The sequence below is a fragment of the Bufo gargarizans genome, chromosome 8 (assembly GCF_014858855.1).
Source record: "Bufo gargarizans isolate SCDJY-AF-19 chromosome 8, ASM1485885v1, whole genome shotgun sequence".
Classification (NCBI taxonomy): Eukaryota; Metazoa; Chordata; class Amphibia; order Anura; family Bufonidae; genus Bufo; species Bufo gargarizans.
Window position 1 is genome coordinate 185,269,916 of NC_058087.1, and position 267,972 is coordinate 185,537,887.

General features: G+C 45.1%; 4 protein-coding genes across 10 annotated transcripts; 2 read left to right on the forward strand and 2 right to left on the reverse strand.

Moving 5' to 3' along the window:
* Positions 1 to 295: 295 nt before the first annotated feature.
* AXIN1 (axin 1) lies at positions 296 to 34,602 on the forward strand. 3 transcript variants are annotated; one of them, XM_044304114.1, is made up of 11 exons: positions 296 to 502; positions 4,598 to 5,566; positions 17,680 to 17,820; positions 18,716 to 18,812; positions 20,798 to 20,935; positions 22,110 to 22,663; positions 26,297 to 26,473; positions 27,273 to 27,518; positions 29,772 to 29,879; positions 31,242 to 31,406; positions 34,169 to 34,602. In XM_044304114.1, exons 2-11 carry the CDS (start codon positions 4,689 to 4,691, stop codon positions 34,293 to 34,295), a joined length of 2,631 nt encoding a protein of 876 aa, XP_044160049.1. In that variant the 5' UTR covers positions 296 to 502; positions 4,598 to 4,688; the 3' UTR covers positions 34,296 to 34,602. The 3 variants fall into 3 exon arrangements, with proteins under 3 accessions (XP_044160049.1, XP_044160050.1, XP_044160051.1); XM_044304115.1 differs by having other exon boundaries at positions 26,300 to 26,473; XM_044304116.1 differs by lacking the exon at positions 29,772 to 29,879.
* Positions 34,603 to 42,286: 7,684 nt separating this feature from the next.
* Positions 42,287 to 58,405, reverse strand: LOC122945035 (protein disulfide-isomerase-like). 2 transcript variants are annotated; one of them, XM_044303850.1, is made up of 12 exons: positions 58,390 to 58,405; positions 52,288 to 52,529; positions 50,472 to 50,678; positions 49,978 to 50,111; positions 48,228 to 48,365; positions 47,887 to 48,000; positions 47,524 to 47,649; positions 46,100 to 46,294; positions 45,888 to 46,008; positions 45,047 to 45,228; positions 42,650 to 42,739; positions 42,287 to 42,467 (listed from the first exon to the last, which is right to left on the reverse strand). In XM_044303850.1, exons 2-12 carry the CDS (start codon positions 52,490 to 52,492, stop codon positions 42,384 to 42,386), a joined length of 1,596 nt encoding a protein of 531 aa, XP_044159785.1. In that variant the 5' UTR covers positions 52,493 to 52,529; positions 58,390 to 58,405; the 3' UTR covers positions 42,287 to 42,383. The 2 variants fall into 2 exon arrangements, with proteins under 2 accessions (XP_044159785.1, XP_044159784.1); XM_044303849.1 differs by lacking the exon at positions 58,390 to 58,405 and adding an exon at positions 52,641 to 52,660.
* A 5,573-nt stretch (positions 58,406 to 63,978) lies between these two features.
* LOC122945626 (rho GDP-dissociation inhibitor 2-like) lies at positions 63,979 to 112,179 on the reverse strand. Of its 2 annotated transcripts, none has more exons than XM_044304741.1 (6): positions 112,028 to 112,179; positions 86,539 to 86,718; positions 81,748 to 81,831; positions 65,280 to 65,356; positions 64,782 to 64,845; positions 63,979 to 64,372 (listed from the first exon to the last, which is right to left on the reverse strand). In XM_044304741.1, exons 2-6 carry the CDS (start codon positions 86,711 to 86,713, stop codon positions 64,173 to 64,175), a joined length of 600 nt encoding a protein of 199 aa, XP_044160676.1. In that variant the 5' UTR covers positions 86,714 to 86,718; positions 112,028 to 112,179; the 3' UTR covers positions 63,979 to 64,172. The 2 variants fall into 2 exon arrangements, with proteins under 2 accessions (XP_044160676.1, XP_044160675.1); XM_044304740.1 differs by lacking the exon at positions 112,028 to 112,179 and adding an exon at positions 90,649 to 90,757.
* Positions 112,180 to 112,684: 505 nt separating this feature from the next.
* LOC122944518 (regulator of G-protein signaling 11-like) lies at positions 112,685 to 242,412 on the forward strand. 3 transcript variants are annotated; one of them, XM_044302889.1, is made up of 20 exons: positions 112,720 to 112,772; positions 136,748 to 136,869; positions 164,245 to 164,341; positions 183,444 to 183,494; positions 190,366 to 190,472; positions 197,353 to 197,404; positions 197,930 to 197,988; positions 198,326 to 198,402; positions 201,953 to 202,034; positions 214,023 to 214,091; positions 214,380 to 214,409; positions 215,709 to 215,770; positions 216,556 to 216,669; positions 217,048 to 217,163; positions 217,257 to 217,344; positions 218,438 to 218,576; positions 219,920 to 220,002; positions 222,417 to 222,543; positions 238,942 to 239,096; positions 242,134 to 242,412. In XM_044302889.1, exons 1-20 carry the CDS (start codon positions 112,721 to 112,723, stop codon positions 242,255 to 242,257), a joined length of 1,806 nt encoding a protein of 601 aa, XP_044158824.1. In that variant the 5' UTR covers position 112,720; the 3' UTR covers positions 242,258 to 242,412. The 3 variants fall into 3 exon arrangements, with proteins under 3 accessions (XP_044158825.1, XP_044158824.1, XP_044158826.1); XM_044302890.1 differs by lacking the exon at positions 136,748 to 136,869 and having other exon boundaries at positions 112,685 to 112,772; XM_044302891.1 differs by lacking the exon at positions 238,942 to 239,096 and having other exon boundaries at positions 242,134 to 242,266.
* The last annotated feature ends 25,560 nt before the right edge of the window (positions 242,413 to 267,972 follow it).

The following is a 267,972-nucleotide window of genomic DNA, read 5'->3' on the forward strand; positions in this document are numbered from 1 at the left end:
CCACCCTTCAGTTATGATAATGGTGAGGTGTGTACAGGATTAGGAGGAAACTGGCTTCACAGGCTTCCCTTCCCTAACATTCACCTCAGAGCAGGGAGCTATGTGACAGGACAGGCCATGGTAATGGTGACTGGGGATTCCAGTCAGGAGGAGGATGAGGGAGAGGGGCACGCGCCTGTGGCGGGAAGATAAGGAGCGACATCGGCCGCGCGCCTCAGCCTGCGTGCGCGCTCCCATCCCCTCCCTCCCCGTTGACGCACAGACGCGGGGGCGCGCACGTCCAGGCTGCTCACTCTCTGCCTCACACACACACACAGCGCACTCACGAATAGGAGCTCGCCGGGGTATGGCTGACGGCCCGCAGCCTGTGCTTTGTTTTCGTCTCGGTCTTGCTCAGTCGCAGCCGCTGCTGCTGTAAGCTTGATGGGTGGCGCTGGAGCGGAGGAAGACGAGGGCCCGGTGCACTATCCCGGGAGGAGAGCCGGCTTGTTTCCAGGGAGAGGTGAGTGTGTGACGGGAGCCGAGGGGGGTCATCCTGCTGGGAGGAAACTTCGCAGGCGAGCGCTGGAGGCCGCGGAGTGTGGAGCTCGGCCCCGGGGCTCCGAACAGGCCGGAGATCCACGGCCTGTAGTGTCTGCTCTCACCGGCCGCCTGCAGCACCGGGCCCCCAGCGCAGATCTCTGCCCGGGGCCCCTCTAGCTGGTGCCAGGGTTAAACGCTCCTCTATTTATCCATTCTGCACGTCTTCCTAATCACCCAAGTCACATGATGCGTTTTTCAGGCACAGGTTTTGCACCAAACGCGATTATACCCTCTTTTCAATGTGATTTGACGTAATCTTTCTCATCCGTAGTAATTTTGCGTATGGAACTAGTGTCACTTTTCTGGATCCGTGCAGCGTTATTTTTTTTCTCGCGATATTGCGCCACGGACAAAGCGTACGACAGGGAAATATTAGATATCGCCAAATGTGTGGCTGATTGCAAAGTTTACGCTGTTGTTGCGTATGTCAAAACGGAGGGTGATCGATAACCAGAAGACGTGGACCGATTATTCGCATAGTTAGAATTGTCCGAAATGTGTCATGTGACCAAGCCTTAAAGGGATTGTTCCGTATGGCCAGGCGATCACGGCTCCGTAGGTAACACTGTCTGCCTGGGCGGTTTCCATAAGCTGCGCGTCTGCTGTAGTGGAGAATTCCTTTAAATATCGCCTGTGGCATTGGTCGCCGCTGGTTGCAGAACTACAACTGCCAACAGAGCTGCTGGCATTTCATTCCTGATGTAGGCCTGGTCCTCTGGGAACTGTGCTCTTGTGTCTTAAAGGGAACCTGTCACCGGGATTTTATGTATAGAGCTGAGGACATGGGTTGCTAGATGGCCGCTAGCACATCCTCAATACCCAGTCCCCATAGCTCTGTGTGCTTTTATTGCTTAAAAAAATCAATTTGATACATATGCAAATTAACCTGAGATGAGTCCTGTACGTGAGATGAGTCGGGGACAGGACTCATCTCAGGGTAATTTGCATATGTATCAAATCTGTTTTCTTACACAATAAAAGCACACAGAGCTATGGGGACTGGGTATTGAGGATGTGCTAGCGGCCATCTATCAGCCCATGCCCTCAGCTCTATACACAAAATCCTGGTGACAGGTTCCCTTTAATTAAAAGGGGACTCCGGGAAATGTGCGATTGTTACATTTTTATATGACCAGCCCCTTTGGTTACATTGTATCACTCACCGATGTCGCTGGCCTTATTTAATAGGGCTCGAAAGCTATTGGATCATGGGAGTCATGTGATGTCAGTAGAGGTGTTATTGTTTACAGGGTAACTATTTAGGGGTTGTCTGCAAGTAGAACATATATTGATCAGCTATGAGAGGGTTAAAATACATATTGTCCCCTGTTGTCAGATTGTGGGCGGGGCTTGTTGGGCAGGTGTGCTGAGGTCCTGCTGGGAGACCACCGGGCAACGATGATGGAGTTCCTGGTATCTCCAGGTCAGAAGACAGAAATGCTGCTATATGTATACCGCAGCCTATTTTAGCCTTCCCCATTGACTTCAATGGAGAACGCCGCTAAAAAGCACCTGCCGCTTCTCAACTGTACGTGAAATCAGTTGCATACAGAATCCTTCATAAAGTCGCGGTTCAGTGGGAGGCTTTTCAATGTGTTTGGTTTTGCACAATGCCATGTGAACATAGAGCAAGGCTGTCCAGATGGCAGGACCCTTCTCTCTTCCCCTTTCCCCACCCATACACATGCACACTCGGTTCGGCGGCTGAGCATGTATGTGTCTGGCATAGACATTAAAGAGCCCCTGCGCCGCCACATAGGTTCTGCAGGAAGGCTGCCGCAGTGATGTGACCTCTGCAGTCCACCCCTTTACACGCGATTTGCATGGACATGTCCTCTAAGGCTTGGTTCGCATCACATTTGTGGAATCAAACTATATACTGTGCGTTTTCTTGTCGCCTCTGCTACTTCTAGCATTCTCACTGCAGCGAATGGAGAGGACGCAGCGCATGCGCAGTGGTTTCTTCACATTGGGATCCCTGTTCTGGCGATAGGAGTGGGACCCTCTTCTGCGTCCTACCAATATGCCCTAAATGTTTAGATTGGACAATTCCCTTAGAGGGGTTTTGTCACTTCAGCATTTATCATGTAGAGAAAGTTAATACAAGGCACTTAGTGAGGTATTGTGATTCTCCATATTGCCTCCTTTGCTGGCTGGATTCGTTTTTCCATCATGTTATACACTGCTCGTTTCCATGGTTACGACCACCCTGCAGTCCATCAGCGGTGGTCGTGCTTGCACACTATAGGAAAAAGCACTGGCTTCTTTGGTGGCCGGTACCACAGGAGCGCCCATCACCATGTATGCACAGCAGCTCCCACCTCGTATCTGTGATGGTCATAATGCCATAATCAAACCAGCAAAGGAGGTAATATGGACGATCACAATACATGATAAATGGCATTTGCTGTAGTGACACAACCCCTTTTAAGGCCTCATGCACACGGCCGTTGTTTGGGTCCACATCGGGTGCGGACCCATACACTTCAATGGGGCCGCAACAGATGCGGACAGCACTCCGTGTGCTGTCCGCATCCGTTGCCTCGTTCCGTGGCCCCGCTAAAAAAAATATAACATGTCCTATTCTTGTCCGCACTTTGAGGACAAGAATAGGCATTTATATTGAAAGCTGTCCGTGCCGTTCCGCAAATTGCGGAACGCGCACAGACGCCATCCGTGTTTTGCGGATCCGCCATTTGCGTACCGCAAAACACACCTCGGTTGCGTGCCTAACGCTGGTGCTCCGCTGTTATTGTGGGTTCATTCACACGACCTTTGGTGTCCCGTGCTGTAAACCGCAAATTGCGATCCGCTATGCACAGGCACCTTCTGTGGGGCAGGCGCATGAGGATTGCAGACCAATTCACTTGAATGGGTCCACGATCCCTCCATTCTGCAAAAAGATAGAGCATGTTCTTTCTTTTTGAGGTGCGGAGGCACGGAACGGAACCCCAGAAAGCACTCCTTAGTGTTCTATTCCGTGCTTCCGTTCCGCATCTCCGGATTTGCGTACCCATTTAAATTAATTAGTCCGCATTCGTGACGCGGAATGACAACGGAAAGGTGCCCGTGTATTTCGGTTCCGCAATACGGAAACGGGACACCAACGGTCGTGTGAACGAGCCCTAACTCCTCGCACTGTGCAGTTTGCGTAGCTCCATTCACTGCTGAGCACCAGCCGCTCTGTGGACAACCCCTTTAAGTAGATTCCCAGTAATTGTCAATATGCCGGGCTAGTGTTACTTTTTTGTTGTGTTTGGGCGCTCCGTATTAATCTACATGGATTGACACAATATTTCAGTCTGTCTTTCTTTCTGTCCCCGTCATCGGGTGACTACACAGTGCCAAACCTCGGGCCGCTCTGTCGGCCTTCTTGGCGTGACTGGGTTGGCGTTGGCCGGGTCTGTGTGTGTACATTGTGCTATGATTCATGTAGATAGCGGCGGATTAGATCGGGCTCGGGTTTTTATGTCATCACGTATTTTGTCAAGAGAAATGTTTACGACTCCTTGTTATCTGCAGCTCTTTCATCTCCGCAGTTCAAAGTACTGGATCTTTTTTATGAGTCGGCGAGAACAGCACGTCGCTTGTTATGTGACTATACCAGTGACCGGCCACAAATTAGGTCTAGATGAAAGGGGCCTTAGCCTTTCAGTTTAGTGGAGGGAATATAAACGGGGGAAGTGATTAAATGCCTGGGTGAAGGCTCGCGCTCAGGGCCTCAGCAGGACTGGACTCTTCCTCAGAGAAGCCAGGATTTTCTTTGTCAGAGGGCAGTTGCTGCTCATTTCAGGAGTCATTGAGATCTGGGTGCAGAGCAACTTTCAGTTTTAGGTGCATTTGATACCAGACCCTTGGGATTTGTCCAGCCCTGATGCAGGTTCTTATTATTGGCTTTTCGTAAGTTTTCCGTCCAGCTGTCGCCAGTGGTAATGTGTCCTTGTTTGCTGCTCCCGTATATCTTATGTTGTGCTGTGTTGACTTGACTATACTCCTACCATTTTTCTTTTTGCAGGAGGCTAACTTTTCTCTGGGGCCTTTGCCTCGAAATGAACAGATATTGAATCCACATATTCATCCTTCTCTTGGAATCCAGTGCCGTCAAGATGAGTGTCCAACGGAAAGGTTTCCCTTTGGATCTAGGGGGAAGCTTTACTGAAGATGCACCGAGACCGCCGGTCCCTGGAGAGGAAGGAGAGCTGGTCACGGCAGAGACTAGGCCGTTCAGCCACAGCTGTTACTCCGCCAAAAGCGATGGGATCAGAAACGAGACTTCGACGGCGACGCCGAGGCGGCCGGATCTCGACCTGGGTTATGAACCCGAGGGCAGCGCTTCTCCCACGCCGCCTTATTTAAAATGGGCTGAATCGTTGCACTCTCTGCTCGATGATCAGGATGGGATTAACCTTTTCCGAACTTTTTTGCAGCAGGAGAACTGTGGAGATTTGCTCGACTTCTGGTTCGCTTGCAGCGGCTTTCGGAAGCTGGAGCCTAGTGACTCCAAGGTGGAAAAAAGGCTCAAACTGGCCAAAGCGATCTATAAAAAATACATTCTGGACAATAATGCCATCGTCTCCCGGCAAATCAAACCAGCAACTAAAAGTTTTATTAAGGATTGTGTTTTGAGGCAGCAAATCGAGCCGGACATGTTTGACCAGGCCCAAATGGAGATTCAGTCGATGATGGAAGACAATACTTACCCAGTGTTCCTTAAATCCGATATCTATCTAGAATACACTACGATAGGTGGGGAAAGCCCTAAGGTTTACAGTGACCATAGCTCGGGGTCTGGGACGGGGAAGGCTCCACCAGGATATTTACCTACTCTTAATGAAGATGAGGAATGGAAGTGCGACCAAGCGGTGGATGACGACTGTGAAAGAGAATCCATCGCCTCAAACAGAATCAACCAGCAACTTATCTTGGAAGCTGCATCACATTGTACCGCACCAGCGAGGCGGCGGAGCGATGGGAGAGAGTTCAGGTACGGCCTATGATACCCCATGTTGTGTGTTACGGTTATAATGAATGACAATACGATGTGTCGGTAATGCCAATAGTTATCTTCTGTGTAACGATTAAAGGGGTTTATGTGTGAATAAATCCTGAAATGCCCAAATCTTCATTTAGGCTGGGCGGCCGAGCTCCTCAGGAGCAACTTTGCTTGCACTTTGCAAACTAGTTGAGAGTTGACTCTAGGAGTTAAAGGGATTTTCCAGGTTGCTCCGCGATCCCCGGGATCAGGTGCCGTACATTGGGCACGCGATAATAGCCCAGCGTTAGAACCCGCAGCACATGCGCCAGTCTAAAATATCTTGTTAGCTCTGTGGGGAGAGATTCAGACTTGCGCATGAGCAGTAGGTTCTAACCCCAGACTAGAATCACATCTCCAATGTACGGCACTTGATCTCTGAAGATTCCGCCGCAGGGGACCACGCCACAACCTGGATGGCGTTATCCAACCTCTATTATAACCCCCCCCCCCCCCCCCCCTCGTATGCATTATACTTTCCTGCTCCCTGGCACCCGTGTCACTCTAGATCCCTGCAGAGCCGCATCTTCATCTCCTTATCTCGCGGATCAAAACATCCGAAGGGGGGAGTAGCCAGTGTCAGGTCGCGACAGGGATGAGCCTCCCTAGTGTCTCCTGCGATGCTAGGGAGGCTCTTCCCCATCACGGCCTGCTATTGGCTGCTGAAATAAGAGTTTATGCTGGCACCAAAATCACAGTTTCTGGGCAGTCGATTGTGCCGCAATCTGCTTCCCACATACAATGGTCATGTATGAGGACAAGCAATTGCTACTGCTATGGAAATGCAGCTCTTGCCTCCTCTGTCTGGCAGGCAGTTATCGGGAGGGAACGTCTCCTATCTGATTGTTGCCTGCTCAGTCAGTGCTTGTAAATGCCTCCTTAGTGACAGCGTCTCTTTAATTACTGTACATTTTGGGGAGGAATTTGTCAATCCCCCCACTCCTGTTTCTGGCATTTTAAAAAGTTGCAAAATTTGGTTTTCTGATACATTATTTTTATTTTATTTTTTTATGCCATTTGGACTTTTAATTCTCAATAAGAATTTTTATGCTGCCCTCGCCAGGGCCTTCTTCCACGGCAGAAACCGGCGTAAATAATGCCTGGAATCTACGGCAACTCCAATATCCGTCTGTTGCACCGACTGCCAGAGGTGGCATTTAATTAAATGCTTGCTCCCCCGTGCCAGCCCTATTAAGACCAGCGTAGCACACGCCAGCCTTAATAAGTCAGGTCCTTTTTTAAAATCTTTGCTTGCTTGTGTACGATTACATACGATGCAGAAGCCATTAGCGTCTTTTTGACTTTCAGCCGGTGTGTCATATGTATGTACAGTGTGCAGCAAAGCTGGCAGCTGGTTATATACGCCGCAGTTTGGAGGAGTCCGGTGATGATTGCATCTAGTTTTGTACGACGTCTATCTGGGCTCAGGCATTAGGACATTCTGCGGTTGCGATCAGCTTTTATGACCGTGTCATTTCAGATTAATTCATAGGTTGTGGCGTCATACAGTGGCCTTGTCCTGGTGGAGCATTCCTCTGCTGACAAGACATTTTTATCTTCTTGTCCACCAAAGCAGGACTCCTTTGTAAGAAAAGTTGTGCGCTGCGGACGTGACACGGTGGAGCAGGTGCACCATTCGGTCACAGCCTTTATTATTCCCTGTCTGCAATATATTATTAATGAAAAAATGGGAAGCGTCTGCGTGCACCCCACAGGGAACGCCCCGGAGCACCAGCTATTGTTTAGGTCACTGCTCAGTCCATTTAACTTGGAAAAACGATTCATTTCACAGTGAAAATCGTTTTGTAGACCCCTCTATAACTGGAGGGCGGTGCGTCGTAGTAGTTCACGGAACTATTCTTCTTGCAGCGTCTGAATAAACCTTTAACGTGCTCACTCCATAGAAAGCAGTGTAATCAGTGAGGCCAAGAAACTGCAAATTGTGGGCTTAAAGGATTTATCCGGTTTTATGTATTCCAGCCGCATGCTGATCACCTAGCCCAGGCATGGCCCACCTGCGGCGCTCCACCATGCCCTGCTGTAGGCAGTCTGAGCATGCTGGGAGTTGTAGTTTTGCAACAGCTGGAGAGCCTCAGCTTGGACATCCCTGACCTAAACACTTGTTAGATGGTAGATCATATGTTGGGGAGGGGAGGGGGGTCCCACAGATTGCAGGGGTTTCCCAGTTCCTTTCCCCACACGGGAAGAGTGGAGGGACGTTTGAGTACATGTTACCGATCCACTCAACCTCTGTGGGAGTGACGGTAACATCCGAACGCAGGTGATGACGTCCTGTCGGTGTGGTGAAAACCTCTCCACTTTATTCTGGAGCTAAAACAGTCTGGAGTCCAGACTGATACGTTTTACATACACCGATACATTGTAACAAACTATCCGAACAGGAGAAGAGACTTTTTGACGAAAAATAGGCAAAACTGTTAATTATAAACAGAGATGCAATGAGCTTTAAACCCCAGTGTGTATTGTGCCATGTAACCCGTGAATCTGTATTGTAGACTTGGCTGTGGAGTCAGTTTGGCACCCCCTGCCGAGGTTGACTGTGCATTGGTGCAGGCAGTGTGGTGTCAGTGTTTACACCGCTGTCTACCTGCGGTAAGTGGCGGCGGTGCAGGATATTGCAGCTTTGTCCTGTTTAGGTGCACACCCTGTACCACTGATACTATACATGCATGGCGTGCCGGTAGAATACCCGCATAAATACGCGCTCACACAAGCACCACAACCCCTTCAGACTGCCGATCTGTGGGGGATACAGTGTCTGCCCCCCCCCTGAAACTGATGTGCTACTGATGGCCTACTCTGAGGATAGATCGTTAATATCCTGAACCCCCCCTAAAGCCCAGTGCAACAGGAGGATGTACCCCAAAGTTAAACCAATCTACACAAAATGACGCACATGTACATAATTTTGATGCCACCGGCACGGGAGTTGTTCCCGTGCATTCACCGCCTGTAATTGCCGGCTGGTGTCCTGCTGCAGCCACCGAGTGGGATCAGGGAGAGCTCTGATCCCGGCTGTTTAACCCCTTAGATCTTCGATGAATGATAACCATGACATACATATAAGGGTTTGCTGGAGTCACTGACATTCCCCTGCATTGTCAAGTCAGCCGGAAACCTAACAATGGCTTCCAGGCCTGCCTTCTATGGAAGCCTGTTAGGCCCTGTCAGAGCAGGGTTTAACAGGCTGATTTTAATACGAACAGTTAAAGGGAACCTGTCACCAGGATTTTGGGTATAGAGCTGAGGACATGGGTTGCTAGATGGCCACTAGCACATCCACAATATCCAGTCCCCATAGCTCTGTGTGCTTTTATTGTGTAAAAAAAACGATTTGATACATATGCAAATTAACCTGAGATGAGTCCTGTCCCTGACTCCTCTTATGTACAGGACTCATCTCAGGTTAATTTGCATATGTATAAAATCGTTTCTTTTACACAATAAAAGCACACAGAGCTATGGGGACTGGGTATTGTGGATGTGCTAGCGGCCATCTAGCAACCCATGTCCTCAGCTCTATACACAAAACCCGGTGACAGGTTCCCTTTAAATGCTCTGTATTACAATAGGTGTGATCCTGAGCATGAAGGGGCTTCAGGAATGATTTTTAGAGCGGTCACCCTCACTTTTCTCCCCTTCACTGCAGCCGGGTGAAAGCTTAGAAAGGCAGGGACTGTGGCCCCTTCATTCTCAGGAATAGTGGAAGTGACGCCATATCCTAGCCATCTGTCGTCATGACAACCAGCAAGTATGGGTGTAAACATTCCCTGTTCCTGAAACGGCTGACAACAGGGAACACTAGATTGCATTTTACTGCATTGCATTTTGGTTTTTTCTTTCCTTTGTGCTCTTCTGTTCTCATAGGCTCCAGTTCTGACTGCATGCCAGAGGATGTCATCATGCCGGACCGCCGGGCAGTCTCTGTGGTTTGTTTTTGCTTGTATGGCTTCAGTAGATGCGCAGAGCTGACGCCAGGCCCCTGCCGTCTGCCGATGTTTTCTTCTTCTTTTTTTAGCTCTGACCATAGAAGTTCTGAGCGGTGTGACCTCATCACACATGAAAGGGCAGGGGACCTATATGGCGGCTTTATGTGCTGCGAGATGTCTGTGAGAATGTGTGCGTTCATTACTATGACGATCCGCTTTTGCTGATGCGAGCGGCTGTCGTTTTATTTTCTCCTACTCACTTACAAGACACGACTTCAAAGTCTTCCCCGGCGTGATTCACAGTTTCCAGCAATTCTTTTTTTTTTTTTCTTTTTTTTTTGTGCAAGGAAAACGTTTGATGCTCTGGAAATACTGCGCTCGTTTTTACCAATCCGGGGAATCGGCTGACCTTTCCAGTTCCTTTTTTTTTTTTTTTTTTTTTTTTTTTTTTTTTTTTTTTGTGGAAAGTCGATCCCTCCAGAAATGACAGCTTGCCAGTTTTTCCATCTTACATGAAGTAACGGAACAGAGTTTCGCTATTTACTATATTTATACCCAGATTTTTAGAGCGCTGCGTGCCGTGCGGTCGCTGCCAGGGAAGCTGCCTTTGATTTTTTTATTTTTTTTTCCCCCACAAAGCGCTTTTCATTCGGCTTCAGAAGTCTCGGAGCTGATGACATGTTTACATAGAGCCCAGGTCTATGGTGATTTGCTGCCTAGGATTCTCATTATTAGCCCGTAAGCATAAAGGAACTGGCGTCCGGCGAGTTCTCATGTAAGCGCCGCACTCCGTCAGGATTATTTTCCGTGTTGGTTTGCACCCTTTTTGAAATACTTTTAGGAAATGTAAGTGATATGTTATCCAGAGTGCAAAGAGCGTCTCTTGCCCTAGAGGACCTGGCACGTCCAAGCATTAGATGGACCGCCGATTGGTTTGAATGGCAACCTGCAAACTTTTAAATGCTTTTGGCTTCCTATCTCTTTGCCTGCAGAGCGCTGGCAGACCTGGCACATGCATTTACATACGTTGATTTTCCCTGGGAGTGGTACTGCATGGAGACTGGTCACTTCAGAGGTCGCATAACCTCATGGACGCCTGGACAGGCAATTTTACGCTTTACAAAAAAGTCTTCTGCGCATGAGACTTTCCTTTGTCCGGAGTGCTGTATAAGTCTGTTCAGTGCCCACCGTGGCGTGGGGCAGCAGGACTGTGAACACAGCAGTATGGAGGAGCCTGGCAATGACTGAAACAGGGTTCCTGCTGTAATGGCCGGCATCAGAGTTAATTACAATGCCCAATGCATCCCGTAGATGCCACAGTCAACAGCGATCGTGGCACCTAGGCAGTTAGAGGAGCAGGGATCCCTCTGAAACAATCGACCATGGCAGCTGGGGACCTAACAAGGGCGCCCTGGACTGGCATGACCATACATCTATTAGATTGTGCAGCAGACACGGCCTAACAGACTGCCTGTCCCTGGGACAGTGAAAGGCTATAATGCATTGGTATACAGGGTATGCCAGTGCATTATAAAAATAATGGGGGGTCGTTTATCAAACTGGTGTAAAGTAGAACTGGCTTAGTTGCCCATAGCAACCCACCGGATACCGCCTATCATTTTGCACAGCTCCTTTGGAAAATGAAAGGAGGAAGCTGTGTTTTTTTTTTTGTTTTTGTTTTTTTACCTATTCAGCCCTATCCCCAAAAATGTTAATCAGCAAGTCTCATGTACCCCAAAAATTAAACCAATGAAAACCTCTCGCCCCACAGAAAACTGCTACATCAGCGCAAAAATGAGTGAGTTCTGACTCTTGGAATGCGACAATATAACGAGGCGTGCTAATATTGTGCAGAAGTGGTAAAAACTAGACATTTTGGTATCTGACCCATAGAAGAACAGTAACACGCTAGTAAATAGTGCAAAAATAAGCCCTGATGTGACTTCATCAGAAAAAAAAAAAAAATGATGGCGAGAAAAAAAAAAACTGCCACTCGACGCTTTTTTACATGTTCATCCTTAGGCTGGGGAGCGGTCATGAAGTGTGACGACCAGATGGGGCAGATTTGCTATCCTAAAGGAGTCATCTCCCAAAGACAACCCATATACCCTCTTACGCTGGGTTCACACCTGAGCGTTTTACAGCGCGTTCCTACGCGCTGTAAAACGCACAACAGGCAAGAACCAATGATTCCCTATGGGAATGGTTCTCACCTGGGCGTTTTACAGCGCGTACGATCGCGCTGTAAAACGCCCGACGCTCAAACAAGTGCTTGAGCTTTTTTTTGGGCGTTTGTCGCGCGTTCCCGCACATAGAAATTCGGGAACGCGCGACAATGTGTGAACGCCAGTCTCTGTATGCGCGATTGTAAACGCCCGTACAATCGCGCATACAGAGCGCTCGTTTCAGAACGCTCAGGTCTGAACCCAGCGTTACAGTATTATGGAGGAGTGGCGTCCTGCCTGAGACCCCCTCTGATCCGCTCGCACAGGACATGAGGCCTTTATGCGTCAAATAGTTGGCTATTTATTTGAAGTTCTGCATGAACGCTGTGCACTCTGGGTGTCAGGAGGAGCTGATGGTGGTGGGAGAGCTGATGGTGGTGGGAGAGCTGATGGTGGTGGGAGAGCTGATGGTGGTGGGAGAGCTGATGGTGGTGGGAGAGCTGATGGTGGTGGGAGAGCTGATGGTGGTGGGAGAGCTGATGGTGGTGGGAGAGCTGATGGTGGTGGGAGAGCTGATGGTGGTGGGAGAGCTGATGGTGGTGGGAGAGCTGATGGTGGTGGGAGAGCTGATGGTGGTGGGAGAGCTGATGGTGGTGGGAGAGCTGATGGTGGTGGGAGAGCTGATGGTGGTGGGAGAGCTGATGGTGGTGGGAGAGCTGATGGTGGTGGGAGAGCTGATGGTGGTGGGAGAGCTGATGGTGGTGGGAGAGCTGATGGTGGTGGGAGAGCTGATGGTGGTGGGAGAGCTGATGGTGGTGGGAGAGCTGATGGTGGTGGGAGAGCTGATGGTGGTGGGAGAGCTGATGGTGGTGGGAGAGCTGATGGTGGTGGGAGAGCTGATGGTGGTGGGAGAGCTGATGGTGGTGGGAGAGCTGATGGTGGTGGGAGAGCTGATGGTGGGAGAGCTGATGGCCCTGGGGTGGTGGATGCAATTGCACAGGGGGGAATGAAGGGTATTGGGGACTGATGGCAGGGGGTCTAATGAGTGTTTATTAAGGAAAACGGTATACATTTTTATTTAATTTTATTTTTTCTTATTAGACTACTCTATTAGTCGTAATTTTTTTTATAGAATACTCGATTTCTAAAATAATCGTTTACTGCAGCCCTAGTGTCATGGTGCCGGCTCTCTCCAATGTCTGTACAGTGCATCCATGGAGGTATGTTCGGCATGCTTTGTCTCTCATGTATCTCTGGTAGTGGTGGGTTGTAGCCCGCCACCGGCCCCCGTGCTCAGGTTTCATTACAGGCAATGAGGCACAAAGCGCGTTTCACTTCAGCCACTTTGTGTAAATCTATCTCCTGAGTAGGCCGCGCTCTCGGGTGGGGTGGGGGGTTGAGCAGCTTGCGTAAACCCGTTTATAGTCATACTGGATCCATTTGTAAATTCCTCCCCTCCAGCTGAGCTGACAGGAAAGAAAAGCATGGCCGGAGAGAGAGCGCCAGCGAGAGGCCTTTTCCATCCTCCTCCTCCTCCACCACCATCATGTAACCGCACCGTCAGGGAAAGTGAATTATCATTAGGAATAATTACCCCGTACCAGTCTGCTGGTGACAGCCCCGAGCGACACGACAGGGCTGGGAAGTCATTAACTGTTATTTACACAAAGGCAGCTTTACACAGCGCGTTTCCCGACGCTCGCTTCCACCATCTCTGTAGTCATCAGGAAGAGCCCATCAGATCAGGTTACTGGATGCCCCCCTGTGAAATACATTTGCTGAAAGTCAAAAAAAAATTTCCCCTGTCTTTGTACTTCGATGCTACCAATGCTACCAGAGAGAAAAAAGTCCTGACGACGGTCTGAAGTCATCGCGTTGATGCTGGATTTAGCAATTTTTTTTATTATTTTTTTGCATAATCAAGGCACATTAGGGGTCCACGCTGATCTCATGGGCTCATTGCCGTCAACATTTAGTCTCGTGAATGATGACCATGGTGATTCATTTCTTCTTCCTAGGCCACGTGACTGATGAATGTGACACTGGCCTAGGAAGAGGTCACCAACCTCTTCAAACAGCGGGGATTCTGGGAGTTAAACCTCCACCGATCTGCTATTGATGGCCATCAAAATCTCGGACAGCCCCTTTAAAAGGTTTGTCCCATCTTTAAGTGTCTCATAGGTGCTGGTCTTGCACCTGGTCAGGTTTCAACAATCTGTGAGCAGAGAGCACACTGTGCATGTGCTGCGTTCTCTCCATTTAGTGCTATAGAACTTCTGATAATAGCTGAGCAAGCGCACTCGGCCATTGCTCTCCACTTCGGGGATTCATTTTTTTGTCACTTACGGAATATCTTTTCAATGGGCCATGAATGGTCCCATATGGGAATACTCCTTTGAAATGAGTGGCTCTGAGCTGTAGTACCGCTTACAAACTGTAAACAGCCGTGGCACTGTCTTTTGAGAGGGGCAGGTATGTTTTTCTAATCCTGGACAACAATCACCCACCACTAGAGGGAGCTAACCAGTTTTACATTGAACTGAATGTATACAAAAAGTTCCCTTTAGTAGTGGCTACTGGTTTATATCATCCCCTGTCCAGGGGCGTAGCTATAGGGGGTGCAGAGGTAGCAGTCGCTACCGGGCCCAGGAGCCTGAGGGGGCCCAAAGACCCTTGTGCCGCATAAGAAGACACCAGTATTATAGAAAGTCTATGCTGGTCAAGTTACACCTTTGGCTCAATGGAAGGGGGTTAAATCAAGAATTTGGCATGGGGGCAGGGGTGCCGTTTCAATTTTAGCCTCGGGCAGTATGAAGGCTATGCGCTTCCTGCCCTTGGCCACAAAGTACTGAGGGAAGGGGGGCCCCAAGCTGAACTCTTGCACCAGGGCCCATGAGCCATTAGCTACGCCCCTGCCCCTGTCCATATACCCAGCTAGGGTACATGGACATCAAACAGAGGGGTCTTCTGCTCCGAACCCCTCCTATGATCCACAACACAGCTGCTCCGCACAAGTGGCTCCTGTTCTGGCCGTCCTTGTATGGTGTGGACGGCCGCGCATAGGAATGGCCGCCATTTCGTCTGCAGGGTGGCAGGACCCGGGGCAATCAGCTGATCTCCCCTGGGTGCTGCCCTCCTCTTCCTCCTGGCGCTAGTTCCGATCCATCTGGGCCGGATAACCCGTTACTGTTCTCCCGCAGGTCTCCACGCGCCACATATTACACCCCGGAATGGAAATCGCCTAACGTAAAATCTTCCAGATGTGATTCTAGGTCAGGGGTGGAAAACAAGTAAATAAGAAAAAGGTGGAAGGTTTTCTGTGTCGATGTCATCTCAGAACAATGCAACGTAACCTCCGTCCGTGTGGGGGCGAAACGCAGAGTGTTGCGCTTTGTGATCTCCTTTATTCATGATTAGGGTTCATTCACATGTCCGCAAGTGTTTTGCAGACCACACATGGCCGGCACTGTAATAGAAATGCCTTTTCTTGTCCGTGGCTGCGGACAACGATAGGACATGTTCTAGTTTTTTGTGGGGCTGCGGAACGGAAGTGCGGATGCGGACAGCACATAGTGTGGCGTCCACATTATTTGTGGAACCATTGAAAGTGAATGGGTCCGCACCCTTCTCCAAAATGGCGGATATGTGAATGGACCATAAGAATGACTGAACCACAGTGAAGACTGACACAACCCCTAGTAGGAATAGAACACAATGAGGAGTTTTTTTTTCTCTACATTTGACAGAAGTATGAGGCACTGAATTCATTGCCTCCAGAGGAAAACTCGATCCACGAGACAGAGCCCTGCTCTGAACCAAACATCCGCGTTTTTTTGCACCTTTAAATAACACTGATATATAAGCGTCATGTCACTTAAAATGACAAATTGTCACATGCGCCCCTTTCAGACGCCCGCTGCTGCAGTGCCGACACCGCCTGGTGTTTTTCTCCACCAGTCACCGGCCGCACTGATAGTGGAAGTAAGAGCTTTTGAACAGAAGCTGCGTAAAACCAGCTTCCGGCAGTAATTCGCGAAAACAGTCCAAACTGAAGGAAACTGAACCATTAGTGCGGGACTGTCTGGGAGTACTTGGTAGTTTTAGTACTAGCGGGGCATTTGAAAACCCCTATATATTGTCCATATATTTAAAACATTTTATATATTCACCCCCCCCCCCCCCCCCCCCACCTACCAGGACTTGAAGTATACTTAAAGGGATTTTCCCATCTCCGACAATGGGGGCAGATCGCTAGGATATGCCCCCATTGTCTGATAGGTGCGGTTCCCACCGCACCTACAATGAGAACAGAGCCGGCAAATGAACAGAGGGTGCACTTCACATGCGCAGCCGCCCTCTATTCATTTCTATGGGGCCGCCGAAAATAGCCGAATGCTGGTTCGGCTATTGCCGTCAGCCCCATAGAAATGAATGGGAGCATGGGCTGCGGTGCGCTCCTTTTCACTTCTATGGGAGCAGCGCCTTTGGTTGGTGGAAGGACCACGGGAAATACGGGGTCCTCCAGCCACAGCGTTATCGCTTCGTTCTGGTAGGTGCAGGTCCCAGCGGTGGGATCCGCACCTATCAGACAATGGGGGCATATCCTGGCGATATGCCCCCATTATCTGAGATGGGAATACCCCTTTAACTGCACCCCACCTCTGTTCCAGCTATGTGACTACTGTGCCCCCTACTACATGTAAACTTTCTGCCTGGACAGGGTCGCATGCACTGCTGCGGCCAATGGCTGGCCTCCAGTGATCGTGTCCCTTAGCAGCATGTCACTCCTTAGTCTCACAGGTTCCATTGACTGCAATAAGTGTACACTGCCGCTATCTCTGACATGCATGCTTGGTCGAGTGTGCATGTTTTCCTGACCTCTGTGGTGGTAATAAGCCACTGAAGATACCTCTGCCCCCTCCAGACTCCAGGCAGCAGCTCATCTCCCTAAAAACAAAACGATCAGGCATGTTGAAATCCAACTGCCCAATTCTTATCTCCCTGCGCACCTGCTGTCGGGGAGAGTCGGAAGGCGGTTGTCAGGCGGAGTCATGGTCATGTATTTCCATTTAATTCTATGGGATTGCAACAGTTAACAGAGTACAATCCCCGTGCGTTGAATGAAGGTGTAGTGGACAAGCATAATCACCGCTCCTTGAAAGCTGAGACACAGGACCCCCTATTCTCGTGCAGTTGTGGTGTTGATCCCAGGTATGGGACCCCCGCCGATCAGACACTCATCCCCTCTTATGTGGATAATTGTTGTTTTTGTGACATCCCCTTTGACTCTAGGACTTCATTGCACCTGTGGTCGAGGTAAAATCTTGGGGTACGGCCCGGCCTCAGTATTTGCAGTATTTTACACAGATCCTGATCAGGTCACTGGGTTCCCCCCTTTTTAGGATCTTGGTGCTCGTTTGCAGTGATACATGAGGGTGAACGCTCCTGATCATAGGTAAAATCTTCCAAAATGATAGAAAATGCCCCAAACCCTGAGCCCTTCTCTTTAGACGCCGAGCCGTTTCCACAAGCCGGAAAAACGTCTGTTCTCATCAGTAACATCCCAAATATTTGTCTTGCTCCGTGATCAAAGGGCCGATTGTTGTGGCGAATCTTCATTCGGTTCCGTGTGATGGAAACTTCCATGATGCCGGGACCAGAAGGTGAACACACAAATCCCCGGCAGTGGGTTATGGATGGGAAGTTTGCGTCTCTTCCCTCCTGTGCCACGTTTTATAGATCAGCAGTTTGACGGACCTGCGCCTCTCCAGCTGTTGTAGAACTACAGCTCCTAGCCCATGGCTGTCAGGGCAATGCTGGGAGTTGTAGTTTTGCACCAGCTGGAGAGCCGCTGGTGATGTATATTTTTGTTTTGTGACCGTTCCTAAAAGAGGTTAAAGTTATAAAAGTCATTTTAAGGCTTATGTCTTTCTGTTCTTTCTTCTAATAGGCCGGGGACATGGAGGGAGCCGGTTAACCCTTACTATGTCAACACTGGGTATGCGGTGGCACCCGCCACCAGTGCCAACGACAGCGAACAGCAGAGCATGTCAAGCGATGCGGATACCATGTCTCTGACAGACAGCAGCGTGTAAGTGCCACCGCCTTCAATATATACGCATTATATTTATATATGTTTATTTCTACCAGCCTTTTTTTAACCCCTTAACCAGTGTTATGATCTTAAAGGGGTTGTCCAGGATTTTGATATTGATGGCCTATCTTCAGGATAAGCCATTATTGTTAGACAGCCGAGGGGGTCTAACACCCCTCGTTCCCACCGGTCAGCTGCGACCCTTTCTTTCACCTTTAAAGGGGGTTGCCTCGCTTCAGCAAATGGCATTTATCGTGTAAAGAAAGTTAAATGGGTTTTCAAAGGCCAGGATAGGTCATTAGTATCTGATCGTTGGGGGGGGGGGGGGTCTAACATATGGGAACCCCACGATCAACTGTTTGAGAAGGCCCCAGCACTTGCATTGACGCCGCACCCTTCTTGCAGCTTTTCCTAGGTTCATCCGTCACGTGGCTCAGTAGCAGCTCAGTCCCATATAATTGAATGGAGACAAACACGATACAAAGCACAGCCGCTATACAATGTACGGCGCTGTGCTTGGTAAGCGGGGACAAGGCCGCGGCATTCTCAAAGAGCTGATAGGTGGGGGTCACAACCGAAGTGGCACAAGCCTTTTAATTATGTATTTTGCCGTTTTCCACCATAACAGGAGCATGTATAGGAAACACCATGGGTAAATCCCCAGGTCCTATAGTGGCAGTGACATTGCTGCTCCTCTGTTCACTGCGCTGCGCTCACTGAGAAGACGGAAGTCGTTATAAACTGCGGCTAGCCTCTCCTCAGGCACAAAGACAGACCCCTGACCTGATTCTAGTCCAATGCAGAATCTCTAACCCAGCGCCACAGCCGAAAGTTACTGGTGATATTTCTGCCTGCTCTCAGCGCATTCATGTTTGTTTTCTCTTTATTACAGCGATGGGATCCCGCCATACAGACTACGGAAGCAACATCGCCGGGAAATGCAAGAAAGTGCCAAAGCCAATGGACGTGTGCCACTACCTCACATTCCAGTAAGTCATGGAGATGGAGATGAAGAGGAACTTTACACCTATAAAAGGGTTTTTTCACATTTTAATACTGACGACACCCGGGCCCCCAGCCGATCAGCTGTTTTGAGAAGGCACCGGCACTCCTGTGAGCACCACTGCCTTTTCACAGCTTACCAAGCACAGCACCGTACATTGTATAGCCATTTCCTTAGGGCATTAGCCCAATTGCACACTGCGCCGACCTAGGGCCACAGTGTCCACTCTGTAAGCGCTACTTAGGGTGTTTTAACCCTTTGCCACAAGCTTTATTCTTCTAGGCTCCAGCCGTCCTCCTCCTCTACCCAGTGCGGCTCATCCAGGTCAAACTCCTGAAAACGTTCAGTAATCTTAGTGAATAACCGCTTGTTTAATAAACGTAACCCCTGAAGCAATCCAGTGGAGTACAGGAGTTTAATTTTGTGCGTTGTATAGCGGATGTGCTTGGTATTGCGCTCAGCCCCATTCACTTCAATGGGGCTGAGCTGCGGCTAGGCCACGTCACTGGCCTAGGAAAAGCTGAGAAAGCTGTGTTGCTCACTAGAGCGTCGCTACCTCCTCAGACAGTCCCGGGTGTTGGACCCCACCGATCAGATACTGATGACCTATGCAGAGGATAGGTTATCAGCATTATAATGTCAGAAAACCCCCTTAAAAGGGTTCCCCCAGGATTAGAAAACCATGGCAGCCTTCTTCCCAAAACAGCCACCACCCCTGTCCGCAGGTTGTGCGTGGTATTACAGCTCAGCCCCGTTCCCCATGGAATACAAGACAGAACCCATGGGCTGGAGTGGTCTTGTTTTTGGAATAAAGCAGCCATATTTGTCTAATCCTGGACAGCCCCTTTTGCTGCATTGTTGAACATTTTACACTTTCCGTAGCCATGAAAACGTTTTTCTACTTTTGTGTACAAGTAAAACCTAAATTACAAAATATAGCAAAACCATACTAAAAAAGAAAAAAAAGTATTCTTTAGTAGTAAGGATGGATCGGATACTTCCTTGGCTACTGAAGGGCTTCCCTGTCTGGAGATATTAAAACATCCTTGGCAGGGAAGGGGTTAATAGATTTATTTTTGATTTATTTTTCACTTAAAAATGTTAATGGCAGATTGGGCGTTACTAGGGCGTCTGACTACTATGACCGGTGTCTGTAAGAAGTTACCACGCCACTTCCACTGGCCCCGCTCAGCAGTCTCACCCCATAGATTTGCACATTTTCGGCATCTACTAACTAGCCATACAATATGCCGTCTACCTTTTTCTGACAACCGCTCCTCAGTCGAAGGCTCCGGTTTCGGAGATGCAGACATGATGCACACACATCTTGTATGGCGTCAATCACACCAGCCGATGAATCCTTCCTTTACTTTCCCACATTTACGTCAAGTTTCATGCATTCACCCCTCTTTCCAGTAGAGGATGCACTCCGAATTTTAAATGTCCGACTGCGGTAATTGATTCTGACACTCGGCCTCAGCTTTGCTGCCGTTTCCCCCTGATTAAAGGCATGCAGATCTGAATCCCATCACTAGACCCGTGTATGGAAATGTTTGTACAACCGCTAATGTAGCCGCACCCGGAGATTAATCTGACCTTTCTGGGATATCCGATAACTCGCCTGATTGGTGCCTTCTGCTGTTCATTAACATATTCTCCGCCCACAGTTTTTATATTTTCCTCCTGACATTTATTCTAAAGCTGATTAAACAACCGATCCCTGTGTCGTGGATCGGACGGCGCAGGAGTCAATTCCGCAGAATAAAGTCTCACAAATTAAACTCCATATCTATGAATATACATTTATTTGGAAACCGTTATATGCCTTTGATCTGCCATTTGATAATCTAGAATTTTTTTTCTCATCGATTTCAGTTCTTTGGAGCAGTTTGGCTGCGAGTTTCATGCAGTTTAGTACATGTCACGCACCTGAGGGGCAGAGGTGTTCACTTTACCCTTTTCTCTCCCCAGCGTACATATAACATACCAAAGGATATTCATGTCGATCCTGAAAAATTTGCTGCTGAGCTCATCAGTCGCCTGGAGGGAGTCCTGAGAGACCGCGAGGCAGAACAGAAGTTAGAGGAGCGACTGAAACGCGTGAGAGCTGTAAGTGCGGCCCCCCCCCCCCCCCCATCCTTTTTTAAAGCCAGCAAGGTGCTCCATCTGTCTTCAGAGTATTGTGCTGTCCCAGCTTCATTACAGCATTTCTCATAGTGTGTATACGGCCATCTCTTCTCTTGAGGCTGGATGACTTTGCCTTAACCGTTGCGTAGTGAAGGCTCAGCTCGTCTGTTATTCTCATGGCACATAGGTTCTCCATGCCTCGATCAATGGCACATACAGCATTATGCAGTACTGCAGTTACCATTCTGAAGATTTGTGTGTGTGTGTGTGTGTGTGTATATATATATATATATATATATATATATATATATATACCTTTTTTGTGCTCCTTTATTGTTTAGACCCGAACAATGAGATGAAGCAAAAAAAATTGGGCGCTAAAGTGCAAATCTGTGCTGTGATTGCACCATCTAGTGGCCAAGTTGTATTTAGCAACTTCAGTTCTTCAAAAGTTTATTATTTCTATTTGAAAATTCAAAGGGTTGGCCCATCTCGAACTTTGGTGGCATTTCGCTAGGATTTGCCACCAGGCTCCAATAGATGCGGGTCTACTTGTCAGAATGAGGCCTCCAAAGCAAAGGAGAGTTTATGTGCGGCGTCCAGTCCATTCACTTCAATGGAAGTTCCCAAAAGTGCAGAGCGAGTGCTCCCTGAACTCATAGAAGTGAATGGAGAGCGCACTGTCCATTCACTTCTATTGGAGTTTCGGAAATTGCCACGGCAGGGATTGGATATTTTCGGCACTCCCATAGAAGTGAATGGAGGGTGGCTGCGCTTGCGCGGTGGGCCCTTGTTCCCTTCGGGAGCCCATTTTTTTAAAATACGTATGGGTCCCAAAGGTGATCTCGGCATGTACCACTGCAAATCTGCGTCAGAGATCAGAGGGGTCGACCTTCTGCTGTGGTATTTTTCCGGTGGAATATTCCACTGTGTGCACATATTATTTTGATTTGTACTGAATTTCAGTCTCTGAATGTAAGCAAGTGTTCCCATTCACTGACGGCAAGCATAGGGATTGAAAATGGGGAGGAGTTAAAACAGGAAGTATATTATGAAATGTCACTGTTAGAGGAAGCTTTTTTTATCTAGTTTCATTTGCTTTGTTAGGGCTTCATTATTTTTTGGTAATAAATAGTATTTTCTTTTTCTCCCATAGGAAGAAGAAGGGGATGATGCGGACGTCTCCTCAGCACCTTCAATGGTCAGCCACAAGTTGCCTTCAAGCCAGCCTGTGCATAATTTTGGCTCTCGATATTCTGAAATGGGCTGCGTAGGGATGCAGGTCAGAGACGCCCACGAGGAAAATCCAGAATCCATTCTCGACGAACACGTGCAACGTGTCATGAAAACACCAGGATGCCAATCACCGGGCCCTGGTCGCCATTCCCCCAAGCCACGCTCACCAGACGGTCACTTGAGCAAAGGCCTTCCTGTATCTGTGGGAACATTGCAATCTGTGCACGGCAAGCACTCGGCCAAGTCCGGCTCGAAATTAGAAGCGCCTAACATGTATCACCACAAGCACGTCTATCACCACGTTCACCACCACAGCGGGGTGAAGCCTAAGGAACAGATAGAGGCCGAGGCCACGCAAAGAGTGCAAAGCAACTTTCCTTGGAATGCAGACCCTCATAACTATGCAACCAAATCCCGCAATTATGCAGAGAGCATGGGAATGGCCCCCAATCCTATGGATTCTTTAGGCTACAGGTAAGGATGATTATCCCATCACCATCTAGTGAGAGAAGTCATGCCAGACATCACCTGGGAATCTGCAAGGATGGAAACTGCTGCTGTCACCAGTTTGTATCTATGCCTTTGCGAATTTCCTTTTGTGTTTCAGTTCATCACCATTTGCCAAATTTCTGCTTGCTGTCAGTGAATTGACCATTCTTGTTTACTAAAAAATATGAGAGCGCTTCTTACAGCAGAGGTTGTGTTACAGTTGTATCCAGTGTAGACAATCCTCTGTAAGGAGCTTGGACTTCAGATCCTATGACACATAAAAGGTGTTGTCCCATGAAACATGCTTATCTCCTGTCCACGGCACATCGTGACACCGGGGAATGAAGTGGCAGGTTGTGTTTGTATGCTGCTTCTTCATTCATTCAGTGCTGTGCGGAATCCGTATAGTGGTGAATGGAGCAGTAGCAGGGGTGTGCCCAGGTGAACATGGGGGGCCCCTCCTTTTTGTGATTGGAGGACGCCCCAGCGGTCAGATCCCCGCCTGTCAGATGTTTTTCCCTGTCCTGTGAGTAGGGGATAGTATGAAAATCACAGATCCAGGAAGTCGGTTGTCAGTGATCAGATGATAAACTTACTATATCCCATACGTAATCCTGAGGCGTTTCTCTGTTTTACATCACAGTTCTTCAGAGGACACATAAGGCCAACACAATGGTTGACATGTAAAGAACGTAGAAAATAATCATGAATGGACAAAAATATTAACTGTCTCCAAAACCTACACACTGGCCTTAATCATCTGATCACTGACACTTATATTTTCCCACAATATTAAAGGGGTTTTCTGAGATCTTTTTACTGATAACCTATCCTCTTAATAGGTCATCAGTATCTCATCGTGGGGGTCTGACACCCAGGAGCACCGCTGCCTTCTCAAATGGCTGATCAGCAGGGGTCCGGGGCATCCTTCTCCTGCTTTTCCTAGGCCGAGTGACTATGCATTCATCAGTCATGTGACCTAGGAGCAGCTCAGCCCCATAAAAGTAATGTGGCTGAGCTGTTATACCAAGCACAGCCATTATACAGTGTACGGTACTGGGCTTGGTGAGCTGAGAGAAAGCTGCAGCGCTCACAGGAGTGCTGGTGTGGTCTCAAACAGCTGATTGGCAGGGGTCCCGGGTGTAGGACCCCCACCAATCAGATACTATATTATCAGTATAAAAATCTCGGAAAACACTTTAAAATATCTGGCTTATGTGGATTTTGACATCTATAACACTGACATATGACTTGACTATAGGTTTGGGGGAAGTATATATATATATTTTTTTTTTATACTGTCGCGGACTTCCCAGGGCACCAAGGGAGATTCCTGACGCTGGATCGGCCATTCTGTGTTTAGCCAGGGCAGATACTAGGAAAAGTTTTTTCTTTCTGTAGGCAGGCCCCATCCGCCTTCCATTATCTAGTTCTCATAGTTAAAGGATTTTATTAAGGGCGTATTCAGACGACTGTAGTGTTTTGTGGATTCACAAAACACAGATACTGGCCGTGTGCGTTCCGCAATTTGCAGTCCTGCACATGGCCGCAACCATAATAGAAAATGCGGACAAGTATAGGACATGCTTTATCTTTTCTACAGAGCTGTGGAACAGAACCACGGATATGGACAGCACATGGTGTGCTGTCCGCATCTTTTGCAGAAATGAATGGGTCCCCAAAAGTGCGGAACGTATGGAGACTCCTTCATACAGCCGTCTGAATGAGCCCTAACATGTAATAAAGGTTAGGTTTTATGGTGGGGATTCTGTATCTTTCATGGGACAACCCCTTTAATCTGCACTGGACAGGAGAGCTTTACAAATGCAAATCTTACACACTGTAAGGCTACATGCACACGACCGTATTTTGTTTGTGTCCGATCCGTTTTTTTTGCGGATAGAATGCGAACCCATTCATTTCAATGGGTCCGCAAAAAACAAGGACAGCACACAGTGTGCTGTCCGCATCAGTATGTCCGTTCCGTTGCTCCGCTAAAAAAAATAGTGCATGTCCTATTTTTTTCTAGTTTGCGGACAAGGATAGGCATTATTACAATGGATCCGGAAAAAAACGGATGCCATACGTAACATCATCCGTTTTTTTTGCGGATCTGCAATTTGCGGACCGCAAAACGCATACGGTCGTGTGCATGTAGCCTAACAAAGACACAGCTGTGTGAAAAGGATTATATTAGGACAAATTTTCATCCCCTCTTTGCAAACGCTGAATGTTTCCATACATTAAGGTTAAAAAATGGCCCTTAAAAACCGATGCACTGTCACTTTTCCATGGCCATTTTGCATTAGTTTGTGCATCCATTTTCTGGTCTTTTGTCTGTTCTTAAAGGCCTTTATTAAACAGTCATTAAAAACTGATGAATTTGCAGTGCCGTCAGTATACCGGTCAACCCATAGTGTACCCCAGTATAGGTCATTGCCCCAGTATTGAAAAATGCCCCGTTTAGCTCCTGACCCACATTAGTGCAGACAGAAAAACACTTCACCCACTTAAATGTGGGGACACTTGCTCCTCACTGGTTGCTGCAGGACCTGTGCTCATGTGACCCTGGGAGCTCAGGTCCTTCTGCATCCAGTGAGTAGTGATCATTTGAGCAGCGAGTGTCTCCACACGTTCAAATAAATATATATATTTTTTAACCACTGCACTCCTTACCATAGGGCTGTTAAAAACAGACCCATTGATTTCAGTGGGGTCCGTCTGTTCGTAAAAAATGGTTAATAATAGAACATATTCTATTTTATGATGGCCGCAATTTGCTAGCCGGCCACGTAAATAGCTTCATAGACTGTAACTGTATCTAAAAACTGCTGTCGTATGGATGGAGCCTTAGAGCAGTGAGTATTCGCCAAAGGTAAATGTAATGAGCAGTACAAGGGTCCTCGTGTGTAACATCTGTACTTCCACTATGTAACACACTATCAGGACAGGAGAGTTGTGTGCTGGTGGTGTGTGTTGCTCCAGAGGATTATTTAGGCTAGATGCAATTGTAACAGACCCTCAGCTTTGAGATCTATTAGGTCTGTAAAGGCTTTCATCTAAAGAGTAGTATAAGTAGAGGACAGGTAAGGCTACTTTCACACTCATGTTTTTGCTGGATCCGGCAGGGTTCATCAAAAAATGCTTCCGTCGTGATAATACAACCGGCTGCATCCGTTATAAACAGATCGAGTTGTATTATCTCTAAAATGACCATGACGGACCCGGCACTAAAACCATTGTAAGTCAATGGGGGGCGGATCCGTTTCTTATTGTATCCGAAGGAAACGGATCCGGCACAATTGACTTAGATTGTGTGTCATGACTGAACCATCTTGCTCCGCATCCCATGCCAGGCAGAAAAAGGCTGCTTGCAGCTTTATGTCCGCGATGGGGGTGGAACGGAATGTATTCTGGTGCAGTCCATTTCTTTCAGTTTTGTCTCCATTGACAAGGAATGGGGACAAAACAGAAGCGGTTTCCTGCGGTATTGAAACCCTATGTCGCATCTCAATATCGGAAAGCAGAAACGCAAATGTGAAAGTAGCCTAATCGTTGCTGCCTGTGTCTGCAGATTTTTTTCATGTTACTTACACTCCAGAATCTTCGCTCTTCCAGCAGTAAAGTCAGCATGCTGGCCAAGAGGAATGCAAAGAAAGTGGATTCCGGGAAGCTTGAAAGTGCCACCTACGAGATGCCTGTGGTTCCAGAGGACGCGGAGAGACACCAGAAGATAATGCAGTGGTTAATGGAAGGCGAGAAAGAGATCAACAGACACAAGAAAACCGTCCATAGGTAAGTGACCCACCTTCAGGTTCCCCCTCCAGATTTGTAACCAGGGGTTCTGCCCTCTAAATGATCTGATATGTCTCTTCTTAAAAGAGATCCGTCTGCTTTCTTTCACATGACAAGTATTTATTTTTCATTATTCTGAAGAATTTTGGAAAAATGTTTAGAAAAACTTGATTTCTACCTAGTAAAGACAGCGGTCCATCTGTCCATTGCTTGTGTCTGGTATTGCGGCTCAGCCCTATTCCTTTCAATAGAGCCAAGCTATCAAACAACCAGCTGGTGGCCGGTTGGAAATCTTAGCCAAGGCATACCAGATTAGCGGAGTATTGGGTGGTGCATTGCTTTGTGGGAAGTGCTGCAAACTTCACATGTGACATGTAGATTTTGCAGCAGATTTCACCGTTTGCTTTGTAAAACACAGGGTCGGCTGTGAATTAGAAAATGACTGTTAAAGCTGTGAAATTTTCCTATTGTATGTAAAATTATTGGCCCCTTTTGCTAATTTTCAAAGCAAAGTCCACCCCAAAAATCTGCAACAAATTATGCAGCGTCTGAACCTATACCCTTTGAGTGCCTGGTGTCTACCTTGTCTACCACAGTACACTGCACAATATGTAGCAACTTTAGGTGTGACTGGAGTATAAGACCTGACGTAACTAGAGTGGTGCAGGATCTTGTTTAACCTTTGTACACGGCGCCGAGTCTTTGTGGCCATAAAGTTTTTTATATCTATATATTCCGCTTCTGCCACTTTCCTGCTGATTTATAGGATTCACTGACCTTGGTACATTTATACCTGCAGCTCATCGGGTGCCAAGAAGCAGTCCGCTCATGATGTGCCTAGACCACTTTCCATAGAACGGCCGGGGGCAGTCCATCCTTGGGTCAGCGCTCAGCTACGCAATGTGGTGCAGCCCTCTCACCCCTTTGTCCAGGACCCCACCATGCCGCCCAATCCTGCACCTAACCCGCTAACGCAGCTGGAAGAGGCGCGCCGGCGGCTGGAAGAGGAGGAGAGAAAAGCTGGGAAAATGCAAGCGAAGCAAAGGTATCAAGCGACTTGCTGCTTTATGCAACACGTCTATTACGTCTTCAAATTAACCCCTGTTATGTAGAGTTGCTGCAGTTCTAGGCATCGTATAGCTGGCCAAATATTTCACTTAAGGTAGGAACTAAATTATATATTAAAGGGGTGTTCACTTTGGGCCATGTCTTTTGGCTAGAAAGTGTCCACTTAGGGCTCATTTACACGACCGTATATGCGAGTCATCGTCCGTTCCACAAATTTTGCCCGTTATTTTCAATGGGGCCGCAAAACATGCGGACAGGACACTATGTGCTGTCTGCATCCGTACTTCCATTCCGTGGCCCCGCAAAAAAAACACAGAAATGCCTATTCTTGTCAACAGACCATGTTCTATCGTAGGGTTGATCATTCTACGTGTTTGGGGGATATGCAATTCACAGACCTCAAAAGCGGATACGGTCGTCTGAATGAGCCCTTAGGCGGATCACAAGGTGTCCAGAGTGATCGGCTGGGATCTGTAGGAGATCCTAGAAGCAGATGTATCCTGCCGAGTATCTCCGGCGCTCCGTTAGTGAATTACTGGAGCAACAGTTCACATGCACGATCTGCCGCTCCATCAAAATGGAAGAACGGGACCCCAGTTCTTGTAAACGGTGTAGCCCCCCCCCCCCCCCCCCCCAGTGATTAGTTATCCCCTGTCCTGTGGATGGGGGATAACTTAAAAACCTGACACAACCTCTTTAATAGATGAGAAACTGAAATGCCCCTTCCAGTTAATTCACAATTCCCTAATATTGTAAACGAAAATTATGAAAATATAGTTTTTTTCTAGACAGCCCCTGAAGAAGGTCTTTATATTCTGCATAAGAAATTCCATAGCACCCTTTCTTAGACCACTGCTTTGTGCCAATCCCCTGTTATTCCACTTGTAAATGTGAGACCTTAACAGCTGCGCGTTATTATTCCTCATGTCGAGGTGGCATGTCCCTACACAGTCTGATACTATGAGCAGTGATGTGACTGTGGGGATGCACCCCACTGATTGGAGGCTGCCATTCATTTTATATTTTATCATTTTTAGTATTTGCATATTATTTTTTTTAAGGGATTTCAGGGACATTAATATTGTCCACATATGCTTAGGATAAACCAGGCATGCTCAACCTGCGCCCCTCCGGCTGTTGCAAAACTACAACTCCCAGCATGTCTGAACAGCCTACAGCAGGGCATTGTGGGAGTTGTAGTTTTACAACAGCTGGAGGGCCGCAGGTTGAGCATCCCTGGGATAAACCATCGATATCAGACGAGCGGGACTCCAGCTAGTGCTGCACCCACTATACTGTTTACTATTCACAGCGCCGTACATATGGTAGTGGCTGTGCCTGGTACTGCAGCTCAGTCCTAAGTAACTGAATGGGGACTGAACTGCAGAGAGCAGAGTGAAAGGCACAGCCGCTAAAAAATGTGCCTGAGTGGGGACACGGCACTATACAGAGTCTGACTGATCTGATAGTGATGGCACTAACGCTGCCCCACCTATATCCACATCATGGTCTCCATCATGACACTGCCTGACAAAAAGGGTTGTCTTCACACCAGACAGCCTCAGGCCTATAATTTAAAGCTTCATAGGCTGCATCACAAGTCATCCCCTTGACCTAGAAGTAAAGAAACCTTTCACATTGACCATTTTGGTCTCCTTTATATTGTCCTCTAGTCGTTCATAGAGGTTGCGGATACTGCTCTTCCAACCCTTTACCCTCTAGTCTCCATTTTCCAGTATGAAGAGTTTGGAGATGCATCAGGTTACTCACCTTCATTAGATTTCTCTGCAGCTGCATTGGCCGGTCCTGAGGGAGGGGACGTGGGTGGTGGAGACCCTTATTTTCAGGGATACAGAGCATGGATTTTAGGTTCAGTAGATCTGTGTCCTGATGAGGTTTCCTTTAGGAATTGCTGCTGGTTTGCCCGTTTCTCGCTCCCACATACCAGTCTCAATAATAATAAGCCATCGCCTCAGAAAGGGTTAAATGGGTGTAAGACTGGTTTTTCGTCCTTTCCCCCCCAGCTCTGTTATTTGTGCATTGGGTTGAAGTTCTTTTTAGTTGAGAATATGTAGCAGAGCTGGTTCTGTTGGTGTCGTCGTGGATGAGTGTAAAAGAGCGGTCTCATGTCTGTGATACTCTGGCTGGTGCATGCTGAGAGTTGTAGTTGTAGTTTTAGAGATCTCTTCTACAGGGGGACATTTTCTAATCTGTGGGGATTGTTCCCTAGGTATGTTCAAGAGGTTATCCAACGGGGGCGCTCCTCTGTCAGGCCACCCTATATCCCACTGCTGAATGTGGTGCCAGCGGTCTCCGACATGGACCTCTCAGAGTCACAGTATGTGCCACTCTTTTTTTTTTTTTTTTTTCGTGTTAGTGTGTTTAGTGTCCTCGCGTAGCGCCCCCTATCTGTGCTTCTTCCCTCTTCCTGCCCCCTCAATGTCTGCTACTTTATCCTTAGTCTCCCCTTGTGCGGAGGATGGGTAGACCTCTGTTATGTGCACATAATGCATTGTGTTAGACAGTAGGTTGTGCTGTGAAAAGGTTTTTATTAAAGGGTCTGTTAAGAGGAGCAATGATGGGAGTTGTACTTCTTTTGGAGCTGTTGGTGTGCATGTTACGTACTCCCATGGCTTTCAGTGGGATACAGCATCTTTAAGGGGATGAATTTCTTGCAGGAGCAGTGGTTTACAGCAGACAACCCCAAGTAATCCTCTATCCGCTGAAGGTCGCACTTAAAGGGGTTATTGCACAATGTATGATTGCTAGGATCCCTGCTGATCACTAAGGGGAGTGGGGGGGGTCTGATCCCCATAGCTGCATAAGGAGGAGTGTGAATGGTGGTCATGCTGTCCCATTCAGTGTCTATGGGGCTGACTGATCATCTGTATCCGTTAGCCCCATAGATATGGATGTTGCGTCGGGGCCTGTGCCTGACCATCGCTGCATACATAGCATGACCTAGGGACCCGATTCTGTTGATTATGGGGCCCCCAGCAATCATACATTTATCACCTATTCTGTGCCTCTGAATAATCACATCAGGGATACGTTGCGTGCACTGCGTCCTCCTGTCTTGTGTTTCTTCCACATACACACAGAGCTGAAACTTGAGCAGTAATCTAAATACAGGGCCCCGGGGTGCCCGGCCCCGTCACCTCTGCAGCCGGAGGAGTGTGGTTGCCAAGCAACAGTAGAGATACAATAGCAAATAACGGAACATTCCTTCCTCGTAGGACGCACTGAGCGTTCCGAAAAGTCATCTGACTGCTACATCGTATCTGCTGAGAGTTTCCATAGATCTCATAGAGGAATTGGAGAATTTAATTTCTGTCACCATATATTAAATTGGGTAAAAGAGGTTTTCTGGGATTCATATATTGCTGACCTATCCTCAGTATCTGACTGGAGGGGTTCCGACACTCGGCACCCCCACTGATCAGCCGTTTGAAGAGGCTGCGGCAGACGTTGGGGGCGTGTCCTACAGAGGTGTCCCCAATGTCTGAGATGAGACAACCCCTTCAAAGCCATGTGTTAGGTGGTCAGGTTTTGCATACTGTCAAAATGATTAGGTGGCACATCTGATGACCGGGCACTTTCATTATAATGTGGGTAAATTGAAGAATTCTGATACACAGTAAAACACAAGACACTGCCCGGTGCTTAGATTAACCCTTTAACTCTTTTCTTCCTGTGCCAGGCTGAAGCCACAGAAGAAAGACGGAAGAAGCACCGGGCCTGGTGAGAACATCGTCGTGGCTTATTATTTCTGTGGCGAACCCATTCCCTACAGGACCATGGTGAAAGGTCGAGTAGTGACCCTGGGACAATTCAAGGAGCTGCTTACGAAGAAAGGAAATTACAGGTAAAGTGTTGACGATCTTGGTTTTTAAACTTGACGCCACTTTGATCGTTATTTTTAGGGGTATGTCGGACTACAACTTGTGTGACCGACACGTTGTGCCATATCAATAGGATGAGCCATAAATGTCTAAATGGTGACGATCCCTCCATACGTCGGGTGATGTCCCTTATTAATGTCAGTGGCGCTCCAGTCCACATGGCTCAGAGATGAGGAATTTTCCTGAGTGAATGTCCCGAGGGTTTCTCTCATGGTCTCGTCTCCCAGAAACTACCAAGACCTGTTTGGACCTCAAACCAAGAGGAGCTTGTAGATGTGTCCACTGCGCCGCGTGCGATTTCATGCACTCGGGCGAGTCGTTTACTGTCCCAACCCAAAGGAAGATATCCCACCTCAGATTTTATCCATTGTTCGTCTGTGTGTGGTTCACCTTATGACGCGTTCCTGCTCAGTCAAATATGTGGGGCAGACACGTAGACAATTCCGACAGAGATGATGAGAACGAAACTGACACACCAATAGCTAATCATGTTCCAGGCGATTGAGCGTATAGCCCCTGCAGTAGGCGAAGGTGACTCGCATCACCTCATCCAGAGGAAAGAGTCTAGGTGGATTTTTGAGTTGCCAACATTAAAGTCTACTGGCCTTAAAGGGTGATTAAAGTAAGGATTTTTTATCTAATGATGGCTGCCTGCCACCTGAAACGGAAGATTCATAGTTACTTGCTTTGGTCCTCCACGCTGCCTCCATCTTCCGGTCCCTGCATTGTTGGCATCTGGTGCGGTTTGGTCACATGTTCCAATGCAGCCAATAACTGGCTTCAGTGGTCACGTGCTGCTAGTGCCACATCATTGCTGAAGCTATTTATTGGCTGCAGTGGAGCATGTGGCCCTGCTGTGCAGCGCCTGATGTCAACACTGCAGACTGAAAGATGGAGGCAGTGCGGAGGATCGGAGTCTTCTGTTTCAGGCATTAGATAAAATGTCCTTATTTGCAGAGAACCCCTCTAATGATCATATACCACATACCTGCTATATTAAAGGGCTTCCCTGGGAATTAAGAAAATGAAAATACTTAAATATTACTTCATCATAAATATATTCCCAAATACCTTACATTAGTTTAATGGCTCGCTTTGTCTAGGGAGCAATCATTGGGAGAAATAAAACGTCCGCCATCCTATTGGCTCACACACAACCTGTCCTAATCACACAGCAGGACAAGTTACTTCACAACACTGAGCTAAAGAGCTGCCTCATCCTCCTCTCTGCTCTGCTTGTTAGGGATTATGATCCTGAATACAGTTTAATATGATCTTCAGCTGAATCTCTGTAGGAATGGAGTTCATGAGCAGATGTGGCTAATGAGCAGCAGCACTTGTCTGCAGTCTCCATTACTACAATCTGTCCTGTCCGCCCTCTCTGTACTTAATGTCTCCTCATGAACTCTATGCCTACTGAGACTTAGCTGAAGATCTCATCTGTATTCAGGATCATCATCCCTGACAAGCAGAGCAGAGAGGAGGATGAGGCGGCTCTTTACCTCAGTGTTGTGAAGTAACTTGTCCTCCTGTGTGATTAGGACAGTCTTAGTGTAATCTAATAGGACAGCGCCATTTTATTTCTCCTAATGATTGTTTGCTAGACAAAACTAGCCATTATAACTAATGAAGGGTATTTGGGAATATATTTATAATAAAGTAAGATTTACGTATTTTCATTTTCTTAATTCCTGGAAAACCCCTTTAAAGGGCTTCTGTCACCCCCCGAACAGCTTTCCCAGTTTTCAGTATTGGACTTAATATAATTGCTAATGTACGCAGAGTCCATATATACCCCTCTTACCTCTGGCTGTGCTTTAAATTCTTTAATAATAATACTTTTGTGACATGGAAATTTCTTCACTACCAGCAAGTTGGGCGGACTTGCTGGTAGCCGCCGCATCCTCGGTCTAAAAAAACGCCCCCCTCCTCCACTTGATTGACAGGGCCAGCGAGCGCTCTCCTCATTCCGCTGGCCCTGTTTGCAGCTGAAATCCCGCCCCTGCGCCGTACCGGTCCTCATTCGGTACAGACTCTCTTCCGGGTGTAGGGCTGATGTCATTGGCGCAGGCACACTGAGGAAGGAGCAGCCAAGCGAGCGCCCTTCTCTCAGAGCGCCTGTGCCGAATGAGGACCGGTACAGCGCAGGCGTGGGATTTCAGCTGCAGACAGGGCCAGTGAAAGGAGGAGAGCGCTCGCTGGCCCTGTCAATCAAGTGGAGGAGGGGGGTGTTTTTTTAGACCGAGGATGCGGCGGCTACTGGCAAGTTCGCCCAACTTGCTGGTAGTGAAGAAATTTCCATATCACAAAAGTAGTATTATTAAAGAATTTAAAGCACAGCCAGAGATAAGAGGGGTATATATGGACTCTGCGTACATTAGCAATTATATTAAGTCCAATACTGAAAATTGCTGTTTGGGGGGTGACAGAAGCCCTTTAAGCAGAGCTATTAACCTGCTGAGATGCATATGCTTGCTAGGAGACTTTCGGCCTAGGTTATATGACATCCAGTATGACAATTCAATTTGTGCGTTACCTTTTTCTGTTATTGATGAGCCTCCCTATGATCATCTGTGACTGCCTAGCGACAAAGTGAGGCTGACACCCCCGACCCACAGTGGAACTTGGGCCAGTCAGTAGGTGTGATGCAGCTCCAAAGCTTCACTTGGTGCTTCTCCCTCTGGGCAGTGAATTATGACCTCCTTTTCTCGGTCTCTTGTTCCAGGTATTACTTCAAGAAAGTAAGTGACGAGTTCGATTGTGGCGTGGTCTTTGAGGAAGTGCGGGACGATGACTCCATTTTGCCCATTTATGAAGAAAAAATCATTGGAAAAGTGGAAAAAATTGACTAAGAAGGAAAAGGAAAAAAAAGAGTGGTCGGAACGAAGCCTTGATCTAATACATGCTGGAAAGGGTGACTTCTCTGCGGTCCCCTCGCTGTCAATACTTGGTGGTACCAGTTCCTACAAAAAAAAAAGCATACTCTACAGGAGTCTCCTGACTACAAGACGAGGTGCTATCCGAGACGTAAGGCAAGCCCGTGTGGCCTCCTCTCCGGAGAGAGTGAGAGTAGTTGTATTGTAGCCGTGTACAGTCGAAATAGAACCTTGTTTCTGAAAGCTGCATATTTTTGATACTTTAATAAACGGGAAGATAACTTCCAGCGTCACAGTGCTCTTATGTACATTCACAGCCCGGTGCTGAGGTCACCAGACGTCCGTCATCTTGTGAGGTCATCAGTAACGCAACAAGAACCTTTATCAGCCGCACGTTTTAATTTTTTTTAAATTAAATTATTTTTTACAGTCCCGACATTTGTTTCCAATATTCACCTCCCCCTTCAATTTTTAAAGGGGGCTTTCCAGGTACAGTATTGATGACCTATACTCGGGGTAGGTCATCAATATCGGACCAGTGGGGGTCCACCTTCCAGCACCCCCACCCATAATCAGTTGAGAGCTGCGGCCTCTTCCTAGGCCAGTGGCATCACGTTCATCAGTCACATGGTCTACGAGCAGCTCGGGCTGCATTACCAAGCATGGCCACTATACAATGTACGGCGCTGTGAGGAAGCCACACCACTGAGCCAAGTAATGGCTGCTGATCGGCAGGGGTGCCCCCACCGGTCTGCTACTGAAGACCTACCTCGAGGATAGATCATCAATATTGTACTCCTGGAAAACTCACTTAATTGTTTATTTTTTTTGTTATTCTTAAATTATTTTTTATGGTTTGGACATTTGTTTTGAATATTCACCATCCCCCACTATTTTATTTTTTGCATCCTTTTTGTTTTTGGCCATTTGGGTCTAGTGTTCACAATCTCCCCCTCGACAATTACTTTTTCTATGTTTTAGTTTGCACTTTTGTTTCTAGCGTTGACCATACCAACAAGTTTTTATTTTTTATTGTATTGTTTTTATTTTTTCCTGTTTGCACATATGTTTCTAGCATCCGCTATACCCACAAACTTTTTTTTTATTTTTTTATTTTTTTATTTTTCATGGCTCCGCAGTCAGTTATATCTATTCTCTGTTCGGTTACAGCCTGCAGAGCCGAGATGAGAGCCATGTTTGTACATAAAATGTATGAATGTGTCTGGCTATTTTTTTTAAGAATCCTTCTTAAAACTATTATAGCTATTTTTGGGGGCTTCTTTTTGAATATAGAAATAGAAGTTCTCTCTATGAAACATGATGTATTTCCAAATTATTATTTAATTTTTATTAAAAGTGATCTATTTATGCTAAAAAATCGTTCTTGATATTGGTGCAGTTACTGCCCCCTACAGGATTTGCAGATATCGTTTACATGAACATGAGACAATATATCTGGCCGTAGTCGCGGTGATCTCTTCAGCCGCCCCCTTCCCAAGCCATAGCCCTAAAAAGAAAACTTAACTTTTTGACAAAAACTTTTACAATAAACACTACATATACTTGTCTTACTGATTCCAATGGTCTCCGCTTCCTGGTAGAAACTGCCCGGACCATGAAGTGAAGGGGGGGGGGGGGGGGATCAGTAAGGTTGACTTTATGGAAACAGCAGTCCGACCCCTTCTTGTCCTCTACTCACAACGAGAGCTGCATAATTTCCTTTCGCCAGAAGCCAGTGACTGGTGGGAGCTCAGATGAGCGTTCACACAGCAGAATGCTGATAAATCGCAATAAGGCAAGTGACAGAAGACTAAAATGCAGCTCCGGATGTGACTGGAGCAGAAGATAATGTAGAAAGGAAAAGCAGTTGTCCTAGGCCTGCTCGTTACATTATTAAAGTTTCTTTCCCACTTTTTTAATTTTTATTTTGCGGCTGATGCCGAAACGTCACACTCTTTTTGGAGCCTATAGGTTGTTATTTTTTGGACCACGTTTGCAGGGCGTTTTTTTTTTTTTTTTTTTTTTTTTTTTTTTGTATAATGAAGCTGGCGTAAAAATGTTTAATTTTCCTTTCAATTTAAAATTAATAATAATTTAATGACAGTATTTTAGCCTGATATCAGTGTTGCATTTTGGGAGCTGGCCCTCTCCTCCGAACACCTTCAGAAACCTTTAACAATATTCAAAAAATATGCATTTACTTCACGCCAAACTTCATTAGCAAATTTCGATATGTGCGTTTTTTTTATTACTGTGCCAAATGCAGGTGTCTGAAAGTAATAACTTTTGTCATTGCTTTCAAGTTTTTTTTAAAGAACAATTCTACCATGTGGTGGGGCTAAAAAGAAATGCTGGATCGGGAACTGTGTTCGGGACCATTAAGAAGTATTTATTTTTTATATATTTTTTGCAACTTTTGAACTTTTTGGGGTTTATTTTTAGCGTAAAATAGTCACCTTTATATGGTTACACCTGCCTCCAGTGGCTCTTTTCTGTGGTGCATGAAAAGCCAGTTTAGTAAATAAGCCCCTTTTAAATAACAGTCTTTAAGTGAAAGCCGAACCCCCGTATATTTCAATACACACTTTTTAGATGGTCCGAATTAATTTATTTTAGAAACATTTTTAAAGCGGGTCTTCCAGATTTACAATATTGATGACCTATTCTCATATTAGGTCATCCGCACACCCGCCACTGATCAGCTGTGTCAAGAGCCCGCTGCTAACTTCTCACAGCGCCGTACATTGTATAGTGGCCATGCTTGGTATTGCAGTCCAGGCCTTTTCACTTTAATGGGACTGAGCTGTGAATGATGAAGGTGACGTCATTGGTAGAAGCCACATTACTCACCGGAGTGCCGCAGCCTCTTTGGGGGGCAGAGAGGGCGATTTGCGTGAGTTGGACCCTCACCGATCTGATATTGATGGCCAATCCTAAGGATGGGTCATCCATATCCTGTTCCCGGAAAAGCACTTTGAATTAACTTTTTAAGTCTGCCAGTTCATTGTAGTACATTGTACCAAACTTTGACTTGCTTCTAAATTTTTTTTTACGAAAAATGCTTTTATTTTTTTTATTTTTAAACAATAAAATGTCAATTAAGTCTTGTGCGATCTAAAACAAAAAAAATGTGATCTCCCTTTAAAGGGGCTACTTATGACCCTACAAGAGTATTAAAAAAAAAATATATGGTGCTTTAATGTAAATGGAACTTGTCAAACAGTTTATTTTATTTTTTTGTTTTTAGCGAGTTATTGAAAGCGGCCTTATTTGTATCCGGTGCCACAGATGTCGACTATTTTCACAGAAGGTTCATGTAAAATTCTGTTCATTAAATACAGTTGTGAATTGAAGCTATTTTGTGTATATTATGTTTTCTAATATATAGTATAATATATATTGCATGTTCTTTGTAAATTGCCACTGCTCTATATCGGGGGAGGGGGGGGCAGATTTTTGGTTACAGTCACATCCATAGAATAGAATTATTTTTGCAGTATAAATTATCCCTCCACTGTGTTTCTGAGGTCATGTACATAAACCGAAAGGGGAAATAAACTTTTCCAAGGAGAACTTTTCATTGTGTAAATGGATGCGCGAGGCTGGAAATGACTTTTATTCTTTTCTTTTTGTTGGTTTTTGTATATTTTTTATTTTGTTTCCTTTATATAAAAAAATAAAGGTTTGACTTATTTTTTATTTTTATTAAAATGCCATCAATTTAATTTTGTTTTGCTTTTATTTTTTATTTACTGAACCATATAGGAAGTCTGATATAAAGGAGTCATTGTTGTCTTGGATGTGTTATATTATAACTGGATTTGTGTGAAATCAGTTTTCTCGTTTGATAGCAACATTACACTTCTCTACAAGGACTTTTTGTTGTTGTTGCTTTTTGATCAATCAGATTTTTGTATTTAAAGAGGACCTTTCATTCGTATACAAACTAAAAACTAACTATACCTGTGGGCAGAGCGGCGCCCAGGGGTCCCCCTGCACTTACTAGTATGCCTGGGCGCCGCTCCGTTCGCCCGGTATATGCTCCGGTGTCTCAGCTCCGTCTGTTGTATTGGACTGATTTTTTGTAGGAGGCGTGTCCCTTGCTGCAGTGCTGGCCAATCGCAGCGCACCGCTCATAGACTGGCTATGAGCTGTGCGCTGCGATTGGCCAGTGCTGCAGCAAGGGACACGCCTCCTACAAAAAATCAGTCCAGTACAACAGACGGAGCTGAGACACCGGAGCCTATACCGGGCGAACGGAGCGGCGCCCAGGCATACTAGTAAGTGCAGGGGGACCCCTGGGCGCCGCTCTGCCCACAGATAGTTAGTTTTTAGTTTGTATACGAGTGAAAGGTCCTCTTTAATGTGATTGCAATTCCCCCCCTTCCCGAATAATACATTTTAAACCCCTGGACTTGAAGGTGTTGTCTAGGATGTTGGTATTAACGGGCTGTCCTCAGTTTATGGTGTCTGACTCCTACCTTCGCACCAGTTAGTTGAAGCTCCTGAACTACACAGATGCGTCCATTGTGTGGTGCACGACCAATGGCCCCCTTACAATTTTTAAGGGGGTTGTTTTTAACAGACATCTTTTAGAAAGCAACCGTTTTAAAAATTGGTCATTTTGGCATTATCCCCAACTTTGTCTAAGAGCATAAAAAAACAGCAATGGCCTGCTTTACATGCACGTGACCACAGCAGCCAATCACTGCATGTACAGCATGTCATTGATGCAGGAAATTTAACTGATTTATATATTTATTCATTTATTTTTTTGCCCAAAATCTTTTTCAATCCCAAGCAACTCCTTTTAAGGATTCCACTTTTTTCCTCTTAGATGGGGGTTCATCATTTAAAGCATTTTGCAGTCACATCAATTCATTTAGCTGAGCGAGAAAGGAGACGTATGGCTCTCCTGCTTCCCATACATTAGAATCCAGATTTAAAGCCAAAGTGTGTTATTTTAGCAACTTTTTTTTTTTGTCATTGGTACTTGTGCTACGTCTTTGGGGGATATATCTAATTTTACACCTGTATTCAAGTGTTAACTCGTTTCGTCTTCTTACATATAGATGTCACAGAGTGCCTTTTAAAATGTACTTAATGGAACTGCGACATGATGCTTTCTATCCAGGGGATGCATAAGAATTTTTTTTATTCTTGTTTTTCACTTTTTTTCTAAAGAAGTTTCCTTTGTAAATATGTACATTGTCTTTAGCAAAAAACTTAAAAATTCAATAAAAATATGTAAAAAAAATCTAAAGCACAGCAGCTTCTCTGAACACAACTATCACAGATCGAAACCCCACAGACCTTGTCTTGTAATTTATTTTTTATTTTTTAAGGTACTTGGAGATCAATAAATTAATAAGCTGTCATATGCACCCATGCTTATTGTGTTTTTTTTTTTTTATTTTTTTTTTTTTTTTTTTTTGCAGGAATTTCTTTTAGACATGGCTACTTCACACATGTCTCATTAAGGGCTCTTTCACACTTGCAGCAGGACGGATCGAGCAGGCTGGTCTCCCTGTCGGATCCGTCCTTCTGCTGTTTCGCCGAACCGCCGCTCCGTCCCCATTGACTATAATGGGGACGGGGGCTGAGCTCCGGTGCAGCACGGCGAAAGCCGCCAGACTAAAAAGTCGGACATGCAGGACTTTTTAGTCTGGCGGCTTTTGCCGTGCTGCGCCGGAGCTCAGTCACGTCCCCATTATAGTCAATGGGGACGGAGTGGCGGCTCGGCGAAACAGCAGAAGGACGGATCCGACAGGGAGACCAGCCTGCCGGATCCGTCCTGCGCAAGTGTGAAAGAGCCCTAAAGGGGTTGTCCAGCTTTCAAACACTTTTGCACAGCCTACCCCATGGAGGGAAGCATACTCACCTGTCCCGGCTCTTTCAGTTCACAGCTGCGTTCGCTGCACTCTAGTCAAGTTTTAGAACAGACAGGGGGTCATGTGTGGCGCAGCAGCCGTGACATTATCCCCAAGTGCCAGACGGGAGAGACACAACCGCTGCAGCCAGTCATTGACTGCAGAAGCGCACACAACCCAGTGCCGTGGCGCTTGGAGGACACATCAGTCATTGGCTGCAGCTGCGCACATGACGCCACCCACCCTTTCCCTTTTAAGATCACAATGGCGTAATTGCGACTAATGAAAGCGAATGTGGTTACGCTAATGTATTTCACATGGTTCCAGTTCTTACTCATAGCTCCGAGCTGGGCTTTATGGCTTGAAATGCGTAAGTGCAGCATCATGTTAGTTGATTTAGTTTTTTTCAAAAATGTAAGTGTGGCGCTGGACTGGCCATTTGCATATGCCGTGGGCAATCTTGTATAGCCCACAGAAATCTATGAATACATATGGCGGGAGTATATGTAGCATGTACCCCAGTTGTGGTCCAAATAAGGCTTTCTTTATTTGTTATATCACAGCAAAAACACAGTATAATGTCGGCAATACCATAAAAGGAGAGCAGATAAAAAATTGGTACTAGCAAAGATGTAAATGATAAAATAAAACCAGTAAAAAAGGATTAAATTCAACAAATATTAATATGAATAAGTTAATAAATAGGATCCCAATGTGTGCAATTGAGGATAAGATGGTAAATTCAATATCAAACAATAGTGGTGTTCACTAATTGAATTCTGAAGAATAGTTCCATATATGGTGATCCACTCCGACGACCAGTCTTTATAGCAGGTCTCTCGTATATGGTAGTCTAGAGTCCCAGGCGTATGCAGCTGTAAGTTTTTACTGAATGATAATTCAGCTGCTAATATGCGCAGCGGCGTCCCGCTGTATTAGTATGAAGCGATCGCTTTTAGGTGGGATATGCAAGATCTTACCCGAGGATCCTTTGCACTGGATGATAACCCCTCGACTCATCCAGTGCAAAGGATCCTCGGGTAAGATCTTGCATATCCCACCTAAAAGCGATCGCTTCATACTAATACAGCGGGACGCCGCTGCGCGTATTAGCAGCTGAATTATCATTCAGTAAAAACTTACAGCTGCATACGCCTGGGACTCTGACTTTACCATATACGAGAGACCTGCTATAAAGACTGGTCGTCGGAGTGGATCACCATATATGGAACTATTCTTCAGAATTCAATTAGTGAACACCACTATTGTTTGATATTGAATTTACCATCTTATCCTCAATTGCACACATTGGGATCTTATTTATTAACTTATTCATATTAATATTGTTGAATTTAATCCTTTTTTACTGTTGTTTTATTTTATCATTTACATCTTTGCTAGTACCAATTTTTTATCTGCTCTCCTTTTATTGTATTGCCGACATTATACTGTGTTTTTGCTGTGATATATGTAATTAAAGATCCCTATACTTTTAGTGAGTGCCCCACTGCCATTCTTTTATACATTTACTTCTATCAGACTGGGTGCTGTCTGTTAGTGGGTGCACCTCTCTTGAATCCCCATCTCATTTTAGTGCGACATTTCCTATATTTATTATTTCTTTATTTGTTCTTTCCCAGTAAAAATAAATTTGCTAAAAATATAGATGTCATGGAGGGGAAGAATCTCGCACTCGGCCCCCCTCTGTGAGCAAAAAATGGAGACCCTCTCTTTAGGAATGTCTCCTGTTCTGGCGGACTCAAGGTGACTGGTTTACAACTCTATCTGCTGGGAGCAGGACCTGGGGTGATCAGCTGATTGTTTCGGGTCCCACATTATTAAATAGTTTGGGAAAACACCGTGTTACGCCTGCTGCAACGCTTTGAGGGAGGGGGACGTAGCATGACTTCTATTTTTGCTGTTCTCCCCAGTTTTGCATTGTATTCCTTTGAAGGGTTTGTAAAGGTTAGAGAAACCCTTCTTAATTCTTCAGAAAACAGTGCCACCCCTGCCCACAGGTTGCATGTGGTATTGCAGCCATAATAGTATTGTTTTAAATGGTAAAAATACATATTTTAAAATGACGTTTAAATGGTATTACTGTAAAAACTCTTTATTGTTTCAGACTTGTAGAAATTGGTAAACATTTCAGCATAATGTCCATTAATATCGCCTAAGTTACTTGATCACGCGACTACAATTCATCCTTCGACTTCTCGGGAGTGTCATCTTCCACTTTAATATCTTTTTCTTGTGCTGTTTTTAAATCTTCTATTATCTGTAAAAATAATATATTTTATAAAACCAATTTTATCAAGCTAGAGGAGTACTTATCTGCATTGAAGAGACCCCGCAGTGCACCAAAAAAAAAAAAACAGCTTCTGCTCTGGCTGACATGAGCAGATTTGCATATTTATCCCCTTTTTTGTATAAAAATTTGTTTAAACAAAAATGACCAACCGTTTCCTCCTCATCCTGAGGCAGCACTCCGCCGCTATCAATAAATTCAGAAAAAAGCTTCACCGTCCTATTCTTGGTGTACTCGATCATCTGCGTAGAAAATAAAATTCACTTAAAATGCACATAATTTTCATGAAAATGCACAGGTGCTAATATGTCTTTTTATTTGCCATAAGTTGCATTGGAAATTCATATTTGTATGGACTATATGATAGGGTTATGGGGAATTTATTTTATTTAAAAAAAAATATAAAATAAAAAAAATCTCTGCTTGGATACAAATTGGCTGTATACTGACTATATAAACTAGCTTTAGGATTAAAAAAAAAAAAATAATCACTACAATTATAAAAAAAAAAAGGCTATGATGAACAGCATTGAGGGCATTTAAAAAAAAAAAAAAAAGCATTTTGGGCTACTTTCACACCTGCGTTCTGTGCAGTACGGATCCGCACCGATAATGCAAACGCTTGTTTTCATTCAGAACGGATCCGTTAGACTTTTTTTTTTTTTTTAAAGATTAATGCAAAGTCAAAACAGATCCGTCCTGACTTACATTGAAAGTCAATGGGAGGCGGATCCGTTTTCAATTGCACCATATAGTGTCAGTGAAAACGGATCCGTCCCTATTGACTTACATTGTGTGTCGGGACGGATCCGTTTGGCTCCGTATCGCCAGAGCGGAATACAGGCGCAACGGAGCCAAACTGATGCATTCTGAACGGATCCTTATCCATTCAGAATACTTTGGGGCTGAACTGATCCGTTTTGGGCCGCTTGTGAGAGCCCTGAAACGGATCTCACAAGCAGACCCAGAAACGCCAGTGTGAAAGTAGCCTTACTCATTTTGGGCTAAAAATCATTTTTCACCAGGGTCGTACAGTGAGGACCACCCTTGGGCACTCGGGGTACTAAACTAATGTTTACCTGGAATCCATTAACAGTATGCTGTTTATAGAACTGTTTTCTAAAAATAAAAAAAGTTCAGCCGTTTCTGAGGTACAAGGGTTAAAAAGAAAATCAGTCTGTTGGCAAGCTTTGTTTTTATTGAATCCCGTCAGCTGACGGCTCATGTTTAGCTCTTAATTTTTGACCTCATAAACACTTAAAGTTGACCTTTCACTGGTCTTTATATTTTTTTTTCCAGATACGCTGCTCTGTTCCACCACTCTGCCCCCCATGCTAATTATTAGTGTCGGTACAGGGAGGTCCGGCCGTGTTTATCAAAAAAAAAAAAAAAAGCTCACCTTTTTGGCTATGATTTTTTTTTAACCCTTGTATCTCAGAAACAGCTGAACATTTTTAATAAAGGCCTATTTAAAAAAAATAATTTTTAGCCCAAAATGCGTAAACTGCAATCATTAAAGGGGTTGTCCGAGTTATGAAAAAAAATTATATAGCACTGAAAATCTGATATATAACTGAGCTAAGCAAGTTTTATGCAAAAAAAAAATATATTTCCTCATTTCCCTGGTTCTTTTCTGGCCCTTTGTTTACATGCAATAAAAACAATCTCTGCCCCTCCCCCTGCTCTGCTAAGGGAGTGAATACAAGAGCTGCCCTGAGTGACATGTCTGCCTGCTGGGAGAATCAGCAGCATGTTGTATGTGTAGGACTACAAGTCCCAGCTGTATAATGACACTGCTAAGGGAGTGAATACAAGAGCTGCCCTGAGTGCTAGGAGAAAACAGCAACTTGTAAGTGTAGAACTACAAGTCCCACTTGTATAATGACACTGCTAATACACAAAGGATCTTCCCCCTACCTTCTTGTGCAATGCTCTCTAGTATGTCAACTCCAGTGCCCAGCATTGTCTCCTCACTGCCTGCAGAGCTGTGCAGCTGAAGGGGTTAAGAATCCTAGCAGAGAGTAGACGGCAGTGAAGGAGGAGGAGGGGGGGGGCGTGGCCAGCACAGTGACCTTTATCAGAGCAGGGAGAGAAGCTGACATCACAGGTCATGTGACCCTCAGTGAAATCTGAGAAACCAGCCACTGGAGATAAAGTGACTGAATTGGAAAGCTGTTATATTTGCTTAGTTAGAACAAGAACAAAAAAATAACTCTGATAACCCCTTTAAAATATATGCCCCCGAAGGTGTACATAGCCTTTAAACAGTTCTATAAACGACAGCCTGTTGATGGATTCCAGGTACAACCGAGGAGGATTTTTAATGGAGCAGTGGTCGAGCATGTGCATTGTCACTCTTCAAAATCTATGGGATTTACAGAGATAGCCAACTACAGCATTCGGCTGTTTCCATTAGCCGACACACTGAATGGAGCTGCAGGCCACATGCTGGACCACCACTCCATTTAAAATCCTCCTCACGACGGTCGTACAGGGGTCACAGGACTCCCGCTGGTGGAAATGCGTGGCTTCCAGAACAATCCTCTAACCTTTCTGTCTGGTCCTGCAGGGAAGAACCTCAGGTTCGGGAAACCTCTGACTCTCATCCCATCTATTTCATTTGCGGTGGCGTCCATTTTAGCGATTATAACATTTTCATGGTCCTTGTATTTTTCTCCAAGCTCCTCCCAGATGGGTTCCAGCTCCTTACAGTGAGTACACCATGGAGCGTCTGCAACAGGGAAATTGCAAGAGTTAAAAAATCACTTTTCATCTTACATTTGGATTAAATATCTCACCACCTTCCTACATAGGTCAGTAGGTAAGTACTCGATCCTTTATTTCTTTTAAAGTGTTTGTCTTAAATCCAATCCATCTTTAAATTTAAGCTGGCCTAGCGATCAGTGATTGTCGCCAAGAGGAGCTGCAGCCATTCTAAAGAATTATTCTGCAGTGGCCACTGCTGGAGAAATGTAGTATTACATGCTTTCCATTCAAATAAATGGCCTATCCCACTCATATGCCATAATAGTATGCTTATGTTATGATCAAATACCATTATAGTACTGATCCTGTGTTACAGCTTGTATTATACATAGGAGTTGCTTTCTCAATGCTACACCTTCAGAGCTAAAATCTGCTAGACTTTTCAAAAAATTTCAATATCTGCCTTGGTGATTTACAGTAAGTGGAACTTTCACCCCATTAATAATAAGACCTAGGCTATTAGGGAGATGTGTTACAATCAGCTCGCTGACTGCTTCCAGAAGTTACTGGCAGAATTGAGAATGCAGCTCTGGAGTATAATACAAGCTGTAATTTTAAGACTCTTTCAGAGGGAAAAGGTCCTGCTCCTGAATCAGTGGCGGCATCTGTTTCTGATGTACTTACAGAATTCCACAAATACATTCTTGGTCTCATCGTACGCAACTTCCTCGAAATTCTTGCCCACGAGCACTTTAACAGGCTTCTTATCCCAGTCCTCGGGAATTTCTTCGCTTTTAAGATTTTGCTAATTTCAAAACAAGAAACTTCTATAATAATAGAGTCTGGAAACACATGTAAATATCAGATGCCTTTGCTTTTGTAATGGTTTTTCATACCTTTATTTTACCGTCAAGAACCCCCTGGCAAAATTCTTTGACGGTCTCTGCCGTGATTTTGTCTGCGTTGAAGGAATACTTCTTCACTTGGTCTATGTTGATAAATCGGATGGCGGGAATATCTGCGTTAGTGAGTCCAAAGTACTCCAGGACCCCAGCGTGAGGCCCGTCAGAATTAATCACCACAAATAAGATCTGCAGGAGAGGAATGAAAACAGGATCTCACATGTACGAGAAGCGAAGGGGTTAAAAAGTGTACCCAAATTAAAGGGCAGCTCCATTGCATGGATTGCTTACACACAGTGTCGTAAGCGTGACATATACTATGGCAAAGTCAAAGGTTAGGGATAGTTATTCTCTTGTAGCCCCCTATATATGCATTGTACTGGTGGTGTGAGCTCAGGTTGCCTAGCATCTTCTTGTCTTTAGTGACCACCATGTTGATACCTGTGGCGGCATGTGCCGAAGTGGTCACAAAGTTCAGTCTGGCCATGTTCATTAAACTTTTTTTTTAGATCGCGCCCCGTGAAGTGAATTGAACTTAGATGAAAATGTAACCTTGTTGTGATGCACATTTGATTCTTTTTGAATCCACGAGGGTCTGGCCACTCAGCACCCCCACTGATCATGTTTTTGGCCAGCTGTGGTAGCACAAACTGAGTGGAGGAAGTTGGATGTAGAAGGCTCCATCCACAGTGTAGAGGCCGTGCTCGGGAAAATGGAAGCTGAGCTCAGTACGTTGGAAACTACATAGTGCATGAAGCCTTCTGTTTCCACTCTGTAACCTGTATAGGTTCCGGTGCTGCTTCTGCCCGAAACAGCTGATTGGTGTAGGAGTCAGGAGTCAGACCCCCCCCCCCCAACCGATCTGATATGGATGACCTATCCTGAGGATAGGTCCTCAATCTCTCTAGTCTGGAGAACCCCTACAAGGTGGACATACACATTTATTTACATAGGCTGGACCTTCTGATTTAGGTGGGATTGGACAACTATTATGTTTGGTGGGTTTCTTGTCTTCACCTTAACCACAGATGGTGGCAAAGAGGGATGAAGCATGTTGGATTTCAACATGACCAAGTCCTTACTTCCTAAAGATTGATAAGACGCTGTAAAATGCGCCTGGCAGCAGCTTATTCCTCTCTCCTCTTTTAGAACATCTACACCTGGTTGGGTGGAATATGTTGGCCATTATACTGAGAGAGAGGCAATATGTAAGAAATAGAAGCCTTCAAATAGGAAGTCCCAACAGAACACCTCCTTAGAATTAAGGCACCTCCTCGATTGGCTCAAGGCTGGCTTCACCAGCGTTTGGTGTCTTCTATTGCAGAGAGCCCACATGGTGGAGCATTGAGTCCTCCAAAGCACTACGGAGCCACTCTTGACTCATAGTGAGCGGTCCTAGGATGACTATGAAGCCTTACCTTTCCTTTAAAATCAGGTGCTGCCTGACGGAAATTCTCCAGAAGTTGAAGTTGGTCTTCCACGGTCTTGTTAATAAACAGCAGTAAGTGGTTGGGGATCTTGGCTGCAAAGATCTTTTCTGATGTCTGTTCGGTAAAGAAAATGTGAGTATAATCAGAATATTTTCAATCGTCTTCCAATGAAAATGCAATGTAACCCAAGCGATCAGTTGTAATCTGTGGAAGAACCTGTTAGTAAGTGTTCAAATACCTCACAGCGCCCCCGCAGGGGAAAATAAGTATTACACAGCTCTCATTAAAATCACCGGACTGTCTGAGCCAGAACAATTTTTATTTTTTACATGAGCACAGAATTATCCATACCTGTTCGTTGTATTCAGTGACTAGATCCATACTGTTGGTCATAAGGAACTTAACTAGATCATCTTTGTCAAAGCCCAGCTCCTCATCCCCTGTGTATTCGTATTTTTCTTCAGACTATAAAAAAAAAAGGTAAAAAGCCATAACGTGATTACATAGTCTAGTAAATCAGGATCTGTCATCTATATGAGGCATCGGGCAAAGTATGCCAGTCATTCAGCTATTAATGATGGTCCCAGCAAGATCCTGAAGACCTCAGGATGGAGCAGATCAGCCATGGAGCCCTCAGGGATCAGGCTTGGAGGACAGCACTTTAACTGATGTAACAAAGAAAAAGCTCATACACTCTTGAAAAAGATGACTCTGTCTGTGGTGACTCCGAATTTTTCAAATATGGCTTCTTTATGAGCAATGGCAAAGTTGAAGTCTTCAGTGAGTGATGCAGCCTCGTTGAATAGGTTTAGGTCGGCATCTTCAGGATCCTGGAGAGTTAATAAAAAATAAACATTAAACATTGTGAGAATTGGACCCATCGATGAATAGGGACCAATCACCAGGAGGTTCCTCCAGATCTACCCATTGGAGGCTTTAAAAGAGTCTTCTAGGACTTTAGGCTACTTTCTCACTAGTGTTTTTACTGGATCCGGCAGGGTTCGGCAAAAACGCTTCCGTTACTGATAATACAACTAGAGATGAGCGATTGCGAATTTCATATTTTTTAATTTGTTCACACTTCGTTTGGTGGTAAAAGCTGAATTGTGTTATGGATTCCGTTACCACGAACCAGAACGCAATTCTATAACGGAATGCCTTTAGAGGCATTCCGTTATTCATTCCGTCATAATAGAAGTCTATGGGCTGCAAAACTGATCCGTCCCGTTTCCGTTATTCAGGGGAGTTCTCCGTTATGAATGGATCTGGTTGTATTATCTTTAATATTGCCAAGACGGATCAGTCATGGACTCCATTAAAAGTCAATTGAGGACTGATCCGTTTTCTATTGTGGCAGAGAAAACGGATCCGTCCCCATTGACTTTTATTGTGTGTCATGCTGGATCCGTCTTGCTCCGCATCCCAGTATGGAAAGCAAATTACAACATGTTGCGGTTTGCTCTTCGGTCTGGGAACGCAACTAAACGGAACGGAATGCATTTTGGTGCGTTCAGTTCAGTTCTGTCCCTATTGACAATGAATGGGGACAAAACTGAAGCGTTTTCTTCCGGTATTGAGCCCCTATGATGGATCTCAATACCGGAAAACTAAAATGCTAGTGTGAAAGTAGCCTTACTCTTGATGACCTATTGTTACGATAAGTCATTACTATCAGATCAGCGGGGTCCGACCCCTGGCAAGCCCACCGATAAGCTGTTTTCTGGAAGTTATCACTAGTGGGGGGTCGCTGAGCTCAGATTTTCTACTTATGTCTATGTTGCCATTGAGCTGTGTGGGATTAGAAGTGGGGCCCCTGAATACTGTATAACAAGGCCTCATGCACACAACCGTATTTTGTTTCCGTGTCCGATCCGTTTTTTTTCAGTGTGCTGTCCACATCAGTATGTCCGTTGCTCCGCAAAAAAAATAGTGCATGTCCTATTTTTTTCTAGTTTGCGGACAAGGATATGCATTATTACAATGGATCTGCAAAAAAAATGGCTGCCATACGGAACATCATCCGTTTTCTTTTGCGGATCCACAATTTGCGAACCGCAAAACACATACGGTCATGTGCATGTAGCCTAAGGCTCCATTCACACGTCCGTGGTGTGTTGCGGACCCGCAAATTGCGGATCCACAACACACCCGCCCGGCACCCCTATAGAAATGCCTATTTGCGGACAAGAATAGGACATGTTCTATCTTTTGCGGAGCTGCGGACCCGAAGATCAGGGCCGCGCCACACTGTGTGCTGTCCGCATCCATTCCGTCCCCATAGAGAATGAATGGGTCCGCACCCGTTCCGCAAAATTGCGGAACAGATGCGGATGTGTGAATGGAGCCTAATACTGGTGTCTTCATATGTGACAGATGGGCCCTTCACGCACCAGGGTCTGGGTGTGTGTGCTCTCTCTTGGGTACATGGGAAGTAGGATTTACCTTGAAGAAACCAATCACTGGAGTTTCATGAGATTTGATAAACTCCTCAGCGGCTGATACAGTCTCCACCACCAGGGCGGCGGGCTCCCCCCTCCTCAGCATCCACCGGACGATGCCCTCCGTGTCTCTCCTGCCTGGAAGGGAAGCAAGACATGAACCGTTACTTATCTGGTAAGCCCCCCACCGCTCCAGTGAAATCTATCTACTGTATATCTATCTATCTCCTATCATCTCTCATATCTATCTATCTATCTATCTATCTATCTATCTATCTATCTATCTATCTAGTATCTATCTATCTATCTATCTCATATCTATCTATCTCATATCTATCTATCTATCTTATATCTATCTCTCTCATATTTATCTATCTATCTCATATCTATCTATCTATCTATCTATCTCATATCTATCTATCTATCTATCTATCTATCTAGTATCTATCTATCGATCTCTCATATCTATCTATCTCATATCTATCTATCTATCGTTACCTCCATAATCAATGTGTCCAGTTCTGTTTCCATTTAGGAAGAACTTTATGCTGGGATATCCACTGACACCGAACTCATCGGCGAGATCTTTTTCCTCGGTGGCATCCACCTTGGCCAGTCGAGCCTCCGACGTCTTTTCCTTCAGTTCTTCTGCCGCTTTACTGTATTTTGGGGCAAGTTCCTGGCAATGGCCGCACCACGGGGCATCTGAGGAAAAATAAATAAAAATCAATCAATTAAAAATGTATTGAAGGTCCCTGTTCTGCTGTCACCGAGTGGAAGTGGCGTCATCTTCTAGACGGTGGGAAATGGAGCAGCTGGAGCTGAAGGCCGAGGGCCACGAGCCCTGCGCACCTGTCACCTTCCCAGGGGGGGGGGGTCAGCAGCTGGAGCCACACCTGACCTGTCCTGCTGACACAATGTATACAGGCAGGTAGGAGCTCTCTGCAGTGATACATTGTAACAAACCCCTCAGCTGTGTGTCCCCAGGGCTAGATGTTGTCTGACAGCAGTAACATCTCCAATTCCCAGCGGTCAGTGATGAAGCCGGCTCTGAGTATTTGAGTAACCAACCGTCTAATACTCCAGAGCAGAAGTTCTATCACATAGCACCTCTCCTGTATGGGGGACCCCTGCTCTATGACATTGATATGCCCCATATGGACTGCGGTTATCGTTAGGGGGGGATAAGCTCTTCCAAAAGCATGCGCCTCTCCCTAACCCACTAAAGGGGTACTCCGGTCTGAAGCAACTGTGACTTCTAGCCATGGAAATAGTCCACCTTAAATGCTTCTCTCATTACATGGGTGGGGGTCTGACCGCCACTATCGTCATCAGAGTGACATAGGCTTTGAATGGAGAGAGTGGCGGACGCATGCGCGCCCTGTCCAACACCTCCTAGCTGCGGTCCTGCAAATGGACCAGAAGGACAATTGGTGGAAGTCCCAGTGGTGGGACCCCCACCAATCTAGCAATCATGACCGATCCATTGGACCGGGATACCCTTTTAAAGGTAGACTACTTCCACAATTCCCCACATAGAGTCCCCTTCTTAACTTACAGACTTCTGGCAAGATTTTAAATAATCATGCAATTTCCCTCAGATTTCATCAATTTAATGCGGCAAAAGTCGCCATATAGCTAAACGGTGCAATCTCATTGTGCTGTGCGGGTTAGGAAGAGGAGCATGGCGGCTCTACGTAACATATGGCATTAAGCCGCCATATAGTGCTCCTGATGGGTATTTCCAGTACATTATTGCAGGCGTAATCTTTTTTTCAAGGAACTGCTTTTGTAACGACACCTTAAAGCCATTTACCAGGGGTATAACCCCACGCTCCGGGGCCCCACTACTAAATCTTTACCAGGACCCCCACCTACTATGCGCCATTTATAATACTGCTGTCTTATGGTGCAGCAGAGGGGTCTTGGTGTGAGTAGTACTTCTGCACCCCCTACAGCTATGTCGCCGCCGCCATCTAAGCGCAATTTCTACTGGGGCACACCTAAACAAGATGGCTGCACTGGGTGAATCCATGACAGATCCGTGAAGTTTCCGATGTGGAAACGCAGCAGAATCTGCAGTGGAAATTGTGCCCTGTGTGGCCGTAACCCTTAAGGAAGTCGTCTCATCCTAGTCAGCCCCTTAAAGGACTCGAGATAAGATGGATAATGTGGGGGTTGTAGTGGATAAGATGGATAACAGCTGATTGAAGTGATAAATAACCCACCGCTATATCGCCACCTAACTCTAACGATGATCTCCAAAATGAAAAAAAAAAGTTCAAAATTTTTTTGGGAGTCCTTTCCAACTTACAGAATTCCACCAGCAGGTACTTATAGGTTTTGAGGGCCTCATCGAAGTTCTTGGTGTTGAGGACCAGCACGTTCTCCTCTTCCAGGATGTCCCCTGTCTTCTCCTCGCTGGAGGAAGATGATTCCGCAGGACTCTCATCGGTGGAGGCCTCGGCTTTCACGTAGAAGGCCAAGAGGAGGCCGAGGAGCAGGTGGGACCACCTCATGGTGCGTGGAGTGGGATCAGTCAGTTGAAAGAAGGGCCTTTAAACAGGAGTAGAGGCAGATAAAGCCTCCGGGGCTGTGACGAGGACACATCCAGCACGGCGTGGAGCATTGCTACTGGTTTATGCAACACACTGTTCAAATATTTACCACATCCTATCAAACCTTGGGCAGGTGGCTGCCAGGCCTTGAAGGGCGATGGGGACTAATGGCTAGAGACAAACCTGCCGGGGTCACCATTACTGTTTAAAAAAAAATATATAATAATAAATAAACATTTTTGACAATTTTTGTAGTTATTATTTCAATTTGAATCACAATTATAAAAAAATTTACTAAAAAGTTCTTAATTTTTTTTAAATGTAAACTTTTTTTTTTGTTACATTTATTACCACTGGTCAAATCCGACTGTGACTACGTTGTTGCGGGATGTCACATAGAAAGCACCTGGTGACATGAGACCCGTATTGCCGATGTAGCAGAGCCGAGTTTGCATTTTAGTTAAAACCCGTAATCGTGTGAACTGCATTATTGTTAGCGAGTTTCTCCTTTTATTTATTTATTTATTTTTACATATTATCCCAAAAGTTTATATTATTATTACAAATGATAGGTTTACAATAATAACAAATTAAAATAAATTGGGCTCTGTTCACATCTGGGTTGGTGGCTCTGTTGCAGATTCCATCACATTAGAGAGAAATAGCAGCATTGCAGGCAGCACTAATGTATCCCCTTCCAGGTGAGCAGCACCCAGGTACACCCTGCTGGGCCCTGTCATGACAATGGGGGTTTTCAGGCTCCTGTAGTTTCCATCATATGATAGATTCAACGTTACATTGGAACGGAAACCCCGATACAGATGTGAACAGAGCAGTATTCAATACATAACAGGTCTTGCTATGTAGCAGCTATCAGTAGGATTGCAGCTCCCTCTGGTGTTTATTATGTGAACAGCAAGTCATTTTGTAATTTATTTTTTATTAATGCTTTACCCACATTATACCATCTGACTTGAAAGAAAGCTACACTAGGTTTGGAAAATAAGCCACAGGTCTGAATGAGGGCTTTGGATAGGGAAAATGGAATAATATAGTTAAAGGGATATTCTATCTTCTAAAGTGATGGTATATTACTAGGATATGTATGATCGAGAGATCCCAATCTATGCTTATCTGACTAAAAACATGGTAACATTTTGGCTGCCTGCAGCCACCGCTAGGGGGAGCTAACTGCACATAGAATTCACATAGCTAGTATTAAATTCATAGGAGCTCTGTAAATCAGTTTGCAGCGAGCTCCCCCTAGTGGTGGCTGCAGCTAGATGGTATTTGGATAGTAGTGTAATGATGAGTGAAGCAGTGCCAGACCCCTTATGCCCCTCTAAGTAATGCAGGACATATCCCAAGGTGACCCCCATAGTGCGCTATGCTACATGCAAAACAGAATAATGGAGGATCCCTTAAGGGAATTGTACTGCATAGAGTGGCAGCATATTTGGTTTATGGAGGTTTATTCTGTTACTTTATTCCCCATGTAGGAGGCCCCCAGGGAAGCTCCAGCTCGCCTTCAATGTCTTTTTGCAATTTGGCAAACAGACAAAAACTAATGATCCGCAGATGGAGCCTCGGCTGCGCCCTCTAAGTAATTGGGACATTTCCCAAATTGTTTTTAAAGTGATGTTTATTGTAAACTCTTAATGATTGTGCTCGAGGCCACTGGACGCGGCTCAGACTGATCGTCTCCTCTAACTCTAAAAGGCTTACTGTAGTTTGGAGACTTTAACAAAAAAAATATTTTGGGGAATGAAGGTCACAATGGACACAGATATCAGTGACAGTACAAATACACTTAAAAAAAAGTATCGTTCCCATCATGTCTCAGATGGTAACGCATTTTTTGTGCTCATTGCAGCCCTCTGCTGGAGGAAAGGAAGTGACAACTGCTTTGAGCACATTCTAGGATCCCAGAAGTGGTTGTCAAAATGGTATCTTTGCCAACACCAGTTACAATAATAATGACTCCTATGTACAAGAATATAACTACTATAATACTGTTCCTATGTACAAGAGTATAACTACTATAATACTGCCTCCTATGTACAGGAATATAACTACTATAATACTGCCTCCTATGTACAAGAATATAACTACTATAATACTGCCTCCTATGTACAAGAATATAACTACTATAATACTGCCTCCTGTGTACAAGAATATAACTACTATAATACTGCTCCTATGTACAAGAATAAAACTACTATAATACTGCTCCTATGTACAAGAATATAACTACTATAATACTGCCCCTATGTACAAGAATATAACTGCTATAGTACTGCTTCCTATGTACAAGAATATAACTGCTATAATACTGCTCCTATGTACAAGAATATAACTACTATAATACTGCCTCCTATGTACAAGAATATAACTACTATAATACTGCTCCTATATACAAGAATATAACTACTATAATACTGCCTCCTGTGTACAAGAATATAACTACTATAATACTGCTCCTATGTACAAGAATATAACTACTATAATACTGCTCCTATGTACAAGAGTATAACTACTATAATACTGCTCCTATGTACAAGAATATAACTACTATAATACTGCCTCCTATGTACAAGAATATAACTACTATAATACTACCTCTAATGTACAAGAATATAACTACTATAATACTACCTCTAATGTACAAGAATATAACTACTATAATACTGCTCCTATGTACAAGAATATACCTACTATAATACTGCCTCCTATGTACAATAATATACCTACTATAATACTGCCTCCTATGTACAAGAATATAACTACTATAATACTACCTCTAATGTACAAGAATATAACTACTATAATACTGCCTCCTATGTACAAGAATATAACTACTATAATACTGCTCCTATGTACAAGAATATAACTACTATAATACTGCTACTATGTACAGGAATATAACTACTATAATACTGCCTCCTATGTACAAGAATATAACTACTATAATACTGCTCCTATGTACAAGAATATAACTACTATAATACTGCTCCTATGTACAGGAATATAACTACTATAATACTGCCTCCTATGTACAAGAATATAACTACTATAATACTGCTCCTATGTACAAGAATATAACTACTATAATACTGCTACTATGTACAGGAATATAACTACTATAATACTGCCTCCTATGTACAAGAATATAACTACTATAATACTGCTCCTATGTACAAGACTATAACTACTATAATACTGCCTCCTATGTACAGGAATATAACTACTATAATACTGCCCTATGTACAAGAATATAACTACTATAATACTGCTCCTATGTACAAGAATATAACTACTATAATACTGCTCCTATGTACAAGAATATAACTACTATAATACTGCTCCTATGTACAAGAATATAACTACTATAATACTGCTCCTATGTACAGGAATATAACTACTATAATACTGCTCCTATGTACAAGAATATAACTACTATAATACTGCTTCTATGTACAAGAGTATAACTACTATAATACTGCTCCTATGTACAAGAATATAACTACTATAATACTGCCTCCTATGTACAAGAATATAACTACTATAATACTACCTCTAATGTACAAGAATATAACTACTATAATACTGCTCCTATGTACAAGAATATAACTACTATAATACTGCCTGCTATGTACAAGAATATAACTACTATAATACTGCCTCCTATGTACAAGAATATAACTACTATAATACTGCTTCTATGTACAAGAGTATAACTACTATAATACTGCTCCTATGTACAGGAATATAACTACTATAATACTGCCTCCTATGTACAAGAATATAACTACTATAATACTACCTCTAATGTACAAGAATATAACTACTATAATACTACCTCTAATGTACAAGAATATAACTACTATAATACTGCTCCTATGTACAAGAATATAACTACTATAATACTGCCTGCTATGTACAAGAATATAACTACTATAATACTGCCTCCTATGTACAAGAATATAACTGCTATAATACTGCTCCTATGTACATGAATATAACTACTATAATACTTCCTCCTATGTACAAGAATATAACTACTATAATACTACCTCTAATGTACAAGAATATAACTACTATTCCACATGCAACCTCTCAAGTGCAACTCCTTAAGTGCACAGTCTGAATTATACCAGAATGTAATATTATGGATATTCCACTTTGTCATCACTGCTTACTGACCATCACCCAATTCTCTCATCTCTCATCTTCAGGTATGTTCGCATTGAAGCTTACTGCTACACCCAGCTTTCCCAGTCTGATATTGTCCACCCCCTCTCATCTCTCCTTCTAAACCCTGGTATGTTCGCACTGAACTATTAATGTCTCTTTTCCTGCTGGATTTATTGAGTATTTGTTTACACTACTTCACCCCTGTATCTGGTCCTCCCTTGATTAGTCCATATGTAGCCCCCTCCCCTCTTGGTCACACCTGATTGATCACTGAGTGGTATAAATCTAAGATCCATGGTCTTCCAGACCTTGGTCTTTCCACATGCAACCTCTCAAGTGCACAGTCTGAATTATACCAGAATTGGACCACAAGGGGATCATCGGTAATTAGGCATAGTCAATGCAAACAATGTTTACATTTTTCCACTTACTCCTCCTACCTTTCCACAACCTCCTGAAATACCCCCACATCCATTCACCCAGCAAGGAACTATTCATCTCTTCTTCCATCTTACCTTCTCATCTGATCACTTGCACAAACCTGTTTGCAAACATAAAACACTTCCTTCCAAAACACACACAGACACCTCCTGCCCTCTCTTATTCTCACCTATTAACACTTTCTCTGCTTCTCCTTACTGCTGGTGATATCTCTCCAAATCCAGGACCCCCTCAGCAAATCCCCATTATCACCTCCATGTCCCACTACAAATCTCTTTCTACAAATTCCTGCAACCCCTTAAACCTAATTACCATTCCTCTGACCCCTGCCCCTTTAGTTCCTCTTGCAGGAGCATTATGGAACGCGCTCTCCGTCTGTAACAAACTGTCGTACATTCACGAACTGTTTATCTCTCAAAACCTTTCCTTTCTGGGTCTCACAGAAACATGGCTGACACCCTCAGACACCTCCTCCCCTGCTGCACTCTCTTATAGTGGATTTCAATTCACTCACCCCCCCCCGCCCCGGCTGCAAACATGGTGGAGGAGTTGGTATTCTCCTATCAGACACCTGCTCCTACAGCCCAACTCCACTGCCACCCTCCATTACGCTCACCTCATTTGAAGTACACTCTGTTCGCATCTACTCTCCCTCCAACCTTCAAGTAGCAGTCATTTACCGCCCTCCAGGCCCAGCAACCATCTTTCTTGACCACTTCAACACCTGGCTACTACACTTTCTTTCTGCCGACATCCCCACTATCATCATGGGTGACTTCAACATCCCTATTGACACCTGCCACTCGGCCGCCTCTAAACTCCTGTCGCTCTCTTCCTCCTTCGGCCTATCACAGTGGTCCTCAGCTCCCACCCACAGAGATGGTCACACTCTGGATCTGATCTTTACCCGCTTTTGCTCCCTATCTAACCTTTCTAACTCGCCTCTCCCCCTATCCGACCACAACCTACTCACCTTCTCTTCACTGGTCTCTTCTGTAGCCCCCCCGGTCCACACACCAGCACACCCCCGCAGGAACCTTAAACATCTCGACCTTCGCTTGCTTTCTGACTCTCTTCTCCCACTCTCTACCATCTGTTGCCTCCAAGACCCAGAAGCTGCTACCACCCTATACAACACCACAATAAGTACAGCTCTGGACACTGTTGCCCCCCTCACACATAACAAAATCCGGAAAATCAACAGACAACCCTGGCACACCAACCTGACCAAGAAACTCAGACAAGCTTCCAGGGCTGCTGAGAGACGATGGAAAAAATCCCCTTCTATAGATCATCTCACTGCATACAAGCAATCCCTTCTCATATTCAAATCCTCACTCGCTGATGCAAAACAGGCCTACTTCTCATCTCTCATATCTTCCCTGTCACACAGCCCTAAACAACTTTTTAGCACTTTTAACTCCCTTCTCCGTCCCCCAGCGCCCCCACCCTCTCCTCTCTTCTCAGCTGAGGACTTTGCCAAATATTTCAAACAAAAGATAGTCCACATCAGAGAAAGCTTTACTACACAGTCCCCACAGACCCTCTATACATCTGCTCGGTCCTCTCCCCCTAAAACCCGCTTCTCCACCATTACAGAAGAAAAACTCTCCACTCTACTCTCCAGATCACATCTCACCACCTGTGCACTTAACCCGATCCCATCCCACCTCATCCCTAACCTCACCCCAGTGTTTATCCCAGCCCTAACTCATCTCTTCAATCTATCACTAAACTCTGGTGTCTTCCCCTCTGCTTTTAAACATGCTACCATTACACCCATCCTCAAAAAGCCTTCACTTGACCCATCTTCCTTGTCCAGTTATCGCCCCATATCACTTCTTCCGTATGCCTCAAAGCTACTTGAACAACATGTCCATTCTGAACTGTCCTCCCACCTCTCCTCTTGCTCCCTCTTTGACCGCCTACAATCCGGCTTCCGAACCCACCACTCGACCGAGACTGCCCTTACCAAAGTCACCAATGACCTACTGACAGCCAAAACCAAGAAACAATACTCTGCCCTCCTTCTCCTTGACCTGTCCTCTGCCTTCGACACTGTTGACCACACCCTTCTGTTGCAAACTCTCTCATCTCTTGGCATCACTGACCTGGCTCTCTCCTGGATCACATCATACCTCACAGACCGGACGTTTAGCGTCTCCCACTCCCGCACCACCTCCTCGTCTCATGCCCTCTCTGTTGGTGTCCCGCAAGGCTCTGTCCTAGGACCCCTGCTCTTCTCAATCTACACTTTTGGCCTGGGACAGCTCATAGAGTCCCATGGCTTTCAGTATCACTCCTATGCTGATGACACACAAATCTACCTTTCTGGTCCAGACATCACCACCTTACTATCAAGAATCCCACAATGTCTATCTTCTATATCATCCTTCTTCGCCTCTCGCTTTCTTAAACTTAACATGGATAAGACAGAATTCATAATCTTTCCCCCATCTTGTTCAACCCCCCCAACAGACCTATCTATCATGATCAATGGCTGCACATTATCCCCAGTCAAAAAAGCCCGCTGCCTTGGAGTGACCTTAGATTCTGCCCTTTCCTTCCGACCGCACATCCAAGTCCTTTCCACCACCTGCCACCTCCAACTCAAAAACATCTCCCGCATCCGCGCTTTCCTTAACTTTGAATCTGCGAAAATGCTCGTACATGCCCTCATTATCTCCCGCCTAGACTACTGCAACATTCTCCTCTGTGGCCTTCCATCTAGCACCCTCGCACCCCTCCAATCTATCCTCAACTCCGCTGCCCGACTAATCCACCTCCCACCCTATTACTCCTCTGCCTCTCCCCTCTGCCAATCCCTTCACTGGCTCCCCATTGCCCAACGAATCCACTTCAAAGTACTGACAAACACATACAAGGCCGTCCATAACCTGTCCCCTCCCTACATCTCTGAGCTACTTTCCCGATACATCCCCACACGCACTCTCCGATCCTCACAAGACCTCCTTCTCTCCTCTTATCGCCTCTTCCTACAATCGACTCCAAGATTTCTCCCGTGCATCCCCCATACTCTGGAACTCGCTACCCCAACACATCAGACTCACCTACAGTGGAATCCTACAAAAGAAACCTGAAAACCCACCTCTTCAGACAAGCCTACAACCAATGACCCTGCTGCCTCTATACCGCCATGACCAGCTTCACCCGCACCTACTGTGTCCTTCTCCCATACCATGTAGATTGTAAGCCCTCACGGGCAGGGCCCTCTCTCCTTCTGTACCAGTTTTTAACTCATCTTGTTTATGATTAGTACAATTGTCTGTTATGTATGTGCACCGCTTATCATATGTACAGCGCTATGGAATGAATGGCGCTTAAATAATAAATAATAATAAATAATAATAATAATACTATAATACTGCCTCCTATGTACAAGAATATAACTACTATAATACTGCTCCTATGTACAAGAATATAACTACTATAATACTGCTACTATGTACAGGAATATAACTACTATAATACTGCCTCCTATGTACAAGAATATAACTACTATAATACTGCTCCTATGTACAAGAATATAACTACTATAATACTGCTCCTATGTACAGGAATATAACTACTATAATACTGCCTCCTATGTACAAGAATATAACTACTATAATACTGCTCCTATGTACAAGAATATAACTACTATAATACTGCTCCTATGTACAGGAATATAACTACTATAATACTGCCTCCTATGTACAAGAATATAACTACTATAATACTGCTCCTATGTACAAGACTATAACTACTATAATACTGCCTCCTATGTACAGGAATATAACTACTATAATACTGCCCTATGTACAAGAATATAACTACTATAATACTGCTCCTATGTACAAGAATATAACTACTATAATACTGCTCCTATGTACAAGAATATAACTACTATAATACTGCTCCTATGTACAAGAATATAACTACTATAATACTGCTCCTATGTACAAGAATATAACTACTATAATACTGCTCCTATGTACAAGAATATAACTACCATAATACTGCTCCTATGTACAAGAATATAACTACTATAATACTGCCTCCTATGTACAGGAATATAACTACTATAATACTGCTATGTACAAGAATATAACTACTATAATACTGCTCCTATGTACAAGAATATAACTACTATAATACTGCTCCTATGTACAAGAATATAACTACTATAATACTACCTCTAATGTACAAGAATATAACTACTATAATACTACCTCTAATGTACAAGAATATAACTACTATAATACTGCTCCTATGTACAAGAATATAACTACTATAATACTGCCTCCTATGTACAAGAATATAACTACTATAATACTGCCTCCTATGTACAAGAATATAACTACTATAATACTGCTCCTATGTACAAGAATATAACTACTATAATACTGCTCCTATGTACAGGAATATAACTACTATAATACTGCCTCCTATGTACAAGAATATAACTACTATAATACTGCCTCCTATGTACAAGAATATAACTACCATAATACTGCCTCCTATGTACAAGAATATAACTACTATAATACTGCTCCTATGTACAAGAATATAACTACTATAATACTGCCTCCTATGTACAAGACTATAACTACTATAATGGTATTATGTACGGTATATTAGTGTGACCTACCTCGGCACGCCCTATAGCTACACCGCACTAGTTATTGGACAATGATGAAGTTGCAGAATGTGTTTCCATCGCTCCCGGTCTCATTATTGCTGCGTCCTGAACCAGCAGACGTCATTACTCTCTGTCTCCAGCCACTTACATCAGATCAATATTCTGCTTCTTAGCCCCATTATTGCCTTTTATCTGCCGGATCATTTATACCAATTTGAACTATTAAATGCTTCAGGAAGTCTTTGCTCTTCTACAATAGAGCATAGCCCGTGTGTTAGAGTATTATAGGCTCTGTACTTAGTAACACACCCTGGTCTACATGGCATTAGCTTTGTTTCTTTATGGACCTAGAATATGGTTGGAACACTTGTCTTGATGCCAGGTAGACTTGGCTATAAGAGACCACGGTTCTACCGTACCATAGATGGTTTCTTCAGGCTGCACAGTCTCGTTTATGTGCCCATATTATGATACTATGAAGTGGACACAATTAAGTCTTTTAATGGCCTAGATTAGGTGATAGGATAGTCCAGCTGGCTCATGTCATGGTGAGTTATGGTTGGGTACTATGGTTAGGGATGGTGGCTTAGCAGTCATGGGCTTAACTAGGACTGGCTGTATGAAGCATGAATGTTTGGCTCCCTGGGAGCTGGTGTATGTTTTGGAGATCCAGCTACCCTTTCAGATCATATGTAGTAGTCCTGGACATTCTACTCCCACCAAGGCTTGGAACCTTCAGATTCGAGAAGGGTGCTCTATTATACATAAGGCTGATCATATTGTAATGAATAGCAAATACAGCTCAGCCAGTCAACATGGAAGTCCTAGGTGGACCCTTAGCCATGGCTATGGACAACCGATCTGCAATCCTGGGAAGTTGGCCAATGTGGCCTCTAACTCGATGGAAGCCCTGCACAATTTCTTAGTCCTGTTGAAGTCTTGTGAAGAACCAGCTCATGGAGAAATATAAAAGGGGGAAAAGAGGAAGACTGACAAGAAACAAGAAGGATGGAGGCAATCACAGAAATTATGAAGGTCCTCATAGGGCTAGCACAACTGACTCGATGGCACTTGACAATATTGTCATAGTGTATGGATGCTTCCAGGTCAATGGTCTAAAGCCTAACGACCAAGTACAATTTGGAGGCCTGATTCAATTTTATGCTTGGTTATAAAAGCTGGAATAAGATGGGGTTCTTTAATATTTCTACATAATGCAGAGTCCCGCCATTATGGTCAATGGAAAGGATCAATGTCGGAAAGAACATTGGTGTGGAGCATAGGTCTTCAGCTCATGACAATGAAAAGGACCCCGGCGCAGGATGCAAAAGGACCCCGGCGCAGGATGCAAAAGGACCCCGGCGCAGGATGCAAAAGGACCCCGGCGCAGGATGCAAAAGGACCCCGGCGCAGGATGCAAAAGGACCCCGGCGCAGGATGCAAAAGGACCCCGGCGCAGGATGCAAAAGGACCCCGGCGCAGGATGCAAAAGGACCCCGGCGCAGGATGCAAAAGGACCCCGGCGCAGGATGCAAAAGGACCCCGGCGCAGGATGCAAAAGGACCCCGGCGCAGGATGCAAAAGGACCCCGGCGCAGGATGCAAAAGGACCCCGGCGCAGGATGCAAAAGGACCCCGGCGCAGGATGCAAAAGGACCCCGGCGCAGGATGCAAAAGGACCCCGGCGCAGGATGCAAAAGGACCCCGGCGCAGGATGCAAAAGGACCCCGGCGCAGGATGCAAAAGGACCCCGGCGCAGGATGCAAAAGGACCCCGGCGCAGGATGCAAAAGGACCCCGGCGCAGGATGCAAAAGGACCCCGGCGCAGGATGCAAAAGGACCCCGGCGCAGGATGCAAAAGGACCCCGGCGCAGGATGCAAAAGGACCCCGGCGCAGGATGCAAAAGGACCCCGGCGCAGGATGCAAAAGGACCCCGGCGCAGGATGCAAAAGGACCCCGGCGCAGGATGCAAAAGGACCCCGGCGCAGGATGCAAAAGGACCCCGGCGCAATGGGCAGGTTATCAGAATGGCCCATCTATCTTCATGTATCTTAACCTATATCAGACACGTTGTTGTAACAAACTCACACAAATATTTATTTAAAGTCCACAACTTCTATTTGTCATCCCCCCAGTTTTATCGAGGAACAGACTCTTGAGAATGTCCAAATTTTTTTTTGTTAAAGATCGATCTTTTTATTAAATACTGTCTTTACAGGTTTGTATATTCTTTCCTTAGAAACTACAAGTAACTATAGAAAACAGATGTAGAAACCATGATATGTCTTGTACAATTTTTAATATGCGGTATCATTCGCCCTCTAATTAGATTATGATTACACCGAGGAGGGTCTCCTGTCCTCTCTATTCCTTCCATTCCTTCTTTATATTGAGGTTCCACTCCCAGGCCAAGTGTTCGGTTTTGTCGTCATCTGTGAATAAGGATTTTACGTGGTAGTTCCCCCGGACAATCATTCCTTTGGGGGCTTCTTCTAGTGGCGTTAGGAATTCATAAGTCTCAGCGCGAGGTCCATAACTCCCCACCATGTGCGTTTCCTTATCAACTGTTGAGAAGAATATAAAAAAATGAATTACCTTTTTGTGGCCACCAGAGGGCGCTGTTGCTTTAATGGCTGATATACAATTAGAGTAGAGTATATTCCACTAAATTTCCCCAACTTAGCAGGTCCCCCTAAAACATTTTAGGAAGAAAATGGCCCCATCTGACATCCAAACTTCTTCTAATATTACATAGACGGAGTACAGATCAGTTAGTATGAGTGCCTCTCGCTCTGTCCCATTGATTTGGATGGGCAAGGTGTAATGCTTCATTTTCCCCTCTGGGGGCGCTGCAGGGAAATTCAATACTTACTACTAGATTTCCCCATAGCTGATAAAATGTAAAAACGTAGCCATACGCAGGTCACCTAGTGTCATGTTCTTTTATGTACTACTTTTCCATCATTTACTTACCTCTGATTCCTTTCCGGAAGGTGTGCTGTATATATTTCAACCCAGAAACTATGTCCTTGTTCACCTAGGAATAGAATCAAAAAAATGAGCTGAACTAGAACGAGTTGCTGCCAAGATCATTCCAGGATCAGAAAACGCTCTGGAATTTAATCCTCACGTAGACAAGTATTTGCGGAACGGCACGGACAGCCTTTAGTATAACTGCCTATTCTTGTCCGCAAATCGCAGGTTATTATTTTTTTTGCGGAATGGAGCAACGGATGCGGACAGCACACGGAGTGCTGTCCGCATTTTTTGCGACACCATTGAAGTGAATGGGTCCGCAAAACTGCGGCTCGGAGGCGGACTAAAACAACGGCCGTGTGCATGGGTGCCAGGAAGTGTTTTCATAGGGACATTTTAATTTCATCCTCCGTTTACACAGGGATAATGAGATCTGTAGAGTCTTTCTTTATGAAAACGGTTCGTCTTCTAACTGGGTTGTCAGGGATCACTTACCTTAAAGGTAATTTTAACCTTGTAGCACACACCCTCTTTCAATACAAAGGTCGATTCCTTAAGTGCGGCTACGTTGCCTGCAAAGAAAAAAAATAAAACGAATGCAATAAGTGTGTATATAAAGTGAAAATCAAATAATCTGTGTTCCTCAACCTGCTGTTCTCCAGCTGTTGCAAATCTACAACTCCCATCGTGCTCGGACCAGCACAGTTTGAGGAACTCTGCATAGTGTGCTGCAGCAGGACTGCAGTAATGCAGTCGCACCACTAGAGGTCACTAGAGTACTGGAATAGAGATATTAATGGGTTTATTATACTACACATTATTTATATAGCGCCAATGTATTCCAGAGAGCCGTAAAAACAGCCCTAGGAGCTCACAATCTAATACCAGACAAACTATTAAATATTCAGCCACTGATTTTTTTTCACAATAGGGTAGGAGGTGCTAAGCTTTTAGATTTGGAGAGGTTGAAGAACATCTGCGGATTTACCTTTAGTAAATGGCTGGCCTTTGAAATCAGCCGTTCACTAGGATAACCCACAGCTCCCCCCAAAACCTGCCTGCTCCCCCTCTTTCGATGACACGTTGGACCTTTTAATCTACCTTTATAAATGGTAGAGAAGCATCTTCATCCATAAAATTGTGGATATCTGCAGCCGCCACCGGGGGGCGCTCACTACATATAGTTCTACTCTAATCTGTAAACAGTAAATTCCCCTTAGTCATGTCGCTCTATGGCTATGCAGGAGATTTGGAGCCCTGCATCAGAAAAATGGAGCTCGAACTTCTATAAAAAAAAATATAAAAAAAAATAAAAAGGTATTTTAAGCAATTAAAGGGATTATCCAGGAATTTGAGATTGATGGCTTCCCCCGGTGAGCACCTCAGCCTCTTCCTAGGCCAGTGATGCCGCCTTCATGGGTCACGTGGCCCAAGTGCAGCTCAGTCCCCTTCAAGCAAAGGGTCCTGGGCTGCAATACCAAGTACTGCCACTATACAACGGGCAGCACTGTGCTGATTGGAGGGGTCCTGGGCTGCAATACCAAGTACTGCCACTATACAACGGGCAGCGCTGTGCTGATTGGAGGGGTCCTGGGCTGCAATACCAAGTACTGCCACTATACAACGGGCAGCGCTGTGCTGATTGGAGGGGTCCTGGGCTGCAATACCAAGTACTGCCACTATACAACAGGCAGCGCTGTGCTGACTGGAGGGGTCCTGGAAGCAAGACCCGAGGACAGGCCAATATCAAATTCCTGGATAACCCCTTTGATCAGCACAGAATGATTTCGGTCTATTAGTTGGAGGTGCACATTAAAGGGGTTGTATCATCTCAATCATTGATGGTCACTTGGAGATGCCCCTGATGTCAGGGGACGGCTTTACCTTTTGGGACCTGCACCTATCTCCAGAACGGGCCCCTAAAAGTGAAGGACAGCGCACTGCGCATGCCCAGCCACCTCACCATTCACCTCTGTGTGAAATGAGACTGCCGGCGCCATAAAAATGATGGGAGGGTGCCAGCGCTTGCGCAGCGTACTCACCTTCATTTTTGAGGGGCCCATTTTGAAGATAGGTGCAGGTCCCAGAGGTGGAACCATTGGTGGTCCACCCTAGGGATATGCAGCCAGTGCCCCCGTGAGCAATGCTCTGGACGCCTGTGCAGCGGCCGTCTACTGTATAACTGACAGATAGGAGCCACCCGGGGAGGAAAGCATGGGATTGCTAGGTAACTTGTACTACTACACCCAGCAGGAGGAGGATGAACCATAGATTCTGCCATGGTGTGCATGTAGCGCCTCACTTGTCCCCTGAGCTTACATGTAGATTGGGCAGTCTTCAAGGATTGGGATTTTCTCTGTTTTTCCGGAAGGTTTTACAGGCTGGTGGGTGCTGCATTGTGGAAGCGTCACCCATGTCAATGAGCGCCAGGAGGGGATCGTGCAACAACATGGAGCCCTGCGTGCAGAATACTAATGTCGCCACTGCCTCTACAGTCTCAGGGTGTATCAACGGCATCCCGGCAGAGGGTCACATTGTACCCACGGGGATCCCGGCAGAGGGTCACATTGTACCCACGGGGATCCCGGCAGAGGGTCACATTGTACCCACGGGGATCCCGGCAGAGGGTCACATTGTACCCACGGGGATCCCGGCAGAGGGTCACATTGTACCCACGGGGATCCCGGCAGAGGGTCACATTGTATCTACGGCATCCCGGCAGAGGGTCACATTGGACCCACGGGGATCCCGGCAGAGGGTCACATTGGACCCACGGGGATCCCGGCAGAGGGTCACATTGGACCCACGGGGATCCCGGCAGAGGGTCACATTGGACCCACGGGGATCCCGGCAGAGGGTCACATTGGACCCACGGGGATCCCGGCAGAGGGTCACATTGGACCCACGGGGATCCCGGCAGAGGGTCACATTGGACCCACGGGGATCCCGGCAGAGGGTCACATTGGACCCACGGGGATCCCGGCAGAGGGTCACATTGGACCCACGGGGATCCCGGCAGAGGGTCACATTGGACCCACGGGGATCCCGGCAGAGGGTCACATTGGACCCACGGGGATCCCGGCAGAGGGTCACATTGGACCCACGGGGATCCCGGCAGAGGGTCACATTGGACCCACGGGGATCCCGGCAGAGGGTCACATTGGACCCACGGGGATCCCGGCAGAGGGTCACATTGGACCCACGGGGATCCCGGCAGAGGGTCACATTGTACCCACGGGGATCCCGGCAGAGGGTCACATTGTACCCACGGGGATCCCGGCAGAGGGTCACATTGTACCCACGGGGATCCCGGCAGAGGGTCACATTGTACCCACGGGGATCCCGGCAGAGGGTCACATTGTACCCACGGGGATCCCGGCAGAGGGTCACATTGTACCCACGGGGATCCCGGCAGAGGGTCACATTGTATCTACGGCATCCCGGCAGAGGGTCACATTGTACCCACAGGGATCCCGGCAGAGGGTCACATTGTACCCACAGGGATCCCGGCAGAGGGTCACATTGTACCCACGGGGATCCCGGCAGAGGGTCTCATTGTATCTACGGCATCCCGGCAGAGGGTCACATTCAGGGCCGGCCTTTGGGGTGTGCGGGCTGTGCGGCCGCACAGGGCGCCATAGCAACAGGGGCGCCCGGCGGCCGACAGCTCGCAGTGTAATATGCAGCAGGCGAGGCGGCACTTGTGTTCTCCCTCGGGGCGGCCCCCAGCCCCCTCCCCTGTTTGACCTGATTCCCCCTCCCTGTGTCAGTGGCGGATCTGGGGGGGGGGGGGGCAACGGGGCAATTGCCCCCCACCCCCCCCCCCCCCCCCGAGCTGGCGGCGGCGGCTGGGCACAGGGAGATGAGCGCTTCCATGGAAGCGCTCATCTCCAGTCATCTGTATCGCCGTCCTCAGGACGTGTCCCTTTCCCTTCCTCTGATAGGCTGCCGGCCTAGTGCCTGCAGCCTATCAGAGGCCGGCGCAGGCGGCGCAATGACGTCATCGCGCCGCCTAAGCCATACAGCGTGGGACACAGGCCAGAAGAGGCCTGCATCGCATGACTGACATGGAGGCAAGTATGTGTTTTTTTTATTATTTTTATTATGTACAATACTTTTACTGGCGTGGGCTGTTATTACTGGCAATGGGGGGGGGCTGTTATTACTGGCAATGGGGGGGGGGCTGTTATTACTGGCAATGGGGGGGGGGGCTGTTATTACTGGCAATGGGGGGGGGGCTGTTATTACTGGCAATGGGGGGGGGGGGCTGTTATTACTGGCAATGGGGGGGGGGCTGTTATTACTGGCAATGGGGGGGGCTGTTATTACTGGCAATGGGGGGGGGGCTGTTATTACTGGCAATGGGGGGGGGGCTGTTATTACTGGCAATGGGGGGGGGCTGTTATTACTGGCAATGGGGGGGCTGTTATTACTGGCAATGGGGGGGCTGTTATTACTGGCAATGGGGGGGCTGTTATTACTGGCAATGGGGGGGCTGTTATTACTGGCAAAGGGGGGGCTCTTATTACTGGCAAAGGGGGGGGCTCTTATTACTGGCAGGGAGGGGCTCTTATTACTGGCAAAGGGGGGGCTCTTATTACTGGCAAAGGGGGGGGCTCTTATTACTGGCAAAGGGGGGGGGCTCTTATTACTGGCAAAGGGGGGGGCTCTTATTACTGGCAAAGGGGGGGGCTCTTATTACTGGCAAAGGGGGGGCTCTTATTACTGGCAAAGGGGGGGGCTCTTATTACTGGCAAAGGGGGGGGGGCTCTTATTACTGGCAAAGGGGGGCTCTTATTACTGGCACAGAGGGGCTCTTATTACTGGGGGCTGTTATTACTGGCAAAGGGGGGCTCTTATTACTGGCACAGAGGGGCTCTTATTACTGGGGGCTGTTATTACTGGCACAGGGGGGCTGTTATTACTGGCACAGGGGGGCTGTTATTACTGGGGGCTGTTATTACTGGCACAGGGGGGCTGTTATTACTGGGGGCTGCTATTATTACTGGCACAGGGGGCTATTATTACTGGCACAGGGGGGGGGCTGTTAATACTGGCACATGATTGGGGGCACTATAGGGGCATCTACTGAGGCCAGAAAGAAGGGGTATTTTATATGGGCTCTCTGTACAGTACGATTTTATACTGGGACACATGGTGGGTACTATGGGGAAGGGGGGAGAGGAGTACTATGGGGTCATCTACGGGAGGCACTAAGAAGGGGTATTTTATACTTGCAAATTATGGGGGACACTGAGGGCATCTACTGGAGCATTTTATACTGGTACATTATGGGGGGGGCACTAGGAGGAAGGAGGGTGTGGAGCACTATGGGGTCATTTACTAGGGGCACTATATAGGGGTACTATATAGGGGTATTTTATACTGGCACATTATGGGGGGACTATGGGGACATTAGCTCAAATGGGGGCATTACAAGGGGGTATTTTTTTGCACTGTCACATTATAAGGAGAATTATTACTACTGGGGGGGGGGGGGCATTATGGTGGGCTTTATTACTCCCCCATGGTATGAACTACTAGTAGCAGCACCGGCCTCTCCCTGCTCTGCTGTCCCTCTGCCCCTTCTCCAAATCCTTATTATGAAATCTTTCTCATTAGGATAAAACACAACATCAGCTCCGCCGAGCCCCCGGCCAAAGTGTGGAAGTGGCGACCGAGACCCCCAAGGGCCAAGTAACTAAGTTTTCATATGAAATATGTTTGCTATACACATATAGCCTACACTGTGCCCCACAATATACAGTATACCGCTACACTGTGCCCCACAATTTTTTTATTTATTTTTTTGAGGGGGGGCGCCACAAGGTTAGCTCGCACAGGGCGCCTGAACACCTGTAAGAAACAGTCATGTAATGTGTCTAAGTTTCATTATCCTGGTAAACTGTGTTAAAATTTAATGTATAATGCTATTCCAGTAATACAGATAAATGTAAATTCCTGCAGTATTCGTTTGGTCAGTAGATGGCAGTATAGGACCAATTTGCATTGAAGTTTACCATAGAGAAAGTGTATTAATGTGTTAGTGGCTCTTTAAAACAGCATAAGTGTTGAAGTGACACGCCCCTTATGATGTCAGCCTGCCTCAGTGTGAGCAGGAAGAATGAGGAAGAGGGACTAAAGAGATAACGGCTGCCATCTTGGCTAGATAGAAAGCAAGTTCTGTGCTGTGTAAGACGTGTGTGGAGGTACTAAAGGACGTTCCTGTGCAGCCAAGCTGTGTGAACTTCAGTCTAGAGACGGACGGAGTATAAAGAGACCGTGCATTTAGTGAAGCCAAGTTAAAAAGGACTGTGTGCAGCAGCTAACCTGTGGAGCCGACATTGGGCTGAGTGGATTGCCCCAAACAGTAAAGAGACTCACAGTGCTGTCGAGGTACCGGACAGTCACTGTAAAATTCTGGATTATATCCATCTGGTTTTCCGGCCTGCTGAGGAGGACTTCTTTGTTGCGGATCCTGCGCTGGTTATAAAGGAAAAGGACGACATCGGGCCCCACCGTGCACTTCCACAAACTGTAAGAGGTCCACTTGGACCACTGGGATAAGGGGGGTGCGCACCCGCTTGAAAGTTAGGGTCAGTTAGGGATAGTTCCTGGGACTGCTATTCCTTAGTGTCCGCACCGCGAACACGGACACAGCAAAGGTGGAAATTGTTGTAGTATTTGACTTGAATTGTTCATACTGTTTTATTGTTAACCTGCTTTTATTAATTGATAGTAAATGCAATTTTCTTAATCTTGACTTCTGCGTACGCACTCTTTTCTGGTTGCGGAGTCATACCACCTGCCTTGCTCTCGGTTCACAAATTGGCGTAGTCGGCAGGATCCGCTTACCAGAATGGACGGCGACGCACCCGTTAGGAGGGATGGTGCTGGAGGAAGAATGCCAGCAGGGGCTGTAATGAGTCAGTTAGCAAAGTTTGATGGCAATAATATGTCTGTGAGTGTGTGGGCAGAGCAGATACGAATGGTACAGCGCATGTACCAGACCGCACCAGAAGTACTAGTAGAGCTAGCCATATTGACATTACAAGGAGATGCTAAGACTACAGTGATATTGCGGCCATTTGAACAAAGACAGACATTTGAGCAAGTTGTCCAGATTCTAGAGACTATTTATGGAGAAACCGCATTGCTGGGGTCCCTGCAGGCACGGTTCTTTCAGAGGGTACAAAAGGAGAATGAAAGTCTCCCTCAGTATGCAAATGCCCTACTAGAACTGCTCCGAGATATTCAAGGGAAGGAAAGAGGGGGCTCACCAGCCTTCTGTAACCCTGATCGGACACTCCGTGACCAATTTGTTCTGGGGATCCGTGATGGCAGCTTGACTGTTGCTATGCAGGACTTTATACGACGGGAGACTGATGCTAAATTTCATGACGTACAGGTGGAGGCCATCTCACGTGCCAATAGTATGGTTCAGAAGCCTCAGACCGCAGTTGGAGTTACATTGTCGCAGGGGGCTAGCTCTGGCCCAGAAACAGTGGAAAAAGGGACAGTTAAAGAGATACTTACAGTAATGCAGAAATTGCAAGAGCAAATGGAACACCTACAAACCAATTGTAATGAGAATTCTATGAGAATTGCAGGCCTCCAGAAAACTAGAGATGAAGGGGTGGGCCGTTCACACCAAGAAGGTCAGCATCACCCACAACCCTACTGGAGGGATGAGGATAGGACCTACCGAAGGGGTCCCAATAATGTAGTACAACTCTCAGGAGAGAACGATGGGGCTTACCGAAGGGGCCCAAACCGATGGCCAGAGCGACGGGAAATACGCTGCTGGGATTGTGGACGCGTGGGCCACATTGCTGCTAGATGTCCAGAGCAGCGACAAGCTTATGAGAGACCGCCGTTAAACTGAAATCCCCTGCTGCAGTAGGGCGGGCAGTAGGGGAAACTGAGGAGACTATGAGAGGAGAATGCCCTGAAGAGGATCTGATCGCTGCAAGTCCCATCATACAGATGGAATTGGAAGGTATTCCGGTTACCGGGATGATTGACACGGGTTCCCAAGTAACGACCCTGAGTAGAGACTATTACGAACGGTATTTTCAGCGACATGTAAAATATGATCCCCATACATTCATACGAGTGGTCGCAGCTAATCAGTTACCAGTACCGGTGGTGGGAGTGGCCTGGATGAATGTCAGATTATGTGGCCAGGATCTAGGCAAGAAAGGCATTGTGGTAGTACAGGAGTCACATGAAGTAAAGGTCCCTGTCATCTTGGGGATGAATGTGTTAAAAGAATTGGATCAGATTCTCTTTGAAAAGAAAGGTCACGGTTATTGGAGAGAAACCACTAGCCATCGGCCTACTCAAACGGCCTTCCAGCGGCTGGTCCGAACATGTGGCTTACAGAAAAGTTCGGATGCACAGTGTCCTCTTGCTCGAATTTTGGTCCCTCTGCATACAAAAGTTACGTTGCCACCCAGACGGGAGATGATAGTGTCCATGCCTGTAGGCACCTGTAGGAAACTAGAGGGCATAGCTGTGTTGATAGAACCACTGCCGACAGCCGGAAGAAGTGTTGATCCGCTAGTAGCCCGTTCCTTGGCAGTAGTCCGCAATGGGAGAGTACCCCTCCGATGTGTGAACACTCAGGATCAGAGTGTAGACCTAGCCCCAGGAAGGCTGCTGGCTAACCTTTATGTGACTCCGGAGGAAGTGAGGAAAGCGACCCCGATGCAGTTGAGGCCGGCTGAACGAGGTGAATGGGCCGTAACCGTGTCTATGGGGGAAGGCGAGAACCCCACCCCTAAATGGAATGGCGGTGCAATCCGAGAACAGATGAAGATAGAGACTTCTTTGTGTTCTCTGGAACAGATCCGGAAGGTAGATGAACTGTTATGGGAAAACCGCACAACCTTTGCACGTCATGCTGAAGATTTTGGATGTACGACAGGGATCTACCATGAGATTCCCACAGGAGACACCTCTCCAATCAGAGAGCGCTACCGACAAATTCCTCCACAGATGTATCAGGAGGTGAAAGAACTGTTGACCCAGATGCTGCAGAATGGGATCATTCAAGAAAGCCAAAGTCCCTGGGCAGCTCCAGTGGTACTAGTAAGGAAGAAAGATGGGTCCATTCGGTTTTGCGTAGACTATCGAAAGTTGAATACCTGCACCGTACGAGATTCCTACCCCTTACCTCGGATTGAGGAGTCCCTTTCAGCACTAGGAAGAGCCCGCTACTTCTCCTCACTAGACCTGGCTAGTGGGTATTGGCAGGTGCCAATGGCCGAGAAAGATAAGGAAAAGACAGCCTTTATCTTGCCCATGGGACTATACGAATTTAACCGGATGCCCTTTGGATTGACAAATGCACCTGGAACGTTTCAACGATTGATGGAGAAATGTCTTGGTGACTTCAACTTTGAATTCACTCTCATCTACTTGGATGACATTATAGTGTACTCTGCAACCTTTGAGGACCATCTCCGCCAGTTGGGACAAGTATTTCAACGATTGCGGGAACATGGGCTCAAACTGAAACCCAGTAAATGTCGGTTGTTCCAATCTGAAATTGATTACTTGGGTCATTGTGTATCAGGAGAAGGGGTGAGGCCGTCAAGGGACAAGATAGCGGCTGTTCAAGACTGGCCGACACCGACTACCCTGCGAGAAGTGAGGGCGTTCCTGGGAGTAGCCGGCTACTATCGACGGTTTATTAAGGACTTTGCTAGAGTAGCAGCGCCACTTAATGCTCTCCTACGAGGCACCGCCGGGGGTCCGAAGAACCGGTCAGTGAAATGGGGCCCTGAACAGGAACACGCCTTCCAGGCATTGAAGGATGCTCTTACAACGGCCCCAATCTTGGCGTATGCTGATTACCACTTGCCCTTCCAGCTATATACCGATGCAAGCCTGTATGGTCTCGGAGCGGTGCTCTCTCAGTTCCAGGATGGCCAAGAGCGTGTCATAGCGTATGCCAGCCGATCCTTGCGAGATTCTGAGAGAAACCCTGACAATTATAGTTCATTCAAGTTAGAACTGTTGGCACTGGTATGGGCCATGACTGAGAAATTCTCTGAGTATTTGACCGGAGCTGAAGTCTTAGTACTGACTGACAACAACCCATTGGCTCACCTGGAAAATGCCAAGCTCGGGGCTTTGGAGCAGAGGTGGATAGCCCGAATGTCTAAGTTCAATTACCGCATTAAGTATCGGTCCAAGACGGAGAACCAAAATGCCGATGGACTTTCTAGGGTAACTACCCAGGCCCCCAGGGGAGACGTGGATCATGAGTTGGAGCATGTGGAGATGCCTGACTTCAGCAGATTTTCACAAGCCTTGGTCACTGCTATGCAGTGTGCAGTGGAAGGGACCGAAACGGCTCCTTTCTTTGGCCCCTCACTACAGGAATGGGTGCAAATACAGCAGGCCCATGAGGGGCTGGCGAAAATGATCAAGTGTGTTGAGAAAGGCAAGAAGCCCTGTAAAGAGGAAAGAGAACGGCTGACCCGTGAAATGCTATTAGTCCTGAGTCAGTGGGAAAAGTTAGAGATGAAAAATGGAGTGCTATGCCGAAAGGTATATCTGCCTTCTGAAATCGACATTTGTTACCAAATCGTGGTGCCTAGTGAACTGGCTCAATCATTGGCTCTTGAGGCTCATAATAAGAATGGACATTTTGGTCATGAGAAGACCTTTCGTTGGCTACAGCGACTGATTTACTGTCCAGCTCTCCGTCAAATGGTCGAAGAAGTATGTCATAGATGTCGAACTTGTGAGATCCATAAGGCAATAGAACAAAGAGCTCCCCTGCAAACCATAGTGACCCAGGAACCTTTAGAGATCGTCATGATAGACTACCTAATGGTGGGCCCATCCAACAGTGGGCACCAGTACTGCCTCGTAATGGTGGACCACTTCACTAAATTTGCGGTGGTGACCGCCACCAAGGACCAGACCGCTGAGTCAGCAGCTCGAGCCCTATGCCAAGATTTCATCCGAGTGTACGGGTGTCCACAACGCATCCACTCTGACCAAGGGGCTTGCTTTGAGGGACATGTAATGAAAGAAGTTCAACGTATCTACGGGATAAAGAAGTCGCACACGACTCCATACCATCCCCAAGGAAACGGAGCCTGCGAACGATTTAATAGAACTCTGCTACAGATGGTGCGGACTTTGGAGGAGGACAAGAAGTTACAGTGGCCTCAGTTCTTGTCTGAGATGGTGTGGGCCTATAACAATCAGGTCCATTCTACAACGGGGTATTCTCCTTATACCCTCCTCTTTGGACGGTCTGGGCGAAGTGTCGGAGAGTTACAGTTAAATGATGTGGATGGGTTCCCTCCAAGAGATCCAGCCTCCTGGGTGCGAGCACACCGGCAGAGACTTGAGACAGTTCATCGATTGGTGCGACAGCGTCTGCAAGAAAATTCTCATCCTGATAAGACCCCGGTGCAAAGGGCACCATTGCAGCCAGGTGACCTGGTGCTGGTACGTGTCAAGAAGCCTCAAGGAAAATTGGAAAGCAGGTGGGAGGCTGTGCCATATCGTGTAGTTGCCCACAAGTATGCAAATGAGCCTGTGTACGAAGTTCAGAAGGAAGGAACTGATTGTGTCCGAGTACTTCACAGAAATATGTTGCGCCTGTGTCAATCTAAAGAAGCAAATTGTGATGGAACTGATAATGTCAACGAGCTCCCACAGTCCGAGACTGGTGGTGTGAAATGGGCTTACGATGATGAGGATGATTGTTGGCCAATCCCCGCTCCTGAGGATGTTCCACCTGTGACTAGTGTGCCCCCAGCCTGTGCCCCCTCTGATGCGGAGTCTGCTGGTCCTTCTCAGCCTATGGCTACAGTACCCCAGAGTATACCAGTGGTTCTCAGACGCACCACTAGACCAAATGCTGGCATTCCCCCTGTTCGGTATGCGCAGGACGAGTTTATTTGGCCTGCCATACAACGGTACATTACCACTCTACATATAAGAGTACAGCCCACTGGATATTCAGTCATTGGCAGGGACTGCCAATCTTAAAGTGGGGGGGAATATGTAAGAAACAGTCATGTAATGTGTCTAAGTTTCATTATCCTGGTAAACTGTGTTAAAATTTAATGTATAATGCTATTCCAGTAATACAGATAAATGTAAATTCCTGCAGTATTCGTTTGGTCAGTAGATGGCAGTATAGGACCAATTTGCATTGAAGTTTACCATAGAGAAAGTGTATTAATGTGTTAGTGGCTCTTTAAAACAGCATAAGTGTTGAAGTGACACGCCCCTTATGATGTCAGCCTGCCTCAGTGTGAGCAGGAAGAATGAGGAAGAGGGACTAAAGAGATAACGGCTGCCATCTTGGCTAGATAGAAAGCAAGTTCTGTGCTGTGTAAGACGTGTGTGGAGGTACTAAAGGACGTTCCTGTGCAGCCAAGCTGTGTGAACTTCAGTCTAGAGACGGACGGAGTATAAAGAGACCGTGCATTTAGTGAAGCCAAGTTAAAAAGGACTGTGTGCAGCAGCTAACCTGTGGAGCCGACATTGGGCTGAGTGGATTGCCCCAAACAGTAAAGAGACTCACAGTGCTGTCGAGGTACCGGACAGTCACTGTAAAATTCTGGATTATATCCATCTGGTTTTCCGGCCTGCTGAGGAGGACTTTGTTGCGGATCCTGCGCTGGTTATAAAGGAAAAGGACGACATCGGGCCCCACCGTGCACTTCCACAAACTGTAAGAGGTCCACTTGGACCACTGGGATAAGGGGGGTGCGCACCCGCTTGAAAGTTAGGGTCAGTTAGGGATAGTTCCTGGGACTGCTATTCCTTAGTGTCCGCACCGCGAACACGGACACAGCAAAGGTGGAAATTGTTGTAGTATTTGACTTGAATTGTTCATACTGTTTTATTGTTAACCTGCTTTTATTAATTGATAGTAAATGCAATTTTCTTAATCTTGACTTCTGCGTACGCACTCTTTTCTGGTTGCGGAGTCATACCACCTGCCTTGCTCTCGGTTCACACACCTAAGGCCGGCCCGGGTCACATTGTACCCACGGGGATCCCGGCAGAGGGTCACATTGTACCCACGGGGATCCCGGCAGAGGGTCACATTGTACCCACGGGGATCCCGGCAGAGGGTCACATTGTACCCACGGGGATCCCGGCAGAGGGTCACATTGTACCCACGGGGATCCCGGCAGAGGGTCACATTGTACCCACGGGGATCCCGGCAGAGGGTCACATTGTACCCACGGGGATCCCGGCAGAGGGTCACATTGTACCCACGGGGATCCCGGCAGAGGGTCACATTGTATCAGTACCTAATACTTCCCTGTAAAATTAGCCCAAATCTACCAATAATGTTGCAGTTTTAGCACCAAGAAAATACAAAAATCTCACATCAAAATGAACCGGAGCAACGTCTGAGACGTTCTGCGGAAAGGTCTTACTTCTCCTTAGAAAACGTCCCGTGCAAGAGATACAAACCCGAATATGCAAAAGGAATTTGATATTCATGGCCTATCCTCAGGATAAGACCTCAATTTCAGATCGTTGGGGGTCCGACTCCTGGCACCCCCACCAATCAGCTGTTTGATGGAGCAGCCGCGCTCATCGGACCCCCACCAGTCAGCTGTTTGATGGAGCAGCCGCGCTCACCGGACCCCCACCAATCAGCTGTTTGATGGAGCAGCCGCGCTCACCGGACCCCCACCAGTCAGCTGTTTAATGAAGCAGCCGCGCTCACCGGACCCCCACCAGTCAGCTGTTTGATGAAGCAGCCGCGCTCACCGGACCCCCACCAATCAGCTGTTTGATGGAGCAGCCGCGCTCACCGGACCCCCACCAATCAGCTGTTTGATGAAGCAGCCGCGCTCACCGGACCCCCACCAATCAGCTGTTTGATGAAGCAGCCGCGCTCACCGGACCCCCACCAATCAGCTGTTTGATGAAGCAGCCGCGCTCACCGGACCCCCACCAATCAGCTGTTTGATGAAGCAGTCGCGCTGACCGGACCCCCACTAATCAGCTGTTTGATGAAGCAGCCGCGCTCACCGGACCCCCACCAATCAGCTGTTTGATGAAGCAGCCGCGCTCACCGGACCCCCACTAATCAGCTGTTTGATGAAGCAGCCGCGCTCACCGGACCCCCACCAATCAGCAGCACCGAGGCTCCTGTGAGCTCTGCGGTCCCCTCACCGAGCACAGCACAGCATAGTGGCCGTCCTTGGTATCGCACCTCAGTCTCATTCACTTGAATAGGACTGAGCTGCTCCTAGGCCACGTGACCGATGTACAATGATGTCACTGGCCTAGGAAGAGGCCTATATGCTCTCGGAGGGCCGCAGCCTCTTCGTACAGCTGATCGACATGGCTGACGGGACTCTTATCACTGCTGATCCCGATAGGCCATCAATTGCACAATCCAGAAACGTACAGCATACCCATCTATTAGGGCTGCATGATATGGGAATTTTGTGCAATTGCGATTAGGGCCCTAAAAATTGTGATACGGATATGCGATGCGATATTTTAAGGGAATTGTGCTAGAGGTCTATTTGCTTGGATTTTCCCGTATGAGCCGCTGACGCCGCCACAGGAGCCGCTGCCGTGAACCGTCACCCAGGTACCCTATTTATTTGCTTTATAAGACGCACCTAGGTTTTTGAGGAGGAAAATAAGAAAAAAAAAAAGATTTTGAACCAGAAGGTGTGCTTTTGGTGGATTTTTAACTAATAATGCTCTGGGTATGACATTGTTATTGGGGGGGGGGGGGGGATCTGTGGGTGGCACTGTTTTGGGGGGGGGGGAGATCTGTGGGTGGCACTGTTTTGGGGGGGGGATCTGTGGGTGGCACTGTTTTTGGGGGGGGGGATCTGTGGGTGGCACTGTTTTTTGGGGGGGGATCTGTGGGTGGCACTGTTATGGGGGGGATCTGTGGGTGGCACTGTTATGGGGGGGGGGGATCTGTGGGTGGCACTGTTATGGGGGGGGGGATCTGTGGGTGGCACTGTTATGGGGGGGGGGGATCTGTGGGTGGCACTGTTATGGGGGGGGGATCTGTGGGTGGCACTGTTATGGGGGGGGGATCTGTGGGTGGCACGCACACATAGCATATTATGCTGGCCCCCCTCATGGCCCTATGTGTCACAGCATTACTTTATTAATGTCCCCTCATGTGTCCTAAACCGCGCACATAACTGTCTCTGTATGCAAAGTCTTTCTTTACTGCTGAAACACTCGCTCTCCTATTGCTATGATCGCCAGCCTCTGTACTCGCTATGAATGCACGGCAGCGAGCGGCCAGCCGGGGCATAACGTCACTCATGAAGCAGGAGCGCGACTGAGTGACGCCATGCCCCTGAGTGTTTCAGCAGTAAAGAAAGACTTTGCATACAGAGACCGTTATGTGCACGGGGTCCGCCGCGACCTGCCTCCAGCCCCTCTCCGCACTGTAACTGATGTATCGCCAGCTGTGCAGCATAGCGGCCGGCGATACATCAGTGTCAGCCACGTAAAAAGTCAACCATTGCTTTATGAGACTGTGTCTTATAAAGTGAAAAAAAAATAAAAAAAAATCGCTGCATTTTTGGGTTGGCCAAAACGCCATATCGCAATCGGCGATTATCGCAATACGATTGCTTTGGCGATATATCGTGCAGGCCTACTATCTATGTATCATAATCCCTTCTTATCTGTAGGTGTCCATCAGATGGACCTAAATGCACATTTTCTCCGACCATGCCATGGAAGGGCTCTTACTGGAGCACAACAGCCAATCAGATCTCTCCTCAGTTCAGCTCCTGCTCCCCTCTCACAGCATGCAGTCTAACAGAAGCTGCAGCTGCGTCCCCCTCCTCCCCCTCCTCCATTTTCTTTACTTTCATGTGGAGGTTTGTGAACATTTACAGGACGGGTATTCATGTTGGGAAAGGGGACTACAGGCTGGAAGAGGAGATCATAGAAGGGCTGAGCAATGCCATCATATCTTTACTGGATTTCGGACGCCGCGTTTTGGGTTTAATACATTTACATCTTCTCGAAGACACCTACTCAGCATTTCAAAGTAAAGGGCTGATGATTAATTCAGCACACACCATGGAGTGCGCCTCGTACACCCCATGTTAATTTACTTCAGCACCTTCCCCTTGTGAGATGCGGCGTGTAATTAACATGCAGGTCACGCTGCGCCTCTTACGAGCTCCTCATCTGGAGACATGAAATCCTTCATTTCTGCTTCCGACAGCGGCCTGATCTGATGAGATTAAAGCCGCCAGGTCTGTGCAGCCGTACGAGTAGAGATTTAATGTTCTTAAATTAATGTGAAAAGGAAAATACCCCTAATTTCATCTCAGTAGCCTGACCTCCACACACGTCTCATTCCCACATGAAAGAGCAGGGCCTGGTACTTACATACCTTGTGTTCTTCTGATCACATCAGACTTTTCAACCCTTTAACACCAGTTTTAAAATCTTAAACGGGTGAGCTGAAAATTTTCTGAAAACACAGCTCCAAATCCCCTGCATCAGCAGTTTAATTACACACTTCTGGCTACCAGCGGCCACCACTAGGGGGAGCTCACTAAATACTATTTATCCATTAAGCAACATAATAAATCTATATGCAGTGAGCTCCCTCTAGTGGTGGCTGCTAGCGGACAGAATTGTATCCTGTAGCTCAATCTCTGCAGATTTGGAGCACTGTATCAGGAAAAATTGAGCTACAACTGCTATAAAGACATTTTGAGTGTTTTGACAAAATGTAAGACAGTGAGGTTTGGGAGAGTCAGTGGGACAGGAAAAAATAGGGAGCATCTTATCACCCAATGAATCTCGTACTTCATAAAATATGGCCATTAATGCAGCATCTTGTGATTCCACCTTACATGAAGTTTTATATCAATTCCTCCAGATTGAAGGACTTTCCTGTATATGTAGATTTATTATGCTACAAGTTTCTGATTTGGTTACATGAATCTTTTACCTGTTAAGTCCATAGTGATGGGCGCGGGGGCTTCATCGCATATCAAAGCCATCTGCGTCACCTGCACGTTGGGGGCACTATGGTCTGAAAAAAAAAAAAACATTTATTGAAAATTAAAAACTGCTTAACTAACAGTCTCTTGTCATCCAGAATTATCCCATCTCAAACCATGACATCCTACACCATACAAATAGTAACCGTCGCACCTCGTCCCATCCCCAGCCGTCCCACCTCGTCCCATCCCCAGCCGTCCCACCTCGTCCCATCCCCAACCGTCCCACCTCGTCCCATCCCCAACCGTCCCACCTCGTCCCATCCCCAACCGTCCCACCTCGTCCCATCCCCAACCGTCCCACCTCGTCCCATCCCCAACCGTCCCACCTCGTCCCATCCCCAACCGTCACACCTCGTCCCATCCCACCTCGTCCCATCCCCAACCATCACACCTCAACCGTCCCATCCCCAACCGTCCCACCTCGTCCCATCCCCAACCGTCACACCTCAACCATCCCACCTCGTCCCATCCCCAACCGTCCCACCTCGTCCCATCCCCAACCGTCCCACCTCGTCCCATCCCCAACCGTCCCACCTCGTCCCATCCCCAACCGTCCCACCTCGTCCCATCCCCAACCGTCCCACCTCGTCCCATCCCCAACCGTCCCACCTCGTCCCATCCCCAACCGTCCCACCTCGTCCCATCCCCAACCGTCCCACCTCGTCCCATCCCCAACCGTCCCACCTCGTCCCATCCCCAACCGTCACACCTCGTCCCATCCCCAACCGTCACACCTCGTCCCATCCCCAACCGTCACACCTCAACCATCCCACCTCGTCCCATCCCCAACCATCACACCTCAACCGTTCCATCCCCAACCCTCCCACCTCGTCCCATCCCCAACCATCACACCTCGTCCCATCCCCAACCATCACACCTCGTCCCATCCCCAACCATCCCACCTCATACCATCCCCAACCATCCCACCTCATACCATCCCCAACCATCCCACCTCATACCATCCCACCAACCATACTATCCAATCTTCATCTCCAGCTCCCTGCATCAAACCATCCCATCTTCACGTCACCCAGCAATCTCTCATCTCCACCTCCCTCCATCTCATCCTCAATAACTAATGTTATATCATCTTGACATCTATTTCAGCATCATGATTTCTCAGCCCTAGATGGCGCTCCCACCATGTTCCATATACCAGGGCAGGTCCCCTCAGGTCTCATTACCCATGATGGTAGAGCTCTCTCTATATAGAGCGGTATTCACACAGGGGGTAATTTCATCCCTTGGACACTGCAACCGCCATTGGCGCCTTCTCCTTGTACTTTACAGACAGAAAACCTTTCTGGAGAACAGAGGAGAACGCCCCCGGCAGCACATTGCCAGCTCCTGCCCCTCTGAGGAAACCCAACAGTGTGAACAGAGGAGAACGCCCCCGGCAGCACATTGTGAGCTCCTGCCCCTCTGAGGAAACCCAACAGTGAGAAGAGAGGAGAACGCCCCCGGCAGCACATTGTGAGCTCCTGCCCCTATGAGGAATCCCAACAGTGTGAACAGAGGCTTGGAAGAGTCGAGCTTCATGCTGGACCCTCAGCAGGAAAATCCACTGCTGATTCCACCAGAATGCAGCCGCTTATCTCCACCAACATGCAGGCGCCACTCATCAGAATCCTTCCCTTTGTTTTAATTAACAAATTTCTAGAAATGTTCTTATCACTAAAACTCAAAAAATGTCCACAGTTCATTCAGGGACAGAGAGCTGGGGGAGGGGGTACATATTTTATAGTTCCAGTTTTGAATACTTTAAACAGCACATCTTCTACTCCAGTCACTTCCAAAGCAGCAGCATCACATATACTACTCCCTTCACTTTTAAATCTGCATCATAACATCTTCTACTACAGTCACTTTCAAAGCTGCATCATAAGGACATCTACTCCAGTAACATCCAACGTTTCATCCTTAGATATTCTAATCCAGTCACATCCAAAGTAGCACTATTAGATCTTCTACACCGGTCGCATCTGATGCTGCAACATTGTGTCTTGTACTCTGGTTCCATCCAAATCTGCATCATTACATTTTCTACTCTAGTCACTTCCATCATGACTTAAAATCCAGTCCTATCCAAAGTTGCATCATCTTCTACTCCAGTCACGCTCAAAGCTGCAACATGATATCATCGACCCGAGTCACTTCCAAAGCTTCTCATCAGGGTGTCTATTCCAGTCACATCCAAAGTTGCATCCTTACATTTTCTACTCGAGGCACTGTCAATGCTGCATCATCAAGTCTTCCACACTGGTTGCATCCAAAGCTGCATCATTGTGTCTTGTACTCAGGTCCAATCCAAAGCTGCATCGTGTCTTGTACTCAGGTCCCATCCAAAGCTGCATCATTGTATTTTCTACCACTTTTATAATCATGCCTTCTACTGTAGTCACATCCAAGTCTGCACCATAAAATCCAATCACATGCAAAACTGCATCAGCTTCTATTTCAGACACATTCAAAGTTGCTAAATCATCTACTCCAGCCACGTTCAAAGCTCCATCATGACATCTACTCCAGTCACTTCCAAAGCTGCCTCATGAGGGCGTCTACTCCAGTCACATCCAAACTTGCATCCTTACATCTCATACTGTAGTCACCATCAACGCTGCATCATCGCATCTATCCCAGTAGCATCCAAAGCTGCATCTTGTACTAAGACACATTGAAAGGTGCTTGCAGGTTCATTCCATTTTCTACTGAAGTCACTTCCAAAGCTACATGTCAGCACTTTCTACTCTAGTCACATCCAAGGCTGCACCATCAAGACTTCAATCCCAGTCACTTCCAAAGCTGCATCCTCAGGTCTTGCTGCAGCCCATCACATACAACGCCTGGAGTATTATAGGGCGTATCACAATATGTATATAGTCCCCGGGGGTTTCCAGGAGTCCTGCGTACACTACACCCCCCCCCCCCAGCGACAGAACCTCGTATCCCGGGATGATGGGCGCCACCCTTGTGTCCCTCAGCACCCGGGTCACATGCTCTCATCCAGGACGTGACACAGGCGCCAAACACTGATACATTGTAACTAACTGCAGCTCTGCTCCGGCCATAGGTTTCCATTCACTGCCAGAGAGCGGAGATCTTGAAAAGGAAACTTTTTTTTTCCGGAAGCCGCATCCCAGGAGATGGGGCTGAAACGCGAGCGCTCTCCAGCCATTACCGTCAGTGTAATGTATCGGGTAATGGGATCCGGAAACAGTCAGCAAGTTTCTTAATGGTTTCTGTGAACTGGGAATCATAATGTAATTTATGACATGTGGGCCCCGGGGCCCCATCCATCAGCCGCCATTGCTGATGCATATCAGGTTATTAGCGGCTGTAGTGTTGGGCATGGGTCTCTCCCGTATACAGGTCGGTAGGTGATGATCACGCGCCGCTGCGCAGGGAGAACAGACGAGGGGCCGTGGCGCGGAATCGGTGGGGTCCTAGAGGTCGGAGCCCCTCTGATCACAGGGTCTATGAAGATCTATAGTCCCAGTTCATTTAGGATTAAGACGACAAGGGGGGGGGTCCAAATCTCAGACCCCACTGATTGCATCGATTACTAATAGTACCGCCATACGTATCTGACTTCATACACCGACCTATGGTCCCCGGACGGACACCTGGTCATGGCCGCCCAAGGCTCCTTGATTGGGGGGTAGTGAAGGCTAGTCCCTCTGGTCCAAATTGCTGACAACGTTCCTGCTGTCTATGGTAGAAAGTTGTCAGGACACACAGGACGTTGCCTAATATTAGGTTTTAATGTTATGGCTGACCATGGATAATATAATGCCGCCATCATGACCCCTCCTGATGGATAAGCGGCGGCGGCCGCCATCTCTGCACCTGAATCCATTAACCCCCCCCCCCCCCCCCCCAGTCCTCCACGGATTTCACACTCAGGATCCACAGCCGAGACCCAGCGCTGCTCCAGCCATAAATCAGCGCTAAGAGGCGCATCTGTGCAGTCACACATCCCGCCGCCGGGGTCTGAACATTAGCGAGCGCGCACCTGCCGCCACCCAGAGCAGATGGGCACGGGCACGCGGCCAGAGCCAGCAGTCAGGAATACAATGCGAGACCCCGAATCTAAAAGGAAAAAAAGTCACTGCCAGGTGATCCGTATCCATATCTACAGCACCATGCTCCTGTGCGGGGGAAGGGAAGCGACAACCAACGGTGCCGCAAATATGGCATTCAGATCTAGAGCCGTTGTCGGACGCAATCCCTTTCGTATGAGGTCACTTAATGGTTTGTTCATCCATTTCTGGCTTATCCTGCTCTGCCAAAGTCGTAGATATGGGGCCGACAACCATTAGTATCCGATAAGGGTTGTCACCCAGCTTTCCGACATACAGCTCTACATTCGATAGGGACAGTTGTGTTCCCTCTTATTCCTCTCCCTGTCTTTACTATGCTTCAGGAACCAGGAAGCTCAGGATGAACGCCAACTTTGGAAAGCTGGGCGACAACCACTACGGGATTAGCGATGAGAACTACAGTAGTTGTCAGTCTTCCCACCTAATGCACCAACATACATAGCGGCAGGTTTTGCCCTGGACCCTGGGAAAGTGTGGTTGATCAGCACTGTAGTTGGGGGGGGGGGGGGGGGGGGGGTCAGTCATGGACACCGCGGCTGCAAAATATTTCTTCAGGGCAACCATAAGTAATGTGAAGTATTCCGCCGCCCTGCTGTTCATGTATGGAATTACTCGACCTTTTATTTCTGGACTCACCCACAGCGGCCGGCAGGTTCCCCAGCAAGGCCTGCTTGTATTTGATGAGACTTTCGTCGTCTTTGTCCAGTTCCTGGATCTCCTGCAGGGATTTCTTCTCCGGGGGCTTATAGTTCTTGTCGGTTTCATCCTCTATATCATCTTCAACGGGTTTAATTCCATCTTTGTCAGCCATGATGTCTGGAAACGGCAGAGGAGAAACGGTAAGTTACAAGGTGCAAAAAGGGGCTCGATACGAATCCCCTGCATAGAGTTACATGATAAAATTCTACTACCAACGTCCACCACTAGAGGGAGCACAGTGGCTTACTGAGACAGTCTGCAGTGAGCTCCCTCTAGTGGTGGCTGCAGGTAGAAGAATGTTATCATGTCAAAGCAGGGGATTTGGAGCAATGTATCAGGAAAACAAGAACCCCGGCCGCTATAAAAATGTATTATAAAATTAAATCAGCACAGAGTTTCAGATCTACATTGACTTCACAGAGGTGAATTTATTTTAAGCAAATGCTTTATTCCGCACAAGTAATAAATCCCGCTCCTGATCAATACGCCATGTCTCGGATAAACACCAGGTAATTGCAGATTAAAATCTATCGACGGGTAAGATTTTTTATTTTTTTTATGTTGAGAGTAAAGGGGAGGTGTGCGTTAGAGAGGTAGGTGGCTGCTATGCAACAGCATTGTATTATGATAATGCTACATGTAGGATGGAGGAGAGAGAAGCGGCCAGAGGTAAGTAAGGGTAAGGCAGGAGTAGCGGGAAGGGAACAGAATGAGTAAAAGGAAGAAAACAGAAGGAAAATATGAGGATGAGACTGTACTAAGGTTCTACTGAAAAGGACTAAGTCTGCTTCAGTAGAACACCAGGGGGAGGAGTGTTTTCTTGCAATAGTATGGATGCTAAAATGCAGGTGGCCTCCGATGCGTCCTGATACTGTCCTTCCATTTCTAGCCTCCACCTCTTACATCAGGAGTTGATCTTCTGCCCGGCAGCTGCAAGGAAATGACCCATGACCAGGCGACTCTGGTGCCCAATGGTAATCCTCCGCACAACCCCAACCCCCACACAGCTGTGCAATAGGAAGTCCAGGAGCAAAAGGGATACATGGAAGTTACAAGACTGGATTTATCTAGATCAGGCATGCTCAACCTGCGGGCCTCCAGCGGTTGCAAAACTATCAGCCTACAGCAGGGCATTGTGGGAGTTGTAGTTTTACAACAGCTGGAGGGCCGCAGGTTGAGCATGCCTGAACTAGAAGGTTCATCATATTTTAAAGGGACACTCCGCAGAAGACTGATCTACTGTGTTATACCTAGTGCAGGGAATGAGGGCGCGGGGAACGACCCCTGTGTCATGCTCGGCCCATGACCTGGACTAAGCAAGTTTGTCTTGATGGCCAATCCTCAGGACAGGTCATCGATGTGAAAAAAATTAAAAATAAAATATTCGGCGGCGGTCCGACTCCTGGCACGCCCGTCGATCAGCTGTTCGAAGAGGTCACCGGTCTCTTCCTAGGCCAGTGACGTCACATTTAATCGATCATGTGGCCTAGGCACAGCTCAGTCCCATTTAAGTGAATGGGGATGAGCTGCAAAACCAAGCATGACCACTATCCAATGGATGGCGCTGTGGTAAACTGTTAAGAGACCGCAGCGCTCACCGGAGAACCATGGCCTCCTCAAACAGCTGATCGTCAGGGGTCCAACTCCTGAGGATAGGGCCTCAATATCAAATTCCGAGAAAACCTACTGAAAAAAAAAACAAAAAAAAAAAAAACACACCCTTTGGTTTTGCTTGCTTTTACGAGCAGAAACGTCTTTTCCCACTGCCCTACTCATTTTAGTTATTACAATGAAAAGTGCACGAGTCCTAAGATCTGATATTGGGGTTGAATAACAGTTCGGACTTGCCTGCTGCAATACCGCATGCAACCTGTGGACTGGGGTGGCGCTGTGTTTGGAAGAAAGAAGCTAACATCTTTAACTGACAGTCTGTGCTTAGTAGCACAATCCATGGTGACCTATGAGGCCCCAGCCATCGCCTTCCTCTCCATTCACCTTCTAAGGCACAGATGAGATTACAATCCTACACTTGCGCCATCCTACTACTTTGTCATTCATGCACCAATGGCAGTTTTCAGCCACATAAAACTTGTGCAACACGAAGTTGCCACCCCCCCCCCCCCCCCATGAATATGGATCAAAGCGGTCACATGACATTTCTACCTTCTTTTCTGGGAAAATTTGCATACAGTGAAATGAGTAAAAGTTGCAAGACGGCGCATTTTTTTCTCTGATTGCGTGGCCAAAGTCATACACCATCACTGAACATTCTGCATTTCCAAAAGTTGGCTTGAACCAATGACTTGTGGCTCTTCAGCCCTTGCAATACTACCAGCATGCCAACTGCAACATTTAGGGTAGGGAATAGGTTGCGGCCCCCGCGTGAGGCCAGAACCTCGCCCATATACTGAAGCCAGTGACCAGAGGGGATTCAGTTTCGGTCAATGAGGGTGACCTTCTGCAGGATAATCTTCATAGATTATTGCTGCAGTACCTGTTAGTGACAGGCAGAGGGCGCTTCCAAGAAATATTCTAGGACACAATTTATAGACCTCAGATCATGTGACATAAAACTTAAAAGGACTTGTCCCAAGATATAAACCGGTGCCCTATACAGTCCAAACAGGAGGGGTCCTATGTCCCTGAATGAACAGAGCAGCGGGACTGCCAGAGATAGCCTAGCGTTGCGCATGTCTTCTAGGAAATGAACAGAGCAGCGGGACAGCCAGAGATAGCCTAGCGTTGCGCATGTCTTCTAGGAAATGAACAGAGCAGCGGGACTGCCAGAGATAGCCTAGCGTTGCGCATGTCTTCTAGGAAATGAACGGAGCGGCAGGGAACACGCTTGACCATACTCTGTACCCCCATTCTCATGATCCCAGCAGTCACTTTCCCCCCCAGTGATCAGATACTTATCCCTTATCCTGTAGGCAGGGGATAAGATTACTATCCTGGGACAATCATAGTAAATGCTTGTATTCCCCACAAAATAAAATCTTTTCTTAGAACGATACGTAGGGCGGTCTCTCTGTTATTCCTCCTAGAAATGTATGAACAAATGGACACTTGGATGTTGCCAGTTGGGGGGGATGGGGGCGTGTCCCTGCACAGTGTCATGCTGTCCGACTGTGTAAGGACACGCCCCTTCAACAACCAGAATGACAAAGTCAATTTTTCCAAGAGGAATAACAGAGGAAATATAAGAATTTACTAAAAACACAGACATGTCAGGTGAGGAGACAGTAACAATTTTCTTGTTTTCGTAGCCTGTGAACCGCATGGCGACATTTGCACGCTTTGAACTGTATTCCGGTAGCAGATCTGATATTTTATTGTGAGACTGATCATCGCTCTCCAGAGACCTGACTGACAAAGCCGACATTTAATATGACATCACCGCTCTGGAGACGCACGGGGTGGAGGCCGGCTGATGTCTTCTAATAAAAAGGTCAGAAATATGGTCACTATGGACTATTACTAGATTTTATATTTTATCGGGGACCAAACGACCACCCAGACAGATCTACCGCCCACCTCCGACTCCTGCCGGAACATGCACCCTCCAAAGAAAATGATAGAAATAATGATCCAAGGGTGGAAAAACTTAAAATATGTCAATTGACAAACATGAATAATAAGAACAATAAAAATTAGAACATGCAACGTAAAAATAAATATATAATATAAACATCTTAACTGAAAACTCTATAATATATACCATCTAAAAATGAAAGGTTACAAAATGCTATATAAAAAGATCAAAAAAAATATGTAAATGTAAAAATCAAAAAAAGTCATAAAAAAAAGGTATAAAATAAAAAATAGAAATAAAAAAAGCAATACATACAATATAAATGTGATAATTTGTCATAAAAAATGAAAATATGAGATAAAAAACTAAATAAAAATAACAGTAAAATATAAGAATAATACAGCACAGCCATGAAATACAGTGTGAACAGGTTTTGATGTTCTGCTATAAATGCATGTCAAGATTAAAAAATAAAAAATAGATAAAAAAATAAAAAATTTGATAAACCAACTCACCTCTGTAGCAAACTGTCAACCACATAAGTTCCAAAAGCTGTCCTCCAAATTCACAGACGTCGACTCCCAACATTTCCCAGTTGGTCCCAATCATAGTCCAAAAGCAAAAAAATAAAAAACACTTCTGCGTATATCTACAGAAAAACGCGTAATGGAAGGATGATGGGAGCAGTCTTCCCTTGGAGGAGAATGGGAGGTCTGGTGCGGTTTTTTTCTCACCCTTTTTTTTTTTTTTAAAGAGCCATCAAAGAAGACAAAGTTGAGAGATCCCCTTCACAAATCTTCCCTGGAAAAGGAATACCTGAGCAGGAGAAGACGTAATGGGAAAAAAATGGGATTGTTGGCTGGAGCCGGTATTGATTTGCTGCCGCTCCCTCCCTGCTCGCACATCATCCATCCAGAGCCTGTGCTCCCCCCTCCCTGCTGCATGCACCGGCACAGCAATCCCAGCTCTATCAATTCCTGCAGCTGCAATGATCTCATCCTTGTCTTTGCAGCGCACGCACCAGAATACAAACACCAGCCCGGCTGCGGCAGAGGGAGGCCCAGAGCCTGGCACAGCTGCGGAAAAATAAAAAATAGAAGAAATCTCCAGGGTGTCTGCTCCAAATCAGCTGCGATTATGTCAGAGCATTCAGCGCAGTAATCGCTACCCAAAAAATCATAATAGGATAGAAAAATACTAAAATAATAAGCCCATATAATTGTATCCACTGCAGTTATAATAAATTATAAATAAAAATTAATAACAATGGTTTCTGACGTGATCCAAGATATAATTTTGCTCAAATAAAAACTATTTTTATATCCAAGAATCACATCAGAAATTATTTTTAGGCCCTGTATAAAAAATAAATAAAAAAAAGCTAAATGAATGGGGGGGTGGGGAGGAACAATCATCATTACGATCATTCATCCCCCATTCAATTTGCATATTGTCGGCAGCACCTCCATATTTACCCAGGGCAATGAGCTTCTGACAAACGAAGATTTTGTGGCCATGGATGCGATCGCCCCCTACAAACGCGTTTGCCCATGTGCCGGATGATCGGCGCTCATTTACACGGGACAGTTATCGGTTTGTATGAGCGTTTCTTCCTAGTAATTGGCCCGATCCTTGACCCATTTAATAGGACCCGTGGCCACTTTCTTTCAATAACAGCGCCACACCTTTCCGCAGGTCGTGTGTGGTATTGCCGCTCAGCTTCATTCATCACTTTAATACAGTTGAGTTGCAATACCAGACACAACCCTTGGACAGGGGTGGCGCTGTTTTTTTTTTTGTTTTTTTTTGAAGAAGGCGGCCATATTTTTCTATCCCCTCTAAAACAGAAGCCTACCGCTGTTGCACAAAGCAACTAATCAGTGTGCAACAGCGCTGCAGGAAATGAAGGCTGCGCGGTGACTGGTCGGTATGGGCAACAAATACTGATTCATGCACAACCTGAGGGGGGGGGGGGGGCAGGAACCCCTGTGTCATGGTCCGCCCCCCCAGGCCCTGAACTAAGCCAACACAGTTCCTTTCACGTATTCAAAATGGTGGCCATCGGAGGACCCGAAATGTTAGTACATTACATGTGCAGCCCATTCATTTAAAAAGAAACTGTGCAATACTTTACGTCTCCTGTAGGGAATCTTCACATTCACTGACAGCAAGCAGAGATCTTGAAAACATAAGGAATTTGCTGAACAATGATGCGTCTTGCCTTTAAAGCAGCAGTCGGGGGTCATTACCTGGGGCCGACCACTGCGCATTTGCCCCACAGTTTGACCGAGTTTACGTTATTTTCAGTGGAACGTCCCTTTAAATAATCTTCTGCTCCCAATTCGCCCGGCCCGGGGGTCACATTTGTGCCGTTTGCGGGGAACGTGCATATTAACTCCAGGTTATTTGTCGGCGCGTGGAGTCGCGCGCCGCCCTGCTGCTCGAATTACCCGACTGAAGCCGGGAATGATCACATTAAGCTCCAGGTTGTCAGGGGGGGGGGGGGGGGGACAAGTGATTCTCTAGGTCAGTAACATTCTAGGTACGGAGGCCTCGACAAAGAGGCAGCAAAAGGGTTAATTTATAAAAGCTGCGTCATCTGAACACATGTGTAATATTACCGAACGCCCCTCTGGGAGAGATCGCCCGCTGACTACATGAAGGGTTGTCAGAGGGAGGCCGGGCATGAAGCCAGAACGAGGGGATGAGAAGATCTGTCCCGGGAGACCCCATAGATGCTGCTTACAGATCACCTCTCACCATAGATTTAACCATTTCACTGCCATTAGGGGGCACCATGGCCAGGAAGGGGGGTGCTTGTCTGCACAATGGTCAGGTAGGTGGTACATGTCACATCCACATGGCGCCAGGACCCAAGGTTTCCAGCAGAACAGTGACCAGAGCCTCACACTGCCTCCGCCAAATTGTCTTTCTAGTGTATACTGGTGCCATCTCTTCACCAGGTAAGTGACGCACAAGCACCCGGCCGTCCACATGATGTAACGCGATTCATCAGACCAGGCCGCCTTCTCCCCATAGTGCACCTGGTGCCATCTCTTCCTTGGGTAAGTGACTCACACCCCCCACCAGCCGTCCACTTGATGTAGTGCGATTCCTCAGACCAGGCCGCCTTCTTCCCATAGTGCACCTGGTGCCATCTCTTCTCCAGGTAAGTGACACACGCACCCGGCCGTCCACATGATTTAATGCGATTCTTTAGACCAGGTCGCCTTCTTCCCATAGTGCACTTGGTGCCACCTCTTCCCTAGGTAAGTGGCATACAAGCACCCTGCCGCCCAGATGTTGCAATGTGATTCATCAGACCAGGCAGTCTTCTTCCATTGCCCCGTGGTCCAGCTCTGATGCTTACGTGACCACTGTAGACACGTCCAGCATTGGCTCTCTCAAATGTGGTATTACATGGAGCCCATTCCAAAGACTCCGTAATACAAAGGCAGAATCAGGTCCTCCACTGAACATGCAATATGGCCAATCTAATGCTGCCGAAGCTTTAGGGGGCCACAACCCTTCATCTTGGAAGTGAACCATTAATTTATGACTGTCTCTTCCATCATGGTTCAGAATGCGGCACACATTTGAGATTTCTGTCCGACTGGGAGGAGCTTTGTTGCTACATCTGGCCATCCAACAGCTGTCCACAGCAGCTAAGACCTGTCTGGTGCTTGGTACAAACGATCTGATCAAGGACAGGAGGGATTTATAGAAACATAGAATATACTTGATAAGGACATCATATGAAGAGGCCAAAATAAGAAAAGAAAAGCACAAAAAAAAAAACAAAAAAAAAGAAGAATCCTAAAGACATATCCACCATCAGTAGATAACTAAACATAAAATCTCAAGACTATGAAGCCATCACCTTAGGGTAAGTAACAAGCGTCAAGTTAAGTAGGTCAGCAAACACAGGATCAAAATTACCTGGTGTCACAAGACATTCACGAGGGATTTTGGCCCTCAAGAAACTTATATGTTCAGAAGAAGATTTCATCTCTTTCTTTTAGGACTGAAAGTCTAACCCATGTGGACCAAAAAGTCATCATTACATATCTTCTGACCAAATGTACTGACATACAGAATGGTCTGATCTCTACAAATCAAGCTATAGTATTTGAGAAGGTCTTTAAAGAACCCACCACATTTCATCCCATGGCTTTCCATATAAGTTTACTTCTACATTTTGAACTTGAATGTTGTGAACCAAGAGGCCTAATGTCTATGGGCACCAGCAGGTAGGCCCCTCAAGGTGGAGATGTCCTCTAATCATCTACAAATCCCATCTCAACGCAGCCAAAGTACTTACCACAATACCAAACTTGTAGAGCAAAGTTGATGCCTTCCATATGGTGGAGACTCTCCATTCTGATTGTTTGGATAGGATAAATAGATAACTGTGGACACCAATTCTCTGAACTTTATGAAAGTTTTAGGACCATCCAAACCTTGTACTGTTGAGCCGGCACAGAAGGTCCATTCTCCTTTCCACCAAAATCGAAAAATAATGAGTTCCCAAGTTCTCGTCTTTATAGTTCGAGGCCCCCCATCTTCCAGATTACATTGCCAGATACTTCATCTACCATTAGGTTGACATTGACCCCATTGAGAATCCCCCCAGAATGACATTACGAGATTTCCCAACACCTTTCTTCTCAATTTTAAAATGGGAACAGCAGAGGAAAAGTTGTTTCCAAGGTCACATAACTGTAGCAGAGATGCGTAAAATCTGTAAATGGCCCCTGTGAGCCATGTGGACCACCTGGAGGACCAACCTCAAATGGTGGTTCCAGGAACATTGAAAGCCACCATTACTCCAGGCTTTTTTTTTAAAATACTACTATGAGCTCCCATTTCACGTGACACCAAAGACACCACAATCAATGGTATCTATGGACAGGTCAAGCATTTCTGATGCCATTGCTACAGCGTCAAAGATTCATGGTGACCAAGCCTCCAAGTTGCCACCTTTAAACCAGTCCATAAGAAGGACTGGGAAGAATGGGCATTGCATAAGGAAACGGGGTTGTCGGAGATTAGAAAAACATGGCTGCTTTCTTCCAGCAACAGCGCCACTCTTGACCATAGGCTGTGTGTTGTATTGCAGGTAAACGCCATTCAAATGAACAGTGCTCAGCTGCAATACTCCACACATCCAATGGTCATGGGGGGCGCTGTTGCTGGAAGAAAGTAGCCATGTTTTACTAATTTCGGACAACCTCTTAAAGAGGGCAGTTTTTTTTTTAATTACATGTCACGTGAGGTAACTGGCTTATTCTCGGGTAAGTGGAGCGTGGGGGTCGCGGTACATCCTTTCTGTATCACGGCTCCCATTAATTGTGATGATTCATTTCTCCGCTCAGAATGATTTATGTTCTTAAAACATGCAAATCTCTCATCTGGACTCCAGCGCTCAGTTAGCAGATGCCGCATAGAGCTGCCAAGCGGAGGCATCACTCATGAGCTGGGCAGCAGCTGTCTGCGCAGACCAACGTCACATTATTTGTATACACGGCGAGCGATTTTCATTTAGCAAAAAAACGTAATCACATAATTAACCAAACAATTAAAAAAAAATAAAGAATAACTCATTTTCTAAAAATAAGGGCTATCACTGCGGTGATAGGCTGCTGCTGAGATGTAGGAGATACTGTACCTATCCCAAACACCAAGCTAGAATTATTTAAAAAACAAAACAAAAAAAAAAAAAAACACACACTATGCAAAGCCTGGCTTAAGCTACTTTCACACTAGCGTTTTTGCCGGATCCGGCAGGGTACAACAAAAACGCTTCTGTTACTGATAACAGAAGCGGGAACGGAATGCATTTTGGAGTGCTTTTGTCCGGTATTGAGCCCCTATGACGGATCTCAATACCGGAAAACTAAAGCGCTAGTGTGAAAGTAGCCTTCTTCGTAAAATGATTATATTCTGGCTTCCAGTAGCCACCACTAGGGGGAGCTCAGGACCATACTGCATATAAATGTATTGCTCCGCCAAGCGGTGGTTGAACACTATACTGGAGCTCTATTTTGGTGCATAGCTATAAGTATAAGGCCTTAAAGAGCACTTGTAGGCAGGATCAACCCAATTAAACCAGGAATACTACCTAGCAGAACTGATCCTGCTGATTAAAATGATACCCGTCTTGTCAAAATCGGTTGTGGATTTCCCAAGAAAAATTATATATATTTTTTTATGGAAATAAGAGCTTCTGTGCACAGAGGGGTGGGGCCTGGCCACTCAGTGCCCCTCAGCTTTCCAATACTGGCCCCGCCCCTCAGCGCACTGAAGATCTCATTTGCATAAAACTAAAAAAGTCTTCTTTTCTCCGGAACCCTGCAACCGATTTTCACAAGACTGGTATCATTTTAATCAGCAGGATCAGTTCTGCTAGGCAGTATTCCTAGTTTAAAAGGGGTTGATCCTGCCTACAAGTGCTCTTTAAGGCCTCATACTTACAGCTATGCACCAAAATAGAGCACCTGTATATCCTTCAACCACCACTAGGGGGAGCAACACACTCATATGCAGTATGGTCCTGAGCTTCCTGGAAGCCTGAATGTAAATAGATCATTTCTTTAATGTTAGAATTCTTGGGGGGGGGGGAGTAATTGTCATTTTTTGTGATTTTATAAAAATTTGGTGCAAATAATGTCAAAACTGGCTTTAAAAAATCCCCTTGTGATAAATCAGACCCAGGATCTTGTAGTCTTTTCAATAAAAGGGATCCTATAATATACATTTCTAGGAAATAAGGATTTCCCCATGCTAATCTTGGGAACGTCGCAGTTTTCTGCTCGGCTGGCACTATCCCTTTTAGGAGGGGGCACGTCCATACTTTATTGGCTTGTTAAGGGTGTTGATTGTTTGGGTCGGGGTTGGGGGGGGGGATGGGATTAGCTGAGCAGTCATCGGATTTCGGGCTTATTGTTGCAGAGCTCATGAGAGTCATTAGCTCCATCCTGGCACGGTCGCTAATTTAAAAAAAGATGTCCGCTTGACAACGCACCAAGAATTCCAATCTCTCTCCAGTCGGGGAGTGACAATAAACAGCGCCGTTTTATTTATTTTTTCTAGAAGGGGAGGTAGGGGGGGGGGGGCGTTTAAAAAAAAATAGATGCATGCTATTGTTCCTATGCATAATTAAAGTTAATTTAATCTCATCTATAATTAGCCAAGCAAGGGTGAGGCGTCACAATTTACCCACCGGAGATCACACTCCACGCTGGCATCTGATTAAATAAGATTATAAGATGCGCAAATCGCCTTGGGGTCCAATTTATGTGAAGTGGATGGTCAGGAGAAAGACGAAGGGTTAAAAGCAGATCATAAAATGGTCATTGAAATCAGTAGCATCTGTCAAATAATCTTGATGGTTCACCAGCTGTTGCAAAACTACAACTCCCAGCATGTCCAAACAACCCGACAACCTACTGCAAACAAAATTCAGAGTTGATGAAGGGTGGTCAGGAGGACCCTCACCTATTTGTTGGAAAGGAAAATGGCTGCAAAGAGCATCTCTTGCTCTGGAGGACCCAGCACATCCATGCATGCTATAGGTAAAAGTGTAATGCATCATTTATCCAGCAGTGGCGCTGCAGGGAAACTGAACACTTGCTGCCAGTATCCTTCAGCGATCACACTGATCAGGAGTCTATGACAAGTTTTGATGGGCCCGTAAAGACACAAGGGTGCAAATGTAAGACGATATTACCAGATTACCAGTCCTCCTCACTGGATTCACGTTGCAAGCGACAGCAGACTGGGGAATTCACTAACGAGGCCGGCGATTACAGCGGCGACTGCTTATTTACAGAGCAAACCAGAAAACATAAGATCCATTCCTTACAAGGCATTCGATGAAGCATCTCGTGGGAAAGATGACTCAGGAAATTAGTCTGATCTTCACTTATGGAGCCATGAGGAATGTCTAGAACAGGGCAGGAGATAGAAGCCTCACATAGAAGACATTTCCAGTTGGGGAGCCACAGTATCCACATATACCACGTATAGCACATACGTGTGTCACACTCACTGCCCCTCACGCCCAGGAATGATGCAGAGAGCTCCCCTAGTGGCGAGAACAGTGGCGCGAGAGAGGCAGCGCTACGTTCTTGTGGCCTTCTATTCAGTTTGCAAAAGTTAATTTCACATGGATGGACAACCCCTTGCAGATCTCAGGTGAGACCCCAAAATTAAATCAGGCTGCAGATTAACCTCCAAATTCATACAGAGCCCAGATCAGCCTACACATTTATATAGACCCCAAGATTACAGAATAAACCCCAAATTAATACAGACCCCATATTATACCCAAAAAAGCCCCCAAATTTATACAGACCCCAGATTAAGCCCCAAATCAGACCCCAAATTTATTCAGCCCCCAAATGCATGCAAACCTAACATTAAACCCCAAATCAGCCCCCATATACAGAAAAAACAAAAAAACATACATCTCCTCCTCCGGGCGCCGCCACCGCTCTGGCTCCTCCAGGGGCAGCACCGTGTAATATTACTTTATTATAAATATATTCCTAAATACCTTTCATTAGTTATAATGGCTCATTTTATATGAGAAAGAAAAATGGCCGCCGTCCTATTGGTACACACAAACCTGTCCTAATCACACAGGAGGGATCACCAATGCCAACCTGATGAAGGGGACTATCGTTTCCCCGAAACGAGTTTTGTGCGCATCTTAATTTAATAAAGAAGATTTTATACTCAAGACTGTCTACACTGGGTTTAAAGCGCCAGAGCAGGAATTTGAATCTTTCTCACAAATCACACAGGAGGACACGTTACTTCAGAGCACTGAGCTAAAGAGCTGCCTCATCCTCCTCTCTGCTTGTCAGGGATTATGATCCTGAATTAGATCTTTAGCTGAATCTCTGTAGGAATGGAGTTCATGAGGAGACATTAAGTACAGAGAGGAGGTGGAGATGTGGATAATGTGCAGCAGCACTTGTATGCAGTCTCCATTACCACAGTCTGTCCTGTCCACCCTCCCTGTATTTCATGTCTCCTCATGAGCTCCATTCCTACAGAGATTCAGCTGAAGATCTTATCAGCTGTATTCAGGATCATAACCCCTGACAAGCAGAGCAGAGAGGAGGATGAGGCAACTCTTTAGTTCAGTGCTCTGAAGTAACTTGTCCTCCTGTGTTATTAGGACAGGATTTGTGTGCACTAATAGGAGGGCAGCCATTTTATTTCTCCTAATCATTGCTCCCCACACAATACAAGCCATTGTAACGAATGAAATGTATTTCGGAATATATTTATGATAATGTAATATTTAAGTATTTTCATTTTCTTAATTCCCGGAGAACCCCTTTAACCCCTTGAGGTATTGTAGAATGCAGTAAATTGCCTCAGTGGTGGCCCATGGTCCGTGGACCCATGATCTATAACAGGGGTAGGCAACCTCCGGCACTCCAGCTGTTGTGAAACTACAACTCCCAGCATCCATATTTCCTCTGCTCTTCTCAGAACTCTCAAATAAATGAATGGAGCATGCTGGGAATTGTAGTTTTACAACAGCTGGAGAGCCGCAGGTTGCTGATCCCTGATCTAGAAGATGGCTTTTTGTGCCTTTTTCTGGATCTGTAGGTAAAATTGTGTAACTCGCCTTGTCTATTTTTCTGACTCTCCTGTAGATGGCGTAAAGGCTATTTCCAGACAATCATCTCTTTTCCACTGCTGTGGGGTGGAGTTTACATACGGCCTGCGACGTGCGTGCTGCTGCGTGCTGCCCTTCCTGTGCCTTACACTTACATTAGATACTGTTCTGTTATTCTCCCTTTTGCCCACTAGAGGCACCGTTCCATTGGCTGATATCTTAGCCTCCAGCAATGGCGTCGACCCAGTTTATTCATAAACGTAATAGAAGATGTATAATAGATCCATTGTACAGGGCTCTGCCTGTCCCTTGTTTTGGTGGTTTTATATAACAGAGATAAATTCTAATTTTATAAAAGAGTACAGCGATTATTTATTGCCAGGAATACAAGAAGCTCCTGGAGGCTGGTGACATTCCAAAGCCACAAGGCATAATCCAGTAAAAAAAAAAAAAAAAAAAAAAAAGTCTCTTCCACCATTACTTGTGACAAGACATATAAAAATATGGCTGAAAAAAATTAAATAAATAGTAGCTCTGTATACAGCTCATAAGCAGACCTATGTGTCTCCATGGTTACAGACTACAAACACAATGTGTAGTCTGATCCTGCGCTCATGCCTCCTCCACCTCTCTTGTGATATCTTCAAGACAGCAGAAGAAAGTAATAGTATAAATATGCGGCACACAGAAGATTTTTTGCAATTTAAAAAAAGGTAATTTTTTTGTGTGATTTTCACAATAAGAGGTTCATGATCCAGAGTATAGGAAATTAACTGCTGCATAACTACTATCCATATACGAGCCGGACGTTTCGGTCAATAGGGACCTTCTTCAGCGGCTTGGCGTTTCTGTGGTCAGAGATAAAGTGACATCTGTACCGAAACGTCCGGCTCATACATGGTTAGTGGTTAATTTTAATTTTCTATAAACTGGATCATGAAGCTCTTATTGTGAAAATCCATTAAAAAAAAAAAAAAGAGAAGGACCTTTAAATTGCAAAAAATATTCCGTGTGCCGCATATTTATACTATTGTTGGATGACCGTCAGGTCTTTGCTGGCACCGGGAAGAGTAAAACAGTGTGCGGTATTCCATTCTCTAATATACAGCAGAAGAGAGTAGAGCATGGCTGCAGGATCAGACTACATGGGGTTTGTTTGTAGTCTGTAACCATAGAGACACATAGAGCTGCACAGGAGCTGCAGGTGTAAAACGTTGACTTCTTATGAACTTCAATTTATTTTTAGAAGCATTGGAGCAATAAGGCCTCTTGCACACGACCATATGGCTTTTTCAGTATTTTGCAGTCCGCAAAAAACGTATCCACATAAAATACGGATGAGGTCTGTGTGCATTCCTTTTTTGCGGAACGGAACAGTTGGCCCCTGATAGAACAGTACTATCCTTGTCCGTTATGCGGACAATAACAGGACATGTTCTATCTTTGAACGGAACGGAAAAACGGAAACGGAAGGCATACGGAGTACCTTCCCTTTTTTTGAGGATCCATTTAAGGCCTCTTTCCCACGGGCGTGTGCGCCCCGTGGTCATGCTGTGGCCCGCAAAATGCGTGCCGCAATGCACGAGCACAGTCCGTGGGGCAGCCGGAACGGATCGCGATCCGGCCGTTCCACAAAAAGATAGGACATGTCCTATCTTTTTGCGGAACGGAAGTACGGGACGAAACCCCACCGAAGTACTACGTAGTGCCTCCGTAGGGTTCCGTTCCTCACCATTCCGCATCTCCGGATTTGCGGACTCATTGAAGTGAACGGGTCTGCATCTGTGATGCGGAATGCCTGCGGAACGGCACCCGTGTATTGCGGATCCGCAAATGCGGTCCGCAAACGCCTAAATAAATGGTTCCATATATGGAACGCAAAAAATGGAACGTAAACGGAAAAAAACTAAAAATATTCGTGTGCAAGAGGCCTAAGGGATTGGTTGGAAAAATATAAACACCCTTTAAGGGTCCATTCACACGTCCGTATGTGTTTGGCGGATCCGCAAAACACAGACACTGGCAATATGCGTTCTGCATTTTGCGGACTGCATATCGCTGGCACTCTAATAGAAAATGCCTTTTCTTGTCCGCAATTGCGGACAAGAATAGGACATGTTCTATTTTTTTGAGGAACAGAAAATGAATGGGTCCGCAAAATTGTGGAACGGATGCGGACTCATTTTACGGACGTGTGAATGGACCCTAACTTACTGGCCAAAGAGTAGTCAGGAAGGTGACCACATACATATTATTGGTGGGAGGGTGACACCAATGTCAGCATATAGATCTATAGACATGGAGACAGGGGTGGCCCTAACACTAGAAAGTTTAGGGGCCAATTTAACTTTTTTAGGGGTTCAAAAATGAGAACTTTCATAGGCCTGGTTATAAAACAATCCAAAAAGTTGGAACCATTGGTGCAGCTTCTCATCCTATATCTACATCCGGCTCCTGGGATTTGCCCGGCCACGTTATAGTCCAACAAGTGGACAACTAAATGTCCATCACTTTTCTCCGTTTTATCATGTTAAAAAAAGTCAAAAAGTATTCACACCGGGTGTATGGCATCATAGACTCGCTCCCTCCTGCTTCACACAGACCTGCCACAGCTTGCTCCGGATCAGACACCAGAAACACGTGACTTACAACAAGTCTCTACAGCCGACTGAGGCATCTACAAACATTTTTGTACAGGGCCCGGCCCATATTCAGGATCTTTGCTTTCAGAATGGAGTTAGGGGAACCAAGTTATTCCCATAAATGGTGGAAATATATACAATAAAGCTGATTGCGCTATTCACTACAGCATCCCCAAAGCTGCACAGACTTGTGCGGTTTGGGTTCCTCCCATTCAGGCAACAGGAAGAATAAAGAACTTGCCTCAGAACCCCTCGTCTTCCTGTCTGGGTGACCACAACTATGTGGCTATATGTGGTCACAGGAAGTTCTATGTGCTGTAGAGTAGACTGCCTCTCTACGCTGCACAGTTGCAGAGAGAGCGGAGCCTCTAGGAGTAATGGTAACGCCCCCGTTGCTCCTAGAGGCTCAATTGCATATATTAAAACATCATTTTTCTCAGCAATGCGGGCACATATGAACATAGGAGCAACACAGATGCCTTCAGCTGCCAAGCGCACATGGAACAGGTCAGCTGGTGTCATAGGTACAAAACTGCTGACAGATGCTCTCCCACTTCCACCAGTGCATCTCAGCGCAGGGCGGAGCGGAGCCCCCGCTGCACTAATATGTTCCTGGGCTTGTGGGATATGTCACAGGACATGGACTTCACATGTGTTTTAACAATCTTTGCTTAGAAAAAGAAGGACAAATGAGATTCTGGCAGCGGAGTTTGTTTAGAAATGTGCGCAGTGAAAGCCGGAGAGGACAAAGACGGATCACACTCACATTATAAACACTGCGCAGATATCTCACAAAATACTAAGTTCTGTCCAAACAAAAAATACAACTTTGTGCGTCACACACCCAAAAATGTCCAGGAGCAAAGCGGCAAATCATCCGAATGGCCGGACTTACATCTGAAGATTCACTCCCTGAATAGCAAGATAGACCGCAAGTGATCTGATAGAATAAAATTATTTAGTGTTTTTTTTTTTTTTTCCTAAATAGTTTTTCATTGCTAAAAAAATATAAATAAATAAATAAAATCTCCCCTGTTGGGATCATGCAGTATATCGATATTGAAATCCATTATATGAGCAGAAACAGCAAGTATACCTTATATATACACATTACTTATCCTGTACTGATCCTGAATTATACTCCGGAGCTGCACTCACTATTCTGCTGGTGCAGTCACTGTGTACATACATTACATTACTTATCCTGTACTGATCCTGAGTTACATCCTGTATTATACTCCAGAGCTGCACTCACTATTCTGCTGGTGCAGTCACTGTGTACATACATTACATTACTTATCCTGTACTGATCCCGAGTTACATCCTGTATTATACTCCAGAGCTGCACTCACTATTCTGCTGGTGCAGTCACTGTGTACATACATTACTTATCCTGTACTGATCCTGAATTATACTCCGGAGCTGCACTCACTATTCTGCTGGTGCAGTCACTGTGTACATACATTACATTACTTATCCTGTACTGATCCTGAGTTACATCCTGTATTATACTCCAGAGCTGCACTCACTATTCTGCTGGTGCAGTCACTGTGTACATACATTACATTACTTATCCTGTACTGATCCCGAGTTACATCCTGTATTATACTCCAGAGCTGCACTCACTATTCTGCTGGTGCAGTCACTGTGTACATACATTACTTAGGGTACTTTCACACTTGCGGCAGGACGGATCCAACAGGCTGTTCACCATGTCGGATCCATCCTGCGGCTATTTCGCCGTGCCCGCAGACCATTGCATGTCAGGCTTTTTAGTCCAGCGGCTTTCTCCGTGCACCGCCGGAGCTCCGCCCCCGTCCCCTTTATAGTCAATGGGGTCGGAGCGGCGGTCCGCGGGCACGGCGAAATAGCCGCAGGACGGATCCGACATGGTGAACAGCCTGTCGGATCCGTCCTGCCGCAAGTGTGAAAGTAGCCAAATCCTGATTAACATCCTGTATTATACTCCAGAGCTGCACTCACTATTCTGCTGGTGGAGTCACTGTGTACATACATTACATTACTTATCCTGTACTGATCCTGAGTTACATCCTGTATTATACTCCAGAGCTGCACTCACTATTCTGCTGGTGGAGTCACTGTGTACATACATTACTTATCCTGCACTGACCCTGAGTTACATCCTGTATTATACTCCAGAGCTGCACTCACTATTCTGCTGGTGCAGTCACTGTGTACATACATTACATTACTTATCCTGTACTGATCCTGAGTTACATCCCGCATTATACTCCAGAGCTGCACTCACTATTCTGCTGTTGCAGTCACTGTGTACATACATTACATTACTTATCCTGTACTGATCCTGAGTTACATCCTGTATTATACTCCAGAGCTGCACTCACTATTCTGCTGGTGCAGTCACTGTGTACATACATTACTTATCCTGTACTGATCCTGAGTTACATCCTGTATTATACTCCAGAGCTGCACTCACTATTCTGCTGGTGCAGTCACTGTGTACATACATTACTTATCCTGTACTGATCCTGAGTTACATCCTGTATTATACTCCAGAGCTGCACTCACTATTCTGCTGGTGCAGTCACTGTGTACATACATTACTTATCCTGTACTGATCCTGAGTTACATCCTGTATTATACTCCAGAGCTGTGCTCACTATTTATGTAGATTACTTGTATATATGCAATTGATGCCTTTCTAGGTTAAGGGAGGTACTACATCTCCATAGGGAGAGCATCAACGCTCGTTAGCGATCATCTGGCAGTGTAATACTGCCACCGATTGCCATGTAATAGCAGTGTTCTCCATTGTTTTAGCGAGCAGGCGATTCCTTGGAGAGAACGCTTCCCTCCCGACAATCTTCTGCCACATGGGGCTGTCACAGACTGACGAGGACAGGATGACATCATCCAAATGGAATGAACAAATATTTCAAGATAAAATAATAAATAAATAAAAATGTAGACTCAGATGATAATACAAGGAATGGTGGTGGGGAGGTTGAAGATAACATGGCCCATCCACAACAGATAAGACACGAGGGTGGGGGATGAGGGCAGTGTTTGTGGTCTAGAAAGATGAACCAAGGAATTTTTGGAGTCCTGGTGATGTTTCCTACAAAGGTCATTATAGGTTACATAACCCTACCAGATACTGTATCCGTCCTGTCACATGATATGCTGTAGCAATTTGTATCATTGATGTTCCTGAGGCCAACAAAGCAATGCCACATGCACACAGACCTTAAGGTCCTCCATTGAACTGTGCTGCCGTGGAGCTCCATAGCCTCCATAGGAGCAATGATACTTCTGTAATACATCATGCATTGGAACAATATGTGCCTCCATATAAAATCTGGCACACAGTGATGCAGAAACCCATGAACACATGTACTATAGAGTGGAGCTCCTATATCACCTAATTTTCAGGAAGCTGCAACGACGAAGGTTTAGAGAGGTCAGTATGTGGTGGAGATGGGTAGATAGGGATCATAAATGGTGATCTCATATCTTCATAGAGGCTTCCAGAGACACAATGGTAGGTCAGTCTCTGGCTTATCAGTACCATGACACTTTCTCTATGGGATTAGGGCATAGACGTTGAGTCATTCCTGCACGCAGGCTTCACGTTCCTCTTACTTCAGACTAAAGGTGACTTGGGAGTGTTCTGTTGGTCGAATTCCTTTCAACAAATCAAGTCACTTCCTCATAGTAACTGAAATAAGACAGGTGACCGAGGACTACTCCACCCAAGAAATCCCATAAAACCAAGCAGGGCCATCTTTAAAGCGGAGCAAAAGGGCCCAGTTGCTCCTGGGGGGCCCAAGGCAGCTGCCTCTTGAGCCCTGCTGGCCACAAATTATTTTTCGTCCCATAAGACGCATTTTTCGTCCCAAAAGTGGGGGGAAAATGCACCTGCGTCTTATGGGGTGTATACTAATCAGCGCTGATTAGTACCAGAGGACCGGAAAGCGGTAAAAGCTCTGTACTCACCGCTCTCAGGTCCTGGGCTGTCGGCTGTGCAGTTGCTGCGCACAGCGTGACCTCACACTGTGCGCAGCCTTCACAGCCGAGGACCAAGAAGAAGAGAGAAAGCGTCCAGGAGCAGACCGCAATGCCGGATCCGTTTTGCCGGGAACAATCGAGGCCAGATCCGGCATTAATGCATTTCAATGGGAAAAAATGCTGAATCCGGCATTCTGGCAAGTGTTCCGGAATTTTGGACGGAGATAAAACCATAGCATGCTGCGGTATTGTCTCCGTCCTGAAAAGTCAAAAAGACTGAACTGAAGACATCCTGAATGGATTGCCCTCCATTCAGAATGCATGGGGATAGAACTGATGCCCCTAGGACAGAACTCTATGCCGGAAAAGAATAACGCTCTAGTGTGAAAGTACCCTTAAACTTGGTCCTTGAATACCAAAGATGAAGGAAGATGGAAGACGAGGCTATACTCACTTCCTTCATTTTAGACTCTGATGAGCGAGTCAATGGGTAATGGAATCACAGACCATCATCCAATGGTGATTGGTTTTGCCCAAGATTCCCTCACCCTCCACCAAGCAGATGGTAGAACCTCTGGATTTGTGGTTTGGGGTGGCATGTTGGGTGGAGTATGTTTAACCGTTTAAGGACCTCAAGAAAGCAAGTTACCATCACAGGTCCAGGATTGACTTCATAGTTCTTCACCCCGGTCACCCCACCACCTAACATTCATATAATGTATTTCAGGGCATAGAAGGTCTCTCTATAAACAAGGTGACATGAGAAGGTCTAGGGTTTTAGTTCACCAAAATATCTTCCGTTACAACTTAGTCTTTGAATACCAAAGATGAAGGCAGATGGAACATGAGGCTGTACCATCATTCTGCTTTTCTCCAGTCAGCACCGCCATGGTAGGTCCATCCAATAGCAATTGGTATTGGCCAAGATTCTCTCATCCTCCTCCAAGCTGATGGTAGCATGGTAGTGGATATGTGGTTTGGGGTGGCATGTTGGTGGCCACAGTGGGTTCATCCAATGGCGATTGGTATTGGCCAAGATTCCCTTACCCACCACCAAGCAGATGGTAGAACCTCTGGATCTGTGGTTTGGGGCGGCATGTTGGGAGGAGTATGTTTAACCCTTAAGGTCATTAAGATAACACGTCACCACCACATGTCCCAGACTGGCTAAACCATAGTTCTCCACCCTAAAAATACCCTCACAAAAGAAGGACTAAAAGAAGAAAGACTGGTTTTGGTTTGGGATAAAACGTCATGAGGCAAAACCGCCACAGAACAGATGGCTTCTCTTCTGACACAGTCCACAACTCTATAATAACACTTCCTAGTCCATAGCCAAACACCCAATAAACACCTTATCCAGCCTGCAGTGGGTGTCAGTGCAGCATGCCAGATACAAGTCACTCCAGGGCTGTAGGGGAACAAGTCACCAGGAACTTGTAGAGCAGGATTCCTTACAAGGAGGGTCAAGTCACCTTGTACAGATCTGAAGAAGAATACTTTTGCCTTGGACATTTCCAGCGTATACAGACATGTAAGGGAATCTTCAGGAATGCAGATTCATCCCGTTGTCCAACCCTCCATACATCCTCCACCGTATTCCCTCAGTGCAGCTTATAATGGAGCTGGAACGTTATAAGAGGAGCGGCCGATGCCAATCACATAGGGATGTTAATGTCTCAGGAGGGTCTCACACTGGAGATATAAAGTCATGACGATGGGGAGGGAAGATTTTTGCACTTCCTCTCACTTAAAGAGGTTGTCCGGGTTCAGAGCTGAACCCGGCCACATCTCCATTTTCACCCAGGCAGCCCCCCTGACTTGAGCATCGGAGCAGTTCATGCTCCGATGCTCTCCTTTGCCCCGCGCTAAATCGCGCAGGGCAAAGGCATTTTTTGGAGATCCGGTGACGTATCGGGCTCTCCATGGGGCTGCCAGGAAGCCTGGTGACGTCACTGGCACTGATGGGCGGTATTTAGCGCTGCCCTAGCCAGTAAAACAGCTAGGGCAGCACTAAAGCCCGCCCATCAGAGTCGGTGACGTCACCGAACACACTGCCAGGCGGAAGTTTCCGCCCTGCAGTGTGTTATTGAAAACAAAAGAGACCTTGACCAGCGTGATTTAGATGCTCCGATGTTAGCCTCAGGGGGCTGCCTGGGTGAAAATAAGGGCATGTCCGGGTTCAGCTCTGAACCCAGACAACCCCTTTAACACCACAGTCTGCCGCTCCCTACGGCTGATAACAGGGAACAATAGATTGCATTAAATCGCTAAACAAAATAGAGGGGAGACACGGTTTGGAGAAGTGAATAATTTCCGGAGCTAAAACAAGTCTGTGCATCATGAAGAGGAAGTCTCCTGTATAGAAGCTCGCACGTCCTCTGATACTTGGAAGATAATCAGCGCTGAGCACAAGGAGATTGAGGGAAGTAGACAGAGATTATAGTAATGTATGCTACCTACAGACCACCACAGTACCCCCAAAACAGAGCTGCCCATCACCCTCATTACACAACAGCAGTACCACCACAATACCAGCCTGGCCTGTAATAAGAGTGATAACAACAATGCCCCCCATGAGAGTATCGGTTAGAGAGCCCCCTCAACAGAGCTAACCACATTGCTTCCACAAAACAGTACCAACTGTAGTACTCCCATAACAGAACCAACCTACACCTTCATTACTTTAACAACGCAGTCAGGTACCAGTTGACCACACTCTGCCCACACAACAGTACCCCCACACCATAACCAATCTACACCCTCAGCACCAAGTATACCAACCTACATAAGAACACCGACTACAGGACCCCTAACAACACAGCCAGGTACCTCGCGGTAGAGTTGACCATACTGTCCCCACATAATAGTAACCAACTGCAGTACCCCCACACCGTCAGCACCAAGCATATCGCCCTACATAAGAGCACTAACTACAGTACCTCCACAACAGAGCCGGCCAGCACCGACCACAATGTATCATGAGAGAACTAACTACTGTACCCCACAACAGAACCAAGTATGCTCACAGCAGGAGCCAACCACACTACAGTACCATCTGCAGAACCAACCTATACCCTCAGCACCAAGGACATTACTCCACATGAGAAAACCAACCACACAGAGACCCACACACACTGCCCCTACATAACAGTACCAACAGGAGTACCCACGCAGCAAAACCAACCTACACCCTTAGCACCAAGCATATCACCCTACATAAGAACACTGACTACAGTACCCCCAACAACACAGCCAGGTACCTCACAGTAGAGTTGACCATACTGTCCACACATAATAGTACCAACTGCAGTACCCCCACACCCTCAACTCCAAGTCATCAGCCATTGAACCCCAACCACAGTGCCACTACAATAGTCAGTCAGTACCCCCATAACAGATGCAGCCAGCCACAGTGCCCAAAGAGGGCTTCAAACCACAGTACCCCCATAACTGAGTCCATCTTACCCCTACGGTATGATCTAAACCAACCAGACGGCTCTCTCGTCTCAACACTCAGAGGACAGACGGGTGGGCTCAGCTCTGACGATAAGGCCCCACACAGTGATGACATACATGGTCTGGAGAAAGACAAGGTAAAGATGCCACAACTTAGAGGGGTCACCTACAGTAAACAGGAGGCGTCCAATATTCATGACAATGCAGTAGGGATCAGAATCTCATGGGAGGTCCTCAGATCATGTAGATAGGTGATGTATTGATACAGTCTACAAAATGGCTGCATCCTGTCAGTGGTAACTCAAAACAGGAAGTCAGGAAGAAGTGGTTGTAAGGCAAGGTAAATGTACACCCCCGAGCAGAGGGCCCCCAGAACAGAGCATCAGCTGGAGAGGGCCCTGACTACAGAGGGAAGGTAGGTGCATGTCCACAGATAGGTCATCAATGAACCTTCAGAGGGTGGACAGTACCCCCACTAAACAACAGAATGAGGGGCGCTGGGTGTCATGGTGCCCTCAGTGCGGTACCTGACACTGTCGTCCATGTGTTCGGTTGAATGGTCCGAGCCGCAGTACCAGACACGGCCACATGGGTCTGGATCTTGATAGGTACTGCAGAGAAGGATTCCCCTCTCCCTCCCAGTCATACATTGATGTCAAACCAAAACCCCCTTTAATAATGTACTGCTTAACATTAGGGATCCCAGAAAACAAAGGCGCCATTGTAAAATGAAAACGGAAGCCTTCTGGATGAACCTGGAAACCATCAGCAAGCTCCTACTGACTGATCTGTCTCCATCTAATCCAGTTATTGGGACGGTCCCGTGTTAGGGTTCGTGCACACGGCCGTAACTCAGATCGGATGGGGACGGCACACACTATGTCCGTTCTGTTCTCCCGCAAAAAAGATAGAACTCGTCCTATTCCTGTTCGTTTTGCCGACAAGGATGGGACATTTCGGCAAGAGTCTGCATGCACTCGGCCAGGATCCGCATTTTGCGGACTGCAAAACACTTACTGCCGTGTGCTTCAGCCCCGAGACAAACGGTCCTGGGTTTTTACACCTGCCCTGCATCTGCCAACACCCACTAGCCTGCTTGCTGACAGTTTCCAGTAAAATAAAATGAAGATGCGGACAGCACATGTCCGTTCTGCGGCCCCGCAAAAAAATAAAAAATAATAATAATAGACCATGTCTTGAATCAGGGATGCTCAACCTGTGGCCCTCCAGCTGTTGCAAAACTACAAGTCCCACCATGCCCTTTTGTAGGCTGATAGCTGTAGGCCAGGCATGCTTAACCTGCTGCCCTCCAGCTGTTGCAAAACTAAAACTCCCATCATTCCCGGACAGCCTACAGAAGGGCATGGTGGGTGTTGTAGTGTTACAACAGCTGGGGGGCCGCAGGTTGAGCATCCCTGCTGTAGGCTGTCCAGAAATGCTGCGAGTTGTAGTTTTGCAACAGCTGGAGGGCCGCAGGTTGAGCATGCCTGCTCTATAGGAAGCCATGCAGAGCTACATGGGGATTGCACTACAAGCAATTTCCCAGTAGATCATATGAGGTGGAAATCACAGCCTGCGATAGGGGATTGCAAGCATGAGTTGCGCCAGAGTATCGGCACCACTGGCAGCACCAAGTTGTGTTTGCCAATGCTGTGCACAGCTGATTGGGTATAGTGGTGCCCAGTGTATGCCATTCATAGACAGCCCTATGGGTTCCATCGAGCAGTTGCAAAATACAGTTCTTTTTTCCACTTGATGGCGGCGCCGCCGTCACCTGCACAACCCCAAGAGGCTTCAGTTTGCAATAAATTAAAACTAAAGGAACCCGTCATCAATGTAAAGAGGCATCGCCCTCCTCGTGCCCCTTGGCAGCAGGCCTAACGCCTCATTTAAAAGCTAATTTCTGGAAGTGAGCCCTGAGGTGGGATTTAGGTCACTATTTCCATGGACAAAACAGCAGTAAGCTGCTCCCCCCCCCACTACCCCTGCCGCATGCAACTCATGGCTGGAGCCTGACCCAACCCCAAATAATCCAACTCGACTCAACGTGCAAAGTTCAGCCCCGCAGATCTCGCCCTACCACACCTTGTGCCCCTTACAAGTGCCCAGTCGCCTCACCAAGCCCCCAAACTAGAGGAAAGTGCTGCAACATTGTATCGGTCCTACCTGATTGTAACTTCTCAGTGTCAGGCGGTGCTCAGGCTGCAGCTCCACAGGGTGGAAGTCCTGAAAGTTTGAGGCTCAGCTCTGGGGTGGCCAAGCCCTGTGCACTTCACAGCCAATGAGCTGGGGCCTGGACTGTCTCATAGGAGGTGTGGGCTGAGAGGCTGACACTCAGGAACTGGGCGGACAGGAAGTGACTGAGGCTGCAACAAAGCTCACATTCAGAAGGGGTTAAGGAAGGGGAGGGGGGGGGTGTTATTGGGCATTTTGCACCTCATTGCTGAGCATGCACCGAGGACAGTGACATTATATTTCCACGCCGAGCTCTGCGAATGGCAGGCAATGGTTTCTAACTGCTTTATGACCGTAGTATTAGATGGGCTGGAGCTATTCGGGTCAAAAATGGAAAAATGAATCACTTTTTTTTTTTTTTTTTTGGCTTTTCTTTTTTAATCATGTAAAATGTTCTGAAAATGGAGTCTTAAAATTGTTCATTTTTCGATGTCAGTAATAGAAAGGGCGGCTGCTTTTATTTACAGATATATTTATTATTTATTATTTATTTAGTACCTGTTTACTTTTATTTTTTAAATATTTAGCACTATTTTTATTTTATTTTTTTTAAAATATATAAATATCTCATATCTGTTGCCTTTTTAGGGGTACACCGAGACCGGCCAAGCTGGAGAGGCTGCCATGGTTGGGCACCACTTGGAAGAATGCAGCCTAAGGGCTCACGCACACAGCTGTGAGTATTTTTCAATCCGCAAATGGCGAATCCTCAAAACGCGGATAACGGACGAGAGCCTGCCGTTATTATATATATTTTTTTTTATACTCCCGCAGAAATGTCCTATCTTTGTCCACAAAAGGGACAAGAATAGGACATGTTCTATTTTTTTATTTTTTTTTACGGACGCTGAGAGCGCGCGGTTTGCAGATCTCATCCACTTGGCTGCTTCTGCTGTAAGGCACTGAGGGTCTTCTGGCCATAACGTCCTCAGTTTGAGGCTGTGCAGCTGTAGGCATGCTGGAGGTTGTAGTTGCAGAGTTGTATCCAGTGTAGACAAGGCTCTATATGGCGGTATAGTCCATGTGCGTCTCTCTGGCCACAGATAAGAAGTTCTGCATTCTTCTTCCTCTTTTCTGTAAAATAAAGAAAGTTTCTTCATGTATTTAAAGCACACTTTTTTAAAGTTAACTCTCAGTATGTGTAAGACGAATAGAATGCCAGAGCAACAGTCAGGACTGACACAAAGGAACAGCAATAATAAGAGGAAATAAGAGGACGTAAATTATGTGTCATTTAGGTTCCATGTAAAGTAGGGTAACAAACCCCCACGATGCCAGAAGCAGACGCCATAGTGGTTGTAGCATTTTCAGACCCCGGGACTATTAACCCAAAGATACCCTGATACAGTAATAATTAACAGCGAATTATACCTGTGTATCCTGGCAGCTAAATAGTTAATCACAGTGAGAGCAACAGTATCAGCTGAGGATGTGATTTAGGGTGACATAGGGCTACATGGCGACACTGCTGGATTTATAGTGACGGGTGCGGCCATCCCATTTATTTCTATGGGATCACTGCTACTGTGCGATCCTGGCCGCGACCAGTGTCACCGTGTAACCGTACCCTTATGATACACATACAGCTCTGCTATTCATTCCTACACCATAGAAACATGATAGCTGTAACGTAACTCAGATGTACAAGCCCCAAGGATAGAGGAGGCGGTATTATAGTAGTTATATTCTTGTACATAGGAGCAGTATTATAGTAGTTATATACTTGTACATAGGAGCAGTATTATAGTAGTTATAGTCTTGTACATAGGAGCAGTATTATAGTAGTTATATTCTTGTACATAGGAGCAGTATTATAGTAGTTATAGTCTTGTACATAGGAGCAGTATTATAGTAGTTATATTCTTGTACATAGCAGTATTATAGTAGTTATATTCTTGTACATAGGAGCAGTATTATAGTAGTTATATTCTTGTACATAGGGGGCAGTATTATAGTAGTTATATTCTTGTACATAGGAGCAGTATTATAGTAGTTATATTCTTGTACATAGGAGCAGTATTATAGTAGTTATATTCTTGTACATAGGGGGCAGTATTATAGTAGTTATATTCTTGTACATAGGAGCAGTATTATAGTAGTTATATTCTTATACATAGGAGCAGTATTATAGTAGTTATATTCTTATACATAGGAGGAGTATTATAGTAGTTATATTCTTGTACATAGGAGGCAGTATTATAGTAGTTATATTCTTGTACATAGGAGCAGTATTATAGTAGTTATATTATTATACATAGGAGCAGTATTATAGTAGTTATATTCTTGTACATAGGAGCAGTATTATAGTAGTTATATTCTTGTACATAGGAGGCAGTATTATAGTAGTTATATTCTTGTACATAGGAGGCTGTATTATAGTAGTTATATTCTTGTACATAGGAGGCTGTATTATAGTAGTTATATTCTTGTACATAGGAGCAGTATTATAGTAGTTATATTCTTGTACATAGGAGCAGTATTATAGTAGTTATATTCTTGTACATAGGAGGCAGTATTATAGTAGTTATATTCTTGTACATAGGAGCAGTATTATAGTAGTTATATTCTTGTACATAGGAGGCAGTATTATAGTAGTTATATTCTTGTACATAGGAGGCAGTATTATAGTAGTTATATTCTTGTACATAGGAGCAGTATTATAGTAGTTATATTCCTGTACATAGGAGCAGTATTATAGTAGTTATATTCTTGTACATAGGAGGCTGTATTATAGTAGTTATATTCTTGTACATAGGAGGCAGTATTATAGTAGTTATATTCCATTGTGAAAGCGCTCATGTCTATATTCATCTGTATCGCTGTCCTCTGGACGGCGATACAGATAAATGGTGGGGGTCAGGGGAGAGATGCGACCTGCAACCTATCAGAGGCCGGTGCAGGCGACACATTGCGCCGCCTGAGCTGTACAGAGCGGGACACAGGCCGGAAGAGGCCTGCATTGCATCACTGAGAGTGTCATGGAGGTAAGTATAAGTGTTTATTATTTTTATTATTTTTAGTATAGTATGGCAAGAAGGGGGGTGGGGGCCCTATGGAGAAGGGGGGAGCACTATGGGGCATCTATTGGGGGCCCCTATATACTGGCACATTATGGGGGGGCACTATGAAGAAGGGGGGAGGAGCACTATCGGGGCATCTACTGGTGGTTCTATATACTGGCACATTATGGGGGATTCTACTGGGGGCACTAAGTGTTTTTTGTAGTGGCACACAGTACGGGTTATTTGATCACATGAGGGCACTCTGGGGACATTGGCTCTACTGGGGGTACTAAGAGGAAGGTTTTATTTTTACTGCCACACAACAGGGCATTTTATTTTTTGTACTGGCGCACATTATAAGGGGGCTTTATTACATCTGGGGGACTATAGGAGCATTATTACTTCTGGGACACAATTACTGTTCGGGGCACTGTAGGAGCACTATTACTGTGGGGGCACTCTGGCACAGAATTATTACTATTGGTGGGATTTTGGGGAGCACTATTACTGTGGGGGCACCCTAGCACAGTTATTTTTGGGGGACATTATGGTTACACTATTAGTGTCAGGGGCACTATTTGCTGGGTGCAGTTATTTTTTAGGGCATTGTGTTCCAATAGTTATTGAAGGGGGCGCTATCTGTGTGTAACTAGTATTCTCAGGGGGTTTATCTGTTTCTACAGTATAGTTTCGGGGAGAAAGCGTCTAAGTATTGGGGGTGCATGATGGGATGTTGAGAAGGTGGGAGGAAAAGTAGGAAACTAAGACGTCTGTCAGAGATGAGAGATGGCTGAAAGAAATCATCATGGCGGTCTGGTCTGAATGGAGAAGATGAAGAAAGAGAACATCTACATCAAAGGAGACGTCCCTGGATGTAAGAGGTATGTGGCGCTGTATAAGGCTGCCTTCACATATGCGTTAGTGATTCTGGCGGGCGGCTGTTCCAGCTGAGAACAGACTGCCGGAATTTACTGCACCTGTCCCTGCTGGATGCAGACAGAATGCCCGCCGGCCCCATTAACTATAATTAACTTTTATTTTGAACATTGTGAAGATAATTCTGTACCAAGTGTAGGTGATGTGGGTGGGGCTGTGTGTGGGTGTGGCTTGAGGGTGGGCAGGGACACAGGGGGCCCATAATCTCCTATTTCTCGGGGGCCCCATGAGTTGTCAGTCTGCCCCTGAATGTGCCTGGTTCACTAGCAGGTGGCAGCAAACACGGTAGAGCTACAGGTACATAGAATGGAGCTTTCCATTCTAAACCTCCTCTGTGGAGGAGTGGGCGAGTCCCGATACCTGCAGGAAGGGTGGAAGTTTAGTGGCAGTCTAGCTTACCCCCTGCTGGACGTGCCCAGGCCAAGCAAAGCCAAGCCAGCCAGAGCACCTTCAGCTCTGCTGGATATGGAGGCCACAGTTTGGAGCCTCAGGAGCCAGGAGGAGATTGCCCTGGCCTAATTAAGAAACGGACTACAACGAGAAGTTGCAACATAAAGAAGAAGCTAAGTTATGCAGCTAGCCTGTCAGCACAGCAGAGCCAGAGAGCAACAGATGTAGCAGAGTTGAGTTTGCCTGCCAGAGTTTAATGCTGAAGCCCGCTGGGACCAGGACAAAGTCTGTAAACCGTTCTGGAGAACGTTTATGCAAAGTAAAGCTGCTATCATACCAGGTCTGGACCCAAGTTACTTTTTTCATCCCTCACTTACTACCCCCTAATTGTCTGCTTTGGAGCCAACGCCTGGGGTTCCAGCTGTATCCAGGTAGGAGCACCGTGACACTCGCACAAAACATTAAGGGACATTTTAGGCCACCCTATACCACTCGGCCATTCCTTCACCTGGATTCTCGGGTCATCTTTAGGGGCCCAGGAAGTGGCCCGATGCAACAGGGTGGAAGCTGCAGCAGAAAGGACACGCCCCGGGAGCTGCCAGCTTGCTATAAATCTAGCAGAGCAATGAATGGGGAGATCTCTGGAATTTCTCTTCGCCCTGGTGTGCTCGTCCGTCAGAACTGCTTTTATAGTGTGGAGTGCGTGGCGTGAATTGACAGGTAAAATAGCGTTGCGTGCCTTTTAACCCCTTCGTGACCCTGCGATATTCAATTTCCGTTTTTCCCTCCCTGCCTTCCCGTTGCCATAACTTTTTTTATTTTTTTATTTTTCCATCCCTGTAGCCGTATGTTTTTTGTGGGACAAGTTGTACTTTCTAATGACATCATGTACTGTTTTATGCAATGTAGTGGGGAGCTGGACAAAAAAAACAACCAAATTGGGTGGAATCGTTTACAGAGTTCCCTATGGGGTAAAACTGACCTGTTACTTTCATTCTCTGGGTCAGAACGATTACAGCAATACCACTTTTGTATTGTTTTTGTGTGTTTTAATACAAAAAAAAACTTTGGAAAATATATTTTTTGTCTTTCATTATGATATTCTGACCCCCCCATAACTTTTTTTTATAGTTACATCTACAGAGCAGTGTGCTGGCTCATTTTCATTTGTTTGTTATTTATTTTAATTCTATTATTGTTATATTTTTTTATTTTTAAATATTCTTAATAACTTGTTTTTAAAAAATGTTAACAAAACTTTTGGGCCTAATATCACGCAATCGTTAGATTGCCAGTTCCGTTTATCAGTGTAAATAAATCCATTGACAAATAGAAGATTCAGTATATTGCAATGTAGTGCTGCCACCTGCAGGCCTACATTAGAATAGACCTGTGAAAAGCATCGGCGCCTCCAGCAGGCTCTGGCCGTTCACGACCAATGATTGGCTCGCACAATCGCCATTGGAGGGAGCTGTTCCAAGCCTGGCAAAGCAGCGATTCCCGGTTTTGCACTCTCTGATGCCGTGGTCAATTTTGAGGGGTTAAATGCCTGCGATCGGCATTCTCTCTAATTGCAGACATTAGCCTCACGTATAAATGACCCTTAAAATTCTCTCCTGACATTTCTGCTTTATTAACTACGTATTTGTTAATAAACTTGGGGAAAGGATCAACATAACAATAGATGCTCCGGATTCATTGGGAATAAGGCTGACATGTCAAGGGAGGTGACAGGTCTTCTTTAATGGGTATTTTCTGTCCGATATGTTCCAGTCCTCGCAGTGTTTGTTTTGTGTCTTGCCCTCTGCATCTGTAATTTCCCCCCTTACTGTCCCTGTTTTCCTCATTTCCTGTGAACTCTCCAAAACCAACATCCAGAGGTAACTGGACCCAGTTTGGAGGCTTATCCCAGCGATCTTCTGGCTCCGGTAAATCCTCCGACCAGAGATTGTTGACTGTGAGGAGTTTGCTGTTTGGTTCCGGGTCTCCATAGTGACTCCCTATTGACGGAACAAATTACTGCACAATTAGGGTCCAGCCACACGGTCAGGTTTTTTTCGGATGCAGTTCTGGAAGCCAAAAATGAGAAGAAGTTGTATCCGTCCGTTATACGTTTTCCCTTTTTTTATTATCAACTCCTGATTTTGGCTTCCGAAACCTGAGCGCGTGGCCGTGCCCTTAGTGCTCATGCACACAAAACTATTTTTTTCCGTTCCATTTTTTTTTTTTTACAGGTCCTCTTGCGGAACCATTCGTTTTAATGGGTTTGCAAAAAAAAACAAAAAAAAAACTAAATGACTCTTTTTTTGCGGACCTCGTGCCGTGTGCATGAGCCCTTAGGAGGCAGCAAAAGATGCAGAATCCCGTTATTTTGTGGGATTTTCTGTAACTAGATCTTATTGTTTAATGAAAATTTTAGCAACTTTCTAATACATATTTCTTATCAATTCCATGTAATTTGCAAGAACTCTGCTTGCTGTCAGCGAATTGGAACACTCTCCACTACTGAAGACTTTGCAGACAAAAGCCTTCTCACAGCTGTGGGTTTGTTACAATTGTATCTGGTCAAGACAATCCTCAAGGCAAACAGTCTTGACTCTAGGCCCTGCGCGCCGACACATTGTACCAAACTATGAGGACAAGAGAGAGGTTTAGGTTACCGATGTGAGCAGCTCACAGAGCATTATCTAGACTGGATACAATTGTGACAGACCCTCATCTATGAACAGGTTTTCGGCCTAAGGGAGCATGCACACGACCGTATAAATGGATCCGCATCCGTTCCGCAATTTTGCGGAATGGGTGCGGACCCATTCATTTCAATGGGGTCGCAAAAGATGCGGACAGCACACCGTGTGCTGTCTGCATTTGTTGTTCCGTTCCGTGGCCCCGCAAAAAAAGATAGAGCGTGTCCTATTGGTTGCAGACAAGAATAGGCATTCTCTATATAGCGCCAGCCATGTGCGGTCCGCAAAATGCGGAACGCACACGGCCGGTATCTGTGTTTTGCGGATCCGCAATTTGCAGAGCGCAAAACACTTACGGTCGTGTGAATGCACCCTTAGGCCTCTATCACACAACCGTTATTTTTTTCCGTGTACGGCCCGTTTTTTGCGTTCTGTATACGGAACCATTCATTTCAAAGGTTCCGCAAGAAAAACGGAATGTACTCCGTATGCATTCCGTTTCCGTATTTCCGTTTTTCCGTTCCGTTGAAAGATAGAACATGTCCTATTACTGCCCGCAAATCGCGTTCCGTGGCTCCATTCAAGTCAATGGGTCCGCAACAAAAAAACGGAACACATACGGAAATGTATCTGTATGTATTCCGTATCCGTTCAGTTTTTGCGGAAAATTTTATGCCCAACCCTAACCCAATTTTTTTAATGTCATTTCTGTATACTGTATATGCCATACGGAAAAATGAAACGGAAACAAAAAAACTGAACAACGGATCCGTGAAAAACGGACCGCAAAACACTGAAAAAGCCATACGGCCGTGTGCAGGAGGCCTAACACAAAAGTAGAATATTTTATTTCAGTGACTGTAAATGAATAAGGTGGGGAGCTGCTCACAGAGGATGAGTAACCTGATACACTGTAACAATCCCTCAGCTGTGTGAGCGGGGCGAGTGGTTTAAGTCTCTTTAAGGTGAACTGATTTAATAAGTGGAGACTTCTGGAGTGGAGTCAAGCATTGTAACCGGGCAGACGGCGCAGATGTGGCCCCCGCGTCACCGCTGGGCTTTGTTTTTGTCCCTTTTGTTCTACTTGTGATGAAAAACATTCCTGTTCTTCTCCGCAGGGACCAAAAATTCTGAGCATTTTTGAATCCTGTTCTGGAAGCTGTCCTATGAGTGAGGACAGGAGATTTACATAGGGAGCAAAGTGGGAATGATCGGTCAGGACACGGGGACTTGAAGTGTTGTCATAGGCGCTCCGGTGGTAGGAAGCTATTCTCACAGGGTGTTTGCAATTTCACCCTTTTCAGCAAAGTACCTGTGTGTCCCTATGATAGGATTGTACTACCAGTACACAGGTACAAGAAGTGTTGTCGTAGGGATACGGGTAGAGAAGCTGTTTTTGCTGGAGGCCTGCAATTTCTAGCTCATAACTTCCAGACGACGGCTGTCTCTAGTGATCTCTTTATACACATGCATGCTCGGCTGGGCATGCATGTGTTGCGAATGGGAAGAGGGGAGTTAAAGACACCAACGGCGGCTGCTTGTGTCCAACAGGATCAGGCAGGTTGAAATCCAACATGGTCAAACCGCTCTTTCCTCCAACGTCTGCCAGAATAGTCATACACATTAGATGGTATGCCAGAGCACAGGGACAGGAAGTGTTGCCTTAGGGTTGTAGACAGAGAAGCTCTTCTCATAGGGGAACTGTACTGACATGAAGTGTTGTCTTGGGGATGTTAGCAGAGAAGCTCTTCTCATAGGAGAACTGTACTGACATGAAGTGTTGCCTTAGGGTTGTAGACAGAGAAGCTCTTCTCATAGGGGTATTGAACTGACACGAAGTGTTGTCTTAGGGATCTCGGCGGAGGAGCTCCTCTCACAGCAGGCCTGTCATTTTAATCTCTGACGAGTCTTTGACTATAAGCCCAAATATCACGGTAAAATGCTGAGTGACCAGAACCCAGGGACAGGAAGTGTTGTCCAAGGGACATAGGCAAAGAAGCTCTGGTCACAGCAGTCCTGTCATTTCACCCTTTGTTAACTCTTAGACTACCAGCCTAGACATCAGTATGAGAATGCTGAGTGACTGGAGTGCAGTGCAGGAAGTGTCATCATAGGGACACAGACATAGAGGCTCTCTTTGCAGAGATTTTCTGGCAGTTCCCCTTTAAGACACCACTATCAAGTGAAATCTTCCAATATTACGCATGAAATATAATCACACCCATTATATAATTGGTTTGGGGCTATATATGTAATTAGACTGTCAGCTTCTATGGTAATTACATACAACACGACATGAAGGTCAGTCTTCTGGAGGTTGCTGAGATGAATTCTCGCTTGCTCAATGGGCCGCCTGTGACGCTGGAGACCCCGCTTCTAATCCCGCTGCCGCCTCATGCTAATCACTTTATGTTATCTTTTTCCCACGCATCAAATATGTTATTATAATGTAGTCATTCTGATATGTGACCCGAATAATAGTCTAATCTGCTGCTTCTGTGTGAGGCAGCCATGACAAGGGCCGTCGCCCAGCTTTCCTCAGACCTTGAATGGCCTATGAATCTGCTCTCTTATACTCCCCTACTGCAACTATCTAACCATTAGAGGATAAAGCTACTTTCTCTCTCGATGATCTCTTCAGTACAAAAGAGGCTAGCTACTTCTTCCCTCACTGATCTAACCATTAGAGGTGAAGCTAGCTATTTCCTCCGTCACTGATCTAACCATTAGAGGTGAAGCTAGCTACTTCTTCCCTCACTGATCTAACCATTAGAGGTGAAGCTAGCTATTTCCTCCGTCACTGATCTAACCATTAGAGGTGAAGCTAGCTACTTCTTCCCTCACTGATCTAACCATTAGAGGTGAAGCTAGCTATTTCCTCCGTCACTGATCTAACCATTAGAGGTGAAGCTAGCTACTTCCTCCCTCACTGATCTAACCATTAGAGGTGACGCTAGCTACTTCTTCCCTCTCTGATCTAACCATTAGAGGTGAAGCTAGATACTTCCTCCCTCTCTGATCTAACCATTAGAGGTGACGCTAGCTACTTCTTCCCTCTCTGATCTAACCATTAGAGGTGAAGCTAGATACTTCCTCCCTCACTAATCTAACCATTAGAGGTGAAGCTAGCTATTTCCTCAGTCACTGATCTAACCATTAGAGGTGAAGCTAGCTACTTCTTCCCTCGCTGATCTAACCATTAGAGGTGAAGCTAGATACTTCCTCCCTTGCTGATCTAACCATTAGAGGTGAAGCTAGCTATTTCCTCAGTCACTGATCTAACCATTAGAGGTGAAGCTAGATACTTCCTCCCTTGCTGATTTAACCATTAGAGGTGAAGCTAGCTATTTCCTCCCTCTCTGCTCTAACCATTAGAGGTGAAGCTAGCTACTTCTTCCCTCACTGATCTAACCATTAGAGGTGAAGCTAGCTACTTCCTCCCTCTCTGATCTAACCATTAGAGGTGAAGCTAGCTCATTCCTCCGTCACTGATCTAACCATTAGAGGTGAAGCTAGCTACTTCCTCCCTCACTGATCTAACCATTAGAGGTGAAGTTACCTACTTCCTCTCTCAATATCTAACCATTAGAGGTGAAGCTAGCTACTTCTTCCCTCACTGATCTAACCATTAGAGGGGAAGCTAGCTAATTTTTCCCTCACTGATCTAACCATTAGAGGTGAAGCTAGCTACTTCTTCCCTCTCTGATCTAACCATTAGAGGTGAAGCTAGCTACTTCCTCCCTTGCTGATCTAACCATTAGAGGTGAAGCTAGCTATTTCCTCAGTCACTGATCTAACCATTAGAGGTGAAGCTAGCTACTTCTTCCCTCGCTGATCTAACCATTAGAGGTGAAGCTAGATACTTCCTCCCTTGCTGATCTAACCATTAGAGGTGAAGCTAGCTATTTCCTCAGTCACTGATCTAACCATTAGAGGTGAAGCTAGATACTTCCTCCCTTGCTGATTTAACCATTAGAGGTGAAGCTAGCTATTTCCTCCCTCTCTGCTCTAACCATTAGAGGTGAAGTTAGCTACTTCTTCCCTCACTGATCTAACCATTAGAGGTGAAGCTAGCTACTTCCTCCCTCTCTGATCTAACCATTAGAGGTGAAGCTAGCTCATTCCTCCGTCACTGATCTAACCATTAGAGGTGAAGCTAGCTACTTCCTCCCTCACTGATCTAACCATTAGAGGTGAAGTTACCTACTTCCTCTCTCAATATCTAACCATTAGAGGTGAAGCTAGCTACTTCTTCCCTCACTGATCTAACCATTAGAGGGGAAGCTAGCTAATTTTTCCCTCACTGATCTAACCATTAGAGGTGAAGCTAGCTACTTCTTCCCTCTCTGATCTAACCATTAGAGGTGAAGCTAGCTATTTCCTCAGTCACTGATCTACCCATTAGAGGTGAAGCTAGCTACTTCCTCCCTTGCTGATCTAACCATTAGAGGTGAAGCTAGCTATTTCCTCAGTCACTGATCTAACCATTAGAGGTGAAGCTAGCTACTTCCTCCCTCACTGATCTAACCATTAGAGGTGAAGCTAGCTATTTCCTCAGTCACTGATCTACCCATTAGAGGTGAAGCTAGCTACTTCCTCCCTTGCTGATCTAACCATTAGAGGTGAAGCTAGCTATTTCCTCAGTCACTGATCTAACCATTAGAGGTGAAGCTAGCTACTTCCTCCCTTGCTGATCTAACCATTAGAGGTGAAGCTAGCTATTTCCTCAGTCACTGATCTAACCATTAGAGGTGAAGTTAGCTACTTCCTCCCTTGCTTATCTAACAATAAGAGGTGAAGCTACCTACTTCCTCTCTCAATATCTAACCTTTAGAGGTGAAGCTAGATACTTCCTCCCTCTCTGATCTAACCATTAGAGGTAAAGCTAGCTATTTCCTCTGTCACTGATCTAACCATTAGAGGTGAAGCTAGGTACTTCCTCCCTCGCTGATCTAACCATTAGAGGTGAAGCTAGTTATTTCCTCCCTCGCTGATCTATCCATTAGAGGTGAAGCTAGCTACTTCCTCCCTCACTGATCTAATCACAAGAGAAGATATCAACTTCCTCTCTCACTCGTATACTATTTGAGGAATAACTAGCTATTTCCTCCCTCACTGATCTAATCACGAGAGAAGAAGATATCTACTTCCTCTCTTACTCCTATACTATTCGAGGATAAACTAGCTACTTTCTCCCTCAGTGATTTAATTATTAGAGGTGAAGCTAGCTACTTCTTCCCTCGCTGATCTAACCATTAGAGGTGAAGCTAGATACTTCCTCCCTTGCTGATCTAACCATTAGAGGTGAAGCTAGCTATTTCCTCAGTCACTGATCTAACCATTAGAGGTGAAGCTAGATACTTCCTCCCTTGCTGATTTAACCATTAGAGGTGAAGCTAGCTATTTCCTCCCTCTCTGCTCTAACCATTAGAGGTGAAGCTAGCTACTTCTTCCCTCACTGATCTAACCATTAGAGGTGAAGCTAGCTACTTCCTCCCTCTCTGATCTAACCATTAGAGGTGAAGCTAGCTAATTCCTCCGTCACTGATCTAACCATTAGAGGTGAAGCTAGCTACTTCCTCCCTCACTGATCTAACCATTAGAGGTGAAGTTACCTACTTCCTCTCTCAATATCTAACCATTAGAGGTGAAGCTAGCTACTTCTTCCCTCACTGATCTAACCATTAGAGGGGAAGCTAGCTAATTTTTCCCTCACTGATCTAACCATTAGAGGTGAAGCTAGCTACTTCTTCCCTCTCTGATCTAACCATTAGAGGTGAAGCTAGCTACTTCCTCCCTCTCTGATCTAACCATTAGAGGTGAAGCTAGTTACTTCCTCCCTCTCTGATCTAACCATTAGAGGTGAAGCTAGCTATTTCCTCCGTCACTGATCTAACCATTAGAGGTGAAGCTAGCTACTTCCTCCCTCACTGATCTAACCATTAGAGGTGAAGCTAGCTACTTCTTCCCTCACTGATCTAACCATTAGAGGTGAAGCTAGCTACTTCCTCCCTCACTGATCTAACCATTAGAGGTGAAGCTAGCTATTTCCTCAGTCACTGATCTACCCATTAGAGGTGAAGCTAGCTACTTCCTCCCTTGCTGATCTAACCATTAGAGGTGAAGCTAGCTATTTCCTCAGTCACTGATCTAACCATTAGAGGTGAAGCTAGCTACTTCCTCCCTTGCTGATCTAACCATTAGAGGTGAAGCTAGCTATTTCCTCAGTCACTGATCTAACCATTAGAGGTGAAGTTAGCTACTTCCTCCCTTGCTTATCTAACAATAAGAGGTGAAGCTACCTACTTCCTCTCTCAATATCTAACCTTTAGAGGTGAAGCTAGCTACTTCCTCCCTCTCTGATCTAACCATTAGAGGTAAAGCTAGCTATTTCCTCTGTCACTGATCTAACCATTAGAGGTGAAGCTAGGTACTTCCTCCCTCGCTGATCTAACCATTAGAGGTGAAGCTAGCTATTTCCTCCCTCGCTGATCTATCCATTAGAGGTGAAGCTAGCTACTTCCTCCCTCACTGATCTAATCACAAGAGAAGATATCAACTTCCTCTCTCACTCGTATACTATTTGAGGAATAACTAGCTATTTCCTCCCTCACTGATCTAATCACGAGAGAAGAAGATATCTACTTCCTCTCTTACTCCTATACTATTCGAGGATAAACTAGCTACTTTCTCCCTCAGTGATTTAATTATTAGAGGTGAAGCTAGCTACTTCTTCCCTCGCTGATCTAACCATTAGAGGTGAAGCTAGATACTTCCTCCCTTGCTGATCTAACCATTAGAGGTGAAGCTAGCTATTTCCTCAGTCACTGATCTAACCATTAGAGGTGAAGCTAGATACTTCCTCCCTTGCTGATTTAACCATTAGAGGTGAAGCTAGCTATTTCCTCCCTCTCTGCTCTAACCATTAGAGGTGAAGCTAGCTACTTCTTCCCTCACTGATCTAACCATTAGAGGTGAAGCTAGCTACTTCCTCCCTCTCTGATCTAACCATTAGAGGTGAAGCTAGCTCATTCCTCCGTCACTGATCTAACCATTAGAGGTGAAGCTAGCTACTTCCTCCCTCACTGATCTAACCATTAGAGGTGAAGTTACCTACTTCCTCTCTCAATATCTAACCATTAGAGGTGAAGCTAGCTACTTCTTCCCTCACTGATCTAACCATTAGAGGGGAAGCTAGCTAATTTTTCCCTCACTGATCTAACCATTAGAGGTGAAGCTAGCTACTTCTTCCCTCTCTGATCTAACCATTAGAGGTGAAGCTAGCTACTTCCTCCCTCTCTGATCTAACCATTAGAGGTGAAGCTAGTTACTTCCTCCCTCTCTGATCTAACCATTAGAGGTGAAGCTAGCTATTTCCTCCGTCACTGATCTAACCATTAGAGGTGAAGCTAGCTACTTCCTCCCTCACTGATCTAACCATTAGAGGTGAAGCTAGCTACTTCTTCCCTCACTGATCTAACCATTAGAGGTGAAGCTAGCTACTTCCTCCCTCACTGATCTAACCATTAGAGGTGAAGCTAGCTATTTCCTCAGTCACTGATCTACCCATTAGAGGTGAAGCTAGCTACTTCCTCCCTTGCTGATCTAACCATTAGAGGTGAAGCTAGCTATTTCCTCAGTCACTGATCTAACCATTAGAGGTGAAGCTAGCTACTTCCTCCCTTGCTGATCTAACCATTAGAGGTGAAGCTAGCTATTTCCTCAGTCACTGATCTAACCATTAGAGGTGAAGTTAGCTACTTCCTCCCTTGCTTATCTAACAATAAGAGGTGAAGCTACCTACTTCCTCTCTCAATATCTAACCTTTAGAGGTGAAGCTAGCTACTTCCTCCCTCTCTGATCTAACCATTAGAGGTAAAGCTAGCTATTTCCTCTGTCACTGATCTAACCATTAGAGGTGAAGCTAGGTACTTCCTCCCTCGCTGATCTAACCATTAGAGGTGAAGCTAGCTATTTCCTCCCTCGCTGATCTATCCATTAGAGGTGAAGCTAGCTACTTCCTCCCTCACTGATCTAATCACAAGAGAAGATATCAACTTCCTCTCTCACTCGTATACTATTTGAGGAATAACTAGCTATTTCCTCCCTCACTGATCTAATCACGAGAGAAGAAGATATCTACTTCCTCTCTTACTCCTATACTATTCGAGGATAAACTAGCTACTTTCTCCCTCAGTGATTTAATTATTAGAGGAGAAGCTAGATACTTTCTCCCTCACTTATCTTACCATTAGAAGAAAAGATAGTTACTTCTTCTGTCACTGACCTAACCATTAGAGAAGCTAGCTACTTTCTCCCTCACTGATCTAAGCATTAGAGGAGACGCTAGCTACTCATAGTGCCATTATAGTGAATGGGTCCGAAGCGGACCTCCGGCAGCACGGTGGGCTAGCGTAAGCATGGATATGGCAGGCTGTGCCCCAATGAAATAGCCTGTCGGACCCTGCTACCGCAAGTGTGTAAGTAGCCTTACACATATATGGATATCCTGCTCTTAAGTCAGTCAGAAACAAGACACGTACAGTTCCTATCACACATAAGAAACACGCAATGCACGCACTAAGACATTTTTTGCCTAACCCTATTAAAGGGGTTCTGCAGTTTGTTTATCCTCTGGATAGAGCATCAGCATCTGATCGGCGGGGGTCCGATCAGCTTTTTGAGAAGGCAGCGGCTCTCCAGCAGTGGCGCGGCCTTCTCACTGTTTACCGCTGGCCCACTGACGTCACGACTAGTGGAGGTCACTGATAAGGGGGCGGGATGCTGTGGAGGTCACTGATAAGGGGGCGGGATGCTGTGGAGGTCACTGATAAGGGGGCGGGATGCTGTGGAGGTCACTGATAAGGGGGCGGGATGCTGTGGAGGTCACTGATAAGGGGGCGGGATGCTGTGGAGGTCACTGATAAGGGGGCGGGATGCTGTGGAGGTCACTGATAAGGGGGCGGGATGCTGTGGAGGTCACTGATAAGGGGGCGGGATGCTGTGGAGGTCACTGATAAGGGGGCGGGATGCTGTGGAGGTCACTGATAAGGGGGCGGGATGCTGTGGAGGTCACTGATAAGGGGGCGGGATGCTGTGGAGGTCACTGATAAGGGGGCGGGGTTCTGTGGAGGTCACTGATAAGGGGGCGGGATGCTGTGGAGGTCACTGATAAGGGGGCGGGATGCTGTGGAGGTCACTGATAAGGGGGCGGGATGCTGTGGAGGTCACTGATAAGGGGGCGGGATGCTGTGGAGGTCACTGATAAGGGGGTGGGGTTCTGTGGAGGTCACTGATAAGGGGGCGGGATGCTGTGGAGGTCACTGATAAGGGGACGGGATGCAGTGGAGGTCACTGATAAGGGGGCGGGATGCTGTGGAGGTCACTGATAAGGGGGCGGGATGCTGTGGAGGTCACTGATAAGGGGGCGGGATGCTGTGGAGGTCACTGATAAGGGGGTCGGGTTCTGTGGAGGTCACTGATAAGGGGCGGGATGCTGTGGAGGTCACTGATAAGGGGGCGGGATGCTGTGGAGGTCACTGTTAAAGGGGCGGGCTGCTGTGGAGGTCTCTGTTAAGGGGACAGGGAACTGTGAAGGTCACAGTTAAGGGGACGGTCCGCTATGGGGGTCAGTGTTGAGGGGCGGGGTGCTGAAGAGATCACTGTTAAGGGGGCGGGTTATTGTGGAAATCACTGGTAACGAGATGGGGTACTGTGGAGGTCACTGATAAAGGGGCGGCTGCTGTGGAGGTCACTGATAAAGGGGAGGGCGCTGTGGAAGTCACTGTTAAAGGCAACCTGTCACCTAGAAAATGTATATTAAACCGCCAGCAGTACCTTATTGCAGCCTGTAGCATGATTATAAAGGTGTCGGTGTCTTTTCTGTACAATGCGCAAAAAGTCTGAAAAAATACTTTTATTCAATGGGCCACGTTATGTAAACGATAGTCTTGAAGTCAAGGGGGCAGCGGCTTTCTCGCCTGAAGTCAAGCGTGCCCCGCCCCCTTTCCGGCCCCGCCCCCTTTCCTTAGCGTTTGATTGATAGGAATTCTAATTCCTTCACCACTGGACGCTCAAACGTAGTCCTGCGCGTGCGCTGCATCCCTGCAGTGTCGGCACCTGCGCACTGTTCCACTCCGCTGTGAGGTAGGCTCAATGATAAGGCACTCACAGATCATGAAAAAAGGGGTACATTACTGCCAATCTATGTACACAAGGGTCTTAAAGGGGTCCTCTCACTTCAGTAAGTGGCATTCATCATGTAGAGAAAGTTAATACGAGCAACTTACTAATGTATTGTGATTCTCCATATTGCTTCCTTTGCTGGCTGGATTCATTTTTCCATCACATTATACATGGCTCGTTTCCATGGTTACAGACCACCATGCAAATCATTAGTGGCGGTCGTGCTTGCACACTATAGGAAAAAGCCTCAGCCTCTCTGGTGGCCGGGACCATGGGATCGCACATAGGCTGGTGCTTTTTCCTATAGTGTGCAAGCACGACCACCACTGATGAATTGCATGGTGGTCGTAGCCATGGAAACCAGCCGTGTATAATGTGATGGAAAAATGAATCCAGCCAGCAAAGGAAGCAATATGGAGAATAACAATATATTAGTAAGTGGCTTGCATTAACTTTCTCTGGCTACATGCACAAGACCGTGGTGTGTTTTGCGGCCCGCAAATCACGGATCTGCAAAACACGGATGGCCTTTAATATAACTGCGCGGCGCGGACAAGAATAGGACATGTTGTTCTACTTTTTTGCGGGGCCACGGAACGGAGCAACGAATGCGGACAGCACACGGAGTGCTGTCCGCATCTTTTGCGGCCCCATTGAAGTGAATTGGGGCCGTCTCAGAGCCGCCAAAACTGCTGCTCGGATGCGGACCATAACTACGGCCGTGTGCATGAGTCCTCTACATGATAAATCCGACTTTCTGAAGTAAGACAACCTCTTTAAGACCACGTTCCCTTGATCATGGGGGTCCCAGCAGTCAGACCCTTATCACCTGTCGTGTCATAGCTGTTGGACCTTTTCACATTCCCTATCCTTAAAGGTTTTCTTTGGGTGTAAAAAACATTTTTTTAATAAAAATTAAAAATCTGGCTCAAAATATATGCCAAACTAAAATAGAAATGCTCAGCTGTTAAAGGGCCGGTGTCCACTTCTCTAGTTATCCTGTATCCACAGGATCGGAGATAACTAAGTGATCCGTGGGGGTCTGAACGCTGGAGACCCCACTGATCCCCCTTCTTGACTGAGTGGCAGGTGGAGCACATGCCCTGCCTCTTCATCCATTCCCTATGGGGTCGCTGGAGATGGCGGAGTACAGCGCTGGCTATTTCCAGTGGTCTCAGAGAGAATAGATGGAGCAGCAGGGCGTATGTGTGGCCACACCATCAAAGAGGGGGAACAGGACCCATTCCTGGGATCAGTGGGGGTCGCAGAATCGGACCCCACTAATCATATAGTTATGCCCTATGGTGTGCAGAGGATAACTTGAAAACTTGGACAACCCCTTTAAATCCTCCACCACTCCACCACCAGTATCTCTTTACATGGCAGCAGTGATGCCTGTAAATACGGAATATCATCACTGCCGCCATGTAAACCGTACGTGTCAATACTGGGGAATGTGACGCACTGTGCAGAATTTTTTGGGCATAAGTCCCACCCCCTTTGCAGGTCACAACCTTTAACAAAGCCCAAGCAAAGGCGCTAGAGGAGCAACGTGAGCAAACGGCACAAACGGAGGGTCCTAACTGAAACAGAGGCATTAGGGTCACCTGAGGCAGGGTTACAGTGGGGATCCTGGAGCAGGGGTAACTGGAGAAGAGGCAATATTAGGGGTGCATTTAGAGTGGAGGCATCTGGAGCTGGGGCACTAATGGGGGTGCACCTAAAGCAGAGGCTTTGGGGGGACCTAGGGCAGAGTCCCCCCAATGCCACTCTGAACTCTGCAGAGAGCAGCACATTCATAGATCTGAGTCTGCTATAAACAAATCCCCCTATTTCCCCCCTTACAGTCTCCTACAGATCACTACTGTCACACACCTGAGAAATCAGCCCAGCACCGCAGAGGAGTCCTTCTCTCCAGCAGCCACAGTTTTCTGACAGCAGGGAGGGCAGGAGGATGGCCAGACATGTTCTCTCCTCCTTCACTGCCAGCAGCCGGGAAGTTTAGCAGATACTGCGGGGTCTCCTGTACAATGTACACCAGTAGGAGGCTACACCACTGTGCGATACTGCCACCTAGTGGCTACAATAATTATCTCTCCTGAGAAACAAGATAAATAATTACTCCTTAGTCTTATCTCTGGGTGCAGGAGACTGGAGGCCCACCGAGGAATCCCCCGCCTCCCCGGTGGGCTAGTCCGAGTCTGCAATGACTATAATTATAGAATGTAATTAGGTCATCTCTCTGCTCGTTTTCCAAAGCAAACACATCCAATTTGTCTCATCTTTCAGTATAATTTAACCTCTCAGTTTTCTTGATTAATAGGAAGCAGCAAAGCAAGACATGAGCCCTCAGATCATGTGAAAAGATCAGATCTTGGCTCTGTCTCCTCCAGAGAAATGTCTGGTATGTGGGTAATGCACATTTGATGCTATCTGAGCAGATCCTTGTGTCATCCCGCAGTGTCCGGTCCAAGATATTGTGCTGAGACATTCCCTAATATGTAGTGGTCAGAGCTCCGTCTGTCTGATACAGAGCGCCAAATCTGCTGCAAAGACATAGTTCTAAACAACAAAAGTCTTTCTTCCTGCAGTCACCACTAGAGGGAGCTCATTGCTACATATTGTTTCTACGATGGATATAACAGTATGCGGTAAGTTCCTGAGCTCCCTCTAGTGGTGTCTGCAGGTAGTAAGGATTCTATGCAGGAGATTGGGAGTTCATCACAAAATTGTAGGCCTACTGTGATGAAAAAAGGGGTTCAAGAGTGGGCAGCTGCCAGTATACAATCACTTTTACTGTACAAATAAGATATCAACTTAATTGTCTTTATTAAATTCATTTCCATTTGTACTATGTCTTCAGCTACTAATGGGTTAATCAGGCTCCTGCTGTATGGGTTGCAGTCCATGATGTCAGCCACTTCCTATAATGTCTGCAGGAGGATATGAGTGTCCCTGGAGCATCCAGCTATTTCCTTCCACAGCTGCCAGAATGGAGGAAGTCATCTCCTCTACAGCCTACACACCGGCGGTGAAGGAGGGCGGCCATTACCACGGTGCAGTCCTATCATATCTATTCATGCAGTCTGACATTGCTTGGATTTATCTGCTCCAGGGAAAGCTGAGTGAGACCAATGCACCCATCCAGGCTCGGATTGGCCCACCAGGGAGGCGGGGGATTCCTCTGTGGGCCCCCAGTCTCCTGGGCCCGGAGATAAGACGGAGGAGTTATTATTTATCTTGTTTCTCAGGAGAGATAATTATTGTAGCCACTAGGTGGCAGTATCACACGGTGATGCAGCATCCTACTGGTGTACATTGTACAGGAGGCCCCGCAGTATCTGCTAAACTTCCCGGCTGCTGGCAGTTAAGGAGGAGAGAACATGTCTGCCCATCCTCCTGCCCTCCCTGCTGTCAGAAAACTGTGGCTGCTGGAGAGAAGGACTCCTGTGCGGTGCTTGGCTGATTTCTCAGGTGTGTGACTGTAGTGCGCTGTAGGAGACTGTAAGAGGGAAATAAGGGATTTGTTTATAGCAGACTCAGATCTATGAATGTGTGCTGCTCTCTGCAGAGTTCAGAGTGGCATTGGGGGGACTCTGCCCTAGGTGCCCCCCAAAGCCTCTGCTTTAGGTGAACCCCCATAAATGCCCCAGCTCAGATGCCCCCACTCTAAATGCACAGCTAATATTGCCTCTTCTCCAGTTCTCCAGGATCCCCACTGTAACCCTGCCTCAGGTGACCCTAATGCCTCTGTTTCAGTTAGGACCCTCCGTTTGTGCCCTTTGCTCACGTTGCTCCTCTAGTGCCTTTGCTTGGGCTTTGTTAAAGGTTGTGACCTGCAAAGGGGGTGGGACTTATGCCCGAAAAATTCTGCCCAGTGCGTCACATTCTCCAGTATTGACACGTATGGTTTACATGGCGGCAGTGATGATATTCCGTATTTACAGGCATCACTGCTGCCATGTAAAGAGATACTGGTGGTGGAGTGGTGGAGGATTTAAAGGAGTTGTCCAAGTTTTCAAGTTATCCTCTCCACACCATAGGGCATAACTATATGATCAGTGGGGTCCGATTCTGCGACCCCCACTGATCCCAGGAACGGGTCCTGTTCCCCTTTTTTATGGTGTGGCCACACATACGCCCTGCTGCTCCATCTATTCTCTCTGGGACCACTGGAAATAGCCAGCGCTGTACTCCGCCATCTCCAGCGAACCCATAGAGAATGGATGGAGAGGCAGGGCATATGCTCCACCTGCCACTCAATCAAGAAGGGGGATTAGTGGGGTCTCCAGCGTTCAGACCCCCTCTGATCACTTAGTCATCCCCGATCCTGTGGATAGAGGATAACTAGAAAAGTGGACACCGGCCCTTTAACAGCCGAGCATTTCTATTTTAGTTTGATACATATTTTGGGCCAGATTTTTATTTTTTACACCCAAAGAAAACCTTTGAGGATAGGGAATGTGAAAAAAGGTCCAACAGCTCTGACACGACAGGTGATAAGTGTCTGACTGATGGGGGTCTGACTGCTGGGACCCCCATAATCCAGGGAGCGTGGTCTTAAGACCCTTGTTCACATAGATTGGCGGTAATGTAATGTAATGTCTCAGGACCCCCTTTATTCATGATCAGTGGGTGTCCCAGCAGTCAGACCCCAGCAATCTGATATTTATCACCGATCCTGTAGATAGGCAACAGGTCATTATGGTCGGACAACCCTTGTAAATATAATGTAGATTATGTGCAATCTGAGCAGGTTACGATTTGGTAAATTTCATGCCAGACATTTATGCTTAAAGGGGTTAAAGGGTTTGTCTCACTTCAGTAAATGGCATTTATCATGCAGTTAATACAAGGCACTTACTAATGTATAGTGATTGTCCATGTTGCCTCCTTTCCATCACATTATACACAGCACATATCCGTGGTTATCACCACCGTGTAATCCAGCAGCGGTGGCCGTGCTTACACACTATAGGGAAAGGCTGGAAGTGCGCATAGGCCAACACCTTTACCTATAGTGCACAAGCACGGCCACCGCTGCTGGATTACACGGTGGTAATAACCACGGATACGTGCTGTGTATAATGTGATGGAAAGGATCCAATATGAATAATCACAATACATTAGTAAGTGCCTTGTATTAACTTTCTCTACATGATAAATGCCATTTACTGAGACGACCCCTTTAACCCCTTTGTGCTACACTTAATAGGGTTAGGCATAAATGTCTTGGTGTGTGCATTGTGTGTTTCCTATGTGTGATTGGTGTGTGCTATGTATGATCTATGTATCAGTGGTGTATGTGCAGTATGTGACATGTGAGCCACGTATCAGTGTCTTGTGTGCCACACGTGTCCGATGCGTGATCGGTGTGCGCTGCACGTGTCTTGTTTCTGACCGAGTGCAGGATATCCAGATATGTGTCTGTACATTGTGCTGTGAGTGTCGGCCATCATACTTCATCTGTAATATTCCTGTTATCACTGTAAGGGCTCATGACCACGACCGTTGGATGTTTTGCAGTCTGCAAATTGTGGATCCACAAAACATGGATACCGGATGTGTGCATTCCACATTATGCGGAACAGAACAGCCTCTGATAGAACCGTCCTATCCTGGTCTGTAATGTGGACAATACTAGGACATGTTCTATCATTCTGCAGAACGGCCATGCGGACAGACACACACGGGATGCATGGAGTCTTTTATTTTTTTGCGGACCCATTGAAGTGAAGTGGAAAAAAAATACGTTATAGTGTGCAGGAGCCCTAAGGTGGGCCCCCAGAATCAGTTACACTGGTGGGCCCTAAGTACCCCAGGCCGACACTGCACCCATCTTCCGTAGACTCCTGAACAGGGCAGGTAATAAATGTATGACACCTGGGGTTACCACGCTGGGGAGTCACGGGATACATACCCTATATGGCAGGAATCACTCCAGCTGTTCTCAAACTACAACTCCCAGAATCCGCCTTTCATTTCTATGGGAGTTTCAAGAACAGCCGAGTATGTGTGCATACTGGGAGTTGTAGTTTCGTAGCAGCTGATGTGCTGAAGGTTCTGTATCCCTGCTGTAAAGTATAGTGTACTATAGGTACTGTTTCTGATATGCATATACTATAGTCACTATGGCGGTGTTATTACATGGGCGCCACTGAGTCTGGTATTATATGGGCATGTAGCATCTGAAGAGGAGGGATCACAACCCCCGGATATCTTATGTAAGTCACGGCTGAAGGGACCGTACTCATGCGGCCGCCAGAGGCTCTCATGTTCTTGCTGCCCTGCTAGTTTTAGGAGTGACCACTAGATGGCAGAAGGAGCTGCTGGAATCACATGTGCAGTTTTTGATGCAGTTTTTTTTAACCAAAGCCAGGAGTGGATTCAAGAGGAATAAGAAGTATAAAGGCAGGACTTATAACTCTACCTGCGGGATCCGCTTCTGACTTTGGCAAAAAAAAAAAATCGGCACGTGTGATTCCAGCATAATTGTGTTATTTGCCCATTTTATCCAGTAAAACAGAGAAATTGATATTATCACCAATATTCATCTAGAAAACATAATCAGGCGCAGGGAGCATGGGGGCTCGGGGGCTCGCACTGGGGTCCTGGGTTCCAATCCGTGTTTGTGTGGTTCCCTCCGGGTACACGGAAGAGAACATACATCGACAGCACGCGACGGTAATGTCTGTAGAATATGTCAGCAAATATAATAATAATTGTACTGAGGCTAATTTGGGATTGAGATTAAAAGCCCCCGATGTCTGTACAGCGCTACGGTATAGGTGGGCCCTATTTAAATTAATAAACAGACCCCAGAGCGGCTTCTTATTATAAATGTTCTTCTTCTCAGTGCAAAAGATATGAAAGTTTGGTCCTGACCCAAACTAATATGTCTAAAAATGGCTTCATAACATGAAAAATACAAAGCTGCAGTACGACCGATGACCACCAGGGGTCCTTCCTTTCCAGCTGTGATTTGCACACAAGGCTGGACAGGAATCAGGGATGCTCAACCAGCTGTTGTAAAACTACAACTCCCACCATGCCCTTTTGTAGGCTGCCCGGGAATTATGGGAGTTGTAGTTTTCCCACAGGTTGAGCATGCCTAATTGTAAGATATTAGATGATGTTGCAAAAAGTCAGGCGATTTCTTAATACGGACTGCGCTCGCGTGGCGTTCACTTGTTGTCTGTTTTTATCGGGCACCCAGTGACTTCTATGGGAGATAAATGGTGCATGCTGCGATTTTCTCTGCGCGGACGGACGTTAATTTATCTTATCTGAATGAGTTTTTGCAAGAGTCACAAATAAGTGACAAATCCATAACAAACTCCACGCGACTACATCTGCAGGTCTCAATATGTATCAAATACCAGCTGCATTCCCCAAATCATCCACAAGGTGGCAGCAGCAGCAGCAGCAGCAACTTCCTACCCTCTCCCCAGTTCCCACAGCATTCTGCTCAGCCAGTGGCACACACAGCTGCTCTCCTCTCCTCACCATCATGACCATCAATAATCTGCAGCAAGGGAAGAACTACAAAGTGCAGATGTCATGTCTGACCAAGGTAAGATCACAGCAGCGTCCCCCGGTGGGATTAGACTGACATTTTTTAACTCCTTGCATTTCAGCGTGAGAGAGATGACAGATGTGGAGGCAGCCAGAGGTTACACTGCTCCAGAATGTCACAGCCCGAGGACATGGCAAACTCTGGACGTAGACATGTAGCAGAGCCGAATGGTCATTTAGCTCTTTGGGGCTGCACAGTTAGTGATTAACTGCAGTCCTGTGTAAAACCATAGATAATATGGCATAACAATGTGTTTATTTGCAGTCCTATGTAAAGCCATAGATCATAGGCATAGGATAGTGCAGTAAGTTTACCTGCAGTCCTATGTAAAGCCATAGATCATAGGCCTAGGGTAATACAGTAGGCTTGCGTGCAGTCCTATGTAATGCGACAGATTATACGCATGCATTAAGTTTACATGCAGTCCTATGTAAGGCAATAACTTATACAAATGCATTACGTTTAAATGCAGTCCTAGGTAAGGCGATGGATTATACTCATGCATCAAATTTACATGCAGTTCTATGTAAGGCGACAGATTATACACATGCTTTACATTTACATGCAGTCCTATGTAAAGCCATAGATCATAGGCATAGGATAATACAGTCCCATGTAAGGCGACAGATTATCTGCATGCATTAAGTTTACATGAAGTCCTATGTAAGGCAATAACTTATACAAATGCATTACGTTTAAATGCAGTCCTAGGTAAGGCGATGGATTATACTCATGCATCAAATTTACATGCAGTTCTATGTAAGGCGACAGATTATACACTTACACTAAGTTTACATGTAGTCCTATGTAAGGGGACAGACTATATGCATGTGTTAAGTTTACATGCAGTCCTATGTAAGTAGATGATTATACACATGCATTAAGTTTATATGCTGTTCTGTATAAGGTCACTGATCATGCATATAATGCGTTTAAGTTTTCTTTCAGTCCTATGTAAAACCATATTCATAATATAACTAAGTAGGTTTACATGCAGTCCTATGTAAATCCTCAGATAACAAGTGATAAAATCATATGTAGGATGAGGATTGCCTGCAATCCTATGTAGTGTAATAAATTAGAACATGTAGCAGGTAGACTTGCAGTCCTGTGTAAGTCCTGTGGATACTGCTATAGGTTCAGCTGCCGTCCTGTGAGCACGTAAAATGTCCATGGTGTCATAATGTAGTAGGATTACATGCAGTCCCATGTAAAAACCACATTTAGATGCAGTCCACTAAAAAAAAGCACAATTATCACACCAGTGCAGTATGTAAAACTGCAGTCCTATGTAAATGTACAGATAGTAGATTATGATGCAAGCTCAGCTCTGCTACATCTGTGTGTATTCGGCTCCCATGCTGTGGCTGATACCCCTGCCAGGATAATGAGCGCTCGGCTGTAGTGTTACATCAGGACACACGGAGCAAATTCCCAGATAAAGTGAGTTATATTTAGAAGAAATGGAATCTGCACTGATGATGTGATGAAGCGGAGGAGCGCGGCTGTACCATCACCCCCATCATCACCACATCCCCATCCCATCACCTCCCCATCATTGCCCCTCATGTCCTGCACCATCACTTCCACCATAATTACCATCAACCGCCATCACCGCATCCGTCCCCTCTATCGAGGTATTGATTACTAATTTACACGTCAGACATTACTCGGTCGGGTCCTGTATACATCAGTATTATACCTCAGACATTACTTGGTCGGGTCCTGTATACATCAGTATTATACATCAGACATTACTCGGTCGGGTCCTGTATACATCAGCATTATACCTCAGACATTACTCGGTCGAGTCCTGTATACATCAGTATTATACCTCAGACATTACTCGGTCGGGTCCTGTATACATCAGTATTATACATCAGACATTACTCGGTCGGGTCCTGTATACATCTGTATTATACATCAGACATTACTCGGTCGGGTCCTGTATACATCTGTATTATACATCAGACATTACTCGGTCGGGTCCTGTATACATCTGTATTATACATCAGACATTACTCGGTCGGGTCCTGTATACATCAGTATTATACCTCAGACATTACTCGGTCGGGTCCTGTATACATCAGTATTATACATCAGACATTACTCGGTCGGGTCCTGTATACATCAGTATTATACCTCAGACATTACTCGGTCGGGTCCTGTATACATCAGTATTATACCTCAGACATTACTCGGTCGGGTCCTGTATACATCAGTATTATACATCAGACATTACTCGGTCGGGTCCTGTATACATCTGTATTATACATCAGACATTACTCGGTCGGGTCCTGTATACATCAGTATTATACATCAGACATTACTCGGTCGGGTCCTGTATACATCAGTATTATACATCAGACATTACTCGGTCGGGTCCTGTATACATCAGTATTATACATCAGACATTACTCGGCCGGGTCCTGTATACATCAGTATTATACATCAGACATTACTCGGTCGGGTCCTGTATACATCAGTATTATACATCAGACATTACTCGGTCGGGTCCTGTATACATCTGTATTATACATCAGACATTACTCGGTCGGGTCCTGTATACATCAGTATTATACATCAGACATTACTCGGTCGGGTCCTGTATACATCTGTATTATACATCAGACATTACTCGGTCGGGTCCTGTATACATCAGTATTATACATCAGACATTACTCGGTCGGGTCCTGTATACATCAGTATTATACATCAGACATTACTCGGTCGGGTCCTGTATACATCAGTATTATACATCAGACATTACTCGGTCGGGTCCTGTATACATCAGTATTATACCTCAGACATTACTCGGTCGGGTCCTGTATACATCAGTATTATACCTCAGACATTACTCGGTCGGGTCCTGTATACATCAGTATTATACATCAGACATTACTCGGTCGGGTCCTGTATACATCAGTATTATACCTCAGACATTACTCGGTCGGGTCCTGTATACATCAGTATTATACATCAGACATTACTCGGTCGGGTCCTGTATACATCAGTATTATACCTCAGACATTACTCGGTCGAGTCCTGTATACATCAGTATTATACATCAGACATTACTCGGCCGGGTCCTGTATACATCAGTATTATACATCAGACATTACTCGGTCGAGTCCTGTATACATCAGTATTATACATCAGACATTACTCGGTCGAGTCCTGTATACATCAGTATTATACCTCAGACATTACTCGGTCGAGTCCTGTATACATCAGTATTATACCTCAGACATTACTCGGTCGGGTCCTGTATACATCAGTATTATACATCAGACATTACTCGGTCGAGTCCTGTATACATCAGTATTATACATCAGACATTACTCGGTCGAGTCCTGTATACATCAGTATTATACCTCAGACATTACTCGGTCGGGTCCTGTATACATCAGTATTATACATCAGACATTACTCGGTCGAGTCCTGTATACATCAGTATTATACAGTTAGGTCCATATATATTTGGACACTGACACAAATATATATATATTTTTTTACCTGTTTACTAAAACATATCCAAGTCATAGTTATATAATGGACATAAAGTCCAGACTTTTAGCTTTCATTTGAGGGTATCCACATTAAAATTGGATGAAGGATTTAGGAGTTTCAGCTCCTTTACATGTGGCGCCCTGTTTTTAAAGGGACCAAAAGTAATTGGACAATTGACTAAAGGCTGTGTTCATGGGCAGGTGTGGGCAATTCCTTCATCATTTCATTCTCAATTAAGCACATAAAAGGCCTGGAGTTGATTTGAGGTGCGGTGCTTGCATTTTGAAGATTTTGCTGAGAAGTAAACATGCGGTGAAAGTAGCTCTCCATGCAGGTGAAACAAGCCGTTCTTCATCTGTGAAAACAGAAAAAAACCTAGACTATTAGAAATGGAAAAATCTACAGTCTGGAACATCCTGAGGAAGAAAGCCCTGGTGACCTCAACAATGCAAAAAGACCTGGACTCCCCGGAAGACAACAGTGGAGGATGATCTCAGAATAATTACCATGGTGAAGACAAGCCCCTTCACAACAGCCGACCAAGTGACAACACTCTCCGGGATATAGGCGTATCAATATCCAAATCTACCATAGAGAGAAGACTGTATGAAAGTAACTACAGAGGGTTCACTGCACGGTGCAGCCACTCATCAGCCTCAAGAATAAGAAGGCTAGATAGATTGGACTTTGCTAAAAAAAACTTCTGGAAGAACATTCTTTATACAGATGAAACCAAGATCAACCTCTACCAGAATGATGGAAAGAAAGAAGTATGGTGAAGGCTCGGTACAACTCATGATCCACAGCATACCACATCATCTGTAGAACATGGCGGAGGCAGGGTGATGCTTGGGCATGCATGGCTGCCAGTGGCCCCGGGGCCCTAGTGTTTATTGATGATGTGACACAGGACAGAAGCAGCCGGATGAATCCTGGGGTTTTCAGAGACAGACTGCGCTCAAATCCAGCCAAACTGATTGGTCGGGGTTCCAAAATACAGATGGACAATGACCCAAAACATAAAACCAAAGCGATCCAGGAGTCTATTAAAGCAAAGAAGTGGAATATTCTAGAATGGCCGAGTCTCCGGATCTGAACCCAATAGAGCATTTCACTTGGTAAAGACTAAACTTCAGACAGAAAGGCCACAAACAAACACCAACTGAAGGCCGGGCCGAGGATTAAAAGGAGGAAACGCAGAGTCTGGTGATGTCCATGAGGTCAAGACTTCAGGCAGTCATTGCCAACAAGGGGGTTTCAACCAGGTATTGGAAATTAACATTTTATTTACAATTATTTTATTTGTCCGATTACTTTTGAGCCCCTGAAGTGAAGGGATTGAGTTTAAGAAAGGCTTTAGTTCCTCACATTTTTATGCCATCATTTTGTTCGACCGACTGAATTAAAGCTGAAAGTCTGAACTTCACCTATTGTTCAAAATCCACTGTGGTGACGTACAGAACAAAGGTTGGAAACATGTCTGTCCAAATACATATGGACCTAACTGTATGTCAGACATTACTCTGCCGGGTCCTGTATACATCGGTATTATACGTCAGGCGTTATTTGTCTGGGTCCTGTATTCATCAGTATTATACGTAAGACATTACTCAACCAGGTCCTGTATACAACGGTATTATGTGTCAGTCATTACTCTACCGGATGCTAAATACATCGGTATTATACGTCAGACGTTACTCCTCAGGGTCCTGTATACATCATTATTATATCTAAGACATTACTCCTCCGGGTCCTGTTAACATCATTATTTTAAGTCAGACGTTACTCGGCCGGGTCCTGTATACATCAGTATTATTCATCAGACATTACTCGGCTGGGTCCTGTATACATCAGTATTATATGTCAGACATTACTCCTCCAGGTCCTGTATACATCAGTATTATATGTCAGACATTACTCCTCCAGGTCCTGTATACATCAGTATTATTCATCAGACATTACTCGGCCGGGTCCTGTATACATCAGTATTATACCTCAGACATTATTCAGCTGGATCTTTTATACATCAGTATTATGTGTCAGACATTACTCAACCAGGTCCTGTATACATCGGTATTATACCTCAGACATTACTCGACCAGGTCCTGTATACATCAGTATTATATGTCAGACATTACTCCTCCAGGTCCTGTATACATCAGTATTATTCATCAGACATTACTCGGCCGGGTCCTGTATACAACAGTATTATATGTCAGACATTACTCCTCCAGGTCCTGTATACATCAGTATTATTCATCAGACATTACTCGGCCAGGTCCTGTATACATCAGTATTATATGTCAGTCATTACTCGACCGGGTCCTGTATACAACAGTATTATATGTCAGACATTACTCAACCAGGTCCTGTATACATCGGTATTATACCTCAGACATTACTCGGCTGGATCCTGTATACTTCAGTAGTATACGTCAGTCATTACCCAACCGGGTCTTGTATGCTTCCCTATTATACGTCAGACATTACTCGACCAGGTTCTGTATACATCAGTATAATGTGTCAGATATTATTTAGCCAATGTAAAGAAGAGGACCGGCGCTCGCAATAGAATTTTCGCTGCTGTGGTCTATTCAGTCACTTATAAACACATAGTGACGCGTTTCAGCACATAGATAGTGCTTTCATCAGACCATACAATACACTCCTATCATTGTGTCTTATATACATTCAAACATGTAAAGGAACTGACGTCATGAGATGTAAGGCTCCTCCCACATGGAGGCCGATACAGGTTCAGCTGTGTGTATACCATAGACCATGGGAATCAATGTAAAGCGGTGGAAAAATTCAAGTCCGCTGAAAATGAAACATAAATCAAAGTATAAGCATCATGCATATTGTGCAAACGTGATCAAGCATTAGATAAAGCCAGAAATATTGTAATCCCTGTTGAGGCCTCTTGGTTCCACCGTTTGTAGTCGGTGGATCCAGTGTGCCTCTCTCTTTAAGAGCATTTTACTCCTATCGCCACCGCGGCGGGGTAATGGTACATTTTCGATCACTTGAAATCGCAGTTGGGATATTGCATGTCTTTTCTCATGAAAATGGTGCGGTAAAGGAAGCAATAGATTCTCGGTGCGAATGGTGGATTTGTGTTTGCTTAATCTATCTTTGATGCGCATGGAGGTTTCACCCACATAGAGCAAACCGCAGGGACACTTGAGGATGTATCTGACATGTTTGCTGTCACATGTGAACATGCCCTAAATGCTCTTAAAGGGAACCTGTCACGCCTATTAAGCTGTTTACAGTACCTTATAGTGCTGTATAGTCGTTTCCTGATGCACTTTTTGTTCGTTTTCCCGCATGTCTGCTCAGTCAGAAATCGATGTTATATTCAGCTGCTGCCCCGTGCTTCAAGTCAGGCTTGAAGTCACGGGGGCAGCGGCCTCGGCGTCTTACATGGCCCTCTCCCCGCCCCCTGCCTCTGTGACTGACAGCCGAAATCCGATTCCGGGGCGGCAGGAGCGCGGTCCCGGCTGCCGCGCGTACTACGCGCCGTCTTACTTTCGCCGCACTGCGCATGCGCCCGACATCCTGTATCAAACGCGCCCGCGCCCGGCATCTGGGCGCGGGCGCGTTTGATACAGGATGTCGGGCGCATGCGCAGTGCGGCGAAAGTAAGACGGCGCGTAGTACGCGCGGCAGCCGGGACCGCGCTCCTGCCGCCCTTTACTGCGCATGCGGCCGTTGAGCGCGGTCCCGGAATCGGATTTCGGCTGTCAGTCACAGAGGCAGGGGGCGGGGAGAGGGCCATGTAAGACGCCGAGGCCGCTGCCCCCGTGACTTCAAGCCTGACTTGAAGCACGGGGCAGCAGCTGAATATAACATCGATTTCTGACTGAGCATACATGCGGCAAAACTAACAAAAAGTGCATCAGGAAACGACTATACAGCACTATAAGGTACTGTAAACAGCTTAATAGGCGATTTTTGGGTGACAGGTTCCCTTTAAAGAGAGAGGCATACTGGATCCACCGACTACAAACGGTGGAACCAAGAGGCCTCAACAGGGATTACAATATTTCTGGCTTTATCTAATGCTTGATCACGTTTGCACAATATGCATGATGCTTATACTTTGATTTATGTTTCATTTTCAGCGGACTTGAATTTTTCCAAGACACAATGATAGGAGTGTATTGTATGGACTGATGAAAGCACTATCTATGTGCTGAAACGCGTCACTATGTGTTTATAAGTGACTGAATAAACCACAGCAGCGAAAATTCTACTTGCGAGCGCCGGTCCTCTTCTTTACATTGTTTGCTGGGACGCCGACCTATTGACACGTGCACCGCAACCATCACAAAGCAGTGCCGACCCTTATCTTCAACATTATTTAGCCAGGTCCTGTATATACAGTCCTGATCAAAAGTTTAAGACTACTTGAAAAATGGCAAAAAATCCTATTTAGCACGGCTGGATCTTCACAAGGTTCCAAGTAGAGCTTCAGCATGCACTGAAACAGGCTGTTTTTCAGCTGATCCACAGTTTAGGATCACATGCCTTTAAAAGGCCAAATCTGTGTAGAGATGTGGATTCATTGTCACTTTCTGTCAGGTAGTCACACGTTGTGAAGGCAAAGGCAAAAAAACTCTCCCTTTTTGAACGTGGTCGGGTTGTTGAACTGCATAAGCAGGGTCTCTCACAGCGCGCCATCGCTGCTGAGGTGGGACCAGGGGAGGACTGGCAGCCTTAGTCCTGGGGGGCAAATCTAGTCAAGTGGCCCATTTTTAGCCCCGCCCATCATTAAAAGCCCCTCCTACATATAATAGGCCACTCCCAACACACACTTTACAGCTGACATTTTATAGTTGCGGCCTGTCTCTACACATCATACGGAGAGGGGAGGTCTGTCCTGGCTGCACTGCCTGCTTATATAACTCCTCCGCTCTCCTCCCTACCCTGATCCTGCTCAAGGCCTGTGGTTCCCCCCACCATCTGCCACCTGCCCGTGGCCTGCTGCCCCCCTTTGACCGTCCTCACCCAGTTCTGAATCCTCCTTCTGCAAATGGCAGGAGGAGGAGCCGGAGCATCTTATCTCCTACATAGCGCCACATACCTCTTACATCCAGTGATGTCACCTTTGTTGTAGACGTTCTCTTTCCTCATCTTCTCCATTCAGACCAGACCGCCATGATGATTTTTCTGCCATCTCCCTTCACTGCAGAGATTGAGAAACAGACATTAGTTTCCTGCCACCCCCAATACTATACTGCAGAAACAGTCCCCCTGGAAATACAAACTACCACACAGATAGTGCCCCCAATACTGTACCCGCTATGCCCCCAATACTATACTGCAGAAACAGTCCCCCTGGAAATACAAACTACCACACAGATAGTGCCCCCAATACTGTACCCGCTATGCCCCCAATACTATACTGCAGAAACAGTCCCCCTGGAAATACAAACTACCACACAGATAGTGCCCCCAATACTGTACCCGCTATGCCCCTAATACTATACTGCAGAAACAGTCCCCCTGGAAATACAAACTACCACACAGATAGTGCCCCCAATACTGTACCCGCTATGCCCCCAATACTATACTGCAGAAACAGTCCGCCTGGAAATACTACTACCCCACAGATAGTGCCCCCTTAAACAATTATTGGCACACAGCGCTCTAAAAAATAACTGTGCCCAGACACTAATAGTATAAAGATAATGTCCCCCAAAAATAATTGTGCTAAGCTGATACTATGCCAGGGTGCCCCCAAAGTAACAATGCTCCCCAAAATCCCACCAATAGAAATAATTCTCTGCCAGAGCACACTTAGTAGTAATAATGCCCCTATAGTGCCCTAGTAATCATGTTCTTCATAGCCCCTAGTAGTAGTAAAGCTCCCCATAATACCCCCTAGTAGTACTAATTTTCCCTATAATATGACAGTACATGAAATACCCCCGCTTAGTGCCCGCAGTTGAGCTAATGTCCCCATAATGTATGCCAGTATAAAATACCCCTATATAGTGCCCCACTAAATGCCCTCATACTGCTCCTCTCCCCCATAGTGTCCCCATAATATGCCAGTAAAAAAATGCCCCTTAGTGCCCCCAGCAGATGCCCCTATAGTGCTCCTCTCCCCCACAATGTACCAGTAAAAAAATGCCCCTTCTTAGTGCCACCATATGCCCCAATAGTGCTCCACTCCCCCATAGTGCCGCTCTCCCCTATAGTGCCTTCCATAATGTGCCAGTAAAAAATGCCCCCTTAGTGCCACCAAATGCCATAGTGCCCCCCATAATGTTCCAATACAAAAGGCCCCTTTAGAGCCCCCACTTCCCCATAGTTCCCCCAAATAATGCCCCTATAGTAGCACCAGATGCCCCATAGTGCTGCTCTCCCCTATAGTGCCCCCCAGAATGTGCCAATAATTAAAAAAAAAGCCCCTTTAGAGCCCCCAGTTACCCCCATAGTGCTCCTCTCCCCCATGGTGCCCCCGCATAATGTGCCAGTAAGAAATGCCCCCATAGTGCCAGCTCTCCCAATAGTGCCAGCTCCCCCAATAGTGCCAGCTCCCCCTATAGTGCCCCCCATAGTGCCAGCTCCCCCTATAGTGCCCCCCCATAGTGCCAGCTCCCCCTATAGTGCCCCCCAATAGTGCCAGCTCCCCCTATAGTGCCCCCCCATAGTGTCAGCTCCCCCTATAGTGCCCCCCCATAGTGCCAGCTCCCCCTATATTGCCCCCCCATAGTGCCAGCTCCCCCTATAGTGCCCCCCCATAGTGCCAGATCCCCCTATAGTCCCCCCCATAGTGCCAGCTCCCCCTATAGTCCCCCCCATAGTGCCAGCTCCCCCTATAGTCCCCCCCATAGTGCCAGCTCCCCCTGTAGTCCCCCCCATAGTGCCAGCTCCCCCTATAGTCCCCCCCATACTGCCAGCTCCCCCTATAGTCCCCCCCATAGTGCCAGCTCCCCCTATAGTCCCAGCTCCCCCTATAGTCCCCCCCATAGTGCCAGCTCCCCCTATAGTCCCCCCCATAGTGCCAGCTCCCCCTATAGTCCCCCCCATAGTGCCAGCTCCCCCTATAGCCCCCCCCATAGTGCCAGCTCCCCCTATAGGCCCCCCCATAGTGCCAGCTCCCCACAGTGCCCCCCATAGTGCCAGCTCCCCCTATGGTGCGCCCCATAGTGCCAGCTCCCCTTATAGTGCCCCCTATAGTGCCAGCTCCCCCTATAGTGCCAGCTCCCCCTATAGTGCCCCCCATAGTGCCAGCTCCCCCTATAATGCCCCCCATAGTGCCAGCTCCCCTTATAGTGCCCCCCATAGTGCCAGCTCCCCCTATAGTGCCCCCCCATAGTGCCAGCTCCCCCTATAGTGCACCCCATAGTGCCAGATCTCCCCCCCATAGTGACAGATCTCCCCCCCCCATAGTGCCAGATATCCCCCCCTATAGTGCCAGATCTCTGCCCCCCCCCATAGTGCCAGATCTCCGCCACCCCCCCATAGTGCCAGATCTCCGCCACCCCCCCATAGTGCCAGATCTCCGCCACCCCCCCATAGTGCCAGATCTCCGCCACCCCCCCCATAGTGCCAGATCTCCGCAAAGAAGAAAAAAGAAGAAAAAAGAAGAAAAAAATACTTGCCTCCATCAGCAGCGTGTGCTGCCGGCTCAGGCGTCGCGATGATAATGACGTCATCGCGCTTCCTGAGCCGGCCTCTGATAGGCTGCAGGCATTAGTGCCTGCGGCCTATCAGAAGAACAGGGGAGGGACACGCCTCTCCCTCCCCTGCCCCACAGCCCGGCCGCAGCGCAATTACATCCAGGGCGGCGCGCCTGTGGTGATCGGCGGTGCGGCCCTGAAGAATAAATTTTTTTTATTTTTTTTGTAGACAGGCGGCCCAGCGGCCGTTTATTTAGGGCGGCCTGGGGGGCAATTGCCTCCCTGCCCCCCGGCCCAGTCCGCCCCTGGGTGGGACGCAGGAAGACGGTCATTTGGAATTTCTTAAATGATCCTGAGGGTTATGGAACAAAAAAGTCAAGTGGAAGACCCCAAAAAAATGTCCTCAGCACTGAGCCGGAGGATCCAATTGGCTGTCCATCAAGACACTGGACGGTCCTCGACCCAAATGAAGGCCCTTACTGGTGCTGACTGCAGCCCCATAACCATCAGACGGCATCTGAGACTGAAGGGCTTCAAAAACAATAAACGTCTTCAAAGACCTCGTCTCCTTGAACGCCACAGAACTGCTCGTTTGGACTTTGCAAGAGAGCACCAAACATGGGACATTCAAAGGTGGAAGAAAGTTTTATTCTCTGATGAGAAAAAATGTAACCTTGATGGTCCTGATGGTTTCCAACGTTACTGGCATGACAAGCAGATCCCACCTGAGATGTTTTCTACGCGCCACAGTGGAGGGGGCGCCATAATGGTCTGGGGGGCTTTTTCCTTCAGTGGAACAATGGAGCTTCAGGAAGTGCAGGGGCGTCAAACGGCCGCTGGCTATGTCCAGATGTTGCAGAGAGCATTCCTCATGGCTGAGGGCCCTCGTCTGTGTGGTAACAGGACAACGCTACAGTACACAATGCCTGCAGGACAAGGGACTTCTTCCAGGAGAATAACATCACTCTTTTGGCCCATCCTGCGTGTTCCCCTGATCTAAATCCAATTGAGAACCTTTGGGGATGGATGGCAAGGGAAGTTTACAAAAATGGACAACAGTTCCAGGCAGTAGATGGCCTTCGTGCGGCCGTCTTCACCACTTGGAGAAATGTTCCCACTCACCTCATGGAAACGCTTGCATCAAGCATGCCGAAACAGTACCGGCGGAGCTACTCATTACTGAGCTCATGTTTGGAGGTTGGATTTCTGTTTTGGGGGGGTTTAGTTTTTTTTGGGACTAAACTTTTGATCAGCTGAAAAACAGCCTGTCTCAGTTTATTCGTTGTTTTAATTAAATTGAATGCTCAAAAATGTTCTGTCTCACTCCCATTTCTTCTTGTTGCATGCTGAAGCTCTACTTGGAACCTTGTGAAGATCCAGCCATGCTAAGTAGGATTGTTTGCCATTTTTCAAGTGGTCTTAAACTTTTGATCAGGACTGTATCAGTAATATACGTCAGACATTACTCGGCCGGGTCTTGTACACATCAGTATTATACCTCAGACATTACTCGGTTCTCACCCAGAACCCTTCAACTACCAGCCCCCCTTTAGATCCCAGCACCCTTCACCTTCCAAAGCCCCTTATATCCCTGCACCCTTCAGCACCCAGCCCCCTTATATCCCAGCACCCTTCAGCACCCAGCCCCCCTTATATCCCAGCACCCTTCAGCACCCAGCCCCCCTTATATCCCAGCACCCTTCAGCACCCAGCCCCCCTTCGAGTATAGCACCCTTCAGCACTTTTCAACAGATCCCAGTACTCAGATTGGGTGACCACTGGGTGACAACCAGTGCAGCTCCCTGCGGGGTTGTGCTTGCTGTGTTGTCAGGTGTCCAGCACCCAGTATTAAACAGCACATGTGAAGACACTCTTCGGAGTGTGGGACATCTGTGATGGCGGCCATATTGATTGTCACCCAGCTTTCCTGGAACAGAAGGACATGGCTGTTCCGTATTTTTTCTCCACTTTAGAGCTCATGCACATGAACATATTGTTTGCCCGTTTCCGTTCCGTTTTTTTTAAAGGCCAATTAATTTCAACGGGGCCGCAAAAAAAAGTATATGACTCTGCATGTCCGTTCCGCAAAAAAATAGAGCATGTCTTATTCTTGTCCGTTTTGCAGACAAGGACAGACATTGTTACAATGGATCCGCAAAATAAAACACATGTAACATGGACGTGCAACATATATACGATCGTGCACATGAGCCCCTACTGTGTCTGGAGCCCATTTCAGATTTCTTGAGAAAAGCAGTGAGTGGCGGGTGAGACTCCATCTGTTCTCACATCCAAAAAGAAGCTCCTAATCAGAGCGGGGGCTGGGGGGGGGGGGGGTGCGACAGTCTGCAGGAGAAGACGTCTGATTACATTATAATATGTACACGAAGACGTCTTCTAATGATCCACACAAAGCGCCAGGTGTGGACATACTGAGCAGAACAATGCATGATGGGGGATGTGTCACATGGCCTAAGATTAGATACACAGCTCAGCAGACAGTATCACACAGGATTAGATACACAGCTCAGCAGACAGTATCACACAGGATAGGATTAGATACACGGCTCAGCAGACAGTATCACACAGGATAGGCTTAGATACACAGCTCAGCAGACAGTATCACACAGGATAGGATTAGATACACGGCTCAGCAGACAGTATCACACATGATAGAATTAGATACACAGCTCTGCAGACAGTATCACACAGGATAGGATTAGATACACAGCTCAGCAGTCAGTATCACACAGGATAGGATTAGATACACGGCTCAGCAGTCAGTATCACACAGGAGAGGATTAGATACACAGCTCAGCAGTCAGTATCACACAGGAGAGGATTAGATACACGGCTCAGCAGGCAGTATCACACAGGAGAGGATTAGATACACAGCTCAGCAGTCAGTATCACACAGGAGAGGATTAGATACACGGCTCAGCAGGCAGTATCACACAGAATAGGATTAGATACACAGCTTAGCAGACAGTATCACACAGGATAGGATTAGATACACAGCTCAGCAGACAGTATCACACAGGATAGGATTAGATACACAGCTCAGCAGTCAGTATCACACAGGATAGGATTAGATACACGGCTCAGCAGGCAGTATCACACAGAATAGGATTAGATACACAGCTTAGCAGACAGTATCACACAGGATAGGATTAGATACACAGCTCAGCAGACAGTATCACACAGGACAGGATTAGATACACAGCTCAGCAGACAGTATCACACAGGAGAGGATTAGATACACGGCTCAGCAGACAGTATCACACAGGATAGGATTAGATACACAGCTCAGCAGTCAGTATCACACAGGATAGGATTAGATACACGGCTCAGCAGGCAGTATCACACAGAATAGGATTAGATACACAGCTTAGCAGACAGTATCACACAGAATAGGATTAGATACACAGCTTAGCAGACAGTATCACACAGGATAGGATTAGATACACAGCTCAGCAGTCAGTATCACACAGGATAGGATTAGATACACAGCTCAGCAGACGGTACCACACATGATAGGATTAGATACACAGCTCAGCAGACAGTATCACACAGGAGAGGATTAGATACACAGCTCAGCAGACAGTATCACACAGGAGAGGATTAGATACACAGCTCAGCAGACAGTATCACACAGGATAGGATTAGATACACGGCTCAGCAGGCAGTATCACACAGGATAGGATTAGATACACAGCTCAGCAGACAGTATCACACAGGACAGGATTAGATACACAGCTCAGCAGACAGTATCACACAGGATAGGATTAGATACACGGCTCAGCAGGCAGTATCACACAGAATAGGATTAGATACACAGCTTAGCAGACAGTATCACACAGGATAGGATTAGATACACAGCTCAGCAGGCAGTATCACACAGGATAGGATTAGATACACAGCTCAGCAGACAGTATCACACAGGATAGGATTAGATACACAGCTCTGCAGACAGTATCACACATGATAGGATTAGATACACAACTCAGCAGACAGTATCACACAGGAGAGGATTAGATACACGGCTCAGCAGACAGTATCACATATGTTAGGATTAGATACACAACTCAGCAGACAGTATCACACAGGAGAGGATTAGATACACGGCTCAGCAGACAGTATCACACAGGAGAGGATTAGATACACGGCTCAGCAGACAGTATCACACAGGATAGGATTAGATACACAGCTCAGCAGACAGTATCACACATGATAGGATTAGATACACGGCTCAGCAGACAGTATCACACAGGATAGGATTAGATACACAGCTCAGCAGACAGTATCACACAGGATAGGATTAGATACACAGCTCAGCAGACAGTATCACACATGATAGGATTGGATACACAGCTCAGCAGACAGTATCACAAAGGATAGGATTAGATACACAGCTCAGCAGACAGTATCACACATGATAGCATTAGATACACAGCTCAGCAGACAGTATCACACATGATAGCATTAGATACACAGCTCAGCAGACAGTATCGCACAGGATAGGATTAGATACACAGCTCAGCAGACAGTATCACACAGGACAGGATTAGATACACAGCTCAGCAGTCAGTATCACACAGGATAGGATTAGATACACAGCTCAGCAGACAGTATCACACATGATAGGATTAGATACACAGCTCAGCAGGCAGTATCACACAGGATAGGATTAGATACACAGCTCAGAAGTCAGTTTCACACAGTATAGGATTAGATACACAGCTCAGCAGACAGTATTACACAGGATAGGATTAGATACACAGCTCAGCAGACAGTATCACACATGATAGGATTAGATACACGGCTCAGCAGACAGTATCACACATCGCAGGCTTGGCATTAGGGTAGATTGACATCTCTTTGATTGTTTTAATTTGCGTATCCCAGCAAGTGCAGAAAAGACTAACTTGTGCTGACAGCCGACTGACAGAACACGAACCGCCTGATGTCTGCCTGTAGTCACCTGCCTGAAATGTGATGGACACAAAATACCCAGAAATCCACAGAGATAATCTCCTTATACATGATATTCTGCTGCCAGGAGACTGCTGGAGATGTAATTATACAAATGTCACTGCATGTCACCAGGATGGTATAAACCACAATAATCCAGATTATTCCATACATTACAGAGGACTAAGACTGTAGTTATATGCCTGCACATAGGGGACAGTATTATAGCAGTGTATATGGAAAAACACCTCTCATAGTAAAGATTTGTGCTCCATCTATCAGCATTACAACTTCTCAGTCATGTTCTCTTTAACATTAGCTCCTTTTCCCTTTGCTTGCCTTGTCTTGCATTAAATGGAGCGTCTTGTACATAGGAGGCAGTATTATAGTAGTTATATTCCTGTACATAGGAGCAGTATTATAGTAGTTATATTCTTGTACATAGGAGCAGTATTATAGTAGTTATATTCTTGTACATAGGAGCAGTATTATAGTAGTTATATTCTTGTACATAGGAGCAGTATTATAGTAGTTATATTTCTTTACATAGGAGGCAGTATTATAGTAGTTATATTCTTGTACATAGGAGGCAGTATTATAGTAGTTAAATTCTTGTACATAGGAGGCAGTATTATAGTAGTTATATTCCTGTACATAGGAGCAGTATTATAGTAGTTATATTCTTGTACATAGGAGCAGTATTATAGTAGTTATATTCTTGTACATAGGAGCAGTATTATAGTAGTTATATTCTTGTACATAGGAGGCAGTATTATAGTAGTTATATTCTTGTACATAGGAGGCAGTATTATAGTAGTTATATTCTTGTACATAGGAGCAGTATTATAGTAGTTATATTCTTGTACATAGGAGCAGTATTATAGTAGTTATATTCTTGTACATAGGAGCAGTATTATAGTAGTTATATTCTTGTACATAGGAGGCAGTATTATAGTAGTTATATTCTTGTACATAGGAGGCAGTATTATAGTAGTTATATTCTTGTACATAGGAGGCAGTATTATAGTAGTTATATTCTTGTACATAGGAGCAGTATTATAGTAGTTATATTCTTGTACATAGGAGCAGTATTATAGTAGTTATATTCTTGTACATAGGAGCAGTATTATAGTAGTTATATTCTTGTACATAGGAGCAGTATTATAGTAGTTATATTCTTGTACATAGGAGGCAGTATTATAGTAGTTATATTCTTGTACATAGGAGCAGTATTATAGTAGTTATATTCTTGTACATAGGAGCAGTATTATAGTAGTTATATTCTTGTACATAGGAGGCAGTATTATAGTAGTTATATTCTTGTACATAGGAGCAGTATTATAGTAGTTATATTCTTGTACATAGGAGGCAGTATTATAGTAGTTATATTCTTGTACATAGGAGCAGTATTATAGTAGTTATATTCTTGTACATAGGAGGCAGTATTATAGTAGTTATATTCTTGTACATAGGAGCAGTATTATAGTAGTTATATTCTTGTACATAGGAGGCAGTATTATAGTAGTTATATTCTTGTACATAGGAGCAGTATTATAGTAGTTATATTCTTGTACATAGGAGGCAGTATTATAGTAGTTATATTCTTGTACATAGGAGCAGTATTATAGTAGTTATATTCTTGTACATAGGAGCAGTATTATAGTAGTTATATTCTTGTACATAGGAGCAGTATTATAGTAGTTATATTCTTGTACATAGGAGCAGTATTATAGTAGTTATATTCTTGTACATAGGAGGCAGTATTATAGTAGTTATATTCTTGTACATAGGAGCAGTATTATAGTAGTTATATTCTTGTACATAGGAGCAGTATTATAGTAGTTATATTCTTGTACATAGGAGCAGTATTATAGTAGTTATATTCTTGTACATAGGAGCAGTATTATAGTAGTTATATTCTTGTACATAGGAGCAGTATTATAGTAGTTATATTCTTGTACATAGGAGCAGTATTATAGTAGTTATATTCTTGTACATAGGAGCAGTATTATAGTAGTTATATTCTTGTACATAGGAGGCAGTATTATAGTAGTTATATTCTGTACATAGGAGGCAGTATTATAGTAGTTATATTCTTGTACATAGGAGCAGTATTATAGTAGTTATATTCTTGTACATAGGAGCAGTATTATAGTAGTTATATTCTTGTACATAGGAGGCAATTTTTATTGTGAAAACAAACAAACAAAAAATACAATAAAAATACATTCTTACAATACAAAACCCAAAAATAACAGGCATTGTACACACAATGACTACTCGGCTAGAATGCCTATAGAATTATATTAAACTGATAAAGTCCACATTTGCTGGGGAGGAAAAAGAAGAGGGGGGGGGGGAACGAAAAACAAACAACACAAAATAACATATTTTCTGTTTTAAACCAAAGACACATTCCTCCATAATTTCCTATTATTCGGGTTACTCCTTATCTCTAATGACTTAACCCACTGGAGCTCAGACATTATTTGGTTTACGGCTGTGGTGTGGTGGAATGGCTCATTGTGTATAGACACGCGGGTTCTCATGTGCCAATGGTAGTATTTTATGACAGAAATGATCAGGTACATTGTCCCCCTGTCTACATTACTATTTCTGGATGGAACAGCATAGATGATGTCAGGATAAGTCAGGGACTGCAGTAATGGGATGTTTAGCTTTTGTGACACCTCTTCCCATATTCTCCTCCCACCCCTGCAGTCAGATATGAAGTGCTCCATCGTCTCCTCCTGCTGACAACCGAGAGGACAGTTCCTATCTGAAACACTTAAAAATTTTAGGTTACCCCTAACAAATAGCTTTCCATGTAATGACAACCAAGCTATGTCAAAGAATTTGGCGGGGAGACGTTTCCCATTGAGGAGCTTCAGACTTTCTTGTAAAGTGCTAGTCACACAATCCCTCAAGACTAGTGGAGAACAAAAGAAAGCCCTACAGATCCTCACATATAGATCTTTCCTTGGCTTACCCTCAATGTAGGACTTCTCTATCTTCCACCTTCTCACACACTTCAGCCCATAGTCCAGGTACTGGGGGAGGTAGTCACTCGTCCATCGACCCCTCTTGAGACTGCCGCCTCGCACCCAAGATTCTGCAAAAGGCAATATCCAGTCCCTGACACTGTTCACCCACAGGGAGCTGTTCTCTGAGTCCAGGCAACCAAAATTAACTTTTAGAAACATGGAGTCAAAGAACACCCTTGGATTCAGCATATCCAACCCACCCTCTCTCCTCTGTAGGTAGGTGATCCCTCTTTTTATCAGGTTCAACCTGTTCCCCCACAACAGTTGGAAGAACAGGCTAAAGAGCCTAGCGGAGAAAGATTCCGGCAAAGGAAAAACGACAGAGACATACAAGAAGACAGGGACCAGGTAAGTCTTCAACATTTTAACCCTTTCTCTATAGGTCAGCCTCCAGTTCTTCCATCGCTGAACCTTTGCATTTCCGGCTTCCAACTTCTCTTCCCAATTTAGTTTGCCGTTATCATCCCTCCCAAATTTGACCCCTAGGATTTTAATATAGGTGGAGGCTCTCACAAATTGTGGCAGATCAAAATCTGGATCACTGTCTGATATCCAAAGAGCTTGACTCTTCTCAAGGTTGACCAGAGACCCTGAGGCCTCCGAGTAACTTCTGATGGCTGCAGACAACATCTCCACCTCACGAGGCTCAGATATCACTACAGTCACATCATCCGCATAGGCAACAACACTCAGGGGCAGGCAATGGGGGACCGGCACCCCCTGAAAACTACACTCCTGCAGTGACCTCAGGAATGGGTCTAGGGCAAATACATACAGCAGTGGACTCAGTGGGCAACCTTGTCTCACCCCTGCCTCAACCCTGAAGGTATCACCCTGCCAACCATTGACCAGAGGAAAGCTCTCAGCCTCGCAATACAAAGTCTTCAGCCAATCGATGAATTGCCCCGGAATACCGTACTTTGACAAAGTGGCCCATAGATACTCATGATCTACTCTGTCAAAGGCTTTAGCCTGGTCAAGACTCACGACATATCTCCCACACCTCAGAGCTTTACATCTCTCAAACATCTCCCTTATCGAGAGGACTGCTCCAGAGATGTTCCGCCCTTTTACTGTGCCAAACTGACAGCCTGACAACAGTGCTGAGGACAGACAAACTAATCTAGAAAAAAGAATTTTTGCCAGAATCTTTCTGTCGACATTCAAGAGGGCAATCGGCCTCCAGTTCTTGATGTCACTCGGCTCTTTACCTTTGGACAGCAGAATCAGCGAGGACACTCTCATGGATGGAGGCATCAGGTGACTTTCTAAACAATTTGTATATACATCCACGAGGATTGGGGCCAAGAGGTCTCTGAATGTCTTATAGAATTCTGCTGTTATCCCATCTGGACCTGGTGCCTTCTTCAGATGTAACTTATCAATGGCCTCTTTAACCTCCGCCACCGTCAAATCTGCTGTCAAAGGAGAAAAGTCCAAATCATTAGTATCAGGGAGCGGAGTTGCCTCCAAGAATTGGGTCATCTTGTCACTATCCAAAACCTTCCTCTGAAACAAGTCAGCATAGTAAGATCTCACCACCCCCAGGATACCCTCCCGAGATTCTTGCAAAACACCCTGGGGGTCAGTGAGACCGGTGACAGATTTATTTGCCACTCGCTCCCGGCAATTCTCAAAGGGATCAGGAGACCCTAAGGTCCCATAATCCCGTTCAAGAACCAGGGAGGTATACCTGCTGTACTGATACTGCCTCATCTCAGATTTCAGCCGGTCAATCCTTTGTTGGTCACCCCCTCCCGCCGAATAGAGTGACTCCAATTCTTTCCGCAGCTTGAGATACTGGCCATACTTACACTTCCCCTTTATAACTGACAGTCTCTTTAAGAGGGATCTGATCTCATCCTTGACATCCTCCCACCAGTCGGCCATATTGCCATAAAAGTCCACTCTCTCTAGCTGACTCTGTATAAGAGAGTGAACATGACTCTGAACCGAAGGGTCTTCTAATAGACTGGAATTAAGTCTCCATAACCCTCTACCTGTCCCAGAACACTTTGTGACACCCAAACAGAAATATAAGGCCAGATGGTCTGAATAAGGGACGATCTTCTCATCTTTCTCACCAATGGTCTCTGTAGGACTCACCAGAGCTAAATCTATCCGACTTCTTCTTTCACCACAAAAATAAGTAAATTTTGGTTTACGACCACCCTGCACAAACACATCTGACAACCCGGCCTGTTGAATGATTCTGTTTAGAACCTTGGAGTCTCTGGTAAGAGGCCTATTAGAGGTCCTGTCACTAGATGCCCTGGCGGCATTAAAATCTCCAGCCATGATGATAGGGATAGATGTGAAGAGATATGGCTTCACTTCATTATAAAGGTTAATCCTTTCAGTCACTGTCTGCGAACCATAGATATTGATGAGACGGAGCCTCCTACCCCGAATAGTAACTTCCAGAATTAGGCACCTTCCCATCAATACCTCTGTCAACCTATGTATAGTTACATCATTGGTGTTAAAGAGGATAGAGACCCCGGCACTTGGTTCTACAGCCAGTGACCAAAAGGATGGACCAGACCGCCATTCACGCTCGGCTTCCCGTAAGAGTCCTAACGTATTTAAACGTGTCTCTTGTATGAAGAATATATCAGCATCAAGAGACCTTAGATGTTCATAAACCGCATGCCTGGTCCTCCTCACTCTGACACTGTTCACATTACTGGAGAACACTTTAAGGTTGAAGTCAGCCATCAAAGCAAAGCAAAGCACAAGTAGCAGAGATATTACCCCCATCATCATAGATCTGAGTCTGAGCCCACCTGCCGACCACCTGTCTCCATGTCTGATTCGGACAGACGTTTAGCTCGCGGGGGTTTCCTTTTTGTGGGGGGGTCGCCCTCCTGGTCCTCATTAAATTCATCTACCACTCTCTTTAACTCTCTCTCCATCTCTTCCTCAGCGTCTGACTCTGATAGGACACCGTACCTATTTGTTATGGTCATGACACCTGACCCGGGGTCTACTTTCTTTTTGGAAGGTTTTTGGACAGTGGTCCATTCCCCCTCAGGCTTACGGCTGGTTTTGTCCTTCTTCCGTCTTTTCTGTGGATTTATTGATGCTGGGGCAGAAGACGACGTGCCCACAACCTGCTCAGTGACCTCCCCGTTCCCCTCAGTGGCTCCTGGCTGGGACTGGTCAGGCACTATGTCACCTATATTGTCACCCATATTGTGCTGAGGCTCGGGCGGTGTCACTGCTGACCCTGACAACAACATCTCCTCCTCTAGGTCATCTGCCCCTTCCAGCAAGTCCTCATCAGGGAAGTCCTTACAAACATTATGCCAGGCGTCTGGACAGTCCCTGTGGGAGTGACCGATCCTACCACAGAGGTTGCACCGGATGTTCTGGCAGGTGGCGCTGACATGGCCGATCTCCCCGCATAAATTACATTTTACCAGGGTGCACACACTCGCAATATGACCGGCCTTTCCGCATTTAAAACATTTTCTAGGCTGACCCGCATAGAAGCATACCCCTTTCTCCCGGCCAATAAAGAATGAGTTGGGCAGATGTTGGGTAATGTTGTTAACCTGCCGTAACTTTACCAGGACCTTCCACCCCCCAGTCCATATGCCATCCTCGTCCCTAGTCTTGGTGAGATCTGACATTAGGTCACAGTGTCTTTTTAGCCATACAACAATATCCTGGTATGGTACCGACTCGTTCCAGAATATTATGGTGACGCTTGCTGTGTCTGGTCTAGAGATGGGGATGAGGCTGAACTTATTCCAGCCATCAGCATCTCTCACCCGGGAGAAATGAGCCCAGAAGCGGTCCAGGTCAGACATGAGTTTAAAGCTGACGTCATACCCCTGCCTGTCAGGAAGGTTTATCACTGCCAGGATGTTAGATGGCAGGAAACCCATTTGGTGGCACAGAAGTTCACGGACCACAAACCTCCTGTCAGGCAACTCCTCCTTGGCCCCTCTATGTCTGAACCTGACCACGTTCCTCCTCTTAAAAGCCTGACCTGTATAGTTCACATTAGATGTGAAGGATGGTGACCCACGGACTCCAGGCATTACCAGAGGAGACACCACCAGTTCCACCCTCCTGCTGAACTTGGGGGCGCTGTGGTGGCTGCTGACCACCTGCACTATGGGGGTCTGACACTTCTGGTGTAACTAAAGGGGGGAAGTGCTGTGCATCAGACTGTACAGCCCCCTCCCCACCACCATCCTTTATACTCTGCGGGTCACAAGCCTCTGAAGGCTGACCTAATGGTGGACCCGACTCTAGAGATGACCCCAAATCCCACACAGACTGTGAAGCGCTCCCCTCTGCAGAAACATCATCAGTAACATCACATGCAGTCATATCAATGCAGTCACTGGCAGTATGATCCTGCTCTACAGAGCCCCGACAGTCCTGCTGAGCCATGACCTGTGAGCTCTCTGCTGCACTGCTGCCTTCAGGCGAGAGTCCACAGTCCTGCTGCTCTCTACTGCCCCCCAGGCCTTGTGGTGACTGCACTGCTACTGCAGAGTTACCTTCTGGTTTCAGTCCACAGTCCTGCTGCTCTCTACTGCCCCCCAGGGCTTGTGGTGACTGCACTGCTACTGCAGAGTTACCTTCTGGTTTCAGTCCACAGTCCTGCCGCTCTCTACTGCCCCCCAGCGCTTGTGGTGACTGCACTGCTACTGCAGAGTTACCTTCTGGTTGGAGTCCATAGTCCTGCTTCACAGTACAAACTGCTGGAACTTGTGGTACCTTTTGAGGAGTCTCTGCAGGTCTTTGCTGGTGCTGGACACTTTCTTCCACTTCTCTGTACAAATTCCCTTTCTCAAAAGGGAAGCTGGCTGGTCTGAGGACTGGTCTTGCACAGGCCTGCTGGGTGTCATCTGGACAGGTTAGAGACCTGGGTTTAGATGGAGATGGTTCTGGCACAGGTCTTTCCTCATGTCCCTCATGTCTTTGCTGGTTCCTGAAGGATTCAGCGACTGGTCCCATCTGCTCCAATACAGCCTCCATGTCCTGCACAGTGTCAGCGAGCTGCACAGCGAGGGAGCTCAGCTTCTTGTCATGAACAGCCTGATTGTTGGGGTTTGCTGCCTTTAGCTTATAGACACAATCTATCTGTTTCTGCAGCTGTAGTTTAGTCTTTTTTAATGTCTCTAGTCTCTTGACCAGAGCTGGGATCCGCTCGGCCAGACTTAGTTCTGGTGCACGCTGAGTATTGGGGGGCTGTGTCGGCAGTGTACTCACAGAATGGCTCCTTACAGGCGTCCCTCTGCTTGGTCCTTGCACTGGACTTGGTGCAGCCGTGGTCACTGCTGCGAGGTCACTATCTCCAGATTGGTGACTGGGCCCCTGGTTCTTCCCAGTGACCGCACTTGTGGCCCCATGAAGCCTTCCTGCAGTACTCCCTCTGGTCTCATCTGTCGTGTTGGCGACTTTTGCGCTGTTCCCACTTCCATAACGTGTGCGGTCAGACCGCATCAGGACAGACTGTTGCAGATTCTCCTGCATGGTCTGCTTCTCCAGGGACGTTCTCCTCTGTCTGCCTGCGGGTGGGGTGGATTGCACACCTGCAGCCATGCTCTTACTCAGGGACGTCTCCTTCTTTACTTCCAACATTTTCTTTTCTTCTTTGCTTCCTGCTGCACTGGGACTGGCAGCACTCGGAACATTCCTTCCTTCCAAAGAAACTTTTGGATAATTATCCATGGTGTGAGAGGTCTGGGAATTGTTTCCCAGAATAGGCCTTGAAGCCTGGGCCTTGCTTGGGGAGCATTCCCACCCAGAGTGGCCCCGCCCTGGGCTTTCTCCAGACATCCAAAGCCTCAGGAGAGCTACTGACACACGTCCTCACAGCTAGGAGGCAGTATTATAGTAGGTATATTCTTGTACATAAGAGGCAGTATTATAGTAGTTATATTCTTGTACATAGTAGGCAGTATTATAGTAGTTATATTCTTGTACATAGGAGCCGGTATTATAGTAGTTATATTCTTGTACATAGGAGCAGTATTATAGTAGTTTATATTCTTGTACATAGGAGCCGGTATTATAGTAGTTATATTCTTGTACATAGGAGCGGTATTATAGTAGTTATAATCGTGTACATAGGAGCAGTATTATAGTAGTTATATTCTTGCACATAGGAGCAGTATTATAGTAGTTATATTCTTGTACATAGGAGCAGTATTATAGTAGTTATATTCTTGTACATAGGAGGCAGTATTATAGAAGTTATATTCTTGTACATAAGAGCAGTATTATAGTAGCTATATTCTTGTACATAGGAGGCAGTATTATAGTAGTTATATTCTTGTATATAGGAGCAGTATTATAGTAGTTATATTCTTGTACATAGGAGCAGTATTATAGTAGTTATATTCTTGTACATAGGAGGCAGCATTATAGTAGTTATATTCTTGTACATAGGAGGCAGTATTATAGTAGTTATATTCTTGTACATAGGAGGCAGTATTATAGTAGTTATATTCTTGTACATAGGGGGCAGTATTATTATAGTTATATTCTTGTACATAGGAGGTAGTATTATAGTAGTTATATTCTTGTACATAGGAGCGGTATTATAGTAGTTATATTTTTGTACATGGGGGCAGTATTATTGTAGTTATATTCTTGTACATAGGAGGTAGTATTATAGTAGTTATATTCTTGTACATAGGGGGCAGTATTATTGTAGTTATATTCTTGTACATAGGAGGCAGTATTATAGTAGTTATATTCTTGTACATAGGGGGCAGTATTATTGTAGTTATATTCTTGTACATAGGAGGTAGTATTATAGTAGTTATATTCTTGTACATAGGAGGCAGTATTATAGTAGTTATATTCTTGTACATAGGGGGCAGTATTATTGTAGTTATATTCTTGTACATAGGAGGTAGTATTATAGTAGTTATATTCTTGTACATAGGAGGCAGTATTATAGTAGTTATATTCTTGTACATAGGAGCAGTATTATAGTAGTTATATTCTTGCACATAGGAGCAGTATTATAGTAGTTATATTCTTGTACATAGGAGGCAGTATTATAGTAGTTATATTCTTGTACATAGGAGCAGTATTATAGTAGTTATATTCTTGTACATAGGGGCAGTATTATAGTAGTTATATTCTTGTACATAGGAGGCAGTATTATAGTAGTTATATTCTTGTACATAGGAGCAGTATTATAGTAGTTATATTCTTGTACATAGGAGGCAGTATTATAGAAGTTATATTCTTGCACATAGGAGCAGTATTATAGTAGCTATATTCTTGTACATAGGAGGCAGTATTATAGTAGTTATATTCTTGTATATAGGAGCAGTATTATAGTAGTTATATTCTTGTACATAGGAGCAGTATTATAGTAGTTATATTCTTGTACATAGGAGGCAGTATTATAGTAGTTATATTCTTGTACATAGGAGGCAGTATTATAGTAGTTATATTCTTGTACATAGGAGGCAGTATTATAGTAGTTATATTCTTGGACATAGGGGGCAGTATTATTGTAGTTATATTCTTGTACATAGGAGGTAGTATTATAGTAGTTATATTCTTGTACATAGGAGGCAGTATTATAGTAGTTATATTCTTGTACATAGGAGGTAGTATTATAGTAGTTATATTCTTGTACATAGGGGGCAGTATTATTGTAGTTATATTCTTGTACATAGGAGGCAGTATTATAGTAGTTATATTCTTGTACATAGGGGGCAGTATTATTGTAGTTATATTCTTGTACATAGGAGGTAGTATTATAGTAGTTATATTCTTGTACATAGGAGGCAGTATTATAGTAGTTATATTCTTGTACATAGGAGCAGTATTATAGTAGTTATATTCTTGTACATAGGAGCAGTATTATAGTAGTTATATTCTTGTACATAGGAGGCAGTATTATAGTAGTTATATTCTTGTACATAGGAGCAGTATTATAGTAGTTATATTCTTGTACATAGGGGGCAGTATTATTGTAGTTATATTCTTGTACATAGGAGGTAGTATTATAGTAGTTATATTCTTGTACATAGGAGCAGTATTATAGTAGTTATATTTTTGTACATAGGAGCAGAATTATAGTAGTTATATTCTTGTTCAATATATGGAAAAACACCTCTCATAGTAAAGATTTGTGCTCCATCTATCAGCATTACAACTTTTCAGTCATGTTCTCTTTAACATTAGCTCCTTTTCCCTTTGCTTGCCTTGTCTTGCATTAGATGGAGCGTCTCATTGTGGCCATGCAGGACCCAGATGTTGGCATCAAAATGAGAAACCAACGCTTGCTGATCACCGTTATCCCACACGCCATGACAGGTAAGTCCAGAGGTCATCATCTTAGAAAGATGGTATTTTGCAGATGTTGCAAGTCAAGGTTATATAATGGATTAATGATAACATAGGAGGGGCTATGACAACTTACCTGGTTGTAATTCTTGAGATATAGTCCATTGTAGTTGACGGATGGAATTTGGATGAACCCAAGACTATCTTTGATGTTTCTGTCCTAGACATCTGTTACTTCTAAGTTTCTGATTGCATGCAGACCCAATAATTTTGCCCCCTATCCCCCGTTGTGGGGGCTAAAAATGTAATAAAAATAAATAAATATTTAGATTTTTTTTTTTAAATGATAACACTACTAAATAGAAAAGCGGTTCTGAAGCCCAAAGCTGGAGAAGCTGTACTCACAGATTCCATTCTCTTCACACTTTTACATTCCATTAAAGAGATATTCCTGGAGATATTCTCTTTCTGGAAATATCCATACACTGAATTCCTCTGGGTGCACATTTCAGAAGTGATCTAATTAGGTGAGAATACGTTTATGTTCCTATCGTTCTGACTGGTGTAAAGTTCAGCCTTTCTCGCTGGGGTCTGAAAAAATTCCCATTAACCTTTTGGTGGTAGCTAAAACTGGATCTAATAAGCTCAAAAATAGCTGGTGTACCTGTGTGTAGACCCACCAGAAGGTTATGATATTAGGTGATCCTGAGCTGAGAGAGCCTTCTAGTACAGCGTTTGCAGTTTTAGAATACAAAGTAACTTGTTTTTACTAAAAACAATTTAGAGGTTGTCACAGCCCCGCCCTTTCTTCTAACCCTTACAGTATTTATCTAATTGGAGGATGTTTTCACACATAGGGGTAGAGGGTTGTGAAAATAAGCAATGTGTTGTTCTTCTCTGATTCCCCTCGTGGGTGGAGATACCTTTTAAGCAAGGGTGTAGCTATAGGAGATGCAGAATTAGGGCTCATACACACGAGCGTGTGTGCCCTGTGCTGTGGACTGGAAATGGCGGTCTGCAATGCACGGGCACGGTCCGCTTGCATGCACCGCAAAAAATAGGACATGTTCTATATTTTTTGGACGGTACGGAGGCACAAACCGAAATCCCATGGAAGCTCTCTGTAGTGCTTCAGTGGGCTTCTGATCCGTGCCTCCACTCCGTACCACTCCTTATAGTGAAGGTTGTGGACCTATTCAAGTCAGTGGGTTCGTGGTCCGCAATTTGGGCACGGGGCACACACGCTCGTGTGCATGAGCCCTTATAAATGCCACATGTAGGTGAGGACCCTGTTTCAGATTTTGCATTGGGTCCTAGTTCAAGCTACCATTTAAGGAACATTTCCGCTAATTCCTCAAGTCATTCTCGTCAGTGGCTGAACCCTTCATGTTCTGCAGTGAGAGTCCAATGGCAACTAATATGGCTGCAATTTTAATCACCTGGCTTTCTAAAGCTGTTTATGCAGTTATGTATCTTGTTGGATTTGGTGTCCAGCAGTGACAACCACTGTTGGAGCTATCATGGCGGCCACCACGGTTGTCACCCAGGATTCCAATATTCATAGGTTTATTCCAATTTATTTAGCACCCATACATTTTTTTAAAGCTTTTCTTGTGCACCGTGAACTTTTCCACCCACGCCCCATGATGAGCAGAAGAAAAATGTGCTGTCTTGGGATGGCTTGTGATGTGAGATATGCCACTATTGCCTAGAGAAGATAGACCTGGTGTAAGAAGTATAAAGACTGTGGTGACACACACAGAATGGGGAGCCGTGATGTGTTTGTACTTAATCTTTCCTTTCCGACTATGAATTATTCACAATAGAAGTTCGGAAGTTTGTAAGACCTGTGAACATCAAAAAAAAGCTCCACTGATCATCTACAAAAAGCTTAAGTCTTTGAGTTCTACCATATCACTAAAAGTCCTGAGCTCGTTAAATTCCTAAAGCAACAGGAACTCAAAGTCCAGAAACTGGGTTTGGAACAGAACCTCGACCAATCCTCCCTCATGCATTGTGTCTGTTGGTTGGGGATACTCATGAAGGTCTATCACAGAGGTCTTCTGCTACCATCAAGCCCTTGTCCTACAGTGTGTCTTATCTAATATATAAAGCTGAGTGTATGTGTGTGTATATGTATGTATGTCCGCTAAAGGAATCCGCACTGTCGCATGACGGAGGTATTGATTACCTTCCGCTCGACCCCTCTAATACTTACCGGACCTTATTGGATGCCGTCCCCCATAAAACCCTCAAACCAAAACCCTCCAATAATTAATTAGGACCCCAATAAAAACACTGACATCAGGGTTGGATTTAATCGGCCACAGCAGCCGTTTTATTACCATGAAATAAAACCTTTATTTAGTTAGCATAACATAACCAAAAACCCATATGCAACGGCATATACATAATAATAAAATTTCCATATGTATAACATATCATTGATTACGGGGGAGGTTCTTGAAGCCCCAAATAAAGAGTTACCCCATCTGAAGTGAGCCATATTTCCTCCAGCCGATGAGCGCCAGCTCCGAGGCACCACTGATGGCCCCCATACTCTACCACAACCAACCGCCAACAATGGGAGTCCAGCCCCAACCGTGGAGCTCTCCCATCATCCCCACCTGAGAATTATTCCAGACTTGGCCCCTTAAGTCTGCTCGTTCTTCCACACCCCTAAGGCCGTTTCGATGCCCTCCTGCAGGGCCAGACACCAAATATCTATCCCAATGGTGTTCAAATGAACCCCATCCTCACGCCAAAAACCCCCAACATCCTTCTCCAGCTCACCGTGCCTTACTGCCACGGCCCCATTGGCCAGTTGATCTTTACAAGTGCTCTGTTCAGACTCTCAACCGAACGGTCACCCTGCCAAACCCACCGCAGAATAATATCCGACCAGACTGTAATCAGCCCTGGGAACAAGGACCACAACCTTAATAGATCAAACTTAATATCCCTAACTAGTTCCCGAAACAGGCGAACACCCAAGTCATTGCCCCCTACATGTAGCACCAACACATCAGGAGCCGAGTCAAGCCTAACAAATCGGTGAACCTCAGGAATGACCCCTGCCAAAAACATCCCCCGATGACTCAACCACCTTACCACCGTCATTGATCTGGCAAAGCTGAGTTGTTGCCCATCAGGCCAAACCGCTGCCCGCACAGCACCCCAGAAGACCTATGAATGTCCCATAATCCAAACAAGAGCTGGTACCACACCTGAAAAGAAAACAAACACCAAGGACTGGAGAAACACAGATTTTTTAATTTTTTTAATTTTTTTTCCAAGTAACCCCCCAACATGTACATCACACTCTATCTGGCCGAACATAAGACCGAAAATGAATGGATTCCCAACCCTTTTTTAACTTCCTCCCCCAGTCCCCAGCGAGCTGCCTCAGTTGCTGCTCCAATCCTGAATAAGTTGCTTGATTATCCCTCTTGTCCTACCCCCAAGCGATCCAAGCATCTCCTAAACACAGCTGTAAATTGGAACCTAGACAAAAAGGAACCATTAATTTTCATCTCCAACCAATATTCCCGCAAACAACGCACCGGACACATTAAACAATACGGTATTGCAAACAGTACTACCCTCCATCCTCTTCCTTCCACATCTGTCTTTGAGCGTCGTATACGAAATTCCACCCTGTCTTGTAAAAGGTCAACATCCTCCCTAAACACCCCTCCAACTCGCCTATTCGTTGGACAAACCAGCTCGCCCAAGCGCAATGCCCCAAAAAACGCCAATGAAAAGGCAAGTCGAAGCAAACGCAGTTCCAATGCCTAAGTACATACCAACCTGAACTGCTTTCCGAAATCTACCAACATAGCGAACGAAACTGGCCGCCTGCCATCTTCCCCCGTCCGCAACCGACGCCATCCTTTTAAAGCCCGCCCAACCAAAAATGATTTAGTAAAATCCGGAATTTTACGCAATCTAAAACCAAAAGTCAGCCCAGCCACATAACTATTAATTTTTGCAACTGACCATCATCCCTGCAGTGCCCCACAAACAACACAAAGGAACCTGTAAGTCATCACCCCCAACTCCCAACCTTCCACACCACTCCTCCCAACAATCCCACGCCTCTGATTAAGTATCCCATGTACCGGGCGCAAGTGACAATCGAATAAGCCCCACTACGGTGACTCAAGCAGATCCCACAGACAACCCGGGCACGCCAGCCAAACCTCTTCTGCCTCCGGGGAAAGCTGCCTAAAACGTTCTCACTGTGAACGAGAGAGAGCATCAGCAATACAATTGTCAACCCCAGGTACATGTACCGCCACCACCCACGTGTTGAGTGATAAACATTCCAAGACCAGCCCCTGTAACAGCCGTGTCACTGACGACAAACCATTAATTGCCTTAACGACTCCCAGGTTATCACAGTGAAACCGAACCTTTTTATTTTCAAAAAACCTCACCCATAACATAACCGACACTACAATAGGGAAGAGTTCCAAGAGCGGCAAATTCCTAACCCAGCCCCTTGTTACCCAACTATCCGGCCAAACTCCCGCACACCATTGACCACCACAGTAGGCCCCGAACCCCCCCTCCTGCTGCTCGAAATCAAATGAATCTACCACTTCCCCCATAAATAGTGAACGCCCGTTATAATTAACCAAAAACGAACCCCAAACCTGCAAGTCCGCCCTCAGCTCACTATCCAACCGAATATAATGATATGGCACGGACACTCCAGACGTTGCCCCCGCTAACCTTCTACTAAAAACCCTCCCCATAGGCATAATCCGGCATGCAAAATTAAGCTTCCACAGGAGTGATTGAAGCTCACGAACCGTATCAGTCGCTAACCCTAAAAAACTGAACTCTGTCACCGGACTCATTGTTTTATCCGCTGACAAGGGAACCCCAAATTTTCCAAACAACGTGCACAACGTGTGCAGCAAAATCGATCAAACCCATGACTCCGGGTGGCCAATACAAAGGAAATCATCCAAATAATGGATGCTAGATTTACACCCAGATGCGTCCGCCACTGCCCATTCCAAAAAACTGCTGAAAGCCTCAAAATACACACAGGATAGTGAACAACCTATCGGCAAACACGATCAATGAAAACCCCCCCTTTCCAAAAACATCCTAACAGGTGTAAACTGTCTGGATGAACCGGCAACAACCTAAAGGCACCCTCAATATCCGTCTTGGCTAACAACGCCCCTTTCCCAAACCTTACATAGTTACATAGTTAATACGGTTGAAAAAATACATACGTCCATCAAGTTCAACCAAGGGATAGGTGGGGACGCGAATCCCAGAAGGAAGTGAGACTCAGATTTCTACACGTTTTCATAAGCATTAATGTTTTTTACTTTTAAGAATTCGTCTAAACCCTTTTTGAAACTGTCCACTGTTCCTGCTGTAACCACGTCCTGAGGAAGTCTATTCCACAGATTCACAGTTCTCACAGTAAAGAAGTTTTGACGCTTCCGGAGACTGAACTTTTTCCTCCCCAATTGGAGGCAGCGCCCCCTCGTCTTTTGAGCACATTTTACATGGAACAGTTTTTCACTGTATTATTTGTACGGCCTATTTATATACTTATACAGGTTAATCATGTCCCCCCTTAAACGTCTCTTCTCAAGACTAAATAAACTCAATTCTTTTAATCTTTCTACATAACTCAGACCCTCCATGCCCCTTATCAGTTTGGTCGCTCTCCTCTGTACTCTCTCCAGCTCCAGGGCATCCTTTCTATGGACTGGTGCCCAGAACTGAACTGCATATTCCAGATGAGGCCGCACCAGCGCTTTGTAAAGTGGTAATATTACATCCCTGCCCCACGTGTCCATGCCTCGTTTAATGCATGACAGTATCCTGGTGGCCTTAGAAGCAGCTGATTGACATTATCCTGTTATTTAATCTACCATCCACAAGGACACCCAAATCCTTCTCTATAAGTCACTCTCCCAGTGCTACATCTCCCAGGACATATGAAGCACAGAGATTATTACTACCAAGATGCAGAACTTTACATTTGTCCACATTGAACCTCATTTGCTAAGTTGATGCCCAATCACTCAGAGTGTCCCAGTCAGCTTGTAGTATATGGACATCTTCCATAGACCGTACAGTTCTACACAGCTTAGTGTCATCTGCAAAAATAGAAATGGTGCTTTGAATCCCATCCTCAATATCAATAATAAATAAATTAAATAATAAAGTGCCCAGCACTGAACCTTGGGGTCAGCACTTGTAACCTGGGACCGTTCTGAATAGGAATCATTGACCACAACTCCCTGGACACGGTCCTTCAGCCAGTTCTCAATCCAATTACAGACTATACTTTCCAAGCCAATAGACCTTACTTTACCTATTAAGCGTCTATGAGGGACAGGATCAAAATCCAGAAACACTACATCCACAGCCGCCCCTCTGTCCAGGCTACTACTGACCTCACTACATCCACAGCCGCCCCTCTGTCCAGGCTACTACTGACCTCACTACATCCACAGCCGCCCCTCTGTCCAGGCTTCTACTTACCTCACTACATCCACAGCCGCCCCTCTGTCCAGGCTTCTACTTACCTCACTACATCCACAGCCGCCCCTCTGTCCAGGCTTCTACTTACCTCACTACATCCACAGCCGCCCCTCTGTCCAGGCTACTACTCACCTCACTACATCCACAGCCGTCCCTCTGTCCAGGCTACTACTCACCTCACTACATCCACAGCCGTCCCTCTGTCCAGGCTTCAACTTACCTCACTACATCCACAGCCGCCCCTCTGTCCAGGCTACTACTGACCTCACTACATCCACAGCCGCCCCTCTGTCCAGGCTACTACTGACCTCACTACATCCACAGCCGCCCCTCTGTCCAGGCTACTACTGACCTCACTACATCCACAGCCGCCCCTCTGTCCAGACTACTACTGACCTCACTACATCCACAGCCGCCCCTCTGTCCAGGCTACTACTGACCTCACTACATCCACAGCCGCCCCTCTGTCCAGACTACTACTGACCTCACTACATCCACAGCCGCCCCTCTGTCCAGGCTACTACTGACCTCACTACATCCACAGCCGCCCCTCTGTCCAGACTACTACTTACCTCACTACATCCACAGCCGCCCCTCTGTCCAGGCTACTACTGACCTCTTCATAAAAACAAATTAGGTTAGTATGACAACTTCTGTCCTTGGTAAACCCATGCTGGTTATAATATTATTTATAGTCACATACTCCTGTATATAGTCCCTTAAGATTCCTTCAAACATTTTTCCCACAACAGAAGTTAAACTAACTGGTCTATAATTACCTGTGGAGGACATTGATCCTTTTTTTTATATGGGCACCACGTTTGCCTTGCGCCAATCACTTGGCACTGTACCAGTCCCTAGAGAATCCTTAAAAATTATAAACAGGGGCAAAGCAATGACTGAACTGAGCTCTTTAAGCACTCTTGGGTGTAATCCATCTGGACCCAGGGCTCTGTTCACATTTACCCTATTTAACTTCTCTTGGACCATATCTACAGTTAGCCAATTGAGTATATCACTGGATGTACTAACTAACCACAGATATCAGCTCCTATCTCTTCTTTTGTATATACAGAGCTAAAAAACCTATGTAGGAACTCTGCCCTTTCCTTATCTTCAGTGACTACTCCCCCTTTACCATTATTTAGGGGACCTACCTGCTCAGATCTAGGTTTTTTAGCATTTATATATTTAAAAAACTTTTTGGGATTTGTTTTGCTTTCTTTTGCTACCTGCTGTTCGTTTTGTATCTTTGCTAATTTTATCTCTTTTTTGCAGATTTTATTAAGCCCTTTGTAGTCTTCAAACTCTCCAGCTGACCCATCAGATCTGTACTTTTTAAATGCCCTCTTTTTGTCTTTTATTACTCTTTTTACAGTAGCTGTAAGCCATGGGGGGTTTAATTTTAGCCTGTTTATACTTGTTACCTAAAGGGATACATTTATTAGTGCAATTACTCAATGCGGATTTGAAGCTCTCCCATTTATCCTCAGTATTATTATATGACAGTAGCTGCTCCCAGTCTATGCCCTGAAATGCTGCCCTCAACCCAGGGAAATTAGCCTTTTTGAAATTCAGTGTCTTTGCTCTGCCTGACAGAGTTTGCTTCTTATAGTTCAGAGGGAATATAATTATATTGTGGTCACTATTACCTAGTGTTTCTCAAGCAGTAACATTACCAACGAGCCCTGCATCATTAGAAATTACCAGATCCAACAGAGCATCGCCCCTAGTGGGAGCTTCTACAGACTGGCCCATAAAGTGGTCCTGCAGCAAGTTGAGGAATTTTCTCCCCTTTGCGGTTGAGGCAGAACCATGACCCCAGTCAATATCAGTTAAAATCCCCCATTATGACCACTGTACCAGCCTGTGCCGCCCGCTCTATTTGGTTATACAGTTTTGTTTCTATCTCCTCTGTGATGTTAGGGGATCTATAGATTACACCAAGTATTATTTTTTCAGTGTTTAGGTCCCTTTGAACTTCCACCCATAAGGTTTCCACATCCTCACCATCCTCACCATCCTCGCCCACAATTGCCTCTCTCACACTTGTCTTCAGATCACTCCTCACATACAGGCACACGCCACCACCTTTTCTATTGACCCGGTCTTTCCTAAATATTGTAAAACCCTCAATATTAACAGCCGAGTCATGCGAAGCGTCCAACAATGTCTGTCCGCCTAATAATAGAGTCAACCTACGCACCCAACTAACTGCCGCATCAAATGAGGTACAAACTAGTGTTAAGTGCGAATATTCAAAAAGCAAATTTTTAGCTCGAATATCGCCACTTTGAGAATTTGCGAATATTTAGAATATAGTGCTATATATTCGTTAAAAATGAAGGTAAAAATCAACTTCTGTCAGCTGCAGGGGTGGGATTGAGGGTGACTTTCTCCCTGCAGCTCACACTCAGACAGCACAGTGCTGCTGTCTGAGAGTGAGCTGTTCAAATCCCTGTGTCCGTCCAGGCCCTGCGCCGGACGGACAACAGGGAGTCTGAAAGTTGGACTGTCCGGCCTAAAACCGGACCTCTGGCCACCCTAGGGGCAGGCTGCTGTAGAGGTCACAATTAAGGGGACGGTCCACTATGGAGGCCAGTGTTAAGGGGCAGATTGCTGTAGAGGCCACTGTTAAGAAGGTTGGGGGGGTGTTGTGGAAATCACTGTAAAGGAGACGGGGTACTGTGGAGGTCACTAATAAAGGGGCGGCCGCTGTGGAGGTCACTGTTAATGTGGTGGGCCGCTGTGGAGGTCACTGTTAATGTGGTGGGCCGCTGTGGAGATCACTGTTAAGGGGGCGAGTGCTGTGGAGGTCAATGTTAAGGATGCAGGGAACAGTGGAGGTCACAGTTAAGGGGATGGTCCGCTATGGAGGTCAGTGCTACGGGGCGAGGTTCTGTAGAGGTCACTGTTAACGGGGGCGGGGTGTTGTGGAGGTCACATTTTTAAGTAATGGAGCTCTGTGGAGGTCACTGTTAAGGGGGCGAGTTATTGTGTAAATCACTGTTAAGGAGACGGGGTACTGTGGAGGTCACTGATAAAGGGGCGACCGCTGTGGAGGTCACTGTTAAAGGGAAGAGCACTGTGGATGTTACTGTTAAAGGGGCAGGCCGCTGTGGAGGTCAATGTTAAAAGGGGCGGGCACTGTGGAGGTCAATGTTAAGTGAGGAGGGGACTGTGGAGGCCACTATTAAAGGGGCAGTGGGGTACTGTCAGGTCACTGTTAAGGGAGCGGGTTACTGTGGCAGTCACTGTTAAAGGAGCAGTTGCTGTGGAAGTCTCTGTTAAGGGAACTGTAACCTATGGTCATTGTTAATGGGTGGGTGCTGTAGAGGTCACTGTTAAGGGGGCGGCCCCCGTGGAGGTCACTGTCAAGGGGGTGAGGTGCTGTGGAACTCACTGTTAAAGGGGCAGGCTGCTGTGAAGGTCAAAGTTAAGGGGGTGGGCTGCTGTGGAGGTCCGATTTTAAGGAGATGTGGCACTGTGGGGGGGGGGGGCAGTGTTAAGGGATGGGGGACTGTGAAGGTCACTGTTAAGGGGGCGGGGTGCTGTAGATGTCACTGTTATAGTGGATACTGTCGATATCTTTTAATGACACACAAACATTAAATAAAAGAGATGAAATATATCCGTGCGAAGCCGGGTTCTTCAGTTAGTTGTGATATAAAAATGGAAAAAATGAAGAGTCAATGAAAAAACAAGAGCCACATCTAGATCTCAGCTCTGGAGGACTGCGTGAGGTCTGCTGAGGTCAGTGGGTCAATGGAGACCTTGCTGGGCTTTGTTAGCCTTGTAGTTCTTCCTGGAATACAAGCGTGGGCATTAATTTTCACTAAACAGTATTGGTCATGTTCAACAACATTTGACTATGTAATCACGGGGCTTATAAACATCCCCCCCAGACCTGTAATTTTATAAAAGTAGAATAAGCATAAACGCACCGTTTGTGGTCTGCTTCAGACGAAAGTCCTGCAAAATTGGGAGTGTTGGTGGAAATTATGTTTGTAACCCAAGAAGAGACTGGCAGATCCAATTAGGTCCATAGTGCCACCATACCATTAATGGGGACATTACCAGTCACTGGATGCATTGGGTTGGTGCCGATCTCAAACAAGCCGTCATCCCCAGGCCATGTACTTGTGGTTAGGGCTCTTTGATTGGTGCACGGCTGACTCATTCATACTATGCTTTTTGGTGCGTGCACTCAACAAAACCCGGTATAGGAGCGGATCAGCTGACCTATATTAAGAGCTGCACACCATGTTTTCATTATTTCCATAATTCTTGCCTGTGAAAGTTGGGCAATTTCATACGAGTAAACACGGTTAATAATTCATAGAATTTAATTTTAGGATCCCAGGAGCCATTTAAACCCTTTGGTGCCAGGCAGCAAAAATAGCGGTACGTTGTAGTATGCAGACGTCTGATTTACAAGCTGATGCAAATGTTAGCGGCTGCCACTGCACTCACTATTCTGCTGGTGCAGTCACTGTGTACATACATTACATTACTTATCCTGCACTGATCCTCAGTTACATCCTGTATTATACTCCAGAGCTGCACTCACTATTCTGCTGGTGCAGTCACTGTGTACATACATTACTTATCCTGCACTGATCCTCAGTTACATCCTGTATTATACCCCAGAGCTGCACTCACTATTCTGCTGGTGGAATCACTGTGAACATACATTACTTATACTGTACTCATCCTGAGTTACATCCTGTATTATACTCCAGAGCTGCACTCACTATTTTGCTGGTGCAGTCACTGTGTACATACATTACTTATCCTGTACTGATCCTGAGTTACATCCTGTATTATACCCCAGAGCTGCACTCACTATTCTGCTGGTGCAGTCACTGTGTACATACATTACATTACTTATCCTGTACTGATCCTGAGTTACATCCTGTATTATACTCCAGAGCTGCACTCACTATTCTGCTGGTGCAGTCACTGTGTACATACACTACATTACTTATCCTGTACTGATCCTGAGTTACATCCTGTATTATACTCCAGAGCTGCACTCACTATTCTGCTGGTGCAGTCACTGTGTACATACATTACTTATCCTGTACTGATCCTGAGTTACATCCTGTATTATACCCCAGAGCTGCACTCACTATTCTGCTGGTGCAGTCACTGTGTACATACATTACTTATCCTGTACTGATCCTCAGTTACATCCTGTATTATACCCCAGAGCAGCACTCACTATTCTGCTGGTGCAGTCACTGTGTACATACATTACATTACTTATCCTGTACTGATCCTCAGTTACATCCTGTATTATACCCCAGAGCTGCACTCACTATTCTGCTGGTGCAGTCACTGTGTACATACATTACATTACTTATCCTGTACTGATCCTGAGTTATATCCTGTATTATACTCCAGAGCTGCACTCACTATTCTGCTGGTGCAGTCACTGTGTACATTACTTATCCTGTCCTGATCCTGAGTTACATCCTGTATTATACTCCAGAGCTGCACTCACTATTCTGCTGGTGCAGTCACTGTTTACATACATTACATTACTTATCCTGTACTGATCCTGAGTTACATCCTGTATTATACTCCAGAGCTGCACTCACTATTCTGCAGGTGCAGTCACTGTGTACATACATTACATTACTTATCCTGTACTGATCCTGAGTTACATCCTGTATTATACTCCAGAGCTGCACTCACTATTCTGCAGGTGCAGTCACTGTGTACATACATTACATTACTTATCCTGTACTGATCCTGAGTTACATCCTGTATTATACTCCAGAGCTGCACTCACTATTCTGCAGGTGCAGTCACTGTGTACATACATTACATTACTTATCCTGTACTGATCCTGAGTTACATCCTGTATTATACTCCAGAGCTGCACTCACTATTCTGCTGGTGGAGTCACTGTGTACATACATTACCTATCCTGTACAGATCCTGAGTTACATCCTGTATTATACTCCAGAGCTGCACTCACTATTCTGCTGGTGCAGTCACTGTGTACATTACATTACTTATCCTGTACTGATCCTGAGTTACATCCTGTATTATACTCCAGAGCAGCACTCACTATTCTGCTGGTGCAGTCACTGTGTACATACATTACATTACTTATCCTGTACTGATCCTGAGTTACATCTTGTATTATACTCCAGAGCTGCACTCACTATTCTGCAGGTGCAGTCACTGTGTACATACATTACATTACTTATCCTGTACTGATCCTGAGTTACATCCTGTATTATACTCCAGAGCTGCACTCACTATTCTGCTGGCGCAGTCACTGTGTACATACATTACATTACTTATCCTGTACTGATCCTGAGTTACATCCTGTATTATACTCCAGAGCTGCGCTCACTATTCTGCTGGTGCAGTTACTGTGTACATACATTACATTACTTATCCTGTACTGATCCTGAGTTACATCTTGTATTATACCCCAGAGCTGCACTCACTATTCTGCTGGTGCAGTCACTGTGTACATACATTACATTACTTATCCTGTACTGATCCCGAGTTATATCCTGTATTTTACTCCAGAGCTGCACTCACTATTCTGCAGGTGCAGTCACTGTGTACATTACATTACTTATCCTGTACTGATCCTGAGCTACATCCTGTATTATACTCCAGAGCTGCACTCACTATTCTGCTGGAGTCACTGTGTATATTATACATTACATTACTTATCCTGTACTGATCCTGAGTTACATCCTGTATTATACTTCAGAGCTGCACTCACTATTCTGCTGGGGGAGTCACTGTGTACGTACATTACAATACTTGTCCTGCATTATACTCCACAGCTGCAGTCATTATTCTACCTGTTGCCAGAGCTTCTGTAATGCTGTGCCCAGTGTGCAACCTCCCACAACAAATTAGCCAATAAAGAAAGTGAACAAGAAGAGGAAGCTGTGAAATTTGAGATTTGATAACTTTTTAAACTAAAAGCAATGTTTTTTGTAGTGAGAAACAAAGTTTATATTTAAAGGGGACTATAGTTGGGGTGTGGGCCAAAAATGTGAATTATTTGTGTATTATGATGGGACTAGCTGTATCCTGGAGAAACATGTTTCGATGCACAATTTCCCAATGATCATAAAACATAAAGAGCCATAAAAGCAGCACACTATCCCCGACTTATTTTATTTAAGCCCTGTGTGAGGATGAAAAAGCTGGAGAAGGAAGGAGGAAGTTATTACTTGGTCACAGGAGGTAGCTGGAAAGTGGGAGAATGTTAAGCCCAAGGCGTTTTACACAGTCCATCAGATACTTCTTCTTCTCTGGTGCAATTTATGTGGAGACATTTCAGTAGACAGTGTGCAAAACGGATGCACACTGGTTAACTTTGCAGCTGGACACTCTCCAAAACCACCTTTAGTAGATATTAATCAGGAATTGCCCAGGACCAGATAGCTAAGATGGCTACTAGACCATGTTTAGGAGTGAGTAATTTGAAAGCATTCGAGGAACTAGAGTTTAAATGCTACAATACCTCCCTGTAGATATCCAGAATTGCTGAAGGTCCGGAAAAATCTATTCACCCCCCCAGATGCTATTTAGTAGGTAGTAATTGAGTATTACTTAAGGAGCCAGTTTCAGTTGGCTCCCAGACCTCATTGGTAGGTCGCGATTGGGCATTGTCCAAGGGCCCGCTAGTGCTAATGGCTACCATAACCCTTTAGTGGGTGGATATCTGGTATTAACCAAGGACCAGTTACCTGAGATAGCTTCTGGACCCATTATGAGATGGTAATTGTACATTGCCCAAGGATCATATGGCTCTGATGGCTCCTGATTGGTGCCTAATTGGTATTTACCAAGGACCAGTTACTTCAGAAAGCTCCAAGGCTACACTTAGTAGATGGTAATTAGTTATTGCCCAAGGACCCAATGGCTCTGATGGCTCCCACGATCCTTTAGAAGGTGGTTGTCTAGTATTAGGCAAGGGCCAGTTACCTCAGATCGTTCCCAGATCCCATTAGTATATGGTAATTGGGCATGACTTTAGGACCTAATGTCTCAGATAACCCTTTAGTTGGTGGTTAATTGGTATTTACCGAGGACTAGTTACCTCAGATAGTTACGAGACCCCATTAGTAGATGGTAAATGGGGATTGCCCAAGGACCTGATGGCTCCCATAATCTTTTAGTAGGTGCTTAATTGGTATATACCAAGGACCAGTTACCTCAGAAAGCTCCTAGATTACACTTAGTAGATGTTAATTTATTATTGTCCAAGGACCCAATGGCTCTGATGGCTCCCATAACCCTTTAGTAGGTGGCTGTCTGGTATTTGGCAAGGACCAGTTACCTCAAATTGCTTCTAGACCCCATTAGTAGATGGTAAATAGGCATGGCTCAAGAACCTAAAGGCTCCAAGGGCTTCCATAACTCTTTAGTAGGTGGCTAATTGGTATTTGCAAAGGACCGTTATTTTAGATAACTCTCAGGCTCCACTAAGAGGATAGTAATTGGGCATTATCCAAGGACCCAATAGCTCAGATGACTCACAAACACACATTTTTAGTAGGTTGTTTTCCATCATTGCCCAAGGATCTATTTTAGATAGCTCCAGATCCCTTTTAGTAGGTGATAATTACCAATGCACAATGACCCTCTTTTGCACTCATCAGTAGATTGAGCCCACTGGTGGACCACTTCGAGGAAGAGACTGGAGTGGATTCAGTCATACCATTGAATAGATATCTCAAAGTACATCATCAATGGATTAACACAATTATGTCAGTAGTTGAAATCCAGGAGACCAAAGTCCCCTTTGTGTTGGTTATGGACTGGTACTATTGTAAGTGTAATGTTGATAATACCTATTAATACAGTCAACCAGTAAAAGAGCTGTGCACATTTTTACTATCCTCCTCTCATCCAAATGTAGCCTTACCATTTTGAGAATTGGTTGTTCCTATTAAAATGCTGATTTTACAGCAAGCTGTAAAGGGAAATGTTCCTGTGTTTCCAGTAAGGAGAGTGTGCATGTTATACTGTCATCTAGTGGCCGGGAGGAAATAATTGTCAGCATAACTCAATACAAATGGCTCCTTTCCCACTTCCACCTGTCTCCAGTTCCATCTTACATTCACAGTTATAATTTATCTCACACAGTAGAAGATTGTAGTGTTCTGCAGGCTTCATTGCCGAGCTGTTTCATTAAGATAATTAAACCCCTCTGAGTCTTGATTACACCTGTGGGGCTTTCTTTCTCATTTCCTTTGCATCCTCTTAGGCACCTGCTCTTTTCTCAGAAGATAAACCTGGCTGCTGGTAAAAATAATCCAGGAAAATGCAGGAAACATATATGGCACATTGTATGTCGGAAACAAAAGTACGGTAAATTCCAGCTTTAGTGATTAGGAGAATGGCAGTTCTGCAGATAGATGGGTAGTGGACAGCAGCATAACTTAAAGGGAACCTGTCACCAGGATTTTGCGCATAGAGCTGGGGACATGGGCTGCTAGATGGCCGCTAGCACATCTGCAATACCCAGTCCCAATAGCTCTGTGTGCTTTTATTGTGTTAAAAACCAGTTTTAATCCATATGCAAATGACCTGATATGAGTCCTGTATCCGGAGATGAGTCAAGCGGAAAGGAGCCCAGCACCGCCCCGCGTCCTCCGAATCTCCTCCTTGCTGGCTGACGTCACAGAGCTGGAGCGCCGAAATCTCGCGATGCGCGAGCTAGCGCATGCGTAGTTCGTTCCCTGTGCTGATGCCAGTACAGGGAATGAACATGATGCCGACACTGCGCATGCGCTAGCTCGCGCATCGCGAGATTTCGGCGCTCCAGCTCTGTGACGTCAGCCAGCAAGGAGGAGATTCGGAGGACGCGGGGCGGTGCTGGGCTCCTTTCCGCTTGACTCATCTCCGGATACAGGACTCATATCAGGTCATTTGCATATGGATCAAAACTGTTTTTTAACACAATAAAAGCGCAGAGAGCTATGGGGACTGGGTATTGCAGATGTGCTAGCGGCCATCTAGCAGCCCATGTCCCCAGCTCTATGCGCAAAATCCTGGTGACAGGTTCCCTTTAAAGCTTCTTGTCCCCCTCCATGCACCATTTATATGTGTCACGAATAATGGGGGGGACACACCAGAAAGACAACAAAAGGGAGAAGACAAAGAACTAGGCCTCAAGGCTAGGGAGAAGGGAAAGGTCACCTCCTAGGATACCCCTAGATCTGGCCCTGACTCCTTTCAGTATGTATAGACCCTGAAGGTGGGAAAATACATACGCCGGAACCTAAAACGTAGGAGCCGTGAGATGCCCTAGAGGTAGTGAAAGGGAATGAGACTACTGGTTCCTTCCCAGGTGAACAAACCATCGTCTCCCTGAGGCCTAGTAAGAACAAGCACAAGGGAACAACCAAATACAAAGAGCAGTACAACTTATCTTATAGAAAATGAATGAACAGGAACACAGGTAAGGACCACACACCAACTCTTCCAAATCCAAGCAGAGAATATCAACCGCATGGTATGAAGTGTGAAACCAAACTAAATAGGGACGCAGTAATGACCGCCAGCTGCACCTGACAAGAGGTGTGGTCATTACCAAACAACAACACTGAGAATTAAGAAACTGTCAGTTAACCTCACATGCAGTCAGTCTCTCTGATCTTCTAACCTCAGAAGGTACCATGACAAAATGACTTTGGACCCCTTCGGGGACTGTGTGCTACTTGCATGCTCTGTAGCTACACCTCTATGAGGCAAAGTTTATTTTTAGTGGTTATTTTCCTATTAATTATCCCCTCTAAATGTAATGATATTCCTTGTAACAAAATTAACTAGTTAGCATATATAGGCCCCTGATGTTCTACCGTTATCAGGACTGGTACCTAGTACCACATTCCTGAGGGTTGAGGTATATTTACATGCCTACTGCACACTGAAGATACTTTAGCAAGGGCTAGGAGGGGCCAAGAAGCTAGAAAACTTCTATGTATGCAATAAAAATCTCATCTACTTTAATGACATCAATTGGATAAGATGTCTTGTAACTATATTTCTCTATATAACCATGGGCATTGGCCAGATGCCAAGTTGGGAACTGGTCAATGGGGGCCTACTCATTTGTTTAAAGGCTAGAGGCTAGGTAATTTGATACTTTTTATCACTGTTTAGTAAACTTTCCATGCACGTATGCCTTGTCAAGCCTGTGTTATTCCCGGATCTCAGAATTCACGGTAAAACCATGCTGAACCATATCATCCTCAATATGGTGGGTTACTGTAATTCGATCAAGATTAAGGAAGATCTCCACCAGGAATAGGATATTTCAGTTCTGAGTTGCATTAACCATGAACATCCATCACTCAAGTTATATGGGAATTGAGAAGTTGACGATTACTCCTTTGTCTGTAGGATACACCGTAGTTGCACCAGTCACTATTAGCATACTTGCCAACACTTACAAAATTGGGGCATTTAAAAGGGGCAGAGTATGGGACATGTGTCATGCTCCACCCCTCAGGCCGTGCACTGGATACAACAAAGTGTATCCATCCTGTCTAGAGTGTACTTTTAATCATTGTATTATGTTATGTCATTTTCTGATTTACTTTGTATTATAAAGATCTCTGCCTGCTGTCAGTCAACTGAAACATTCTTGTCTCTACTCATATGCTGAAAACCCAATCTGACCTGAAAGATGTGTGTCCACAGTGGAGAAGCCTTTATAAAAGTAGCATTCTTATCAAGCTTTGGGTTACTTATGTATAAAACGAACTTTCTGTTAATAGTAATGGATAGGAGAGCAGCAACAATCTAAGTGCACCTTTGTGCAGTTAAAAGGCTCTTAACATTGTTATTGACCCTATACAATCCCTGGAGCCCATCAGCAAGACTATAAGACTATGTTATACCCAGCTTCTCTTAAGGCAACTTAAAGACTGTACAGTGTGTTGTGTAGACTGATTCAACTCCTTGATCAGGCACCATGCACAGAGAATGCTGCTGTATTTTCTCAGACAATTCCATGAACATCTTCAAGCTATTTTCTTGGCCACAGGCTGTAGATAAAGAAAACTGTTTCTGTCTGCACTGTCGGCTGACTGAGAGGAGGTTCCAAGAACAGCCAGACTGTCTCAGAGAACTACGGCCTTGGCACATATTTCTATGTTTGATATTTGAAGAGGTGATGAGTAAGAGTATGTATTGTGCATTGCTTTATGGACTGTATTTTAAGAAGAATACTTTTAACTACTATAATACTGCCTCCTATGTACAAGAGGATAACTACTATAATACTGCTCCTATGTACAAGAATATAACAACTATAATACTGCCCCCTATGTACAAGAATATAACTACTATAATACTGCTCCTATGTCCAAGAATATAACTACTATAATACTGCTCCTATGTACAAGAATATAACTACTATAATACTGCCCCTATGTACAGGAATGTAACTACTATAATACTGCTCCTATGTACAAGAATATAACTACTATAATACTGCCCCCTATGTACAAGAATATAACTACTATAATACTGCCCCCTATGTACAAGAAAATGGAACAGAGTTATTTGTAGAATCTGTGATTGTAGAAATGATTTGTGTGTGTTGTTTCAGGTAACGATGTTGTGGAGTGGCTCATACAGAAGTTGTCCATCAGTGATGAAGGTGAGTGACTGATTTTGGTCTTCACTTCTTCATAGAGTAGATGTTGGCCTCCTTTATGTATGGTTATAAGCTAAGTATATTGCATAACGTACAATTTTTCTTATCCTTACGCCTTTTTTGCGTGTTTCATTTTTTTTACTGGATTTTTTTAAGAGTCTTCTTCCAGCTACTTGAGGGGGGAGTTCCTAAAACAAGTCTGTGAAGCATGTAGAGGCAGTCTATTGTACAACAGATGCAACTTCCTGTGAGCATTACATGCAGTATAATGGGTGGTCACCTGGACAGGAAGCTGAGTGGGTGCTAGGCAATCTGAACTAAAGCCAGATACAGAAAACATTACTAGCTACATGAAGAGATTCTGTAAAGTAATGACTTAAATGGAGTCGTGAAGGCTCACTTTTTAGCAAGGAAAAAATTCTTGCCTAACAGTGCTTGCGTCCTTTAGTCCGCAGTCAGGGTGGTCCAGTGGTGGCAGACCTCCATGACTACTTCTGTAATGATCCGGCAGAGCACTCATACAGCACTCTGATGGATCAGTGAGAGAGCTCTGCTCCTGCATACTTCTCTCTCTCCCCACCCGACGCCAATCCATGTGATCAGTGCAAGAAACGTATGAGGAGGACTTTGAGGAACATCCCATGCTGAAGGCCCCCAGACTCCGACTTAATGTAGCTAAAGGAACTCTGATGATGTCACCAGTGGGAGGAGTCAGATCAATAAGAAAAGGACTGCACAGTGGGTTCTGTATCGTACTGTGCAATGTTACTTTTATGATGTTGATACTCATCATGTGTGACCACATGGACCATCGCTATTTGTTTTAATGGTCAGCAGATGACGCACTAAGATTTTCAGGAGCTGACTGCAAACTATTAACCCCCTCTACCCCAGACATTGACCACTCCATTTCATAAAATTTCAAGGGAAGTTTTAATTATAAGATTTTTTTTTAATTATTATTTCCTGTTGTAATCTAATAGTCTAAAAAATATGGAATGTAATTTCTCCTTGGTGTCCTTGGCTTGTAAGGATGGTCAGTCCTTCCACATTGTACATGTAGTAAACCTTCCTTAGTGGCAAAAATCCTTACATAATGTCTCATTAGCTAAGAGAAAGGAGAATTTCCCTGAACTGATGTATCTCCCTCCCCTCTCCGCCTCGCAACTCTTTTTTACAAAATCAATGTATTTAGTTTGAATGCAATCTCCTAGAATCTGCCGTTTCCTACAGAAAGCGCATCACAAAGATTTGGGCATCGCTGCCCGGCTGTTCACAACTTTATTTTATTTTTTTATTTTTTTATAAACGTTTAAAATGTGTTTACTGATCGCTGTAAGATGTTGAATTTTATCCTTGAGGCTTTGGAGTTTTGAATTTAAATTGATTTTTTTTTTTCATATTTTAGGTTATTTTATATTTATCTTCTAAGTATTGAAAAGCTGCTTCAAGCTGTTGGTTCGAGATGTCTTTTTTCAATACGGTTTCAGCTTGTCATACAGCATTGATATAACAAACCCAAGTCAACAAGAAATAAAAAATGTTTTTATCACATAATATGAATATTTATCAAATAATATCACATTTACAGCCATAAAGTGCCATATAAAAACTTGTATAAGTTTTGTTTGTGCTCTTGGACCTTATATTCAGTACCTATGTGGTCTTGGCTGCCGCTGTTCTGCTTACCCTGCCTGGTGACCCGGACACACCTCCCACTGTCCTCTTCCTACCGCATCTGCTCTGTCCCTCCATGCAGGCCGTAGTTCATGCATGCTCCCTCTGGCTCTTAAAGGGGCCAGCAAGTGCACCCTAATCTTCACCAGCCTATGGCTGATACCCTGGGGTACTTTAGGCAGCTTCTCCTGTAGGAGGGTACCTGAACAATAGGATTCTTATCTTTCTATAATTTTGTTAAGGTGGTTGTTCTGTTGTCTGCCTTTGTACCGACCTTTTGTCCATTTACTGTATTCTGACCCTCCACTGCCTAAACTGACCTATGCCTGACTACCGTATTGATCCTACGCTGCCTCCCCTGACCTCGGATCGGTTTCCCATATTGCATGTACTCCGCCAGCCCTGTCCTCAGGTTGTCTCTGATTTTGCTAGACCCCTGCACTGGTGTCTCTCACCCCCGTGGGTCAACTGTCAATCACAGAAAGACTACTCCAGTTCAAGGTAGCAGCCTGTTGTCCCCTCTGCAGCGAAGTCTAGATCCTTGTATACAGGTTAATGGTTGAGTACAAGGAGACTGCCAGGATTATGCCCCTAGGATTAGCCCAATGTGAATGGTTGACACAGTGGTTCCACACGCACTGCCATAACGCCCTCAAAGTTGCAAATTTCTCTTTCTTCCTAATTCATTCAAGTTAGCATTGTTTGCCATATTAAAGATACAGTGAAGCTGCAAAGTGGTCACCGGTCACTGTGTCTACATAGAAACTATCTGCTAAGCCAGTGCAGGTGCTGCCGTGATCACAGGATTTATTTAGCTAGAAAGTTCTCTGTATAAACAGAGCGTTCGTATCAACATGTCAAATCCAAAATATGGGGCTTTTGAAGCCTCACCCCTGTTCCACCTGGAATCTCCCCCAAAATGCAGGAAACAACGCAGTAAAAAAAAAATTAACATAAACTCTACACCTTCTGTGGTCAGGTTCTCTCTATTTCAGCAAAGAGATAATACAGTCGTGGCCAAAAGTTTTGAGAATTACATAAATATTGGAAATTGGAAAAGTTGCTGCTTAAGTTTTTATAATAGCAATTTGCATATACTCCAGAATGTTATGAAGAGCGATCAGATGAATTGCATAGTCCTTCTTTGCCATGAAAATTAACTTAATCCCAAAAAAAACTTTCCACTGCATTTCATTGCTGTCATTAAAGGACCTGCTGAGATCATTTCAGTAATCGTCTTGTTAACTCAGGTGAGACTGTTGACAAGCACAAGGCTGGAGATCATTATGTCAGGCTGATTGGGTTAAAATGGCAAACATGACCTGTTAAAAGGAGGGTGATGCTTGAAATCATTGTTCTTCCATTGTTAACCATGGTGACCTGCAAAGAAACGCGTGCAGCCATCATTGCGTTGCATAAAAATGGCTTCACAGGCAAGGATATTGTGGCTACTAAGATTGCACCTCAATCAACAATTTATAGCATCATCAAGAACTTCAAGGAAAGAGGTTCGATTCTTGTTAAGAAGGCTTCAGGGCGTCCAAGAAAGTCCAGCAAGCGCCAGGATAGTCTCCTAAAGAGGATTCAGCTGCGGGATCGGAGTGCCACCAGTGCAGAGCTTGCTCAGGAATGGCAGCAGGCAGGTGTGAGCGCATCTGCACGCACAGTGAGGCGAAGACTTTTGGAATATGGCCTGGTGTCAAGAAGGGCATCAAAGAAGCCACATCTCTCCCAAAAAAACATCAGGGACAGATTGATCTTCTGCAAAAAATATGGTGAATGGACTGCTGAGGACTGGGGCAAAGTCATATTCTCCGATAAAGCCTCTTTCCAATTGTTTGGGGCATCAGGAAAAAGGCTTGTCCGGAGAAGAAAAGGTGAGCGCTACCATCAGTCCTGTGTCATGCCAACAGTAAAGCATCCTGAGACCATTCATGTGTGGGGTTGCTTCTCATCCAAGGGAGTGGGCTCACTCACAATTTTGCCCAAAAACACAGCCATGAATAAAGAATGGCACCAAAACACCCTCCAACAGCAACGTCTTCCAACAATCCAACAACAGTTTGGTGAAGAACAATGCATTTTCCAGCACGATGGAGCACCGTGCCATAAGGCAAAAGTGATAACTAAGTGGCTCGGGGACCAAAACGTTGACATTTTGGGTCCATGGCCTGGAAACTCCCCAGATCTTAATCCCATTGAGAACTTGTGGTCAATCCTCAAGAGGCGGGTGGACAAACAAAAACCCACTGATTCTGACAAACCAAGAAGTGATTATGAAAGAATGGGTTGCTATCAGTCAGCAATTGGCCCAGAAGTTGATTGAGAGCATGCGCAGTTGGATTGCAGAGGTCCTGAAAAAGAAGGGCCAACATTGCAAATACTGACTCTTTGCATAAATATCATGTAATTGTCGATAAAAGCCTTTGAAACGTATGAAGTGCGTGTAATTATATTTAACTACATCACAGAAACAACTGAAACAAAGATCTAAAAGCAGTTTAGCAGCAAACTTTGTGAAAACTAATATTTGTGTCATTCTCAAAACTTTTGGCCACGACTGTAGATTACAATTACAATTTATATCCATTAAAGCGATATGAGCCAGTCCTGGATCTAAAACGAGCCTGTTTAACATGAATAGTTGGATACGTTGGTTGCCATGAACAACTGTTTCAGTTCTTGTCCTACTGGCTTGGGGAAAAAATGGCCACCCTCACTGTGCTAAGCCTCCATTTATAGACTGATCCTCCCAATAGACATGTGCAGGTGCTAAAATAATAATTAAATTATATGAACTAATTACAGAATAAATAGACAGAATTCCCAGGAGCCCCCCGACTGAGAAATGGCGGTAACAGTAGTTACAGTGTTTCCACTATTCCCAGACCCTGGGGATCACCCCCATCATGCTTTTTTTTCTTGCTTGCAGTTTTTCCGCAATGTCTATTCCCTCTAGAAATTTCTTTCATCTGCTAATGCGCAAAAGGCAGAGAAATTAATTTGCAGAGATCTCTGTCACGCGATAGGTTTCGGCTTTGCATCACGTCTCGGGTCCTGAAACATAGAACTAGGAAAATGAGATAAATTAGCGGACTATCTTCTATACGTTCCAGAGGAATTGATTGGGCAGCCCAGTTATGTTTCTATGGAAGGCGTCTCTCCTCGGAGAGCAGACCTAGCAGCTGCCGTTACATCAGTCTGAATTTAATGAGGAGAGATAAAAATAACCTGGTGCCAATTAAAGGGGTTTCCTATACATTTATGGTATAGTGATAGGATATGCATGCTTATTGGTGGGGGTATGACCTCTGGAGCCCCCACTGATCGGTAAATAATGGGCTACGGCTCTCAGTTGTCGTGCACCTATGGCCCATACTGGGCTTCATCCAATCTCATGACTCTTATGGTGAACAGAGGCTAATGGGGCAAGGAGCGATAGGGGTCTCAATGATAGTTATAGCATATCCTAATATCTAAAGTCCCCAGCCCCAGCCTCCATTCCTGTGGAGTCCTGTTTCAAAAAATCCAAGCAATATGTCCCCCAAGAGACCCCATGGAGAGGAAGGGTGAAGCAACTTAAAGATAATGATACTTGTTATCCCTCCCAATATTTTGGCACTTTAAGGGGAAGTTTGGTGGGCCCACACTCTTTAAGCCTGCACTTGTACCCTCGAAGAATGGTTTCTTAGTTATAGTTGCTTTTGAAAAACCAAGATGGCCATCCCATAGGTGTTGTCACCATGCCTTCCCTGTGTAAGTAAGCAGATTTGCCTCTGGGGTTCTGAAACCTGGGTGACCACCCCTATAAATGGTATTGTGATGGCCATATTGGTTGTCTAGTGATAGGCGTTGTCAAGAATGTAAAGACCATATAAGCAGACCATGCTCCAGCAATCTGGCACTTAGAAAGGGTGTTCAGCCCTGATTTGTTCCATCCCTGTTGCTAGTGGGTGGGATAACCCAAGAAGAATGCCCCTCCCCAGAGGAACCACATTGTTTATAAGCAAAGTGGTAAGGAAATGGCCTAAGGGTCACGCAAAGGGGGTGGACAGGGGAACAAACATTAGGCCATGCTGTGCCAGATAGCTAAATGTGGCATCATAATGGGGGCTCAGTTTGGCCCCCTCTTTACAAGTATCATTGCTGGGTTTCTTTATGGATTGGTAGATGTATAAAATTTTGATTTTACATTTTTTGTAACATTTTTGTTTGATACATAACATTGTCATGTTGAAGCTTTTGGCAGGAGGTTGAGGGTGTTTGCGACAGCGCAGGCTCGGACTCACTCAGCATCTGTCTCCACGTTTTGTGTGGGAAAACAAAAAGCTTGGCATCAGCGGGTAGCGGCACTGATGTCTGTTCCATTACAGATTAGGGAGTCTTACATCATCAAGGCTCTTTAATTATGCATAAAATGAGTGAGGGCGAGCGAGGCAGCGACAAGGTGCTCTAAGGAAGACGGGAAAATGGTGAACATTCATTTTTTTGGTTGTATTATACAATTTTTTAAAATGTCTAATGTTTTTTCTTTTTGATTTTTTTACTTACAGAAATCATTGTTCTGTCGGTGCTTGCATTAGAAACTCGGCTGTTACACATTGATAAGAAAAAATCCATTTTGTAGCATAAACCTTTGTGGTCCATTATGCACAAAACAAAAAATAAATAATAATAAAAATAGATTTACACACGTATAGTAAAATACTTATTTTTTGCGCTATTAGGGCATATAGATATGATGGGGGGGGACTTGAATTGGTGAAATTTAGCCATTCATGATTTCTGGCAGGAGAATGCTTGACCAGGCCAATAATCTGACATCACTGGGACTTGGTGCTGGATTATCAGATATTCTAGACTTCTGTAATTGCTGCCATCCATGTATTTCATGTACCGCCATATAGAGCTTCTGTATTGAACGGTAAAATGGAGTAATGCTTCTAGGATAAAATATATCTAGAATAGAGTATCCCACTGAGCATGCCACGTATGGAGCGCCCATAGGAGTAAAACTGTACAAAAATATTACACTTAACCCTTCCGTGACGCAATATTTTTAAATTGATGTTATATTCCACAATATTTTGGTACGTTTACCTCAAAGACGGTGTAGACATAAAATGCCTGGTGTTGTCTTATCTGATGTGTTTTTGAATTTTTTATCTCTGAAACATACTAATCTTTTTTTTTGTAGAAGCGCTGCACCTGGGAAATTTGCTAGTTAAGTATGGTTACATTTATCCTCTGAAGGACCCCAGGAACCTTGTTCTTAGAGCAGATGATTCCCCCTACAGATTTCAGGTAAGTTTTAGCCACTAGTACGGCATAGTATGTGTTGTCCTTCAGAACAAGCTGTAATGTACTACTTATATTGTAGTGGTACAAGCTCTACAGTGCCCCTAGTGGTAGATGTGCTGTACTATGTCTGTCATTGTGGAACAAGCTCTACAGTGCCCCTAGTGGTGGATGGGCGTACTATGTCTGTCACTGTGGTACAAGCTTTACAGTGCCTCTAGTGGTAGATGTGCTGTAATTTGTCTATCACTGTGGTACAAGCTCTACAGTGTCCCTAGTGGTGGATGGGCTGTACTATGTCTGTCACTGTAGAACAAGCTCTACAGTGCCCCTAGTGGTGGGTGGGCTGTACTACTTCTATTATTGTAGAATAAACTTTACAGTGCCCCTAGTGGTGGATGGGCTGTACTGCTCCTATCACTTTGGAACAAGCTCTACAGTGTTTCTAGTGGTGGATAGACTGTACTGCTCCTATCACTTTGGAACAAGCTCTACAGTGTCCATAGTGGTGGATGGGATGTACTGCTCCTATCACTTTGGAACAAGCTCTACAGTATCCCTAGTGGTGGATGGGCTGTACTACTCCTATCACTGTAGATCAAGATCTACAGTGCCCCTAGTGGTGGGTAGGCTATACTACTATCACTGTGGAACAAGATCTACAGTGCCCCTAGTGGTGGGTGGGCTGTACTACTATCACTGTGGAACAAGCTCTACAGTGCCCCTACTGGTGGGTGGGCTGTACTACTTCTATCACTGTAGAACAAGTTCTATAGTGCCCCTAGTGGTGGATGGGCTGTACTACTCCTATGACAGATGAGGCCAGCTTTTTAAAATAACATTGTATGGTATATGTAATTACTATCCAGCTTAGTACACAAATTACATAGTACTGCTGATAGTGTTCTATGCCATCTAGTGGTCATAGGTGGTAGTACAGGTTGCATAAAATGTTTTTATATTAAGTTATTCCAGGCAAATAATTCCCTTTAGTCTTATGGTCTGTACCTGTATCAAAGTGTGTAAAAGCCAAGAGGCCGCCTATACAGCTAGCCCTGGATCAGGGCCTTTGAAGATTTGCGTAATGGAAAATGAATGCAGTCCATAGACAGGGTTCAGGCTGCCATGAAACTGTGCCTGCATTTTGCTGATGCTGCCTGCAGGGCTAGGGTAGGGCACTTGCATTGCCTGCAGCCCTGGCTGGCTTCTTTTCACCTGCCTGTAACATGAGCAATTCTGATAACTATATATTAGGCAATGGCTAAAAGTATAGTTCCCCAACATCTCCATTTACCAGGCCCCATACTACAAACAGGTTCCTAAGTATTTATTGATCAAATTGTATGGAAATTGGGAGGAGGGGGACGGGTCAACCAAATCCAATCTATAGAGCAGGCGGCCCCCGGGCTACAAAGCAGAGCAGTTAGCGGCTAATGGCTGGAATAAGTGACAGTGTGCTGGCCGATTCTTCATCGTGGAGCCTTATCGATTACGCCTCCTCCTACTTTCATTTCCTGTGCATCCTTCATTCCAAAAATCAACATGTTCGCTGCCTCAGGGCTTCTCTCTCATCAGATTCTCCCAAGAAGATTGGAAGATAATTAGACTCTAATGCCCTGGAGTATTGAAGAGGCTGCAAATAGCTGGAGTTATAGATCCTGCCGCACTGCACATTATCCCAGGATGGTCTAACTATAGAGGAAGAGGAAACTTCACTGATTGCGTCACAGCAGTTATATTCATGTATATACCGGGCAGTATTATAGCAGTTATATTCATGTACATAGGAGCAGTATTATAGCAGTTATATTCATGTACATAGGAGCAGTATTATAGCAGTTATATTCATGTATATACCGGGCAGTATTATAGCAGTTATATTCATGTATATACCGGGCAGTATTATAGCAGTTATATTCATGTATATACCGGGCAGTATTATAGCAGTTATATTCCTGTACATAGGAGCAGTATTATAGTAATTATATTCTTGTATATACTGGGCAGTATTATAGTAGTTATATTCTTGTACATAGGAGCAGTATTATAGTAGTTATATTCTTGTACATAGGAGCAGTATTATAGTAGTTATATTCTTGTACATAAGAGCAGTATTATAGTAGTTATATTCTTGTATATAGGAGGCAGTATTATAGTAGTTATGTTCTTGTATATAGGAGGCAGTATTATAGTAGTTATATTCTTGTACATAGGAGGCAGTATTATAGTAGTTATATTCTTGTATATAGGAGGCGGTATTATAGTAGTTCTATTCTTGTATATAGGAGGCAGTATTATAGTAGTTATGTTCTTGTATATAGGAGGCAGTATTATAGTAGTTATATTCTTGTACATAGGAGGCAGTATTATAGTAGTTATATTCTTGTATATAGGAGCAGTATTATAGTAGTTATATCCCTGTATATAGAGGGCAGTATTATAGTAGTAATATACCTGTATATAGGAGGCAGTATTATAGTAGTTATATTCTTGTACATAGGAGCAGTATTATAGTTGCTATATTCTTGTACATAGGAGCAGTATTATAGTAGTTATATTCTTGTATATAGGAGGCAGTATTATAGTAGTTATATTCTTGTATATAGGAGGCAGTATTATAGTAGTTATATTCTTGTACATAGGAGCAGTATTATAGTAGTTATATTCTTGTACATAGGAGCAGTATTATAGTAGTTATATTCTTGTACATAGGAGCAGTATTATAGCAGTTATATTCTTGTACATAGGAGCAGTATTATAGCAGTTATATTCTTGTACATAGGAGCAGTATTATAGTAGTTATATCCTTGTATATAGGAGCAGTATTATAGTAGTTATATTCTTGTATATAGGAGCAGTATTATAGTAGTTATATCCTTGTATATAGGAGCAGTATTATAGTAGTTATATTCTTGTATATAGGAGCAGTATTATAGTAGTTATATTCTTGTACATAGGAGGCAGTATTATAGTAGTTATATCCTTGTATATAGGAGCAGTATTATAGTAGTTATATTCTTGTATATAGGAGCAGTATTATAGTAGTTATATTCTTGTACATAGGAGCAGTATTATAGTAGTTATATTCTTGTACATAGGAGCAGTATTATAGTAGTTATATTCTTGTATATAGGAGCAGTATTATAGTAGTTATATTCTTGTACATAGGAGCAGTATTATAGTAGTTATATTCTTGTACATATGAGCAGTATTATAGTAGTTATATTCTTGTACATAGGAGCAGTATTATAGTAGTTATATTCTTGTACGTAGGAGGCGGTATTATAGTAGTTATATTCTTGTACATAGGAGCAGTTTTATAGTAGTTATATTCTTGTACATAGGAGCAGTATTATAGCAGTTATATTCTTGTATATAGGAGGCGGTATTATAGTAATTATACTGCACGATTGGTGGGGACCCCAAGAGTATGTGCAGTTGGCTTTTAAATGATGGTTTTGTGTCAAGCATGGAACCAGTCAGTGATGTTATCCCCACAAAGTATGGTAGGAAACTGCACAGGCTGCTTCTATACTACGCAAGAAAAACCATCCTTTTGAACTGGAAAACCCCTAAAATACCTACAAAACAACACTGGATACAGTTAGTCAACTCTGATTTAGGACTCTACAAGTTTGTTTACGAACACAGGGGAACTCCTGACGGTTTCCTTAAAATATGGAATCCTTGGATTAACGCACAGACAGTAACACCTCGATTTGGCAATGTTTCCTTGCTTGGTCCCGTGGGGGAGGTGACTGGTTCGAATGTACGTCCGTGTGATTGTGATGAAACATTTGCCTGTAACACTAATTGTGCATGTCATTCTGAACAAGAATATAGACTGTGCTTAGTGGTAACCACTGGAGTACTGCACTTCTGCAGCAGTGATTGTCCGTGTACTGTGTTATACCTTGAAAGGTTTGTTTTTCTCTTTGGAAAATTAATAAGCAGATACTATAAAAAAAAAGCATGGAGCCAGAAGTATTCAGACAAACTGGGTGTCTTGGGCTTAATAATAACAAGGACATCGCTGTAAGGAACGTGCTGCTAAATAAAAAAAATAAGGAGATTTTTGTCAGTTCCTTTTTGGGACTATGAATATCTTGTGTTCCTCGCTAGAGCGACAGGATATTTATTTTGACAGGAGCACTGCCCAACATGTCAGGACGCTCTGCCATCCCCTATTATTACTGTAATCTGTCTTGGAGACTATAATCCTAGCAGACGTGAAGCTTCTTCTCTTCAGGCTCTAAGAGGACAATGAGCGGAGCACGTCAAGTCGGAGATTGATTTAAATAGGTTATTGTATTGGGCCTGACTGATTCCTGCTGCATTCTAGCGGCCACCATGGGCTTCAGGAACCAGACATCCCTTAACCCCCATCCCCCCAGCCTTCTACTCTGTCTCATGGTGTGTGGGGAGGAAACATTGGGGTAGCCCCTGGTATGACAAAACTTGAGCCTGATTTCCCCTGTGATGAGTGCCGCATCCGCAGAGCTTCTCTATTAGTAGTACTCCAGCCAGAGAAATTTTCTATTAACATTGCCCCAACCTTGGTTACCCCATTAACAATCCTCCAGCCAGAGTCCCCCCTTAAAGGGCTTGTCCCCCGAAAAATATTTAACATTTTTCTTAAACCAGCACTTGGATCTGAATACTTTTGTAATTGCATGTAATTAACAATTTTGTATAGCCACTGAGTTATTCAATAAAAATGTATCTGTAGAGCGCCACCTGCTGTTTATTCTTTTTTGTTCTTATCCACCTTACTGAGGTGGTCGCACGCGCTCAGCCATATCATTGGATAGAAGCTGTGTCAGTTACAGGGTTAAAAGCTGCAGGAGAACAGACACGCCCTCTGAGCTGATACGGAGAGAGATGCAGCACAAAGGACACACCTTTGAAGCTGCTATCCTGAAGAGCATCTAGTAGAGCAATTAGAGTAATACATGGGGAGATCGCTGGATCCATGTGAGGGACATCAATCATTGTATAACTCCATTAACAGTGCTCCAGCCATGGCCCTACTATTAACATTGCCACAGCCATGGTTCCCCCATTAACAATGCTCCAGCTATGGTTCCCCCATTAACAGTACTCCAGCTATGTTTCCCCCATTAACAGTACTCCAGCTATGGTTCCCCCATTAACAGTACTCCAGCCATGGTCCTCCCATTAACAGTGTTCCAGCCATGTTTCCCCCATTAACAGTGCTCCAACCATGCTTCCCCCATTAACAGTGCTCCAACCATGGTCCTCCCATTAACAATGCTCCAGGCATGGTTCCCCCATCAACAGTGCTCCAACCATGCTTCCCCCATTAACAATGCTCCAGCCATGGTTCCCCCATTAACAGTGCTCCAGCCACGGTTCCCCCATTAATAGTGCTTCAGCCATGGTTCTCCCTTTAATAGTGCCATAGCCATGGTCCTCCCATTAACAGTGCCACAGCCATGGTCCTCCCATAAACAGTGCCACAGTCATGGTCCTCCCATTAACAGTGCCACAGCCATGGTCCTCCCATAAACAGTGCCACAGTCATGGTCCTCCCATTAACAGTGCCACAGCCATGATCCTCCCATTAACAGTGCCACAGCCATGATCCTCCCATCAACAGTGCTCCAGCCATGGTCCTCCCATTAACAGTGCTCCAGCCATGGTTCCCCCATTAACAGTGCCACAGCCATGGTTCCCCCATTAACAGTACTCCAGCCATGGTTCCCTCATTAACAGTGCTCTAGCCATGGTTCCCCCATTAACAGTGCCACAGCCATGGTTCCCCCATTAACAGTACTCCAGCCATGGTTCCCCCATTAACAGTGCTCCAGCCATGGTTTCCCCATTAACTGTGCCACAGTGATGGTCCTCCCATTAACAGTGCCACAGCAATGGTCCTCCTATTAACAGTGTCACAGCCATCGTTCCCTCATTAGCAGTACTCCAGCCATGTTCCCCCATTAACAGTGCTTCAGCCATGGTCCTCCCATTAACAATGCTCCAGCCATGGTTCCCCCATTAACAGTGCTCCAGTCATGGTTCCCCCATTAACAGTGCTCCAGCCATGCTTCCCCCATTAACAGTGCTCCAGCCATAGTTCCCCCATTAATAGTGCCACAGCCATGCTTCCCCCATTAACAGTGCTCCAGCCATGGTTCCCCCATCAACAGTGCTTCAGCCATGGTCCTCCCATTAACAATGCTCCAGCCATGGTTCCCCCATTAACAGTGCTCCAGTCATGGTTCCCCCATTAACAGTGCTCCAGCCATGCTTCCCCCATTAACAGTACTCCAGCTATGGTTCCCCCATTAACAGTACTCCAGCCATGGTTTCCCCATTAACAGTGATCCAGCCATGGTTCCCCCATTAACAGTGCTCCAGCCATGGTCATCCTATTAACAGTGTTCCAGCCATAGTACCCTCATTAACAGTGCCACAGCCAGAGTTCTCCTATGAAGAGTGCCCCAGCTGCAGAATTCCTCCATTAATAGTGGTTTAGCAAGAGAGTTCCCCATTAACATGGCCCCAACCATGGTTCCCCCATTAACAGCTGGAGTATTCACCAATATAAAATCATAGTCGTTGAGTTCTTCCAGAGGATTCTTCGGCCAGATGGCTCCTGACACTGCAGATATAATTGAAAACAGTGGCGATTAGCTTCCTTAGAAACGGTCCTGGCCGTAGGCCACACAACATGGTATTGTGGGTCACGTGTGACCCCTGGGACAGAACCTTCCATCCTACTGTATCTGTTACTATTCTGTCACACTGTATGACTTTTTCAGTAATTATATAATCTTTTTTATGTTGTGTGGTGGGATCGGGGATAGGGTAGTTTATAATACATTAATATTTTTTATGATATTTTACGTTATTTTTTTTCTAGACCCCATATTTCTGGACCACCAATAAATGGCCTGCCACAGAGTTGGACTATGGTAAATTACACTTGTTTAATTATTCATATTGTGCCAGGTGTAATAATGCATGTGTCTCAGCCTTCTCTGTATCCCCATGACAACTCTTCCTGCTTTTGTACTGTGATAAGGATGCTGGGCCTAATAACAACTATTCAGACTTTCATTTTCTTAAAATTTCTTGCAGTCCCATTTTCTCCATACGAATGGAAACCATTTTACTATAGAGATTAAAGTGCTACTGCTCAGTATTTCAACCTGTGCTCCTCGTGGGCGGTGCCACTAGTTCATGGCATTGTCCCCACTGGTTGAGTTCCCATAAGGTGCGCTAATGCATTTGTTTCTAAACTGTGGCTTTGAAGCTGTTCTGAGACTGCAAGTCCCAGCATGCCCTGACAGTCACAAATAACCATACTTCCGAACTATTCAGTTGTGTTTATGGTTGCTCCTGGGTGGATCATGGGCTGGGCCTAATAATGACCTGCAAATCAGGATGAAAATGCTGGTTAGGATAGAAGTAATATGATTCTTATATCTTCTATTCAGCAATTTATCTGGCAAAAAAGAATATCAGGAAACAAGGAGACCTGGTGGAGTATGAGAAGGTCAGTCATGAATTTGTAGGGAAAGCTGGGTGACAATCAATATGGCCGCCATTACAGCTTCCAACAGGTTGTCACCCAGCTTTCCTTTACTCCTTGAAGACAAATATGCCTTTTTAGGAAATGCTAGGGGAGAGGGGAATGCATCTCTACAGAATCCGGCGGATTTGCCTATTAGGCTTTGAAGATAGATGAGTGGAGACCTCTACTGGAGCTTTAATGATGGCCATATTCATTGTCAGTCTGTAGGGTATGTCACCAGGTTTGTGTTCTAACTGTACGTGAATATTTTGTCTTTTTTAGGTGTTTGTCAACCATTTTTTTTCTTGGGTTCTCACAGGATAATTATAATCAGCTGCACAAGCGAATTAACCACACCTGGGACTTCGTCGTGATGCAAGCAAGAGAGCAAATCAGGTCTGTAGACCGTCTCACTTATTTGAAGTAGTGTGGGCAAAAAGTGGAGTGTGACCCATGACAGCCAATCATTTTACAGCTTTCCCAGCCTTAAAGGAGTTCTCCACCTTGGAAATCCCTACTTATTAGAAGAGTTCCACTTCTGACACCCACAGCAATCTGCTTTTATCTGTGATCAAACCTGGCAGTAACTGTTCATGTTCCCTGCAGCGCCACCACAGGGGTAATTAAGTACTACACAATGCCCATTGAAGCCATTGGGTTGTCTGTGTAATGCAGGACAGGACAGGTCCTCCAGAGCAAAAGACACTCTTTGTAGCAGCTCTTATCCTGAACATTACACTCCCCTCTATTAACTCAAAATTAATAATTAGGGTATATGAGTTTTTTTAAAGGGACACTGACAGGCAAATTCAGCATATTGTGTTATATATGCGACATTACAGGTCTTATACAGTCTATTAAAAGCATGTAAGTATCCCCCCTGTCCACCTTCTAAATACCGAAATATAAAGTTTTATAACTTGCCTGTCTCCTCACCAATCTGCCCAAGGGGCGGCGTTTCATCTGAAAATGCGCCCAGCCAGCCGCTCCCAACTGCCGTTCTGTAGCCCCGCCCAGCTCATCAATATTCACTTCGCTGGGCGGGGCTACAACTCTCCCCAGTCACGATCCTGCGTATGGTTGATAGAATCCTCTTGGCAGCGTCCGTCTAATCCTCTGCGCCTGCGCCCCGCCGTGGTTAGATCGCGCCTGCTGTACACACCCTGCCTGCGTTCCCAGAGGCAGCTGCAGCCTCTGCCTCATGCGCATGCCCCAGGCACTGTTCAAAGCAGCGCTTCAGAGCGCTGCTCACTCACATCTCCAAAGGGGTTAATGAGAGTGCGGAGAGTTGTAGCCCCGCCCAGCAAAGTGAATATTGATGAGCTGGGCGGGGCTACAGAACGACAGTTGGGACCAGCTGGCTGGGCGCATTTTCAGATGAAACGCCGCCCCTTGGGCAGATTGGTGAGGAGACAGGCAAGTTATAAAACTTTATATTTCGGTATTTAGAAGGTGGACAGGGGGGATACTTACATGCTTTTAATAGACTGTATAAGACCTGTAATGTCAGATATATAACACAATATGCTGAATTTGCCTGTCAGTGTCCCTTTAAACTGGGCAACCCCTTTAAAAGGGAAGAAGGGAGGCCTGTTGCTAGAAAAAGAAGTTGATCACAGAACATCTTACTGCTCAGACTTCCAGAGATCCACCACAGTCTTTGAGAAAACCTGGCAGCAGGTGTTCAATTTCCCTGCAGCACCTCCACAGGAGAAATGAAGTATTACATGCTGCACATAGAAATCAGTGGGATGCCTGTGTTATATCCTACAGAACGAGAGATTATTTTTTGTAGCCGCTTTCCACTCTGGTTAACAGTTAAGGGGTCTTAATGAGGACATCACATCTATTCTCTCAGAACCCCCCTTTATAATGCTGAAGTAAAGGAGGGAGTTGTATCCACAAAATGGCCACCTCAAAACTGTGCTTATGACATATTTCTCTTGCCTCTGTGAACCACTGAGCTGGAAATGTGACATGATGCTCAAAGATGATTCTTTAGAACAAGAAGTGCCTTGTTTCTAAAGAGTCAAGGGGGTGGAGCCCACTAGGAGAAATGTCAACTTCTAGCTCGGCTTTGATGGAACCTCCTACATATGTCCATCTCTTTCTTATTGACACATTCACTTTAACAATGGTCCTGTCCATAAGTTGGCCGCTGATGGAGGGTCATGTGACCAGACACATAACTCAGTCTCCATTCAAGCACTCTGCATGGTGTGTGGTGCGTGGGTTTGCAGTAAACCAGTGTACGCCCTTACTAGAGGAACTCAAGTGCAAAACAATACAAGCAGTGCACTGAGCTGGCTTCTCCCTGGCAAAAGGTTTTGTGCTGAGGAAAGGATCTGTGGCAGAGTCTCCCCGTCTCAGCGCCTTCTTCTGGTCACTCATGCATTCTGGTAGAGTCTCTCCTACTAAGCATTGGTCCCTATCTGTAGACAATTAGGGGCTATGACTGCTCTCCTTATATACAGTTTCTAACTGAACTAGAACCTTCTAGTAGAAGGGGTGGAGTTGAGAAGCACAGCCTAAACAGAAACAATGTTACAATTTTTGTCTATCATAGACTTGTATAGAGCTTCAATGCAAGTCTATGGGAATGACTAAGCAATTTTTCCAGACATAAACAAGTCTTTAGAGAGTAACAGCAGAGCTAAACCAGAAGGCCAGTGTGTCTGTTTGTTCCCTTCAAAACTTTGCATAGGTAGAAAGTCATTAAGTCTCTCAGTATTAGCTGGCTGTGCATTAACCTTTTCCTCAGTGCAGTGCAGCTATAGTGTAATAAGAGTGCGAATGAACAGGATATATTACAATAAACATATAAATGCAGTTCAACAATATAGAACAATATAAGTGCACACAACAGCACAAATCACAGTGCAAGTTAACCCTTTAAAGTTATTTAGGTAGTGAATGGCTTTGTATAGTAGCAATAAGGGCAAATATCCACAAATGTCCATAGTCCAAAATTCCCTTGCTCCAGGGCACTACATAAAAAAAAAACAAAAAAAAAACAGCGCCACACCTGGCTGCAGGTTGTGTCTGGTATTGCGGCTCAGCCCTATTCACTTCACAATGAAAATGGATTGCAATAGCAGACACAGCCCCCGGACAAGTGTGGGGCTGTTTCTTGTAAATGTCCTTCTAATTCTGAAATGTCCCTTTAATGCCGGCATTGTGCACCACCCCAGTCCGTGTCCTTTTTCCGCACTGATCCGTAGCCATCCTGTAATACCTTCAGCTCTGACAGCTCTCCCTTACAGCGCCGCCGCGTTTCAGGACACGTGTGCTATTTTTTTTTTTTTGTGAGCGCGTCTTAAACCCCCCATAAATAAGTAAAGTGTTTATGCATATTCTTAATGCAGCCGGTGCACATGAAATATTTATAAAAATCCATCATGAAAAATTCAGGATCGTGTGGAATATTTGTATGGATTTTCCCGGATGCACGCAGCAGCGCCTTGTGCAGACTTATTACAGCCAGCCATCTTCTATCGTGTCTCGTACAATGTGATTTTAAATTGTGTTGTGCTCCATGGACTCCATAAACACGGAAGCATCGCTTCTACAGGAGAATATCAGTGTACATGTGGCATATGGCAGAATATGGAGGCTGTACTGCCATACGGGTGTCCCTATGATAACAGATAACACCCAGGACGGGCCTAGCTAATCCAGTAGGCCTCATTTATCGAATCTGGACCTGTTGCCCATAGCAAACAATCAGAGCTTAGCTTTCATTTCTAAAACTGCTCTAGAGAAATGAAAGCTGCTCTCTGATTGGTTGCTATGGGAAACAGTTCTGATAAGGGATTTTGCTTGCATACACAGGTCCCTATGGACTTGTCTAACATGGCGGCATATAGAGCTGACAGCCCACCACCATAATGTTGGAAGGCTCTAAATACTACTTTTATATTATGTTCTTGTTTCCGCTAATGCACAGGGCCGCCAAACAGCGCCGCAAAGGAGACCGGATTGTGATAGAGTGTCAGGAGCAGGCGTACTGGCTCGTTAGCAAACCATCGGTAAGTTCATTATCCGAAATACAAGATAATGGTGATCCTTAGGGCCTCATGCACACGACCGTATGAATTTTGAGGCCTGCAAAAAATACAGATGACGTCCGTGTGCATTCCGTATTTTGCAGAACGGAACAGCTGGCCCCTAATAGAACAGTCTTATCCTTGTCCGTAATGCGGACAATAATAGGACATGTTCTATTTTTTTTTGCGGAACGGAAAAACGCACATGCGGAAACGGAATGCACACGGAGTACCTTCCGGGCTTTTTTTGCGGACCCATTGAAATGAATGGCTCCGAATACAGTCCACAAAAAAGCGGAACGGACATGGAAAGAAAATACATTTGTGTGCTTAGTAACATAGTATATAAGGCCGAAAAAATACATCTGTCCATCCAGTTCGGCCTGTTATCCTGCAAGTTGATCCAGAGGAAGGCAAAAAAAAACTGAGGTAGAAGCCAATTTTCTCCACTTTAGGGGAATAAAAAATTCCTTCCCGACTCCAATCAGGCAATCAAAATAACTCCCTGGATCAGCGACCCCTCTCTAGTAGCTATAGCCTGTAATATTATTACGCTCCAGAAATACATCCAGGCCCCTCCTGAATTCCTTTATTGTACTCACCATCACCACCTCCTCAGGCAGAGAGCTCCATAGTCTCACTGCTCTTACCGTAAAGAATCCTCTTCTATGTTTGTGTACAAACCTTCTTTCCTCCAGACGCAGAGGATGTCCCCTCGTCACAGTCACCGTCCTGGGGATAAATAGCTGATGGGAGAGATCTCTGTACTGACCCCTGATATATTTATACATAGTTATTAGATCTCCCCCCAGTCGTCTTTTTTCTAAAGTGAATAACCCTAATGTTGATAATCTTTCATTCCAGTTATTACTGTAGTTGCCCCATTCCAGTTATTACTTTAGTTGCCCTCCTCTGAACCCTCTCCAGCTCTGCTATGTCTGCCTTGCTCACAGGAGCCCAGAACTGTACACAGTACTCCATGTGTGGTCTGACTAGTGATTTGTAAAGTGGTAGGACTATGTTCTCATCACGGGCACCTATGCCCCTTCTGATGCAACCCATTATCTTATTGGCCTTGGCAGCAGCTGCCTGACACTGGTTTCTACAGCTTAGTTTGCCGTTCACTAAAATTCCTAGATCCTTTTGCATGTCAGTGTTAGCCAGTGTTTTACCATTTAGTATGTACGGGTGACTTGCATTATTCCTTCCCATGTGCATAACCTTACATTTGTCAGTGTAAAACCTCATCTGCCACTTATCTGCCCAAGCCTCCAATCTATCCAGATCCCTCTGTGGCAGTATACTGTCCTCTGTAGTATATATACCGTATACTGTCCTCTTCCATGTCAATTACTTTACACAGTTTAGTGTCATCTGCAAAAATTGATATTTTACTGTGCAAGCCTTCTACAAGATCATTAATAAATATATTGAAGAGAATAGGGCCCAATACTGACCCCTGAGGTACCCCACTAGTAACAGTGACCCAATCTGAGTGTGTACTGTTAATAACCACCCTCTGTTTTCTATCCCTCAGCCAGTTACTTACCCACATACAGACGTTTTCTCCCAGTCCAAGCATTCTCATTTTATATACTAACCTTTCATGTGGTACAGTGTCAAATGCTTTGGAGAAGTCCAGATATACAACATCCATTGATTCGCTGCTGTCAAGTCTAGTACTTACCTCCTCCTAGAAACTGATTAAATTAGTTTGGCATGACCGATCCCTCACGAAGCCAAGCTGATATGGCGTTATTTGCATTCCATTGAGGTACTCCAAGATAGCATCTCTCAGAAAACCTTCATACAGTTTACCCACTACAGATGTTAAACTTACCGGCCTATAGTTTCCGGGGTCTGTTTTTAAACCCTTTTTGAATATTGGCACCACATTTGCTATCCGCCAATCCTGTGGAACACTCCCTGTCAGTATAGAGTCCTTAAATATCAGAAATAAGGGTCTGGCTATGACATTACTTAATTCGCTTAGGATACGGGGGTGTGTGCCATCTGGTCCTGGCGATTTGTCTATTTTAATATTTTTGTTTTTTAATTATTTTTATTGAAGTAGTTTTAAATGCTATAAAACATAGGGAAAACAGGGAAAATAAAAAGGAATGGGAAGGGATAAGGAAGACAATCAAAATACTTTCTGACATAATTGTTAAAACAATAAGACATCTCATCTGTAGCATAATTCTAGTCACATGTCGATGTTGATTTCGGAGGGACTAAAGTGAGTGATGAGGAAAAGTTTCCATTTCTTGAAGAACTTTGTGGCTGAGCTCTCTTTGTGCCTCTCCGCCTCCAATCGATCATGTCTTAGTAGCACTTTTAGTTGTGAGATCACCTCCGGCATCCCAGGCATAAGGTCAGACAGCCAATGCTGTAGCAGGACCCTCTTTGCGACCAACAAGATCGAGTGGAGGAAGAAGGGAACAGATTGAGGCGTTGGGAGGTGAATATATTGAAAAAGCATCACCTGGGGTTCTATAGGGAGGTCCACCTTCCAGTGTTTCCTGATATAATCTATCAGGTCTTTCCAGAATCTCGTCACCTTTACACAGGTCCATATTTAATTCCAAAAATCCGTATAGGATTCTTTGCATTTAGGACAGGGCGTAATGCGATCTTGAAAACTAGGTGAAGCTGTGAAATTAAAGCCATATATCGTATTATGGATCATCCTAAAATACGATTCCCGTCACCCTTCATTGATGACACAAGAGCAGACTTTGGTCCAGCCCTCCAGTATTTTCTCCCTGATGTCCGCTTCATCCGTGATGTTTTCCCATGTGTGAAAAGGCTTAGCTGGAGAGGCCTTCGTGAAAGTCCCTGACATGGCTCTGTAGGCTTCTTTAGAGAGGTCACGAATCCTAGATCCGCAAAATCTCAATACTTGCAGGATATGTAAAAATTGGGAATTTGGTAGTTGGAATCTTTCTTTGAACTCCCCAGAGGACAACCATCTCCTTTCCTCCACATGCATCAGATGCTCTGCCCTAGTGATCCTTTTCATTCTCCATGTCTCCAGAAATGCGTTGTGCCTGCCCTGATGGAACTCCGGTTTATCCCATAGTGGCATCTATTTGGATGTCGAGAAAGGGAGCCCAAATGCTTTCCTTGCCACTTTCCATGCAACTACCGCGTCTCTTATTAGTATTGAGTTTTTTATTCCCGATGGTAAAGTAGTTAAATTGGAGTGGAGGCATGACACCAGGCCCCACGGAGCTACTAAGTTTTGTTCTAAGTCTCTGTTAGAGAAATGGTCCGTCCCATGTAGCCAGTCTAAGATGTGTCTCATAAGGCAGATAATATTATAGCCCCTAATGTTTGGGAACTTTATTCCCCCTTCAAGCTTCCATAGCATCAGTTTATGCAGGGATATTCGGGGTCGTTTTCCAACCCATATGAATTTAGTGAAGGCTCTGTTAAGTATGTTCACATCTGAGTGTTTCAACAAAATTGGGAGGGTAAAGTAGCTTGGAAAAACTCATCATTTTGATCAGGTGGCATCATCCCATGAACGACAATGGAAGAGAATGCCATCTATTCAAATCCGCCACTATGATATTAATCAGAGGCGGGTAGTTTAAATGATATAGGGAGCTTGGAAGTTTGCCTATCTTCAACCCTAAATATGTTATATTTTGTTTGACCAAATTAGGGGTGAACCCATTAGTCTGCCATAATTGAGGGGGGGGGGGGGGGATTCCTGGCTTGTAGTTCAAGAATTTCACTTTTAGAGGAGTTGATTTGGTACCCTGAAAGAGAACCAAAGGTCCGCATTAAATCCATTAGGGGGCGTAAGTGTTGGGCTGGATTTGACATGAACAATAGCAAATCATCTGCATATAGAGCAAATTTTACTTATTTTCTGCCAATTTTAATACCTGAGTAAACATCTGACCCTTCCAGGAGTCGTTCTAAGGGCTCTAGGACTAGGTCGAAGAGTAGCGGAGAGAGGGGGCACCCTTGTATAATGAGAAGGTGGGGAAGAGAAAGCCTCCCGTATGTACTCTGGCTAATTGATCTGTATACAAGCCTTTTAAAAAGGTACGAAAAGAACCCGTAATCTGGAACTTGTCTAAAACCGCTTCCAACCAATCCCATTTCACTGAATCAAAAGCTTTTTCCGCATCTAAAGCTAGCAAAATGGGGGACTCTCCTGGGTGGGCATGGTGTCGGACCCAATCCTTTCTGATGTTGTACTGCTGATCTTCCTTTGATAAATCCCACCTGAGAGGGTCCAACCAAATCAGGCATCAAGGCCCCCAACCTATCCGCCAATATCTTCGTTAAGATTTTTAGATCTTGGTTGATCATAGATATGGGCCAATAAGAGCCAGGATCAGATGGATCTTTGTGGGGCTTTAATATAAGTTTTATGTGGGCTATTTTGGAGTGTCTCGGGAAGTCACCAGATTGGAGAAGGTGATTAAAGTATGTGGTTAAAGTAGGGGATATTTGGGCTTGCAGCACTTTGTAGAACTCCCCTGAGTACCCGTCAGGGCCCAGGGCTTTGCCATTATGCAGTGATTTAATGGTGGCTAGAATTTCTCCCTCCGTAATTTTTGAGTTTAAGCTTTCCTGTTGAGACGCATCTAGGAATGGCATATTAATGGATGACAGGAAGGTTTTACCTGCTTCAGCTCCCCTTGGAGAGTCACTGTATAAGCCGGCATAAAATTCTCCCAGGAGTCTATTAATAGTCTTGGGATTTGTATGTGTTGTTCCCTTGGCATCTCGTAAAGACATGATGTTCGTAGGGGTGAATCTGCCTCTAAATTGGCTAACATGCGGCCTGACTTATTTCCAAAACGGAAGAGGTCAGTTTGGAGAGCCAACCTATAAATTACCTCTCTCCTGTCCACCCATAATTCAAAATCACTTCTGGCCCTGATCCAATTATCTTTATCTGTTAAGGAAGCTGATTTTAGAAATGTTGTATAAGCTTCTCTCAGTGATTTACTGGCCGCTAAATGTTGTTTAGATATTGTTTTGCACAGGTTACCAATATACCCTATAATCTTACCCCTCAAAACCGCTTTTGCCGCTTCCCAATAAGTAGAGACATCTGATGCATGTGGGGGATTGTCATCTTGAAACTCCAACCACCAACCTTTTAAGATATCCTGGAAGTTATCATCTTTGGCCAAGAAGGAAGGAAAACGCCAAATAAAATCCGTTCCCCTGGGTTGTGCGTTCTGCAAGTAAATAGATACAGGTGAGTGATCTGAGATCACCAAATCATGGATCTTCGCACTGGTCATTCTACCCTCCATGTTTGTGCTTGGCAGCAAATAATCAATGCAGGACCATGACTGGTGCACATGAGAAAAATGTGTGTATTCTCTATCATCTGGGTGAAGAGATCTCCATATGTCTGTAATACCAGAAGAGGACAAGAGGGGTTGTAAGACCTTATCAGAGGGACGTGGGTTAATTATATTTTAATCTTTTTAAGACGCCGCTGCACTTCTTCCTGGGTCAGACAGGGCACTTTTAATGGGGAATTAACTTTTACATTCTGCATTTCATCTGACAGTTTATTTTATTTCATAACTTTGCTTTCTCCTCGTCGCTCTCTGCAACTCCCCCCTCATTACTCTGTAGAGGGCCGACACCTTCAGATTTATACTTTTTACCATTTATATAATTGAAAAACATTTTAGGGTTAGTTTTGCTCTCTTTGGCAATTAATCTCTCGGTCTCTAGTTTGTCTGCTTTTATTAGTTTTTTTACATATTCTATTTTTTCCCTTTATAGTTTTTCAGTGCTTCCTCGCTACCCTCCTGTTTTAGTGATCTAAATGCTTTCTTACAGTTCTTTTTATCCACATAGTTTTTTTTCTTGTTCCTTAACCTTTTATTCCTATAAGGTATGTACCTCTCACAACTAGATTTTAGGATGCTTTTAAAATTATCCAATTTTGTGGCTGTATTTTTATTTTTTGAGGACTTTGTCCCAGTTAGCTAGTGCTATGGCCTCTCTTAGTTGGCTAAATGTATCTTTTTTTCAAGTTTGGTATTTTTGTTCCTTCTTGAAGGAACACTCTTTTGAATGACGACAATTGGAAGGTTATTACTTTATGGTCACTATTTCCCAGGTGTCCCCCGACCTGCCCATCTGTTGTTCTGTCAGGTCTATTGGCTAACACTAAGTCCAGCATGGCCGTCCCTCTAGTCGGGTCCTGAACCAGTTGGGAAAGGCAACTGTCTTTGGTTATTGCCAAGAACCTGTTTCCTTTATGAGATATACAGGTTTTAGTTTCCCAGTCTATATCTGGGTAGTTGAAGTCCCCCATAATAACAACCTCATTATGATTTGCCGCCTCGTCTATCTCCTTTAGGCCGATCATACCAGTGTACTACTGTACTGTGGCGGCAGCAGGGAGCGCACGGCGTCATAGCAACCCATGACGCTGTGCGCTCCTGCACTCAGCAGGAATCCAGGCCGCGGTTCCACGGACCGCTCACGGCCGTGAAAAACGGCCGTGTGCATTCGGCCTTAGTAGTAGATTTTCTGTGGACTCTGGAATATTAGGGGGTTTATAATAAACTCCTATTAGTAATTTATTATTGTTTTTGCCTCCATGTATTTCTACCCACAGTGACTCCACATGTTCACGTCCCTCACTTATATCTTCTCGGACTGTGGGCTTTAGACAGGACTTTACATAAACGAAGACCCTCTCCCTCTCCGGTTTTGGCGATCCTTTCTAAATGGACTGTAACCCTGTACATTAACCGCCCAGTCATAGCTATCATCCAGCCATGTCTCAGTTATTCCCACTGTCACAGCTATCATCCAGCCATGTCTCAGTTATTCCCACTGTCACAGCTATCATCCAGCCATGTCTCAGTTATTCCCACTATGTCATAGTCCTCCTCACACATCACTAATTCCAGTTCCCCAGTTTTATTGTCAGGCTTCTGGCATTAGTATACATACATTTAAGAGGTTTATGTATATTTTGTACCCTACACTTTTCCTTCTGAACTGTTCTAGTCCCTCCTTCCATTCCTCCCCCAGTCACACTACCTCGCCCCCGGTCTCTATCTGCACTATCTTCCCATCCTATAACATCATTACCTTCCTCCCCCCCCCCCCACAGTCCCTAGTTTAAACACTCCTCCAACCTTCTAGCCATCTTCTCCCCCAGCACAGCTGCCCCTTCCCCATTGAGGTGCAGCTCATCCCTATGATAGAGCCTGTAGGTGACAGAGAAGTCGGCCCAGTTCTCCAGGAACCCAAACCCCTCCTTCCTACACTAGTTCTTGAGCCACTTGTTAACCTCCCTAATCTGCCGCTGCCTTTCTTGTGTGGCTCGTGGTACAGGTAGTATTTCGGAAACCACTACCTTTGAGGTCCTTGCCCTAAGCTTGTGACATAAATCCCTAAAATAATTTTTAAGGACGCCCCACCTACCTCTAACTTTGTCATTGGTTCCGATATGGACCATGACCGCTGGATCTTCTCCAGCCCCTCCCAGTAATCTGTCAACCGGATCTGCGATGTGTCGAACTCGAGCGCCAGGAAGACAACACACTGTTCGTCGATCCCGGTCTTTGTGACAGATCGCCCTATCTGTACCCCTAATAATGGAGTCTCCCACTACCAGCACCTGTCTGCCCTGGCTGCTCTCCTGCTTACTGAAGCCGACATTCCCCTGACTGGCAGAGGAAGGGTCCGGCTGCAGCAGTGCTGTCCCTAAACCGACATCCCCCTTATCTGCCAACCTTGTATCAGATCAGGGCTAGCCTCCCTGGCACTCTTCCCTCTATCCCACTTTCTGTTATCCAGCTACCTACCTCACTTTCCTGATCCTCCTCGCTACCATCCTCCCCACATCTACCCCATAGAGCGCTTGCTCAGTGAGCAGCAAACTCTTTTCCAAATTGTCAACGCTTCTCAGTGTTGAAATTCGCCCGTTTAGATACACGATGTGCGATTCCAAACTAGCAATTTGCTCACATTTAGAACAAAGATATGCCCCCTCAAACGGCTGTTCCAGTACTGCATACATTAGACAAGACGTGCACTGGACGGCGCTGTCAATAATGGAACACATAGTAAATGGGGATTACGCTAGAAAAGAGAAAAAATACAATATGGTGCAGTGATAAGAATCTAACTTACTGTAGTCCCCTCCTAAAGTCCCTGAATCTCAAGTCACGTAATCTAAAGTCACACACTTAATACAAACACACACTGGAACTCAAACACGCGAACGCTCACAAACTCGTGTTATTTGTCTGCTTGTGTAACTGCAGCTTTCAAACCGTACTGCTTTTTTCCCCTCTGGATTCAAGGCATGAGCCCTTATATGTTCTCCTGGACACTATAAATAAAGTTGATTGAAAAAAAAAAACAGGCCCTGATTTATCAATACTGGTGCAATGGAAAACTTGTGTAGTTGCCCATAGCAACCAATCAGATTCCTCCTTTTATTTTCTAAAGGAGCTCTCAAAAAACGAAAGGTGGAAGCTGATTGGTTGCTATGGGCAACTAAGCCAGTTTAGCACCAACCCCCCCGCATAGGTCTGTGGCCCATGGCTTGTCCTGGACATGTACGTAAACAGACAGATCAGTCCCTGTCACCCTGGCCCCAGATCTCTGCTCTTAGGGGCCGAATTACTTCAGAGGGTATATTGCAAAGTGTGAGGCTACATACTCTCTTCAATAAACTTTATTTATAATGATCAGGAGAACACCTTTAATGAATATCAGAATACAGAGCATAGTTGCTACAAATTTGCAATGACTATCCCTAAATTTCAGAGGCAGCCCCAGCAAATTCAGGATGTCCTGGGCTGAAAATGGGTGGGGCCACCACTAACTGGCACCCGTAACGTGGAAGCCCTAGGTGGGTTTGGGGGCATTCCTGGGGGCATAGTTTGCTCGCCCCGAATTGACCAATGAAAATATTGGTAAATATGATAGAGACAAAGTAAAATTTCCGCACGTTGGCGCAGAATTTCACAGGGTCATGCTTTGTAAATGACTTAGTCTTAGGCCATAGGTGACATAAGGCCGGTACTATAGGTGGAGACTGCAGGAGTGATAGCAGGGGCGTACATAGAAATCACTGGGCCCCATAGCAAGCATCTGAATTGGGCCCCCTAACCCCACCCACTATCCACCCCTGGCCCGTCCCACCTCCTGTCCTGGCTCCTCCCATGCCACACCCCCATTAAAGAATCCCTAATGCCCCCCAAAATGCCCGGGGGGAAGGAGTAGGAGAGCACACTGTCCACTATGAGCCCCCCAAACCCTTAATGCCCCCCAAAATGCTCAGGACAGTGTGCTATCCTTCTACTTCTCTTCCCCCTGGGCATTTTGGGGTAATGGGGGCATAAGGGGGGCTCATAGAGAATTCAGGGGGGAGGCTCATACAGGACAGAGTAGGAGGAAAGCGGACTGTCCTCTATGAGCCCCCCAAACCCTTAATGCCCCCCAAAATGCTCAGGACAGTGTGCTTTCCTTCTACTCCTCTCCCCCCTGGCATTTTGGGGGGCATTAGGGGTTGAGGGGCTCATAGAGGACTGGGGGGGGGGGAGAGGCTCATAGAGGACAGTGTTCTTTCCTCCTACTCTTCCCCGAACCTGGACATTTTGGGGTAATGGGGGCATTAGGGGGGCTCATAGGGGATTCATGGGGGGGGGCTCATACAGGAAAGAGTAGGAGGAAAGGCGGGACATCATATAAGGATTTCTTGGTCTGCAGGTATCTGTTACTTCTTTACAATGTGCCCCCGTTGCCTGTCACTGCAGGGAGCTCGGCCCATATGCTGCAACTACATGCAGCATATAGGCCGAGCTCCCTGCAGTGACAGGCAACGGGGGCACATTGTAAAGAAGTAACAGATATCACCCTGCCCCCCAGAGATTTGTAAACTAATACGGGCCTCAGGCAGCATAATATATAATATAGTCATAGTCAGAGTCGGCCGGGCCAGGCACTGCTGCAGGGAGTGCAGCCGGCAGTGACACGGCGGCACGAACGAACGGTACTTGTTCTGAGTCTGAGTGACTTACTTCAGGCCAGCCAGCCAGGGACACAGCTGGGCCCGGTGCTTCAGAATCTTCTCCTCAGCTCAGGCACTCTGGCGACGGCGAAGTTCGAGCCGATTCTCCCGCCCCCTTGCGCCACTGGCCAATCAGCAGCTGCCTCAACAGAGTTACCTTGTGCTGATTGGCCAGCGGCTCGAGCGCTACAGGCTGGCTTGATCCCGATTCCGCGTCAGCAGACTGTCAGGATCAGGTCAGGAGGAGGTCAGGTCAGGATCAGGTCAAACGGGGGGGGGGGGGGGGGGACTTGGCGGGGATTGCGGAAGATGAATTGGGGCTGGAGAAAAGCAGCCGCATAGCCGGCTGCAGTTCATGAGTGGGCGGGGCCAAATACTGTGGGCGGGGCCTTCTCTGCGCTACGGGCCCCCCAGTGCCGCGGGCCCCATAGCAGTGGCGTGGTCTGCCTCTATGGGCGGTACGCCACTGAGTGATAGGCATGTCATCCGTAGGGCAAAACAGTGGGTGTCCATCTCAACAGGTGATCCAGGGTAGTCACCTGCTGGCTGTGATACCTGTTGCTAGGCAACAGCCCAAACTTATCTTGGTATTATTTAGTAAATGGGGCCACAGATTCTAAAGGAATCTCTAATACATTTTTTCATATATATTTTTTATATATACAGTATATACTATAATAAAGGAGTATGAAACCACACAACGCTCTATAATTCTGGCACAAAGCAGCAGGTTGTGAGTCACCGCCGTTGCTTCTCCACATCTGTCCCACTTAGGAGGCTCTCAGGCACGTCCTCTCCCACGCCTTCATCGCAGGGTCTGCTCCTGCAGGCCACAAGAGCTGCATTTCTGATCTAGGAAAATACTCAGGGTTCAGTGAGAAATCAATGGGACGCATTTGCATGTCACCTTCAGGCGACTTTGACCTCCTGATCCCCTCAGTGCTCCTCTTTATGTAGTAAAGCACAAGGTTTGTGTGAGCGGTGTATAATTAAATGTGTATAATTTCGCTTTCGCCCCGTTATATCGTGCTGCCAGCATTCCTTTTTATTACTCTAAATATAGCCTCGCTGCTTGGCACATGTTCAGACATAAATTTAATGTAAGCAATCAACTTGTCACAGGAAGAAATTGAAAATTTAGGATAAGACTTAAAGGAGTTCTCTGGTAATAATGACATTTTACCAAGTGCCTGCAGCCTGCCCCACTAAGCTAAGGATTCACTCTCACCTGCTCCCAACCGCCCAGGTCCTCAGCGCTGCTTCCGATGCCTCCATGTTTTGGTCCCTGCAGTCTTTACAGACAGCGCAGCATTAGTAATATCACAAGCTCTGCTGCAGCCAGTGACTGGCTTCAGCGGTGATGTACTGTTTCTGGCCATGTCACCGGGTCGTAAGGGTATTTTACATACTTACAGTAAGTACTGATTGGTTCTGTCCCATTTAAATATTATATCGCCTTCTATAGTCTTTGTAATCTAGTAAATTAGAGATTGCAGGCCAGGTGATTGATATTATTTACCTTTACCATTCTGTGTGTGATTTGTCTGCTTTCATATTTATATATTTAATCGTATTTAGTAAATATTTTTATCACTTAGCCTGTTTAAGCCTATTTATTCTCAAATCGTGAAACCATTCATTGGCTGTAATAGAAAGCTTTCTATGTACTGACTTCTTGCTGAGCTTGTGCATATGAAAAGCAGAAGGTCTGAACATGCAGAGCTGCGGGGTAAAGCATGAAGGACAGCAGTGGTCATTTTTGTCTGAAACACATGCACTATAAAATAAGGCTCCGCTTTGTAACCCTGTTAACCTTCAATCCAGGAATTGCAATTCCCTGATATACAGTATATATGGACAACCCCTTTAAGTAAGGACACCCCCTTTAAGTACTGCTAGGATTAAACCTTTGACATGACAGACTGTGTGTATTTCAGCCGGGATGTCTAAATGTGATGGACCGTGGGCCTGAGAGGGGAAACTGCTACACAGGAACAATGCCACTGGTAAGTTTCTTTCAGTTGTTTAGACAACTTTTGACTTTATCTTTTGGTGCCAGATTCTGAAACTGGAAAAAATAGCAAAAGTCAAAAATGCTTTTGTTTTGAGTTGTCGGACCCTTATGTGAAGAGGGTGTCAGAGTTTTTGGGAGGTTTATGTGATTAGGTTGTCGGAGTGTTGAAAGTTTATGTGAAGAGGTTGTCAGAGATTTAGAGGTTTATGGGAAGAGGTTGTCGGAGTGTTGGACGTTTTTATGTAAATAATTATAACTAATCTGACTTTTTTTTTTTCAGGGAAGAAATGTTGATTATTACAAAAGGGAGGTAAGTATAACTTGTAATATTTTGTGACAGTATTGTGTTTTTTCCCTGTGCAGCATTGGGATTAGATATGACACCGTTTTTTCAGCACTGTATGGTGGTATTTTTGACTACTGTGTGGTGCTATTTACTCTGATATTGTGCGGCACTGTATTCTGTATAATTTTATTTTTGTAGTACATGATGGTGGTGACACTGTATAGCATTGCTGCTGACAGCTGCGCAGACATTTTATTTGGCCACCGTATGGCGCTGCTATTTGGGCACACGATGGTGCTTATAATTAAGCACTGTGCGGTATAGATATTTGCACCCAGCACACCACACAGGTGGGTACCACCTGAAGGTACTGCACGCAGTGAAATATAAGAATGTGTCTGTGCTTCTGATCCATGTGTACAGTCTCTACAGTAGCTGTCTGACACCTACCATTGTCGGCCATGTTGTTTGTCACGGGGCTCACCCAGGGGCTACTCCCCCTCAGGGTTGCAAACTGTCCAGAAATTTCTGGAAAGTCTGTAAAAATAGGGGACTTTTTAAAGGGGTATGTCCATCAACTGTTTAAATACTTACCTGCGGCGAGCACAACGTTCACTTCCTGGATTCGGCTGGGCGGGCTCAGTCAGCTTCATTGACGTCTTCTCCCGGCCGGGCTGTGCGCTGTTTCAACGCGCACACCGCCGTGCATGCGCCATGGTGACTTATTCCTGTCCTGTATAGTACAGAGACGGCGTGCGCGTTCGCGGCTCTGTACTATACTGGCCAGGAAGAAGTCATCATGGCGCATGGGCAGCGGCGTGCGCGTTCCGGACATTGTGCGGCTCGGCCGGGAGAAAATCTTCAGTCTTCTGCGCAAGCGCAGCCACGGGATTCGACAGGCGAGAGGTGTCCCTAACCAGGGGAGACGAAAGACAACAATCAGGTAAGAGGGGACTTATTTTCTTAAAAAGGGTGGGAATTGGGTAATAAAATGTATTTACAAAAATGATCACTGTCAAATCATTAACAGATTTTGTGATCATTGTGATGGGAATACCCCTTTAACTATCAACATTTTACAACTCACAGTAAATATTGAGCTATAGACATGTATTACTTATAATCTTCATTATTGAATATGGTTTTTCAGCTTGTCCGTAAAAAATGTTGGCTGTCCGTGATTTTTAGATAAGTTGTCCAAAAAACATTCAAGTTGGCAACTCTGCTCCCTCTGTGAGCTGTACACTAACCATGACAACTGAAATAAAGCGTTACGATAAACATATTCTTGGAATTCCTGTTCCTATTTATTTTTCATACCAGGTGGAGTACCTCAAAAAAGCCACGGCACGTACGAGAGTGAAATCTTCTATCTGCCTGGAAGGGTGAGCTACATTTGGACATCCAAAAACAAGAGGTCCTGGTCCTTACTCTTCTCTACACCTTGAACCTTAATCTTCTGGGCCCCAATACAAAATCTGTAACAGAGACCCACCTACCATGTACCATTTATAATACTGGGGCCTTCTTATGTGGCTACCAGTGGCCAGGTGTGATTTCTACCTCTGCCCCCTCTATGGGCCATCTGTATTTAATCGAGGTATTCTCCAGTCCAGTCCTCATTGTGGGGCCAGTGGACCAGGGAGCCCTACAGTGGGATCCTCCTTGTGTACTGTTTGAAAGAAACATCACATAGCCTTCAAGAAACATGCGCTGGTTGACACCACCCACTGGGAAAAGGGATAGGTCCCGACATCTCCTTTCCATGAGTCCCAGAGCAATAAAACATTTTTTTATTTTTTGGGAAAATGGGGAGTCTGTTAGTTTGAGCTGTTCTAAAATATCATGTTCCTCCGTCGGTTCTCCAATCTCAATGCCTGGAGTGGTCCTAAAAAGTCAAGAAACCGTACTTGACACTTTGTCCTTGGCACCATCTCATGTAGATGCCCATAGGCATGTTCCACTGATGAAACATTAACTTACAATCTGAGTACAAAAAATACTTTTTAAGAAGTTCTTATCCTTCTTGCTCTTTGTCCATTCTAAGAAAAGGCATCAAGGATGACTTATAGACGTAGCGTGGAGTTCTTTTAGAAAATCCCTTGCAGATCTATAACAGCGTCTGCAATTTTTTACTTTGTGATTTATTATTTTCTTATCTCTCTTGTAGGTTTCTGAAGTTCAGTGAGCAATATCTCCCTCACGATCCAATTATGTCTGGCTGCCTTCCCAGTAACCCATGGATCACGGATGATGTCATGTACTGGACAATGAATGCCCTCATGTACGTAGAACACAGTCATACAGTCTGATGCAAAAGGCAGTACAATCCCATTTGGTACAAGTCTTTTTGAATATCTCCACTCTTCTTCTAGCTCTAGTCTTACTCAGGAAGACTCACGGATTGAGATCTACTCTTGAAAGGTCACATAATTTGTTAATTAATGAAAGTCTAAGACCTGGGAAGGTGCCAAAACTTTAGCACACCAATTCCTGTGTTTAATTTTAACAATGCAAAAATATATCACATTTTAGTTTGTTCCCTGTGGATGTTGACTTCTTTTTTTTACGTTGAAAAGGAACAGAACTTGACTTGTCAAGGGGTGCCAAACCTTTAGCATCAGACTGTATTTTTTTATATCCATGTTAATATTACCACCAGGGCCCCAATGCCGACTAAACTGCGAGTGGAGCGATGGACTTTTAATTTCATGGAGCTCTTGAATGACCAACGTGGCCGGAGGGAGTTTTTGCAGTTCTTGGAGAAAGAATTTAGTGGTGAGCATCAGCCAGGACATTTCCTTGGTTTTCCTGACAGATAGGTTCTGGTGGAAGAAAGCTCTTTCATTTTGTATTTTATTTTGTTTATAGCTGAAAATCTGTGTTTTTGGGAGGCGTGTGAGGAGTTACGATATGGGGAGCAGTCCAAAATGGTGTCTACAGTGCAGTCTGTCTATGAGTAAGTCGTCAATGTATATGTCTTCCAGATTACCTTAATCAAACTGAAAGTGCTACCAAAGTTCTTGGCTTTGACCAGATATTCGAGGATTGTAAAATTCCCAATAATTTGCTTCTCTGGGTCCATGATTAAAAGATGAAATAACAAATAAAGGTTATATAATATGTCTGAGATTAATTCCGGATTGTTACATGTTCTTCAGAAACTTACTGTAAGACATCTCCACAAATCACAAATTTCATCCAAAATACTGTTTGATCTGTAACGGACAGTGGGCATGGCCACTGTGCCAACTAATCAGTTTGGACGTGGGCTAAACATAAGGGTGTTCTCCTGGCCTTTACTGTGCAATGATGTAGACTTCGCTGCAGGGAACCAACCAGGCCACCATGGAGTAGTTCCAGTGTTGTTGGCAGCTGACCCAAGGGGGTCAGAAGCACCAAAGAATCAGGCAACACTCGAAGTCAGAAAACTGGCCGAAGCCGGGGAAGGCAGAGTTTGTGCGTATCTGAGAAACTAATCTGAGGTCAGGGCAGGCAGCAGAGTATCAGAGTCGGTAAACAGACAGAATAGCACACCTTCACTGGTTAACTAGACAACTAGGAACCTAAAGCCTAGGAAACCTGTTACTGGGGTAGGTGCAGTAAGTACCCTTGGACAGCCAGACTTAGGATGCACATGCACTGGCCCGTTAAAAGCCAGGAAGCATGCATGTACGCAATACAGGAGGAGGATACATACTTGCTAGACAGTAGAAATGAGAAGGGCAGTGTCTGTGCCTGCCCAGACTAACATTGTCTACATTGTCCAGTGTAGGCAAAAACCTGACCCCATCTAGAAGAAGATCCTTGCCAGTCCATACTGGTTAATAGTCAGTCCTACAAACCACCCTTGGAGATCGTTTTCTGGTCTGTTTTTGGGTTGGCAGTGGAGGTCAACCTAGAGATAAGAGAGATAGCCATACCAAAATCAGGTTTATGACCCACCACCCCTTTGTGGGTCTACAGTGCTGACTTAACCTATGGTAGCCATGTCAATAGGGGGGTGAGGACAAGGTGCAGATAAGTTGCCATTTTGTCATTTTGTTTTTTAGGCATTTTTTGGCCCCTGGAGCAACTCGCTGGGTAAACATTGACAGCAAGACAATGGAGAAGACTTTAGAAGGTATAAAGAACCCTCATCGTTATGTGTTAGATGATGCCCAAATGCATATCTACATGTTGATGAAAAAGGTGGGTTTTCAAAAATTCACTGCTACTATTGCCTTATATAGAGCTGGGGTTTTCTGCAGCTACTCACTGGTGCCACCTACAGGAGCAAAAAATATTGTTAGCTTAATGTAATTAAAGCAGGTGAAGAGAGGAGGATGATGGTCCCCATGATGAATAGGATGTCCTCAGTCATCATCATAAGGGCACCTTATTTATGCCCTTCTACCCACTCACTTGGCACTGTGAGTGCAAGTTCCCTATGAGCAGTATACACCTGCACAGCAGAAAGAAACCTTCACGTCATTATGCCCGTCTTCTCCCTTTTAACCTTTAGCACCATGTAATTTTTAAGCCCAATACACTGGCCTGCAGCCACCACTAGGGGGAGCTCACTGCATGCAAGTGTATTATTGAGCTCAGTGTATAAGCCGTCTGTAGGAGGATTCTGAGCTCCCCCTAGTGGTGGCTGCAGGCAGACAGGATTTTTTTTTTCCATTTGACTCATGTACATTCAGAGGATTGGAGTGAGTTGGTGAGGAGTCAGCAGACTCCAGACCCTCATATCTGGATACCAGGACCCATTTTGTTTGCCGATGTCTAAAGCGGGCTGCTTCGGGGACAAGTTCCCCTTAAATTCAGTTTGATATAGAGGATTTATGGCGTGCCTGGCGCCGGGTAATAAGCGTCTTATGTCACTCTGCGGGGACTTCCAGGATTGACTGATTGAAATGACTGGCGATGAATGATTGCTGCTGCTTGAAACAATTTCTCTATATATGACCCCTGCAGTGTTACGATAATTACTTTACAGGTGGAGGGGGCTTAAGTGCTGCAATCACCGCAGTGCTGACGTAGGGATCTGCACCTGTCCCTGGAGCTCAGGATTTGTCTTATCCCCTTGCACTTTTTTTCTAAAACCCATTTTTGTGTGTTTTGCAATATGTCAGTACATATAAGACAAGAGGTGCCTTTGATGTCCTGCGAGGGGCGGTAGAATGGCGCCATTACCACGTCTTGGGGAATCAAGATTGCAGGCAACCTTCCAATGATTACTTTTTTGTAATGGTACCAGGGACATGGTATGGCGGAATTTAACCCCCAATTATGCTGGTGACAGTCTTTACTGCAGTGTTGCATATTTTTTATTCATGCACCAGGAGGCTCAGGATGAGCAACACCAGAGAAGCAGGCGAAATAACTGGTGATTTTAGAAAGCAGTGCTGCATTTGTGCCTGTCACCCATGGCATTGTTACGTGCCTTGCACAGGGACGCAGGTGTATACCCCAGTCATTGGGGCAGTTAGTACCGCTGCGGTGGGGCAGATCAGGAGGAGATGTAATTAACTGATTTTCCTTCGCTCCAGGATTCCTATCCCCGATACCTGAAATCGGAAATGTACAAGAGTCTTCTTGGCCAAGCCTTCATCCCTCCTGAGACAAAGAAAGGGTTTGTAGGATTTCCTGAGGGTTTTAGGGGGGGATTAGGGGGCTGTCAACATGCCCAATCTTATGTAAGCTAAATTATTGTATAATGACCAGTTCTGCAACTTTCTAATAGACATGTATGTATCAATCAAGAGCAGTTTCTAAGACCTATGCTTGCTGTCAGTAAATGGAGACTTTAGGGACATCAATACAGAATTAGCAGTGACACATTAGGTGACTGACCAATCACTATGGCAGTGCATCTGGCCTCCTATGTCACTATGGATGTCACACAGGAGCAGCTGAAGACACACGGGACTGGCAGTCAGAGACTGGGGTGGAATTGAGTATTTCAAGTCCAGATCGATCTTTAAGCCATAGAAAATGTGTTCAATGTCACTTTCACAAAGCTGCAGTTTGCAACAATGTATCAGTGCAGACAATCCTCTATAATAACAAGACAAATATCAGCCACACCAGTCCCCTCGACACCAGGTTGCACTAAGGCCCCTTTCACACGGGTGCAATGAGTGAGGTGAACGCATTGCACCCGCACTGAATCCCGGACCCATTCAATTCAATGGGGCTGTGTACGAGAGCGGTGATTTTCACGCAGCAGTTCTGCGTTGCGTGAAAATCTCAGCATGTTCTATATTCTGCGTTTTTCACGCAGCCCTGGCCCCATAGAAGTGAACAAAGCTTCAGTGAAAAACGCATTGCATCTGGAAGCAAGTGCGAAAGCAGTACGTTTTTCACAGACGGTTGCTAAGGCCCCTTTCACACAGGCGAGTATTCTGCGCGAATGCGATGCGTGAGGTGAACGCATTACACCTGCACTGAATCCCGGACCCATTCAATTCTATGGGGCTGTGTACATGAGCGGTGATTTTCACGCATCACTTGTGCGTTGCGTGAAAATTGCAGCATGCTACTCTTTGTGCGTTTTCCACGCACGCAGGCCCCATAGAAGTGAATAGGGCTGCGCGAAAATCGCAAGCAAGTGCGGATGCAGTTCGATTTTCACGCACGGTTGCTGGGAGACGATCGGGATGGAGACCCGATTATTATTATTTTCCCTTATTACATGGTTATAAGGGAAAATAATAGCATTCGTAATACAGAATGCATAGTACAATAGCGCTGGAGGGGTTAATTTTTTAAAAAATAATAATATGACCTTAATCCACTTGCTCGCGCAGCCGGCTTCTCTTCTGTCTTCTTCTTTGCTGTGCACAGGAAAAGGACCTGTGGTGACGTCACTGCGTTCATCACATGGTCCGTCACATGATCCATCACCATGGTAAAAGATCATGTGACGAGCGCAGTGACGTCATCAAAGGTCCTATTCCTCAAAGAAGAAGACAGAAGAGATGCCGGCTGCGCAAACAAGTAGATTAAGGTGAGTTTAATTATTTTTTATTTTTTTTAACCCCTCCAGCTCCATTGTACTATGCATTCTGTATTCAGAATGCTATTATTTTCCCTTATAACCATGTTATAAGGGAAAATAATACAGTCTACACAACCCCGATCCCAAACCCACACTTCAGTAAAGAAGTTGGGGTTTGGGTACCAAACATGTCGCTTTTTCTCACGCGAGTGCAAAACGCATTACAATGTTTTGCACTCGCGCGGAAAAATAGCGCATTTTCCCACGACACACTCGCATCTTATCTGGGCCAAAAACATGACGCCCGTGTGAAAGAGGCCTAAGTGTGTGAGCGTAACCAAGTCAGGACAGAGCTGCAAGTTCGAACATGAGTTTTACATCCACTTATAGCAAGCAGAGGAACTGAAAATGGAGAAAAAAGCTGCAGAACCAAACATTACAAAATGCTTTTTTTAAAGCGCATCTGTCAGCAGTTTTGTACCTATGACTCTGGCTGACCTGTTACATGTGCACTTGGCAGCTGAACGCATCTGTGTTCGTCCCATGTTCATATGTGCCCGCATTGCTGAGAAAAATATAGTTTTAATATATGCAAATGAGCCTCTAGGAGCAACGGGGGCGTTGTCATTACACCTAGACGTCATCTCTCTCTCTGCAACTGTCGTCTCTGTCGGCGCTTCCTGCTCTTTGCTTGACAGCACCAGGCAGTGAAAACGTCATCACGCCTGGTCCTGTCAATTGCAGAGGGCTTGGCAGTTGCAGAGAGAGCAGAGCCCCTAGGAGTAACGGTAATGCCCCCGTTGCACCTAGAGGCTCATTTGCATATATTAAAACTTCATTTTTCTCAGCAATGCGGGCACATATGAACATGGGACCAACACAGATGCCTTCAGCTTCCAAGCGCACATGTAACAGGTCAGCCGGTGTCATAGATACAAAACTGCTGACAGATGCCCTGTAATGCAGCTTAGGGAGGCAGTCTACTCTATAGCACATAGAGCTTTTCTCAGGACATCTTGTCTTACTCTCTGTCGTTACTATTGCAGCGTATTCCCCTTTATGAGACGGCAGCGTCACTCCAGCCCGAGCCCCGTGTTCCTCTTTCCACCAGGAGATCAAGATCCGAAGTCAGATGGAGAAAGCAAGTCCGGTTCTCCGGCTGCCGTGTCCCAGGTGCCACTGAATGAGATGTTTTCCTTGTAGCTGATACTAGTGGTCTTAAAGGGCTGTTCCACTGAAGCAGTTTTTTTATTTCTACAAATAAAGGAACGCACCTATTTACTAACATGCAGTACCTGAGATACGGACAATGCTCTCTTTGGCTATGGGTCATGTGCTTTGAACACCCCCTTTATATGTCCTGTTAGCTCATGTGACGGTATCAGAGAGCCGCCCCATAAATTAGTGTAGTCACAGTTTCAGGCTGCTCGTCTATGGGGGCCGTGGTGAATAAAAGAAAAACTCTGGAAAAGTTTTGTGTTCCATAAGTTTCCCATTATGTGTACAGTAAAATATAGAACGGAATGTACCACTCAGCGGGGAAGCAGGAATTCCGATTATTGTCCATATATAGGGCCGTCCAGATGTACAGTATATGGAAGTGTTTACATACCAGTCATATACTGCAATCTGTTCTGTAGCTGAGAGAAAAGAGACATTTAACCGAGGTCATGATGGGGGCAGCATTATAGTAGTTATATTCCTGTACATAGGAGCAGCATTATAGTAGTTATAGTCTTGTACATAGGAGCAGTATTATAGTAGTTATATTCTTGTACATAGGAGGCAGTATTATAGTAGTCATATTCTTGTACATAGGAGCAGTATTATAGTAGTTATATTCCTGTACATAGGAGCAGTATTATAGTAGTTATATTCCTGTACATAGGAGCAGTATTATAGTAGGTATATTCTTGTACATATGAGCAGTATTATAGTAGTTATATTCTTGTACATAGGGGGCAGTATTATAGTAGTTATATTCTTGTACATATGAGCAGTATTATAGTAGTTATATTCCTGTACATAGGAGCAGTATTATAGTAGTTATATTCCTGTACATAGGAGCAGTATTATAGTTGTTATATTCTTGTACATAGGAGCAGTATTATAGTAGTCATATTCTTGTACATAGGAGCAGTATTATAGTAGTTATATTCATGTACATAGGAGCAGTATTATAGTAGTTATATTCTTGTACATAGGAGCTGTATTATAGTAGTTATATTCTTGTACATAGGAGCAGTATTATAGTAGTTATATTCCTGTACATAGGAGCAGCATTATAGTAGTTATATTCCTGTACATAGGAGCAGTATTATAGTAGTTATATTCTTGTACATAGGAGCAGTATTATAGTAGTTATATTCTTGTACATAGGAGGCAGTATTATAGTAGTCATATTCTTGTACATAGGAGCAGTATTATAGTAGTTATATTCCTGTACATAGGAGCAGTATTATAGTAGTTATATTCCTGTACATAGGAGCAGTATTATAGTAGTTATATTCCTGTACATAGGAGCAGTATTATAGTAGTTATATTCTTGTACATAGGAGCAGTATTATAGTAGTCATATTCTTGTACATAGGAGCAGTATTATAGTAGTTATATTCATGTACATAGGAGCAGTATTATAGTAGTTATATTCTTGTACATAGGAGCAGTATTATAGTAGTTATATTCCTGTACATAGGAGCAGTATTATAGTAGTTATATTCCTGTACATAGGAGCAGTATTATAGTAGTTATATTCCTGTACATAGGAGCAGTATTATAGTAGTTATATTCTTGTACATAGGAGCAGTATTATAGTAGTTATATTCTTAACCAAAACTCTTTTTATTGAGAGCGCATATGGTCTGGACAAAAAATCATGCATCAATATAAAGCCATTCGCAGATGGCAGCAGTATAATGGGTGCCAATATTCTCACAGACCATGTCAGATCTACTAACATAGTGAGTATAAACAATTTAGTAACAACGAATGAAAGAAAAGACACAGACAAGATTGGAGGGTGGGGGGTTGGGAGGAGGGGTAGAATTGGGTGGGTAGAGGAGGAGAGGGAGTTCTTCCAATTCACTCGGGGTTGCGGTATTTCTCCCATGGTCGCCACAGTTTGAGAAATTTGGAACGTGTGCGAGTTTCCCAATGGGCTAATTCCTCAAATCTAAACAGTTGATCTGTTTTCTCGGTCCACATTAACATTGAGGGTGGTGAGTCATTCTTCCAGAGGAGGGGTACCAACAAACGCGCTGCAGTAAGAAGCATGGTCGGGAGGTCAGCTTTGGCAGGAGTAAGGGAATCGTTGGGACACCAGAGGAGTACTAGTTTTGCATCCAGACGTACCTTAGAGGCGCATATCCGGTTAATTGTGTTCTCTATTTGAGACCAAAAGGGGCGAATTTTACTACAAGACCACCATATATGTGACAAAGAGCCAACTTCTGTTCCACACCTCCAGCACTGCGATGGAATGTCAGGGTTGAGCCTATGTAGGAATTCTGGCGTTTTGTACCAGCGGGTCAGTAACTTGTAGGAATTCTCCTGAATTTTGATGCATCGGTTGAAGCCATGTGAATGGGCTAAGATAAAGGCCTTCTCCGGCTCAGTCAGTTGGATTGTGAGCTCCTTTTCCCAGGCAGACATAAAGTGCAGTGCTGGAGGAGCAGAAGAGAGCAGCTCCCTGTAGAGTGTCGAGAGGGGCTTTTTCGGTAACTCGGGAACACAAAGCTTCTTTTCTAGCCAAGTAGGTGTATCATCAGTGGGGGAAGGTAGCTTGAGGGCTTTAACATCTCGGCCTAAAGGCCCCAATAGAAAGGAAGGAGAGGGCTTTAACCTTTGGCAGAACCTGAATCTTGTCCCATGCCAAGTCCCCAGACGTGGAAGCTATATCTTGTAAGGTAAGGTCAGATAGTATGCTCCAGACTCCGGAGGGTCTGAGTATATCGGGGTGGATATAGTTCTGTAGTAGATGTAGGGGGAGGTGGATATTAGGGAATCTGATGTCTCGGGATTTATACAGTTTGGCCCATTCCACCAACATACCTTTCCAAATGGGAGAGGCAAACGCGTTATTCGGGGTGCATGTGCGGATTCCCCATAGGATAAGTCCTTCTTTGTAGGTGAGAAGAGCACGTTCCAGTTGTACGCAAAGATTCGGGGGTTGGCGTGAGAGGAGAGAAAAGCACCTGTTCAGGAGCGACGCTGTGTAATAAGTTTGGATGTCGGGCATACCAAAGCCCCCAAATCTCTTTTCTCTTGTCAATATTGAGTACGCTATCCTGGAGGACTTGCCCGCCCACATGAACAAAGAGAACACACGGCGTATTTCCATAAAAAAGGAGCGGGGTAGCCAAATTGGTAGTGTCTGAATTAAATATAGAAGTTTGGGTACAATGAAGGCTTTAAGGAAGTTCTTCCTTCCCATCCAGGAGATGAAGGGGAGTTTAAGGGACTGTAGATGTGTTCTAATATCTTTGAGTAGGGGGCCATAGTTCAGACTAAATAGGTCATCTTGGTTAGCCGAGATTCGTATCCCTAGAAACTTAATATCACGGGGGGCCCAAGCAAAGGAGGTGGCGCGTTTAAGGTCCTTGACTACATATGATTTGCATGAAACATTCAGGGCCATGGATTTGCTATAATTAATCTTGAAGTTAGATATCCACCCGAACTCTTCGAACAGATAATGGAGCCGTGGGAAAGAAATCGTGGGGTTGGTGGTCATAATCAATAGATCATCGGCAAATGCCGCGGTGGTATGCATACAAGAGCCCATCTTGATGCCTTCAATTGCGGGGTCCTGTCTAATCTTGCATAGCAGCGTTTCCATAACTATGACAAAAAGAGACGGGGAGAGGGGGCATCCCTGTCTAGTGCCATTGGATATGGCAAAGGCAGGGGAAAGAGTGCCGTTGACTTTGACTCTGGCAGAGGGGGACGAGTATAAAGAGAAAATAGCCGCGATAAACTGATCAGGGAAGCCAAATTTTGACAGTGCCGCAGACATGTACTGCCAACTGACCCTGTCAAAGGCCTTTTCCGCGTCTGTACTGAGCAAGGCTAGCGGAGTTGAAGTGCTCCGTGCCCAATTCATGAGGTGAAGGAGGCGAACGGTATTTTCGTTCCCCTGTCTGCCAGAGACAAACCCAACCTGCTCCCTATGGATGATATCGGGGAGAATCCGCTGAATTCGCTGAGCCAATATCTTAGCCCACCACTTTACGTCCGTGTTAAGGAGGGAGATTGGGCGATAACTACCACAATTTAGAGGATCTTTGTTCTCTTTATGAATAATCGTAATGTGGGCCGAAAGCGATTGGGGGGGGAGGTGGCCACCGTTCAGTAGGTGGTTACACATGGAGCGGAAGTGGGGGACTAGGACCTCTTGAAAATTTTTATAGTACGTAATGGAGAAGCCATCAGGTCCAGGGCTCTTCCCTGAAGGAATAGAGGCCAGTACTTTCCGCGCTTCAGCATCTGTTATTGGGGCTACTAGTTGAGTTGACTGGGATTGGGTGATATTAGGGAGATGTAGGGAGGAAAGAAATTTTTCCGTGGCGTCCGTGAGGGTATTGAGCGACTGATTCGAGGGGGGTGGAAGATTGTAGAGCTCCGTATAAAAGGTGCTAAAGGCCATCGCAATGTCAGGGGTGGACTTCAGGTGAGTTCCTTTAGCATCTTTGATAGCAGAGATAAAAGAATCAGAATGTTGTTTTTTAACCAGCGCTGCCATAAGTTTGTTCCCCTTATCGCCATGAGCGTACGATTTAAATCTAGAGCGTAAGAGCAGTTTGGCTGATGTAACATTTAGTAAGTTCTTAAGCTTAGTTCTAGCATCACTAAGTTCAGTGGCACAACTAAGCGCCTGTGATTGTTTGTGGGTAAGTTCGAGCGACTCAATTTGGGACATAAGGGTGGCAATGGCTTGAGAACGTTGTTTTTTAACATGGGAGCCGAGGGCGATAAGTTCACCTCGGATCACCGCTTTATGGGTCTCCCATACAATCGGTGGCGAGGGAGGTGTGGGACCTGCGTTATTCCGCTGAAGAACTCTGTCAGAGAGGAAGCTAGCTTCTGGGAGTTGGCTTGATCTAAGATGAGGGTGTCATTGAGGCGCCAATTCCATTCCCTTTTTGGAAGAGAGGTCAAGGTAAAATGTATAAAAATTGGGGAGTGATCTGACAAAGTAATATTACCTATTTTGGCGTGTAGGAGCAGTTGGGCATGTTTGGAGGATAAGAAGAAGGTGATCCAAGTCTATGGTATGAGGACTTGGCATGGGAAAAGAAGGTATAATCCCTACCAGAGGGGTTTAGAGTGCGCCATGTGTCAAACACACCTAATTTTTTCAAGGCCAATTTCAAACGCCTCAAACGTATGTGCGTAATAGCTGACTTCCCGGAGGAGGAGTCTAAGCTAGGATCAAGGGATACATTAAAATCTCCCCCTAAAATTACAACGCCCTCCTTGAAGGAGGATAGGAGCGTGAGGGTCTGAATCAGCCATTGGACCTGTCCCCTATTTGGAGCGTAGACGTTAGCTAGCGTGATCTGAGTGTCAGCAATTACGCCCTTCACAAACAAGTACCGACCATCTGGGTCTGAGGAAGAAGCCGAGACTACGAAGGGTAGTTGCTTGTGAATGGCGATGCTAACACCTCTGCTAGGCCGAGCCATGTGTGCTGTGGTACCATTGTGAGAATTTTTTGGGTGGAAGATTAGGTATCTTACCCGACCGGAAGTGGGTCTCTTGGAAGAATGCTATGGAGACTTTGTCTTTCTGCAGTAGAGATAGGATTTGCGACCTCTTACATGGCTCATTCAGACCTCTCACGTTGAAAGAGGAAACTATGACTTCAGCCATCTCCGGGCGGTGGTTGGGTACATTGCATGTCATCAGTGGTAGACCAATCAAGCGTGGAAGAAGGAGGGAAAGACACGGTAGGAGAAGGGAAGACACAGACAAAATGAACAAAACTTCTGCAAATAAAATAACGGAAAGTTAAATGCAAAAACCAGCATAAAACACAGAAAAATGAAAGCTCCACAGGGCGCCCGGTGGTGAAACGATCCATTTGCATAACGGCGGACAGCCGGGATCTACCGGGCGGGGGGTCTCGTGGAGCCCTTAGGGGCCAGAAGGAGGCCATCAGGGGGTAGGGTCGTAAACCGGGTTAGACGCTGGTTAAACCCCAGCTTCTCGGGGGGAGGGGGGAAAAGTAATGCGAGCCATAAAACGTAGCATAAACAAGGTCCCAAAGAGAACGAAAAGGGAAAGTCTCTTTCGTGCTGTAACAAGGGACGCCATCTGGGTGACATCAGGGGTCACAGGCCGGGTGACCAGCGAAGGCAGTGCCCTTTTATTGGGCTGTAGAGTTGATTAGTGTCCCATATGCGACATATCATCTCAGCGGTGCGGAGGAAACTCGGAAGTGGCGGGGAGATGGCGTTCCCGGTTAGGTCTGGTAGCTTTACCCGAGGTGGCAGTATTCCACTGGTCCGAGCTTGGAGGCGAGGGTATCGGCACTCCCTGATCGGCAGGCATCCAGGACGGTATCTCCAGCGGTGAAATACCCAGGTGAACCCAGGCAGCGTTTAGATCCTGAGGGGAGCGTATAGTAATCTGTCTCCCGTTCTTCATAACGGCCAGGCCGAATGGGTAAAGCCATCTGAACTGGATGGCAGAGGCCTTGAGAGCTTCTAGGAGTGGCCGGAGAATTCGGCGCTTCGCCAGCGTAGTGGGAGCCAGGTCTTGAAAAAACAAGATCGGTGTGCCTTCAAATCCCAGGCTGTCTGCTTCTCTACTTGCTTTCAGCAGAGCCGCAGTGTCCACAAAACTTAGAAGGCCACAAACAACATCTCTCGGCGGCTCAGAGCCTTTAGGTTTAGGTCTCAAAGCTCTGTGTATCCTCTCAATTGTGATTTTCGCAGCTCTGTCCGTTCCCAAAAGATTCGCAAAAATTTCGCATGCGATTTTTTCCAGAGCTTCCGATGCGAATGATTCAGGCAGGCCCCGGATGCGAATATTTCGCCTGCGGCTGCGATTTTCTTGATCCTCGATGCGCAGCAAAGCATCATTAAGGAAGTCTTTTTGCGAATTTAATACTGCGCATATTTCTCCCTCGTGGCGAATAATCGCATCATGCGAATTTTCTAAGTCCGCCACCCGCTGCCCCATGCTGCGCAGATCTACCTTGATCTCTGCTAGGTCTTGTCTCAGGGGAGCCAGAGCGGCGTCCAGGACCTCCCGAAGTGCTGTCTTAGATAAAGTTCCACTCCGTTTTCGGGCTTTGTAATCCGAGATGTCAGAAGCGCTTCCTGCTTCAGAATAGTCTTCTCCCTCAGAATGCTGAGAGGCAGCCGGCGCCATCTTGGGGGTCTCAGCTCCACGGGCCTTGGGCTGCTTTTTCAGGTATTGCTCCATGTCTGGCTGCTTAGAGCGGACCCGGGTGGTCTCTAAAGGGTCCTTGCTGCGGTCTCTCCCCGTTTTGACCATTTGTGCAGGTAAAAAAGTGCTTTTAATGGGGTTAATCACCAGCTAGCCGGAGGAGCTCAGCAACAGGCAGCCATTCAGGAAGGCAGCCAAGCTCCGCCCCCCATAGTAGTTATATTCTTGTACATAGGAGCAGTATTATAGTAGTTATATTCTTGTACATAGGAGCAGTATTATAGTAGTTATATTCTTGTACATAGGAGCAGTATTATAGTAGTTATATTCTTGTACATAGGGGCAGTATTATAGTAGTTATATTCTTGTACATAGGAGCAGTATTATAGTAGTTATATTCTTAACCAATTCTCTTTTTATTGGTCATACCATGTGCAAACAGAAATGTACTGATACAAGATCCTTTTCTACATCAATACACAGACATGGAGCTTCAATAACGGCAGAAGTCAAATACAATTTTCCAGGCACTTTCAGCAATCTGCTCCAAGCAGACATAATCGAAGACCTCTTCACAAAGTGAACACATGGACCGTAATCCAAATATCACAACAGATAGAAGGAACAAATGAAAACGAAAAGGACTGGGAGACAAACAAGGGGAAAGAGGGGGAAAGGGGTGGGGGGGGGGGGGTGTTATGCTCTAACCCGCAGAATGTTTAAAGTTTTTCCAGGGGCTCCATGTTTTCAGAAACTTCACACGGGTATGTGACTCCCAATGGGCCAACTCCTCAAACCTATATAGCTGATCTATCTTTCCCATCCACCTCATAACAGTAGGAGGTTCGGTTTGTCGCCACAGAAGGGGGATTAGGAGCTTGGCCGCTGTGATAAGTATAGTAGGTAAATCTGACTTAGTTGGGGTGAACAACGTGTTTGGGCACCAGAGTAAGATCAACTTGTGATCCAAGACAATGGAGGTAGAACAAATCTTGTTCAATTCTTTTTCTATTTGTCTCCAATAGGGGCGAATGTTGGGGCAGCTCCACCATATGTGCGAAAGAGAGCCGATGCCCGCTCCACACCTCCAGCAGACCTCAGGAATCTCCGGATTAAGTCTATGAAGGAACTCCGGTGTTTTATACCAGCGGGTTAGCAGCTTATACGAGTTCTCCTGAATTTTAATGCAACGGCTAAAGCCGTGTGAGTGGGTCAGTATAAAGGCTTTCTCTGGGTCAGACAGTGTTAGGGATAGTTCTTTTTCCCAGGAGCCTATAAAGTGGGGTTCAGAATACGCAGAAGATAGTAATTCTTTATACATCACTGAGAAGGGTCTGCTGGAGGGTCGAGCGGACCTCAGCCTCCGCTCCAGCCAGGTGGGTGAAGTAAGGTGAGAGGTCTGTAGCTTCAAAAGCTTAATATCTCTCCTAAAGCTATGAAGATGAAGAAATGCAATTGATTTGACCCTAGGCAATCCAAGTATCCCCTCCCAATCCAGCCCTCCCCCTGTGGACACCACCTCCTGTAAAGTGTGATTTCTGAGCAAAGCCCAAACTCCTGTGGCATTCGATATCTTAGGATTGATAAAGGACTGCAGAAGATGTAGCGGAAGGTCAGGGCTGGGGAAGTGAAGCGTCTTGGAGCCATACAACATGGACCAGGTGAGTAGCACCCCTCTCCACAATAATGGCAACTTAGAGGCCGTGGGGGGACATGAGCGAACACCCCACAGTATTAACCTTTCACGGTCTGTAAGTAAAGCACGTTCCAAGCATGAACAAATATTTTCAGAGCGGTCTGAAAGGAGGCCCAAACCTCTACACATAAGATTTGCTTTGTAGTACCCATGAACGTCAGGTAGCCCAAATCCCCCAAACCTCCTCTCCCTAGTCAGAATGGCATAGGCTATTCTAGGGGACCGACCTCTCCAAAGAAAGAGGGACAACATCCGGCGAACCTCTATGAAGTAGGACTGCGGGATCCATATAGGTAATGTCTGTATGAGGTACAGAAATCTAGGAATTATATACGTTTTCAAGTAATTTTTCCTTCCTATCCAGGATATAAATGGCATGTTTAAGGATTGTAATTGTGTCCTGACAGACTTCAGTAGGTGCAGGTAGTTAGACGGGAACAGCTCTTTGGGATCCGCTGTAACACGGATGCCAAGAAATGGTATTTCTTTCGGGGCCCACTTGAAGGGGGTGGAGTTTTTCAGGTGTTGCACCACACCAGCAGGGCAGGAAATATTAAGGGCCATGGATTTGGAGTAATTAATCTTAAAATTGGAAACAAAGCCAAACTCTTCGAAAATAGTAAGCAATTTGGGGAAAGACGTCTTAGGGTTTGAGGTCATCACCAGTAGATCGTCCGCAAAGGCAGCAGTCAGGTGTCTCTGAGATCCTATGGTGAGTCCCTCAATCCCAGATGATTGGCGAATTTTGCTTAAGAGTGTCTCCATCACCATTACAAATAGTGCCGGAGAGAGTGGGCATCCCTGGCGTGTGCCATTTGTGATGCCAAATGATGGGGAAAGGGTCCCGTTGACTTTGACCCTGGCAGAGGGGGCCAAATATAGTGAGAACACAGCAGAAATAAATTGCTCCGGTATTCCAAATTTGGACATAGTTTTAGACATGAAGGGCCAGCTCACCCTGTCAAAAGCTTTTTCCGCATCAGTGCTCAATAACGCTACCGGCACCGCCTTAGCTCTCGCCCAAGACATCAGATGCAATAGACGGATGGTGTTCTCTGTGCCCCGTCTGCCAGGGACAAAGCCAACCTGCTCACCATAGATTATATCTGGGAGTATCTGCTGGAGACGCTGGGCCAGTATTTTCGCCCACCACTTGACATCCACATTCAATAACGAAATAGGTCTGTAACTGCCGCATTCAAGGGGGTCTTTATTCTCTTTAGGGAGAATGGTCACATGGGCCATCAGGGATTGAGAGGGCAAAGAACCACCCTGTAGTAAATAGTTGCATAAAGAGTTAAAATATGGAAGGAGTGTGTCTTTAAAGGTTTTATAGTATACAATATTTAGGCCATCGGGGCCGGGACTTTTACCAGATGGGATAGAAGATAAGACTCTCAATATTTCTTCATCTGTAATCGGGGAGGTGAGTTGGGAGATCTGAGAGGGGTTCAGTGATGGGAGGTTAATCGAGCTAAGGAAAGCATCTGATGCCTTGGCAATCATATCAGGAGTCGCCTGGTTCGGAGGGGGTAAATTATATAAACCAGAGTAAAAGGCGCAAAAAGCCTTCGCTATCTCAGGTGTAGTTTTACGTGTGATACCCGCTGCGTCTTTAATGGCAGGAATAAAGGAGTCTGTCTGCTGCTTCTTACTAAGCGCTGTCATTAGCTTATTTCCTTTGTCACCATGGGCGTAGGCTTTAAACCTCGCTCTAAACAGTAATTTGGCAGAGGTAACATTTAAAAGATTCTTTAAATCATTCCTGGCTTCATATAATTCAGCAGCTACTTGGGAGGCCTGGGACTGCTTGTGTGAAAGTTCAAGGGCCGAAATACGGGACACTAACAGGTTTTGGGCCTGGGAACGCTTTTTCCTGATATGAGAGCCAAGTGCAATCAGCTCCCCCCTAATCACAGCTTTGTGTGTCTCCCAAATAATGGGGATAGCTGGGGCAGATGGGCCGGATGCATTTATCTTGAAAAACTCCACCAGTAAAGCTGACAATTTGGAAACACTATCAGGATCCTGGATAAGAGTGTCATTCAGTCGCCATGTCCAGTCTTTCTTTGGGAGGTCGGTCAGAGATAAGGTCATGGAGATTGGCGCATGATCAGATAATACAATGTTCCCAATTTTAGCACCAGAAACAAGTGAGGCATTAACTGATGAGAGAAAAAGGTAGTCAATCCTATGGTACGATGCTTTGGCATGAGAATAGAAGGAATAATCCCTTCCAGAGGGATTCAATGTGCGCCACACATCCATTACCCCCAGTCTCCTCAAAGAAATCTTGAGACGCCTCAAGAGTCTGTGCGTAATGGATGACCTGCCTGCAGACGAGTCTAGAGACGGTTCAAGGGCCACATTAAAATCCCCCCCCAAAATAAGCATTCCCTCTTTAAAGGCACTCAGCTGCTTGAGGGTCTGAACGAGCCATGGGACCTGACCCCTGTTAGGGGCATAAACATTCGCCAGGGTAACAGAGGTGCCAGCAATCAGGCCCTTTAGGAACAGAAACCGCCCCTCAGGGTCCGTTAAGTGCGCCGCAAGCTGAAACGGAAGATTTTTGTGCACTGCAACGCTGACCCCCCTGCTAGCCGAGGAATGGGTGCTGTGAAACCACTGGGAGAATTTTGCAGTAGACAGTTTTGGGACCTTCCCGGTTTTAAAATGTGTTTCCTGCAAGTAAGCTATAGAAGTTTTATCTTTATGCAAAAGTGACAGTACCTGAGATCTCTTACATGGCTCGTTCAGACCCCGGGCGTTCAGTGAGGATACGACAAAGGAAGTCATGACAACCTGGTATAAAGTGGGAGAAGAGCATATGCCACCTGAGAAACATATAATGCAAGTACACAATAAAACGTGATAGAGCATGGAAGGAGAACAAAAGGAAAAAAGACAGACGGACAGACAGGGGAAGACAACAAACGGGTAATAAAGCAAATTAAAGACAGATAAACAAACATCTGAACTGAGCGATCAAGCTCGCATTGTGGGAGTCCCATGAGACATCTGATGCAGGTTAGACCCTTTCTCATTGCGGCAGTAAGCCGGGATCTAACATCAGAGGGGGGCTTCCATGGGACAACTGAAAGCCGCTGAGAGGCTGTCAGGAGGGGGGTGAACCTCATGTGATGAGGAGCTGGTGAAACCCCATAATTGAACTAACTGGGGTAGAAGAAAACATAGCCACAAAACCGTCCGAACCAGGACATGGCCACACGAGTTCAAGTGGACGTTAGGCCACACAGTCAACTGTGGTCTTCAGCCAATGAACTAGGCCACTATGGACCGCAAAGCAGGATAGCGTCCATAATTCAGAACCATACTTCTCCATTCGGGAACGATCGCAAGATCTGGAGACAGGGGTATACAACCCGGTATCATGCTGCACAGCTGCATCCGCTGTACTAGGGAAGATGAAGAGCCTTATGCAGGCAGCAGGAGGCTAAGGTGTGCAGCTCAGGTGTCTCGGCGGCTTTTCTTGCTTCTCTCCGCTTTGCCTGGGGAGACTTCTGACCAGGTCTCGACGTTCGGAGGGGCAGGTAAGGGATCCCCTTGGTCAGCGGGCATCCATGACGGGACATCAATGGGCGTCAGGCCCAGCGGACCCCAGATGGTCTTCAGATCCGCCGGTGTACGGACCGTGAGCTGCCTGCCATTCTTCAAAATGGCCAGGCCAAATGGATATAGCCACCGGAACTGTGTGGCGGATGCCTTTAAGGCCTCTAGTAGTGGCTTGAGTATGCGCCGCTTTGCCAGCGTGGTGGGCGCTAGATCTTGAAAGAACAATATGGCGGAGTCTGCATACCTCAGGTCTTCAGCTTCTCTGCCGGATCGAAGTATGTCCGCTGTGTCCACATAACTCAGCAGACCGCAGATCACATCGCGTGGTGGGTCAGATGGCTTTGGCTTTGGCCGCAGTGCGCGGTGGATGCGTTCCACCACCACCGTGGCAGCCCGGTCTGGGCCTAGTAGCTGGGCGAAAATTTCAGACGCTACCTTGCGGAGGGCCTCATGCGCAATGGATTCCGGCAGGCCTCTGATTCTCAGGTTCCGGCGTCTGCTCCGGTTCTCCTGGTCCTCTATCCGGAGTAAGGCTTCATTAAGCATGTCCCGGTGCGCCTGTAGAGCCTGACAGGTCTTTCCCTCGTGCAGGAGGATCGCTTCTTGTGAGGCTTCCAGCGCCACCACTCTATGACCTAGGCCCCGGAGGTCTTCTTTAATATCCTCTAGATCCCTCTTCAGGGGAGCCAGAGCCGCATCCAGAAGCTCCTTAAGAACTTCCTTAGACAGGTTTGAACGCCTCCGCGGCAGTCTGCATACCGATGCCTCCGATGCGCTTCCCGCTTCAGACGGGTCTTCAGCGTCTGATGGCTGCGGCGCTCGCGGCGCCATTTTGGAGCTCTCGGCGGGACGCAGCTTTGCCTGCTTTGTGAGGTACTGCTCCATATCAGGCTGCTTCGACCGAGCGGGTGTCAGCTCAAGTTGTTCCCTGGGTCGGTCTTTGCTTGGTTTCCCCATTAGTGAGCAGTTTTATAGCAGATGAAGGGGTTTAATCACCAGCAGAAGTGAGGAGCTCAGGAAGCTGCTGCCAATCAGCTTCAAGGTCAAGCTCCGCCCCCCATAGTAGTTATATTCTTGTACCATAGTAGTTATATTCTTGTACATAGGGGCAGTATTATAGTAGTTATATTCCTGTACATAGGAGCAGTATTATAGTAGTTATATTCTTGTACATAGGAGCAGTATTATAGTAGTTATATTCTTGTACATAGGAGCAGTATTATAGTAGTCATATTCTTGTACATAGGAGCAGTATTATAGTAGTTATATTCATGTACATAGGAGCAGTATTATAGTAGTTATATTCTTGTACATAGGAGCAGTATTATAGTAGTTATATTCTTGTACATAGGAGGCAGTATTATAGTAGTTATATTCTTGTACATAGGAGTAGTATTATAGTAGTTATATTCTTGTACATAGGAGCAGTATTATAGTAGTTATATTCTTGTACATAGGAGGCAGTATTATAGTAGTTATATTCTTGTACATAGGAGGCAGTATTATAGTAGTTATACTCTTGTACATAGGAGGCAGTATTATAGTAGTTATATTCTGTACATAGGAGCAGTATTATAGTAGTTATACTCTTGTACATAGGAGGCAGTATTATAGTAGTTATATTCTGTACATAGGAGCAGTATTATCATGGACTCCTATTTACATTTTTATTTACACATATCTTACCGTATCTATTTTCTCAGAAAATATATATGCCATTTGTATTTATAAAAAAGAATACTTCAATATGTCCTGAATGGCTTTGTCATTATCTCATCTTCATGACTTTTTTAATTTCTGTATATACGTGCGCTTAAATTTTTTTTTTTTTACTCCCATAATACTCGAGGATGTTTATAATTCCTGTGACCGCACTTGTGACTCCTGGCAGTCGGTGGTCAGGTTAAATACTTGTGGATTCTGCGGTTCTATTAATGTGGCCAAATAAAGACTGAATAAGCATAGCAATGAAGATCCCTGACCCCTGTAATCCGCTCAGTCCCAAAACGAAAGAGTTACATGGTAAGGTTTTGATTTCTCACTTTCTCTAATATCTTTGCTTGCTGTCAGTGAATGTCAATCTTCAAAACCACGTTATAACCAAACAGTACCATATGAGAAAGGGTTTTCAGGCTCTGGGAGTAAACTAACTTTCCTTTGACAGCAAGCAGAGCTTTTGAACTGGTGAGGAATTAAAACACAAAGCATATTGCAAACAGTAGAACTTTTTATTAAATAGGGATTAAGGCAGATCTTGTCCCAGTAGGTTAGGAATCACTGAAAATGCTGCACTACAGTGATAAATGCAATTGACAATATATGGCTAAACCCTCACACTGATATTAAAATGAGACTTTCGCCAATATATTCTTATATCAAGAACATACCGGAGCCCATGCACCCCGTCAAGGTCTCTCAAAATGGCACGGGACCTAACGCTAACCTACCTATGCCGTATGGACAATTTATGATAGGTGCATAAAGCCCGACACACGGCCAGCAGCTCCCAGTTACCTCCAGCGTGAAATCACACATATACAATGGGAGGAGGCTGTGAGTCCCACCTAGAACTGGCTCATGTGATGCAGGCTGCCCAGGTGCACCTGAATGTTACCCATAGATCAAAATTAAGGCACATTCAAACCTGAGGTTGCCCCACTTCCAGGCATACGAATACAGACAAAATCACTGAATAAAGTGGTCTAAAAGGCAGAAGACGCTCAAAACTCCTAATGCTGTAGCGCGTTTTTACCCAGGGGAGCAAATCCTGCCCATGTGATCCGTTGCAATCCCCAGCGAAAATGCATGCATGTCTCAGTAGGTTAGTTGGTTAGGACTATAGGTGAGAGGTCTTGAAAGCCACACGGTGACTATGGTGCGTTTTTTTTTTAAAGGAATTGTTTCATCATCATATTCATTCCTTCCTGGAGATGGGGGTCATTCGTATGACGACCATCTGTGATATCAGGCCTCGTGCACCCCTGTAGCTTTCTGCAATGTCATATCTGTCCTATAGGCAGGCAGTACGCAGGCTGAAGATTTAGATGTGATTTCTTATATGCACATATGGTACATAATCTACCACATCTGTCGTCCATTGCAGTGCAAAAGACCATGAACCTCTGCCTCCACCTACTGGACACATGAGGAAATGTCATTATCTTTTTTAGTCTGCACCACGGGTTCTACATAAGAGGATAGCGTGATTTTCTTGTTTAGATATTTATAATACAAGATTATTTTCTCTTTGGATCGATGACATGAAACCCTGCTTTTTATCATTTTTCATCTTTTCCGAATGAGACTATTCCCAGGCCTCTCACATAAAAAAAAAATCATTCTGTTTCTGCTTAATTCCCCAGAGATCAGTTTTTGGCAGAACAGCAAAGTTTACTGTTCCCGACAAAGACTGCTTTCCCATATTTACGCATGCCACATGAAAGTATCCAAAGGAACAGGAGGTCTACGATGGCTGTGGTGGGGAGCGACAGGGGTCCACATTTGAACATATTTATAAATCCAATATTCTGTGCTACATTTTTCAAATATATTTTTTTAGGAATCAGAACTTCATTTTTCAGCTTCACATCCGCTGCATAGACACAGAGGCAAATGTTATAATTTTGTCTACTTGCAGCCACCACTAGAGGGAGCTCCATGCTCACTGCAATTATTATTGAGTTTAATTTGCAGACAGTATGCAGTAAGCTCTGGAGCTCCCCCTAGTGGTGGCTGCAGGTAGTGACTATAGGCACAGAATTCTGGATCTATCTAGGTTAATAAAACAACATGGTGGACATTCTGTTTTAGGTAATTTGGGAGTTCCTCATGCTTCTTGCCTGTATGTATAATCAGCTTCCCCTTGCCTTATTTCCTCCTTCTCATTGTCATTTGTCTCCTTTGTACAGCTGTCCCCTTTAAGCAGTCCCTTGGCTAAATTACCCGGAAACCTCTTACCTGCTTGTCCTGAAGAGAGACTGTCCTGTTCCCTGCACGGCACCTCCTCTTCTCGCCTGGAAGCCTCTCCCACCTTCCCATTTCCGAGCGCGAATGGCTCTGAGAGGTTTAGTCTCCGGTCCTTTTGTTTTCTTTTTGGACTTTGCTGTAATAAGGCGCATACATTTCCTGTCTATTGCACTTAAAGCGGAGGCATATGTTCAGGTTTTACATATGTTATGTAGAACGAGTGAACTTTTTGTCATTTTTTTTGTACAAAATGACATCATTTTGATGCTGTATTTGAGTATAAAGTGGGCTTTTGTCTATTGGAGACGCCCACTTTGTGTAAATGTGAGGACTACACAGACGTGGCGTCTTATTATTGCATCGTCGTATGGTCTCATAGACAAGTCTAATGTATGTTTGCTAGTCTTGAGTGCATGTCCAGATATATATGAGTCCCTCACTCCATTTAGGGTCCCAAAAATTGCATTTGAGGTCCAGTAGGAAATACAAACAATAAAAAATTAAATGTATTAAATTAGAAAAATGTTAGAATTACTAATTTTTTATGTTTTTGGTATCTTGGTTAGGGTGAAGCGCGGGGGGGAGAGGGGTGCTGGCTGCCATTGCATGCACCCCATTCCTGATCGAGCATGCGTCCTTCCTCTCCATTCCTCTCTGTGGGACTGCCAGAGACAACTGAGCAGTGCGCTCGGCTTTCTTCAGCAGTCCCCTAGAGAATGAATTCGCAGTGGGCATGCTCGACCACCACTTCATTCATATCGGAGGACACAGAATCCCCATTCTCGTGATGGTTGGACTCCTCATGATCAGACATTTACCCCCTCTCCTGTGGATAGGGGATATGTTTAAATCTTGGCACAACCCTCTCCGAGACTGTGATCATGAGAAGCCTTGATGAAAACAGCAAATTGCTTTCAGTGGAAATACCTTCAACCTGGCATTGGTCTGATTGGTAGGGATTCTGATATAAATGAGGTTGGAATATTTGATAGTATCTTAAAGGGGGTTTCCAGGATTTACATATTGATTACCTATCCTCAGGAGAGTTGAAATAATTCCTCGCCTCGCTGGGTGCACGTGCCTTTTTAGGTCCTTCTCTACGCTTCGGACCATATATTAGTCATAAGAACAATTTCAGACGGCACACCGGCTTTGCGTTTTCAATATGAGGTGCAGTGGTCAAGAACATCAGCAACGTTTCGGGTCTATATTTGTAACGACCCTTTTTCGAGCTAGTAACTGCGCTCATCGCGGTGTGAGGAACAAAGCCGGTGTGCCGTCTGAAACTATCCTCAGGAGAGGTCATCACTATGAAATTGGTGGGGGTCTGACTCCCGGCACCCCCGCCGATCAGCTGTTTGAGGAGATCGCAGCGCTTATCAGTGCCTCCTTGCAACTAACCAAGCACAGCGCTGTCCATTTGATAGTGGCTGTGCTTGGTATTGCAACTCGGCCTCATTCACCTGAATGGGATTGAGCTGCTCCTAGGCCACGTGACCAATAAACGCGACGCCACATGGCCAGGAAGAGGCTTAAATACTGATGGCCTGTTCATGCAGTTGATCGGCGGGGGTGCTGGGAGTCGTATCCCCATCAATCTCATACTTATGGCCTGTCCTGAGGAATAGGCTATCAATATCTAAATCCCGGAGAACCCCTTCAAAGCGGTTGTCAGGCTCATAACATTTTTTTAATTAAGTGGTCAGAATGCTATAAGAAATTAAGTCATAACGATCCCTTTAATGGCGCCTCCCAGGTTCCTTGCCGGTTTCTTTTTCCTGATCCCTCTTGACATGGATTTCCACCAATCACCTGCTGGACTGTCACATTCCTAATGCTAGGAGGGAGCAGTGAGTAGAGACTGGGGATGCAGCGGAGGTTTGGGTGACGTCTTTCATTTTTATACATTATTTTGACTCTTTTTAAAAAATGTTATCGGCCAGACAACCCCTTTAATGTGCATTAACAGCATCCGATGGCCACGTATGACACAATTTTTTTGTGTTTTTGCTATAAAAATTCAGAAAATATATCTTGGCCCTCGAGATTGTGCTCTGACCTATTTTACCAGGGATTTTTTTTTTCTTATTTGAATCTGCCTTTGTGAACACGCAGCCTCCATAACCCACTTTGAAGAAATGCTTTCCTTAAGTCGAGTGAAAAGACGTCTTATTTTGCTTTTGTTCACAGGCCTTTTAATATTTCCCCACGTTAATCTTACATTCGCAGCTGGAGGGGCCCCCACTGTGTTGTGCTGTGCTCCCATTTCTTTGTAATATAATGCTTTCCGCCAGCTGAACATTTCGAATAAAAAAAAAAAAATATCTAAAAAAAAAAAAAATTAAGCCTCAGGCCAGCTTTAGATTATTTAAAAACCATCTGTGATCCTTCTTAAAAATTACATAAGGTCGATTATGAACGAGATTTTACATGAAAAGACACTTCGCTTGAAATCGACATAGGCACAATTTTTTCAAAATAAAAATGCTATGCCTAAAATGTGCAATTTGACATCAAAGATTTTGTAAAAAAAGAAATAAAAAAAAGTTTAAAAATACAATAAATAATGCAATAAAATATAAAAAAAACTAACTATATAAAAAACGGTAAAAATGGCATAAGATATATGAAAAAAATACAATGCAGACAAGATAGAAAGCAGTATACGGTATTTCAGATAAATATATAACATTAAAAAACTAAAACATTGCAATCAGTTTTTTCCATAAAACTAAAAAATTGTACAATATATATTTATTTTTGGACGGTTTTTATCCCAAATTTATACATATATATATATACTTTTTATTTTTTTTTTCAAAATAGAAATACAAAAAAAAGTTAAAAATGTTGAAAGCAAAAAAAAAAGAAATATAAAGAAAATCATTTTACAAAAAGATTAAATATATCGCCAATATAACAACATAATTAATATTTTATATTTGGGAACAAAAAATTAAATCTTTGCCTTTATATAAAATCATATAAAAGAGTCTACGAGAATGTATAACTGTCTTGATCTAAAATATTCAACTTTGCTTTTCTATTAAATATATAAAAAATACGTTGTTTTTTGTTTTCCATTTTTCTTATTTTTCATTATATGTATTTTTTTTTTATACATTTTTAAACAGGAATAAAATTCCCCTGGAATGCCAAATCTATATAGCGGATAAAGTCTTCACTGCCCGGCCAGATTCCCGGATATCACAGAAGGAGGAGGACACAGAGAGTTTAGAGTCTTCCACTGTATTTTGATGCTGCCTCGGCCTTCTTCAGGTGCCTTTATGCAGGGGGTGATGTGCGGCCTGTAAATAGTCACTCTGCACATGGTGGACGTCGGTGTATAATAACATTATTATTATTACCGCTACATATCTATATGACGCGTAATAAACCTAACTTATTATGAAGTTGAATGTGAATATTCTTGATTTTGGATACATTCGGGCCCTTTAAGAAGCACCGTATAGCGCATTGTGCAGCTGACTGGGTCTGGCGGCAGCCCATAGAAATCGACAGATGTTTCTAATGAGACGTCTGTAATTTCATGGGACGCCCTGTAGACGGGACGCCCTGTAGAGTCAGCAGCAGGAGACGAGCGCGCTGCTCTTGTGGGGGGGCAGTGACCTGTCTATGCGCGCCATGTTGTTAGTGAGGGCAGGGCCACGTGGGACAATGTCATGATGGCAGGAAGGGAATGGAGACAACAGCAGGACAGAGTATTTAAGGAGAGAAGTGAGGATGGGGCTTCATGTGACAGGGGTACCGTCATCCTATAGGGAGGAGAATGGAGAGAGACCAGGGGCGTAGGGCCCTCAGCTGCACAGAGTATTTCAGCAGAGGAGTGTGCTGATCCTATGACCTGTCCACTCGGGTGATGAGGTTAGCGAGAATGGAGACATAAACCGATGGTGACATAGCAGAAGGAGCAGAGTTCACAGCAGCACAGAGTATTTATGATGGAGGACGTCAATCCTGTGACCTGTCCACCGGTCTGAAGAGGAGAGCGGACATAAGCGGAAGGTCCCACACTGATGGTGGAAGGAGCAGGGTCTTCAGATTGTGATGTGCGATTCTCCTCTCTTCCATTTTTTTAGCTCATGGGGGGGAGGGGGCGCTATATACGTAGCTCATTTCTCTGCTCCTGTATTTAGACCTATGGTACAAACACTGCCCCATATAGATTGTATGTAGTCAGTGCATAGCAAGCCTTGCATTCCTGTACTTACACGCCCCCTAAAACTGAGTGGGCGGAGCATGACACAAGGTGACAAGATGTGTCCTGCCCCGCCCCTTCAGGCACTGCACTAGCGGAGTGAACTTTTAACACTTTCTGTTACATGAAACAAATACGCACTGAATGGGGGAAGATCACAAATTTGGAAGATGTGGCGCCTTTTTACCCTTTATCTACCAGGTCATGTTGAACAGGATATTGACACATGCTAATTACTAACAGTTTTTAAAGGGAAAGTACATGGTGCTCTTTTACCCAAAGGTTTGGGGGCCCCCAGGGAATACTGCATTCCCTTCCTTTCTGGATGTGTGGGTATTCCAGGTGATACATCCCTCAATGCCATGACCTCGTGAGAGTCTACATGTCCAATGCCTTTAGGTAGTTTCCCCCTTTAAATACCCAGCATGCCTTGGAAGTGATGCTGGAGCTTGTGGTTCCTGAACTCTTCGCCTGTTCTAAGCAATATATAGGGTGGCGGATTTATTATATCTGCGGTCGGTGGTCTGTTTGTAATACGGTTAACAACGTCACTTTAATAAAACGCTTTTTAAAACAACCTGACGAATTCTGTGATTATTGATTCGGTTATTAATCTATTCCATGTCCTGCAAAAGTATTCACACCCTTGCCCAGTTAAAACATCTTGAAATAAGTTCCTTTGTGATATATATATTTAACCCGGTGTCCTTTTTTGTAGGCATCTTTTCAGTGATAATATCAGTGTATGAGAGGAAGCAGAACTGCAGTGTAAAGCATGGAGGAGAGACCAAGTTTGTGATGAGTCAGGAGGTTGATTTTAGACTCCAGCAGACGGTGCAGTTAAGCTGGAGTCTCTCATCTCAGCTGCACCCTAATGGGGCAGAACTAGAAATCAGCTGGCACTGATGATTATGCCAGGTGAGTTATGTAATACTAAAGGGGTTCTCTGGGATTTTCATATTGATGGCCTATTCTCTAGCTATATTAGATCCGTGGGGGTCCAAATCCTAGAACTCGCAGGGATCAGATGTTTGAGGAAGCTGCGGTGCTCACCAGGGCCTACTCGCCGCTTACCAAGTATAGCGCCACCCATTGGATAGTGGTTGCGCTTGATATTGCAGCCTCAGCTCCATTTACTTCAATGGGACTGAGCTGCGCCTAGGCCACGTGATCGATGAATGTGAGGTTACATGGCCTCGGAAGACGCCTAAGCGGTCAGAGTGCTGCAGCCTCTTCATACGGCTGATCAGCGGGGATCCTGGGTGTAGGACCCCTGCCGAACTGATATTAATGACATATCCTGAGGATAGGCCTTCAACAACTAAATCCTGGAGGACCCCTTTAAGATCAAATCTTGACATCTTTAAGGGAATATTCCCATCTGGGACATTCTTGGCATATTGCTAGGATAGGTAAAGTGCCCGAGCCCTTGATTTGCAGATGGTGAATACATCATGCTCCAGTATATTAAGGCCATAACTTGGGGCCTAGTGGAGCGTCTTCCGAACGGCCGGATCCCGAGGCAGTTCATTTCCTAGGCGCGAGAAGCTGAAATCCTCACAGCTCTCTAAGCGTAATAATCCACGTGCGTCATCGCCCAGTCAAGGATCTCGGATGATCAGGATCTGAAGTGTCTCGGTGAGGATATACATACCGCTCAGCTACAGACGTGGACAAAATTGTTGGTACCCTTTGGTCAATGAAAGAAAAAGTCACAATGGTCACAGAAATAACTTTAATCTGACAAAAGTAATAATAAATTAAAATTCTATAAATGTTAACCAATGAAAGTCAGACATTGTTTTTCAACCATGCTTCAACAGAATTATGTAAAAAAATAAACTCATGAAACAGGCATGGACAAAAATGATGGTACCCCTAACTTAATATTTTGTTGCGCAACCTTTTGAGGCAATCACTGCAATCAAACGCTTCCTGTAACTGTCAATGAGACATCTGCACCTCTCAGCAGGTATTTTGGCCCACTCCTCATGAGCAAACTGCTCCAGTTGTGTCCGGTTTGAAGGGTGCCTTTTCCAGACTGCATGTTTCAGCTCCTTCCAAAGATGCTCAATAGGATTGAGGTCAGGGCTCATAGAAGGCCACTTTAGAATAGTCCAATTTTTTCCTCTTAGCCATTCTTGGGTGTTTTTAGCGGTGTGTTTTGGGTCATTGTCCTGTTGCAAGACCCATGACCTGCGACTGAGACCAAGCTTTCTGACACTGGCTAGTACATTTCTCTCTAGAATTCCTTGATAGTCTTGAGATTTCATTGTACCCTGCACAGATTCAAGACACCCTGTGCCAGACGCAGCAAAGCAGCCCCAGAACATAACAGAGCCTCCTCCATGTTTCACAGTAGGGACAGTGTTCTTTTCTTGATATGCTTCATTTTTTCGTCTGTGAACATACAGCTGATGTGCCTTGGCAAAAACTTCGATTTTTGTCTCATCTGTCCACAGGACATTCTCCCAGAAGCTTTGTGGCTTGTCAACATGTAGTTTGGCATATTCCAGTCTTGCTTTTTTATGATTCGTTTTCAACAATGGTGTCCTCCTTGGTCGTCTCCCATGTAGTCCACTTTGGCTCAAACAACGACGGATGGTGCGATCTGACACTGATGTTCCTTGAGCATGAAGTTCACCTTGAATCTCTTTAGAAGTCTTTCTAGGCTCTTTTGTTACCATTCGGATTATCCGTCTCTTAGATTTGTCATCAATTTTCCTCCTGCGGCCACGTCCAGGGAGGTTGGCTACAGTCCCATGGATCTTAAACTTATGAATAATATGTGCAACTGTACTCACAGGAACATCTAGTTGCTTGGAGATGGTCTTATAGCCTTTACCTTTAACATGCTTGTCTATAATTTTCTTTCTGATCTCTTGAGACAGCTCTTTCCTTTGCTTCCTCTGGTCCATGTCGAGTGTGGTACACACCATATCACCAAACAACACAGTGATTACCTGGAGCCATATATATAGGCCCAATGGCTGATTACAAGGTTGTAGACACCTGTGATGCTAATTAGTGGACACACCTTGAATTAACATGTCCCTTTGGTCACATTATGTTCTGTGTTTTCTAGGGGTACCATCATTTTTGTCCATGCCTGTTTCATGAGTTTATTTTTTTACATAATTCTGTTGAAGCATGGTTGAAAAACAATGTCTGACTTTCATTGGTTAACATTTATAGAATTTTAATTTATTATTACTTTTGTCAGATTAAAGTTATTTCTGTGACCATTGTGACTTTTTCTTTCATTGACCAAAGGGTACCAACAATTTTGTCCACGTCTGTATGTCACCCTCATCTCTCCATTGTATTCTAAAGTTATACATAGCTATATCCATGTCTGGAAAAGCTGGGTGACAACCAATACGGCTGCCATAACAGCAGTCGTAGAGGTTGTCTCAGAATGGCAAAGAAAAGACTAAGATGCCACAATCAATAGTGATCGTGGCACCAATGGGTTGTCCCCTCGGCGTCATAATTGCTGGGGGCTAAAAAGTGTTATATGGATAGGCCCCCGAGCTGGCTTCTGGTAATGTTTGGTAAAAGATGCCTTTACGATCCTTTCAGTTTGCTGATGAGTGCCGATCAATTATATAAGGCGCCGATCGGCGCTTGTTTACATTCATTTTCACTTTGCAATTATCTAGAGGGGATTGAAAGAATGATCGTCCTTGGGGGTCGTTCGATCAGATCCCTCATTTCCTTGACAACATTGTTTGAAAAAATTGCTCAGAAAACAGAAGAACTGATGCTCACCTCACCGATCCTCTGCCGCTCCCGTTCCCGTTCCGCCACTGCCCAGTCTTTATTTCCCGGATCCGCCTCGCTCAGCCAATCACTGGGTGACAGAGCTAGAATTTACAGCCCTTTACTGTGTGATGAGATGGAAGTAAGAAGCAGAGACGAGCGGGGATCCAGCCAGTGGAAGGGGATCGAGGAGGGTTTTTTTACCTTTTTTTAAGCCCTTTAAGTTATGATGCAGCAAATGCCTGCAGCTTTTTTTAAATAATGGATTGGAAAATACAGCAATGACAAAAGTCCTCTCGTGGCAGAAAAAATGCAGAATAAAATAAAATATAAAACAGAATAATAATGTAGAGAAGAATGTACAGTATATAGAAATGTAATAGAGGTGGCCTGTACAATAGATGAAATGTTTTATATTAATGTGATAATGACCCACAATGATACCATAAACATATGTTGTAGACGTGGTGAAACTCATTCAGACAGGGCCCTGTAGGTGATATGTTCTGAAGAACCCCCGACAGTATCCGGGCCCAGCCCTGGACAGCAGCGCTTCCATTGGAACAAAAAACATTTGGGCTAACCTCTAAATAGCTGCGCACATCGTAGACTCCCTGTTATACTTGGCCGGCTCTGACAGAATTATCAGCTGTGAATGATGAATGACAATAATAAGATTTTAAAAAAAATCTGTTAAACACAACACAAATTAGAGTCGTTTCCGGCTCCTTTTAGACTGTCTGGATTTTATACTATGATTTCATTTCTGCCAACATAAAATTATTGGCAGTCGGTGTAGTAACAACATTGAGCATTAAAATGTATATCTCGTTGTGCTGGATGAAGTGGCCAAACAGGTCATTATTAAAGAACCCCAGTATACAAGTTATATATAATCTACATTAAAAAGCTGACTTATTGTGTACATTTATTACTGATCCTGTGTTACATCCTGTATTATACTCCAGAGCTGCACTCACTACTCTGCTGGTGCAGTCACTGTGTACATACATTACATTACTTATCCTGTACTGATCCTGAGTTACATCCTGTATTATACTCCAGAGCTGCACTCACTATTCTGCTGGTGCAGTCACTGTGTACATACATTACTTATCCTGTACTGATCCTGAGTTACATCCTGTATTATACTCCAGAGCTGCAGTCACTGTGTACATACATTACATTACTTATCCTGTACTGATCCTGAGTTACATCCTGTATTATACTCCAGAGCTGCAGTCACTATTCTGCTGGTGCAGTCACTGTGTACATACATTACTTATCCTGTACTGATCCTGAGTTACATCCTGTATTATACTCCAGAGCTGCAGTCACTGTGTACATACATTACATTACTTATCCTGTACTGATCCTGAGTTACATCCTGTATTATACTCCAGAGCTGCACTCACTATTCTGCTGGTGCAGTCACTGTGTACATACATTACTTATCCTGTACTGATCCTGAGTTATACTCCAGAGCTGCACTCACTATTCTGCTGGTGCAGTCACCCGGCACATACATTACTTATCCTGTACTGATCCCGAGTTACATCCTGTATTATACCCCAGAGCTGCACTCACTATTCTGCTGGTGCAGTCACTGTGTACATACATTACATTACTTATCCTGTACTGATCCTGAGTTACATCCTGTATTATACTCCAGAGCAGCACTCACTATTCTGCTGGTGCAGTCACTGTGTACATACATTACATTACTTATCCTGTACTGATCCTGAGTTACATCCTGTATTATACTCCAGAGCTGCACTCACTATTCTGCTGCTTGTTACTGGAATCAGTCACGGTATACCTCTAACATCTTATAATGCAGTTATTTCTTGGGGAGTGAAACTGGTGTTCATGTAACGAGTGCTCTTCCCATAACTGACCGGAACATACACAGAGGACTAGCAGAGATTCTCTTTTTAATACCCCAAGTGGACAATACATGGGTTTTGTCTCCTTCTATCGATCAATAACCATGAAAGACTGGAATCTACTCTTACTAAATGCAGAATATGGAAATCCGGTCCACGCTGCTGTGCAACTGCTCGCCTAGTGATCGCTGTGCAATTACGGTGAAATGTGTCTCCACAATGAGTCTGCTGGAAAATACAGTATAAGCGAGTGAAGAAGTGAAAGTGCTTGTAGTTTTTGTTCTTTCCCTCCTTCCCCGTCTGCTCAGGCACATTTGTCCTCTGATGTCACAGATTAAATATATGCTTACTCAGACGTTCTTCCGAATATAGCTCCAGGACAATCAGGTAATGTAATCCCTCCACGCAGATAAAGCCACTCCATGGGTCTGGCCAGGAGATCGAGTCCTCAGGTCTGCAAAAATTTCCAGCGATATTAACTTGGAAATGCACAAAGTACCCAGCAAAAAATAGTAGTTGACATCATCGTAACTATGTTATGTGCGTATACAATGTATCACATAACAGTGTGTTGTTTTGTGTTGAGTTAAAGGGGTTGCCTTTGATATTGATGGTCTATCCTCAGGATAGGTCATCAATATCAGATCGGCGCAAGGTCCAACTCCGCGGCACCTGTTTGAGGAGACCACGGTGCTCCGGTGAGTGCTGTGGCCTCTTCCTAGGACAGTGATGTAACATTCATCGGTTGCATGGCCTAGCTGCAGCTCAGTCCCATTCAAGGGAATGGGGCTAGGCTGCAATACCAGTCACAGCAAGTATCTATTGGATGGTGCTGTGCTTGGTGAGCTGTGAGGAGACTGTGGCACTCACCAAACAGCTGATCGGCGGGGGTCTCGGGTGTCGGACCCCCACCGATCAGATGCTGATGATCTATCCAGAGGATATCCTTTAACTGTTTTTCTAGCTGTGTGACTGGTACTTTTACTTTCACTTTGTGCCGTTATCTTATAACCCTGATCTCTAAACTACTGAGAGGTCATAAACACTTATTTATGAACTTAGCTACAGTCATGGCCGTAAATGTTGGCACCCCTGAATTTTTTTAAGAAAATGAAGTATTTCTCACAGAAAAGTATTGCAGTAACACACGTTTTGCTATACACATGTTTATTCCCTTTGTGTGTATTGGAACAAAACCAAAAAACGGTGGGAAAAAAGCAAATTGGACATAATGTCAAACCAAACTCCAAGAATGGGCTGGACAAAATTATTGGCACCCTTTCAAAATTGTGGATAAATAAGATTGTTTCCAGCATGTGATGCTCCTTTAGACTCTCCCGGGGCAAGTAACAGGTGTAGGCAATATATAAATCACACATGAAAGCAGATAAAAAGGAGAGAAGTTCCCTTAGTCTTTGCATTGTGTGTCTGTGTGCGCCACACTAAGCATGGACAACAGAAAGAGGAGAATGGTCTGAGGACTTGAGAACCAAAATGGTGGAACAATATCAACAATCTCAAGGTTACACGTCCATCTCCAGAGATCTAGATTTGCCTTTGTCCATAGTGCGCAACATTATCAAGACGTTTCAACCCGTGGCACTGTGGCTCATCTCCCTGGGCGTGGACGGAAGAGAAAAATTTATGAAAGTTGTCAACGCAGGAAAGTCAGAATGGTGGATAAGCAGCCCCAAACAAGTTCCAAAGATATTCAAGCTGTCCTGCAGGCTCGGGGAGCATCAGTGACAGCACGAACTATCCGTCGACATTTAAATGAAACGCTATGGCAGGAGACCCAGGAGGACCCCACTGCTGACACAGACATAAAAAAGCAAGACTACATTTTGCAAATATAAACTTGAGTAAGCCAAAATCCTTCTGGGAAAACGTCTTGTGGGCAGATGAGACCAAGATAGAGCTTTTTGGTAAAGAACATGATTCTACTGTTTACCGAAAACGGAATGAGGCCTACAAAGAAAAGAACACAGAACCTACAGTGAAATATGGTGGAGCTTCAAAGATGTTTTGGGGTTGTTTTGCTGCCTCTGGCACTGGGCGTCTTGACTGTGTGCAAGGCATCATGAAATCTGAGGATTACCAACGGATTGTAGAGCCCGGTGTCAGAAAGCTGGGTTTGCCTCTGAGATCTTGGGTCTTCCCAGCAGGACAATGACTCCAAACATACGTCAAAAGCCACCGAGAAATGGATGGCAACAAAGCGCCGGAGAGTTCTGAAGTGGCCAGCAATGAGTCCAGATCTAAATCCCATTGAACACCCGTGGAGAGAGCTTAAAATTGCTGTTGGGAAAAGTCGCCCTTCCGATAAGAGAGACCTGGAGCAGTTTGCTAAGGAAGAGTGCTCCGAAATTCCGGGTGAGAGGAGTCAGAAGCTTATTGATGGTTATAGGAAGCGGCTGATTTCAGTTTTTTCCCCCCAAAGGGTGGGCAACCAAATATTAAGTGAAGGGTGCCAATAATTTTGTCCAGACCATTTTGGGAGTTTGGTGACATTATGTCCAATTAGCTTTTTTTTCCTCCCTTTTTTGGTTTTGTCCCAATACACACAAAGGGAATAAACACGTGTATAGCAAAACATTGGGGGTACCTTGAAACCGAACCCGAGTTCGGGAAATGGTTTTTTTACTGTATAAATCAATTTCTGAAGTTATTATGTGAAGTCTCGTGAGTGATAATTTCGGCTCATCGGAGCCAATACATTCTAATACTGTACGGACCTCCTGCTCCGTACAGTATTAGAACAAAGTTTTATGCGAATCGACTTTGAATGTTTCATCAGAAGTCGATTCTCTCATCCCGAATTACAATGATTATGCTCCATTTGAAGAGAGAATAAGCAGAGCGTGGATGCTTCATTATCCTGTTATTTTCAGACTATAAAACACATATGAAGAATAATACACAATCCTGGCGAATAGAATACCGTAATTGCTTTTCCACGCAGGTCTGGCAAATATAAGTGCACAGTAAGGAATCAAGCTTTCATCTCGAGATGTGGCTCATCTGAGTTAATAATGAACATACATCTTATTGATATTTCAATCTGATTATTGTATCTGGAGTACGTAGCTTATCCCAATAATACTTCATACTGGGAAATAAGGGTGCACAGTATGTCCCCCTCGCGGTTCCTTATGGAAGGTGGTATTTGTAATTATCTGACATCGATGGCCAGGCTTGGACTGGCCCACAGGGGAACAGGTGAATCCCCCGATGGGCCCCTGTGCAAGGTGGGCCCCTAGTCCCCTACTCAGGTAGCCCATGGCACAGTAGACTGACATACAAAGAGGCGGGCTGAGATGTTATACAGTACATTGTCAATGTCCATATAAAAAAACTAGGTTGTGTGGGGAGGTAGTATATGCATGTAGCTTTACAGTGGGCCCCCAGAATACATTTTACTGATGGGCCCTGGGTTCCCCAGTACAACAATGTCGATGGTGTATCCTAGTGATATGCCCCAGGTTATCCAAGACTGAACAACCCAACCCACAATTCCCGGACCCATGATAATGACCATACTTACCTGGTCCTCAACGCTGGCTTCCTTCCCGATCGCTCCACGGCCTTCTTTGCATCTCTCCCACGTGCAGATAACAACATCCATCGACAGGAGGTGCAGCCAATAACAGGCCGCAGTGATGACCTACGCAGGCGCAGTCAGCATCTCATGTCCGGGCATTGTGGGGGGATTGTTCAGTCTTGGATAAACCCTTTAAGTATTTGCATCATGATTATTCATCAGGATTGTTATGTCTGCAATACTTAACATATATTAACGTACACAATACTACCCGTGTTTCCCCGAAAATAAGACAGGGTCTTATATTATTTTTTTCTCGGAAAGAAGGGTTAGGGCTTATAATTGGGGTAGGGCTTATTTTGGCTCCATGAACATGTTTTATATAGACACATGCCAATTACAGAACAGTCCCTGGACAGTGTTTATATTAAATATGACTATAACCCCCCTCATCCATAGGAATGCACCCATATACTGCAGTACATGGGTGCATTCCTATGGATGAGGGGGGTTATAGTCATATTTGCCACACATTTTTCATTCTGGTACCGTATATTGCCCCTGAGCTGTCCTTACCCAAGGGACCTAAGCAGCAATCTACGGTACCAGGGAGAGCAGACATGGCACAGAGGAGATGTAGGGAGCAGAGAGGAGATCCTCCTGCTGCCTCCTTCATGTAAGTAAGAACGTGCGGGCTGGCGGCAGTGCAGGGCATACAGAGAAGCCGTCAGCCTGCCCAATGTGAAAGTGAAGGGAAGCGCGGGCTGCCGGCATAATTTAGCATTTAGTGAAGCCGCTAGTCCGCCCGTCAGGTGCTGCTTAGTGTCTCGATGTAAGGGCGCGGGCTGGCGGCATAACTTGGCTCATTCACTGAAGCCTGCGCTGCCCGCCCGTCCGCAGTTTCATAGCATTACTGAACGCTCCTGAGCTGCTGCAGCCCGCACATTTCCCCCACCTTCCCTTTATATAAAAAAAAATACTGCTGTATCCAGGGCTTATTTTTGGAGGAGGGCTTATATTTTAAGCCTACTCCAAAAACCGTGCAAAATAGCGCTAGGGCTTATTATTGGGGTAGGGCTTATTTTCGGGAAAACACGGTAATCAAAGGGGCAAAGTATGCACCCATCGCTGTTCCATATGGATTAAATAACCTATCCTTTGGAGATTGTGCTTTTTCTTATGTCATAATGAAAGTACATTCGTGATAATTTTTTTTTTTCATCCAGATTGTTGAGTTTGTGAAACCTTATTCAACTACAAAAACAACTATTATATCAATTTACTAAATTGAAAATTACCCCCAGTTTTCTACAGATCAGCATTCTGGGAGCCATGATGTGCGGAGACTGTGCTCTCCCCCGGACCTCTATGTGAATGTGTCTGACAGCTACAGCTAGAAGAATAAACCTTGGGTGAAAAAAGGAGAAGAAGGCATCACACGACGAGATGACTTTGTAATAGAAGTCACAGAACCTAGCCTTTATTATATCAATAGTAATACGCAATACATAAGGGGTAGAGCAAGCCCCCATTGCTGTTCCTTAAGATTTGGCTGTATCAACAAGATGCACATATAACACATAATAACCTATAAGGGTGCACCTACTGCGTTCCTGGTGCATGCCCTACAGTGATTGTGCCAATTCTAAACCATCAGGGGCACATCATCCTGCCCCATACACAGGCGGCAGCCATATTCCAGTTGATAGTATCCGTGTTAAATAGTTAATCTGCACTGCATGTGAGATGCAGCCTCAGACGTGTGTTTGACGGCTCAGTACTTAATGATGTCAGCGAGCTGCTCTAAGTCGCTATTAATACGCTCTAACACTCAGCATGCGGCTCAATTAGTGCTTCTTGCGTTTACAAATTATCTAAGAAGCAAATCGTCTCATCCCGAGAGGTAAGATTCGTCTCATTTTACCGCTTACATTTGTGAATTCGCTTCCATTGTGATTGATCGCTACGATATATCGATCAGTCATAACATTAAAACAATGGCACCCATCAAGGGGAGATATATTAGGCAGCAAGTGCACAATTAGCTCTTGAAGTTGATGTGTTGGAAGTGTGAGGATCTGAGCGACTTTGACGATAGCGATGTGTGGACAACGGGGTCAGAACATCTCCAGAACCGCTGGTCTTGTGGGGCGCTCCCAGGATGTAGTGATTAGTATCTACCAGAAGTGGTCCGAGAGAGGACTGGCCACAGGGTGCCCAAGGCTCCTGGGAACTGAAGGCTAGCCCAGCCGGTGGGATCCCACAAAAGAGTTATCATACAGCAAATTACTGACAACATTACTGCTGGCGATGATAGAAGGGTGTCAGGACACACAAGGCATCGCAGGTTGTTGCGTATCGGGCTGCATAGCCATACAGTACACAATATTAGCAAGGTCGTTTTCATATAATGCTTGGTGTATGTATATTGCTTAAGAATTTAGGCCACGCTAAAACAATGGGATTTTACTAAATGTAGACATAAAAAAAAAAAAAAGATTAAATATTTAAAACTATTTTACAATTAGAAAAATAAATAATTCTGTAACAACTGGAAAACAAAATGCAAAAGACTACAGGTTGTATTACCTACAGCAGGCGATTGTCGGGAGGGAATCATTCCTTCCCAGCAATCGCCTGCTCGTTAGCGGAGAAGACCACAGCTATTACACGCAGCGATCTCCTCCACAGTATGGGAAGGAGCGATCGTTAATGCCAACGCTCATCCTCATACTGACTAGTTGTTTGCCGGCAGCAGATCGCGATTACACAGCATGATTTGCCGCCTGCAAACGATGATTTTTAGACCAGAATGTGGTTTGCTCGTTCACTGGGCAATCGTCGGCAGTATTATACCGCCAGATCATCGCTAACGAGCATTACTCCGGACTCTCATCAGCGATGATCTGGCAGACTATCTGCACACAGCCTTCAGGCCGCTTTCACACATTCAGCGCTTGATCAGTGATTGTGAGACAAAACCAGGAGCCTCCACACAGATGAGGTATAAAGCCTTATGCACATGACCGTATGTAGTTTGCAGTCTGCAAATTGTGTATATGCAAAATACGTATACCGTCCGTGTTGCATCCGCACAGTTTGCGGACAGTATAGGACATGTTCAAATTTTTTTGTCGAACTGACATACAAATGTTGCCTGCCTAGAGTGTTTGTCACCCGGGGCGGGTCCTCTCTTTGACACCCCGCCAATACTTTAAAAAAAATGGTACCCCCTCACAGTAGTATTGTCCTCATTGTACAACCTTCACAGTAGTTTTGTACAGATGTGTGCCCCCTCACAGTAGTTATGCCTACATTTTGCCCTCTCTCAAAAGTTATGCCCACATTGTGCCCCCCTCACAGAAGTTATGCCCTCTGTGCCCCCCTCACAGAAGTTATGCCCTCTGTGCCCCTTTCACAGTTGTAATGCCCTCTTTGCGCCCCTTTCACAGTTATAATCCCCATTGTGCCCCCTTTATAGTAATAATGCCCACTATGCCCCCTCCATAGTAGAAATACCGATTGTGCCCCCCTTCACAGCAATAATGCACACTGTGGTCCTTTAATTGTAGTAATGCCGTCTGGCTCTGTGCCCCCTCCATAGTAGAAATGCTCATTGTGCCCCCTCCATAGTAGTAATGCCCTCTGTGCCCCCTCCATAGTAATAAAGCCCTCTGTGCCCCCTCTGTATTAAAAACAAACAAAAAAAACCCACAGTAACTACTCCCCTTGTCCCGTTCCTGAAGCTCACAGTCCTCTCTTCCCTGCAGGCACAGATCGCTCTGCGGCACGGTGTGTGGGTGGAGCTTATGCAGATTTCTGGGCTGCAGGCTCCGCCCACACAGGCCGGCAACGCGATCTGTGCCTGCAGGCTGAATGGTGGAGCGGGGAGAAGTCTTCCTGCTTTACCATTCTGTGCGCCGCCGGCCTGAAGGAAGAGCGCGGGGAGTGACAGGACCGCAGCTCCCAGCGCTCAAGCCCTGAGCACTTCCATCTGTATTGATGGAAGCGCTCATTCCTTCTTTCACCCCCCTGAGAGCAGTCACTCGTGGCGGACCGCCCTCCCCCACGCCCTTAGTACGCCACTGATCATCCGTGTACTTTCTGCATCCATATGTCGGTTCCGCAAAATGTGAAAATTGAAAATTATCCATCACTTCACATTGGATACAGACATGCAGATTCTGTATTATTTCTTACTTTATGTTAATGCTGTAGCTTTTTTCATTTTTTTTTATGTTTTAAAAAACTTTTTTCCTGTTCTTAAAAAAAAAAAAAAAAAGGTAATTCATACGTGTGAATTTAGCAGACAGGGGTGGAGCTGCTGTATACTGCTTGGATTTAAGAACAACTATGGGATTTTCCTTTCTAAAACCAATTATACAGAAAACTAGACTCTTAGGCTCCATTCACACGTCCACAATTTCGTTCAACGGAATTGCGGACCCATTAATTTCTATGGGGCAGCACTATGTGCTGCACGCATACGGAATTGCGGACCCGCACTTCAGGGTCTGCAATTCTGTTTCCGAAAAAGAATAGAACATGTCCTATTCTTGTCCGCAATTGCGAACAAGAATAGGCATGTTCTATTAGTGCCGGCGATGTGCGGTCCGCAAATTGCAGATGTGTGAATGGACCCTTAATCCCTGGATTTCCTCTAAGGTGCTGATCTCTAACTTGTGGATTTCCAGTTATTTCAAAACCACAACTGCCAGCAATGCTGGGAGTTATAGTTTCACAATAGCTGGAAAGCACTCCTCTATGGGAAGCAATGTGAGAGTAGTTGTAGTTTCACCCCTCCCCCGTGATTGACTGGTCGCAGTGTTAGGGGCCTCGATCACCAGCCCAGTGATGCAAAAATGCAATGTCAATGGACTTGGATGGCATCCACTGTCTTTATTGATTATTTTAGAGCCATTCGGAGCCATTCAATAGACACTGCCACTTAGTCAGGCACCCAATGGTCCAAAAATCTTGGTGGTGTAACCAAACTAAAAAAAATATCCTACAATCCTGTCTATTAGAGCTGTCTGCTATCTGGGAGGCACCTATGGTCATCTTCGTCCTCAGTTTCCTGGTTTATGAATATAATGCGAGGACGAGGACGATAGAAATGCGCAAATTACTGTGGCAACAGAACAGGGAAAAGAACTCCACCTATCAATATGGATGTAGATGTCTCTCTAATCATCTGGTGCCCAGATAAACCTATAGGATGGCTGAAGATGACTGGACTCTTATCTCACTCCACAGAACTTATTTCCAAATGACCTATGGGGGGTCCCAACTCAGCACCCTATTCTACGAGCGAGGCTCCCCTCTGGTGGACCCACTTGAATGCAGACAACTGGGTTTCATGGAGGGGTGCAGCTCGCTTAGGATATTTTTTCTTGCCTATCTATGCAGGTCATCAGGGATCATCCTGGTAATACTCTTAGCCGCTCCCTCATACGTGTGTCAGGGCTTATCATCTACATAATCTATATGGCTGAATGTTAGTCAAGCTGGGGACACCATTTTATTTAAAGGGGTAAGACCAATACCAAGGAAATCATCACTCCATGGGTTCCACAAGGAGAGATATTTACAAATAGGGATTGGTGATCCCATTCAATCTAGATCAACCCGTATTTTATACAAGTAAAACCCTGGCTGGACGCAGACTTCCTATTGGCTTTGGGCTGGGATGAGTACCCATACATATAACCTATACTGCGATGTGGAAAGGTATCTGCCCCTGTTCAGAGCTTCCCTATTATTGAATATTAGTCATGCTGGTTGGATATTAGATCTAATTGCTTTGTCAGGGAGGTCTCCTGCTGACCTCACGGATGCCCTTCAGCAGGTTGTCTCCAGGTCTTACGGAGCTATCTTACACATGGCTCCCCGTATACTGCTTATACGCTGTCCTTGTGCAGATGTGATGAAAGTGGATTATTCCAGAAAAGTGCAACTGAGCCTTTACAGAAGTGCCGGGAGCATAATCTGATTACATGTTTGCATACACTGAATCCTTCCATAAAGCCGCCCACATCCCGGCTGTCAAGGAGAGGATCACAGAGCATGCAGGACGAAAGAAGGACGACACCGTGATGCATTGCATCTAGGAGAGTTACACTATGTTCCTCTTTATCCCCTCATGTTGCTCAGATTAAGGTCTGTGGAGGCCTTTAGTTTACTGCCCTGGAGAAAGGGTGCTTGGGAGTCTGGACATTTGAGGACATTTGCCCCTAATGCTGCTATGCAAAGCCATCAACACACTACTTTGGTGCACTTTGAGAAGTTAACTTGCACTGTGACTTATGCCATTGTTTTGACTTATACAGTTTCATACTGTTGAATTGCATTTTGTATGATATATCCTGCTCATTGCACCGGTTAATGCACAGCCAGTTCACACTAAGAGACTTTGCAAATGTCCATCCTGTTCACTGAGAAGCTGGTAATTGACCACTGCTGTCATAAGGGACAAAGCAGAGCTGATTTTTGCCTGGAAAAGCCAGACACCGTGAACTTGTGACCATCTGGTTTAGCTCGGTCAGATGGCTTTTGATGGCAGCCTTGAGCTGCAACATTGTGTTCGTTAGGCTGTGCTTCTCCAGCTTCCTCCTCCCACTAGAAGGTCCTGGATTATTTAGAAACTGTATATAAGGAGAGCAGTTCGAGCCCCTAGAGATCTGCGGACAGGGACCAACATTTAGTAGCAGAGATTGCATGAGTGACCAAAAGACGACGCTGAGAAAGGGATACTCTGCCATACATCCTGGGCCACCAGCCTTTGGCCAGGGTACCAACCTTCTAAGAAAGAGAAGGACAGCTAGCTCAGGCTTCTTCTGCCAGGGAGGAGACTGGAGAAGCCAGCTCAGTGCACTGCCTCCAGTAAAGAAGCACAGTGGTTTACTGCAAACCCTGTCTCCCTGGACATATTTCCCATTGGGATGCACCACACCTTACCATATCCTGTGGAGAGCAGCAACATGTGTTGACACCTTGACCATGTTCTGGGGGACCCAACGTAGCAATAGGGGCCACCTCAAGTTTGGCCACTGCACTGGGCATAAGATGAAAGGCTCTCTTCTAAGAGTAAAGTACGTCAAAAACATTGCCAACAGGTTAGCGCCATACTGTGTCTAAACAACACCACACATATAACAACCATGAAGTGCTTATTTCATGCCACCATGTGGAGAACAAAAACAGCATCTCACCTTACAGAGCCTACATAGCCATACAGTGATCATATAACATGCAGTGCTTCAGAAATACTTTAAAGCCTGTGCCACAAAATCTGAAAGAACTGGCGAGTGTTTGCACCTGGTTGACATGGGAAGTTTCTTAAATGGTTGGCGCCTTGGAGCAATTGCCCCTGTACCCATGCTGTACCCGAGATACATATAAACATTGATCGATATTGCTATGACTGAAGCTGTCATGTTTTTCCTGTTGTAGATGGAGCCGGATGACTCTGGAGGAGGGAAATTAACGAAACATGAGCCATTCAAAAGGAAACATCGATAAGTATCTAACAATTACTGCCCATTTGTAAATCTTTGGGGACATATGGATATGCCATCCCAAAGCCAGTGATGACCATGGACATCTGCTATCCAAAGTCATGTGTCTGTTATGCCAATAAGAAAACCTTTAGTCTAGGTCTAGATGGCAACCTAATTGGAAGCAGTGACACTTGGACAACTCTACCGGCATGAGTAGACATCTCTAGGCCATTAGCAGTGTAGCTCAGGTCATGTAGACCAAACTATGAGAAAAATATGGATTAAGTTGTGGGGTAACACACCGGAAAAATGGGCAATGTTCTCCATCATGACCATAGTCTGTGGGGCTTTGAAGGTCCATAGTATTTATAGAGATTTTTTTCCCTTTACAGGATTAAAACAGCCACGCCATCAGATGCGACAGAACCGACTGAAATACAGGCCCAGGTCTCCATAACAATCACAGATACCAATGGCCAAGGGCCTCAGGAGAAAAGGAGAGAGTCTGTAGACCAAAATAACATTCAAGGTGGGCCTACTATAGAAGAACCAAATGAGGACAATGAAGGGGAAAATGCTGAGCTGGAACTAGAGGAGGAGAAAGAAGAAGAGAACAAGCCTGAAAAGCCAGAAGAAGCTGCACCAAAAGAAATACAGGAGACAAAAACATTGGCTCCATCAGAAAACAACCCACTGCCTCCAGCAAAAGCAGGTCCAACACCCAGAAAAGCACCAAAATTTAAACAGAGGGCGTCAAGGCAATTCAAGAGCAAACCACCAAAAAGGGGGGTTGTAGGGTAAGAACATGGGAGTATTGGTCACTGATCAACCTTATTCAGCGATGGTAATGGCAAACTGAGCTGAATGTTTATGATTTCAGCTCTAACCACTTCACTATTTATTATAGATAGGTATCATACTGCCATGTCCAAGAATATAGCTACTATAATACTGCCTCCTATGTACAAGACTATAACTACTATAATACTGCCTCCTATGTACAAGACTATAACTACTATAATACTGCCTCCTATGTACAGGAATATAACTACTATAATACTGCCTCCTATGTACAAGAATATAACTACTATAATACTGCCTCCTATATACAGGAATATAACTACTATAATACTGCCTCCTATGTCCAAGAATATAACTACTATAATACTGCTCCTATGTACAAGAATATAACTACTATAATACTGCTCCTATGTCCAAGAATAGAACTATTATAATACTGCCTCCTATGTCCAAGAATAGAACTACTATAATACTGCTCCTATGTCCAAGAATAGTACTACTATAATACTGCCTCCTATGTCCAAGAATATAACTACTATAATACTGCCTCCTATGTCCAAGAATATAACTACTATAATACTGCTCCTATGTCCAAGAATATAACTACTATAATACTGCTCCTATGTCCAAGAATAGAACTATTATAATACTGCCTCCTATGTACAAGACTATAACTACTATAATACTGCCCCTATGTACAGGAATATAACTACTATAATACTGCCTCCTATGTCCAAGAATATAACTACTATAATACTGCCTCCTATGTACAAGACTATAACTACTATAATACTGCCCCTATGTACAGGAATATAGCTACTATAATACCGCCTCCTATGTCCAAGAATATAACTACTATAATACCGCCTCCTATGTCCAAGAATATAACTACTATAATACTGCCTCCTATGTCCAAGAATATAACTACTATAATACTGCTCCTATGTCCAAGAATATAACTACTATAATACTGCTCCTATGTCCAAGAATAGAACTATTATAATACTGCCTCCTATGTCCAAGAATAGAACTACTATAATACTGCTCCTATGTCCAAGAATAGTACTACTATAATACTGCCTCCTATGTACAAGAATATAACTACTATAATACTGCCCCTATGTACAAGAATATAACTACTATAATACTGCTTATGTACAAGAATATAACTACTATACTACTGCTCCTATGTACAAGAATATAACTACTATAATACTGCTTCCTATGTACAAGAATATAACTGCTATAATACTGCCTCCTATGTACAAGAATATAACTGCTATAATACTGCCTCCTATGTACAAGAATATAACTACTATAATACTGCTCCTATGTCCAAGAATATAACTACTATAATACTGCCTCCTATGTACAAGAATATAACTGCTATAATACTGCTCCTATGTCCAAGAATATAACTACTATAATACTGCTCCTATGTCCAAGAATATAACTACTATAATACTGCCTCCTATGTACAAGAATATAACTACTATAATACTGCTCCTATGTACAAGAATATAACTACTATAATACTGCCTCCTATGTACAAGAATATAACTACTATAATACTGCCTCCTATGTACAAGAATATAACTACTATAATACTGCTCCTATGTACAAGAATATAACTGCTATAATACTGATCCTATGTACAAGAATATAACTACTATAATACTGCTCCTAGGTACAAGAATATAACTACTATAATACTGCCTCCTATGTACAAGAATATAACTACTATAATACTCCTCCTATATACAAGAACATAACTACTATAATACTGCTCCTAGGTACAAGAATATAACTACTATAATACCGCCTCCTATGTACAAGAATATAACTACTATAATACTGCCTCCTGTGTACAAGCATATAACTACTATAATACTGCCCCTATGTACAAGAATATAACTACTATAATACTGCCTCCTGTGTACAAGCATATAACTACTATAATACTGCCTCCTATGTACAAGAATATAACTACTATAATACTGCTCCTATGTACAGGAATATAACTACTATAATACTGCTCCTATGTACAAGAATATAACTACTATAATACTGTCTCCTATGTACAAGAATATAACTGCTATAATACTGCTCCTATGTACAAGAATATAACTACTATAATACTGCCTCCTATGTACAAGAATATAACTACTATAATACTGCCTCCTAAGTATAAGAATATTTTAATGTATAAAGTTTTTTATTCTTAGGTTACTTTTCATTAACTCCTTTTTCTTTACTTTGACCTCAGTTTTGGAGATGACATTCCCGGCATGGATGGACTTGGTACAGGTAATAGCCGTTTCTTTCTCTTTATATATATATATATATCAGGCATATTCTGTGTATCTTCTTGTGCTGTAGATTCAGTATATTATAAATCTGCTGAGCTCTGTAGGGATCATAGTCCTAGATTTCTGAATGGCTGCTTTGCTTGGTTCTAGAACCAGACATCTTTAAACCATAGGAAAGTTGGGAGGCAGTAACTTTTAGACAGGGAATGTTTTTGTCTTCTAGTTTTTGGCCTTTTTTGTAGCATTTACTGTAAAAAGCGAGAAACCTTACATAAATTAATATTAACCATGCAGAGGTGCAGGGTCACCATTGTGATAATTGTTTTACTCCAAGCTGACAAAACGCACAACGCTTAAGAGGATCATCAATAAACTCCTTAAATCCCCCCCCCCCCAACCCCCTCTATCACGCCCCTGATGGGAAAGAGAGGATTAGTGACAACGGGACATGATGCCATGGAGAAAATAATACTCATTTACTGAACTAATAAAATTAAGTGTGTTAACCCTTTAAGGAGCACCTATCAGCAGGATCAACCCTATTAAATCAGGCATGCCGCCAAGTAGTCCTGTTGATTACAATGAAACTAGTCTTGTGTAAATCGGTTGAGGCATTCCCGGGAAAAATACTTTTATTTTTCATAGAAATAAGAGCTTCTGTGCACCCAGGGGTGTGGCCAACACCAGAAAGATGAGCTGCAATGAAACACTTAGGGCTCATTCAGACGGCCATATGCTGTCCGCAAAAATGCGGATCAGTTTTTTTGCAGACAGTTCAGCATGTCTGCAAAAAAACAGATTGCATTCCGTATTTTTGCTGATCCATAGACTTCAATAGGGCCATGTCCAGATTTTCACTGACAAGTATAGGACAGGTTTAATTTTTTTGCTGAGCCAGTGGAAGAAAAGGGCCCCATAGAAGTTAATGGGACAGCATCTAATCCGCAAAAAAACGGATCCGCATTTTTGCGGACAGCATACGGCCATCTGAATGAGCCCTTATTTGCATAAATAATAACAGTTTTTTTTTTCTTGGGAACGCTGCAACCAATTTTCACAAGACAGGTATCATGCTAATCAGCATGTATGCCTAGTTTTATAGGGTTGATCCTGCTGACAGATGCTCTTTAAAAAGGCCATATTATATACCATACAGAGATATAGGAATTGATTCTACAAATTCGGAACTCATACCAAATTTGTTTTATTCGTTTTGCAAGGCAAAGATACATAATACTTCTCTGACTAAGACATGCAAGCTATTTCTTCTTTCTAAAGGATAAGAGTACTGAGTGTCTCAAGAAAAAACTACCCTAGTTAGCCAAGTGGCTTTGAGGGGTGCTCTCTTTTAATAGGGAGACCAACTAGTATGCCTGAAGAGTATTGCAGTTCAGCCAACGCTACATTTCTGGTAAAACATATATTCAAATTAGCATATCTGCTGACATCAGATAGGCTTCGTGTTCTTTTATTTTTGGAAGGAAAGCTAATTTGCATACCTTTGGAAAAGATATTCAAATTAGCTTTCCTTTTGATGGCCGCAGATTTGCATGCACATTTCCCAGGCTGGACTACAATACTCCTTGTGCATATTAAGTGGTCTCTGTAATGAGCCAGAGCACCCCCAAAGCCACTAAGCTAATCAGGGCAATTTTCTCTTGAGACGCTCAGTATTTTGTATTCTTTTGGAAGGAGAACTGGCTTGCACATCTGCTCAGATAAGTATTACATCTTTCTCTCTCTGTCATACTTTTCTCTGGTTTTTGAGAGAATAAGAGTCCTAGGAGACCATAGAGTGTTATATTGCCAATTTTCAAGGGACCTGCAGCATTTTTAATTTGGGTAGAACCCATTGAATTTTTAAAATTGCATTTTTGGAGACAAAACAAATTTCAAGAAATTTGCTCATCTCTAATCCCATATTTGAGGCAGAGGCATAACCCGATTGATAATATTGGTGTTTTACGTGGCAGAGGGGCCTCTGGGACCAGCTGTGGTTGCAACAGCTATAACTACGCCCCAGTCCCAGATTGGGGATAAAGTAGTCGACATAGAAGCAGACTTTCCATATGACTGTCCGTAATACCGCAGAGATACAAAGTGCAGGGGAGACACAGATTGTGTTCCCTGCACCACTAATTTACCAAAATAATTTCTGGAAACCATCAAAGAGGGAGAGTGGACTGATACCCGCTCACTATAATGGTGCTGGAACCTTACGTTCCTTAGGTCAGACCCCAAAAAATGTGACAAACATAATTTGTGTCCCCCCACCAACCTCCTTCCTGTCCTCCCAGTGAAGCCAGGAGTTAGGGATTTCTCCTAGGCCCCAAGAAAGATCTACCCATGCATTAAGAAGGCAAGAGCTATAGCATACATGCAGTAAGATAATACTGCCACCTAGTGTCTACAAAGTGTAATGGCTATAGGCTAATGGTCTCTTTCTCTTTCAGATATTACAGAGATTTGCCCCTGGGAGGCATTCAGTCACTTGGAGCTGCACGAGCTGGCCCAGTACGGGATCATCTGAAGACCTATTACGCTAGAAGGGATCTCAATTAAAGTGAACCCCTCCATGATTATTATGGTGGACCTTTGAAGAGTTAGAAAAATCCAGGGCTTTTATAAATGTAGAAAAACTATTTCTGCGCAGCTATCCAATGGGAATAAATGTCTCATTGATAGCTGGAGTCCATGAGGCAACTTTCCCTGGATGCCCACCTTTAGTGATGGCAGCCATTTTGTGAGCGGAATCGGAAAGCACACCAGGAAATAGAACAGTATTTATAACCGATTTCCCGTAGACAGGATTAGGCAACACAGTTTTTTTAAATACTCTGATTCATAAATTGCTTGCCTCTGCCATTATACACGTTACACCGTTACTCACTCTTTAAAGTGGTAGCATTTTGCAATGGCCATAGTATGCGTGAAAGCAACAAGATAATACCGCCACCTAGTACGTACTAAGTGTATTTTGCCATTTTTTTCATCACTTCTCTTACCCCCAAAAAAGTTTAGTAAAATTTGATCAAAAAGTCATACACACTCCAAAATGGTATTAGTAAAAACTATAGACGGCCCCACACAGCTCCGTAGACCTAAGTTATGGGGGTCAGAATATGGCGATAAAAAAAAATTCCAGTTTAATTTTTTTTCTCTCAAAGTATTAAAACATGAGAAAAACAATATAAATGTGCTATGGTGGTAATTGTAGAGACCCCGAGAATGAAGGGCACAGGTCAGTTTTACCACATAGGGAACGCCGTAAAACTGTGGGAATTTCATTTTTTTTCCCCCCAATTCTAACCCATTTGGATTTTTTTTCCCCGCTCCCCATTACATTGTATGCCATATTAAAGGGTGCCATTAGAAAGTACAAGTTATCCCGTAAAAAACAAGCTATCTGAATGGGAAGACAGAAAAATTTAAACGCAAAAATGAAACATCATCAAAAGGGTTAAAAACGGTAGCATACTACAATGGCCATCGCTGTTTGTGTGAAAGCAATAACATATTTCCGCCACCTTGTGCGTATGAGCTGTATCTTACAATGAACCGTGTTTATTCTGTGAAAGCAGTACTATAATACCGCCACCTAGTGCGTATGAGATGTATCTTGCAATTAATTCCCCATCCCACATGCAGCCTGCGCCTCATGTGTAATTCTGGGACGTACGGGTAAATGACTCGATTCTTTTGCTTTTTTTTTAATGAAATATTTACTATTTTTCTATTTCAGTCAATTATCAGGACCATACAATACCTAGAAATACAGGGCCTCGTGTGGAAACTGCCTCTCAGGAAATGCAGCCTTTTTTTTATAATCTCTGCCAATGAGAGCTCAGCTTTGATTTTCCAAGCTGCCCTGGAAAAATGAAAGGTAAACTCTGATTGGTTGCCATGGGAAACCAGGCTGCATGTCCTGTGAAGCACTTTCCACAATGAAGCCCCATAGTTTTTAATCCTATAGATTGTACCCTTGGTCTCCATGTGGAATCCTGTGGAATAGAAAATAATTGTTTTGGCACAAATAAATTTTAAAACTGAACTGAGTTGTTTGTGTGGGTGTTCTTCAAGGAAAACTCTTCTTAAAGGGATAGAACCGCCAAATGCGGTGGCCCGAGGTAGCTTATATATCTGTGTTATGCCTCATTCACACGTCAGTGTTTCGGTCAGTTACTTCCTTTAGTGATTGTGAGACAAAACTAACCTCCACAGACATGAGGTATAAGGGAAAGATTTGCTCCTGTTCTGTGTTTAGAGCTGCACCTGGTTTGGGCTCAAAATCACTAATGGAAATCACTGACCGAACACTGACGTGTGAATAAAGCCTCACTATGGCTCCCGTTTATTTCTATGAGAGGTTCCGTAACGCCAGCACCCTCTGGCTGCCGCATATAATGGGTATTGCAATCTCAGCCATGAGGGGCCATGATCGAAATACCCCTTTAAAGGGGTCCTCCTGAAATAAAGAATAGGTAAGTACTTATCCTCACACTGAGCGACGCAGCTCCAGTACTTCTGGCTGCAGCGGTGACATCCTGCTAACATGTGACCTCTGCAGCCAATCACTGGCCTTGCCGGGTGCACCGCTGAGCAAGCGAGGTGAGGGGGTTGTGCGGTTTCCTCCTTCTTTAAGTAATGTCTATCTACCTATTTTTGTGCTTCTTCTCCAGTCACTTCCAAAGCTAGCGACTGGTTTCTCGTTACCAGAGAGCAGTGCATTGGGGGAGCTCAAGTCTTCGATCCAAAGACAGAAAGCAACCAAGCTTTTCTAATCCTGGACAACCCCTTTAACTAAGCTTTAATTTGACTGCTATGACCCCCCCCCCCAACCCACTTAATGGGGTCCTGTCTCTCCCTCTCTGTATCAATGAAGCGGTGGTTGAGCATTTCAGGTGCCGCTCCAGTCATCTCTATGGGACTGTAGAAGGACAGCTGAGCGCTAACTGA

Excerpts from the sequence above, each read along its gene's own strand:
- LOC122944518 (XM_044302889.1), top strand. The coding sequence starts at position 112,721 with ATGGTTGGGCACCACTTGGAAGAATGCAGCCTAAGGGCTCACGCACAC. Across the intron at positions 112,773-136,747 it reads AAGGGCTCACGCACACAGCT|TTCCCACAGCATTCTGCTCA; the intron begins GTGAGTATTTTT and ends CCCTCTCCCCAG. Across the intron at positions 197,405-197,929 it reads TGCCACAGAGTTGGACTATG|CAATTTATCTGGCAAAAAAG; the intron begins GTAAATTACACT and ends TCTTCTATTCAG.
- AXIN1 (XM_044304114.1), top strand. The coding sequence starts at position 4,689 with ATGAGTGTCCAACGGAAAGGTTTCCCTTTGGATCTAGGGGGAAGCTTT. Across the intron at positions 5,567-17,679 it reads AGCGATGGGAGAGAGTTCAG|GCCGGGGACATGGAGGGAGC; the intron begins GTACGGCCTATG and ends TTCTTCTAATAG. Across the intron at positions 20,936-22,109 it reads GACTGAAACGCGTGAGAGCT|GAAGAAGAAGGGGATGATGC; the intron begins GTAAGTGCGGCC and ends TTTCTCCCATAG.
- LOC122945626 (XM_044304740.1), bottom strand. The coding sequence starts at position 90,742 with ATGATTGGGACCAACTGGGAAATGTTGGGAGTCGACGTCTGTGAATTT. Across the intron at positions 81,832-86,538 it reads GAACCTGCCGGCCGCTGTGG|ACCATAGTGCCCCCAACGTG; the intron begins GTGAGTCCAGAA and ends TTTTTTTTTCAG. Across the intron at positions 64,373-64,781 it reads CTTCCGGAAAGGAATCAGAG|TTGATAAGGAAACGCACATG; the intron begins GTAAGTAAATGA and ends TCTTCTCAACAG.
- LOC122945035 (XM_044303849.1), bottom strand. Across the intron at positions 50,679-52,287 it reads GTACCTGCTGGTGGAATTCT|ATGCCCCGTGGTGCGGCCAT; the intron begins GTAAGTTGGAAA and ends ATTTTTCCTCAG. Across the intron at positions 47,650-47,886 it reads TCACTGAATACAACGAACAG|ACATCAGAAAAGATCTTTGC; the intron begins GTATGGATAATT and ends TTTACCGAACAG.